The sequence below is a fragment of the Delphinus delphis genome, chromosome 3 (genome assembly GCF_949987515.2).
Source record: "Delphinus delphis chromosome 3, mDelDel1.2, whole genome shotgun sequence".
Lineage (NCBI taxonomy): Eukaryota > Metazoa > Chordata > Mammalia > Artiodactyla > Delphinidae > Delphinus > Delphinus delphis.
In genome coordinates this window covers 106,748,059-107,003,585 of record NC_082685.1, presented here as the reverse complement: position 1 = coordinate 107,003,585, position 255,527 = coordinate 106,748,059, and the positions used below count along the sequence as shown (strand labels likewise).

The window sequence follows — 255,527 nt, the reverse complement described above, 5'->3', positions numbered from 1 at the left end:
AGCTGCATCTCCTAGGGCAGGGAATTGCACAGGGGGATGTCCCTTAGAGACTCTTGGAAAGTATACATGTGTCCTCGGTGGCCAGAGTTGAGATACCTGGCACACCAAGGGCATCAGCTGTCAGTCACTGTTATCCAAGGAAGCTTTCATGATTCCAAAGAGGATTATAACAGCAGCCACTTAAGTAAGAGGGTCTTGTTCCTTTCCTTCACCCTCTCTTCTGCCATTTCATAACAAAGATGCTGTAGCCAGGAAAAGACCAAAAGCAGGGTCTCAGAGCAGCCTGCTGGGTCACATCCTCCCCTCCCCGATTCATGTCCCTCGAGCCACAGAAATAGAAGCTTTGGTAGAAAGAAAACCTTAATTCCTATATGAGGTTAGCATTTTAAACTCTGTAAAAACAGGCATATATTAATGAAAAGTGTACAGATTGTTATGAAATCTGCCCAAGATTCAAGAACTTTATTCTCAATGTGAAGGGGACATTTGATATAGTAGTTTGGGTAGTGACTGGAAAAATAAAACCCAATAACTTCCAGGTTTTTATTTTTTCACCTCACTGAGTAGAGTCTGCCAAATAACCTGGTTTTAAGCAACCTAATTTTGTTCTCACCTCTGCTCTTTACTACTCTCCCACTGTTTTCCAAACATCATCTACTCATCTGTTCCCAAGTTAACACTGTCCTCCCTCAGGATATTCTATTTGTGATCAGTACCTTCTGTCTTCGTTAGGCATCTCTGAGTCATCTTAGGAAATAATTCCCAATTACAATCGAGTTTCTGGCTTATTGCTCAGGTGTGGGCATTCTTGATCTCTACTTCTCCACTTCCTCCGCTTCTAAGGACACAATTATCATTCCCACAGGAGGTATCCTTTCCTATTTTGTTTACAGTCTGACGTGCCAGTCTCTACTTATGAATAAGGTAAAATTGTTCTTTCAGATCTCAGAATACATTGTCTCAAAGATTTTAAGTCATGTGGCGCCTATTCATTGAGAGTATACATTGAGGAGGGCAGAATTAATGGTATTATTGTTTACAATTCCCTTACGAAAATGAAGCCACTGTTTCCACTTGGTTTGCTGGGGATTTGGATTCCTCAACTGCAAGAGGAAAAGGGGCTCTCTTGGCCCCTGGAACTGGGGCCCAGGTGGAGTCAGGGCTGCTGATGGCACATGGTGAGGACAGATGGCCCAAAAAAAGGGGAGCTGGGTAGATATGGGGAATCTTCCCTGCCTGCTACATTTTGGCCCCAACCTTCCTTATTTCTCAGGGCATAGAACACACTCAGCAGAGTGTTCATTCCACATCTATTCAACACATATATGCTGAGCACCTACTATGGGTCAGGCACTGGCTAAGGAACTGTATGTACAGCGTGAACCTAACATATAAAGGCCCTGTTCTCACAGAACTTCCACCAGCGACTACACGTCTGAAGTAAGAGGACTTTGCAGAAAGTGAATTTATAGTCCTTCTAGACTGTAACTTCCATGAATTTAAGATTCATTTACGATTTCCAGGACAGCAATTTTTTGGGCCTCATCTGGCTAGTTCTTCCTGGGGGTTGAGTTGTATGAGGGAGTCAACCTAGATCTGTGGGCGGGAGAGGAGGCACTGAGATTCAGGCTGGGGATCCTGTTAAGACAACGCTGGGTGTGGGAAAGGTAGCAGTAGGGATGATGCTGGTGTGGGTGGAAAGTGGCCTAAGAAGGAGGAGCTTCTGGATGGATTCACACTCCTCCCTGATATCCTAAGACTGTCATCTCATCTTACCCCAACCCAGGTAGAAAACCTGTTGTCAGCCCTGCAGTCCTAGCCAGTGCAGGTGGTGATTAGAATACGGAGAATTACAGCAGCAGTAACTGGTACCCCACCTGTATCCACTTACTGTTATCATTTCTGTGCATGCTGGACCAACTTCTCATTGCAGACCCAGCATCATTTAACCTGAGAGCTTCCTCTGGCCACCAGAGCCCAGTCTGCCTGCACCCATGCAGAAGTGGCAGACTTACCCCCTTGGAAAAGCCCTCAACCAATGACAGGTGTATAAATATTCCAGCTCCCTCTCTCTTAGATGGGATACCACTGAGGTTCATGTTCTGCATGGTTTCTCAGCATCCCCTGGTGGGACCAAGCTCCAGTTGCCCGTAGTGACAATCTACTTGAAATGTACCCTTCATTAGCTTCCTTCCCTGCTCTGTCTCCTTCCCTACTTCTCTATAGACATTTCTTGGCCTTGCCTCCCAAATAAACTACTTGCATTCAAATCCTTGTTTCAGGGCTTGTCTCAACGAGAGCCCAAGCTAAGATAGACATTGTGTTTTTCCTGTTTCTAAAAAATGTCATTGAGGTTTTGATAGGGATCCCATTGAATCTATATATATCTTTGGGTAGTATGAACAATATTAACTTTTCTAACCATGAACACAAGCCATCTTTCCATTTATTCGTGGCTTCTTCAATTTCTTTCCTTAATGTCATTTAGTTTACAGTGCATAGCGCTTTCACATCCACAGTTAAATTTATTCTTAACTAAATATTTTATTGTTTTTGATGCTATTATTTTCTTTATTTCTTTTTCAGATAGTGGTTACTGTGTGGAAATGCAACTGATTTTTGTGCATTGATTTTGCATTCTACAACTTTACTAGTTTATTAATGCAACAGTTTTTTGATGAAGTCTTTAGAATTTTCTATAAACAAGATTGTATCATTAATAAACTGAAACAATTTTACCTCTTCTTTTCTGATTTGGATACATTTTTTTTTCTTTTTCTTTCCTAATTGTCATGGCTAGAACTTCTAGTACTATTTTGAATAGGAGTGGTGAGAGTGGGCAAACCACTCTCACTTTGTCTTGTTCCCAATCTTAGTGGGAAAGCTTTCAACCTTTCACTTTTGAGTATGATGTTAGCTCTTGGATTATCATATATGGCCTTTTATGTTGAGGGTAGGTTGGTTGTTGCCAGTGGATGAGAGGTGGGGGAAATGGGGGGAGATTGGTCAAAGGGTACAAACTTTCAGTTATAAGATGAGTAAGTACCAGGGATCTAATGTACAGCATGGTGACTATAGTTAACAACACTGTGCTGTATACTTGAAAGTTGCTGTTAGAGTAGAGTGTTAATATTCTCACCATAACAACAAAAAAAAGGTAATTATGTGAGTTAAAGGCTGTGTTAACCAAGCTTATTGTGGTAAACCTTTCACAATATATGCATGTATCAAATCAGCACATTTTACACCTTAAACTTATGCAATGTTGTGTGTTAATTATATCTCAATAAAACTAGGGGAAAAAAATAAATATTTTGTGAAATGGTATGGGAAGGAGGAGGTAGTCACAGGCAGCTACCAACAGAGAGAAAAAGAGATAAAAATTCCCCAAAGGAGTTGCAGAAATAGGGCACGGGAAGGGCCATTATACATTCACAACTGCAGTTTTGAGTGAAACTAAATTTGATACTATATTTAAAATAAAATTATTTCAACTTTCTGAGGACTAAGAAGAATAACAGTTTTTAGCACAATGTTCTTTTTTCTAGTTTTTTAATGTCTACATTTGATACTCATGTTCAACAACCAAGGGCCCTAGTGTCCTTGGAGTGAGCAATTTCCTTGAATTCTTTTCTTGTTAGAATGACATTTAATGCTTTCCTTCCACCTTTTAACTTGTTTTTTAAACATCTTTATTGGAGTATAATTGCTTTACAATGGTGTGTTATTTTCTGCTCTATAACAAAGTAAATCAGCTATACATAAACCTATATCCCCATATATCTCCTCCCTCTTGCATCTCCCTCCCACACTCCCTATCGCTCCCCTCTAGGTGGTCACAAAGCACCAAGCTGATGTCCCTGTGCTATGCAGCTGCTTCCCACTAGCTATCTATTTCACATTTGGTAGTGTATATATGTCCATGCCACTCACTCACTTCGTCCCAGCATACCCGTCCCCCCACCCCACTGTGTCCTCAAGTCCATTCTCTCCATCTGCATTTTTATTCTTGTCCTGCCCCTAGGTTCTCCAGAACCTCTTTTTTTTTTTTTTGGATTCCATATATATGAATTAGCATATGGTGTTTGTTTTTCTCTTTCTGACTTACTTCATTCTGTATGAAGGTCCATCCACTTCACTACAAATAACTCAATTTCATTTCTTTATATGGCTGAGTAATATTCCATTGTATATATGCGCCACATCTTCTTTATCCATTCATCTCTCGATGGACACGTAGATTGCTTCCATGTCCAGGCTATTGTAAATAGAGCTGCAATGAACATTACATGATTCTTCTTGAATTATAGTTTTCTCACTGTATATGCCCAGTAGTCGGATTGCTGGGTCGTATGGTAGTTCTATTTTTAGTTTTTTAAGGAACCTCCATACTGTTCTCCATAGTGGCTGTATCAATTTACATTTCCACCAACAGTGCAAGAGGGTTGCCTTTTCTTCACACCTCTCCAGCATTTATTGTTTGTAGATTTTTGGATTATGGCCATTCTGACTGGTGTGAGGTGATACCTCATTGTAGTTTTGATTTGCATTTCTCTAATGGTTAGTGATGTTGAGCATCCTTTCATGTGTTTGTTGGCAATCTGTGTATCTTCTTTGGAGAAATGTCTATTTAGGTCTTCTGCACATTTTTGGATTGGGTTGTTTGGGTTTTTTTTGATATTGAGCTTCATGAGCTGCTTGTATATTTTGGAGATTAATCCTTTTCAGTTGCTTCATTTACAAGTATTTTCTCCCATTCTGAGGGTTGTCTTTTTGTCTTGTTTATGGTTTCCTTTGCTGTGCAAAAGCTTTTAAGTTTCATTAGGTCCCACTTGTTTATTTTTGTTTTTATTTCCATTTCTCTAGGAGGTGGGTCAAAAGAATCTTGCTGTGATTTATGTCATAGAGTGTTCTGCCTATGTTTTCCTCTAAGAGTTTGATAGTGTCTGGCCTTACATTTAGGTCTTTAATCCATTTTGAGTTTATTTTTCTGTATGGTGTTAGGGAGTGTTCTAATTTCATTCTTTTACATGTAGCTGTCCAGTTTTCCCAGCACCATTTATTGAAGAGGCTGTCTTTTCTCCACTGTATATTCTTGCCTCCTTTATCAAAAATAAGGTGACCATAGGTGTGTGGGTTTATCTCTGGGCTTTGTATCCTGTTCCATTGATCTATATTTCTGTTTTTGTGCCAGTACCATATTGTCTTGATTACTGTAGCTTTGTAGTATAGTCTGAAGTCCAGGAGCCTGATTCCTCCAGCTCCATTTTTCTTTCTCAAGATTGCTTTGGCTATTTGGTGCCTTTTGTGTTTCCATACAAATTGTGCAATTTTCTGTTCTAGTTCTGTGAAACATGCCATTGGTAGTTTGATTGGGATTGCATTGAATCTGTAGATTGCTTTGGGTAGTATTGTCATTTTCACAATGTTGATTCTTCCAATCCAAGAACATGGTATATCTCTCCATCTGTTTGTATCATCTTTAATTTCTTTCATCAGTGTCTTATAGTTTTCTGCATACAGGTCTTTTGTCTCCTTAGGTAGGTTTATTCCTAGGTACTTTATTCTTTTTGTTGTGGTGGTAAATGGGAGCATTTTCTTAATTTCACTTTCAGATTTTTCATCATTCGTGTATAGGAATGCAAGAGATTTCTGTGCACTAATTTTGTATCCTGCTACTTTACCAAATTCATTGATTAGCTCTAGTAGTTTTCTGGTAGAGTCTTTAGGATTCTCTATGTATAGTATAATGTCATCTGCAAAGAGTGACAGCTTTACTTCTTCTTTTCTGATTTGGAGTCCTTTTATTTCTTTTTCTCCTCTGATTGCTGTGGCTAAAACTTCCAAAACTGTGTTGAATAATAGTGGTGAGAATGGACAATCTTGTCTTGTTCCTGTTCTTAGAGGAAATGGTTTCAGTTTTTCACCATTGAGAACGATGTTAGCTGTGGGTTTGTCATATATGGCCTTTGTTATGTTGAGGTAAGTTCCCTCTATGCCTACTTTCCGGAGGGTTTTTATCATAAATTGGTGTTGAATTTTGTCAATAGCTTTTTCTGCATCTGTTGAGATGGTCATATGGTTTTCCTCCTTCAGTTTGTTAATATGGTTTATCACATTGATTGATTTGCGATTATTGAAGAATCCTTTTATTCCTGGGATAAACTCCACTTGATCATCCACTTTTTAACTTTGGTTTGATTTATCAACTCTGGAAGACTTTCAGAAACTTAAAATGAATTCTGAGTACATATCATCGAGCCAACTGTTTTTATAATGGAAAAGTAAGAAACACAGTTTCTTCATCTATAACTAGATTAATGCCCAGGATTCAATGTCAGTAGAATGTGTGTGTGAAGAGATTTTCTAGTAAAGGAAATAGATTTGTTGGGCTACGATTCTTCCCTAATCTATTTGTAGTCAGTGGCGTGTTTTTTTTTGTTTTTGATTTTGGTTTTTTTTGCGGTACGCGGGCCTCTCACTGTTGTGGCCTCTCCCGTTGCGGAGCACAGGCTCTGGACGCGCAGGCTCAGTGGCCATGGCTCACGGGCCCAGCCGCTCCACGGCATGTGGGATCTTCCCGAACCGGGGCCCGAACCCGTGTCCCCTGCATCGACAGGCGGACTCTCAACCACTGCGTCACCAGCGAAGCCCCCAGTGGCGTATTTTTAAATGATGGCTGAGTGAACCAGCAAAGGACACACACACACAAATACTTTTTTCCCCCTCTAAGTTCATTTGTCATTATGTAGGTCATAAGCTTGACTACTCTAATAAATTAATTTTTTTCTATAGAAATTATAAGCTTCTTTAGGATGGGAAGCAATTCTTACCTTCTGAATTATTCCTGAATACCTAAGGTCTAAAACAGTGCACATAGAAGGTGCTCAGTAAATGTTTGTGGACTTGAGCAAAGAAAATAGAAGCGAAATTGAGAGCAGCCTGTTTGTGACAAGTATTTGCTGAGTCTATAGATGTTCTTCTCTTCTTTTTTTCTTGATGAGTTATAGCAAATACTTAATCTCGTTTGTATCACAGGGTTAAAATGTGATCACTCATATTTTGTGACAAGAGCCTAAAGTCCCTGACATTCATCTCGTCCTTCAATTCTTTTTACTGATAGAATAAAAATAACTGCTGTTACTTCTACTCCCTGTTCTGATACCTGTACTAGAGTCCTCCAAACATTCTTCTCACTCTGCAGAACGTCCTTTGTTTTCTGTCTTAGTTCCACCTTTGCTCACAGGAGACAGTAATGATGCTATGTTGGCTTTTTGCCCCAGCTATGGTGCTTTCATTAAGTTTCTTGTCCTCTGGGTCCCATTGTCCTCTAATTAAATACATGGAGCCTGGTACTCACTGAAAATACACAGCAACTGCTAAAGTTTTGCCTCTTAAGAAAACCTCTGCGTTGCTCTCTGCCCTGCCGCATAGATTCTAAGATCTCTACCGCTTCCTTGTGTTCAGAAACAAGATTCTTCGGTTTGCCTTGGTTCAGTCAGACAGATGCTTTATAAAAATAAATTAAAAAAAAAAACACCTTATACTTGTCAGTCTGTGGGGAGGAAAAGAAAAGAGATTGAGAAAGTGACTAAGGTTGCTATCTTTGACTCAATTTAGTTGGACTGCTTTATTTATGCCTTGATCTTTCCCTTTACAAAAACGATGGCATTTTTGATACTCTCCTCCAGGCAGCCTCCCCAGGGCAAGTGCAGATGTGCTGAGCCATTTGGCTGCAGCGTGGACCTACTCAGAGAGCCTCCCTTCTCCCCAATGAAGTCATCTCCTCTCAGCAGCCCAGCCTTTCCCATCACTCCATGTTGGAACTTGGCTTTGGCTTGCATAGTTCTGTCATGATGTAGATGGTCTTCCAGTTAAGTTCTGGAGAAATCTACCCAACCATGAACAGGACATTTACAGCAAAAAAAAAAAAAAAAAAAAAAGAACTCTTTTATTGAAAGAAACATTTTACTGTAACATTTTGATTTGGAGGTTGGGGAGCAAAGGCTTGGTATCTGATTTCTGGGGGAAAAAATCGCATTCTTCATGGCTTTCTAAGGATATTTGTCTGTATTTAATTTCTCTGAGTAATTTATATACTTCAGGCTAAAGTGTAATAAGCTTGTCACCATCACTTTGCCTTTTGTAGGCTTTCTTTTATTTTTTAAAGAAAGCAACAAAGACCTTATATTATTGAATAGTTCTGCATTTCCTAGAAACCAAAGAAGATTTGAAGTGTTGGGTAAAATGTCTTTCCCTAATCTGTAAATTTTCTTTTTTAAAGCAATCTTAAAGGGTTGACTTCCTTTTTCTAGGGTCTTTGGAATTCATTAAAGGTGCATTTTTAATCTTTCACATTCTTTCACCACCCAGAGAGGATATTTGCTTCATTGTGCCTAGGATCAGCCAGATCAGGGACTTGAAATGTGAACTCTGTTTTCGGAGTGTGGATGGGACTGGAACCTTGTCATTCCTAGTGCAGCAACAGATAATACGATGTCTAAGAACACTTCACCTGATCAATAAAAAAGGAGAAGACTGAAATGTGATCCTAAAGGACCTCAGAAGGAGGTTTAGATAAAGATAATGAAATTCTCTGGAGACCCACCTGACATCTACACCTTTCTTCTCTAAGTCTTTGGCTGGCTGCCCTCTGACCTCAGCCAAGTTCCTAAAGACAAGATCAAGGCAATGAAGCAAGGCACGTAGCTTCTGGCTTCTGGTTTCTTGTAGACACCAGCGCTGGGAATGAAGAGCTTGTTTTATCTACACCTGGGACCATGGAGTTTACATACAGAACATCCCCAGTACAAGGACATGATTTAAAGGGGGATGCACAGAATGATATTTTAATTACTATTTAATTCAGACAAGTGTATTGGGCAAATATAGTTTTAGTTATAAAAGCTGCAAATATATATTTTCTCATTCAAGAACTTTTGATGATTTTTCAGACATAGGAGAATAAGAAATAACTTTCTCTCATTCTCTTTTTCTTGATTAAAGAAAGAGAGAAAGGAAGGAAGGAAGGAAGGAAGGAAAAGGAAAAGAGAGGAAAGGAAAGGAAAGAAAGGGAAGGGAAGGAAAGAAAAAACAAAGAAAGAAAGATAAAGATGTCCTCAAGGAGAGTTACATAGAAATAATACAGCTGTAGACTCTATCCTGGATGTACCAGGTATGCTTTCCTTTTTGTTCTTTCTCTATCATACATAGCTAGAGGGCGAAATCTGCCTTAGAGAAAGAAAGCAGATATTCAGGGGTGTCATTTCATTCTGGTTATTTGACAGCTTGAAGAAGCATTTAATTTTCTAAATAATAATGTTACAAGCCAAGGTAAAGAAAAGGCATGCAGTTTAAAGCTTTTCAACTTTGTCCAAGTTCTGACTAGTTATGTCTGCCTGAGAAAGTGCCTTTGCCCCGTAGAACTACTCAATCAAGAGTTGTAATGTCTATGGGCACTACAAGGAACCAAAACGTTGGAGGGCTGGAGAAACACATTTGGCAAGATAAAGGAAAATATCTCAGTATATAAGGAGTAGCTGACCCATAATTTTAATCATGTTCCATTATGTACAGATGGTATTATTTGTAGTGAATGTTAACCATTAACATTTGCTTGAAAATGGATATTAATCTGCTATTAGTTTCTTGTTTCTGCTCTAGGTCTCCTTTGTAGAAAAGTTTTACTTAACTGTATTATGAAGGGACAACAGGGTAATGGGGAGATAATAAGCTTTTCAGATTGGGAGATCTACCACTTAAAAAGTGGCTGTGGGCAGGACACTTAAATTCTTTGGAACTCAACTAGGTTCACTCAAATTTAAAAATGAGAATAATAATATATACCTTGAAGTGTTTCAGAGAAAGATCTAACCTAATGCCTGGGTATAAACTTCAATAAAGACTCTTTTATTTCATTTTTCTCCCTTTCTGAGTGAGCTCATCTCGGTCATAAAGATGCTATGAGGAGCACTGAAAAGACCACTGGACCAGGAGTCAAGAGTTGTGTGCTGGTAACAGCTTTGTTATTAATCATGTAATTTTAGGAAAGTCACTTTCTGGGCCTTAGTTTGCTTATCTGTTAAACGTAAAGGTTGAACTCCAATTCTGTTCTATGACTCTGTTATTCTAAATATATTTTAATGGACTAGAATCTCAATGTTGGAAATGGTCGTATAATAACTGTACTAAGAATAAATAAATCATTTTGAAAACAAATAAGCTGATTTCCAAATCCTAGAATTAATAGTTACATCGTTCACTGTAGTGAGCTCATAGATAGATAGGTAAATAGATAGATAGATAGACAGATAAATAAATAATGCACATCTTGAGGACTGAAGTTCTCCTAACAAATCTTCTACCTGTTTATTAATTAAAATCTATGATCATGCAGAACACATACAACTTTCAAAAGAAACATTACAACAAGAGTCTAGGCTGCTACAAGTTTTAAAGTATGAGCTTAAGCCAACCTACTCAAAGAAATTCAGAGTGAAAATGGACTTTCTCCTTTAATCATCACTCTGTGAGGTGTTGTGTTTGATATAATTTTATAAGTAGGGACTTCAGAGAGAAGAATTATCTCATTTTCCATATTTGGAATACTTCCATATTTGTGTAGAAAGAAAAGTTTGCTCTCCACTCCAGTATCCCCAGTGTTAAACTGATACGCACCTTGGATTTATTTTGTTTCCATTGTATAAACTCAATACTTGACTTCAAAGAAAAGTAAGATACAAAGTCCCTCTTTTCTAAGGGGCAGAAATCCTTTGTGTCAACTGGTTGACCCTTGCTCTGTCAGGTCCTATTGGAAGTCTTTTGTAACACAATGCAGGGGACTCTTCCATGTGTTGATGCTATTTACATAGTCGGGTGGACCTGGCTAGATATAAAAATCACATAAACTCATGAAAGATTATGGTCCCGTTTCCTGACCACAAGGATGGTGATTGATATATCCAAGGAACCTCTGTTACTCAGAAAAATTGCTAAATGTTCTACCATGAGGGGCACTTTGAAACACTGAGGGAAAGAAAGAAAGAAGAAAGCTGAATCTAGACTTCTGTAGGTTTGTGGCAGGGGAAGAGGATCTGTTTGAATCCGACAAGGGATTTGCTTCGGGGAATTTCCTGTCCGGCCCATTATTACCGGGGTCTTTGTAGATTGCGCAATGACGTTGGGTTCCCCATTGGGCAGCTCCCGGGGAAAGCAATGGGGAATTCTTACGCTTTCCCTCTAGGTCTCAGAAGGATCTCGTTTTCTCAGTGTCTCTTTCAGGTTGGCAGAAGCCAGGAGCCTGACACTTCCCTCAGATGGGACAGGCAGGCTCGGTGGCCGCGTAAACACACTGTAACCAAGTTCTTTGCTGATTTTACAGAGTTTCATTTGCTCCCAAGAAGCACTGACGGTACTCAATTGTCTAGTGCTGGCCTGCCCCACAGGAGCCTGGGGGCTCCTTTCCCCTAACCCAGAACTAGCAGCACGGGGGGCGGGGAAGCAGGGGTGGGGAGGGGTGGGAAGGCAGTGGTTTCCTTGCGCACAGCGCGATGTTACTTAGTGAGTCGCTGAATGGGGAGCGCTGCTGTCCCCAAGCCGATTGGTACTTCTTGTCAGGAAGAAACGCCGAGAGGTGGGAGTGCCTGGGGAGGGAGGCAGGCGGTCCCTACCGCAAGCGCGGGGAGCTGCCTTTCCGCTCCTTTGCCTGCTTTCCAAGCCTGGGCTTTTAGGAGTGGCTGAAGCTGCGGAGCGCTCGAGGAGCCTGTGAATGAACCCTCCTCCTCTTCCTCCTCCTCCTCCTCGCTGAGTCTCCTCCTCGGTGCTGACGGTACTGTGATATAATGATGATGGGTGTCACAACCCGCATTTGAACTTGCAGGCGAGCTGCCCCGAGCCTTTCTGGGGAGGAACTCCAGGCGGGCGGGCGCAACAGCCGCGAACATTAGGTGCTGTGGACAGGCGCTGGGACCGGGCTCTGCGGTCAGCCCCGCATCCTCCCGCATCCTCCAGCACCATCCCGCACCCTTCCCCAGGCCACCGCGCTTCCTATGTGACCCGCCCCGGCAACGCCGAGCCCATTCGCGCAGCGCTGAGGTGAATTTTTCCCCTCAACTGCAGTAAAGCCGCCTTTCAAGGTAATCACGTTTCTTTTGTTCCCCCTTAAAAAAAAAAAAGAAAAAGAAAAACTTATAGGAAAAAAAATCGAGTTTAGAAAAAAAGAAGTACGTTGTAATTGGTAGAAGGCTTTAATTAAAGCTAAGAGAACTAGCTCTGAGAAATTAAGAAAATATGTGCACTGTAAAAAATGCAGGTAACTTTCAGAAGGATGTTTGGAGAGAAGAATACAGGGGAACCTTGGTGCTGAAAAAGATCCAGACAAAAGAAGCCCGGGGTGGGGTGGGAGTAGAAGGACAAATGGAATTGGGGGAAGGGAGGGAAGGGAATGCAGAGAACCCCTAGAAACGTCGTGGGGTCTTGAGCTGGAGAGGAGGGACCCGTGGCACCTTGATCCTTTTTTCTTCTTTCTTTTTTTTTTTTTTTTAACCTGCTCGAGGCAAAAGTTTGAATGGGGACCACCGAGACTTGCTCACATACAAGTCCCCGAAGCCGCCTTGGTGCAGGCCACCTGGCTCCCGGCCCCTGATGTGTGGTCAGTGCCCGGCGTTCCTGGAAAGCTGTTCCCAAGCAGCTTCTGACAGGGCGATCCGGGACCTGCGCGGACGTGACCCCCTCAGCCCGCGGGCGGTCTGGGAGGAGGTCCGGTCGGGGAGGTGCAGGGTCCCCGGTCCGCGTCTCTTCGGCGACGCGGGGGCTGTCAAGGCTCTCTCCGGTGCCCCTGGGTTCTTTTGTCCTACGCGCGGTGCGCCGGAGCCGGCCGGGAGGGAGCAGGGGATGGGGGTGGGGTGTTTGGAGCGACGCGGAGGTCTGCGAGGCGCCAGGGCGGGAAAAGCTTGCCCCGAACCAGTAGGGATGTGCAAGAATTTTATCTCACCCTGAGGAGCGAAGTGGAGGCTTTTGCTCTGGTCTCAACGAGCAAACCAGCGCTCAGATCGCTCTTCAGACAAAGGTGGCGCGGGGACCCGAATCTGGGGCCTCTAGGACCAGCCCTCTCGCCCGGACTACTGCAGTCCTCCTTTTCCTTCCATTTCCCCACCCCCTCCCAGCCCGCGGCCTTAGTTGAGGAACTTTACTGGCGGGTCTTGCGGCGGCGGAGAGCGAGTGGCGGCAGCTCCGGGGGACGCCCTCGGCTGGAGCGCCCCACCTCCCTGCGGAGGCGTGGGCGCCACCGGTCTACATCCCTGGTGCGTGAGGGCTGGGGGGCATCAGGGTTGTCCAGGCTCACTGTCTGTGTCACTAGGCGTGGAGCAGTCAGTGGGTTAGGCAGCGGAGAGCGAAGTAGAAAACTAGTGTCATAGCTTAAACTATTTGCTCTCGGATCCAGCTGCGCCGTAGCAAGTCCTGCAAGTCCCCGGGAGATGCTACGGGAGGGAGGAGAAATCTACGCGGCGCCTGGAGAGCTGTCCCGCGGTGCGCACACCCACAGGCGGAAGGACAGTCTCGCTATCTGTGTCCGTTTCTCATCTTTGTCTCTCCCTCTCTGTCTCCATCTTCTCTGCCTCTCTTCCCCTCTTCCAGCCTCTGCTTGGTCTCTTTCGCTCCTGCGTCCCCTCCCCCCACGGCTGACAAATGAATGGCTAGTGTGAAATCCCTGCCTCCTCTGTCCGCGGAGGCTGGCAAGGAGGGAGGAGCGAGGGAGGCGGTGCGCTCCTTCGGATCTACCCCCACTTGCTGTGCTTCGAGCTTGCAGAACCCAGATGTCTAGGAATAGGGAGTTTCTTGGTGGGTGTGGGCGCCCCCTGATGGAGAAATGCAGCACATGTGGAGGACAACGAGCCCCCCCGCCACCCCAAACCAAATGAGCCGCTTTCACAGCCATGTATTCAAGGATGGAGCACCCTAGCTTCCCCTTTAGTTGTTAGTGTTCTACTTCGGAATCTGCGACGTAAATCTAGGGATTTGGAGGGCCCAGGAAAAAGACTTGTCTTTAAGGGCCGAAGCGCCTTCTCCCGAGTCAGCTGGGACATGCGCGGCACTCTGGGCCAAGCCTGCAGTTTGGTGGACTAACGCACGTGGCCAAGGGAGGATCCAGGTTTCGGGGGGCTTGGCGCTCAATCTTGGACGTCACTTTAAGAAAGATCATACAGAATGCCTTACTTTTGGAAATTTTATTAAGGCCCACGACCACTCAAACCCAAAGCTAGGGTCCCGCCCCAGACCATTGCCTAAGAAGGGACCCTAATCCAACATTTAAATTTCCTCAATTCCACAACACTCGCCGAACATGGAAATTTGGGAGGAGGGCGCCGCGAGGAAAAAGGAGAAAAGGGAAGGAAAGGGACGGTGGAGAGAAAGGGAAGAAGAAAGGAACAGAGACGGGGCACATGCACGCAAACAGCCGGGAGCGGACCGGCCGGGTTCCTTTCAAGGTTTTGGACTAAATTTCGCGTCTCCTTTTAAGCCATTGTTTAAATCCCCAAAGCGATAACAAACCCTACTGAAGCGGCGTGCTGGGAGGGAAGGCGGAGGAACTAGCCCCTTAGAGAGGCTGGGGCGGGGGGCATCTCTTCACGCCTCAGCCCGCGCGAAGAGAAGAACCGCACCAGGCGCTTCCCGCAGCGCCGGGGCTCATCAGCCGCCGCCACGTGGGCTGGGGCTTCAGCTCCCGGCCCGAGACGGGTGTGACTTCTTGGGCTCGGAGACAGCTGCACTACGGGACCGGCAGTCGCTCAGCGCAGAGGCTGGCGGGGCGCCGCCTGGGTCCCCGCCCAGAGGCCAGTGGGGGCGTGGCTTTAGTCCTTCCGCGGGACAGGGGCGGGGCGGGGAGAGCGGAGCGGCGGCGCACCCAGCGCTTAGGCTCCGAGAGGCTGCTGGAGCCGACCAGACTTCTATCCTGACGGCGCTAAACACTTATTAAATAAAAAACCATTTGAATTTTTTTTTGCCTTGCTTCTTGGGCGTGGTAGGAGGAGTTTTCCCCTTGCGACAGAAAAGAAGTAAAGATTTACTCCAAGCAAACATTTTTGGCAGAAATATGAGACGAGTTTATCCTGTGATCCATATATTGACTTTAAAGATCACTTTTAGTCAATTGCAGGATAATCACCTTCCATACGTCCTAAAGAGTTCGTCTAGCGTGGCAAACAATTGCCATTGAAAGGACTGATAGATTCCATGAGCGCAGACCTTAGGGGCTGTGAGTGTAAATCTTTGCATGAGGAGCTTTAGCTCGGGCCCGGCCCATAGTGGGAGCTCAGCTCATATTTATGAAATGACTGAGCTAGTGACTTGGGGGAATGCGGCCCAGAGTTGATGCCGCCACTTAGTGCTACATTTTAGACTCTCCTACTTCTTCGCTTTATCTTGGAAGAACAGAGTTTTAATGATCTATTCCATCTCCAATTCTGACATCTAATTGATCCCCTTTCCCTTCCTTTTTGACTCCTAAAAGCTGTGACCTAAATTCTTTTAAACACTGCTTGGCAATTGTGCCAATCCTACAGTGAAAATATTCCTCTAAAGACCTAAAATGGGATGTTTTGAGTCTAATATAAAAATAGGAAGGCGTCAATGGAAGCAACAACTAGTTTTCTGAGATAAAATCTGTGCCAGTTTGGGGAGTATGTAACCTGGGATGTGAGGGCATATCAAGCAGAAGGTCTCGGAGGCTGACTTCAGGTTCTGAGTTCTATGTGAAAAAAGGAAGATTTTACAATTGTATGTGCCTGTCCCAACTAAACTGCAAAGGGTTCCACGGATTCCAAAGTGGCTGAGCAATTACTTGCTCCAGCAGGAAGTCCACGGTCCTTCGTCTTGTGGGTGGTGGGAAGAGGGAGGAGAGTCAAGACATTTGCTAAAGATTTGTGTAAGAATTCAAAGTTTCGCTTTGTTTTCCTTAGTAGATAAAAAAATATATATATAAAGTTAGCCCTAAATTGTATCTCCTGCTTTTAATTTCAAGTTTAAAAAGAATTTAAATTTAATTTTAACTTTAATTCAAATTTAAAGTTTGAAAAGAATCCCCCTAGATTTATATATGTTTACAAACATAGGTTTCTTCTTTTTCCCTGTGCCTACAAACTGGAAGGAAATACCTGTGCTATCCTAAGATACCTATATCTGCACCCTTGTAAATTGTTTGGAAAGGACCTAAAAAGTTAATTTAAGGCTGAATATGATTAATGTTAAAGATATAGTCATTGTTCTTTCTTTCCTCACATTATTACTCTTAAATACTTTGTGGTTAATGATTGGTCAGTAATTGAACATCAGAGCCTTTGAGAGCACAAAGATCAACCAGCACTGTCACCCAACAGCCATATAACTAAGCTCTTTTTGCCTAGTGGGATTCAAACATTTTTATTGACTTTATTCATGGACAAACATCACTAGATACTGTATTTAAAATGGGATATTGCCCTGTGACTGAACAGAACTTCTCCAGACCCATGGTTCTTTTGAGGAAGAGAATGAATGACTGTAGTAGGCTATTATTCCACCACCCACCTAGAGAAACCAGTTAGGACTCACAAATACTCATTGTTGGGGGTTACTGGCTCTGGTATGAGAAAACATGCTGATTGTTGCATAGGTCTGTACTTTACCAGAAAACACAAGGCCCGTACTCTCTCTGATTTGGAATCAGAACAAGGAGAAGTAGAGATAAATGTCTTGGCCAAGCTCCACTTCAGTTAGTGAACGTTTGCCAGTTTCCTCTGTTAGCCTAAATGTGGTTAATTACTTATATATACATTTATACATTTATATTATGTATATGTTCTCCAGGGTATTTGACTGCGGTGTTCTTATCACTGAATGTGCCAGGGGTGGTTCTATTTCAGTGGTCAGTGCAAAGCATCTTTATCTAATGTTGTTTGTTTGTTGTGTTTCCCTGAAATGCCTCTGGATAGATCTATCATCTTTAAAAGTGTGTAAATGCAGATCTACACTTAAGTTTACCTTTTTCTCTGTATACATCCTTCCTTTTTCTGTGTACATCCTATCTCATTCTTCTTAAGAATTTTAAGAGGTGTTTATGTCTATAAACATGAGATTACATAGTTTATGATAAACACATATATAATATATGTTGTAATGTTTTTATTATTAAATTACTGAGCTGGTATTACCTGTGGTGTAGTGGAAGGAGCACTAGAATCAGAAAGGGCTTAGAATCAGAAAGCTTGAGTTGCATTTCCTAGTTGAGAAAACCAGGTTAGACACAACTTTTAGACATTTGGTATCAAAAATCTATTAAATGGATATGCAGTTATAAACATCAAAAGGGTGAATACCTGTGAAAGGGCTTTGATAAATGAGAACTCCACAAATAAATGGTGTTAAGATATATCCCTGGGGCTCATATTGATCTAATTCTATGATCTTAATAATAACAGCATTACCCAAATCATGTATTTCCTACTAAACCTACAAAATGTGTTAGAGAGGGACATACTGTTTTAAGAATTGTCTAATTTCACACTTGTATGTGGAATCTAAAAAAAACAATACAAATGAACTTATTTACAAAACAGAAGTAGACTCACAGACATAGAAAACAAATTTAGAGCCACCAAAGGGGAAAAGGGGAAAGGGATAAATTAGGAATTTGAGATTAGCAGATACACACAACAATATATAACATAGATGAACAACAAGGACCTACTGTATAGCACAAGGAACTATATTCAATATCTTGTAATAACCTGTAATAGAAAAGAATCTGAAAGAAGAATATATATATATGTGTATATCTATTTCTATATATCTGAATCACTGCTGTGCACCTGAAACTGACACAATATTTTAAATCCACTATACTTCAATTTAAATAGAAAAAGAATTGTCTAGTTTAATTGAACAGAAGACAGAGTCCAGAAACAGGCTCAAACGAACATGGATATTCAGTGGAAATGAAGAATTATTCAATAAATGGATTGGGCACAATGGATTGGTTCACTCAAAATACAAGTCAATCGTTACCTCATCTCTTATCCCAAAATAAAGTTAAGATGGATCTAAAATGAAATGTAGGGAATGACATTTAAAAAAATAACTAGAGGAAATTATAAGATTTTTAAAATAATAAGCTAAGAGTAAGGAAACCCGTGCTAAGGAAAAGGTGAAACCCACGCTAAGGAAAATGTAAAACCCAGAAGCCATACTAGAAAAGATTAATAAATCTGACCAATAACAATTAAATTATTTACACGGAAACAAATAACACATCTGGAAAATATTAGCAACATATGAGAGACAAAAAACTAACAACTCTTTTGATATGCCAGGACCTTTTACAAAAACTAAACCACAATCTATCAAAAAGAAAAAGTGGCAAATGTTTTATGCAGGCTGCTGGCAGAAAGAGAAAAATAAATGTTTTAACATCATCTTAAAAATTGCTCCGTTTCATTCATAGTTAAAGAAATAGTAATTAAAACAACAATGATATTCTGCATCATTTTTTCATCAATCAGAGCCGTAAAGATAAAAATAGTTTAATGAAAGTTTGTGTTGGGTCAAGTTGTGGGGAAACTGGATCTCTCATATATGTGAATAGGTTCATCTTTTTTAGAAAGTGATTTGGTAATAGCTATCAAAATTTTTTTAACTGTATATACCTTTTGACCCAGCAATTCCTCTTCTAGATATTGTCATATAGACATTGGTATGAATGCCACCCAAAACAAATGGCCAAGGATGCCCTTTGCAGCATTATTTCATAGGAAAAATTTGGAAACACCTTAAAGACTCATCACAGGAACTGGTAAAATAAACGATGCTACATTTATCTAGGGGAAAACTATGCAGCTGTTAAAAATGACACAGACACACTGTATTAGCTGATTCAGAATATTCTCCGAGATAAACTGTGTTTTAAGTGAAGAAAGTAAGGTACCAAATAGCGTAAAATATGCACCCAATTATGTACAAAATGGGCATATTCATTCATTCAGCAAATATTTACTGGGTGTCCTGGGCATTGTGGATACAGCAGTGAACAAAACATCAAAGGCTACATCCCTGGAGCTTATATTATGGAGGGCAGAGAAAGGCAATTCCCAAATATACATATACAATGGGGAGATGTGCTATGATGTAAATAGAGCATGAGAATGGGAGTGGAGAGTGCAATGTGTTGTAGATCAAGGAGGAACAGGTTCACCAGGCAGAGAACAGGGCAGTGCTAAGGAGCAATGACATGAAAAAGCTTAGCCAAGTCCAGGTGCAGGAATCCAGTCACATGTTAGCGGTATATCCACATGGTGCCATTATTCCTGTGAAGCAAATTCATGACACTTCATGTTTAAACCATGATATCTCTCTCTGCATTACAGCGTTTCCTCCTTTGAGAAAGCACTCCGTAGCAACATGATAGACAATGCTCTTTACATCTACTTTGTGGCTGAGTTATCCTGGACAATTGGTTGTCTAGGGTAACTAATTCAAAAACTAGAAGACAAACCACTGTGTCTGCATCCTTAAGTCACCCTTTGCTCTGTGGAGCTTCCCCAAGATCAAGGGAGAATGCTAAATATCTGTTTACTAGAACCTTGGCTCTCTCTTTCTCTGAGGCAGCCCATCACCGGCCTGACCGTTATCCCCTCTGCAGACATCTCTTATGGATAGGATTCCTGTTGACCTTGTCTCTTGTGTCTCCCAGGCAATTAAACAGCTTCAGTCAGCTGTGACTTGATTGTTCAATGACTTTTTCCTCTTCTCATTGACTTCACTGGAATAGAAGACTAAATATAGGCACTGGCTGTCATATCTCCCAGGTCTTTCTGTGCAGACAGACTCGTTATCACTAACAAACAATGCTTACAAGACCCACACACAGAAGAGCAGAAGAATAGAGATGGGGGTCGGAGTGGTGCTCAAAACAAAGAAGCTCCAGAAAGTTTCTCATTTAGTAAAATCAAAGAAGGCAAATGGTGTGTTTAACAACCATGACCATGAACACAGTCTTATAAAAACTAGAGAAACGGAATGACATCCCTGGACTCTAAGGAAGAGGCAATGGAAATATAGTTCTGAGGTCAGAACTTTGGGCATTTGAGGTATATGGAGTGGAAATGGATGAGAGGCCAAGCGGCGCCAGTGCTAAGCTTGAGTGCACGGAGCCAAGGCCAGAGGCTGCTGCCTGCTTAGTGCTAATGACTGGCCAGCTAGAATATGGACCTTGAGCTGCCAGGTCTGATTTTCCAAAAGAAGTCAGAGATCTGGGACTTAGTGTGAACTCTCCAATTTTTAAATGTTGGCAACTTATTTAAACATATTTTTGCAAATATATTTAAAACATGACTGATCTCTCCCTTGCACTTTTAATGCACTGGCTCCTTCCCTAGCCTTGTCTTAGGGACAGTCTTACTTGGGCAAGTGATGAGTATACTTGTTATATAGATGAAGAACTGTTTCCTCCCCTCCCTCAAAAAAAAGCCACTTTTATGAGGATGAAGTATGGCACAAAGAGTTAGACTTTTGAGTATCTGCCTTAGACAGGAGATCAGGATGCAGAAGACCCATTCCTGGTCAGGATTACATCTTCCCCTCTGGTTTTGTTATAAGATCCAACACTCTAGATATTGACAAACATCAGATATTACTGAGTCACAGTAAATATTAAATGTATTTCAGGTGTTAATTGGCCCACTCACCCATGTTTAAAGAGATTGTTGACACTTCTCTTCAAAATGTATTTCTGAATAGGAAATAGGGGCATTGGTCACACATTTGGTCAACAAACCTACCTCAAGGGTCTACTCTGAAGCTGGCACTGTGGGTGAAATATTGTGGGCATTAGTAAGCTGAATGTGATACCGGCTCTGCCTTCCGGAAGCCTACTGTTCTACACAGGAGATAAAACATGTTTCTAAATAATGATTCAGAGCACATAGAAATAAGTTATAGGACAATTTACTGTGAGCATGAAGTTGTACACAGCTATAGTAGTAACCCAGGTTATAATTTTCAAATCTAAGAGCTTTAAATACTTTTCTTTTTACTACTAGTGATATGAAACGAGGAAGAGAACGCTGGTAGAAAGCTTCAATTAGAAATTTTAATAATAAATATTGAGTACTGAATATGCTGTGTATCACTGAGCTATATTTTATATACATTCTTTTATCAATTCTCATTGTACTGCTTTTCATTATTAAATAGCTACTGGAAATGAGAGAGTTAGTAACTTACCCAAAATCACAGAGTATAAGCAGAAGATTTGGAACTTGAATTCAGGGCTATTTGACAATGGAAATAGACTTTTTATTATTATTATTTTTTAAAATTTTATTTTGGAAATAGACTTTTAACATTAAGCTTATAAAAGTTTCCTGAAAAAAAGAAAAACAATTAAGAAAAATTTTTCTTGAAGGACAATAGGAAATTATTGTTTGTAAGCACAATTACAGAAAAGTTTCTTATTTGGATTCAGTTAGTACTCATGGAATACACTGTCTTTAATAGCATTGTATGATACAATCTGAAATTTCATTTTGTTGAAAACTGTAGGGTATGTGAAATTGATATCTTAATTTTTCCCTGAAATATTGTTATAGTATTGAGATATGGGTATATACTTCCTGCTTGCTGTGGTATCTTATTAATAAAAAAGAAATGTAGAAACATAATTTCCCAATTAGTGTGTAACAACATCTATTAGCATATCTCAGTAATTATATGATAAATAAACTTAATTATCAAGGTTACTTTAGGATTATCAACTGTATACTTTTCATTGTGAGTTGTCAAATGGCCTATTGATGGAAAATATAAGACATACAATGTATTAGGTAAAAAAAAATGGTCTTCAGGACATATCTAGAATTTTATAATTTTTTTAAGAAAGGTTCTAACACTGATTTCAATATATATATAATAAAGCAATCAGGTAGGGAAGAATATCAAGAGTAAAGGTATAGCTGTCATAAATTATGAAATTGAATTTGAGCCCAAATTGGACTTGGATTCATTCTTACAGCATTTACTTCTTTTTAATCTAGGTTTTCTAAATCATACACAATTTAGATATTCTCTAAGGCAGTTATGCAGGGCACCAACTCAAATATGTGTCAGTTAGGATGCCTTCAGTGACAAGCAACAAAAATCCTTGATTTTATTGGTTTAAATAATAAAGGAATTTATTATCTACTATAAAGAAAGTTCAAGGTTATGGTTGGCTGTAGGTCTAATGCCTGAGCACTTCAGCCCTGCCTCTCCTGATTCTTTCTCAGCTTCATCCCAGAGGGTATCTTATATACTCATGGGTGCAAGATAGATACAACAGTTTCACGAGGTATATCCTATTTTGATAATGTCCAGTGAAGAAAAGCAACCATCACTTCCTTTTTTCTCTTCTTAAAATGAATATACCTTTCCCAGGAGCAACCCCTTCACGCAAGATCCTCTCACATCTCATTGGCCAAAATTGCATCATATACTCACTCCAAAACCAGTCATTGGCAAAAGAAATGGGAACAATGTAATTGACATAGAATAATCAGGATCATCCCCTTGGGCTGGGGTTTGACCCAGGTTCCACTAAAGTATATGGCTGTGTGAAGGAGAGTAGATACTAGAATGGAATTAGAGTTTTGTTAGAAAAGAGAAGGAGGAATGGCTACAGGATAGCCAATCAACAATGGCTGCTATAGAACAGTCCTAAAGGTAACTGAGAAGGGAATAACTGTGGAGATCAAATAGCCCTCTGCAGTTCTTCTGAGCTTAGCTCTTTGATTTCTAGATGGTCCCCAACAATGGTAGTTATCCTCCTCATAATGATAGCTTCATAGATATTTGAGCTGGAAGGGACCATGCTGAGACCCAGATTTGTTAAATGTCTTCACACAATAAATTAATGGCAAAGCCAGGGCAGGGTTTCTTGACTCTCAGTACAGGGTGTTTTCTTTCATTCTTTACCCTTCAGACAGTTGGAACTGCTTTAAAACTCATGGCAAGCACTGGCCTTTTCTGTAATTAACAGCTTCTTATAATATATGTATTTTGTTTGTTCAGCCTCCTAGAAACTAAATTGAGTTTGTGCTTTAAAAAGCCTACTGGAAAAAAAAAAAAAAAAAAAAGAAAAAGAAAATTGGAAAAAATAAATAAATAAATAAATAAATAAAAATAAAATTAAAAAAAAAAACAAACAAAAAAAGCCTACTGAGATCCTTGTTCTCTGTTCTGATACCGTGTGCATGAACCACCAACAGGTTTCCTCCTACCTCACATTTGATGTGAATCCCTTTCTTGCAACATCTCTCTCAATAGCTTCCCCATCTTCTCTTGCTCCATCTATGACCAACTTCCTGTTTCTAAATAGATTTTGTGGTCGCCCCTCCCTCCTTGTGCCAGCTCCTAGCCACTAGTTACTTAGGCTGTGGTCTATATTGTTCTTCCAACAGCCTACCCTGTTGTGGTTGCCCCACACATCCACATTGTTATATGTCCCCAGTTTGGGTTCTGGGATTATTTTGGTAACTACCACATTGGGTGAGAGTCAAACTAATAATTTAAAGTGTTGGGACAACTTCTCCTATTGCAAGTCTCCTCCTGTTTTTACAATCCAAGAGGAGCTGCTTCTTGTACTCTTATTACCTATAATGCACAAATAGAATGTGATGTATGGCCTCCCACAAACCTGAATGCTTATGATTTACTTTGTGTTTTTCTTCTTTTCTTTCTAGGACAAGATGTTGATAAATATAAAGAGCATCTTATGGATGTGCTCTACCTTAATAGCAACCCATGCACTACAGAAAGGTGAGTGTGGTAACAATTTTTTTAGGACTAATTGAAATAAAAATTGAAGTACTGGGGCATGGAATGGGATTATGGAATCATTAAAATAAAGGATGGGGCTTCCCTGGTGGCGCAGTGGTTGAGAGTCCGCCTGCTGATGCAGGGGACACGGGTTCGTGCCCTGGTCCAGGAGGATCCCACATGCCGCGGAGCGGCTGGGCCCGTGAGCCATGGCCGTTGAGCCTGCGAGTCCGGAGCCTGTGCTCCGCAACGGGAGAGGCCACAACAGTGAGAGGCCTGCATACCGAAAAAAAAAAAAAAAAAAAAAAAAGGATGAATTTTTGATCTATTCATTGCTGAACACTTTTAGCTAAAATATTATTAGGTTGAAAACAGTGGTTTAAAAGAAATCAATCGTAACAAAATAATGAACCAGGTGCTAAAGAAGCAAGTGGGCTTTCAGTAACTTCCCAGATTACTTTCAGACTGTGCAAAAAGGCTCACATGTGGGGCTGGGCATATTTTTAACTTCTGCTTTCTTCAACACTGCTCAAAAATTTTCTATATTAAAAAAAGAAGACTATTAAACATTCAGGAGGACAGAGTTTGAAAAAAGTAAAGAAGATAGAGAGAGGGCTGATAGCCAAGTTTTTCCCCCACCTCCATTTCTTTTTTCCTTCCCTCCCCTCCCCTCCCCTCCCCTTCCCTTCCCTCCCCTCCCCTCCCCTTCCCTTCCCTTCCCTTCCCTCCCCTTCCCATCCCTTCCCTTCCCTTTCTTCCCCTTCCCTTTCCTCCCCTTCCCTTCCCTTCCCTTCCCTTTCCTCCCCTTCCCTTCCCTTCTCTTCTCCCCACCCCCTTTCTAGTAACTGGATAAGTACACATCCACTGTTTTTGTTAGCTGTAAATTATATATCCATCTAATGAGTGTCCTGTGATTCCAAATTTGTGGACTCTGGTCTATGAAAAAAGATACTGTGCTGAGTTTCAGTGATCTGCTCCCATCAAGGGTCTCTCCAGACTCAGCTTCCACTTCTTTCTCATACTCACTCTATGCTTCTAGTCTCTGCAAGAATTTACAATTGCATTCATAGACCTTCTTATTCCCTTTTATTTACATGCAGTTCCTTCTGCTTGACAGTCCCTTCTCTTGTTCTCTACAGTTCCACTTCAGTTCATTCTTAAGACTCAAAATTTAAGTATCATTCCATCTATTCATCCATCCATCCTTCCACCTATCCACTCATTTATCCATCCGTTGACAGTATTGTTTGAATACATTCTATGTGCTACATGTTAGTCTGGGCCTCCAGGGATATATCAGTGGATGAGTCATACATTGTCTTGGATTTCATTAAACCTAATCTCCTTAGTTACATGAGGTAAGCGATAAACAAGTAAACAAACAATCCAAGTACTTCCGAATAGATGAATATAAAGCAGAATGACATCGTAGGAAATGGCATAGGGTGGGGGGCAGGGGGGTGATAAAGCGTCTTTGAGAAAGTCATACTTAAACTGATGTGGGAATGATGAGGAAGAGCCAGCCAGCTAAGATTTGGCCTAAGTTAGGTAGTGTGTTTGAACAACAGAAAGTTCACTGTAGTTGGAGAGCAGTGATCAAGAAGAAAGTAGGAGATACAGACAGAGAGATAGTCAGAGGTCAGTTCATATAAATAGTAACAATATCTAATACTTAGAAAAGAGCTTCCTGTGAGCCAAGAACAGCTTAACATTAGCTTATTGAAACATTCGTTATCCATAGAGGAAACTGAGAACCTAAGAGACTTGCTCAAAGCCACACAACCAGTAAGTAGCAGAACTGGGAGATAAACCAAGGCTGTCCCAGGTGTGTGTGAGCTTTACCTCTGTTACGTTTCTTATCTATATAGGGCATTGTAGCTTTAGAAATGACTAGATTTTATTTCCAGGAAGCACTGAAGGAAGCGCTGAAGGGTTTCAGCAGGTGAAAGACATGAGTTGATGAATGTTTTCAAAGTTCCATGTTTGCTATTCTATGTAGATTTGATTGTAGGAGAGCAAGGGTGGCAGCAGGGAGATCATTTAGGAGGTTATTGTGGTCACCTGTGTGTGAAATGGGGCGTGGCAGAAGAGCTGGAGAGAAGTGAATTCTCATCTCTCCAACATGGAGATGGAGGATTCAGACCAACAAATGGATTGGATGTGGTGTGGTGAGGGCAAGAGAGGAATCAAGGACGAGCTGACTTTGGACATGGCTCTCATTCCCCTTTCCAGCCAATTTAAAAGCCCTTTCTCTATGTTCCCATTGTCCCCTGTGCTGTGACATCTGTTATAGCCCATACCACTCGCTATGATAAGTTATGCTTCGTTTTTCTTCCCAAGGGGAGTGTAGCTTCAAGAGAGCTGTTTTTTATTTTCTAGCAGAGTTCCTGACACACTGCTAGCACTTAATCAATTTATGTGTTGAGTGAATAAGTGAATGAATAAATACACAATGTGTGAATACCACAGTGAATGACCTGGATGGCCGTCAGAGTCTAGGCTCCACCAATCCAAGAGCCCAGGAGCTGTCCTTTTCAGCATTTTCAGGAAGTAAAGGTTGAAGGTCACAGAGAGGAAAGGACAACGGCATCCAGTGAAGAGGGAAGACAGAAAGGAGATAGAGAAAAGGAGTTGGTTTGGGTGGGAAGTAATAGGAGGGAATTATAGAGAAAGTAGTGGGAGAACCTTGAGGAACAGGGCAACTCACCCTCCACTTAAAACAAAGAAAGAACTCATACAAACAGTAGGGAAACAAACAAACACTTATGGTATAGCTCCTTGATGGTATTTTAAAATAGTAATAATAGCTAACAGTATTGAGTGATTTCTACGTTACGCCTCGTTCTAAGTATTTTACTTTGTTATCCCTTTTTAATCTTAGCTCTCCGATGAGACACATGCTTTTATTTTCCCCATTTGGCAAATGAGGAAACTGCAATATACCAAAAGATTTAGAGACATAGCTAATGTAGAAGATTATACATCAATTTAGTGATTGAGCCTGTAGGTGAACCCAGGCAGTCTGGCTCCACAGTCCATGCTCTCAACCACTGTATTGTACTTTATCCCAAGCATCAAGTTCTTTGCAAATCTGTAATCACTGTTAAGAGATGTCATTAGTTTGGGGCTAATTTCAGAACAATTTTTACTTTTCATGTGAGGGGTAAAAATTGAACATGTAAGATCCATATGAAACAGACTTGCCAAGTTCATAGTGAATCACAGAGCAGTAACTAGTTGAGTCAACGCAAGTACTCTTATCTTAAGGTTTTCTCTGTTTATGTCTATGCACGCAAAAGGTCAATAACTAATGAACACTCTGTCTATTGGTTTCTGGATTTATTTTAATGCATGAAGAACTCTTTGCTTTAAAAATACCCTTTTATTGATTATCTAGCATTGACCCAGTTATTTGGAAATTCCTCTAATATTAATAAATGCAGCCATGCACAGTTATTAGTAAATGAATGAACAAGAGAGTGACATTAATACTTGAGAGGGTGATAAATTCCTCTATACTCACTCTGACAATTATTTGGCTAAGGTCTGTGTGTGTGTTTGTTCAAATTGTGTAGATAGAATTTGCATTATCCTTGCTCTGCAGAATTTATTGGCAGAGAATGAAACATAACTGATCATTCATTGTTCAGAGATTTCTCCCTTACTGTATTCATTTAGACCACAAACTATCTGGTGGGAATAGTGAAATTTTTTTAAAGCAAATTTTTTTGAATTTTATTTTATTTTATTTTTTATACAGCAGGTTCTTATTAGTCATCAATTTTATACACATCAGTGTATACATGTCAATCCCAATCTCCCAATTAATCACACCCCCACCCCCACCCACCACTGCTTTCACCCCTTAGTGTCCATATGTTTGTTCTATACATCTGTGTCTCTATTTCTGCCCTGAAAACTGGTTCATCTGTACCATTTTTCTAGATTCCACATATATGCGTTAATATACGGTATTTGTTTTTCTCTTTCTGACTTACTTCACTCTGTATGACAGTCTCTAGATTCATCCATGTCTCTACAAATGACCCAGTTTCATTCCCTTTTATGGCTGAGTAATATTCCATTGCATATATGTACCACATTTTCTTTATCCATCCGTCCATTGATGGGCATTAAGGTTGCTTCCATGACCTGGCTATTGTAAATAGCGCAGCAATGAACATTGGAGTGCATGTGTCTTTTTGAATTATGGTTTTCTCTGGGTATATGCCCAGTAGTGGGATTGTTGGGTCATATAGTAATTCTATTTTTAATTTTTAAGGAACCTCCATACTGTTGTCCATAGTGGCTGTATCAATTTACATTCCCACCAACAGTGCAAGAGGGTTCTCTTTTCTCCACACCCTCTCCAGCATTTGTTGTTTGTAGATTTTCTGATGATGCCCATTCTAACTGGTGTGAAGTGATACCTCAGTGTAGTTTTGATTTGCATTTCTCTAATAATTAGTGATGTTGAGCAGCTTTTCATGTGTCTCTTGGCCATCTGTATGTCCTCTTTGGAGAAATGTCTATTTAGGTCTTCTGCCCATTTTTTGATTGCGTTTTTTGTCTTTTAAATATTGAGCTGCATGAGCTGTTTATATATTTTGGAGATTAATCCTTTGTCCGTTGATTCATTGGCAAATATTTTCTCCCATTCTGAGGGTTGTCTTTTCGTCTTGTTTATAGTTTCCTTTGCTTTGCAAAAGCTTTGAAGTTTCATTAGGTCCCATCTGTTTATTTTTGTTTTTATTTCCATTACTCTAGGAGGGGGATCAAAAAAGATCTTGCTGAGATTTATGTTAAAGAGTGTTCTTCCTATGTTTTCCTCTAAGAGTTTTATAGTGTCTGGTCTTACATTTACATCTCTAATCCATTTTGAGTTTATTTTTGTGTATGGTGTTAGGGAGTGTTCTAATTTCATTCTTTTATATGTTGCTGACCAGTTTTCCCAGCACCACTTATTGAAGAGGCTGTCTTTTCTCCATTGTATATCCCTGCCTCCTTTGTCATAGATTAGTTGACCATAGGTGTGTGGGTTTATCTCTGGGCTTTATATCCTGCTCCATTGATCTATATTTCTGTTGTTGTGCCAGTACCATATTGTCTTGATTACTGTAGCTTTGTGGTATAGTCTGAGGTCAGGGAGTCTGAGTCCTCCAGCTCCGTTTTTTTCCATCAAGATTGCTTTGGCTATTTGGGGTCTTTTGTGTCTCCATACAAATTTTAAGATTTTCTGTTCTAGTTCTGTAAAAAATGCCATTGATAATTTAATAGGGATTGCATTGAATCTGTAGTTTGCTTTGGGTAGTATAGTCATTTTCACAATATTGATTCTTCCAATCCAAGAACATGGAATATCTCTCCATCTGTTGGTATCATCTTTAATTTCTTTCAGCAGTGTCTTATAGTTTTCTGCATACAGGTCTTTTCTCTCCCTAGGTAGGTTTATTCCTAGGTATTTTATTCTTTTTGTTGCAATGGTAAATGGGAGTGTTTCCTTAATTTCTCTTTCAGATTTTTCATCATTCGTGTATAGGAATGCAAGAGATTTCTGTGCATTAATTTTATATCCTGCAACTTTACCAAATTCATTGATTAGCTCTAGTAGTTTTCTGGTGGCATCCTTAGGATTCTCTACATATAATATCATGTCATCTGCAAACAATGACAGTTTTACTTCTTCTTTTCCAATTTGTATTCCATTTATTTCTACTTCTTCTCTGATTGCCATGGCTAGGACTTCCAAAACTATGTTGAATAATAGTGGAGAGAGTGGACATCCTTGTCTTGTTCCTGATCTTAGAGGAAATGCTTTCAGTTTTTCACCATTGAGAATGATGTTTGCTGTGGGTTTGTTGTATATGGCCTTTATTATGTTGAGGTAGTTCCCTCTATGCCCACTTTCTGGAGAGTTTTTATCATAAATGGGTGTTAAATTTTGTCAAAAGGTTTTTCTGCATCTATTGAGATGATCATATTTTTTTTCTTCTTCAATTTGTTAATGTGGTGTATCACATTGATTGATTTGCATATATTGAAGAATCCTTGCATCCCTGGGATAAATCCCGCTTGATCATGGTGTATGATCCTTTTAATGTGTTGTTGGATTTTGTTTGCTAGTATTTTGTTGAGGATTTTTGCATCTATATTCATCAATGATATTGGTCTGTAATTTTCTTTTTTTGTGGTATCTTTGTCTGGTTTTGGTATCAGGGTGATGGTGGCCTCATAGAACGAGTTTGGGAGTGTTCCTTCCTCTGCAATTTTTTGGAAGAGTTTGAGAAGGATGGGTGTTAGCTTTTCTCTAAATGTTTGATTGAATTCACCTGTGAAGCCATCTGGTCCTGGACTTTTGTTTGTTGGAAGATTTTTAACCACAGTTTCAATTTCATTACTTGTGATTGGTCTGTTCATATTTTCTATTTCTTCCTGGTTCAGTCGTGGAAGGTTATACCTTTCTAAGAATTTGTCCATTTCTTCCAGGTTGTCCATTTTATTGGCATAGAGTTGCTTGTAGTAGTCTCTTAGGATGCTTTGAATTTCTGTGGTGTCTGTTGTAACTTCTCCTTTTTCATTTCTAATTTTATTGATTTGAGTCCTCTCGCTCTTTTTCTTGATGAGTCTGGGTAAAGGTTTATCAATTTTGTTTATCTTCTCAAAGAACCAGCTTTTAGTTTTATTGATCTTTGCTATTGTTTTCTTTGTTTCTATTTCATTTATTTCTGCTCTGATCTTTATGATTTCTTTCCTTCTGCTGACTTCAGGTTTTGTTTGTTCTTCTTTCTCTACTTCTTTTAGGTGTAAGGTTAGATTGTTTATTTGGGATTTTTCTTCTTTCTTGAGGTAGGCTTGTATAGCTATAAACTTCCCTCTTAGAACTGCTTTTGCTGCATCCCATAGGTTTTAGGTTGTCATGTTTTCATTGTCATTTGTCTCTAGGTATTTTCTGATTTCCTCTTTGATTTCTTAAGTGATCTCTTGGTTATTTAGTAATGTATTGTTTACCCTCCATGTGTTTGTGTTTTTTTATGGTTTTTTCCCTGTAATTCATTTCTCTTCTCATAGTGTTGTGGTCAGAAAAGATGCTTGATATGATTTCAATTTTCTTAAATTTCCTGAGGCTTGATTTGTGACCCAAGATGTGATCTATCCTGGAGAATGTTCCGTGTGCCCTTGAGAAGAAAGTGTAAACTGCTTTTTTTGGATGGAATGTTATATAAATATCAATTAAATCTATCTGGCCTATTGTGTCATTCAAAGCTTGTGTTTTCTGATTAATTTTCTGTTTGGATGATCTGTCCATTGGTGTAAGTGAGGTGTTAAAGTCCCCCACTATTATTGTGTTACTGTCAATTTCCTCTTTTAGAGCTCTTAGCAGTTGCCTTATGTATTGAGGTCCTCCTATGTTGTGTGCATGTATATTTATAATTGTTGTATCTTCTTCTTGGATTGATCCCTTGATCATTATGTAGTGTCCTTCCTTGTCTCTTGTAACGTTCTTTATTTTAAATTCTATTTTATCGGATATGAGTATTGCTACTCCAGCTTTCTTTTGGTTTCCATTTGCATGGAATATCTTTTTCCATCCCCTCACTTTCAGTCTGTATGTGTCCCTAGGTCTGAAATGGGTCTCTTGTAGACAGCATATGTATGGGTCTTGTTTTTGTATCCATTCAGCAAGCCTGTGTCTTTTGGTTGGAGCATTTAATCCATTCACGTTTAAGGTAATTATCGATATGTATGTTCTTATTACCATTTTCTTAATTGTTTTGGGTTTGTTTTTGTAGGTTCTTTTCTTCTCTTGTGTTTCCCACTTAGAGAAGTTCCTTTAGCATTTGTTGTAGAGCTGGTTTGGTGGTGCTGAATTCTCTTAGCTTTTGCTTGTCTGTAAAGCTTTTGATTTCTCCATCGAATCTGAATGAGATCCTTGCCGGCTAGAGTAATCTTGGTTGTAGGTGCTTCCCTTTCATTACTCTAGGTATATCATGCCACTCCCTTCCTGCTTGTAGAGTTTCTGCTGAGAAATCAGCTGTTAACCTTATGGGAGTTCCCTTGCATGTTATTTGTCATTTTTCCTTGCTGCTTTCAATAATTTTTGCCAATTTGATTACTATGTGTCTTGGAGTGTTCCTCTTTGGGTTTATCCTGTATGGGACTGTCTGCACTTCCTGGACTTGGGTGGCTATTTCCTTTTCCATGTTAGGGAAGTTTTCGACTATAATCTCTTCAAATATTTTCTCGGGCCCTTTCTCTCTCTCTACTCCTTCTGGGACCCCTATAATGAGAATGTTGTTGTGTTTAATGTTGTCCCAGAGGTCTCTTAGGCTGTCTCCATTTCTTTTCATTTTTTTTTTCTTTAATCTGTTCCACAGCAGTGGATTCCACCATTCTGTCTTCCAGGTCACTTATCCATTCTTCTGCCTTAGTTATTCTACTATTGATTCCTTGTAGTGTATTTTTCATTTCAGTTGTGTTGTTCGCTCTCTGTTCATTTCTTCTTTAATTCTTCAGATTTTTTTTAAACATTTCTTGCACCTTCTCGATCTTTGCCTACATTCTTTTTCCGAGGTCCTGGATCATCTTCACTATCGTTATTCTGAATTCTTTTTCTGGAAGGTTGCCCATCTCCACTTCATTTAGTTGTTTTTCTTGGGTTTTATCTTTTTCCTTCATCCAATACATAGCCCTCTGCCTTTTCATCTTGTCTGTCTTTCTGTGAATGTGGTTTTTGTTCCACAGGCTGCAGGATTGTAGTTCTTCTTGCTTCTGCTGTCTGCCCTCTGGTGGATGAAGCTATCTAAGAGGCTTGTGCAAGTTTCCTGATGGGAGGGACTGGTGGTGGGTAGAGCTGGCTGTTGCTTTGGTGGGCAGAGCTCAGTAAAACTTTAATCCACTCGTCTGCTGATGGGTAAGGCCTGGCTCCCTCCCTGTTGGTTGTTTGGCCTGAGGCGACCTAACACTGGATCCTACCCAGGCTCTTTGGTGGGGCTAATGGTGGACTCTGGGAGGGCTCACGCCAAGGAGTACTTCCCAGAACTTCTGCTGCCAGTGTCCTTGTCCCCACAGTGAGCCACAGCCACCCCCCTGCCTCTGCAGGAGATCATCCAACACTAGCAGGTACGTCTGTTTCAGACTCCTATGGGGTCACTGCTCCTTCCCCTGGGTCCCAGTGAGCACACTACTTTGTGTGTGCCCTCCAAGAGTGGAGTCTCTGTTTCCCCCAGTCCTGTCACAGTCCTGCAATCAAATCCCACTAGCCTTCAAAGTCTGATTCTCTAAGAATTCCTCCTCCCATTGCTGGATCCCCAGATTGGGAAGCCTGACGTGGGGCTCAGAACCTTCACTCCAGTGGGTGGACTTCTGTGGTATAAGTGTTCTCCAGTTTGTGAGTCACCCACCCAGCAGTTATGGGATTTGATTTTATCGTGATTGCTCTCCTCCTACCATCTCATTGTGTCTTCTCCTTTGTCTTTGGAGTGGGGTATATTTTTTGGTGAGTTCCAGTATCTTCCCATCGATAATTGTTCAGCAGTTAGTTGTGATTCTGGTGTTCTTGTAAGAGGGAGTGAGAGCACGTCCTTCTACTCCGCCATCTTGAACCAATCTCTCCAGGAATAGTGAATTTTTGTTAGCATTCACTTTTATTTCTTGCATTATCAGAGTTTCAGACAAGTTCTTGCAGGTAGCAGGGTTTTTTTGTTTTGTTTTGTTTTTTAGCATGCATAGTCAGTAAACATTATCTTCTGAACTACTAAATTTCTCTCTTAAAATATTTAGATTTGGTAAACTTAGTTCTTGTTACCCCCCAGTGCCTTACGACCCAAGGTTTCATACACAAAAGACTTGGCCACACAGCTTCTTGTTCATCCTGTTGTTAAGACTGGATTCTACATGAATATTTATTTACATCCAACTGAAGCTTTTAATTTTCTTGTATCTGTAAACACCCAGTACAATAAATAACCCCTGGGAAATTGCCTGTTGGTATAAGTTTGTTCTAATATATTTTTTCATTACAGCACAGTTATTGAGTAATGCTCTAAGTGTCAGAAACCTCCCAATCAGATAGATAGAGGTGAATCTCATATCTGCCCCTATACCTCTAAAATTGTGAAAAGAACTGTAATTTAGTAATAAATATTAAGGAATTGAAAGTCATTTATCTTAAACTCATTTTAAAGGAAATCATAAAGGGTCTTATAATTTGTTGTTGTTGTTGTTGTTGTTGTTTTACCGGTACGCGGGCCTCTCACTGTTGTGGCCTCTCCCATTGCGGAGCACAGGCTCTGGACGCGCAGGCTCAGCAGCCATGGCTCACGGGCCCAGCTGCTCTGTGGCATGTGGGATCTTCCCGGACCGGGGCACGAACCCGTGTCCCCTGCATCAGCAGGTGGACTCTCAACCACCGTGCCACCTGGGAAGCCCAAGGGTCTTATAATTTATATCATAATTGATGCTGATGGTAAAGATGTTTATTCTCCATTTAAAAAGCAATCTTTTATTTGTGAAGTTAATGATCTATAATTCTTCAGGAAGGAAGATGGGATTTCCTAGAACATATGATGAATATAAATTAGGAGATTTTTAGTTCATAAAAATTTCACCCCTTCCCTTCTCAGGACCCCTTTTCTTGGCAAAAAAGTACAAAATATCTTTTTGTTGTCTTCATCTCCCTAATGGGATCTAATCTTTTTGAAGTTAAGTTTCATTCCTTAGCATCTGTATCATTTCTAATGCATGTCCATTTTGAGATGTGTGTTACTAATGCCTTTAAGCACTAATACACCAAGTGTTAGGTACATATCATTTTGTTGATTAACATTATTTCACTCCACCTAGAGGCTACTATTACTATTCATCATATTTGCATGAACTGGGAGTTCCTTGTGCACTAATGATAATTTCTATTCTTATTACCAACACATTGTCTACCCAACTAGTAGAGACTGGAAGATGGGGGAAAAAGGGAGAGGAGAGGTATAGATTTCTATAAGCATGAAAGAATGTGGGTTTTTTGCATGTAATGGTATTAAATTGTGGTCAATGTGTTTTTTCTCATTAAAAGTTTAAGGGCTTAAACAGAAAGGCATTCTGTAGATTAATACTTTAGAAGGTTAGGTGAACAGATGCTAACTCCCCCTCCCCACCCCCACCCGCCCCCAGGATATAATCTAGAGGTAATGTTTCACTGCAAAGTGATTGCAGCTGGATTTCTCATTACAATGAAAGTCTTTGGTTCAAACACTGAACCAAAGAGCATTCTTCAAGTGCTGGGCTTCCCCCTGGTCCAGTCTACTGAAGTATGTTTTAAAATTTTCACTTCCCCTTTGAGTTGTTTTCATTTCCTCTAAGGTAATGTGGCAGTTATCTTAATCATTTTTCTTCTTCTGACCTGTAGACTTAAATTTGTTTTTTACCTATTCTTCCTAACATTGGTCCAGTCTTTTAAACCTGCATTGCTTAAGTCTAGTCTTCTCTTGCCCTTGATTGCTTGTCTTCCTACACTTGCCTTATTTTATCACTTATTTTGTTCATGTTAAACACTAAGTTACAAATACTTTAAAATGAATGCCATATTTTTAGCTCATAAAAAAATAAGCATTATTAATCCCTGTCTTTGTTATAAGACATTACTGAAGTTGTGTACTATTCTCTGTATATAAAATCATTCTAATTATTTCACATATTGAGGATATAAGCAACCCCCTGTAATGGTTCTTATCCATTCACATATTTAATAGACTCAGTTTGTTAATTTAGTATTTTCTCTTTCCTCTAGTCAAAGTGGAAAAAAGCCCACCTGTTAAGGGCTCCCTCTCTGGAAAAGTCAACCTACCTTGTCATTTTTCAACCATGCCTACCTTACCACCCACTTACAACACCACCAGCGAATTTCTCCGAATCAAATGGTCTAAGATTGAATTGGACAAGAATGGAAAAGATTTAAAGGAGACTACTGTTCTCGTGGCCCAAAATGGGAATATCAAGATTGGTCAGGGCTACAAAGGGAGAGTGTCGGTGCCTACACATCCCGAGGACGTGGGCGATGCCTCACTCACCATGGTCAAACTGCTGGCCAGTGATGCAGGCCTCTACCGCTGCGACGTCATGTATGGGATTGAAGACACACAGGACACAGTGTCTTTGGCTGTGGAGGGTAAGGCTTTGGGAATCTAGAAGAAGGTAGTATAACACGATACCTGGTTCAGAAATGTGGTGAAACAATATTCAAAAGTAGCCATTGCTCAGGGGTTGGACAAGGGGAAAAACATTAATCAACACAACAGTCTATGTCTTTCACCAAAAATGAACTGTTATTTGCTCAGGAATCAAGGAAGGTGACTTTATACTAGGTATAATGAATACTTCAAGACATGGTTTATAGCTCAAGAATCATTACTTCATTATTGAGACCTATCAGTGGTTATTTTTTAATACTGTAAAGGCTGTTCTACATTTTGTTTTAATTTTAACATATGTGTATATGTGCATATACATGCATACATATACACACATATAGATATATACATACACACACACAGGAAAAAACCCCTTTCCTTCTTTTTCTCACTCTCCTAGCATGATTATTAAAATCTTTGAATTTGCTTTTAAGAAATATAAATTATATCTTAACTTACATTGAAGAAATAAGGCACCTAATAAGTACCATGGTATATATCACAGTGCTTTGAAAAAGCTAGGACTCAATAAACATTTGAATTGGATCAAAACAAGAACTCAGTGAATTTTTTTTAAGGTCAATGCACTGGTTGTTGTCCACTGTCTTGCAATGAGACATTTTAGTTTTAGCCCACGTTGAGCGGTGGTTTGTATGTCATTTGAATTTAAGTTAGGAGACAAAGCAAAGAAAAATTGCTTTAATTGGGTACACACATAATGCCATACCTCTTGGAAGAAAAATATTTTGGCAAGTTATTAAGCAAAATTCTAATACCCAGACATGATGGAACAGATTTTTCTTCCAACCCTCTACTTCCCTATAAAATATTTACCTTTCAGAAATATATACAAAGGGTTTTATTAAAACTCTTTCTTGTGTAGCCAAAAGGAAATATTTTGAATTTCAGATGTGACAGATTAATTTTCTGAACATCCTTTTCCATTCAGATTCTATTGCTCCCTTCTATAAATCTATTTTTATGTTTTCCAGGCATCCACTAAACACCCTGGGCTCTTTGCTCTTTTAACCTTTTTATCATTTACTTTGGTTTGTCTAGTATTGTTTTTTCTACTGATCTCTCTCTTCCTCTTTTTGTATAATGTAACATACACTATATATATATATATGGTGTTAGATATACATTGCATATAAATTTATATATACATGTATGTTTTTAAAATCCCACAAGAAGTTTACAACTTCTTACAATTTTCATCATTAAAGAATTGGCAGTGGATTTGCCCCTTGCCCCCTTTGAAACAATGAAAATCCTCCACTTAATCTCCTTAGCCCCATGAGGTCTTCAAATTATCCCAGCAATTGCAGATACTTCTACAGCCTGGTATTCCCAAGGAGGCCCCTTTGTGCCCTCTTACTGCCAATCTTCAGGGCACATGGAAGATTTTTAATTACCAAGAAGGCTATTTGAAGCTTTGATCAACATAAGACTAATTTAAAACCATTCAAAGTCTGGCTTAAGCCTTAGAGATCATTATAAACTATCTTTCATACTTACTAGATAACACCATATATATTTCCTGGTACTTTTAGAGTCATTCTACAAAGCTACAGATTTTATGAAACGCATTTGATCAGTTTTTTCTTTGCAATATCAGAAATGGGAAAATGAATGTTAGTTGTCAATGCATCTACTTGGTGCCTCTGCAGATCTTTCTGTATTGACACTGATCAGAGGTGCTTATTTATGACATGGCTAGTCTGTTCCCTGCAGATACTTTATTGGCACATACCTATTTTGGAAGAGAGAGACAATCTAAGGATAGGCATGTGGGAGACAGTCTTATAGCTAGAAGTCAGGCTGTAAGAGAGAGAGAGAAAGAGAGAGAGAGAGAGAGAGAGAGAGAGAGAGAGAGAGAGAGAGACTTGTTGTCAACTCCAGGAAATTACTAGGAATAAAAGGAGAGCGGAAGATATCTTGGAAACCAAAATTAATTCCGCCTAACAAAACAGTGGTCTTAAATGATATGACTCAATAAAATCTCATCCGTAAGACCCAATTACCCCAATTTCTATTTTCCAGTGACTTCCTAGGCACATTTGCTTGACTCACTTTGCTCTTTTATGAAAATGAGTCATCATATTTACTCCAGTTATAAATGGAGGTGCTCTTGCTAAAGTAGGAGAAGAGGACCAAAGCTCCACCCCCTCAGCTGCTCTTTCTTCAGGCCTTTGACAGTTCTTTGAGCCCTGAAACACAGTTCAAGAACCACAAGTTTATGTAACTCCTAAAATACAATGAAGTGGAATTTGAGGCACATATCAGGATGCCTGGCTTCTGCCCATGGGAGTCTGGAGAATTTTATTTCAGGCCTCCTTTGGGATAAAAATCATACATCTTACCTGTCAAAGTGGAGACCCTAAATTATGAATATGATAAACTTTTATCACAGCAGTCTATCCAACATTTTAAAATTCTTTATCTAATTTGACCTTCCTATCAATCAAATAACCTAAGCAATATTAGTTATACTTTATGAAGGGGAAAATTAAGACTTATATATGATTAAGGAGCAAATTAGGGATTGGAACAGGCCTTCTCACTCATACCTACTCCAGCATCTTTTCCATTTTAGTATATTGTCTCTGGAAGTAAATATTACAATGTTTCATGTTTGTAGGAAGTGGTACTGGTGAAGGCTCCATGTGCTTCTATTGAGTTGGCCCTGAGTAAAAACATGAAGTAGGAGAAGTTGATCTTGTGGCCCCCTTAACTCTTTGTATCTCTTGCAGCACCTACTCCATTTAATTGTCCACGGTTCCCATAATAGCCTGAATACTACCTGCAATTAGGACAACTAGTCACCATTTGGGATTTAGTGGCTTAAATCTTTTTTTTTAGATTGTTTACATGGGAACAGAAAATGCTTGAAACTCTCTAATGGAGCAGAATAGGACACCTAAGTGAGCAACATTTCTGGGGCTCCTCAGATCACCATAATTTTGTATAATGCTACATAAAATAAAGTAAACATAAAGAAGTATCATGATGTTATTACCGAGTTAGCAAGTAATTTGACAAATTACTCCAATGAGAAACTGCACAGTATGGTGGGAGACTTGAACTTGCCCATAATTGTTTGCTGCTATCTTTGCAGGGGTTGTGTTTCACTACAGGGCAGCGACCAGCAGGTACACTCTGAATTTTGAGATGGCACGGAAGGCTTGTTTGGATGTTGGGGCTGTCATAGCAACCCCAGAGCAGCTATATGCCGCCTATGAAGATGGATTTGAGCAATGTGACGCAGGCTGGCTGTCTGATCAGAGTGTTAGGTGAGCGGTCTGGGGGCCACCAGGTTTAATTCATCTATTTGGAGCGAGAATAAAGTGCTACCTACTAGTCCTTTATTTCCCCAGGTATCCCATCCGGACTCCCCGAGAAGGCTGTTATGGAGATAAGATGGGGAAGGAAGGAGTCAGGACCTATGGGCTCCGTGCTACTCACGAAACTTATGATGTGTATTGTTACGTGGACCATCTGGACGGTAAGATGTTCAAATTTCTATAGCTTCATTTGACCTAAGAAAATTGAGGAAAGACTGGGAGCACGTGGGGATAGAGCAAGTCTTCATGCTTGTTTGGATTCCAAACAGCAACATTTAGTTTAAATAACCGTATGATTCTGTGGTGAAATAAGCTTAAATTAAAGTGGAAAGAGAACGAGGGCTGTGTAAATGGTTATGTAGGTTTGAAATGTCTTTAGTTAATGGCAGGTTTGCTTTCAGTCATGCTGCCATTGGACTGTTTCCAATACACTTTTAGAGCATTAAGAATAGAAACCTGTAAGGGTGGTACCTATTCTTGTAAGAACTTCAGGTAAAATCCTGTGATGACAAACCACTGTGAATCCAAGTGCTGATAAACACCCCGAAGTGCAGCTGAGTCAGGCAAACTAGCCCGGGAAGGATTTTCATGGTTTGCTTCTCCTTGTGTTCACTTTGTTACACTAATATTTAGAGCAATTATTCATTCATTCAACCAATGAACACATTAAAAGAAAACACCTACTGTGTGATAGGTACTCTGCTCGTAGTTAGGACTATGAAGCCAAGTAAGATATAAGCCTCGCTTTAGAGATGCTTAGAGTCTGATTGATTCTGGTACTATCATTTCTCACTTAGCATGAGTTAGATTCTTAGAGACAAGTTTGAGTTCTCTTGTGGCGATGTTATCTAAGGACACAATGCAGTTTTACTATAAGAATAGAAATTTCAGTGACTTTTGAAGTGGAATTTCATTTGTAGCAACAGGTATCTTAGAAGCCTAAATATATAAATAGAAGTATTGCATTGAGTTATACTTTTAATTTTGGCTGGCTCCCCAAGAAAAGAATGAACTCAATTTTCTTATGTGTAAAATAAGGAAGTAGGACTAGATAACTTCCATAGTCCCTTCCAACATTAAAATTCTATGATTCTATGAATTGAAAAAATAACCTCAGAGACTGAAAGCTAGAAAATAAGCAGCTTATATTTGCCTAATGCCCTAAATTTGAATAGGATGGCCTGCTTCCAAGAAAGCTGCTAAGTGTGGTTCTCTAGTATCTTAACATTCTTATTATAACTATTATTTAAGACTGATAAATGTGTTTTCTAAACCATAACTTTGATACTAACAATTTCCATTTTTTACAAGGACAAAGGGAAAAGATATGTAAAATCCATGCTATTAGATATAGATAGATAGATATAGCTTAGCTCCTTCCTTTAAATTTAATTTTATTTTAAATTTAGTTAACTTTTTTCATGGAATAGGAGATGGTCGGTAGGGGATTCTGGTTCTAGGAAATAAATTTGGTTATTGCTATCTCAGTAAGATGGAAGTTTGTATTCAAATTCACTAAGGTGGAATTTGTTTTATCACTGTGTTTCTCCTTTGGAATAATATCTATTAGAGTGATAGTTATAAAAATTTCTGGAACACTGATAATGCTGGAACTAAACCAGAGATAGTTTTTGAAAAAGTATACATAACTTCTAATTACCTAAAAGATCTTTACTAAATATAATTGAAATATGGTTTTCAAGTATAAATCCGTGGCCAATTTGATCCCAATATGAATAAGCATCACAAGCCAGACTCCTTGATGGAAAGACAGGCTTAAGTATTTACAATGCTCCCGGAAGGAGCACCTAGGGGCCCCTCTGCATATCTCTTCTTCAGTCTTATCCTGATGGAGCTACTGAAACCCCAGTCTCTAAGGCTGCAGAATCCCTAACTTCTTTGAAGGCCAGAGGACTTTCTGCTTCTGCAGAAGTTCCAGAAATTCCATGTCCTGTACAAATTCTGTGTGAGATACTTTTGACAGGTCTTGGTGGTAAAAGCCCTACCAAGGATTCCTAGCCACATTGTACCCATTGAGAGCTGGCTTCCCAAAATCTGTTCAGAGGATCAAAACTAGTGTTCAGGGAAAATTGAACTCTGTCAGAAGAGTCATTCTGAGGATGTATGCGTACACCACAATGAGAAGGATTTATTAGTCATACAGGAATTCTTCTCCACCTCCATAAATATCGCCACTTCTAGGGCAACTGGTATTGGTCAAACCAGTCTCTCCTCCAGTGTAACCCAACTATATTTCACACAGTTGTATATTTACTTGGGATAATTGTTCTACATATTTGATAATTGAAAACTTGTAATGTATAATATAGCATAACTTTAGTTGGAGTATTTATACCAAAACAACAGAATTTGAACTTTTTTGTCCTATCACATAACAGCTGGAAGAGAAAGATAAAAGAATAAATATAAATAGGAATTCAAGCACTGGCTGAAATTTGTGTCAGCAGGGTAACAAGACACCCTGACATGGGCAACCTTGGGAACCTATCGCCTCTCCTTCTCTGGCTTATATTTTCCATGTTAGCCCTACCCTTTGGCTTTTCTTTCACCTGGAACAACTACCACCCTACTATTCCAATTCCCTGACCTTCACACAAGCTTCCCAACACTTGGATGTGTCTGTACTATGGGCTGTCACACTGATCCCATATCCCCTTCTTAAGTCCTAGTTGGTCTCTCTCACCTTTACCATTCTCAATCTTTGAATGTGTGACTATAATCACCCTCCTGCAAATGTTTGCTTATTCCTCCATCTCTCCTACTAGACCATGGATTCTGGGAGGGGAGGAATCATGTGTATCCCCACTATGTCCTTGGCACATAGTAGGTTCTCCATAGATGGAGTTGAATAAAATGAGTGAATTAATAAATTAACCTCCAAACTAAGTGCCCACTATACTCACATCGCTTTACACTTGCCCTTTGGATAACTTCACACATCTCCGGGCTTCATCACAATTCTACTTCCCAGTTTTTCATTGCTCCAATGTCCTTACTGGTTCATTTAATTTCACTTTTGCTCTTTTGTGTGTAAATAAGTCAAATGCCTTGTGGGATGAACAGGACACAAAGAGACACCAAACAAACAAAAAAAAAATGAAAAATGATAAGTTTTAGTTTTGCATGTCTAGCCCTGAACTCTCTTCTGAATTCCATACCCACAGTTCTAGTTTGCGAATCATTTTTTTAAAAATTATTTATTTATTATTATTATTATTATTTTTTTTTTGGCGGCACTGGGTCTTCGTTGCCACGCAAGGGCTTTTCTCTAGTTGGGGCAAGCGGGGCTACTCTTCGTTGCAGTGCGTGGGCTTCTCATCGCAGTGGCCTCTCTTGTTGCGGAGCATGGGCTCTAGGCTCATGGGCTTCAGTAGTTGTGGCACGTGGGCTCAGTAGTTGTGGCTCTGGGGCTCTAGAGCACAGGCTCAGTAGTTGTGGCACATGGGCTTAGTTGCTCCGAGGCATGTGGGATCTTCCCGGACCGGGGCTCGAGCCTGTGTCCCCTGCATTGGCATGCAGATTCTTAACCACTGTGCCACCAGGGACGTCCCTGTGAATCATGTGTGTGTCTCATCTCTGGTTTTCTGTTTTATCTCACAAATAATCCCCAAGCCTTTAACAGTTCTTCAGGGGACCTGTTTTATGACCATCAAAGCATGTAAACACCATGGCCATTATCATTCCCCTACTCAGCATTGTGTAGTGTGAATTTCCTGTTGCCTTCCTTCCTCCTTGAGGACCTGCAAAGTCCCTCAATCCTGGCTTGGGAGTAACCTGTTCAACTGTGTTTCCCTCTCTCCAATATGATGCCACATATGTGCACCAGTCATCCACAGATCCTCTGCTACCTCCTGCCAGCAGCTCTGCTTTGATCCTCTCTGAAAACACTAGCCTCTCCCCTTTCCAGCATTCTACTCTTCCCTCTGCCTATGAACAGACTGCCTCCAAGAGCCCATCTTTGCCTCTTCCAGCTCACACTGACATTTCCTGATTCTGAACTCCCACTTTTCTTAGAGTTAGTTCCACATATCTGGTGTTTAATTCTTCTCTGGTTGCTTTATGTTCATCAGACACAAACTATTACCTGTTATTTTTATTTCTGAAAAACTTCTGTAAGCTCCTGATAGAGATAAGGCCATAGTTATCTTCTGTAACTTTCCCAACCACAATGAAGAACCTATTCCAGTAATAGACACATCATAGTTACTCAAGAACTACTTGGTGGTAATTGTAGTATTTCTCCAGACTTTGTCTCTTTCAGAGGCTGTCTCCACCACGCTACCATTTCTACAGTACTTGAAAAAAATGCCAAGCTTTGTCCACCAAACTTACTAAACATCTTTTTTTTTTTAAATTAGATCACCATGATACTAGTTTTTTCTCTTTGAATTTCTCCTCTCACTCTTTTCTGTGGTGTCTCTTAGAAATAATTCCTTCCTAGAGACACTCTTTTCTCCTTTCCAGCCTCTCACAGTCATAGCCCTTTCTTGCATTCCCAGCCAACTGTCCTCTCTGGCATCGGTTCCTTTGTCCCTATTCACAAATTACAGGTTTATTTTTCTACTGCTGCCTCATGTCAAAATCCAGGATAGCTCTATCACCTCTATGACTTGTCTAATGCCTCCACGTCATGCTTGTGTCTGACCTAGAACCAAAAACAACCTTTCGTTTTTCTCTTAATGAGCTCCTTTAGATATGAAAAGCTAAACATTTAGGTAAAAGCCTGAATGTCATTAAACAGGTCTTAGAGCAAGGCTTAGTTCCAGCTTCTTTAGCGTCTTTGATAGGATCAAAATCAGATATATCAAATCTGGAAACTGTGTGAGTTCCTGCCTGTGGATGCTCAGATTGACTTAATTCTGATGGAATTTACAGCATGTAATCTACAGAGTACTTCACCAATGGGAGTTATTTAAGAATTAGTGATAACTGGGTTTATTCAGTTAAAAAGCCCCATGTCAGCTAGAATAGCTTCCTGCACACCCTGGTTCAGCAGATGGGTTCAAATATTGATTTTGGATTATAGAACCTCTCCACATTGGTTGAGGTTGATGCTAGAAGATGCTGAAATTTTTAGTTATTCTCTGTAGAACTCACAGAATCATAGATCACAGCTATAGCTGTGGGTTCCCAAATAGACTTTAACACACTTCGCTAAGGATTTTAGATATTAACACACTTCGCTAAGATATTAACACACTTCGCTAAGGATTCGAAACTCAACCTGGAGTTGTTTTTAAGTGTTTGAATGGTCTAGCTAAGAGCCACTGAGGAAGGTGACCAGGCATGGCACCCTGCAGCACCTATGGAAAACGCGTCCTCATTCAGTATGGTGACTTGAATAGATTAACTGTGAGGTGGCTCCATAGGGTAAGGAAAGAAACTATTTATTGTATGTGGTTGCATTGCCATTTAACTTAATTCTCACAAAAACCTTGACAGGCATTTATTTAAAACCTTTATTTTTACACATAAGGAAACTAAGGCACAGAGGTTAAGTGACTGGATATACACCCTTTTTCCTGTTCTACCGTAGTAACTTTTCAGGACCACCAAAGATTCCCCAGTAGAGCAACAGGTAGTCTTACAAACCAAGAGGATCAAAGTGCTCTTAAATTCCCCCAAATCTCTGATTTCTCACATAAAAAATATCCTAATTCTTATTTGAGTAATGATTGCATTCCTGTTTGGATAGCAGTGATTGGAATTGCTGGGTTAAATGATATATCTATTTTTAACTTTTTGAGGAACTGTTTTAAAATTCTTACCAGCAGTACATTAGGGTCCTGATTCTTTCATTCTTGCCAACATTTGTTTTCACCTGACTTTTTGATTATAACCATCCTAATGTGTGTATAATGCTATCTCATTGTGGTTTTGATTTGTATTTCCCTGATAGCTAATTATGTTGAGCAACTTTTCCTTTATGACTATTGGCCGTTTACATATATTCTTGGAGAAATACCTATTCAGAACCTTTGCCCATTTTAAACTGGGTATTTGTCTTTTTGTTATTGAATTGTAAGAGTTCTTTGTATACTCTAGATTCAAGGGAGCCTATTCAGATACATGATTTGTAAATATTTTCTCCCATTTGCCGATCTGTATTTTTACTTTTTCAATGGGATCCTTTGACACACAAAGATTTTAATTTTGATGAAGTCCGATATCTACTTTTTCTTTGATAGTTTGTGCCTTTGGCGACATATCTAAGAACACATTACCAAATCCCGAGTCATGAAGACTTACTTCTGTGTTTGCTTCTAAGAATTGTAGTTTTAAGTTTTACTTTTATCTGTTTTGAGTTATTTTTTGTATATGGCGTAAGGTAAGAGTCCAAATCCATTCTTTGGTATGTGGATTTTCAGTTATTCCAGAACTATTTGTTAAAAAGACTATTCTTTCCTCATTTAAGGGCCTTGGCACCCTGTTGAAAGTCAGCTGATCATAGATATATGGTTTTATTTCTGGACTCTCATTGATCTATATGTCTATACTTATGTCAGTACCACATTGTGTTGAATACTATTGCTTTGTAGTAAATTTTGAAATTGGAAAATATGAGACCTCCAACTGTGTTCTTCTTTTTCAAAATTTTTTTACCTCTTCTGGGCACCTTGAGTTCCCATATGATTTTTAAGATCAGCTTGTCAGTTTCTACAAAGAAGCCAGGTGAGCGTGAACTGAATCTCCAGATCATTTGAGGTGTATTGTCATCTTAACAATATTAAGTCTTCTGATCCATAAACATGTGATTTTTTTTCCATCTTTTTTTAGATTCTTTACTTTCAACGATGTTTTATAGCTTTTATAGCTTTCAGAGTATAAGTTTTGCTGTACTTTTGTTAAATTTAATCCTAAATATTTTATTCTTTTTGATGCAAGTGCAAATGGAATTTTCTTTATTTCTTTTTCTGATTGTTCATTGGAAGTGTATAGAAATATAATTGATTTTTTTATATTGGTCTTATATATTGTATCCTACAACCTTGCTGAAATTGTTTATTAGCTCTAATAGTTTTTTTAATGGAATCCTTAGGATTTTCTATATACAGTCCCTTTTATTTTATAATGTTACCTTAAATAAGTAGAAAGTAGAAATGTCTTGACATAAAACCCTTGAAACATGTGACAGTCATTTGCTTTAAGGTTTTGATATCAATTTCTGGAATTCTAAATCGGAAGAGCTTCTTTGGAAATACAGTGGCCATTTAACTCTCAGCTGTGAAAAGTAAAAAAAAAACTAGGCTGATTCTCCTGTGTTGACCTGCAGCCATACTGAGCCTGTCAAACCAAATAACACATTCAATCTCATATATTTTGAAGACTCAGACATCCAGAAATGTTTTAGAACCTCTTTCTAACTCTAATTAAAATCTTACTGCTCTGTCATTGGGAAAGAATGAGATCCGACATCCTGCAAACCATAAAAATATGTTTAAATTTTAGTGGGATTTCCTGTGTCTTTAAACCTTTCAAATGACATATATAAGATCTTGTGTAATAACACATTGACAAATATGTGGATTCCCTTTCCCATGAATATGATCTGATTTAGAGAATGTTAACTGACTATCACAGCTGACTGATGACAATTCTCTAAAATTAATTAGAGGTTAAAATTTTCAAAACCCAGTGTCTGTGCTTTAAGCCACATTATACGTCTACTTCAGCCTAAAACAAGTGAGAAATTTGAAAGGTGCTGACCTGGCTTTCCAGTCTCATTACCCCTCAAATGAGAAACATTGCCAGCCTAACACTAGAATTGGATGAAGTTACCTTGGCAGCCCCAGAAGTTTTCTTGTCACTGTTAACAGAAGGTTTGTTTCTGTACAGGTTAAAGGATCAGATCTTAGGGGGAATTGACATGCTTTTGAATTACCTACAAATATTGGCTGTCAAGAAATTATATAGTAGTGTAGGTTAGCTGTTAACCAACCACGTACAGTTGATGGATTTCGTGATCCAGGATAATGAGTATTAGTCTCTATTGCTTTGATCTTGTATATATAGACATGGGCAAAAAAAAAAGAGAAAGACAGAGAGAAAAGAGAAGAAGCTTCCTTTGAAAAAAAAAAAGTCAAAAACTTTAAACCTAGTAATAATTATGTTGAATTGTCTTTATCACCATAATACTTGCCATATACTCTAAGTGGTTTTATCCTATGGGCATTTCATGTGACTCTTTCCAGTTCACACACCGTATCTACTTTTGCACACATTTATTACTCATATACCATTTTGGCCCACATTGCAATGAAATGTAGTAACAATCACAAATCTTGAACTTCCTTACAGTGAACAAAAATTCAGGAAGTTCTGTTCTCAGATGGGCAAAGGGACTCATAATTAGTTTATAAGAATTGATTTTCAGACCAGACAGTTCAGGATAGAAAGGTTATGAGCACAAATAAACAGAATAAATATAAACATTGATCACACAACCCAGAAAATAGATGCATCTAGATAATTGTGGTGATATATCAGCTTTGACTACCACAGACAGCGGCCCATCAGCTGCAGTCCAGGAAAGAATTGAATAATTATTTGTGATCTGCTGATGCCAATTCCCCGTTTCACCTTGGTGATCTCAGGGAATTTTCAGTAGAAGAAACATATCCTCCCTTAGCTTTGCTCTGGACCCAGGCTCTTTCATAATTTTTCTGAGCTACTCCTGAGTGTAAAGTCTAGCTTTTGAACAGCGTAGGTCATCTTAATGTTTTGATTTGTTTTCATCATTGCTTGCCATTTTAGTATCTGTCATTTTAAAGTCTGCTAAGAAATAGCTTTTCCATTTAGCAATCAGAAGTGTGGAAAAATAACATGCATGGTCCACTTTCCAGGGAGTCTTTTAGCAGTTACTTGTCAAATTTAAGTATTTTTTTCTTAATATTTCTGATGATGTTAATTCCTATGATTAAGACGAATTTAGTTTGTAGAATGTCACCACATATTAAAGTCTCACCAGCAATGTCTTCCAGTTTCTTCTAGGACATCCCTGGAAAGTTGGAATAACAGGAATAATTCAAAGCCAGATCATTTAACTTGAAATTTTGGAAAATTAGAGGTTATATATGTTTTCCATATGAACATGCAAATTATCCTGAGTGTGAAATCCTCTGTTCTGCATTATAGTTTATGTGTGTACTAATGCAAATATATGTGTATACATGTCAGTAAATTCTTACTTACAACTTAAGTCAGCTTGGCATTTTACCTTAAGTCATGCATCGTTTTGTGTATAAAGGATATGTTGCGCATTTCTTTCCTGACACTTTATTTGCTCTCCTTAATCAGCGAAAAATTGATAGATAATTTTTATTATTTAATTATATTATATCCTAGATAATTATTTATTATCTATAATAATCTATGAGAGATGCAATTATCTCATAGATAGATAACATTTAGAAACATGTTTCAAATCTGTATTCTTGTTACAAATTTGATAATAAATGTCCTATAGATGTAACAGCTTTGATGAGGCAACTTCTGGAACTGAATAGTAGACTCCTTGTTAACTTATAAAAGTGATGCTTGTCTTCCAGGAAGGCATATATCCAGTAAAGCTAAAATACATTCAATTGTTCAGTCACAGTATTCAAGAGTAGAGCTAGAACACTGCCTTGTCTGATGCTAATAATAGGCGTTTTCTCTCTCAAGGAAGGCTTTGCTCTCTCCTCTCACTCTTAAGGTGATACTGTGATAAAATTCAGAAGGAACTTTTATTACTTACATCAGAGGCCAAAAGGTGCCTTTAAGATACCCTTAGGGTAGGAACTTATACAACCTGACCAATGAAGTCCTGTTGGAGAGAGAGAAGCTAAGCAAATGCACTGAGTTGCTTTGCTTGATTTCCCATGTTTGCTCTCTCTTTCTCTGTTCCTTTGGTTCCTGGTTTGGCTTTGCCTCTGGACTTTAGATTTTATCTCTTGGTATATCCTCATATGATCATTCATTTTTGGACCAAGCTTAGGTTTACATTCCTGTTACTGGCCCAGACTTAATTTCTGTCTAATGTCGTTAATGCTATGAATGACTGATGTTAGAGTTTAGAACATATAATTTGACCTATAAATAATTCCTGACTATAGATTTTAAAACTGAGAGTAGATCAATAAAATCTTTGAAAATCTTAACATCTTGACTGCTTTTCTCAGTGTAAAAATGGACAGTGTTTAGCCTTAAACCTGCATTTTTCTATGGGATATGGGATTGAAAGACTTGCGCCTACAGTTAGTGACTAAGGAGAAAGACTGCTACTTTTGTCTGCTCTACCTTGCTTGACTTTTTGCAAAAGCTTCTTTTTAAGAAATGAGACACTTCTGTGTTCAGCTTACATACGGTCTTGGACACTTTATCAGGGTCCCTGCTCTGCGCCAGATTCCTTTGCTCCCTTGCAGTCTCTGGTACACCCCTGGGAGGCAATGGACTTCATATGCCCTTTGCTTTGTTTTTTGGTTCCTGCTTTGATTCTGTCTGATTACCTGGTCTACGCAGTCTGCTTCTATCTCGAGCAGGTTAACACATAGGCTACCAGAAACTTAATACTAAGTTATCTTTGTTATGGCTCAATTGAGATTCCTTTTCCTGATTGAAACATACATGTCTCTAGAGCAGTGTTTTCCAAACTATTCCATGAAACAGATCCATGGACTGTTAATTAGTCTTCTATGAGAAAAGGAGATTACTCTGGTCAAATGGCTTAAAAATCCTAAGTTCTTTGTGGGCACTCCCAAATAAATACTATAATATTAACTACTCTGAGAAGTCTCACAGAAACGAAGACTTGTCAGATGACTTGTATTTGTTTCCTAAATGCCAATGTCCACGAAACCTCTTTTCTTTGGAATACCTACTCATGTCTCAAGGATCACCAGTTTTCTGTAGAAGACATTTTTGGAAATTATATTCTTAGAACTTGAACCATAAGTTAATAACCTTCTCCATCCACATCTTCAACAATAAGCTTTTAACAGGTTAATTCTGATTTAAACAGCAGATCTCCTGACATTTGTATTATGTTAGATAAAAAATATATAATGTCAAAGGATTATCTGTTTAAAACCAGGCAACTAATGAATCAAAAAGTACTTGACAGGAGGTTATTTTAGTTTTGTCAATAAAATGTAAAAATAGATGTCTTAGAAATCAAGGACACAGTAATATGAATTAGTTCAGTTATTGCTATCTGTGTATTACCTATTAATTCACTTTTTTTTTTTCTTTCTGGTTTTGGTATGAAACTGATGCCAGGATATTCTGGCATATTTGAGAAAAGTAGAAGATGTCTGGCCTTAATAATTTGAGGTTGAAACACAGGAAGGGCAAAGTTTAGACGTTCAACTTATTGCTTTTGGTAGAGATTGAGTGTCAATTCTAAAAGCTTTAAGACTCAGTAAGAGAATTCCATAGTGTGGATGCTTCACTATATGATTAGATTTTTGAAGTGGACAAGGTAATGTTTATGTTAAACAGTTATGATTTAGGAAGGCTTAGACTTTTTTTTTTTTCGGAACAGAGTTAAAGTAAATGTTTTTCTTTTCCTTTTCTCATTATTTTGAAATGAAACAACAATTATGACATATATGATGACAGGCCACACATTATCTTTAGAGATGAATTGGTTTCATTCTCACCCTAGGGTAAACTCAATTAATGCCAGTTAAATCTTCCTTTTTTCATCTGAGTTACACGAAACCCAATGGTGATATCTCTTTCAATAAGCTTTTAAAATTTTATTTGCAATGTTTGATAAAATTTTACATATAAATGAAAAGGAAAATAGGTGGCCTTGGGGATAACAGAATTTAGTTAAATAAGTAAAATCATTATTTTTTGGAGATTGGATAGATGGAAATTGTATCCTCCAAACAAGTGAATTAAATCACTGTTTTGATATAAAGTCAGATTTAACAAGAGTTTTTATATGAAAAGTTCTATGAGTAGTTCTTTATTGATTTAATAATAATAAGGGTACTCTCTTTTTAACCTGCCAGCACCTACTGAAGCCTTTCTTTCCTTTAATACCCCAAACATGTTTGCTATTTAAGATAGGGAAACCAGTTACCCAGAAAATCATGCCGTCATTTTTCTTCATTGGCCCTTTGGTATGGCGTTTGGAGAAGTTGATTTCTTCCATCATATGGACTAAAATTGCTGTTTGGAGAAGCAGAGTTTTCCTCAGTTAATTATATTTCTCTGCCTTGCTCTGGTTGGCTGATCACTCTTGTTACTGAAAAGGAACAGTACTCTTGCCTCATTGTAGAAGTACCTCACAATGCAGAAAACGGAGGCAACAAAACTGATATTCCAGCTGTAATAACAAATCCAAGTGTTCCACCTTGGAAGGAAGCGTGCTGGCCTGCTGCCCTCTTCCACACTTACATTCCTTTCAGGCCAAATGCAAGTGTAATGCTGAGGTGAACGGGGCTGCTGAGGCTGCTTGGGGTGACGCAGTCTCTCTTGTCTGCCTGTCCCCAGGTTGCTTTGAGCCAAATCCATAGGTGAGTGAATCGCCTGTCCCAGACAGCAGCTACCCAAAGCTCTGCAGCAGAGTTAGTGCTCTTTAATGTGCTGCTTGGGAAGGATGGAAGAGAAAGGGCCCCTTGTTTCTGAACAAGAACTTGAAATGCCATTCATTTAACAAATTATTAAGTACATACTATGCAACTGGTCCTGTGACCCTTAAGCTTTTAAAACTTAGCGGGAAGGGAGACATGCTAGGAATGGGGAGGGGGAATCTTTGTTCTTATAGTATATTTTTGGATGTGAGATTACTGTCCTTTGCCAGCCTAGGTAATTAAGGACAAAAACCCATTCTCACCTCTACCTTGCTTTTTTCAGTCAGGTAAAAGTCATTTTTCTTTCTCTTCTTCAAATAACTCTTATTGGGATTTGGCCTAGTTTCGTTGGTAGCATTTTTAGATTTGCAGTGAGAAGAGCTGATATGGGTGATTTGGCCTTTTCCCCCGACTGATTTTTCTTGTGTTATAAAGCTAGGACACACGCACAGAGAGTAATGGCTCTACACAATCCCTTGTTACATATGGATTTAGTTAGGTGAAGATCCAAATCATGAGAGCTCTGCATCCCAGCTGTCTAATGTCTCATAGAATCAGAGAGTGGCCTCAGTGAGATAGAAACAGGACCCACAGCTGCTGTAATAATGGGCTATCAACGTGTTAGCTTCCTCTCTACCTCATTTTATACTCCTCCCCGTGCCTGCTATATCTGCTTAGGTATTCTCTAATGCTGTCTCCTTTAGCCACTTACGTGCTCATGTGTGAAAAGCATCATTTAATTCACATTGCATTTATTTCAGCAAGTTGTTATGTTAGTTACCCAAGTAAAATTCCAATTTAACAAACTCTCTGGCATTTCCAGAATACTTTATTGTGACATGTTAAGTGATAATGAACATACTACTTGGGTCTAATTGAGCCTGGCGATGAACAAAGTAAATGTCCTGCCTTTCTTTGTTCATCAATAAGCAAATATAAGAGTCTCTCCAACCTAGTTAGAGCCCCTGCTAGCACATACAGTAACTTTGTGAGAACCGCAAAGGGCACTCCTTCTGGGCAGACAGATTGCAAAAGGTATCCACCCTGGGCAGAGCAAGCAGAAAAAGGGTGCCCCTTCCTCCAGGGAGGCTTTGGTACCTTTGGTTGGTTGAATGGGATACTGGCCCCCGTACACTCTCAGCCCTGCCCAAGTGTAGGCCATGACCTGCATAACTATCAAGGCAGCCCTGTGTCTAGGACAGGAAGGCAGGAAACAGCATTCCATTCTGCCTCTTTCCCGTCCCCCTCTTCAAACCCTGGAGGTCTTCTTGTTTTGTTGTTTGCTTTGATGGGAGTTAATCCATTTTGATGGTAGAGATAGATGAGAGAGAGAATTACTATTTGATTTTAGGGTAGACAAAGAAAAATAACCTCAGTGACATTTCAATGCAACTTTCTCTTTCCAACATGCAATGTTAATAAGTACCTCATAGCCTTTTACATTCAAGAGAAAACCCGTTTCCTGTCTGGTAAACCAAAGAATCCTTTGGAAAAGTTTGTTCATTTTAAAGAACTGATTGTAACTTTATTATCAAATGACTGCTTCTACGGCCTATGGGAATATATGTATATAAAATGAAACTTTTCTGGCGTGTGTTCTCTTTTTTTATTGTGTTATTTCTTATCACTAGTAATAACAAAATGAGGTAACATTGAGTTTTCTGCTTTAAAGTATAGAAGCTGCTACCTTGCCATGAAAAAAAGAATTACGTGCTTTTCCCCATCTCCCATAAACAGAAAGGGACTGAATAGTACAATTTAGACCCTTTTTCCTCTTCTGATTGCAGGTGATGTGTTCCACATCACTGCTCCCAATAAATTCACCTTTGAGGAAGCTGGAGAAGGGTGTGAAAACCGAGATGCCCGCCTGGCGACAGTGGGGGAGCTCCAAGCGGCGTGGAGGAGCGGCTTCGACCAGTGTGATTACGGGTGGCTGTCGGACGCCAGCGTTCGCCACCCTGTGACTGTGGCCAGGGCCCAGTGTGGAGGTGGTTTACTTGGGGTGAGAACCCTGTATCGTTTTGAGAACCAGACAGGCTTCCCTCTCCCTGATAGCAGATTTGATGCCTACTGCTTTAAACGTAAGTGTTTGGTACCTTTTTAAACATTACAGATTTTTAAAAAAATACTTCGAAGCCGTGCAATTGATGTTCAACTAGCCATCGGAATGATTCCATGTCTTGCAGTGTGTGCACGGAATGGAAACAGTTCAGTGACTTTCAAAACCAAGGAAATGCAACAGCAGTGATACGGTTAAAACAAGAAATTTGACAAATGGTGTTTTTAGAGAGGATGAGGAAATGTCAGGTGAAGGCCTTAACTGTGATGCATTGCACTTAGAACCATAGAACATGTTTCTGCGTACTTATTTTACATTAATTGCAGTCCTTGAATGCAATTAGATTGTTGACGCTATAATGCTGGGACCAACTGTGGCTGAGTTGAATCCTTGAACTCTGTTTATTTCGTCTTTGTTTGCTGTCACCCTTTCTTTTAAATGGCGGAGGATTTACATTTCAGTAATTGCAGGTGAGTACTTGGAGCTGACGTGGATAATACCTAAAAATGAACCATGCTATAAATAAAAATCTTATTTTATCTCATTTTATTTCAAATAATGGAAATATGTGCCTTATGCTTAATTCTCCAGCATCACATTGAAGTACAGTATATGTTTTTTGCAAGCCTTAACATAAATAGGCTATCTTCAGTCAGGTTTACTACTTAAAATGGATTTTAAGTAACATTTCTCAATATTCATGATATAATTATTTTAATTCTTCAGATGTCCTTAAATTATTTTAGCACTAGTAGTCACATGCTATAGTGCTTGTAGAATGCTTAATTACACAAGCAAGTAATCCAGAGTCTCACTGTGATATTTAGTAGGATCTATATTGTGCCAGCAAAACAAATATCTCCTAGAATTTTTGGTGACCTTGAGTATGTTCAAGATAGAGCCACGTTATATTGAAATACAGTGAGAACTTTTTACTAAGTTTCCAATATATATTGTTATAGCGATACGTACAATCATCCCTTGGTATCCAGGAGAGCTTGGTTCCAGGACCTTGGGAATACCAAAATCCGCAGGTGGTCAAGTCCCTTATATAAAGTAATAATTGCATATAACCTACACACACCCTCCTGTGTACTTTAAATCATCTCTAGATTACTTATAATACCTATACTATGTAATAGTATATAATACCAACTATGTAAATAGTTGCTGGCACACAACAATTTCAAGTCTTGCTTTTTGGAACTTTCTGGAGTTTTGGGAACTTTTTACTTTTTTTAATCAGAAGTTGGTTGAATCCTCGGATGTGGAACCCATGGATATGGAGGGTCAACTGTAACTGAAATGAGTAGAAAATACACTAGCTTATTTTGTAATTGGTTTCTGAAGTGAAATATACAGACATTCTTCATCAACCAAAAAGACACAGAACTGGGATGTCTTGAGTAGTCAGGAGAATAGATGTTAGTGCAACAGAAAGGTATGGTTTCACATACTGCTATTTCCCAGCTAAGATACTTCTGTTTGGATCTCTTCCTGTAAACTCAACTTTCTGAGTGTTAAAGCCACGTGTTGTGTATCAGTGTGATACAAGCTGGCCATGAAAAGCCATTGAAAATATTAATTTTTTTCCCTAGGCCCCGAAACTACAGAAAATGTCTTAATCACTTTTAGGAAAACAAACAAACATCAACAATAGTAACAAAACCTTATCCCCAGAAGTAGAAAGATATCATTCCTTTAAGCCATATACCCATAATGGGTTATGGGTATATTTTCAAGTAGTTTAAGCTTTAAAATCAGTTTTACACTAAGTGACTGATGTGATTAAGGAAGAAAATCAAATCTGTGTGTGTGTGTTGGAGAGGGGATGGGGACAGGTGGGTTAGAGAGGTTAAAGTAAGGAAGGAGTTGAATTATCCAGCATGACTACCTTGTTTGATTTTATTTTCTTGTGCATTATAAACGTGGCACTAGAAAACTTTTAAACATTTTTGTTCTCCTTGAGAATAAATTTAAACCAAAGCCTGTCTGTAGCCGCAAAGAATTCATCCTGATGTGTTTTAAATTATTTATTTAAATAAGGAATTCACATGAATGTACAAAATAACAATGTAGTTAGATTCAAATAAAATAACCACCTAGTAAAAATCTATATAAAATATGAATAAAATTTGAAAGTTTAGGTCCATTTTTTTTCTTCCTAATTCATCTGAATCTATATAACTTAGAAATATATAACTGGCAAATATAATGGATTCAAATTTTCATTTTTCTCCCCATCTAAGCTAAAGGCTAGATTCTTATTTAGTCCTTCTGTAAGACTCTACCATACTCAAAATTTATTCAGCATATAAAAGTTTAAGACAGTTTAGTCATACATAAAAGCCTTCCTTCAACCACACACAATGCCAACAGCCTCCCCAAATTTCTAATTCGTTTTTCAGAGATTCTTTTAAAATATACATTTTTTTACTTTGAAAAATATTCTCAAAATGACTTGCCTGCTGTCCAGTTTCCCACATAGTTGAGTAGTGACTAAATTTATGTAGTTAAAGTTGGTAAGAGTTATGGCCTTAAGGACAATTCCAAAAGTGATTTCAGAGATGTACAGCTGGCTGGTTAAGTAGAAGAATTTAGAAATATAAGGATATTTTTCTTGTTTGCTTTTACCAAAAGTAGACAGTGTTTTTAAGGCCACTTCATGGTGAATAAACAATACCAAATCTCACTTTGCTCTAATTCCCTTTTCCTTTTAAAATCACTGAATAGAACATTAACAATGGCTGATGATAAATATAATTAGAATCTGAAAAACAAGTAAATTAATGTCCTTATGAAATAAAGTTTTCCTGTACATTTCCCCTTGATGGTTAAATTGTGCACTTTTCATTTTTCTTTGACCTCAGAGTTAAGCAAGTTCTATGAAATAGAGTTATGCAGGGCTTTGAAGGATCATCCATACTCCCCAATTTAAGTGAATCAAAACTATTGATGACTCATAATAACCTCTCATTTGATGTTATTAAAGATCTCCAGGAGAGGGAGATAGGGAATGTTTCCTAGAAAACCCATTCCAATATCCTATTACTATCACTCTCAGTTTTTCCAATTATCTAAATCCTTTGCATTAGAATTTGAGTTCATCTTTCCTTCTTAAGTTGGAGACCAAAATCTAAATTACAGCATTTCTACTATTGAAAACAACTGTTCGTTTGTCCCTCAGTGTCTCCCTCAGTTGAAACAATTTCCTTGTTCTGAAATTTTAATTTCTAGGCCTCTAATCACCTATGCCATCTTGCTTTGAACCCTCATTGTTTTTCACATCCTTCTGTTGGATTAAACTTGGAGCTAGAGATAGTGGTCTAGAGAAGGCTAAGTAAGTACCCACCACATCCTATGCCATCTTTCTTATATATTTGTCCACTTTTACAATTGACCTGCCCTTCTAACCTATGGTCAGTATATTATATTTTTTGTGCCCTAGATCATAATCTGACCATAGTGTCAAAACTTATCCTTCCCAAACTGGTATTTTTTTAAATGTCTCTGTTTATTGAATTGAATTGGTTAGCATTCAATCACTCGTAAAACTTGAAAAGTTAATTTGAATTCTAATCTCATTGTTCCAAACTTTACTCTTTCCTCAACCATGAACCCGGAGTCAACTTATTGAATATCCAGTGATTTCCCTATAATGTAGGCAGTATGTGTATAAGTTAAATCAACCATCATGCTGCTAATAGGGTTTTTATCTTTTATTAGGAAAATCTGCCTCATGTCTCACAACAGAAGCACTGGAGAAGATAGTCCATAGGATATAAAATACCATAAAGTACAGTGATGTGAAACATCTGTGTGGCAGACAGCTGCAAATGTTGGAAGGGAGCTTTTGTGGGAAAAGAATCCTGCTGCTTTCTGTTGGCTTCCTCGATAATAGAGTTGAAGGGACACTGGTAGTTTTCCAGGGCAAAAATTTCTCCATGTGAATCCTCCTTCTGGAGGGACACTTTTAGAATAATCTGGAGTTGTGCTTTCACCTTTGTAATAGTCATCATTAATACACTGGCATTTATTCTTAAGACATTTCTTTGTAGATATTTGTGTTTTTTAAAATTAGTTCCTTTGTTTTGGAATGGTTGAAGCAAATGGTGCAGATGCTCAGATATACTGAGTTGTGATGGAAATCAGCTGTTAAGTTGATGAAAAAGCAACCCAACCCCAAAAGGAAGTCTGAGGTTTTCCATTCCAAATAGTAGAATTAATCAACTTAATTATAAGCAGACTTCTAAACAGGGCTCTCAAATTATTGAAAACCCTTGGTTTTGAAAACAAAGTCACATAGATCCTAGCTTTGTAAAGGAGATTCTCTGAGACATACTACTGTCATATTACTGTGTTCCGGGCCTAGAGGAAGGCAACACCAAACAGTTTGGTAATAATTGATAATGACAGGCAGTTATGTAGTTTTTGAAATCTGAGTCGTTCATTTTTAAAATGCTATAAAAGTATTTTCATAGCACTGTGGAAAGTTGTTAACGTAGAACTTGGGTTGGAGCATAGGAAGACCTGATTCACAGGCCCTCTTTTGGCCCTATTGCAGTTATCACCTCCTTTTAAGTGAATTTCATCAGCTATGGAACTACTCAGAGGGAAAAAGCAAAATTAGCTTTTTTTTGTTGTTAATAATAATATGATTAAATTTTCTCTAATGTGCAGTGTGCTAAGTGTTTATATTATGTTTCCATGGGAACTTTCTCTATATGTACATTTTACTGTTTCCCCAAAGAATGCAGTTATAAAACAAACATGATATTTGGCAGTTAAATGAGGTAACAGTTATGGAATTTCAGAGGATAGAGAATTGAATGAAAAGAAAAATAGTCAACCTCACTTAGGTTCCTTAAGTTGTTCTTGTCAATCAAAATAACAAAAGCTTCTTCCAGGAAATGAATGCAGAAAAAGCTTTCTTAAAGAAAAGGGAAAAAAAAGTTATTTAACATGTTTTTGAAGAGTGCGATTCTTTTTTGTTCTGTTGTTTAGTTTTGTTTTAATACAAAGGGATAAAAAGTGGCAGACTAAAGAATTTTTAACTACATCATAATGAAATGGCCCCCAAGTTTTTGTTATAAAACTGATGAATCTGGGCTTTAAAATGGTCTGGGAAATGACAACAGCTAATAACAGCTCATACCAGACAAAAAATGAGGAATCTGTTACAGCTCAAGTCTGATTTACAACAAAATCACATCATTTTATCATTAAATTTTTAAAATAGACTTTATTTATTAGAGCAGTTTTAGGTTCACAGTAAAATTGAGTGGAAGATGCAGAGATTTCCCATATATTCCCTGCCCCCATTCATGCACAGCCACCCCCATTATCAACATCCCCCATCAGAGTGGTATGTTTGTTACAACTGAGGAACCCACATGGACACAACATAATCACTCGAAGTCCATAGTTTACACTAGGGTTCACTCTTTGTGTTGTACGTTCTGAGTTTGGACAAATATGTAATGACATGTATTTGCCATTCTAGTATCATACAGAGCAGTTTCAGTGCCCTGATATCATTAAGTTTTGATGGAGTAGCTGGAGCTCAAAAGTATCCAGTTTTGTTTTCCAAGGACTCTGGTTTGGGGATTATTAAGAGTAAGCCACAAGATATTACAGATACTACAGATATTACAACTTTTATCAGGGGAACAGACATTACCCATACAACTAGTTTTAAATCATACAGGAGGTAGCAAAACAATGACTACAGATTTCCTCAGATCAGTTCCTTCTGAGTCTAGTGGCAATCAGTTTTTGATTTTTGAAAATCTGAATTAAAAAAAAAGAATAACAAAATCTTTATGTGCTAAGCTGCTGCATTTTCTTTATGTTGAGATGGAATCTTATCTACAACACTGTCACTTTTATACACAACTTAAATTTCTTTAAACAGGCCAGGCCATTCTCTGTAAATCTGGAGGCATTATAATGTAGCATTTTATGATGACATGTTACTTTATATTGCCTGAGCCCATTCTTTCTGATGCTCAGGGTTGTTTCCAGTGATTTGTAATTACAGAGCTAAAATATATCATGTGGGTACTTTACTTCCTGTTCTATGTTTGCATTTCCTGCTAAAAGTAAGGCTGGAACCAAGACCCTTAAGAGTTACAAACATAATGTGTAGAACATAGAGCAAGATGTAGAACTACAACAAATGCCAAGCAGCCTCGGCCAGAGGCATTTTATTATTTATTATAAACAAGGTTACTCTGCAGATTTGAAAGGAATATGAAGACAAATGTCCAACACCGGGGATCAAGTGAATAGTGGTGTTAATATCCTGTTTTTATGAAAGCCTCCACATTATGGACAATGTAATCATTGATATGTAACTCGGGTACATTTGATGTGGCTTTTTTGTTGTTTTGCAATTTGAGGCACTCCCTCTCCCCAGAGACATTATGTAGCTAGAGACAGAAGCCTCCAGAATAGTAGCACTAAGTTCTCCTACTAGACTTCAAGTTGGTGCTGTAGTTTCTGATAAATAACATACCTACTGTTTCCAAACTCTGCATTTATTTATTTATTTATGTTTAACTTCTCCTTATCTTAAAACTACATAGTATTCACTTCCCTTAGCCAAGAACAGTCATTCATACCTATGGGTAAAACCAGTGTTAACCCTTTCAATATAAAACAAATGATCAATTTGTGATGATTAAGTGTTCAGTTGTCTGTCTTCAGATTAATTTAAGTATAGTTTTTAGACTTCTCTCCATCAGAGCGCACTTTGGGGTTGCCCCAAAGTACACAACAGCACTTAACAAACACACTGGACGTACAACTTTTTATTAGTGACTTGTCTAATCAACTCTTTGAAATTATTTTTCTAGCTAAACAGAATATATCAGAGGCTACTACCACCGAACTGAATATGCTTGCAGAAACTGCCTCACCCACTTTATCGGAAGAACTACAAATGGGACCCGACAGAACTACACCAATCGTCCCTTTAATCACTGAATTACCTGTCATTACAACAAAGTTCCCTCCTGTGGGACATATAGCCAATTTTGAACAGAAAGCCACAGTTCAACCTCTAACTATCACACACAGAATAGCCACAGAATCACCAGCGCCTGATGAGAGTACTAAGAAGCCTTGGGATATGGACTATTACTCACCTTCTGCTTCAGGACCTCTTGGAAAGCCAGACATATCTGAAATTAAGGAGGAAGTGCCCCAAAGTACAACTGTCATCTTCCATCATGCTACTGATTCATGGGATGGTGTCAAGGAAGATATACAAATGCGAGAATCAGTTACACAAATTGAACAAATAGAAGTGGGTCCCTTGGTAACATCAATGGAAATCTCAAAGCACATTCCTTCCAAGGAATTCACTGTACCTGAAACGCCATTTGTATCTACAACAATGACCCCGGAATCCAAAACTAAAAAGAAAGCAGTAAGCACAGTCTCTGAATCAGTGACCACAAGCCACTATGGGTTCACCTTGGGAGAAGATGATGGTGAAGACAGAACATCTACAGTTAGATCTGATCAGAGTACCTCGGTCTTTAGCCAAATACCTGAGGTCATTACAGTATCAAAGACTTCAGAAGACACCACCCGCACTCAGCTAGAGGAGGTGGAGTCAGTCTCAGCATCGACGATTTTTTCACCTGTAACTATGCCCAACAGTGATGGGTCATCCATGGACCACTGGGAAGAGAAACAAACTAATGGTAGGATAGCTGAAGATTTTCTTGACCAGTATATGTCCACCACACCTTTCCCATCACAGCATCATACTGAAGTAGAATTGTTTCCTTATTCTGGTGATAAAAGACTAGTTGAGGGAACATCCACAGTTATTTATCCCTCTCCACAAACAGGAAGAGAAAGAACAGAAACACTAAGACCAGAGATGAGAACAGTTACTTATACAGATGATGAAATACAGGAAAAGATCACCGAAGATTCATTTATAGAAAAAATAGAGGAAGAAAGCTTCTCTGGAATGAAGTTCCCTACAGCTTCTTCAGAGCAAATTCATCATACAGTGTATTCAGTGGGAATGACCAAATCTTTTGATTCCCCAGCCCTGACAACAACAAAGCTAAGTGTGGCACCGGCGGAGGCAACAGGTGTGGAGAAAGACTTTACGACAACTCCAAATGGATTAGAAACAGATGGCTATCAAGATACCACAAAGTATGATGAGGGTATTACAACAGTGCATTTGACTCAAAGCACTTTAAATGTGGAGGTGGTTACTGTATCAAAATGGTCATTGGATGAAGATAATACAGCATCAAAGCCTTTAGGGTCCACAGAACATGCAGGCTCTCCAAAATTGCCCCCTGCCTTACTCACCACTATGGGAGTAAGTGGAAAGGATAAAGAAATCCCAGGTTTTACTGAAGATGGAAGAGATGAGTTCGCTCGTATCCCAGATAGTACTCAAAAGCCATTAGAGTTTACTGAGGAAGACACAACAGACCATAAAAAATTCACAGTCAGATTTTGGCCAACTACATCAATTGGCATCACAGAAAAGTCAACTTTGAGAGATTCTACGACTGAAGAAAGAGTTTCTCCTATCACAAGCATGGAAGGCCAAGTTGTTCATGCAACCATAGAGGGAAGTGCTTTGGATGAAGGAGAAGATATGGATGTCTCTAAGCCTGTATCTACTGTCCCCCAATTTACACACACTTCAGATGTGGAAGGATCGGCATTTTTTAATTATAGTAGCACCCAGGAGCCTACTACTTATGTAGACACTTCCCATACCATTCCTCTTTCTGTAATTCCCAAGACAGAATGGGGAGTGTTGGTACCTTCCATTCCATCAGAAGGTGAAGTTCTAGGTGAACCCTCTCAAGACATACTTGTCACTGATCAGACTCACTTTGAGGCTACTATTTATCCTGAAACTATAAGAACAACAACAGAAATTGCACAGGAAACAACTCAGGAAGAATTTCCATGGAAAGAAGAGACTCCAGAGAAACCAGTTCCTCCTCCCAGTTCTACAGCTGACACAGCCAAGGAGACAACAACACCCTTGGATGAACAAGAGAGCGATGGGTCAGCATATACAGGCTTTGAAGACAGGTTGGTGATAGGTTCTGAGGGAGTCCCAGTTTTAGAAACAACTCCAACTGGAAAAATTGAGCAGAGTATGTCTTATCCACCTGGTGCTGTCACTGAGCCCAAAGCAAAAACAGATGGTGTGGTAACACTAATACCAAGCATGGGGCCAAAGGTATCTTTAAGCCCAGGGCCTGAACAAAAATATGAAACAGAAGGTACCAGTCCAAGGGGATTTGTATCACCTTTTAGCACCAGTGTTACCCAGCTTATAGAAGAAACCACTACTGAGAAAATAGAGAAAACATCCCTAGATTATACGGATTTAGGCTCAGGATTATTTGAAAAGCCCAAGGCCACAGAACTCCCAGAATTTTCAACAGTTAAAGCCACGGTTCCAAGTGATATCACTACTGCTTTCAGTTCAGTAGACAGACTTCACACATCTTCAGGATCCACTGAGAAGCCGCCTCTCATTGACAGAGAACCTGATGAAGAAACAACCAGTGACATGGTAATCATTGGAGAATCAACATCTCGTGTTCCTCCCACTACCCTTGAGGATATTGTAGCCAAGGAAACAGAAACAGATATTGATAGAGAATATTTCACAACTTCAAGTACTCCTTCTGCCACACAGCCAACAAGACCACCCACTGTGGAAGGCAAAGAAGCCCTCAGACCACAGGCACTTTCCACTCCAGAACCCTCAGCAGGGACAAAATTCCACCCTGACATAAATGTTTATATTATAGAGGTCAGAGAAAACAAGACAGGTAAGTCTTTGCTTTCTAGACATACCAGTCAAGGCAACCAGCATTTTATCTTGAAAATTACTTTTGGAAAAAAAATATCAACATGCCAAATGCTGCCAGTAGAAGATAACTGGAGTGTGAAAAAATTCTGTTTTAGCTTCATGTATTTGTACAAGAATTGGAAGAATATGTTAAACAATTGGAAGAATGTTAGATATTATTTTATTTTAAAAGTCATAAGAAGCCCTGCTTTGTCATCTAATATAACCAAATCATCACTGTTACATCACTTCAGAACATGCAGAACAAAATGTTTTAATTTCAGTGTCTTTCCATGTGTTACTACTCAAGTGTAGTACTAGACTGTGTTAACATTCCATTGGTCTTTAACTATTAACCTTCAGTACTTACACTGTGGACAGCTAAAACCGTATTGCATATGCCTAGGGCTGATAAAAAGACATCTAAAGGTTTGTTTTGGGTTTTCTCTTCCATGATTTGCAGGTTTATCATACAGCTTTTAGGGTGGGTAATGTGGGTCTGTAGTGTAAATGTTATTTTAAAGAAAGTTCAACATATTTTCAAGCTGTAGTCTTTGGGTATTTTAATGAGGCTTTACATATTTAGAACAAATACAATCTAGCTCAGTTCTAGGAAATGCTGTCATCTATTGTGTCAAATATAATTTCAGAAAGTGGATATGTCAGCATTACCTCTGTTCCCTAAAAACCAGGCTGTAATTTTATTTATTTTATGATTTAGTTATTTTATCTCTAGGAATATTCACAGTGCCTTCTATTCTGTTCAAATATTTTATATATCTCTCTGGCAAATTTCTTAAAAGCTGTTTCTTTACATTGATTAATACTTGCAATTTTTATCATCAAACATAACTTATTCCTTCCTAAAGGTCAGTCAACGGTATCTTCTAAATTCAGTAAGCTGAATTGCGAATACATAGTGTATGCAATACAATAGATCTATTCAGGTTTGTTTGTCTTTTTTTAATTTAGAAGATCATTGATTTTAGTTAAGTTGCTGTGTTTTAGTTTTAATATGTGGATTAAAGGAATAAATACTCATTTTTCCTTGACCTGGCTCTGAGAAGTCAGGCTAGAAGAATGATCTTGAGCAGGTTTTCTCTCTTAATGTTGGGCTATACCCCTCAAGGTGTCATTTTTCTTAAGAGGGATGCTACCCTCATTAGCCTGCTCAGGGGTGCACCTGTTGGGAACACAGGTGGCTCTAATGTCAAGTCAGCTGGCTTCCAGTGCTGTTAGATGGTAACTTGGCTTCTATCACCCAGAACTTTCTCAGTGTAAAAGTTCATGTGGGGCAGTGAACAGTAGAGGAGAGAAAACACTCCCAGAATATTGACGTTAATCTCCACTTCCCAATACCGTTGAACCAGGCCAGGATTGGAGCATTATTTTCCTGCTAATAATGCTGTTTCTTGGAAACCATAACATATTTCTTCCCTCTTACATTCCTCTTCCGCCTCTTGGAGCTGGAGTTGGAGAGAGGAGGCGAGCTGCCAAGTAGTGGGAATGAGGATTCCTGTTAGTAGGGTTGGAAAAGTGACAAGAAGATATTACTGTGAAAAAGAAAGAATTGAAGAGAAGCATAGGGATTACTATGAACACTTAATTTGAGAATTAAAAAAATAATACTTGAATGACTAACTATACAGAAGTTTTTCCCAATTTAGATTACTCTCTTGTTAGTGTAGATACTACATTGAATCAAATGATATAGAAAATAGTAAAAAAATGTTCTGCATTTAAAAACTCTTCTAAATGGGAAACTGCGTTCAGGTGAGGGTGATCAAATTACAAAATGGAAAAAGTGAAAGTCAATCTCCGTGGAAGAATTGGCGGTCATCAGGGAAAAACAAAATCTAAGTTTATAAATGCTTACTTGAAATGGAGGGTCTGAGTAACCTAACTCAGAAACCATTTATACGAAGCGTGTATTTTTATCTGAATTGTCAGCTTAATTCAGCTGGGTCTGGGAAACACAACTAGGTGTTTCCTCCTCTTTCTTCCACTTTTAAAACATGTGACCATGATTTCCCTTCAAACTAATTTTCGTTCAGCATTTATAACAATGGGTCAGAAAACTGGAAAGGGAATACTTGGTTATCTCCTTTGGCACGGAGTTCCAGTGAGTGGCGCAGGGTCTGGGGGTGAGGATAGGACATGTCTCTATCTAGTTCCCTCCCTCCATCTCTCTCTCTTTCCCACTACCCCAGCCCCCTCATCTACCTGGCTTTTCCGTGTGCTTTATACATGCCATTCTCCTTAAGAATAAAAACACTGTTTATTGTCTTGATAAGACAATGAGGTTGATTCAGATCCAACTGCTTTACTTATACTCATTTGTTTCCTATGAAAAATTTAATTTTTCAAGGATTTTTCATTTTAACAAGGGCAAACCCTAAAGCAGATGTTAAATTAATGAGTTTTAGGGCAGGTGTACATTAATAAGGAAAAATACATATGTGCCTGGAAAACCAACCTTTTTATGTATTAAGGCACATTTTTCCAAACTGGAAAATCCTTGGTACATGTACAAATTTATATAAATCTATTCATAAACATAAAATTGAACTCTACACATACTGTATATTCAAGTAAGCAAAAATACCATGCATGCTACAGTAAACCAAGGCATTCATAATTTTTTTGCTGCACTCAGCCGCTCATATAAATCTTTTTTTTTTTTTTTTTTTTTTGCGGTACGCGGGCCTCTCACTGTTGTGGCCTCTCCCGTTGCAGAGCACAGGCTCCGGATGCACAGGCTCAGCGGCCATGGCTCACGGGCCCAGCCGCTCCGCCGCATGTGGGATCTTCCCGGACCGGGGCACGAACCCGTGTCCCCTGCATCGGCAGGCGGACTCTCAACCACTGCGCCACCAGGGAAGCCCATAAATCTTGATTTTTTAGAAAAAATTTTACTATTATGAAACAAAACATGCTATGCAGGACATGTTTATGTTATAATTGTTCCAGTGGATCTTAATAGCAACTTAGGGTGCTATTGCTAGAGAGCAACTGTAGTTAGCAGTTAAACAAAATCTGAAGGAACTTTTCAGCTCATAAAACTTTTATGAGCTGAAAAATGCTATAGGGTGGGTTTAACAGTGGTTCAGGGGATACTGGAAATATGACTCCTGTCTATTTCAGGAGTAATTTGCACACCTGCATTTGAAAAATTATTGAAAGGTTTTCTTTGTGAACGTATATGAAGTCTATAGAGTTTAAAGGCATAGGAAGAGTTTTATCAATTCTGGACTTTTTTTCCTTTTTTTTAAAGAATGCTCCTCGAAATCATCTGAAATGTCACAAGTTAGTGTAACAGGATTCTGAATGTTTTTAAAAACTGATATACTGTACCTTTAACTCAGAGAATAATGTGGAAGTGTACAGATATTAAATTTAACATTATTATGCAAATGTTCATGGTTATAACCTTAAAATAGGTGGCTTATTAGTTTTTTTAAACAAGTTTTAAACAAATGTATACTACATACTATTTCTCAGGCCTGCTTGTTATTATTTTCTTGCCAGGTGTTCCTTTCTGCTAGTTTTATAATGTATATCTATCCAAATCTAAGTGTAAGACAGGTATTAAGCCAATATTAAACTAAAATGGTATATATATATTAAATATTGATAAAATTATTAATGAAATGGCATTAAAGATTAATGAGATTTTGAGAAGAATAATTTTGGCCTCTAAATTAGAGTTCATTTTACTCTGTTTCCTTATTGAGAGTTATGGTACTTTATTGCTGACATCATTCAGAAATAATTCCCGTATGATTAATCCCATCTGCATTTTTGTTTGCACACTTGAGAAATGTATATAGAGATAAAGATTTATTTTCTGAATATGATGCTGTTGAAGAGAGGGTAAAGAATAAGGGACGTTAGTTCTGAGAACAGGGGATATCTGGGTAAACGCCAATATTTATACCATTGATTGTACGGTCATCATTTTTTAAAAGGTAATATTAGCCCAAGATAGCCTCATATAATTTTTTAAAATCACATTTTTCATTTTTATAGAATTTATTATGTAGGAAAATTATTTTCAGAGTTTTAATTACAGGATCAGATTCCTTTCTTCAAATAAAATGTTATTCAGGGCCTCTATATTTTGAGTAGATAAAGAGTGGCTGTTCCGGTTAGTATTTGAGGGGTGTATCAGGAGGTCCACTTTCTTGGACCTCTCCCTCACCCCCAGTGACAGTTTCTAAAGTAACATGTACCTCAGAACACAGCTAGAAAGAGAATGATAACATGTAGGTAATTCAAAATAAGCAGCAACATTTAACTCCTGAATGAATTGATTTTTTTAAGTAAAAACATTTTCTAAATTGGCCTAATTATCCATCTATCACTATAATGACACACATTTATTAACTTTTACCTCTGAATAACTCTGTATGATCCCGTATAAAATAAATTAAGCAAATCTACCTTCAATCTTATTGATAACTATGTGTAATCAAAATCATAGATAATTACATGTCAGAGTATGTGCAGAGCAAAGTCATCAAGCACACACTTAGAGCTTGATACTTTCAGACCACTTTTTACATATTTTATCATGTTTAAACCTCAGAGATAATTTGTGAGGCAAGTAGGGAAAGTATCGCAGATGGGCAAACGGAGGCACACTGGGTCTGACACTTTGGCACTGGTCTATGTCTTGGCGCTCCTTGGAGCATTTTTGCAGTGAGGCAATTCTCTCCCCTGATGAACTCACAGGAATAATGACTCTCTATTGGCTCAGGTGCCAGCCTGTCCATCAATTTCTGAAAGAACATAGACTCTGGAAAGACTGGCTTCTCGCTGGCATTCTATTGGTTTTAAAGCAGATGGCTTATATTTAGTTTGCTGCTAATATGGGACACTGTGTATGCTATTCAAATACCTGCTATGGCAAGAGAACAGCATGCTGAAATCAGTAGCTCTGACTCTGGGCTGTTTCTCTCCTGAAGAATTTTGGAGCACTTCCCTGAAAGTGGATGGATGGGGCGGGTGCCTGCACATTTGAGTGGTTCCCTTTGCTGGGCTCCAGCTGTGGCTCCCTTCCAGAGAAGCACATTTTTTTCTGCAGGGAATTAGGATGGCTTCCCCCATTTCTTCTTGGCTGTCTAGAAAAGGATTGAGTTCTTCTATTAGTCAAATAGTGAAAAAAGAAGAGACTGTCTATCTTCCTTTCGCTTCTATAGTAGGAAAAACAGAATTGACCTTAATGTTTCTAAATTATTAATGAGCTTAACACTGCACTACAGACCAAAAGTTACCTTTTTACAAAGTCCTTCTAAGTGAAATATTTTGTATGTATAACACTTACGGTCCCATAGAGACACACATACAAACATATATAGAGTCTGAATTTTTTAAAGCTTTTTTTAAAAAAAATTTATTTTATTTAATTTATTTTTGGCTGTGTTGGGTCTTTGTTGCTGCACCCGAGCTTTCTCTAGTTGCTGCGAGCAGGGGCTACTCTTTGTTGCGGTGCGCAGGCTTCTCATTGCGGTGGCTTCTCTTGTTGCGGAGCACGGGCTCTAGGTGCGCAGGCTTCAGTAGTTGTGGCTCGCAGGCTCAGTAGTTGTGGCTCTCGAGCTCTAGAGCGCAGGCTCAGTAGTTGTGGCGCACGGGCTTAGTTGCTCCGCAGCATGTGGGATCTTCCCAGACCAGGGCTCGAACCCGTGTCCCCTGCATTGGCAGGCGGATTCTTAACCACTGAACCACCAGGGAAGCCCGACTCTCAAATTTTTAAGTGCTCTATAAATATTTTATTAACCCACTAATCTCAAGGAAAAATTTAAGAAATTGAAATTGTATTTCTCACAGGTTGAGTTTTACTAATAAAAGAGATGTTCTGTAGATAGCTAAAAGGAACTTGTTGTCTTCTTCCTAACGTGAACCAATGTCTATTCTTTCTGAAAATGGCATTTGCAATTATAAGTTGCTATTATCAAAACTACTACTGAGGTAGGGCGTTAACCAAAGGCAGATACCACTTAGTTCTTATTGGCAGTGACCTCTAGAGAAAGGCATACACTGTCTTCCAGCAGAGTGCAGTCAATCAAGGGTTCTCTTCAGGTAAAGCTACAACATGCCTTGTTCTTTAACAGAATTAAAAGGGGCACAAAATAAACATAAACCATAGGCCCTGCTCCCAGGGATTTTAAGTGCATTTTGGGGAGCCAGTATTAACACAATCAAATATAATTGCAGTACAGAAACACATAATTACACACTTGGTATGAGGTACTAATTGTGAATGGCAGATGAGGTCAGCAAAGAAGGAATCAACGAAGGCAGGGGATTCAGAGAATAGTTCATGAGGAGGAAGGTATATAAGTTAGTCCTTGTTGGAGGGGTAGATCAAAAATAAATTACCAGAAACTGGTTATTAGCCAATTGCTTCCCAACAGAGGCTCACCAGTGGGGCTAAGGAGCCCCAAGTACAATCAGGCATTTTTCCAGATAGGGCTGGGATGACAGAGTGGGCGTCCCTCCTTCAGAAGATGAATGCCTTCTTAGGATTCATCTAGAAACCTATACAGATTCATGGATACCAGAGATATTCAGGCAACTTCCTCAGGAGGGATTGTTCTCACATTTTTCTGTTTTTTAATGATTGATACTGTTTGATAAAGATAGTGTCTTCTGTAAGTTAAATACGTTGAACTTTTCAAAATACATCCCTATGAAGTATCACGGTTCAGAGTTACACACTTGTAAAGTTAAATGACAGAAAACTACTTTTTAAAGAGTGGGCTGCATGTTCTAAACGGTGATCTATAGGTTTATGATATCTTAATTCAAGTGAAATTTGAATCGCTAATATTACAGAAGCAGGTGCTGTAAGTTGGGGAATCTAGAGTCAGTCTCTCCTTTGATTCTCGGCAATGCGGACCCAGGAATTTCTCAAATTTTCTGTCAGAATTTTTTGCCAGTAAAATGGATGTAGTGGCGATTATTGTATAAAAAGAATAATATTTCCTAAATTCTGACCCATACTCTTTTTTCCAAACCACAGGGATTATGAAATAAAAAGATGATTATATATATATAAACACATATATGTATCCAAACATATATATAATATACACGTATTCAACAAATAGTCAGATAATTGCCGTACACTAAGTACTACGCTAGAACTGGATTTCTGAAGCACACTCTGTCTGTGATATTCTGAACGACCATGGATAAGTAGTTGGTTTGCTCCATGGGATACATGGAAGACTCAGTTGATGTAGTGGAAAGAACCTTTGGAAACAGACCTGGGTTCATGGTCAACATTGTTATTTGTGACCTGTTTGGTCTTGAGTAAATTGCTTGATCTCCATAGACCTCAGTTGTTATATCATTAAAAATACATGCTAATACTACAAACTCACCAGATTGCTTAAAGGAGAAAGGATCTCTTCCAGGGCTTGCCAGTCACGGTGGCAGACACATTGCACATTTAACGCTCCTTAAGTGACTTGAAAACACCAAGCACAGTGCCTGGCACGTGGCAATGACTTAGTACAAATTAATTCCCTCTCCGCTTCAGCACTTATTTCATTCTGAACTTCTAAATGTAGGAAGATTTAGACGGTTTTGTACTAAATAGGTTAAAAATGGAATTATCTTAAAATTCAAGATGATTTATACCAGGGAGCCAAATATAATTATGCTATAGTATCTGCTTAACTGCAAGAGCTTGTTAAAATTTTAATCTTCTATGGATTGTGTTTGTCTAGGATGATGCCATTTTGGGTGCAAATCAGAAGCAGCTGCAGCCCTTATTTAAAATTTAAATATAGTTATAGTATTGATTCTATAGTATCTACACGTAGAATTCATTAGCTTTCTGCTCTTTTTCATGTGTGAAAATTGGGCTTGTGATTTTTGATAACTACCAATTTAATTTTGTTTCAAAGAAAAGATCTTTTTACGAATTCTTTACAAATTTTTCCAGGTGCTGGGCCAGGCCTCTTCTTGCATATTCATAGAAAACATGGGCATTCCCTGCTGTCTTTTTGTTGTTGTCAAGGAAACCCCCCAGTTCTCTACACAGGGATTACATTCTTCTTTCTTAATAGCTCTTAGATCATTCATTTGTGCAATGAATAAAAAATGTATTCACGGGCCCAGACAGTGTTCAGAACTTTGGGGGGGGGAGGGGGAGGGGCGTAGCCAAGGGGAGAGATGTGTGGTGAGAGGAGCAATAGGGATAAAAGAAATAGAAAAAGAAATGCTTTGTGAGGTTCCATTTTAATGAGTTAAAGTGAACATTTTATATTGAAAAAAGCATTACCTATTTTTGTCAGTCTACAAAATTTATAACATTGCACCTCAGTGAGGCCAGTTTGTCACGTACAAATGGAAAAGCTGGTGAATAAGTGGCTTTATTGATAGAAGGATTCCAAGAATGGGGCCCTGGTTGAGGGCGTGGGGATGTGTTTTAGTGAAGACTTGTATATTTTTTTTCATTTGTATGGAAGTACTTTGATTTTTTTTTTTAATAACATAATTGAGGCATTAGAAAAGGTAGAATATTCTTTCAACCTAGGGCATCATGTGGACAATTGAGAACCTATTTTATTGCATTAGAAAGTGTGCTCCTTAGAGAGATATGCCAGTGTTTAGACTTTGAGTATGGATCAGGAGGGAAACATTGATCTGTTGGCATGAAGGCTGTAATTATTCTTAAAAAGAGTGGTTTGATTTGGGGGAGGAAAATAAATTATGGTGAACCTTCTAAATACTTGCTAGAATTATTGTGATAATATATAAAGAATTTTTCCGTAAATAATTTGAAGTCTAAGTAGGAGATCTGAAACTGGAAAGAAAGGATCTGTGGAGTGAGAGGAAAAGTTTAACTGTATTTCAGCATCCGTGTCTATGAAAATTTGACGTATTGTGTCACAGTACTATACCCGGACTTGCTTGCCCCCAGTATATAATCAGCACACACTACCTTGACTGGCTTCTAGTGACTTTATCTTTTCATTTTAATACCACAGTATTCCTGGCATCTCACAGGGTGAGTTGGTTTGTTTGGCCATATGCTGCGCATAGTAGGTTTTGGTTTTTCTAAGTTGAGAAAGGGAAAAGAAAATATACTAATGTATGCTTTTGTAGAGTACAATGGAATATACTAAAATTATCATTTTTATTATGTTGTGATCTTATCTTGCTCTGCTCTGTAGGGGAACCATTTTACTCTCCGCAGATAAAACATTCTCTGCCCATCTCTTCACACTCACCTCCAGGAAATATTTTAAAGGCTTGTTGAAATAAAGTCATTCAATCAAGCTACTCTGTGGCTGGGGGAAAGAAAATAATGTCATCCATAGCTTAGTTGGGAAGGCAACTTGAAATAATTAGTAAGCAACAAGAGTATGCAATAAAGGCTAGTTGGTTGCTTTAATAGAAGGAAAAATAGAGGTAATATGAAGTAAGTTAATATAAGCGGCACCTTTTAGCAGGCAAAGTCTCAGAATTGACCTCACAGGAAACTCTGGGCATTTATCCCCTCACTGAGCAGCCATCCATTTTACTCAGGAGGACCCAGAGTAGCACCAACCAGGCACCAGCCAGCTGACCAACAATGATGCCATTCTGTACAGGGGTTTGAGGAGCACCAAGAAATCTCCCAGGGCATAAATATTGCTCACACTGCTTCTCAACCTTGGCTCTATATCAGAATCACCAGGGAGCATCCAGATAAAAATATCCACTACCCCATCCTCCACCAGATAATTTGAATCTGAATTTCTAGTGATAAGGCTTAGGCCTTTGTACTTTTTTTTTGTTTCTTTTCTTAAATTTGCTTTATTTAATTTTTTTTAATATTAGGTATCTGTATTGTTAAATGCATGTGATTTTGATGCCTAGAGAATGTTGAACTCTACTGGTAAAGTAAAGGCTTTCTGACCTCAGACAGAGGCTGAAATATAGACATTCCTGGGGAAGGGGCTGCTTTAAGCCTCTGAAGTTTAAATTGTATTTTAACATTTTTAAGGAGGAAAAAAATATGCTTAATTTAGTCTCCCCTGAGTGAAACTGTGGTCTTTGATCATGTTCTGAGAAGTGTAGCTTTTCTCACAAATGTTAGATGAACCTTGGCATCTGTAAGTAAGGAAGAAAGTAGAATTAACTATCATTGAAATATATGTTTTTTTAAGTCTCAGAATAATTGTAATTGAATCAAAAGCGATAGGGAAGAGTGGAGAATACATCTGGAATTACCTGGAACTGCATACCTCACTTTGCTGTACCCATATTACCTTCTCTCTATCAACATGGAAATTAAAAGGAAATAAATATGCTTATAGCTTAAGGACCCTTTTGGCTATACTGCCAAAGTGAATTTGTTCATTATATAGTTACATTCGAGAAAAACAGTGTGATAAGCCTATACAGCGTCTAGATTTGGAAAGAAAAAGAATGATGAAAAGAATATTGAGACTGTGCCTGCATATTTACATTATCTGATTTTTATAACCATAAAAGTCTTTAGCATTTGAGTTATCTGTATGCTCTTTTAGTTGTATCTCAGAATGTGAGTTATTATTGCAGCCAAAAAACAACAATTTTTCAGTCCAAAAAAAAAGGCAAGTCTTTCAAAGGAAGTATCAAAGTAGTAAATGTAAACTTTTCTATTCTTTTTTTATAATTAATTAATTTATTTTTGGCTGCGTTGGGTCTTCGTTGCTGCACACGGGCTTTCTCTAGTTGCGGCGAGCAGGGGCTACTCCTTCTTGTGGTGCACAGGCTTCTCATTGCAGAGCACGGGCTCTAGGCATGCAGGCTTCAGCAGTTGTGGCTCATGGGCTTCAGTAGTTGCGGTGTGCAGGCTTCAGTAGTTGTGACACGAGGGCTTCAGTAGTTGTGGCTCATGGGCTCTAGAGCCCAGGCTCAGTAGTTGTGGCGCACAGGCTTAGTTGCTCCACAGCATGTGGGATCTTCCCGGACCAGGGCTCGAACCTGTGTCCCCTGCATTGGCAGGCGGATTCTTAACCACTGCACTACCAGGGAAGCCCCAACTTTTCCATTCTTGGTGATAAATAAATGTGTAGACATTCATCCAACTAAATTCCCAAAAGAAGGTCTAAGTGGCTAGTGTAAGGAGAGCATTACATATTAAAGAATCCCTTCACTTTAATTATGGAATATAGAAGTTAGTAAGGAAGGTGAAACAAGTATATAGTAACAACTGAGAAGTTATAAATAAGAATAATATGACATAAGTCCTATGGCATACAAATTAAAGATACAGCCAATTTGGGCTGATGAGTTTTAGTGAAGAGATATCTAGGGGCTTCTGCTGGATTATTCATAAATGCAGGGATGAAGTTCAAAGGAGGGTTTATGAAGATTCCAAGTTGGGGGCAGAAGCATTCTTGTTGAACAGAAGCATGAGTTGGGAATGAGGAGGATCTTGAGATGGGGGCATGGATTCTCTGCATCCAACTTAGAGGTGCAGAGAATGAGAACAGAGAAAAAAGGCAGAGGATAAATGTGTGTACAGTGATGGAGCTGTTTGAACACCCTATTGAAGAGGTCAGGTGACAGAGATGACTTTTGAAGAAGGGGTGGTGTAATTAAAATAAAATGGTGTTTGGTAAGTTTAGTAGCTATAATATGGGGGCTTAAAAGGAAGTGTATATATATATATATATATATACACACACACACATATAAATGTATATATGTATGTATGTATGTATTTATGAGAGGCATTTGTTTTACTTTAGTCAAAGTTTTTTTACTTAAATTTTAAATCCTTGATTTTGACCAAAGTACTTTTCTGGTGTTAGGACATTTGGTAATTATTGTCTATTATCTATCTCTCTAGCATCTATTTATCTATGAAAAGCTTTGACAACCTTAGAGAACTAACATGAAAAAGATAAGAAAAGTACTGCGGTATGGTTGGTTTTTGTTTATTTGTTCTGCTTTCAAAGAAACACTTAGAAACCAAAATAACCTGGATTTTCTTTCATATAGCTCTTTATCTTATTGTTCAAAAATGCTTGAAGGGCTCAAAATTACTTGATTAAGCTCTCCAGGAAAACCCTTACTCTTTAAAAATTGGAAGTTAGGAAGTCCCTTGGGCCTCTTCTATAAGCAAGAAAAGCCCACACTCAGTGATAACTCCTTAAGCGCACTTAGACCAGATGACTGTATCTAAACACATTCTTTCCACTTGAAACAACAGCATTATTAGAGGATTATCTGAATTTGGGAAAAGAGTTGATTCCCATTTATCATCCCCATATCATGTCTGCCTCAAAAGTGAGGCCATCAGAAACACTTATATTGTTTATTACCCTTTCTGGGTGTAAAATTCATGAATTGAAAAATATGGAGCTCCTCGCTCAGCAAGAGGGAGCTGTCAGTGTAAGATAGCATGCTTGGGTGGTGCACCAAATGAACCTCAGCTAGCAGAGCTAATAGGGAGATGCAGGTCACGGCATCCAATCTTTTTTTTTTTTTTTTTTTTGCGGTACGTGGGCCTCTCACTGTTGTGGCCTCCCCCGCTGCGGAGCACAGGCTCCGGACGCGCAGGCTCAGAGGCCATGGCTCACGGGCCCAGCCGCTCTGTGGCATGTGGGATCTTCCCGTACCGGGGCACGAACCTATGTCCCCTGCATCGGCAGGCGGATTCTCAACCACTGCGCCACCAGGGAAGCCCGACAGAATCCAATCTTGATCTCCCAGCCTCTAGCGTAATCTCTCACTTCTAGAGGAATTGGGTATTGATATAAATATCACGTGATTTTTCAATTATTAATGTAATTAAGTACGCAAAAACAACTGACAAGATTTGGGGAGGATGTTTATATCTTGATCACTAATGTCAATTCTTTTTTCAACATCCTGAGTTGGCACCATTTTTAGTGCCTCAAATTTTGAAAATGATGGGGAATTTAGGATGTCTGAGACAATCTAGTTGAAATGCACATTAGGTGGTTTTCTTTGCTTTATAAGGTGCCAGTTAGCATTTTATTTTAATTAAGAACATATCAAAAGGTGAATGAAATTGAAGCATTTGCTTATGTCTGGTTATTAGATTCATAGGTATGTGTCAGAAAGCTTAAACATCTTAGAGAACTTCCAGTTTTCTCTATTTTAGTTCTATAAGTGTTTCTTAAATACTTCAGTATGGCTGTCTATTGTATCTTTTTAATAAAGAACCAAAATATTTTTTGATGCACATTAAGATGAAAACTATTTTAATAAAGAAATGTGATCCTAATATCTCTCTGCTGAGTAGATTTGTTTATAATTACATTTAATTAAAAGCTCTTAAATTGTAAAATTCCCTATAGAGAACATGAACTTTAGCCAGCTGCCTCTGCATCTTAGCAACTATGTTTTGTGTCTGCTAACAGTAAGACTGGAAGACTTGTGCTATGTCTACAAAACTCTGCCATGAAGTACTTAAAAATACTTGGTGAATAATTTGAGGTCTGCTAGCAGTAAAGCTTTGTGTGAAATGCCATTTAAAAAAATCTATTAACCGTGGTACCGGTATATTCAAGTCAAGCTGTTAAAATACATTCATGTAAACATAGAAAAGATTATACATACACCTTGTGGAGTTTTGCGGTTTGACTCTTGCAATCCAAATAAAAGTTATATCACCCTTAGAATAAAATTCTAAAATAGAGCCATCTTTTTTAAGGACTTGTTCATCTAAGAGCTGGGACTATTAATTACTCCCTGAGGTTGCACTGTTGGTACAAAGTAGAGCAGATCACAACTTTGTAATGAAATACCTGCTTTCACAATAGCACAGGTGTCCCCCTGCCACACCCTACAAAGCAACTTTTCTGGTTTGCAATAATTATAGCTCTTGCAACTCTCTCATAGCATGCGTGGTGGGTGATGGTGGTGACAAGAAAGGGGGATGAAGAAGTAATTTCAGAAACTAAATAAACAAATAGGAATATGGGTGAGATGTAGGTGGCAGTGGTAGGAAAGAATTCACCTATCTATACTAGGTAGGTTAAATGAAATTTAAAAAATATGGAAACAAACTAGCCACGCTGAGAATGAAATGTAGATTTATCTGTAGAGAATCTGTTGGCAGAAAAAATGATCTTCAAAGCCCTGGGCAATGAATATTTTCGTCACCCTCAAACCAATACTAAGAAAACGGAAGAAACCATTTGGAACACAACTTATTTTAATAATAAATACTAGTAACTTAACTGTGAGAAGATTCCTTGGGAATCTTCCTTCAGAAAAAGGAAACTAATTCCAACTCACATTTCATATCTTCGTTTTATTTAAGAATTCTCATTTAGTGAAATATTTTTACAGTACATATCCAATGAGCACTTTTAAAATCACTGTTTATTACGATGTGCTGATAGTTCTTTGGTCAGTGCCAGCTTCAAGGTACCATGAGAAGCATAAGATGAAACAGCTTAAAGTATTTCTGTGTTTTCTACCATTCTGAGGCAAGTCAGATCAGATGCTTGTAAGGCAAGTGGAAAAAGGAATCCTAATTAAATTTAATGATTGGTACATTCTCAATATGTACACTGAAAAAGTGTCCTTTTTAAAAAAAAAATAGGGAGAAAAGAGTTATAGTAAGGTCATTTCTCTAACCTATTGGCAAGAGTATTTGTTTCAGAGAGAAAAGAGTGAGATTTAGAAGATACCCTTGGAGGTCTTAGGTCTCTGTAAAGTTGGTAAACATGTGTCTGCCATATAGTCTCATAGATAATAGGTACTCAGTAAATTTTGTGCAATCAGTTGGTCCTGCGGAGATAACATGTTTGGGTGCCATGCATGTTTGTGGTGATACGTTTAATTTTGCGTGCAAAAACCAGTATGATGCCGATCTGTGTTGTGAAGTATATGCAAAGACCACTCTCTGCTGTGTTTGTATGGCTGTGATTGAAATATTGTGATATTTATTTAGGTTAGAAAATGTATTCCATCTAACATTTGAGTCTTTTGGTGAAATTTTCTAATACAATGGTCTAAAATACTAAGAAGTCCTCATAGATTTACGAGCAATAAGAAATGTCAGAGTTCCTTACCCAAGTGGAAAATGGACTAAAAGAATATTATCCTTTGTTCATTGAACTAAAACTAGAGAATATATAGTGAATGTCAGAGACATTAATTAATTGAATTAAGTAGACAATAAGAGTTGATAGTCAATGAAATTACTATATAAATTGTTGATTTACAATGACTTCTTTGTTTTCTTTGCTAGAAAAACATTTTATTTTAAATTATTCATTCCTTTGTAAAACATGTAAGTGAGCGTCAGGGTGTCAGTTCCTTTGACATGCTGACATTTGACACACTGACATGACTGACATGCCTCTGTGTCTTTTCTCTTTCTGCTTTATTCCACCCCACTTATTTTTAGAGCTACCAACATGATACTTAATGAAACCTCTATCTATAATTATTCACTAAGAAGATCATGGGATATGTTTATGTCAGTTTTGTTTTCTAAAAAAGTAAGGAATTTATTTAGAAATCCATATAAATCTATAATAACATTGAGTATTTTTACCCTATTCCTAGCCTACGAGTTTATAACTAAAGAACACCAAGCAGTTATTTCCTTATTAATCCTTGTGTTTGGCTGGAGAAGCTTGGCTGAATGGTTAGTTTAATCTCCACTATTTGTAAAAAGGCACAAAATGTGGTGGGGATTTTTTATATTTTTGACACAGACCCATGCTTCTTATTGAAAGTCTTTCTGTATTTAAATATAAGATGCTGTGGGAATTTAGCAACTGTATGTGTGATAATTCTTTTTTTTAAAAAAATATTTATTTATTTATTTATTTTTGTCTGTGTTGGGTCTTCGTTTCTGTGCGAGGGCTTTCTCTAGTTGCGGCAAGCGGGGGCCACTCTTCATCGTGGTGCGCGGGCCTCTCACTATCGCAGCCTCTCTTGTTGTGGAGCACAGGCTCCAGACGCGCAGGCTCAGTAGTTGTGGCTCATCGGCCCATTTGCTCCGTGGCATGTGGGATCCTCCCAGACCAGGGCCATACCCGCGTCCCCTGCATCGGCAGGCAGACTCTCAACCACTGCGCCACCAGGGAAGCCCTGTGATAATTCTTAATAGTGAATTCTCATTTACACCTAGTGAAACCTAATGAAAAGGGTTGTATGTAAAACGACACTATAAGCAATTTAAGATAAGCATATTTTTGAGTTCCTGTTAAACCCTACAGAGTTGAACAGAATAGTTTAACTGAGTGTGGCTTAATTCTACTATGTTCAAGTAGTATTAACAATGAGAGACTACTCGATTTGGTGATTAGCTAAGACTCTCAATGTGATATTTCAAGAGATTCATTTGTACAGAAAGCATTTAAAGATGTATTCTCTCATATACCTATATATGCACATGCATATATAGTCTCTCACATTCTTTTTTCTTAGTGAAAGGTAGCCTTCAACACAAGCCATATTAAAAGGTGTTTATCATCTGAAGATGTTTTCTTTTAAAATATATACACCATGAGGCAATATAAGATTACAGTAACAACTTCAGTGATCTAATATTGAACGAGCTTACTCTTTTTGGGAAAAAAAAGGTGAGGCATTTAGCCATTTCCTTAAGTTTGGCAGTTAGGAGTAGTTGTAACATCAGTGGCAGAAATCATCTGTATTCATTTTATATTTTTATAATATACTGGAGTTATGTATTGACTTCATTTCTCTTTATGGTAGAAATATTTTTCATTCATTTGAATACCTATACTCCTTTTTTTACATAGTTGAAAGGCTGAAAGTATGGGGTAGAGATATAAAGAATGATTTGTAGTGTGTAAAAGTTAAATAGGATGGATATATATATATAGATATAGATATAGATATATAGGGAAGAGTATCCCACTCCAACACAAATAGTGTTTTATGGAGACAACACAGTGAAAATGGGATACAGAAAAAAAAAAGAGTTTTCTTTTTTGTTTTTATTAGAGTGAAAGGGATAAATGTAAATATGGTGTATTTTCCAGTTACATAAAAGTCTTGTGGTCTTTGGGGTTTCCTTTTAGCAAACCATGGTTAAAAAGAGAAGGAGCTCCGTAAAGTTTCTGTTTTTTTTTTTTTTTTTTTTTTTTTTTTTTAGTTACCTTGTTTTTTGGCTGTGTTGCGTCTTCGTTGCTGTGCGCGGGCTTTCTCTAGTTGTGGCGAGCGGGGGCTACTCTTCCTTGTAGTGCTCGGGCTTCTTATTGCAGTGGCTTCTCTTGTTGTGGAGCATGGGTTCTAGGCAAGTGGGCTCAGTAGTTGTGGCACACGGGCTCTAGATCTCAGGATCAGTAGCTGTGGTGCCCGGGCTTAGTTGCTCCGTGGCATGTAGGGTCTTCCCGGACCAGGGATTGAACCTGTGTCCCCTGAATTGGCAGGCGGATTCTTAACCACTGCACCACCAGGGAAGCCCCGTAAAGTTTTTATTGATAGTTCACATACTTCTTATATATTTATGTTGACATAAAGAATATAAACAATATTGCTACCTTCTCAATAGAGTATTTTTCTTTTTTGACATCGGTAAATGCTAGATACTGATCCTTTCACGCGTGGAAGGGTGCGGCTTATTTATTTATTTATTTGTCTGCGCCCAGCCTTTGTTGTGGCGGCATGCCCCAACTTTCGTTGTGGCATGTGGGCTCTAGTTCCCTGACCAGGGATGGAACCCAGGCCCCTGCCTTGGGAGCGCTGTGTCTTGACTGCTGTCTCGCCAGGGGCATCCCGGGAGCAGCTTCTTACAACAGGAGCCATCTCCCTACCGATGGGGGGCAGGGGTGACTCCGTCGTAATTATTCCCCCTCTAAGTTCTCAGGTTCAGCCTAAGTGTGTGTGGCATGGATCAGGGCTAGGCTGAAAGTTAACTCTGTGACAGTGTTCCTGGGGCCATCCCCCGTGCTTCTCTTTGTCTTCTTCCTGGGTTAGCACACCCACAGGTACCTTTTTGCACTGCCGTGACACTGAGACTAGGACAGCTTCAGTGACAGGACCCTCTCTTAGGATGACTGAATTCCTCCGTGATGAAAGTGAGGGTGCAGCATGGCCTCCCTCCTGGCGTTTGGACAAGGAGCTTTGCTGGTGGATATCTGGAGACAGAAAAGGCAATTGGGCTTAGTGGTTGGTACCCTGTGGCAATCTACAATCTAGGAAACGTTCTGAGGATAAGTGTTATTTAAAGTATGCTAGTTCTAATGATTAGCTGTGACTTCTGAACTTCCTTTGGAGAAAAGGTTAATAAAAAGAATGATAACTGACCGAATCCAGGTCACCTCTCATGAAGGATAAAGGTGTAAAGGTGTGGAGGGCTCTTCTTTCCTGGTGCTTTCAGTGAGCCATCCCTGCATGGAGACCCCCCTCTCCCTCCAGGGCTTCCTGCCCTTGTGTATGGGATATGCCTGCAACCTATGCAGCTAAGTCTTGTCTCACTGTTGCACTGGGGTGGGGTTGTCATCACACTGTGAAAGGGCTATAAAGAAATCCCTCTTTTGCTTTTCTAAAAACAGTCTTCTAGGACAAATTATGACAAGAGGCCAGAAGGAATCGCTTCTCATTTCCTTATTGAATAGAGCGCGTCTAATCGTCCTCCTACATTAAGGACAGCAATCAGTTACTTTTTCTGTATGATCTGGTGAAGTGGTCTTAACTTTTAACTTTTTTTCAGGTCACACAAAGATGAATTCCTATATTTCATGATTACAATGTGTGTATGTGATTCCTTGTTCCATTTTAAGGACGTTGCTGTGTTAAACATGTTGAAGAGTTTTCATAACCCGTTGCTACAATCTTAAATTAGATTTATTTTTCCCATTGCTAATATCAAACAGCAAATTCGAAGACTGAGAACCATGTATAGAAGGGTGATTGCTCTTAATGTGAAAAGATTTGAATCCTTCTTTTTGTGTGAGACTGTGATCAGCCAGCCTAGCTATCGATTTCTTCTGTCGTACACTGCCAAATCTTCTATTTAAGTATTGTGAAAACTCTTTGTTTTTTTCAGGTCGAATGAGTGATTTGAGGGTATTTGGTCATCCAATAGATTCAGAATCTAAAGAAGATGAGCCTTGTAGTGAAGAAACAGATCCAGAGCATGATCTAATTGCTGAAATTTTACCTGAGCTAATTGAAATTGACCTATACCACAGTGAAGAGGATGAAGGGGAAGACGAGGAGTGTGCCAATGCTACTGACGTCACGACCACCCCATCTGTGCAGTACATAAATGGAAAGCATCTAGTTACCACTGTGCCCAAGGACCCAGAAGCGGCAGAAGCTAGGCGTGGCCAGTTCGAAAGTGTTGCACCTTCTCAAAATTTTTCAGACAGCAGTGAAAGTGATAGTCATCAGTTTGTAATCACGAAAACTGGAATGCCTACTGCCATGCAACCTAATGAGTCTAAAGAAACAACCGAATCCCTTGAAATTACATGGAGACCTGAGATTTACCCTGAAACACCAGAGCATTTTTCAAGTGGTGAGCTTGATATTTTCCCCACAGCCCCAGGCCGTGAGGGAGAAGCCACAGAGGGGCCAGAATCAATCACAGAGAAAAGTCCCGACCTTGATAATCTGGTACATGAACGTACTGAATCGGTACCTCTGTTTCCTGAAGAGTCTTCAGGAGATGCTGCCATTGACCAAGAATCTCAAAAAATGGTCTTTTCAAGGGCTACAGAAGGAACAATTGGTGAAGAGGCCGAAAAAAGTACTTCTACCACATATACTCCAAGTATAGTTGCAAGTTCTGTATCAGCGCATGTTTCAGAGGATGTATCATTTACCTTAACAGGGACTCCACGGCCTGATGAGCCGCTGTCCACAGTAGAAAGCTGGGTGGAAATAACCCCTAGACAAATTGTAGAGTTCTCAGGAAGTCCTTCAATTCCGATTCCAGAAGGCTCTGGGGAAGCAGAAGAAGATAAAATGTTTGCCATGGTAACCGATTTATCACAGAACAATACTACAGATTCTCTCGTTACTTTAGACACTAGCAAGATAATGATCACAGAGAGCCTTTTGGATGTTCCTGCAACCACCGTATATTCGGTTTCTGAACAATCTTCTGCAGTAGTGCCTACCAAATCTGCAAGGGAAACAGACACTTCTGAGTGGGCTTTCAGTACATCTCTTGAGGGAAAGACAAGGAAAGATGAGGAGAAGGGAACTACAGGTACGGCTTCTACAGCTGAGGTACATGAGCCCACGCAGAGATCAGATCAATTAACTTTACCCTCTGAATTAGAAAACTCAAATGAAACTACATCTAGTGATTCAGTATCTGGTACCAGGAAGAGTTTTATGTCCTGGATGACACCCACACAGTCTGAAACGGAAACAGCAAATTCTACTCTTGTCTTTACAGAAACAAACGTTTTAGACCATCTGGGGGCACAGACTGCTGAGCCCAGCCTTAGCAGTCAACCTGGGGTTCGGGAAGTGCCGCCCACCGTCCCAGGTAGCCCCGTCTCTGTCTTTGTGGAGCAGGGCTCTGGAGAAGCTGCTGCTGACCCAGAAACCACCACCGTTTCTTCATTAAATTTAGAGCCTGAAATTCAAGCCAGAAAGGAAGCAGCTGGCACTTTGTCTCCACATGTGGAAATTGTATTCCCTTTTGAGCCAACTGGACTAGTTTTGAGTACTGTAATGGACAGAGAGGTTGCTGAAATTAAAAGCCAAACATCCAAGGGAAACATGATTTCAGAGATCTCAGGAGAGCCAACTCATGGGGCAGAAATAAAAGGCTTTTCTACAGATTTTCCTTTGGAGGAAGATTTCAGTGGTGACTTCAAAGAATACTCGACAGTATCTCATCCCATAACAAAAGAAGAAACGCTAATGACGGAAGGCTCTGGGGATGCAGCATTTAAGGATACCCAGATGTCACCATCTGTAATACCTACCTCAGACCACAGTAATCACACAGCTGACTCAGAAGAGCCTAGTAGCACCTTGGTCAGCACTTCAGCCTTCCCTTGGGAAGAGTTCACAGCCTCAGCTGAGGGCTCAGGTGAGCAATTGGTCTCAGTAAGCAGCTCTGTTGACCAAGTGTTTCCCAGGGCTGTGGGAAAAGTCTCTGGGACCGATTCCCCATTTATTGACCAAAGATTGGGTGAAGAAGGTGATATCAGTGAAACTGATAAAAGATCCACCATCCTGCCAACAGAAGAAGCTGAAAGTACTAAAGCTTCAAAGGAAGAGGAGGAAGTGAAGGTCAATGGGACAGTTTCAATGGACTTTCCTCCAACTGTGGAGCCAGACAAATTATGGCCCAGGAAAGAAGTCAACCCTGTCAGGCAAGGAATTGAAAGTGAAATAGTGTCAGAGGAAAAGATTCAAGAACAAAAGTCCTCTGAACCCCCTCAAAGTTCTGTTGCACCAGAACAAACAACTTTCGATTCACAAACATTTCCTGAAACTGGACTCCGAACCACAGATTATTCTACACTAACAACAAAGAAAACTTACAGTAACAATAAGAAAATGGAGGGGGAAGGCGTTTCCTCAGTTGACGTGTCTACTCCAAACCTGGATTCAGAGGGCTTAGAGTCGTATACTACTCTCCCTGAAGTTACTGAAAAATCCCATATTTTCTTAGCTACTGCCTCAGTGACTGAATCAATACCAGCTGAAAGTGTAATTACAGGTTCAACAATCAAAGAGAAAGAAAGTATGAAACCCTTTCCCAAAGTTATGAGACCAATAATTGAAGAGTCAGATACGGATCTTTTATTCTCTGGACTGGGATCAGGAGAAGAAGTTCTGCCTACTACAGTATCAGTGAATTTTACTGAAATAGAACAGGTCATTAGCACATTACATCCCCAGACTTCTCAAGTGCAAAGTTTAGAAACCAGCATCTTAAATGACACAACTGGAGACTATGAGGGAATGGGAAATGTGGCAAATGAAATCAGACCACTCATTTCCAAAATAGAGAGCATGTTCGAAGCCAATGAGACAGCATCCAGCACAACCTTTCTAGAAATTTTAAGTGACACCACAACAGAAGGACCCTTCACAGCAACTCTCACTTTCTCTGCAGACATGGAACATCCTCAAAATCAGACACATAGTCGGGCAGAAGAAATCCAGACTAGGAGACCACAGCCTACGACTGATCAAGTCTCTAACGAGAATACTTCAACAGCAGAAACTAAAGAAACAGCAACCTCTTCCACTGATTTTCTGGCTAGAACTTATGGTCCTGAAATGGCAAAAGGATTTGTTACATCAACACCAAAACCATCTGACTGGTTTGATGAACATTCTGGAGAAGGATCTGGGGAATTGGATGTGGTTGATTTAGTCCACACTTCTGGAACTACTCAGGCAACTAGGCAAGGCAGCACCACATTTGTTTCTGATAGATCCCTGGAAAAACATTCTGAGGTTCCAAGTGCTGAAGCTGTTACTGTTGATGGATTCCCAACAGCTTCAATGGTGCTGCCTCTTCATTCAGAGCAGAATGAAAGCTCCCCTGGTCCAACTAGCACACTGTCAAGTACAATGTCCTATGAAATGTCCACAGAAGGTGCTGCAGACAGTTTCCAAGACCATTTTGGGGGATTTGAGGATTCCACATTAAAACCTGACAGAAGAAAAGCCACTGAAAATATTATTATAGATCTGGACAAAGAGGACAAGGATTTAATATTGACAATTACAGAGAGTACCATCCTTGAAATTCTACCTGAGCTGACATCAGATAAAAATACTATCATAGATATTGATCACACTAAACCTATATATGAAGACATCCTTGGAATGCAAACGGACTTAGATGCAGAGGTACCCTCAGGGCCACCTGGCAGTAATGAAGACAGCACTCAAGTTCTAGAGAAGTCTGAGGCAGCTGTTAACCTCTCTTCAACTGAGGAAAACTTTGAGGCCTCTGGTGATACTCTTCTGGCTAATTACACTCAGGCAACACATAACGAATCGATGCCTCCTGAAAACAGAAGTCAGTTAGATCACATGGGCTTTATCTTCACACCTGGGATACCCATCCCTAGCCCAGAAACAGAATTAGATGTTTTGCTTCCCACAGCAACATCCCTGCCCATTCCTAGTAAGTCTGCCACAGTTAATCCAGAGATTGAAGAACCAAACATTGAAGCAAAAACCCTGGATGACATCTTTGAATCAAGCACTTTGTCTGACGGTCAAGCTATTGCGGACCAAAGTGAAATAATATCAACATTGAGCCATTTGGAAAGGACACAGAATGAGGATGAAGAAAAGAAACACGTGGGTCCCTCTCTTCAACCAGAATTCTCTTCCGGGGCTGAGGAGGCACTGATAGATCCTACCCGCTACGTAAGTATTGGTACTGCCTACCTTACGGCTCAGAGTTTAACACAGGCACCTGATGTGATGGAAGGATCCAATCCCCCAGCATCCACAGATACATCAGCAGTTTTAGCTGTTGCAAAGCTGTTCTCTCGGACACCATCATCTCCTCCACTCAGTGTCCACTTAGGCAGAGGAGCCTCTGAGCACACAGAGGACCCCCGGCCAAGAGCTCTGCCAAGTACAGACGCCAGCACATCCCCAGTACCCCCAGGAAAACTTGCAAATATCGAAGTGACTTTCAAACCCGCAAGTGAAGAGGACTTTCACATAACTGAGCCTCCATCCATATCTCCTGACACAGAGCCTTCAGAAGATGAAAGTAAACCTAAATTATTAGAACAAATGGAGGCTTCTGCCACAGAATTCATTGCTCAAGAAGAAACTGAGATTTCCCAAGACTCTCAAAACAAAACCAGTGTTCAACTTTCTGGAGACACAGTCAAGGTATTTCCCAGTATTGAAACACCTGAGGCTGGGACTGTTGTCACAGCTGCAAGTGAAATGGTGTTAGAAGGTGCTACACTGTGGCCACATTCTACTTCTGCTTCTGTGATTTATGGGGTCGAGGCAGGTGTGGTGCCTCAGGCCAGCCCACAGACTTCTGAGAGGCCCACCGTCCCTTCTCCTCTGGAAATAAACCCTGAAACACAAGCAGCTTTGATCAGAGGGGAGGATTCCACAGTAGCAGCACCAGAACAGCAAGTATCGGCGAGGATTCTTGATTCTAATAATCAGGCGACACTAAGCACCGCAGAGTTAAATACTGAGCTTGCAACACCATCATTTTCCCTTCTGGAAACTTCTAATGAAACCAGTTTCCTGATTGGCATTAATGAAGAGTCAGTGGAAGGCACAGCAATCTATTTACCAGGTAAGGGCACAACACTGATAAATCTGTTTCCCAGCTTGGAAACAGTCCCTTGGTCCTAACAGAGATGTGTATATAATTTTTGTTGTGATGTTAAAATCAGTGAAGGTTTTTGTATTGTTCATGTAACAGCAGGACAGGCCATAGTATTGATTCCATAATGAGATGCAAAGAAAGTAAGTATAGACTATTTGGGGGCTTTAAAGATATGCTTTGTATTTTTCTGGGTGTAAGAAACAACATACAATTGCAACATGGAAAAATTGAAATTGTTAATGGTATAAAAATTCAATTTGGTTTTACCCACAACTAAAGTATTGCTTTGTCTTATATCCCGTAGTTATACATCTTAGTTTTAAAAACAGGAAAAGCATCTTATTTTTTAAAAATCTCTCATGAATGGGTGCAATTATGGCAATATCAAAATCTGTCAGGTCTTTAAAAATGAGACTAGTAAATAACTTTAATAAACACTTCACATAGTTCATTCAATATTGGTTATCAGTTCATACTTCTGTGTAATTCCCGTGCTCCAGATTGTCTAGATAATGCTTCTAACACAGTGCCTAGCCATAGGGAGTATTCATCCAGCATATATTCAAGCTCTGCCTGTTGAGAGAAATTTCTGTTTTTTTTACTGAATGGACAGGAAGCACGAATTTGATGCTGGTTCATATAGACTATATCATTTAAGCTTCACAAAAAGGCTACAATGCACACGTTATTATCCCCATTTAAAAGGGTAGGACGTGGAGGTTCAGAGAAGTTCTGTAATTTGCCCGGGGTTGTAGCCACACACGTCATGGCAAAAGTGGGATTTGAACCCAAATCAGCCCCACTCCAAAGTAGGTGGTTTTTTCTACTGGTCTTTGGTGGTATAAAAATGAATAATTGATATTTAATGATATGTAAGTCAGAAATCTTGGAATGTTTACTGTGTAGAATTTATTTTCCTTTTAATCTAGCTTGATAATGTTGAAAAGTTCACTTTAATGGTGTTTTCCAAGAACAATGGAAATAACAATGTCAGTGGAATCCACAAGTAGCTATCACCACCTAGTTGCTACCTAGAAAAAAAAAAAATCAGTACTTCTAGGACTGTGTTGGTTGAAAATATGATTTTTTTTTTTTTTTTTTTGCGGTACGTGGGCCTCTCACTGTTGTGGCGTCTCCCGTTGCGGAGCACAGGCTCCGGACGCACAGGCTCAGCGGCCATGGCTCACGGGCCTAGCTGCTCTGCGGCATGTGGGATCCTCCCGGACCGGGGCACGAACCCGCATCCCCTGCATCGGCAGGCAGACTCTCAACCACTGCGCCACCAGGGAAGCCCAAAAAATATGATATTTTGATATCATATTTATATGATATCAAATATATGAAAATATTTTAATGAATATGTTTTACAGCATGGCTGTACTTAGAATTATTCTTCTGATCGTTTCAAACTTATCTTTTGTGCTACTAATGCTTCAGTTTGTTGTGCTTCAGTTAGAGTGAAATAGTCATAAAGTGTAACTTTCATAAATGACTTGAAGTATTTCGTGAATAAAATTGATCAAAGGTGGCTGATGGATTTTTTTGTTGTCACTCTTTATTTAATCTGTAAATGATAACCTAGTAATCTGGCCAATATTTATTCTTTTGTAATTTAGTTGAAATATACTTCAGGTTAGATAAAATATGATATAGAAATCACTGGTAATAACTATATATATAGAGAGAGTTAGATTTGACAAATGAATGAGAAATGTATACCAGTTATCCAGTCCACAATGTTTACCTAGAATCGGAGCTTGCGTCTTCATTGCAAAACACACTGTCACTTTAGGCTAATTCAGTAAACAGTAGCTCCTGTTGGATTGCCTGGTCTATCTGTTGCAGTTTCAGCTTTCAGAGATGACTACAGAGTGTTTAGGGGAGAATAAAATGCACAAAAACAAAACTATTCTAATCTAAACTACTTTAACTTCACAGCCCCCTTCCTTGTCAAGTCCTTATCCCATACTCTCGCATGGTGTCTCATGTCTGGTGGGAATAATGCTGTACCTCACATTTGTGTGGTACATAGCACTTTACCAAGCCCTTTCACTTAAATGTCATTTGGATTTTGCACTAAGAGCGGCATGTAGATATGCTGTTGACCATAGCCTTGTCATCTAGGCAGTGTGCTTTCAAAAGCAGAAGGCTAAAATGGCTAGGGCGATTTTAAATATCTTTAGAACTATAGGAGAGTCTTAGCAAAATTGGGGTCGCTTTTGAAGAAATAGTTGCAACCATCTGAATTAACCTAATTATCATGTTGAACCCACACATGCGAATGTGTATCTATCAAGTCTTTCTAGTAGTCCAGAATTTTCTTAACACTCAGAAAGTGTGAGTTTGACTTTCCTGGGTGGGAAAGGCTCAGTTATCTTCTATAGCAGTACCTATTTATCCAAATATTCATGTTTCATAAGTAGACATCTTTTCTTTGTGTACATTATTTCAGACTTTCAGGACTTCAATTTTTGACAATATGGTTTTTATTCCATATATGACCTATTTATTTCAATTCTTTTGTAAAACATTTAACTCTTGTTTGGATTCTTAAACATCTGAAACAAGCAATTATGGAAAAGTATTCAAATAATATATATAAGCTATTAATGTAAATAAAGTTATCCGTGCAATATTACAGAATAATATATATATTACACAATAACATATGTAATAATATATATTACAGAATAATAATAATATATTACAGAATAATATATAGTGTAAAAGTACTTGCATTTAGAAAATACGTATTAAACCGTTTTCACCTCATAAATTTGTATCTCTGGCCTTTATATTGATCCGCTAGGAGTGTCAATTTTGTGTTTTAATAAGAAAATTGTAATAAAAATTTGGGGTTTCATTTAAGGTCAGGTTTTTGTATTTGGGTTTGTTTTTATACAGTAGAGTTTAATCCATGTGTTGCTTTTCTTCAAGTATAGTTTAAAGGAGTACATTTGGAACGTGTTTTTGGAAAAAGCATATTAATGTAGCAGAAGAGACTTCAGTGCACACTTTCGAAGAAAAAGTTTCTGAGCATTAAGTGGTAAAAGGCAATAATAATTCAAATGATGGTAACAAGCCAATGCTAAAAAGAATGCATGTTCTGTGTATCCAGCCATTTCACATGAACTAACCTCGTTTAAAAGAATACATTTTCCATTCACTGTGCACATACGTGTAATCATTTTGACTAAAATCAATTGCCATTATCATGCCAACTAAATCTGCAGTAGAATGTATTAGTTGCCAGATACCATACAAAATATTGTTTAAAATAATGATGGTTGAATCCCAGAAATGAATAGATGCAATTTGTAATAATTAGTTATAATGCCAAGAAACACTCCAGAGAGAAAAGTTAATGTTAATTTTGAATGTGTAGTATCTCTAAATTGCTATGGTAAAGCTTATGTTACGGTAGCGAGAAGTGGCATTTTATGCTAAAATATGTTGAAACTTAGAGATGAGCCTAATTGCTTTTCTTTCTTTCCTGAACATGGTAGGACCTGATCGTTGCAAAACGAACCCGTGCCTTAATGGGGGCACCTGTTATCCTACTGAAAATTCCTATGTGTGCACCTGTGTGCCAGGATACAGTGGAGACCAGTGTGAACTTGGTAAGATGTTCTCGCGTGAAAGACTGTAGCGCTTTTCCAGAAGATGTACTGGGGGAGAATTTATGTTGCTTGAATCAATCAGAGGATTTCGGAGAAACCTATGTGTAGATGAATTACATGTTAAGTGAAATTAAAATCTTAGAGTAAGTTAAGTAGGGTGTGGGAAAGAGGGATAGATATTTACTGAATTTTGTTGATATACCCAAGACTCAGTGAAGCTTACTGGGGTCAGCTGTGTCTTTGTGTGTTTTTCACACATAGACTTTACAAATGTAAAGTAGTGTTAAGTATTGACAAATATGTTGATCTGTCCCCACATCTGCATATCAATAAATTATCAATTTAAATACAAATTTTGTAAGAAAGCTCTATTTAAAAAATAGGGAGTTTTTCTGTTTTGAGATAACTTGTTGCTCTCATGTGGAAAAGGAAAGCTTCTTCTCTGGCTGTCCCCAGAGACCAGCCTCACCCGCCTCTTCCTCAAGACCTTGTGACATTGTTGTCTTCCTCCTCTCTTTTGGGTTCCAAAGAATATCACTGTCTCTTTACTAAATCAGCTCCTTTTACTCCCATTCTTATTTAGGTTTCCTTTTCCTTAAAAAATTTTTTTAAAAAGGACCCCAGTTTTGATTTGGCTGAATATAGATGTTGACTCTAGAAAAGAAATGACGGGATCTACCGACTAGGTGCTCCTTCTGGCAGCACCATAATGGTTTACTCATAATGATCAAATAAGGAAGGCCCATGGATTACACTTTAGATTACACAGCAGTATTGAGATAAAACCCCCAGCATTCATGTTAAAAGAATACTTAACTTTAAAAAAAAAAAAGTCAACAGAGCTAGTAAGCTCAATTTGTGTACTAATCAGTGAGGATATAGAGATCGCAATAGATAACATTTAAGAAGTAATTATATTTTAAATATCAAATTTACATATATATGTATAAAAACATTTCTGTTGCCCCCATTCTTTTTCACATTACAATCAGTTAAAAATAATTTAATGAGTTATTATATGTGAAGCTGTTAGATCAGTGTGTGGGCACTTAGCGAACACTATAAAAGCATTTGCCAGCATTATTATATAATATTTTTCCTAAGGTCATTTCTTTAGGAAAGAATACAGTATATACCTCTTAGAAATTTAATTTACTTTGTATATTCATTTTTAATACTTAATATAAAGATTAATTAAATTTTTAGTGGAATTACAAAATGCTATGGAATAAAGGCATTCATTTCATCACAAGAGATCATAGAGGTCTATGTTAGAAAGGTTGCATTTGATACAGATTGAAGTTGGGGAAGATTTTGATAAGTGGGAGAGGGGGACTCAACACAGCAAACAAACGCACAGAGACCACAAACTGCAGAATGCATCCGAGGGCCTACAAGTATTCAGGATGCCTACTTAGGGGTTTGTGAGAGAGAAACATTGGGAAAGAGTATTGGAAAGCAGGTTGGATCTAGATAGGTCTAGGAAGGTCCTGGATCCAATGTACTGAAGAGGTTTACTTCATACTCTAGTCAAGTGATTCTGAGACTTTAGCATGCGTGAGAATCCCTTATAGGGCTTGGTAAACTACAGTGTGTTGTTCCCATCCTCCACAGTGTCAGATTCAGTAGGTCTGGGGTGGGCCTGGGGACATGCATTTCTAATCTCAGGTGATGCTGATACTGCTGGTCCAGGGGCCACACTTTGAGGACCACTGCCCTGGATAATTGGGGCCCTTGGAATGTTTAGAAGCCAATGAGTAAAATTATCTTGATTGTGTCTAAAGAAGATGACAAGCAGCAGAGTGAAGGATATATTGGAGAGGGAAGAGCCCAGAGGTTATGCTCAGTTAAGCATTTTCAGTGTTCCACATGTGAGGTTATCAGAGTGTGAGCTGGGATAGGGAGTGGGAAGGCTAGGGGGATTCTTTATTGGTTTTAGGACTCATGTGACTCATCTAAAAGCAATGGAGATAATGACCCTACTCTGAATATATTTGAAATTTTCTTCGGGTTGCCAGATGTAGCAAATAAAAATATTAGAAGATCAGTTAAATTTGAATTTTGGATAAAAAAGATTTTTTTTAGTATAAGTATGCCCTAAATAAAGCATGTGACATACTAAAGTTTCTCCTTTTTTTTAATCATAAATTAAAATTTAACTGGCTATCCTGTATTTCACCTGGCAATCTTATACTAAATAAGATCCTTTGACCTGTTTTGAAAGTACTTTTGTGGCCTTTTATGATTTTGTTTCAGATTTTGATGAATGTCACTCTAATCCTTGTCGCAATGGAGCGACGTGTGTTGATGGGTTTAATACCTTCAGGTGTCTCTGCCTTCCAAGCTACGTTGGTGCACTTTGCGAGCAAGGTAAGAGCTCTTGCAACATTTGTATGATGAACAGGTTGATACTTCAACTGTTAATTCTAGACAGCCCTTTTTTTTTTTTTTTGAGCAATTTTGGCCATGTTGCAAATTCTTTTTTGCAGAGGAAACTCATAGGTTGCCTAAATACATTAGGTTTCCTGATGTGTTCGTAGCTCACAACATCTGAACAACAGTGTTGATTTGATCATTGTTGCTTTACTGATAGAATGGAATTGCAGACAGGCACACTGAGCTGAATTTAAGGACATCTGTCCACCTAAAGGAATGTTGTTGTATGTATTCCTCCTAGGGACAAATTAGGCATTGATTTTAATCCATGTATGTGGCTTGTACCAAGGAGTATTGAATTCAATGTTAGTTGCCTTTATTTTCTCCCCCTAAGCACATGAGACTCAATGGGCTTATTGTTCATAGTCAATCATCTCTGGAGAATGAGTTAATACAGTTGTGTGAATACGTTCGTCTTGGCTTGGCAAATAATACAGAAAAGATATTGTGAACCAGGTTTCTTTCCTACTGAAGAAACATCTACTTTTTCTGAACGAAAGAAAGGCTTAAATTCATGATGGCTTGAATCGTGTGATCCCTGTAATTTGCATTTTATGGCCAACATGAGATGTATTTTGGGTGGTTTTTTTTTTTTTTTTTTTTGCGGTACGCAGGCCTCTCACTGTTGCGGCCTCTCCCGTTGTGGAGCACAGGCTCTGGACACGCAGGCGCAGCGGCCATGGCTCACAGGCCCAGCCGCTCCGCGGCATGTGGGATCTTCCCGGACCCGGGCACGAACCCGTGTCCCCTGCATCGGCAGGCGGACTCTCAACCACTGCGCCACCAGGGAAGCCCTTGGGTGGTTAATGGTAACATTTCTGAGCCCATCAATCAGAAACAGATTGCATACTCAGCACACTCAGTTTTGGACCATCGATTTCCTCTACTTAAAGTCATACGGTGGTTTGGCTCTGACAAAAGTGCTTAATGCCAAACTTCCATTCCACCAGACAAAACGAAAATGAGTGTCTAATAACTCAGGCACGTTGGGTCTGGCCTCACATTCAGCTTTGCAGCATTAATCTGGATGGCACCACAATTAAAGCAAAAGTAAAAGGAGCATGCATTGAATTGCCAGTGGAAGGGGATGGGCGATGCTTGGGTTTTTTAGGGTTGTTTTTTTTTCTTTTTCTTTATTGCATAGGATGGGTCTGTTTCAGAATTTTAAAAGGTAAATATGATAATTGACCAGACAAGATCCTCTTCTTTAAGAAAAACAGTGAGAAAGATGCTATTTGTTGAAGAAAACAAAAGGGTGAGATACTTGAGACATTCATATATCTTATTGATAAAAACGATTCTGGCTTCGCTTAGTTCCAAGTATAAGGAGTGATTCAAAAAATCATTTGTTCAACAAGTGTTTATTGAGAACCTACTCTCTGCCAGGCACTGTTCTGGGCACTGGCGATAGAGCTCTGAATAAAACAATGTCTCTGATCTTCCTAACCCAGCATAATTCTTGGCAGGGAATAAAAAGAGATAGTATTTGTTGGATACTTTATAATTTACCATATGCCTCCAGGGTACACCATTTCCTTTGGTTAACAGCAGTATTTCCGTGGGTTAAGTGGGCCAGAAATTGAGGCTCAGGAAGGAAAAGTGATGTGTTCAAAGTCACACAGCTAGTAAATTAGACAGTGGGCAAAATGAACCTAAGTAGCCTTGGAAAGCCCAGTTTTTTCTCAGTATCTTCATTCTTCTAAAGTAACTTTTAAATATAAGCATTTTATTTAGATGTGAATCTGATAGATTCAGCAGCAACATCCTTGGAAGGGAGTTTGGGACCAATTACCTTTTTCTTCTCTTTAAAAGAATATTAAAGGGAAAATTTTAATTTTTTTCTCCATTTCTGGTACCACCTAACTGTCAGGTATATTCTATTTTATCTTAAAGCAAGTTTAACTTTCATCCACATTATTTGCTGAGAAACAGCTATCCCAGTCTGTTTACCAGATGCAGCTGTGCTCCTGTGATTTATTGCCAGGACACTGATTTTTTTTTCCTCTTTCCAGGTTGCCTAAGAACAAATGTTTTCTTCATTAACAGCAGTATTGTTGTCTAAACAGTTTTCTATCCAAATTTCGGTGATGACTGTGTTGTTTCTTCAGCTGACCTATTCTGTTCTCTGCTTTAGAAACTTCACAACTCCCAATAACTCTGAAATAGGGGACACATTTGGTGGAATGATAACAGATCTTAATATCTAGAAGAAGGTCTTAGAACATTGGAAAGACAGTTCTGTACAGTTTGCCCCCAAAGTCAAGATACAGCTTGCCAGCCAGAAGTGCTGAAGTGTTGACAGTTTCTTTAGGCTTGAGGGCTACATGTCAGAAGTGTTGAAAACATTACCTATATAGCATAAAGAGAATAGATTTTTAGTGAGATTGTTTAAGAGTGACAGTTTCAGCTTCTGTGGTCACCAACAAGTGTTGTCGTACCCTTCCCCACCTCCCCCGAAACACACAGGCAAAACTAAATCTGGGACTTTGTAATGTAACCTATGCGCTATGTGAGTTTTAAAGTATAAGAAATATTTCCCAATGTAGGATAACACTTAAGAAAACATCAATCCAAAAGAGTTGCCTTTTAATAGATGATATGTATGTCACATTATTTTTAGGTAAGTTGGAAAAAACAGACTGCTTCTGAAATTCTCCTTTCAGAATAGCCTCCTAGAAGATGCTGCTTGATACATAGTCCTTAATTACATATGTGATGAATTCATGAATAGTAAAAATTAGGTGAATCAGTGTGGATATTTGGCTTTTTTAAAAAATAAAAACTCATCTGTTGTGTGATTTGCACATTATTTACAATCATTGGGAAGTTATGAGAGTACAGATAAATAATCTGTCCCTATTTGGTTTTAGCAGAACCACTGCCTCTATGTTTTGGACCCATGTCCTGATAGGAATATACACACCTGCTAATTGAGGAAGGCATTATAACGATGTCGTTGTCATGCATCTAAATTTTAGGATCCTTTGGTGTTTTGTGTGTAAGAGGAAAAATACTTAATCTATCTCAGTGATAAAAGACAAAGAAAGAAAACCAGACTAAAACCATTTGGGTTAATAGAGGATAAGAGTGTATAGAATAATTTTTTTCTGATATATTATTCAGTAAGTTACGGCTCCTCTAGAATCTTAAACTGCGTGTCTTCAAACAAATGATCATTTCCAAGGTTAAGGGAAGCTATGCTATTACAATATCATATCATTGACTTTGTCAGTAAGGGTAGTCTAAAAAATTTTCCAACTCTCCTCCCCTATAAACTAACCCCTTCATATGTGAAGATCTGTTTCCTCCCCACTCTTCCCACCTCACTTCTGAAATCTTCCATGGGAACTCCCCCCCCCCAAAAAAAAAATCACTACATCCAAGTAGCCAAAATAGGCTTCACTCTTGGGTGCCAAGTGCTACTGTGATACCAAACCACCTAACTGTGTCTTGAGTCCTTTCCTGTGAAATTTGGTGGTGTCCAAACAACTCTGTAATATAACTCAAAACTTCCGGTGCACATTGTTTAAATCAATTAGTCAGCTGGCTCTAACTAAGCAACAGGCCTGATAGACTAAACTGAAATAAAGACTGCTCTCAGAGATAAGCTGCATCTGTTGTATGATTATGGTCTAAATCACTGAAGCCAGGAAAAAATTAACTCTCTCACTATGCAAGCTTTCCCAGAATTACAGGACGAGGAGGAAATGCAGTGAGAATCAGGAGACAATCTGACTTTCGACTTGACCACCAAGTCAGACATATAAAATGAGCATTCATTTCATCTAGTAGAGTTTTATCTTCATCAATCAGTAAAATTAGGGGAGGGGAGGATGATCATGAGATAACCTGGAGTTTTCACAGCGTCTCCAATTTCATAAACTTCGCAGTTTGTTAGTTTTTACACGTAACTAGTTCAGTATCTTTGTGAGATGTTTCGTGAAAGTTAAAATTATTTCTATTGATTACTAACATACAGTTTAATCTCACCTGTGAGTGGGCATGTCCAAGGGAAGATTGCCAATGAGAATGCAGTTCTAGGGACTTCCCTGGCGGTCCAGTGGTTAAGACTCCGCGCTTCCACTGCCAGGGGCACGGGTTTGATCCCTGGTCAGGGAACTAAGATCCTGCATGCTGTGTGGCACGGCAAAAAAAAAAAAAAAAAAAAGAGAGAATGCAGTTTTATGAGCAAGACAGCTTTCCTATGAAATACTTAAAAACTGGCAATCTAGAAATTATAGCTGAAGCTTACTGCCAGTGCAAAATTTAGACATATTTGAAAAGTGTTTTCATCTCACCAGGATACTGGTTACAGTGTGCTTGTTGCAAAAGAGAAAAATATATATTTATATACACATATGCATATGTGTATATGGTGTGATGGAATGAGGGGTACTAAATTAAAGTCATTCTTGATAAACTTCAAATCCCGATACTTTTGCACTGGGAGTTACCTATATTCCCTCTCATTTTGGGAAAAAGGCTCACAGTCCTTAGCTATATCCCAGAAGCTGCCGACTGATGAAGAATTTTTTTCTTCTCTTAGTAAATCTTACAAAAGGCTGTGGCCATCCAGCTCTCTCTTCGGGAAGTGGGAAAGGACTATTTCCAGAGCCTTTGAAGTCCTTAAGCAAATAGAGCATTCATAATCCTTTTAACCAGAATTCTTATCTTATCACTTGAATGATGCTCTTTAGAAAAGTTGTGTTGGCAAGGAATTAGCCCCAATTGCTTCACAAGTGAGTCAGTAGACACTGCAGTCTAAGGAGGTTTTGAATGGCCCCTTTTCCAGTTTTTCTCCTGCTGAAACTGGCTTTCATCAGGGAAAGAGCAGTTCGATAGTGCCTTTCCAGTCCTAAGATGTATTGCCACCCACTTGGCAGGAATAATTTGGGCTCCCTTTATCATAATTTCTTTGTCATCATGACCAAAATTTGTGAATCCCTTGCTTCGAGGACATTGCATTGATATTGGCTTGGGTCTTCTATGAACTTTTGGATGGGTGAATCAAGTCTGAATGACATAGATGAGTTTAATAAGCCCCTGCCTTGTTTCTTCCCAGACACGGAGACATGTGACTATGGCTGGCACAAATTTCAAGGGCAGTGCTACAAGTACTTTGCCCATCGACGTACGTGGGATGCAGCTGAACGGGAATGCCGTCTGCAGGGCGCCCATCTCACAAGCATTCTGTCTCATGAAGAACAAATGTTTGTGAATCGTATGTACCAAATATACATGGGTTTTCTGAAGCTTCATTCATTCTTACCACCTTCTTACTTTTTCCTGTATCTAACTGAAAACAAATAGCTTTCTCAGTTGTGACTCAACTTATTAAATCCTTCATCTGTGAACTAAAATCATCTCTACTACATGAGCCCCCTACTTTGAAAAACATTCAACTGTAACATAGAAAGGCATTTCATGGTTTGCCAGCAGTAATAGTTGAAACAGCATGCTATAGGTCAAATCATATGAAATTACTATTTGATCATATTTTGACTTAAAGAAATGACCACCTCTTATGTTTCCAGTCTAATTCTTCCCAGGCTTTTGGTCTCTGTTTTGAATATGTACATATGCTGTCTAAAGTAAAAGAGAAAATTGTGTTCAGTTATTTTTACCCCAGTAATTAAAATTGAATTATAAATAGCACCCTAAGCTTATCCTCTGTGCATAATTGGTTCTCATCCAAGTTTCTAATTATTTTAGACCATAGAAAGTGGGCCTCATATTAAGAACACAAATTGAGGGAGACTGAAAGCTAATGAAACTTATTAACAGAGCTGTTTAATAACTCCTTAGATTATAGCAAAGAGAGGAGGGCAGCTAGCTTTTATGTAGAAAATACGTAGAAATTTTTTGCTCATGAAGCATTGTTTGATGCTCTATTAAATATGTTCTCGTGATGCCTGCTATCTCTTAGAAGTTTGTTAATTTGCAATCTGAGTAGAGGTTCATTTAACTTTTTTTCATGGTGTCTTTGCCTGTGACTCATTTCATGGGGAAAGTAATTATTTTTGAGGAAGTTTTGCAGATCTGTCCAGTCTAGGTGTTCACCATTAAAAATGCTTTGAGAAGAAACATGTGGCTTCCAAAATGAGGCTAGCATGGGTGAGATCTGTCACATTTTATTGGTTCACTGAATTTTTGCCAATTGCACAGTTTAATAAAAAAGTAAGTGGAAAGTTTGTATCATGAGTAAAGATGGAAAAAAATGCTTAATTGTCGTGCACTGCTAGGGAAATACTTGTCCACGTCTGATATTTTAATGTTTCACGATATTTGCAAACTAGCTTTTTGGTTTAAAACACATTGGGCAGAAGAACAAAAGATAGTTAGACCATGAAAGATTTTTATGAGCAACTAAACAGAAATCCAGCCAGAAAAGAGGATGCATGATTCATGCCAAAAATAGTTTGCTTTGATACATTTCGTCCATATGTGGGAAAGATAATAAAATGTCTGTGTTGTTCCCCTTCTCAGGTGTGGGCCATGATTATCAGTGGATAGGCCTCAATGACAAGATGTTTGAACATGACTTCCGTTGGACCGATGGCAGCACACTGGTAAGTTACTGATGAAAATGACACTGATTCTAGAACTTGGTACTGTGTGTTGATTGCAGAGGCACATTAGACTGGAGACCAGTTAAATATCTTGCTCAGGGTCACTCGGTGAACTAGACGGGGGTTAAAAATAGAGGTAGTTCCCTGACAACTGATCCATCTACCAGTACTCCAATCAAGGTGGCGCTCTTAAAAGAATAGTGTATCCGATTTCCATTGAACCCGGAAACCGCAGGCTCAGCAGAATTGCCTCAGGTCTGTATTTCAGATGGTTATCTTTGTTTTGTATAGCTTCAAAGCAAAAAGGAAAATAATACACATAAGAGCAAAGGTCCTTTAAAAAATACCTTTTCTTCTTACATAATTGCCCTGGAAGTCTGCTATAAGGCGTGGCTCATTTTTATCCAAGCAAACATGCTCATTTTTTACATCTTAAAAAAAGATTGTTGAATTATGATCTTGTAAATTTCTTTCCATTCACTCTGCTGACTAATTATGTGGTTTTTTAGCTTTTTCTACTTCTTGAAGAAAGGAGTGATTTGATACCCACATCCTTGAGTAAGCTGAAATAAGGTTCTTAAGTCAGGATGGATGAAGCTGTTTTGAGTCACTACTAGTAAACACACAAGTCTAATTCTTTAGAACTAGTTCAAGTGTGGTTAGCTATAGTGGTGGTTCTGGGCTCGGGCTGTTCATTAGAATCACCAGGGGAGCATAATTAAAAAACTGGTGTCTAGGCCTCAGCTCAAATTCATTAAAGCAAAACCTCTGGCAGCTATATTTTCTAAGTGTTCCCTGTGTGATTCTAAAATGCAGACAGAGTTGGGATCCACTGGGCTAGACAGTTAGGTGTAAATTCAATTCTAACTTAGATAAACAAGAGGAAGACTTGAAAATAAGCACACACAAAAAGAGTTTAAAAATTAAGTTTCATTCATTACTGCCATTCATCTGGATTTAATGAGTTTGACAGAACGTAAAGTTCATTCTAGAACAGAGGCCAAACGAATAATTGTTTTCAGAAGTTCTGCTCTGCCTGTTCAGGAAAGCTTCTCTGTGCTCTCCTGGACATGCCCCTCAGTTTATGTCTGTGTCACTCCTTGTACTCAGTGCTTTGCACTCATTTATTCTCCACAGTAACTTTAAGAGAGGCATTAAGCATTTTATAGGTAAGGCAAGGGATGGTCAGTTAGGCTAAGCTATTTGCCCACAGTCACAACGCTATTAAGTGGTGAAGCCATAGGCTTTCTCCTAGCTGGTACCTCCTTGACTTTAAAAAGGGTATCCCTTATCACATTTTGCCTTTAGGAACCCTAAAATAAAGCCTGGCTTGCCCTTTCTCTGTCATCACTCCTTATGTTCAATCAGCACTGTTTGTCATTTGTGTGCATAAGTAGATTATTTGGCAAGATGCAGAAAAAGTAGGGAAAGTAGATTGTTCATAAAATATATTCCCCGTAAGGTATAGGATTACATCTCCTACATCAATAGTCTCATTTTCTTCTAATTGTCCTGGGTGGATGGTATATCTGCAATTGTTGTATCTGTATGTTTTCATTTTGCTGAAATGAATAATAATTTCAGGGAGATAACTTTGGTCAGATTAGTAGTGGTTGGTATAGCATGACTTCTTATGTATTCATTTTCATTGAAGATAGACAATTTTGTTTTTACTAATTTAATTTATAAGTGAACATAAAAATTAAGAGGGTTTTTTCCTTTATATTACAGATAGTTAAGACTTTTTATAATTTTATTAATGTATATTATAAAGTATAGGCACTTAGTCAGTTTTCCCTTGTTGAATGGAGGCTTCATTCCTGTGGGAGAAATTAGGTCTAGGATACCCGCTATTAAGTCTTCCTCCCAAAGACTTTCCCTTATAAGTGGTCCAGTAAAAGTACAGGCTCTTGTGAGCTGTAGTGCAGAAGCTAGAATGCCAAGGACTCAGGTGGCCAGTTGCAGTTGCTAATTCCTTGTGCCTTGCAGACCTGGACCACGACTTATCTCAAAGTGTAACTGTTGGCTGGGTGCCTGTACGGTCCTGCCATGAGCCTAAAATAGTTGCATTTGCCACAGTGAAGTGAATGTAAAGTCTGTCATTTGCAACATACTGACCTGATAGGCCAAGTCCCTGACTGTTTCCAGTCTGTCCTTGGTTATATAGAATTGATTTGTATATTTTCATTCTCAGCATTTTTCTGTTTTACTAGATGTCTATTCTGGTCTCTCCAGTAGCAATTCAGCTCTTCAGAGAAGTGGTTCTCTTGCCTGCTTTTTATTTCGGAAGGTGTGTAGGATAAGGCCCTATGCCCCCTGTGAGCTTGGTTAATGGGACTGAATATTGGCTTATAGCTGGCAGATGAGTGAGGTCTGTAAATTATCTTCGGGAATTTCTCTTGCCTGTCAGGTGCCATCCAGGTGTGCTTGATTTCATCAGATGTCATTATTCCACTATGCTGAAGCAAGGCAACTCAACTCATTATTTTGTCTGTGTCCATTAATTTTTAATGGACTTTGCTGTGAAATATACTGTGAAAAAAATAACTTAATTACAATTTCCATAGTCTAGACTGGTCCTAAATTTGGTAAATAAGTGGGCATTGCACTTTGTCGAAGGAGAAATATTGATCTTCCTATGAGATTTTCAGAGGAAGATAACATAACCTAAGATAGATAACTATACAACATAAACAAGAAACTTACCCTTAATTAATTCACATTTTCTAACTGGAACCTAAGGGTTATGGAGAGAGCACCAAGGAAGGGCCTCAATGGGAAGAGGGCAGCAAATGAATTACATACACAAGGCAAAGTTTATCAAAGAAAGGACACAAGTAAATCCAGGAAAAACTCTGACGGACCCTTGGTTTCTTCTTAATTCACTCTTTGTGTAAAATAAAAGTGTGCTAAGGAGCGTCCTTAACTTTGAATATTTTGGAACAGAAGAGACCATCTGCCCAACAGCCTGTCTCCCTCCCATTTGACTGATCTCTGGCCCACTTTCTGCTTTTCTAACCACGCTTGCCTCCATCCCTTGCTTGCAGAGACAGCCTAGGTGTCTCTTAAACTTGTTTGTAGTTCTCTCTGCAGCCACCATCCCCTTAACAGGTTCCATATGTGCTCAGGCCTTTGAATAAAATAGTTCTCCTTTGTTTCGCTGTTTACTCCAAGTGTCTTGCTTTTGAAAATATCCCTAATAGTAAACTCTTCATCGGGAAAAGTAGTATCTGCTTACAATTGGGAATGGTGTTAACTTGACTGCGTGCAATTTCAAGAACTTTGTTTATGTTTTGGAGTGATTTCTCCCCTCTCCCCTCCACCCCCATTTTTTGTTTGAAAGGTTTATTAGAGCTTATCCTTCTTGGGAGGTAGAGCAGTATTAATACAAAAAGAACCTTTGATATTTACTGTATGTTATCTTTTGTTATTCAGTCTTAGAGTAAAAATAAATAAGTTAATATTGGGTCTCAATTTCAATCAGTTCTTTTCTTGAAATAATTAAAGTTTGCTTCCGATAAATTTGTAGTGTATCGTATTTAATACGATTATCCTTTATAGCTAGACTAATTCAATTTATATGCTTATACTAAATTAATAATTTTATTTGGCCAAGTTATCTACTTTGCCCTTATTCTTCAGATTCTGATGGATTCATCCCACATTATTGGTTTCTATAATAAGATGTTGATATCACTAATAAAATGCCAAATTCTTGCTTTTATTGGATCTTTAAAATCCTTTTTATTCTTTATTTGGGGTGTTTACCCAGTAAATTTCACAAAAGTATACTCATGAACAAAATTGGTTCTAGCCTTACCCTTGTGATTTCTATTAAGGTTATTTTCTCTTAACACATTTCAGTTTTCACTTTGTCACTTGATTTCCTACTAAGCAGGCACATTTCAGTTTGTCCTTTGGTTTTCTACTCACCGGTCATTCTTTAACTTGACTATAGATTTCTAACAGCAAAATGCCCCAAGTGCTTATTAGAAAGCCTGACAAATAACTTCAATAATGAATTACTTTACTTGTCACCCAAGTAATGTCTTCAAAGACACTAAGTTAAACCATCCAAGTTAAATACACATTAAACCTGGCGAACTTGAACAAACATTTCTTATCTAGCTTCTGTACTATTAGCTGACTTTTAAGTTCTTTCTTTAACCTATTGTTAAATGAATGACTAGTCTGAAGTGTTTTCCCCTAGATCTGTTTTTCAGTGCCTGTGACCTTCCTCTCCCCTTGCTCTGAACTCTTGTTACGCCCTTTTTAATTTGGCAAATGTCTTCCTCTTGCCTTCAGTATAAAATTCTGTAATTATTATCAAGGCATACCAAGCCCACTTACTCCATCTGCTACTTCCTAAGCTGTCTCATCTCAAAATACCCACAGTTCCAGGAATAAGCCATGACATCTCCCTTCTACTGGTCTTTGCATCCACTTGCCCTCGTGCTTAGAATGTTCTCACCTCTTGTCCTAATTTCATTTGATAAATGTTTGAATACCTTGCTTAGCCAAGAGTCACCTTCCTCCAGGAAGCCTTCCTAGCTGGGTGTGACTAAGAGCTCCTTCTCTGTGTTCTAGAAGCCCTTTGTACCCTCTTCCCATCCTACCACTGGCCTCTATAGTGTTAATTTCCTGACACTGAGCTTTCGGAGGCAGGGATTAACTTTCATCTCTATTTTTTCTGCACCTAGCAGAGTGGTTGACAAAAATAGATATTTGAATGATAATCAATATCCATACATTGCTCAACCAATTCACTTTGTTATCTTTTCAATCCTGAAAGGACCAATTAAGTCTTTTGGCTGAATCTCTATATGACAATTCTTGTTTATCTAAATTAAATATTTTATTTAAAGTTGTATCAGTATGAAAAACATTAAAACATAATAGGTGGTACTTCAAATATGACGAAAAGAAAACAAATGTTTCTCAGAAACAGAAGTATGTAGCTGAGCATAATGCATCTTACAAAAGTCATTAACCCAAAGGAAAACAGATGTTCCTACTGGAAATGATGACAGTTTTGTCCATGGTTGTCCCAAGAATACATAAGCTTTGGGAAGAGGAGATGGAAAGCAAACTTTTCGAAGGTTTAAGTTATATCAGGGCAGATTTTCCATGAAGTTTTAGGAAACTGACAATTACTCAAAACTTTGACTTTAGAAAACCTTATTATCCAAATCCAAAATGTAGTGAAACAAGCAGAAGGAAATCTCACTCCTAAGTGTTCTCAGCTCATTTCATTTTTTATAGGTTGCTTGACCAAGGATGATTTGGTTGCCTAAGGTTGAACAGGTCTTCCTTTATTTATCCACTATCTGAGTCCATTCTTTCAAGCACAGAGGGAGCCAGACATCAGGGAACACTATGGAATCATTTATGTTTCTCCACCTATATACACCCTGGCAAAATCTTTTTTTTTTTTTTTTTTTTTTTTTTTGCGGTACGCGGGCCTCTCACTGTTGTGTCCTCTCCCGTTGCGGAGCACAGGCTCCGGACGCGCAAGCTCAGCGGCCATGGCTCACGGGCCTAGCTGCTCTGCGGCCTGTGGGATCTTCCCGGACCGGGGCACAAACCCGCGTCCCCTGCATTGGCAGGCGGACTCTCAACCACTGCGCCACCAGGGAAGCCCTGGCAAGGTCATTTTTACAACTTGCTTTTCAACTACAGACTGTGGTGTGTCCATGGACAGCACAGTTAGGGAGATAGTGGAAACCGGTAGGTGCCTTAATCACACTACTTTTTATAACATGACTCCCTAACCAATGGTTTAAAATCAAGCTGTGGACCTCAGAGATTTAAAGCTGTTACCGTCTTGCCCCCTCCTCTCCCTGAGCACCAGGAATAAGATTCTCGCAGTGGCAATTCTCCCGAGGTCTGTATTGCTCCCTTCTGTGTGCTCTTTAGTGAGCTCCCGCAGCACCTCAAAGCTCAACCTTCACCACTGGGGATCGGACGCTTCAGTGGATCAGATGAAGTTACTTCAAAGGAAAATGTCACCTTAGGTTGCATTGTCCAGAGGTTGAGGATTGAGTAGAACTGACAATCCAGTTCTCTTTTTAAAATGTTGAGGAGCTTTAGGAAAGTTTGATTTGTAAGGAAAAAAACAACCAAAAAACCCTCTGACTTTATCCTTATACATTAAAAAGAACATTTTCTACATCTCTTTTACATTTTCCATCTGTCAACTCTATTTTGTCAGCACTCAGTGTCAACCCATGCAAGGCTGCTGGCTTGTCAGCTTCCTGGGAAGTAGTCATGGCCTTCTCACTCTCCAGTGTCCTGTTTGGAGAAAACAGAGACTTCCTTTCCTCTGCACTTTCTGGATCTAGTCAGAAAGTTCTCAAACAAGTTACTAATTCACAGATCCTTAAATGTCTTATTTTCTAGCTCTAACCAACTTATCTTGCCCCTTGTTAGTTAGGATATAGATTCCAAAAGGCTAACTGATAGCCTTTTGTGCTTAAAAAATGCTACTTGAAAAAAATATTTCTGGAAGATAACTGAATTTGGCTTTTTTTTTTTTTTTCACTTTGATAAACATGGTTGAGCATTGGCAAACTGCCACACCTAGAATTTGGGACACCCACTTGCCCTCCTGGTTATGCTGCAGAGTTAATGAAGGAAAATAGCCAGATTGGATGTGGAATTGACTTTAAATCCAGAGACCCATTTTCTCCTTTCATAAATAAACATGTTAGTCTGTCAAGCAAAGTATGGTGAGAAAAAAACCAGCTTTTAAAAAGGTAGAAACAATAAAGAAATAGCCCTTAACCCAGGAAGAGACACCTAAAAAGGAGTAACTCGCAGGCCATAAACCATTATTCTTTTTTCTGCAGGAATGTATTATTATTACCCTTTTATAGACACAGAGGTTCATATCCTCCTCCCTCTCCCAGATGTCTTGGACATTGAAAAGAGAATCAAGAGTATTAACTAATTCCCTGTGTTTTCTAAGCTGGTTTGTAGGTTTGAAGGATCGTGAATGATTTGGCAGAAAACAATGATGCAAAACAAAACCCCCGGGGCTTCCCTGGTGGCGCAGTGGTTGAGAGTCCGCCTGCTGATGCAGGGGACATGGGTTCGTGCCCCTGTCCGGGAAGATCCCACATGCCGCGGAGCGGCTGGGCCCGTGAGCCATGGCCGCTGAGCCTGTGCGTCCGGAGCCTGTGCTCCGCAACAGGAGAGGCCACAACGGTGAGAGGCCCGCGTACCGCAAAAAAAAAACAAAAAACAAAACCAAAACCTTAAGTTTTACTTTTTCTACCTGAAAATCTTAGAAGACTTCCTGTAAAGTGTTTGCAGATGGGTGTGTGTTGGCTATGCTGTGGTTTTAGCTCCAAGTCAAATGCCACTTCTCTGTGAGCAAGTCACACTGCATATCAACATTAATTTAATTATGTTAAATCTCACAGGCTTCATTAGATTAATCTAAAAGCCAAGGAAAACATATGCTGTTTCTTCATTCTTTAGCACATTACTCACCAGTAGAAGAATTTTCAGTTTCTTTTCTGAAAGACCATTGAGCTCTTAGTGAACATTTTTACTTGTGTTGCAGTTCAGTTTGATTTGAAACCAAGAACTGGTTCTTCTGATTGTTCACATAAAATATATCGAGCCACAGTGTAGTTCTAGAACACAAAACCCTCCTCTCCGCCTTTCCCTTCCTTGAGTGCAGATGGCTATTGACGGGCAAACAGCTGGAAGAACAATATTTACCCACAACTGGAAAATCATTTCATATTTGACAAGATTCTCCTTGAAAAAAAGAAGCATTTATCAACGTGGTAGTTCCTTTTCACAGATGCTTTTCCAACAGTGCTCTGTGAAACCTTAAAAATCACACATGGTTATTTAAATTTAATTGCTAATTAGTTTAAGGCAATGCATAGCCATGGAAAAGGCCAAGAAAATGTTGAATGGGTTTGGCAGTTTCAAGTTGCATTTGGATGGTGAACACTTCCTGACTGAAGACCTGTACAAACAAACTTGGGGCGAAGGAACCCACTGGCATCATTCATGGTGGGGATTAAATGCAAGTGGCTTAGTGGGGCTGTGCCTGGGACCCCGTCTCCAAGTGCTCTCAGAGTGGGAGGAACTCACATCCTTTGGAAACTGCTGTGGATAATTACTACTTTGTAGGGCAGTGAGCTCATGCTATTACACAAGATTAGTGCTGTGCTCCAGAGCTGGCAGATCCTCTCTCCCGCACAGAGATTTGCCAGCTAGGAAAATAGTGGGCATATTGCCACTTTCACAGCTATCAGGAGACCCCGAGTTAGTTTTTTTCCCTTCGACATATTCATGTTTGTAGGATCCCACTCCAGGCTGCCAGCCTTGGGCAGTGACACCAAAACAAACGTCTCTTTCTCCTTTAAAACAAAGCTGCTCTTTTCCTTTTGGTTGTTCAACTAAAAGACAACAGCCAAACCATAACCTCCTTTAAAACATAAATAAACAAGGACCCAGACCAGAGTAACCCGCAGCAAGTACGCAGATCAGAGGAGGGTATATTTCTACCTTGCAGTGAGGTCATTTGCCCCAACAATTTAAAGAAAACAAAATTAAATATAATCCCCCACAGACTGCAAACAAATGCCTCTTGTGACCACAGCCATCGAGGGAAAAAAGGCATTTTAAAGTTAACACATGTTTTGATTTCTCTAATAAGCAGTCCTTCTAAGCTCCCGGCAGATAACTGTTTGACCTGTGTTCTGAAAGGTGAGGGCGGGGGGATAAACCCAGAGTGGTTATTCCGAGTTCTTTATTTAGTGCAAAGGTGGTTTCTTATCAGCATATGTTTCAAAAGGGTAAGCCGTCGTCTAGGGACTGTGTTTTCTATTTGGAGTTTGCTTTTATCCTTTGGTGGTTATCTGCTTACCCCTGGCATCGACTGCATTTGGATGTTATTTGTGGCCATGTGAGTACAGCAGTGGCACTACCGGTTCCAGGTGATAAAAGGAGTTTGAACACAGAGAAGTCAGCTTTTAGTACAGGTGTCATGTTTTTATAGCTAATCTACATAAGTTTTTACCTACAAACAGACTGAATCACATACAGACATGAACTGTGTGCATTGGTGTTTATTTACGATCTGCCCTGTCCTAAGGATTTTAGGTGGCTATTATAGGCTTTGCTTCTGATGCAGCTTCACTGTTGATGCAAATCATCTGATAATTTTAAAAGGACAAATAGAAAAAAGTAAATATTGTAGTCGAACGTTTTCGTCAACTGGAAAATTCAGATTATAGCTACATTGGCCTGTAGCTAAATAGAATGGGATTGGTAAATACTGTTTAGCTGAGGTCTATCTTTTAGCAAAGTGTTCTCTTCTTACTTTTCCTCACAAAACTGAGGGAACCTATCACAGATAATCCTTTAATCTTTTTTTCCATATGGAGGAAATAATCATGGTTTGGGGTGGGGCGGGGGTGGGGGGGACGTCTACATTGCTTTGTTAACGGTGACTTAGTTGGTAATTCAAAATCTAATGATGGATGGATATCACCACCTAGTGGCCATATAGTATTTTGCATTTCAAAACTTCACATTCCCAGAACTCTGCTTAGATCTCTGCAAGAATAATATTCTCTGTGAATTAAGTCCCTATAGCTTTGGGTTTTAAAATTCTAGTATGAATTGCATTATATCATGAACCAGAAAGTTAAATGTGAAATGAGATGATTTTTCAAATGCAGCGTAAAGCGAATACATGGAGTCACATGCTTAGTAAAATCCTAGCAACTGAGGTAAGCACTGGGACCAGTCTTTCCCGTATCTTCACTTTATACACAGTAATAGCAGTGGAAAGTTTTCCTTGGCTGGTTCCCTTGGCATGTGAACCTAGAGGACATTTTTGGTTTTCTTATGAAAATTTTTTTACAGTGAATTAAATCAGCAGTGTTTGGGGGAATAGAGAGTAGGTAGAAAGCAGAGACTGGACTGTTCGTGGAAAAAAACTCCAAATTATAGCTTGAAGCCTTAAATTCTCCCAACAATTACCATAATATATTATGTCAGAGCATGGCTTTACTGGACAAATGTCAAGAGCGGTTTTTATCAATGGAATGTGTGCGGTTAATTGTTTAAACATACTTGGCAACACTCATAATAGTTCTAAAACATAAAGCCTTTAATTGGCCATTTAAGATCATCTAAATTACAGTGAATTTTAAGAATAAAAGGTGACTCAATCTAAGCTGAAAAACTATAGGTAAATACTTGGGTAGGTACAAGGTCGATGATAGAGTAGGCCCCTGGCAGATGCAGATTCAAGATTTGTCGTTTCAAATATACATGAGAGACCCTGAAGATCCACAAATATGAACTATTTCGTACTTTTTGCTCAGGCACAAATTTGGACTGTACCCAATGGCTGGCTAGTATGTAAAAATCGTTCAATTAGCTGGCAAGTTTGTCCAATGGACAGCTCAGTTTTCCCATCTCTAGGGGTCTGTTGATGTTTATTCGACTAACTATTTAACCATTTTGGACCTTCTCTATTGTATTTATGGTGGGGACCTCTCTGCTACACAGGTCTGTGTGAACAAGGGCATTCCCAAAGGTCTATCCTAGATATATCCTTCCCTGTTGCCAAGAAATACTGTATTGGTAGGGGTGTGTGTACGTGTGTGTGATGGTAGTAAATCTCAAATTTGTGTCCCACAAAAAGATGAACTTAAATTTTATCTAGTGTGTGAAAATTCCATTTTCTTTTTATTAGAGAGGAAAAGAAACCAAGAGATTCTAAACAGAGTGTCTAACTGTTTAGAACTAGTTAGTGCCCATCGATTATCCTTTATAGCTATTTGACCAAATTAAATCGTAAAATCTCAATGAAAAGAATTTGAAATGGGTCAAATATTACGGAGAAGGGCTAGTTATCAACTAAGTTTTGATAAGTCCAGTTGTTTTGAAAACTTCTTAGTTTTAAATTCTGATAAAAGGGATTTAAAAACAAAACTCTTTCATGTTCCGGGAATTCTTTCTCTACTAGAGGTTGAAGCATGACCTTATTATCTTCAGGGTTTTGAATTTTGAATTGACATTATCTTCTAAAGACAAAAAAAATCTTGATGTGGAAAAGCAAATAGTATTTTGGAATGTTGCATGAAGGGTAAGTCATTCTACGGTTCAAGAGCTTTCCATGATCCAGCCTTTTCTTTTCACCATCCAGCTGCTTGCATATTTCCTCATAAATCGATTTGCTTATATATGTATCATATAAAGGACCAGCTGGGACGTGACTGTCACAGCAGTTAACTGACTAATACTGGATGGTCTCGTTTCCTTTCTTGAACTGAAAGCAGTGCTCAGAGCTGAACCAAGCAAACTCTTTTTGTAAAGCAAAGCAAAGTACCTGATTTATTTTTAAATCTTGTGTATTTCCGAAATAATGCTTTTTTAAAAACCAAAGTATAGTTGATTTACAATGTTGTGTTACTTTCAAGCGTACAGCAAAATAACTCAGTTATATGTGTGTGTGTGTGTGTATTCTTTTTCAGATTCTTTTCCATTATAGGTTATTACAAGGTAGTGAACATAGTACCCTGTGCTATACAGTAGGTCCTTGCTCTTTATTTTATATACAGTAGTGTATATCTCTTAATCCCAAACTCCTAATTTATCCCTCCCCGCCCTTTCCCCTTTGGTAACCATAAGTTTCTTTTCTATGTCTGCGAGTCTATGAAATAACACTTCTTTCACCTTAGAAAAAAGACAGTGATCCACCTCTAGTTCAATTACATTAGAGTTTTATCTTCCATTTGTTTTGTACATGCTTGTGATACTAGTTATCTGCTGAGATTCAGGGCCATGGATCATGGTGGTGTGTATTTTAAAGATAAAAGATCATCTGGTATCTCTGAATGACAGTTGGGACTCCTAGATACTATATAATCAGAGTCTCCTTGAAAGGATGTAAACCCTGTCTGACTTTAGTAGATTGCTGGTAACTTTCAAAAGCAGAGACCCTACCCCCATCCCCAAACACAACACATACCTTTTCCCTCCCCGTATGTTGATTGAATTAAGTTGGAGACTTTGCAAAGAGCTGGGAAGGAGAGAATAACTCTTCCGCCATTCTGCTTGAGACACCTAAGTCAAGTTTGTCTTAGATCTGTGGAACTGAGGTCACTCTCCGAGAGTGGGGAATATTGGCAGGCAGGGGAGTCCCGTGTGCTCCAGAAGACCTGCAGGATAATTCTCCGCTTTTATGTTAATATAAGACAGAAGTAAATTTTTGACAATAAAATACAGATTATTTGGAATAAAATAATCTAAGTATTTGTAAAGTTTGATAGATTGTAATGAATAACTTCAGTCTGCTCCGACTTTGTCCTCTCAACATCAGGATTGGTTCAAAATGAATTCTCTGGTTTGTGGAGACAATTTTCATTCAGGAGAATGGTACTTAGCTGTTAGATTTTGGCCAGGATTTTAAAAATCATTTTATGCTTTTGGCAACTAACTTGCTTGAATCTGATTGGGGGGAAAGGAAAGAGAAAACAATAATTGAAAAGTTAATAAATCCAGTTTAGTTGAAATGGTTGTCTTTTGGGGCACTTTTTTTTTTACACATACAGAGAGGTAATCATTTAATTGGAACACTACAAGTAACTTTTTCATATAGTGTACAGCATTAAGCAGTTCATACTAGGTATAAAAAATTACCTCTTAATAAAATGCATGTTTGTTAGAGAACATGTAGATAAGTTTACATCTGAGCTGGCTTTCCTTTACATCAACTATGTGACTTTTATGTCATAATTTTCTCTGCCATCAAAAGAGAACAAAAATGCACAGTAATCTAGGGGTTTCTTTTCAGACATGGGATTGATCTAATTCTGGTCTCTGGGGGAAACAACGAGAGTTCAAGGTCTGGAATGGAGAACATGAGTCTCTGAGACAAAAACAGGCTAAATCAGCATTTATTTTTGTCAACAGTGTTAAAATGAATTCTCCCCAAGCCATGCTGGCTTTTTGGAATAATTTTAGTTTGCCCATCCAGCCCTAGAAGAGGGTCGACCTGGGCTAGATCACCCAGGATGTTTGCTTATAATTCCAGCGAGGAGAAAAAAATCCAGATGGGAGCAGAGAATTTTTCTCTGCTCATTCCAAGAGTCTACATTTCTGTATGTATGAGACACCGTCTATGTGAGAGAGGCTCGATTACATTCTTATAGCTCAGAATTGATTTCCTGAGGAGAGCTCTCTTCCTAACATTTAGCTTTAGTGAAAAAAATACATTATTGAACCTAAAATCAATGATTTATTTTTTCTACTCTTTTTCTCTGCAAGTGATATTACATAAGGCTATAAGAATTCAGGAGGAAACAAAGAACGTTGTTCAGAAAACTGGAGTTTCCTTTGCTAAGTCAGTTTGGCAGTAACATGGAGCAAAATCAAAGCATCCTAGCCAAAATAAATCTGCACAATGGAGCAATCAGATATGAGGTAATAGTGTGACATGCCTGTGGGTATCAAACATTCTTGCAAAAACCACAGACTTAAAATTTGGTCCTGCACCATTAAGCCACAGTTCTGCCAAGCAACAACACAGATCACTGCTGCGAGCCAAATGCAATTCCCACCCAAAACAATTAAATCTTTTACCAGAGGTCTGAGCCTGGGAAGCTTAAGGCCTGAGAATTACTTTGGTGGCATGGAATCAGAATCTCATTTCAGTGTGAAAATGAGATGGTTATTGTTCAGATCAGGAGGAAATGTCAGCTGCAAAATACATGGCAGTCGAGGGACTTGGATGACTTGAAGTGATGTTTGTTGAGGTTAGATTTAAAAAGTGTTAGCTAAGAAATCGGTAAGTTCTTTCTGATCACTGCATAGCTCATGTTATAATGTTCATTTTTACTGATTAGAAAAATAATTTATGCTCATTCAAGGGAAGTTGGAAAATCTGTAAGAATATATAGAATAAAATATTACCTTAGTCTCATATCACTAGATATAAACTTTATAACATTTTACTGCATTTTCTTTGGGTCTTTTGCATACACACACACACACACACACACACACACACAATTGCATCGAGAGTATGTGTAAAATTCGGATTATTGTACATTTTTAGGACTTTGCTTTTATTTAACTTAACACTTCTTTTAGTATCTTCCATCTCCTTGTATAGTCCTCAAAGCCAAGATATTTGATGGTTATATAATGTCCCATTTGTCTGGCTATACCATGATTTATTGAATATATATTTGCTCTATAGATTTTTCCCACTTACTGCTAGTGTAATATTTTAGATAAAATGTTGTTCATATCTCTGATTATTTTTTAGGATAGCATTTTAGAAGTAGAATTATGAAGTCCAAGGGTAGGAACTTTTTTTTTTTTTTTTTTTGGCGGTGCGCGGGCCTCTCACTGCTGTGGCCTCTCCCGTTGCGGAGCACAGGCTCCGGACGCGCAGGCTCAGCGGCCATGGCTCACGGGCCCAGCCGCTCCGCTGCATGTGGGATCCTCCCGGACCGGGGCACAAACCCGTGTCCCCTGCATCGGCAGGCGGACTCTCAACCACTGCGCCACCAGGGAAGCCCAAGGGTAGGAACTTTTTAAGGCTCTTGGTATGTATTGCCAACTGTTTTCCAGACCGGTTATTTACTTCTGCTGACTTTGTGATTGTCTTGCTTGCTGTTTGCCAGCAGCAAACAACATCTTCGATCAGGGGCAAGTATGGATAGGGAGGAGCGCAGCACACTCTGGGGTTCATTATTTCTAAATATGCAATTATTTATTAAACAACACCACTATGTGCCAGGCATAGCTCCTGGCACTGAGGATACAGGTGTAAACAAAAGAAGCCAAAATCCCTGTCCTCAATGAGCTTACATTCTACTAAGGAGAAAAAATATAATAAGTAAGTAAAATGCATAGGATATTAGAAGGTAATAAGTGTTATGAAGAAAAATAAAGCAAATAAGGGAGATGAATAGTGTGGTAAGGCCAAGGAAAGGGGAGCACTGCACAGGTTACACATGGTATTGGGATGCTGGAAAATTTTCCACCTTTGAGGACATTCACTGGTTTCCTGAAAGAGGTTAGTTAGAAAGTAAACTAGAAAGTATTGAGCTCCAAAATCCAAATTAAGTATATGAGGAACTCTGGGATCTTTCACCATAAAAAGTATTCAATTTAGATCTTTGTTAGTTTTAAGGAATTCTTATTCTTTATTAATTTAATTTTTAATTTTATGCTGCTTTAATTTATCTGTTAAAGACAGCTTAGTCATACAGCAGCAGCAGGCTGAATGTGACGTTTATATCTGCATTGTTACTCCATTTCCTTTTCTGTTATCTATTAAAGGAGGGTAGCCGAAAAAAAAAAAAGGCAAAAAATAAGACTTGGTGGGTGGAGGGTAAGAGATGGTAAGGAAAGGGAAATAAGCAAAGAAAAGGAAAATAAAGAAATAATTAGAAACCCAGGTCAGATCAAATGTCAGTTCCCAGTCGCAGGAAGACCAGCCAGACAGAGTGCTTTGGTGAGTACGGTCTTCTGAGCATCTTTCCCAGGGCCACCTAGGGGGTAGCTCAGTGGTACCATTCAGGCTACTAGAGTTGAATTTAAATCCATATAATTTCTGGATTTCCACCAGAGAAATAAAAACACCCTTAATTCTGTGTTTTGGAAAAAAAGTCTTAATTAAGCTTCCCTTGGTTCTTTGAAGTTTTATCACTTTTCAGAGACTCTTCTTTACATAGCAGAGGTCTCTTGTGTCCTATCTTAATTTTGGCATGATTGAAGTGTATTTCAAAGCAAAGCTAAGCAAAGAGATTGAAGGAAAAGTAGAAGGTCTCTTAATCCTCAGGTTTTCAAACTTAAGGTCTTCTTCTCACAAATTATTTTATCAAAGATCTAGGTTTTTACCATATTTTAAAGCTTTAAAAACCGCATTATTTTCTGAGAAGAAAGAAATATTAGAGCCATTCTCTAGTATATTTATTATACATTTTTAAAAGACATAAAGATAACCATGGTGCTTTTGGGAGTAACTAGCAGGACTGTTTTTTGGTGTGCTCTGAATTGGAAACAATTGCCTTAACTCATATACAGTTCTTTCTTCTCTGACTCTGTCTTTTTCAAATAAAATCTCTTAACTCACTGTTTCAACCACAGACTCATTTTTCCCCCCCTTGGTTCTTTTTTTTTTTTTAATTTTTATTGGAGTATAGTTGATTTACAATGTTGTGTTAGTTTCAGGTGTACAGCAAAGTGAATAAGTTATACATATACATGTATCCACTCTTTTAGTTTCTTTTCCTATATAGGTCATTACAGAGTATTGAGTAGGGTTCCCTGTGCTATACAGTAGGTCCTTATTAGTTATCTATTTTACATATAGTAGTGTGTATATGTCAATCCCAACCTCCCAATTTATCCCTCCTCCCCCTTTCCCCCTTGGTGACCATAAGTTTGTTTTCTACACACAGACTTATTTTAAATTTAATTCAAGGAAAGACTAATAGATCTGTAGGCCCAGAAGAAACAGTCACATTTGCCATTGTCACATAAATCTGAATACGTATTTCTTTCATATGAAGGAAATTTGTCTCCACCAGTCTGGTCAGCATTAGATGTGATTTAAACTTGACAGTAGGCAAAGCATATTGGGAAAGCGATACCCAAGTTGAGCCAGAGAGACAATGAACAAACATGTCCCATATCACATTCTAATTAAGAGACCGGAGGCTAGAAAGCTTCTCTCTTATTTATGGTCCAATATTATTTTCATCCCACTAAAGTTTGTTATTTTTGAATAGGCATAAGGACTATGTTTTTCATATAATTATTGGTTGATATGGAGGTCACATTTTAAGGCAACAAAAATTTGAATGTAAACCTAAAAGTCCTGGGTGTTTAACATTGCTAAGTTTCAAGTTATTCCCAGTCTTGCTGGATTACTGTAAGAGATAATGCATACCAAGTACCAGAAGAGGGCTTCATTCATTACTGGTGCTGAATAAAAGACATGTATTACTGTGATGGAAGGCAAAAGATATTTCTGGTTAAATCTCATTGCTCAAACTAGGGAATCAAAAGGTATCATCTAAAGATGTAGATATAAAGGTAACCAGTAGGAAAACATCAGGTCAATAAAATTCCTTTTAATTATCTGAACACACATTAAAGAAAAGCAAACATATATTTATAGTAAGACATTTTTAAAGCATTATCTTGTATATTAATATGCATAAATGTGATAAATGTTCCTATTAAAACAACTTCCAGATTAGATCATAAAGCAAAACACAACTGAATGGTGCACATAAGAATCATATCTAAAATAGAATTACTCAGAAAGGTTGAATATAAAATGATGGGCATATGTATATCGGGTAAACAGAAAAATAAGTATAGCAAATATATCAATTTATATATATATCAACATAGCAAAGAATTTGGATGAAAACAATTACATTCAATAAGACAAAGGTACTTTATAGTGGTAAAAATATAAAAGAAGGAATGACCATTTTATTGCACTATAATCACCTCTACATAAAATTATATGTGCACATAAAGTTTGGAAGAAAACATGACAGATAGAGTGACGAGATTATGAATTTTTTTCTCTAGTTGTTCCACTTCCATTAATGCTGTTACAATTAATAATAATGACATGGTGAAAATTCTTAAATTGAGCATTGATTCCTTAGATATATATCTCATCGCCAAAGGAAAAAATATATATATTTGTTGAAGAGAGACTTTGAGATATATACATTTTCCACTCAGAGTGTAAAAATCTTTTTCTTTACCACCAGAATTATTTCAGCTAGATGGTTCAACAGAAATTGTTGCGTCCCTTCTAATTTAATCGTGCAGTAATGACACTGTCGCTTTTATAATATGCTTCTCTTTGACTGTCAATAGTTATCTTCTCCCTCCATTTTTACAGCAATATGAGAACTGGAGGCCCAATCAGCCAGATAGTTTCTTTTCTGCTGGAGAAGATTGTGTTGTAATTATATGGCATGAGAATGGCCAGTGGAATGATGTTCCCTGCAATTACCATCTCACCTATACCTGCAAGAAAGGAACAGGTAATGATTACTCCATTAATAATGTATACTTATCTGCATTTCAATTACCAAGTAAATTCAGGAAGAATAAATGTCATTCTTTGTGGTCTTTTTTTTTTTTGCGCGGTACGCGGGCCTCTCACTGTTGTGGTCTCTCCCGTTGCGGAGCACAGGCTCCGGACGCGCAGGCTCAGCGGCCATGGCTCACGGGCCCAGCCGCTCCGCGGCATGTGGGATCCTCCCGGACCAGGGCACGAACCCGTGTCCCCTGCATCGGCAGGCGGACTCTCAACCACTGCGCCAACAGGGAAGCCCAAATGTCATTAAGACATAAGCTGGATGTCACATGTGGCATCTCTTATTGCTCTGGAATGGTTTACTTTTTCAATATAATTGAAAAGTTTGTTTTCAGTAATGTGTTCACCTTAGATTTCAAGTGCTTAAGATAACAATGTAGCATTTATGTAGAAAAACTACCTGGCAGTATTTTTAAGAAAAACAATTGCCAGCCCAAGGGCCTATAAACCTGTTTATTTTGATGAGGAGAGCATTAAAAAAAAAAAAATTAGTTGTAGAATAAATAAATAAAAAATTTAAAGAAACAAAAAAATTTTTAATTAGTTGTCGACAATAAAAAACTGGTATGTATCATAAAATAATGTGAAGTTTTTACTTAAAAAAAAAAGAACACCTGGTGCCCTCTGGCCCATGTTCACATTTATCAATGGTTTAAATACTGCAGCTGAAAACTACCACCCTCCCTTGGTAGGACTGTTGTCCCCAATTCATTGCAGTCCTCATTCAGACCTTTCCTCCTTTTTGGTTAAGTTCCTGGTCTTTATAGACATTTGAGTTTTTCACTCATTCCCTTAGAAGCTCCTTCTGTACACATAAACCATAGAACAAAAATACCATCCCTATATCTATTGTTGAAAACCTTCAAAATATGATACAATAAAAACATTTATAATATGTTTATAAGTTAATAATATAATGAGAATTGCTTAGTTGATATTAAACAGATAAAATTAAGAAAGCTGATTTTTGAAAGTGTTTATCATTGACCAATATGTTTGAATTCTAAGGCACACTGTATAGACTTCTTCCTTTAAAAAATAGGAATTCCATAAAAATTTATAAACCTATTTGCAATTGATAATGGTGTTAGAACATGAGTATTTAATCTCTATACCCAGATTTTACCCACCTCAATTAAACATACAAAGTACAAATGCAAAATGCAAAATCCATTTGACTTATTTTTGAATATAAAAATAATAAAACTAAAAATACACTCTACAGATATTTTAGGAAAGACAAACACCACTAGAGAAATTCTATCAAAAGAAAGAGAACAGTAAGATACACAAAGCTGAGATGAAACTTAGCTGTTATCCATGACTACTATACTCTGCCATTCTCTTGTCTAAAGCAGAATTTATTCTGAATATCTTTCATGTGTGAGCAGCTTTCCTGACTATGTACGTTACTTCCACACTTAACGCGATGGAACTTGTGAAAACAGCAAATCAAGTTATTTGCTCTTTTCCCTGTTTCTAGTGTAAGAAGTCTTTAAAGAACTGTTTGTCTTTATCCAAATGTCGTGTTTGCCCTCTTAGATCTCCAAATGTTCCCTGGAGTCATGCTTTCATTTTGTGATCCAAACATTCTTTTATTTCCCGTGTTGCTTTTTCCTATGCCAGGGTTTATTAGCAGCAGCACTATTAACGTTTTAGGCCAGACGGTTCTTACTTGTTGGGGCTGTCCTGTGCATTGCAGAATGTTTAGCATCATCTCTGCCCTCTATGCACTGAATGCCAGTAACATTCTCCTCCACTCCACGTCCTCCTTTGCTTTGTGACAACCATCCATGTCTCTAGCCATCACCAACTATCCCTGGGAAAGGAGGGAGAGGAGGAAAACTGCCCCAGGTTGAGAACCACTGCCTTATCTAAAAAGGTCTCACAACAGTAACATCATGGTAGACATTTACCAATGGGGAAAGATTTACAAAACATTAGGTCTACCTCATTAAAGGAGAAAAATAAAACAAAACAAAATGATTCATATATTTTATCTCCCTACTGTCTGATTTTTATTTGTGTAGACTTAATTCTTTGTTAATCAGTACTCTGGGGAATGTTACGAATTTTATAAATGTCTGAAGACTTTTATAAATGACACTTATTTTTCCTTTCAGATATTTTAGACATCTTTAAACATACAGACCTAGGTCGTTTTAATTAAATACTTGCAAAGGAGGATTATATTATATATAAAAGACTTTTTTTTAAAAAAAAAACACCACCTCATTGCATACTATCTACACATCTTTGGGGCATCCTGCAGGTTCCTTCCAATCCCATCCATTTAATTCCCCAGTCCAGCCATAGATAATGACTTAATTCCCTTTCTTTTCTCTTTAGAATTATCACATATGCTTGTATCTGTAAACAAATTGTTTAGTTTTGTACACTTTTGAACTTTAAGTAGAATCATACTGTTTGTATTTTGTGCATTGCTTTTTTTGTTCAGCATTATGTTTGTGAGATTTATCCATGTTGATGCATGTAGCTGTATTTCTTCATTTTGGCTGCTGTGTAGTATTACAGTATATGACTATATAACATCTTATTTATCAGTTCTCCTGCCAGTGGACATTTGGGTTACATTCAGTGTTTTCACTATTATAAACAATGTTTCTACGAATATTCTTGAACTTGTTTGTGGTAGATCTCTGCAAGTTTCCATAGGGTGTTTTTCCAGGAGTGAAGTGCAGAGTCATAGGATACAGGTACTATCAAATTCACTAGAAAATGCCAAATTATTTTCCAAAGTGGTTGTACCAATTGTCACTCCCACCAGCAATGTGTGAAAGGTTCCATTACTCCACATCTTCTCCAACATTTGATATTAACGGACTTTGAAATTTTTGCCAATCTGGTGGGTATAAAATGTTACCTCTTGTGATTTAATTTGCGTTGTCTTGGATACTTCTCCCTGGATATCTTTTCATATACTTTTATTTATAGCTCTTCTTTTGTAAGGTTTCTGTTCATGTCTATTGTGTATTTTTAAAACTTGATTGCTTCTCTTTTATATATTGATTTGTGAGAGTTTTTTTAAATGTCCTGGTTATTAATCCCTTGACAATTATATGTTGCAAATATCTACTCCCAGTTTGTAGCTTGTCTTTCCCCATGGCATTTTTTAATGAACAGAGTTCTTCATTTTGTTGAATTTTCCTTTATGGTTTAAACCTTTTTGTGTCTTAAGAAATCTTTACCTATCCTAAAGTCAGAAAGCCATCCTATGTTGTTTTTAAATGTTTTATAGTTTGTCTTTTACATTTATATATTTAAACCATCTAGAATTGATCTCCCATGGATTCTCTGAGGTAGGGAACCAAATACATATTTTTTTCCATATGAATACCCAATTGTCCAAGTGAAAAAACTACCTTCTCCCCACTGCTCTGCCATGTTGCTTCCGTCAAATATCAAGCATATATATGTGGATCTATTTCTGGTCTGTTTGCCTGTCCTTGCCAGTACCACACTCCCTGAATTATTTTAACTTTATAATAAGTCTTCATTTATAGTTTTGGAAGAAATCTGTATATTGCTTTCTTCTCAAATTTAAAGACAACTTTTAATTAGTCAGAATCAAGTATAATGATTTATCTAATTGATAATTTTTAACCTTCCGTATCACTTCCATCTCATTCTATCTGATACTTGCTAGTATCTGGACCCTAGTATAGACTTTCCATATTACAATAAAAGAAGTGTAGGTATCCAGATGCGGGTTTTCATTGAACTATATACATAGTGTAGATTATTAATTGAAAATGACATATTATTATAGAAATCTCAGTTTATCTTCTAGGAATTTGTAAAAATCAAATACATACACAAACGTTTCTGATTTCTTAGTTATAGATAGTAGGACTTTATAATCTATTTTTAGGTTATGTCTATCTGAATGACAATTTCTTATGTGAACAAAAATATATGCTTGGATTGTGTTTCATTAAAGACAGTTTTGTTTGCTATGGGTCAATACATTCTAAGCTGTTCTGTCAGGCAGAAGTAAATTAAAGGAACTAAATATTTAAGTTAAACCTACATTTGTCATTTCAAAAGAATATGGTTATAAACAGCCTTTTGAATATGTAAATAAATTTAATATTCGTGAACTTTTGACATCCAAACATCTTGGTACCAAGGTTTCTGGTAATCATCCTCCCACTGAAGATTTGCATTATTTCATGAGAGAATATGACATGCTTATCAGGTGGGCCTCATGATGGCATTCTTAAAGTAAACTATTGATAGGAAACGTCATTTAGGGAAATTATATTGAAGTTAAGTTATATTTTTATTAGAGATATATAGCAAAACACAATCACTTAATAAAAGTTAATTTTTAAAATATATCATTTAAAACAAGTACACTAATATTGAATAAAATTACAAATTAATACAAATTCAGTTGAACCAATTTTCCCAGCTTCTTGAATTTCAAAATTGTGAGGTTTCTTTTACTACTATTTCCTTTTTACTATTTCTACCATCACTAAGTTTGTTGATATACAGAATTTTTTATTGTGGGTTAAAAATGATGGTTATATATTCCACGATTTACCTTTACTTACCCTGCTTAAGAGTTGAAATTTATATTTATAAGGTAATTACGAAATTGAAGCATGAATACTATGTCCTGACTTGCTTCCTGTCTCTGTACAGAAGACAGAAAAGAGCAAATAAACATAATTGAACCTGGAGATATTTTATTTATACTGAAGGGTCCATATTTTATCCGTATTTTGGACATATTTTGTCCACATTTTGAAGCTATGATGTTATTATAGATTGTAAGTTTTTTTCGGGGAAGTGACAATAATAGTTAATTATTACAAATCTTATTTGAAGTGAAGGTGGGTAATAAATAAAAACATCGGGATGGTGGTGAAGACAACATCAACAGGCCACATGGTGGCCTGAGACAGGAAATTCCAAATTCCTTTTAATTTAGAATTTTTTTCGGAAAAGTAGCACCTCCAAATGGACAGGTGAATGTATGACCATATGCCCTATGGTTCTTTTTAAAAAAAAAAAAAAAAAAAAGCACAATTCAAGGTACAGAATCTGAGATTCAAACTAGGCCCAGAAGCTTACTGTTTAGTTTTGTCTTGAAAATTTTCAATTTCTTAATCTAAATGACTGCTGAAGGTGCTTGATTGGGTATAATAAAGAAGGAAAGAGAAAAAAAAAGAGAAACTCATGCCAATAGAAATACTTAGATTATTTGGAAATAACCCAATTTACTTTTCTTTAGTTGCTTGCGGCCAGCCCCCTGTTGTAGAAAATGCCAAGACCTTTGGAAAGATGAAACCTCGTTATGAAATCAACTCCCTGATTAGATATCACTGCAAAGATGGTTTCATTCAACGCCACCTTCCAACCATCCGTTGCCTAGGAAATGGAAGATGGGCTATGCCTAAAATTACCTGCCTGAACCGTAAGTGGTCCTTTAGAAAGAATGGACAACCATGCTATAACAACTACTAGACACCCTCATTTTACGGCTACGGTATTGGTAGTTTAGGGTATGGAGCAAGTAATATTGTTGTGTTTTCTTTTCTTTCCTTCTTTCCTTCCATGTAGCATCTGCATACCAAAGGACTTATTCTAAGAAATACTTTAAAAATTCCTCATCAGCAAAGGACAATTCAATAAATACATCAAAACATGATCACCGTTGGAGCAGGAGGTGGCAAGAATCAAGGCGCTGATCCCTAAAATGGCGAACATGTGTTTTCATCATTTCAGCCAAAGTCCTAACTTCCTGTGCCTTTCCTATCACCTCGAGAAGTATTATCAGTTGGTTTGGATTTTTGGACCACCGTCCAGTCATTTTGGGTTGCTGTGCTCGAAAACATTTTAAATGAAAGTATTGGCATTCAAAAAGAAAGCAAACAAAAGGAAAGAAAATAAGGGCAGAATGTAACCATTTCCAGACTATCTAATTTCTTTAGTTTTCTATTTGCCTCCAGTGCAGACCATTTTATAATGTATACCAGCCTACTGTACTATTTAAAAAGCTCCATTTCAGCACCAATGGCAATGTAAATAAGATGATTTAATGTTGATTTTAATCCTGTATATAAAATAAAAAGTCACACTGAGTTCGGGCATATTTAATGATGATTATGGAGCCTTACAGGTCTTTAATCATTTGTTCGGCTGCTTTTGGTAGTTTGTTTAGGCTGGAAATGGTTTCCCTTGCCCTTTGTCAGCAAGATGGAGGATGGCTTTTCCTGGACAATTAACAAACACAAAGTTTTGTAGGTCACTGCACCATTTCCGCCCTAGGTACAACCGGCTTCCATGTGATGCTGAAACCTGGCTGGCTAATGGGATCCCAACGGAACTAGAGACTGCAATGTGGAACTCTTTTTTTGCTGCATTCCTTTTTCTTCACTTACAAGAAAGGCCTGAACGGAGGACTTTTCTATGACTAGGAGCATTTTTTAGGGGTCAAAGTGCTAATTATTAACTCAACTGGGTCTCCTTTTTAATGGCTTTTTATAACACTAACTTGCAAGATTACAGATCAACAACATTTCAAATGGATATAGACCTAGGGCTCTGGAGGGAGGGGGTTTGTTAAAACAACACACATTCAAAGAAAGAAATTTTGTATATATAACCATTTTAATCTTTTATAAAGTTTTGAATGTTCATGTATGAATGCTGCAGCTGTGAAGCATACATAAATAAATGAAGTAAGCCATACTGATTTAATTTATTGGATGTTATTTTACCCCAAACCTGAACATTGACATAGTATGTTAGTTATTTTTCAGTGTTAGCCTTTATACTTCCCTCACACAGTTTGGAACAATATAATCTAGGTACTCTGTCCCTGATGAAATAATGTGATGGATAGAATGCATCAAGTGTTTATTATAAAAAGAGTGGAAAAGTGTATAGCTTTCAGCAAATGATGTTTGCCCATTCTAAGCAAGGAGCATATATATAGACATAGTGTGGGCGTTGCTTCCTGTTAGGTGGAGTGTATGTGTTCAAATTTCTCCCTATCTCTTCCCACTCTGTTTTCTCCCCTTAATTTGAATAAAATGACTGCTGAAGATGACTCTGAATCATTATCCACTTAATTTAATGTTTAAAGAAAACCCTGTAATGGGAAGAAAGCATTTAGGAGTCTTTCCCTAATTTTAGTTAGAATGATCTGGAGAAGACAACAAATAAAATGCAAATAGAGGAAGAGCAGACCCAACATGGATTCTTTTTCACAGAACCTCTTTTGACTTAGAAGGAACCACAGTAGCCACAATCATACAGTCTTTAGGCAAGTTCCCTTGGTTGCCGCATTAAATGTGATCCACCTTTGGGTGTTCTAGAGCACAGAACAACTCTGTGTCTACCTATTAGGTTTTAATTTTTCCTCTTTCATTACAATGCACATAATACGTTCCTGTATTTATATTATACCGTGTATAGTGTAAAATGTGAATGACTGTTTTTTTTTTTTTTTGTGAATGAAAATCTAAAACCTTTGTAACTTTTTATATCTGCTTTTGTTTCGCCAAAGAAACCTAAAATCCTTCTTTTACTATACTGTGACTGGTCTGGTTATTTACAACTTTAAACCCTAATGTGCACGAACATTTTTACATTCTAGATCTATCATGAAGTACAAGCTGCTGGCTTGGATGAAATGATTTTATGGCTAGCAGAGAGGTGATTATAAATGTCCCTGCAAAAATTGAGATAGTAATTCTGATAATGTTTACATATACATTCTTAGGCATTAGTCTCAAACATGAAGGAAACATGCAATAGGAAAAGTGATAGGTCACACTTACAGAATTCTTCCTATTAACCAGGCCAAGTGTTTTATGTATATCATCTCCCAACAAGCCAAAGAGAGAGGCTGTTAATGTCTGATTGATGAGGGATCAAGCATAGAGAATTCAAGTCATTTGTCCCAAGTTACATAGTTTGTTTGTAGTAGATGCAGGTAATCTCCAGAACCTGCATGATACTCTCAATAAAAACATAAAATATTATGTTCTCAATTGTTATACATTTAGGAGGTTAATTTACTGGCTAGAAGATCATATCTAAAAAAAAATCAGAAGATGTCAAAAACACCAAGTTCCTATCCATCCAGATATTCATCCATCACTTTATTTTCATTCATTCACTATTACTAAGTACTTACTATGTATTAGGCACTGTACTAGGCCCTGGAGATTCAGCAGTAAATAAGCTAGACAGGTCTCTGCCAATGTAAGATTTTTATACTGGATGCATCCCATGGGAGTTATTTTACAGCCCATTCTATTCAATATCTTTATTGATAATTTGGAAGAACAAATCCATTATATATTCTGCAGTTGTATAGAAGATATCATAAAGGACAAAGGTGAGTGGAAAATTATTTTGAGGTTTCTTTCTTGGAATGTCAAAAATATATGGGAAGTTAGGCATGAATAGATACAGAAGAGATTCTTTTCCTTGCTTAGCTTGTCCTTTTAATGTGCAATCTGTCATATCTTTATACAGAATTTTAAATAGAAATTACCCAAGGGAGTATATAAGAATTTGTATTACTTGTGCATGTACACCCTTATTAGATGTTTATAAATCCATCAGATAAATTTTTACTGATCTAGGTGCAAATAATAGAGTCTATGGGATGTTCCATTACCCACAATGCTGGAACAGAGTGAGAAGTTTAAGGAGACTCAGCACTACTCAAAGTCAGCCAGAGGTGGTTTTCTATTCATTTCTAAAAGCTAGGTTGCATATCAGGGGAAGAAGAGGTGGTTTTATGGGGTAGCTGAAATGGAAAAGAGGTATGAGAGATTGTATCGGGAGAAATACATCATTTTAATGTGATAGCAAGTAGGACTTTGCTGATCTTAAGTGAATTTTCAATTACGGTACAGGAAGTAGGAACTGGATTAGCCTTGAGCTAATTGTGCAGGAGTCATATATCATGCAAAATAAAGTTGTGGAGTTTGAAAATGGACAGACAAAATAAAATAGTTTTCAAAAAAGTTCAGAGTTGATTTTGTGCATGCCTGTGCAAGACTGTCTCCCAAGAAAAGAATCTCCAAGAGAAAATATATCTTAGATAAAAGCAAAAGATGTTATCAAGAAGCTAAAGACTCAGTGATGACTTCAACATTTTTTAATGTGTTTCTTTTTATGTTTCCCAGTATTACAAATGCAGGGAAGTGGTTTTTGAAGGAAAAGGCCTGCAGTGATGGTTTTGTACCATTTGTACATCCTTTCTTTTTTCTTTTAACTGTGCTGCAGTTCCCATTTGCTAAACAAACCAGAACTCACCCAAATGATTCTTTTCTAAAACAAGTCTATATACAAAGTTTATAAAGGTCTTTGAATGAGTCATTAAAGAGTGTATAATCTTTTCCCGTTATTACTCATTTCTGAGTGTTTGGATCCCAGCTGGACAAGAAAGAGAAAATGCCAAACAAGAACAAGAATGGTTTTTGTTGAGATGTTTACAGAATAGGCAAAGCCTGGGTTTTCATTGGAATTTAAATTCACAGTTCTGTCTGAGTCCATCAAATGATCCCTGCTGAAGATTAAAAGTTGATTGCCTTAAGGCAGTAAGTCGTAAGTAATTTTTTGATAGTGTGTACTCTAAAATAAAATGTTAAACTATGTATCCATCACACTTTAAGTTGTCAACCAAAATGTTTTTCATCATAAAGCAAAACAATTGTAAAGGATTTTAGTTTTGGCATTTTCTAAATATTGCTGTTCTAAAATAAACACGTAACATCACTCTCTTAAATATATTCAGTGGATTCTAAATACTGTAATAGTTTGATTCCCACTATCATCCATCTAAAAAATACTTGAAGAAAAATACTCTTTTAATAGTCAGATATTTTATGTTTTTATTTTTGGACTTGCTTTTTTATTTCAGTTCCCCCATGGAATTGTATCTAAATATTATACGTTTATGTGCTTGAAAGTCTTCTGTTGATTAAGCTATCACCATATATACATCAAAATTTGTACTTTCAAGTGGAAAATTAATTTTGTCTTATGAACATAAACATAAAGGTATAAAAGTTAAAAATCCTCTCCTGGATTAAGTTATCATTGTAATTTACAGATATACAATTGCTCAAAGCAATATTACACTCTTACAAAATTTGAAAGCTAATTACACAAATGGTAACATTTTATTAGAAATGTATCTCAATGAGATGATTAGGGCTGTTTTTCCCAAATCACATTTCCATGAGTAAACATTACCTAAAACTAGAACGTGTCATGGCTTAGCATCAATTCTATTCCTATTTTATTCTTACAGATTTAAACATTGAGAAAACTTTCTCACTTAAATAAGTAAATGGAAATGATAGTTTTATTATGCAGAGCTACTCAATATTTTTAAACTTCTTTCTGAATTATATGTCAAAAATCATATAGTGGTCTGTCAAAAATTACTTTCAATTACCTTTCAGTTGACATCTCAATGAAGTCCTTCTTAAATTTTTTTGGTAAACACCTGACTTAAAAAAGGTTTTGATTTATACACTGTCACCAGAGTCATTCATTTTGATTTGTCCTTTTCTCTGTTCATAATTTTTACATCCCATGTCAATGCATCCTAAGACTCAGGATGGATGAAAGGTGTGTTCGATATGGTGGTTGTTTTTTATGAAGTCGGAGTCTAAAGCCTTCGGTTTTCAAAGCTTGTTTCCTGAAACAACAGCATTAACATCACCTAGGAACTTGTAAGAAATGCAAATCCTCAGGCCTTGCCGTATTGAAATAGAAATGTTGGGGAATGAGGAGAGCAACCTGGGTTTTCACAAGCACTCAGGATGATTCTAAAGTTTATGAGAACTGGTATAAAGAAGATGATATCAAAAACGTTGAAGTTATGGAAATTTCTTCCTTTTGTGTGCCCATGTACACCACCACCCCCAGAGTCTTTATTTTGCATGATACATGACTTATGGACAATTAGCTCAAGGCTAATCCGGTTCCTACTTCCTGTCCTGTATTGAAAATTCACTTAAGATCAGCAAAGTTCTGATCAAGCAACCCTGATTTGGAGACCACTGCTTTAAGATACACAGTCCTTAAAGTATTTTTAGTACATTATCTATCTGTACTTGTGAACATGTTTGGTGATTGCTTTCCCAATATTGAATGGGCCTCTGGTTATACAAGAAAAAAGTGAGAAAAGCTTTCACTACAGGGAAAGCTGAATAAAGAGGCATGGTTAAAAATAATCATTTCTTAAAAGACAGACCTGAAACAAAGCTTGAAATGAAAGAATTGAGACAAATTTAAAAACTGAGAAATAATAGAAGCAAAAAAGATAAAACTTCCTAACAGTAGCTAGCCAAGAAAAGGAACTTCAAATTCAGTGGGGAGCCCTAAAAGACATCTAGATGGGAGAATCCTTCAGAGTGAATTGATCTATAAATAACTCCAGTTCCTAAATCAGATGACCCTCTCCAATGCCCATTAGCCAGATTGAACTCATCATTCATTCAATAATGTATATTGAGACTTACCATGTGTCAAGCACTCTGCTAGATATCGGGGCTACTGTTATAAACAAGATAGGCCAAGTCCCTCTCCTCACTGGAATTTACTATCTGATGGGAAAGATTATCAATGGCACTAAAGATGGAAGAGATCTGAATTCTCAAAATGTTGTTGCTAAAGTCTCCATTTTTGGTCATCTCTTTGGTCTGCTCTCCATCTTCACCTGATTCCAACCATAACCATAGACCTTAACTCACTCCTACATTATAATTTCCATATCTCTTTCTTCTGTGGGAAAGGTATGTATCCAGCTGGTTGGGTTTCAGCAGTACATTAAGTTCTATATGTCCCAAATTGAAATATTATCCACCCATCCTACTAATTGTCTACAATTTTTTTTTAAACTAGTAGTCTAAGAGTCATCCTGGACTCCTAAGTTATGCCCATATTCAATCAAGAACCAAATTCTATTAATTCCACCTCCAAAGGTTTCTCATATTACCATCTTCTCTCTATCCCAGCTGTCCTCAAATCTCATATAGTATTACTGTCTCTAGATGCATCACTTTCAAAATGATCTTTTAAACTACTACAGGGTATTTTTTCAAATGTGCAATCAGAGCTTGGTGTTCTACAGCTCAAAATTCTCCAGAAGCTGTTGTTTACAAAATGAAATTAATTTTACATGCATAGCAAAATGCTTTGGGGGGAAAAAACTGTCTAGGTATTATGTGCTTGAGAATGGAGGAACTGATTTAGAAATCTTAAGTAAATCAACAATTAAATTTAAATAATTTAAGTTTTAATCAATTAAATTTAAGTTTTAGTTTTTTTCTTCTAATTAGATCAGTCTGGCTTCCTGTTCAGTCTCTGATGAAAAGTCAGGTTCCCCTTGTAGCGATTGTGTACAAGGTAAAAATGGAAGACCAGAAATGTTCTCTAACTTAATGGGACAGAGGGTTTACCCCTCCAGATACACTCTCTACCCTTCTCCTCCTGCTTTGTGCCCTGGGAGATTGACACCCATCTCGACATAGCCCTCTCTACCTCTTATTCTCTACTGCTCTCTCACCTTGACCCTTCAGGACTGAGGGAGTAAGAGCTCTCCACTATTACTGGTCCATGGGTACTGCACTATAAATTGTGATTTCCTTAAGCTACCCATCTGTATATTAAATAGTCCTTTTGTTAAACTCTCTTCATCTTACCCAGTTTGATTGTGTCATCTGTTTCCTACTGGATTCCTGACTGACAAAGTGTTTTTAGATGCAGTGCTTCAGGGAAATTATGGAAGTAACACAGTTCCTATCAATCACAGGACGGGCATGCTACATTACAGTCTGGAAGCGACCACGTTGGTTCTCTTGGTTTCTTTCATGGCATCTTATTGTGAGGTTATATCTTTAGTCCTTCCTTACAGCCACTAAAAGCTAAACATGTGCTTGTTGCAACTGCCAGCCATTTTTCTGCCTCAGCTATGCATAAACATAGCCACGCTGCAGACTGCTTGGTCCTAAGGCTGTGTTCTCTGGCTTGATTTCCAAAGTTAAATGTGATACTTCTCAGCTTGAAATCACAGTCAAGTTCAGTAATCAATACTTGTCTTATAATAAGGAGCAAAGAAAAGAGTAGGTGTCAAGGTTTACATGTGCATAGCTTTCTCTGAGATTAAACCCCTAATATTTTAGAAGTTTTATGACCACACATGGGGAAAGTGGGAAGAGAAAGGAAGGGAGACTGGTATTTTAAAGTTGCCAGACCATTTTGTTTCTCTGGATAGAGGTCTGCTTCTGTCTTTCAGAGAAGTTTTTTCCTCCCTTTGTTTTTGGAGGAGCCATTCCAGGGGGGGGTCTGTAAGTTACACAAGTTTAAGACCAAGCTCCTACTTTGGAATGAATTGGTAAAAGGAGCAGCTGAGTTGCTCTGCATTATAAAGTGGATGTTATCTTCTCATGTAAAGTGGTGTATTTTTAGAGTAAATTTTTACTTTGAGAAATATTCTGTTTACCTTCTCTAGGGTCTTGATTCCAAGGAGTGGAAAATTATTGGCAGAAGGGCCTTCCTGTGTCGAGGAGGGAAGTTAGTTTCAGCAACTTGGTAGTAGATGTGCTGAAATTAAGAGAAACAGGTCTCCACCTGTGGAGGGGCCTGTAAACTCTGGAAGTAGTTGATAAACTGCACAGTTCTGAGTTATTTATCTGTGTTAGAATTCTTTACATTTCCTCACGTCCTCAGCATAGTTTTCTTAAGTTAGGGCTTAACTGAGCTTTTCAGAGTTAAGGGATAGGCCAGCCCTCCTATGGGAAGAGTGGAGAGGTAAAGAGATCAGCAGCAGCCTTAGAAAGCCAAGTACAGATGGCGTGATGGGATCTAGAGTCATGTGCCTGGTACCAGAAGGCTGGCTGGGGTCAGAATGACATGCCAGGTGGATTTATGGGACTGGGCAGTGTGCCGGGAACATCTGTTGGAAGGAATCTGCTAAAATGTTTAAATTTTTTGTCAAGTAACAAGTGGTCTTGGAAATATTGTTTGAGCACTAAAGGGAAGTACAATTTCTTAAAACTAAAGGTGGGAACATCTGTTTACATAGGCTTTTTTATAAGTAATATCATTGTGTAATACGTGGCAATACTTACACTTTTACCGTGGAGTCTCTTCTACCTTAAGATGTGAGCTGAATTAACAGATTCTTTTATTTTGTATAAGGATATGTAGGGCAAAATGAGTAATTTGGGAATTTAAAAATGAACACATAAGCAAGAAAAAAAAGTAACCCAGTAAAATGAATAGAAGAAAATTAGCTAAGTAATTCCAGAAGAATGAGAGTAATAAAACAATACTATGCTTTTGGATAAGGATTTAGGAAAGGAAGAAGACTTGCTGGGACTTCGGAGGTTGTACTAATCTAGGCAGAGACAAAACATGTCATTAAAAAGCAGGCATTGGGATTTGGTGATGCTCTGATTATGAAAGAGGATAAAAGAAAAATATTAATTATAGCATTTTGAGTACAGCATTAGGGGAAGTAGAAATGCTACAAAGCATTTACGCTAAAGAGAGAAGACAGTTTATATTTGAATCTCACTAACAATGGGCAAATATCAGTTGCTTGGGGGTTTCTGATTGTGTAAGAATGAAAAATGAAATCATTTAGAAGGATTTTTAATTAGCTGAGGCCTTGAACACAAAGATACCAGTCCTGTCCATCCAAAGGAGGAGGCCCAGGATGGAGACCAGACCAAAGGATGAGAGATGCTGAAGTTGCCCAGCATAAATGGACCGCTGTGCAAAAGCTGGAAGATATGCATCCCGGCTGAAGACCGTGTGGGCAAGTAATGTTTGTTGAATCATTTCCTGAATCATAATTCTCATTTTTAGATGCCATGAAAACACTTTTTAGGTATTTGTTAAATTATGTCATTGCTCTTTTATTGTTCTTAATTTATTACCTAAGTAATCCCTGCTCATTGTAAATGCATGGGTAAATTCAGAAAAGCACAAATAGGAAAATAAATGTTCAAGAGAATATTTGCTTGAGGTCACTATTTTTTACCCATACCGCCCCAAAGAGTGCTCAATAGCTATGTGGTGAAGGTACTATTTACTGGGTGTCAGTCACTCTCATAAGCGAATTGCCATCTGTCTTCTTTCATGAGAATGTAAGCTCCGTAAGTACAGGGACTCCTCTGTCTCGATCATCACCATGTTCCTAACACCTGCAATAGTACCTGGCATGCAGCAGGTACTCAATAAATATTTGCTAAATGAATATGACTAAATCACCTCTCTTAATATTCATGTCGATTTTACTGTCATTCCTATTTCCTGGTGGAGATACAGAGGCCCAGGGAGATTACACTGACAGCCCCAAGTCTCCTAGCGCATACTCTCGGATGTGCACCCAGAAAGCCTGACTCAGGAGCTCATTAATACATTTAGCAGATACTCCTCAGATAGAGGGGGAGCCTGTTGAAACTAAGGTCAGTGGGATGAGTTAACAACGCCATACTGAAACCAAGACAGAAATCCCTTGTCTCCTTGCCTCAGGTACCACCAAGAGCCTGTTATATTATATTTATTGAGCAGTTCTATTAACCAGCAGCATCAGAAGCTGAGGACAGAAAAAGAAAAATGTGAAGCCGTTTCTTTCTGTCTCTCACCACTCTTTGCTCCAGAAATATGCCATCCACTGTTGTCTGTCACCTAAGTTAGTGGTTGACTGAATGGTTTAGCAGATGAGAAGCTGTTGGGATTTCTAGAAAATCACGTGAATGTTTGGAAAAGCGCAGCTGCAATTTGTATCTATCTAAGTCTGCAGAGTCATGCAGAGTCAGAGTGAATGTCAGTGTCATTTCATGCTAGATGTCAGTCCATTGTGACCTTCACTGTTGCCTATTTAACCAAAGTAAATATTTGCCGTTAGAAGAGAACCAGAAGTTGCTTTCCAGCAATATGTGAACAAATCTCCATGCAGCCATTTAACTTGATCCTGGAGATCAAGAAGTTATTGTACGGAATTTGCAGATACAGCCATGTTACAGCATTCAGAGTAGTCACTGATATGTTTTATCATGTGTCCTGAGAATGTTTATGTATGTGAATACGTAGATTTTTGAAGTGAATGTCGAGATTAAATAAAATACCCAATTTACTGCTTCAAAGAGGATGTAGCAGAAAAAACATGAAAATAATGTGCTCCAAATTTTCATAACCCTTAAAATTTTAATTAGATTTACGGTACAGATTTAAAAGTATACATTTATTCATTTGTGCACTCACTTTTATATTCATTCAACAGATATTTTTTTGAGCAGGAACTACACTCCAGGAACTATTCTATTTAATTTCTTAGATTCATTTCAGACTTTATTATGTTGTTCTGACAATAGCACAAGGCTCTTCTGGTTTTTAGAAGTTACTCCCGGCAAATGAAAATTTTCAGCTTTCCAGAAATAAATTGAGAACATCCTACACCTATACTGACACACTGAAAATACATATGATCAGCCTCAGGATTAAAGACGTTTCAGAGTAAAGCAAGCTGTGTTGGCAGCTAGAAATAGCCTGTGAGTTCAGAATGGGAATAAATGTTTGGGGGTAGGGAGGAAGATTTGTATCTAAGCAACAAGTTGTTTGTAATAATTCTGTGATAAATAAGGACCTTTGTCTTGAATACATTGCTTCAGATATTTCTTTTAAAGTCATGTTTTCCGCCATATTGTAAGGAGATTTACAGTGTACTGACATGGTGCCAAACAATGTTTGGGCTGAACTTTCTGTTCTTATGTCTCCCAGTTCATTGTTTGGGAGTTGGGAACTGAATACTTATGCTCCAAGTGGATGGCGGAGCCCCCTGCACATCCTGAAAGCCACTGAAAGATCCTGAGTTGACCCTGCAGAGGGTGACGTTAGGGGGAGGAGTCATTATCGGACCACAGGCACTAGAGGCAGATTAGGTGTGGCAGAAAGTAGATCTGCCTGAAATCAGAAGGCGTAGGATCAGGCCCCAGCACCTCCATCTTCCATCTACGAGGCTTCTTGAGACTTGGTCCCTATGGTACTCAGTTTCCTCACACAGTGTTGCTGGCTCCTAACTGTACCTAACTGGTGTTTAGGATTTGGTGATGTCTGATACACCATGAAGAGATTATTCTTAGGAATCAAGTTTTATGAATACATTTCTACGGGGAATTTTGGTTTTGCTGAAAACTAAGGCAAAGATTTTTTCTTTGTTTTTTCCAGGTGAGGAAGTGAGAGGACAGGTACCTACCCCATCCATGTCTACCCCATGAGACATAGAGGAAGGCTCTATTTTTATTAGAGACTCTGACATCAAGGCTTACGCAGTGCTGTGCTTTAGGGACAAAACAAGCCCATAGTTAGGGGGAGAAAACCAGAGAAAGTTGAGTGGCTGCAGTCCAGGCAGCAGTGGGAATGTTGAGACACGCCAAAAGAACCAGAGGCCACTTTGGGAGCTAGGGACGTTGTGAGGCCCTCTGAGCATAGACAGAGGCAGAAGTCAGACAATTATAGCGATTTCAGCCAATGTGATTCCCTCTGAAGCTGTTCTGGTGAAAAGGGCAGGAGAGGAGGCCACTGGTAGCAGAAGAGCCCTTCTTACTGTGAAAGCTTATTCCAAACCATGAAAGAAGAGCTCTCTGTGTCAAAAGGGGGAAAACCAGGAACTGCCTGCTCAGCACACCAGGTACCTATATATTTGTTTTACAGCTCCACCAAGCTTCCGGTTTGTAGCCAAGGCTGGAACCAGTGTCTTAGAGTCGTGCTTCTCAAACTTGAATATGCCTGCAAATCACCTGGGGACTTTGTTAAAATGCAGATTCTGCTTCGGAAGGTCCAAGATGGGTCTGGGGTTCTAACAAGCTCCTAAGTGATGTTGATTTTGCTGGAAGATAAAACACACTTTTAACAGTAAGAGCTTGGAACGCCGGTTCTCATACTTTAGCGGGCATCAAAGTCTGCCAGAGTCCTTATTAAAACACAGATAGTTGTGCCCAGCTCCCAGTTTCCAATTCAGTTGATCCAGGGTAGGGCCTGATAATTTGCATTTTTAATAAGTTCACAGGCAATGTAGCTCTGGACATGATCATGTACGGCAGTGGTTCTCAAACCTGTCATAGCTGGGAAACTTACAAAGCATAGTCAGGCAAGGCCCTCCGCCCTTCCCAAGCCTCTCCACCTCCCCAAATCCTGCTCTCACAGAATCTGTTCTAAAGCCCCCTGGGTGATCCTAATGCACACTCAGGTTGGAGAACCGTTGATAGAAGGCTTCATGGGTCACATAAAGGCTTCAGATTTTGTTCTAAATATAATACCATGTACTAGTTGGCTCTGCTTTTAGAAATAATTTGTGACTGGATATAAAGGTGTTTGAAGGCAGATCACTGATGAAATCCTGACGACTGAACTACATGCCTTTATCTCGAAAGGTGAATGAGTAATCTCTATGAGGCAGACACTATCTTCACTATCTCTTTTATTACAAATAAGGGAGACTCAGAAAGGTTAATCAGACGACTCTTTAATTCCTGCGGAGATATATATTAAAAGGTACACAAATTGGTTAATTTTGAAATCTACTCATGCCAAACTGGCTCAGTAGATTTGCTCCCACTTTCTATAAACTTTGGTCTGTTCCATTATGTGTTATGTGGCAGAAGCTAATTACTGGGAGCCTGTAATTTGAAGTGACAGGTAATTGAAACTTGGGCTCTGTAGGAATATCTGTGTAATGCATAATACATTATTAAACACGAATTATTTAAAGCACAAGTGAAGCCAGTTGAAGTCATCTCCAGCAGTTGTTGGTTCATAATAAAACTGAAACTACAGATAATTAGCATGGGTCCAAAAAAGCTCATTTCAAGTTGGCCTGCAAAAATTATTTTTCATCATTTGATATTAATTATGACATGCTAATATGTCTAATTTTATTTGGCCCATCTACATTCACCTCATGTACTCAGAATGAAAAGCAGAACAAAGCTCTAAATCCAAGAAAGAAAGAAAATGATCTATCCCACACTTCTATTAATATTTAATCTTCTTTACTGGATTAATACTCTGAGGTTGCCAACACACACCTCAGTGGAAATGGTGACTCTTTTTGAAAGAATGTGAGAGCAGATTTTAGTCTCAAATGGAATATTATTATCTTATAAAATTTGATCACTTGATTTTTTTTTAATGGAGAAAAGCCCCATTAGAACAATGGGATGTGTATCACCAGTAGTTTATATAGTACACACTACAGTGACTATAATACATATGTAACATGTAAATAATACATAACATAATATATAATAAATATGTACATATAAAATACCTAGTTCTATATGTATCTATCTAGTTTCCTTCCTGGTCTTTGCTTCTGAAATTGTCCATCTGACACTTTGGATCCTGCAGGAGCATCACTTATAATGATGCTTGTAAAAGAGTAGACGAAATGGGCAGATTTCAAAAAGTACAGTCAAAGTAATAGCCATTGATGAACGTACCACTGTGAATTGCAGAAAAGCCTCCAGAATCATGCAGCGTGCATTTCTCCAGTACAAATTACGCCATACTGCTATGAAAATAACAGCTCTGACTTCCTCGGCCACCTACCTGCAACTTGGGGCACAGGCAGTAAAATCCACTTCTAGCCCATTGTACCATCTTTGTGGGACCTTTAAAACCCTAACCATCCGTATTTAGTTTTCTACAGGAGCAGCAATCTCTAAGGCTACTTATCTTTGTTATGAAAACAAACTTACCATAGGTGTAAATATGTATAGTGATAAATATAGCTAGAAACTACAGACCTTTCTGACCCCAGGTCTTTCTTGTTGGCAATCCATAAATAAATAAATAAACAAATAAATAAATAATAAAATCTCTTCCTAGTCCAATCCTTACAAAAAAAAAAAAGCAAGATTTTCCTAAGGTCCTCTGGCCACAGAAGACACAACGGCTGTGTTTTATACCAGGTACATTTGATCCAGTTGATCAGTCATTTAAACTCCTCCTGTAAACACTTCATTCACTTGCCTTCCAGGAATCACATTAACTTGGTTTTCTTCTACTCCTTGGGCATCTCCCTCGCTGGTCCCTCCACATCTTTTCTATTTATACTCTTTCTCTTGTTGATCTCATCCAGTCTTCTGACTGTAAAGGCCATATATGTTTATGACTCAGCCTGGATATTTCCCTTGAATTCCAGACTTACATGGCCAATTGCCTACCCTACATCTCCACTTGAATGTTAACAGATATCTCACATTTAACATGTCCAAATACAAATCCCTGTTCTTCCCTCCTACTTCATCCAAGGAAGAAACAGAGCACTGTGAGGAAGAATAACAGAGGGGGGAGGGTGTTTACTTTTAATGGAATGGGAAGACCACCCTGAGGAGGTGACATTTAAGCTGAGGGGAGGCCTGAAGGATGAGAAAAAAACCAGGAAAGCAAAATATAAATCTGGGGTGGGGAGGGCATTTCAGGGAAAGAAAATCTTATGTGAAGACCCTGAAGGAGTAAAGCACATGGCATATTTGAGAAACCAAAAGCAAGCCCACGTGACTGAAGTGAGAGATTGGCAGTTATCTCCTGTAGGTGCTACAGTATCTGTGATGGTTAAGAGAGGAGTCCTAGAGCTGGATTCCTGAGGTCAAAACCAGGTTTCGCCTCTTAACAGCCTGTAATATTTGACAAGTTACTTTACTCTGTACCTTAGTTTCCTCATCTCCTAAAATGGGGCTATTTATAGTGCCTACCCTATATGGTAGTTGTGTTATCAATGAGCCATTGCGTGAAAGTACTTAGAACAGCATCTGCAATGTAGCATATATTGTAGTATAAATGGGAACATCTATTTTGAATTCAATTACTTCTCCCCACATCTAGAACTGCCACTTTGGTGCACCATCATTTCTGGCCCTCCTCCTAAAACTGCCTTCCATTTGGTCTCTAGGTATTTACTCTTAACCCAATACAATCCATTCTCCAACAGAAGTCAGGGTGATTTTTTTTTTAAGGGGACTCTGTCTTTATTGGCCCACAGGCTGCGTGAGGGGGATGAAGCGGAAGGAGTCGCGTCCCTGATGCCAGGCAGCCGAGCTTCACGGGCTTGTAGGTGATGGAGAACTCGCCTAGGTAGAAGCTGATCATCTCAGGGTTGATTTCCACCTGGCTGAAGGTCTGGCCGTTGTTAACACCCGCCATGCTGCCCCGCATCTCGGGCGAGATAATCACCTCCGAGCAGGGGAGTCTTCTCCACCTGGGGCTTCTCCGTGGGCGGTGCCTCCTCCCTGGCCTGCGCAGGCGCTGCAGCAGCAAGTGCGGCTTCCTCCACAGGCCGGGTCTCAGGGGCGTGCGCTGCGTAGCTGCATCCGCTGCTCCTGGGACGGATGTCCCGCAACTAACTGGTCGAGGTCCACGCCGAGGCAAGTGAACTTGCGGAAGGTCCGCTTATTCTTCGCTTCCACTTCGGTCATTTTGTTGGTGTTGCGATAAGCCAGGGTGAGTTATTTTTTTATAGAAATGTAATCATGTCGCTTACCTGCTCAAAACTTTCCTAGATTTAAAGCAGATTCATTGAGAATAAAATACGAAGGTTTTCATGGCTCCCAAGGCTTTCCATGCTCTGACTCTAACCTGCCATTCTAGCCTCATTTTCTGCCAGGTTCCCTTCACTCACTATATTTTCTGTCTCGTTCGCATTCTCATCTCCCGGCCTTTATATGTCATGTTTTCTGTATCTAGAATGTTCTTTCTCTAGCTCTCCATGCCTTATTTTTCAGGTCTCTGCTCAAATGTCCTCTTAAGAATGACTTTCCTGATTATCACATCTATTCAGGCACATGCTTTGTCCTCGGTCCCTATGAAGCATTTACTATTTTATGTTTTACTTTATACTCTTCATCACCTGAAATTTTATTACTTATTTCGTTGTTACTTGTTTCTTGCTTGTCTCCCTTACTAGCTCTCAGTGTTTGTAACTGTAACATACTGGAGACTCAATACCTATTTGTTGTATGAGGGGATGCTTTTCCATATTCTGGAAAATGAAAGAAAAATGATTGAGGATATTTGCTTGGAGCTTGTGAATTATTTCCACTTGTCAGAGATTCAGATGGAAAGGCTTTTTTTTTTTTTTTTTAGTTGCCTCACCTGTTTCTCCTCTGTCAAGGATTGTGGTCTGGTGCTGCCTATTGTTCAGTATCTGAAAACCATTGTTTTTCTATAGCTTATCTGTTTGTTTGTTGTTGTTTAAAACAAAAAAAGTAAATCTGGTCCCCATTTCTCTATCTTGGCGGGAACTAAACAATTGCACGTATATGATTTTTATGACTCCTAGTGGTTGTTTGTACTTTGAATGGACTTTTACAAATGGAGAGCATCTTACATAAAGGCAATTCATGCAGATCATTGTGTCCTTTCTCCATTTGTCTCCAGTTTCTTAATACCCAAGTCACTGTGCTGCCATCTTGGGACACCATGCATGATAATGGAAGTTCTATGAATACAAGTTTAGAAGGGTCTGATAGCATTTCCTTAGTTTTTTTTCCCTAGAGCTCATCTCTGTAGGTCATATCTAGTTGGTTGAAGAGCCAGGGCAGATCCCAGAGGAGATGTTTCTGGGAGACCCATAATCCGAGATGTGACTGAACCCTACATGGTGCTTTGAACAATTCTTGCTTATTTTTCACTGAACCAGATAGGTTGTTTCAAATCTGAATGCTAGAAAAGGGAACACGCTAAGTTAATATCTGCAAGAATTTAGTTGTTCTAAGAGTCAACCCAAGATTTTTATTGTAAGAAGAGTCCCCGCCTCCCCATCTTGGAGATATATTTAAATAATAAAATTGAATGGATGTGGAAATTTATTCAATAGGTCTATACTTGGAAATTTGGATTACAATTCAAAACAATAAGAAATATTTTCTATAGAAAAATCAGGCTTCTATTACATGGATTTCTAGTCAGAATATTTCAACTTAAACATCCTGGGATTGCCTTTCTACACACTGAGAAGTGGATAATTAGATATGAATTAATCTACTCGCACTTATAATTTCTATTTTCATTTCGAGCAAAACATTTTCTCCATCAGTTAAAAGGCTGAAAATGGGTGATTTTATTACAGCATAGAAAATTCTGTGTTGTGTAATCTTCTGTGTAGTGAGAGGGAAACACGTAAAGAACTTTGAAAATGACTTTGCTGTTGGTAATTGTTCTGATGTGTGGTGCCGGTTTCTGCCTTCAGACCTGGTGTGACGCCAAGAAGTTGTGTATGGTTACTCTTAATGTATTTTTTTTATAATAGAAATAAGGCATGAAGAACATTATGATACCCTGGAAGGAGGGAAAAAAAACTAATTTAGAATGAACAACCAGTTCTGACACAAATGAGGGATATCAAGTAGTGAAGTTTTTATAATGTAACTTGAGTTTAGATGTAAGTATAGCATTGAAAGTTAGTGTTCCACACTACTAGGTTAACCCTAAGGGCTTGACATCAATGTCTAGCTTTTAGGGGCTAACTTTGAACTTGGATTAAAAGCTTTGTTGAAGTATTGATATTTTGGTTACTGAGTTGTTTAGAAGACTTGACTTATGAAAATCTCATTCACCAGAAATCTCTGGGAGACACTTGCTACTTGTTGGGTAGGAAAGAGAGGGACAATTATGACAAGGAAGGAAAGGAAAAATGATTTTCTCAGTCAGACTTACATGGACCAGTCCCCAAATGATAGGTCCAAATTGCCCTGAAAATATTTCCATGACACTGCAACAAAATGTGAATTACGTTCATTTATTCAAGAAATGTATAAATATATGATATGCAGGAACTATGCTTCAGTCTTTCTTCTAGATATTTTGGAAACATCAGTGAACAACAAAAAAATCTTCATAATTCCTGCCCTCTTAGAGCTTAGGCCCTATTAGGGGATAGACACACACAATAAAAATAAACATAACTGAATATATTACAAAGTAGAGAAAGTGAAAACAACTTTGGGAAAAATAATAGTAAGTGGAGTGGGGGCAGGCAGACTGAATGCGTTGTCAACGATATCTGAGTAGGTCTCATGCAAAACGTAATATTTGATCAAAAACTTGGAGGAGATGAGGTCCTTGGCTAAAATGATATCAGAAGAAATAGTGGTTCCAAGGGAGTGGTCAGTACAAAGGCTCTAAGATGGGAGATTCCTTGAAGTCAGTAGGAAACAGCAAGAATGGTGTGCACAGAGCAGAATGAGCAAGGGGGAGGAAAAGATATTACCTCAGAGAGATAACAGGGAGCTAGACCTTTGGGTTTTACTCTGAGGAACAAGATCCACTACGTGAGTCTACTCACCTACCTGTTCTTAAAAGATTCTATCCCAGGAGACCCATTTTGTTCTACAGGTCTAAAATTAATTATGTACATCGGTCACTATGACTGAAGCTGTACTGCTTCTGATTCCAAGCCAACCACTGTCTTCCCTCCCAGAGCATCAGCACTGTCACTTACTTTATATTAAGGAGTGATAAGTCAACGGTTCTTAACCAGTTGATGAAGAAGTCAGTAGCAAAGAGAGCTTCATAAATTGCCACAGTCAAATTTCTTTTTGCAATGAGCTAGGATGTGGGTCAGCAAACTTTTTTCTGTAAAGGGGCAAAGAGTAAATACTTTTGGCTCTGCTGGCTGTATGGTGTCTGTTGCACACACTCAGCTCTGCCCCGGTGGTGCAAAAGCAGCAATAGATAATGTGTAAACAGATATTCACGGCCGGGTTCCATAAAACATTTACTTACAAAACCAAGTGGTGGGCTAGATTTGGGCCGCAGGCTCTAGTTTGCTTTCCCTTATGATAGAGCACAGGGAATATATTAGCTCTGGAGGGAGGGGCATTAGCTGAGGGGGGATGCAGCATGGTGCAGGAGAGAGAGAGCAGTCATTAAACTCTGGACTCCTAGAGACCTGTCCTTCAAGCTCAACTCTTCTACTTACCCAGTGCACATAGCAGGTGTTATGGGGTGAATGTTTGTGTCCCACCCCACGCAGGGATCCTTTTCTGAATTTCTCTCTCAGAAATCTGTTTCTGGAGTGTCCTGCCCTTGCAAGACGGCCACTGTCTACTTAGGCCCTATTTCCCCATGCTTGAATGTGGAAAACCACCTCAGAGGAAAATCCAGGGGGGACGTGGAGCTCACCTTCTATGCTTCCTTCTCTCAAGGACTACAGCACTTATATTGCTGGTTCTTCAGCGTCAAGCAGTTGTTTGGTATATTTTATCCAGTTCTCATAATGGCCTCAGCCGTAGCGTTAATCCAGTACAAGATACTCTGCCATGGCCAGAACTGGCTCCCCTTTATGCTTCAACTTACTGTAATATAATTTCCATCGCACTACCCCATTGAAACTGCTCTGGCTAGAGTCACCAGTGATTTCCATGGTCCTACTCCAGTGGATTCTTTTCAGGCCTTATCCTGTTCCATCTCTTAGTAGCATTTGACACAGTTGACCACTTTCTGTCTTTGGCTTTCATACCATACACTCTTGGTATTCCTTCTACCTCTATGGCCATTTTTTCTCAGTCTCCTTCATTGACTCAATTCTCCTTTACTCAGCCTTTAATGGAGTTCCCCAGGCCCTCTGAGAGGACGAGTCTTAAGGGCTTTTTTCTCCTCACTGTACGCCCCCTGTGTAGGTGATCTCATTCAAATCTGATGATTGCCATAGTATGCTGGAAACTTTAAAATGCATCTTTCCAGCCCAGGCCCCACGTCTAAGCTTCACAACTTAGATCTAATGGCCAACTCGAGAGCTCCACTTGGATGCCTTACAAGGTTTCCAAATTTAGTATGTCTAAAATGGAACTATTTTTGTGCTGTATGCCGACCTCCCTCTTCCGAGTTCACCATCTTAGCACAGGGCATCCTTCACCCCTCTCCACCCTGTAACTCTTGCCAGGCACTTGGGAATAACCCTTGATTCTTCCCTTTCACTTTAATCCACCAGGTTTCAGTAGCTCATCTTTCGATCAAACTTTCAACGTTATGAGAATCCATCTCTTTGCTGGCTGATGACCTTAGTTTGCTTTGTCCTGGGCCAAGTGCCTTGTTCTGGAGCCATCGGAGTCATTTGTATTAGGGTATGTGAGGGTATAGGGGCGCAAACCCTGAAATCTCACTGTATGGCAGCATAGGGTACATACAGATGTTCATAGGCAAGACCAAAGTCATCAAATAAAGACTAATATATGTTCTCTATGCTTTAAGACATTTAGCACATTTATGGTTAGTTTTTAAATAATTTCTAGGAAATTTTAGAAATTTGGAGGCTAATTTTCTGTAGATTCTGTAAGGCTCGCCTTATGGAAAATAGTCTCCATCTAACAGAACTGTATTTACAATTTGTGGAACTGCTGCTAGCTACATTGGCTTTCAGTTTATATTACACAGGCTGAAATTTTAGGGTCTTTTTAGTTGTGGATAACTGGGGGTTTTAGATGTATGCATGCCATGTAGTCTATTAAATGTCTTGAAAATTAAAATGCTTTTTAGAAAGGACAGTATGTTTTAACTAATGAGAAATGGTCTAAGTAAAATGGTACTCATATTTTATATATTTTCTTCAGAACCCCTAGTCACAGCGCAGCACCCACTGACCGTGAGTGACCTTGGGTATGTCACTTACCTCACGTATAAAATGGTGACGGTAATAGTGTCTGCCCCATCGGTTGCTATGAAGCTTAAGGGACTTAGTATTTATAAAGTGCCTAGAACAGTGCCTGGCCTAGGACAAACATGATAACCATTTGTTAAGTAAATTAAAGAAAGTATTCCTAGCTTCTCCTTTTTAGTTTCTCTATTGTTTTGTGAAAGAACTAAGGAGTCAGGAACCCTGGATTCTTACCTCAGAGGTGTTATTGCTTAGCTGTGTGGCCTGTGTGCTGCTTAGTGTCCCTTAGCTTTGATTCTGCATCCGTAACATGATAAGTAACACTTACTGGCTACTTTTCTTGTGCCAAGTACTCCATGAAGCACTTGACCTACATCATCTCATTTAATTCTCACAACTACCTCAAGATAGGTGGTAAAATAATAACTTTCATTTCATCTGAGACTTAGAAAAGATAGTAAGTTGCCTGAAGTCGCACAGCTGGTAAATGTGGCATCGGGCAGCTTGTCCATTCCCAGAGCACAAAGCTCTGACCTCTGCTCTGAGATCCTCAGCCTCACTCCTCATTCTTCCCCAGTGGCTGCTTGTTTCTTACAGAGCTTTTAGGCATTGAAAAGCAGCCCGGGTTTCAGCCAGGCCTCTGCCTCTGCAAACTGTCTGCAGTTTTGTCCGTGGGAGGAGTCCTGGAGATCGTCTCCGTGTCGGAGCGAGCCTTACCCCCTGTCTCCTGGAGCAGGCTGGGGTCCAGCCCACTTCAGCAGCTCACTAGTTCTCTCCGGAGATGAATAGCGGGAGCCTGGGTGGGCCTTTGTCCCCTGGCTTTCGGTTCTTCTCTGTCATTGCTTTCTTTCTAGGATGCATTTGCAGTTATAACAGAGAAATCATGCAGACCCGAAGCCCTGTGCTGCTTCTCTGGCATTTTTCTTCTCTGAACCGGGTCCTGGTTTCCATTGGCAACCCTGTAACTTGATCCCCCACAAAGCAGTTCTCCCTGTAGTGTTAGCATTTCAAAACTGAATCCCTTGTCAATATAACTGTTTGTTGTCCAGAATGCAGATTGTCCTTACAGTGGCCTTCAGGACACAACATGTATGTCTGTTTGTTAATACTTTTGTGACCCTAATGGTCAGAGGAGCGGGCCAGGAAGGAAGGAGGCATCGCAAGGGTAGAGTGTCCTCAGACCAGCAGAATCTGCTGATTCTCCTTAAGCCACACTGTGTGTAGGGGGATGGGGGAAGGCTCATCTCTTCCTCCACTCAGGACCAGCAGAATCATTCAATGTCACCTCTAGAAAGGATCATAGACCGTATCCCAGCCACCATGAAGATGAAGAAATCAAGACCATTATTAGTGGCTGCGTCACCTTAACATTGGACTGGGACCCGCCTTCCTGGCACCAGCACTCTTAACCCTGTGTGGTGTCACCTCCTCCACGCCAAACTCGTGTGTAGCAGGTACGCATCCCAGACCACAGATTCAGGTGTGCAGTGGGTTGAATTGTGTCTCCTCGAAGAGAAGGGCCCCTGGTATCTATGACTATAAATGTATTTGGAAATAGGGTCTTTTCAGATGTAATCAAGATAAGATAAGGTCCTATTGGTTAGTGTGGGTCCTGAATCCAGTGGCTGATATCCTTAGAAGAAGAAGAGAGAACACCCAGGGACGTGCACCAAGAGTAGGTCACGTGAAGACGGAGGCGGAGACTGGAGTGAGGCAGGACTGCCAAGGCCTGGCAGCAGGCACTAGAAGCTGGGAAGAGGCAAGGGCAGGCATCTCCCCTAGAGTCTTGGTGGGGAGGACGGGCCTGCGGCCACCTTCATTTTGTGCTTCTAGCCTCCAGAACGGAGAGATTAAATTTCTGTTTCTGCAAGCCACCCATTTTGTGGTAACTCGTTGTGGCAGTCCTAGGAAACTACTACAAGGTGGCTATTAAATATAATTTTATTTTTCTGTAATTCAACATGACGTTTATTTTGTCCTTCAGTTCTGCCAGGGGGTAAACACTTAAACCCAGGCAATTGAGGTTCCTCCCACCTCCCAGGGTTGTGCCTAAACTACAAGTTGGGCCCATCTGCCCAACCCAGTTGTCAGGGAACATGCCTTGTTTCCGTGCCATGGCCTCTACAGCTCTGATGGCTCCTGGAGCTTCCAGAACACCGCAAGGCACAACAGTCTCAGACAGGCAGTTTGCACTCATGTAAGCCTGATTGAGGTGGTCTGGACATTTCTGCGGGAGTGCTTCTTTGTCATTGACTCAGGCAGGGAAAAAAGCTTTAGGGCCCCTCCTCCCAAGACCCACCTGTGTCTGTTCTCTCATCTGTACCCCAGCTCTGCAGTTATGGAAAAATAATTATACCCACTTCGCTCTACCTCATTCCTTGGCACTCTTGCTACGCTCGTTATCGATGCCTCCATCCTCTAACTTCCTTACCTAGACTTTTGGGGTACAAAAGCCCAGATATTTGCCAGGTCTTTCAGCTTTCCGTCTGGCCACATCCCTCCCCTGAGGCAGTGAACCCAGAATATCTACTATAGGGGAGGGGGGAGCAAGGAAAGTGGAAAATAGCAGTGGAAAAACAAAGAACATTAGCTGGTTTATCAAAACTATTATCTAGATGAATGTGATATGGAAGAAAAATGTGTTCCTGAAGCCAAAGAGACATGAAATCAGATGCCAACAATGCTACTTTCTAGCTGTAAATAGAGCAAGTTATATTTAGTCTCTCTGAGCCCTTGTACTCTCACTTACCAAAATAGGGAATTCAAGACCTACCTTCTGGAGTTGTGAGGATTAAATTTAGTGAGATAATATATGCAAAGTCGTAGTACTTCCATTTAGCAAAAACACAAAGAGGATTCCAACTAGCCAAGCCAAAATAGTCACAGAAATGACGTAAGCGTGGGTCAGTGTCCCAGTTCTTTCCTAAGCAACCAGCATCCATGAAGATGCCAGCTATTTAGCCTGAAGATTCGTTCTGTTGTGGCCTCCCACTACTAAACAAGATGCCGCTATGGAGGCTGGCCAGCCGCTTAATTGTCTTTCTTGTGCTGAGGAATAGCCTGAGGCTAGGAAGTAGATTTTTCATTCTTCCCTATCATCATTTTCAGGCTTTGGTGCACTTTGTGTTTTGTGCTTTCCTGAATCCCGATAAATACTCTGCAGACAGACAAATGCCTTATATTTTAATCCACTCGGCTCTTAAACTGGAACACTGCTGAACTCTTGTGGGGAATGAGGAGCGCTCTGGTGTTTTTTCAGGAGTTGGAGAAATCCAGCAGGGCCCTGTTGATGGTGCCAGTTTTCCTTTTCTGGCTACGAAGTTGTCATGAAGATGCGGAGCCACTAGATGTCACCAGTGGGGAACCGTTCTGCCCCGCTCTCTGTGGTTTCTCCTGCAAGAAGAGAGGGTGATGTACTATAATCCTTCTTTTGAGAAAATTGTTCTAAAAGACTTAATTTTTTTTAGGGCAGTTTTAGGTTTATAACAAAATTGAGAGGAAGGTCAGGAGTTTCCCATATACCCACTGTCCCCAAACATACCTGGCGTCCCCTGTTATCAACATCACTCACCAGAATGGTACTTTTGTTTTTTAATCAAGGATGGACCCACACTGACACATCATTATCACCAAAAGTCCATAGTTTACCTTAGGGTTTACTCTTGTTGTTGTATATTCTATAGGTTTAGACAAATGTATAATAACATATATCCATCATTATACTATCGTTGCTATGGTCTGAATGTTTGTGTTATCCTCTCAAATTCATATGTTGAACTCCTAACCTTCAAAGGTGATGGTTTTAGTAGGTGGGGCCCTTGAGAGGTGGTTAGGCCATGAAGATGGAGCCCTCATGAATGGGATGAGTACTCTTATAAAGAGCTCCCTAGCCCCTTTTGCTATGTAAGGATATAAGGAGAAGTCAGCCACTCAGAAGGGGGCCCTCGCCCTACCATATTGGCACCCTGATCTCAGTCTTCTAGCCCTCAGAACTGTGAGAAATAAATTTCTTTTGTTTATAAGCTACCCATTCTGTAATATTTTCTTTTAGTAGCCTGAATGGACTAAGACAAGCATACAGAGTATTTTCACTGCCCTAGAAATCCTTTGTGCTCTATCTACTTATCTCTTCTCTGTTTCCCTCGCCCCTGGCAACCACTTATCTTTTTTTTTTTTTTTTTTTTTGCAGTACGAGGGCCTCTCACTGTTGTGGCCTCTCACTGCCGTGGCCTCTCCCGTTGCGGAGCACAGGCTCCGGACGCGCAGGCCCAGCGGCCATGGCTCACGGGCCCAGCCGCTCCACGGCGGCATGTGGGATCTTCCCGGACCGGGGCACGAACCCGTGTCCCCTGCATCGGCAGGCGGACTCTCAACCACTGCGCCACCAGGGAAGCCCACCACTTATCTTTTTACTGTGTCTATAGTTCTGCCTTTTCCAGAGTGTCGTATAGTTGGATTTATACAGTATTGTAGCCTTTTTAGATTGGCTTCTTTCACTTATTAATAAGGTTACTGCACGTCTTTTCATGGCTCAGTAGCTCATTTCATCACTGAATAATAGTTCATTGTCTGGATGTGTCATAGTTTATCCATTGCCCTACTAAAGGACATCTTGATTATTTCCAAGTTTTGGCAATTATGAATGAAGCTGCTATAAGCATCCCTGTGTAGGTTTTTGTATGGACAGGCGTATTCAATTCCTTTGGGTAAATACGAAAGTGCATGACTGCTAGACCATTGGTAAGAGATGTTTAGTTCTACGGAGCTGCGAAACTGTCTTCCCAAGTGGCTGTGCCATTTTCCATTCCCACCAGCAATGAATGAGAGTTTCTGTTGCTCTACTTCTTTGATAGCATTTGGTGTTGTGAGCGTTCTGGGTTTTGGCCATTCTAACAGATGTATAGTGGTAACTCCCGATTGTTTTAATTTGCATTTCCCTGATGACATACGATGCTGAGCATTTTTTCATATGCTTATTTGCTATCTGTATATCTTCTTCGGTGAGGAGTCTGTTAAGATCTCTGGCCCATTTTAAAAATCAGGTTTTTTTTTTTTTATTATTGAGTTTTACGAGTTCTTTGTATATTTTGAATTAAAGCCTTTTATCAGATGTGTCTTTTGTAAATATTCTTTTTAGTCTGTGGCTTGTCTTCTCATTCTTTTAATATTGTCTTTCACAGAGCAGAACTTTTAAATTATAATGAAGTCCAACTTAGCAATTATTTCTTTCATGGATCATGTGTTTTGTGTTGTATCTAAAAAAGCATCAGCATACCCAATGTCATCTGGGTTTTCTCCTATATTATCTATTAGGAGTTTCATAGTTTTGCGTTTTACATTTAGGTCTGTGATCCATTTTTGAGTTAATTTTTGTGAAGATGTGAGGTCTGTGTCTAGATTCAGTTATTGCATGTGTATGTCCAGTTGTTCCAGCACCATTTGTTGAAGAGACTACCCTGCTCCATTGTATCACCTGTGCTCCTTTGTCAAAGATCAGTTACCTGTATTTATGGGTGTCTATTTCTGGACTCTGTTCTGTTCCATTGACCTATTTTCTTACTCTTTCACAGGTACCACACTGTCTTGATTACTGTAGCTTTATAGAATATCTTGAAGTTGGATAGAATCAGCCTTCCTTAAATATTGTATTGGCTATTTGGGTCTTTTGTCCCTCCATGTAAATGTTAGAAGTTTGCTGATATCCATAAAATAACCTGTTGGAGTTTTGTTTTGTTTTTTTAATAAATTTAGTTATTTAGTTTTGGCTGCATTGGGTCTTTGTTGCTGCCTGCGGGCTTTCTCTAGTTGCGGCGAGCGGGGGCTACTCTTTGTTGCTGTGCATGGGCTTCTCATTGCGGTGGCTTCTCTTGTTGCGGAGCATGGGCTCTATGCACGGGGGCTTCAGAGTTGCGGCGCATGGGCTTAGTTGCTCCGCGGCATGTGGGATCTTCCCAGACCAGGGCTCGAACCCGTGTCCCCTGAGTTGGCAGGCAGATTCTTAACCACTGCGCCACCAGGGAAGTCCCCGTGTTGGAGTTTTGATTGGGATTGCATTGAACCTATACATCAACTTGGGAAGAATTGACATCCTGTGTATTATGCAAGTCTCAACCTTTAGATAACCCGTGTGGTAGCCGGACCCACCCTTGTGGTTCTTACTATGATTGCAGAACACCATCAGTAATAAACATCAAAGAACTTTAAAAAAATGTTTATTATTTACAAGTCTTGGAAATTACATGGCACATCTGGAGGCACACAGTGAAGTCACAGGTAGAGAGAGAGAGAGAAAGCACAGACCTGGGGTTCCACTTTTATTGGGGTCAAGGGTGCAGGCCTAGGGAGGGGGCCTAGGGTTTTCAAGGCTCACTCTGTATTGGTGAATTTAAATCATAAAAGTGGTAGTTTAAGGCTCAGGAAGAGAAGAAATACAAGCAGTGCAAATGGTTAGTTATTGAAATCAACCAAGATGTCTAAAACAAAGGAGTCTGGGGGAAAGGTGAGGGAGGTGGCAGCCTGCCTCTTTACCTAGCCGTGTGGTTCTCTCTAAGGACAAATGCTGAAGAAGTCAAGAATATGGTTAAAGGAAGGCACACGGCTCTTTTCTCTAGAATGGTGATGGGGCAGAAGGTGGGAATGGACCGAGCATTTCAGGACTGGGGCTGGCTGTGGCTCAGTGTTCCGCCTTGCCCCGGGACACACCTTCCTGCGGCGCCCACGGCCAATGACTGACTGGTTTGTATAAAGGCTCCATCATTTCAGCGCAATGTGGGACAACTCTGCAGGGCCATCTTAACTCCAGAACTCCCCACAGGGTCAGCTGAAGCTGTTTATGAGGCCTGCATCACAGCTTGGCTTCTCCCTCAGCTAATCCTCCTTCCTTCTCCGCCCGTCCACGGGCACTCCCTAATAAACGTTCTACTCCGAGCCAGCTTCTTGCAGAACCTCTCCCACATCTGTGTGCGTGGAGAGACAGCTCATGCTCCACAGTCAGGGTTCCCTTCCCCGCTGGGAGCAAAACTATTCCCAAGTGCGAAAAGGCAGAGAGAGCAAAATAATTGACTAACATTGAAGACTAGCTGGGGTACCTCTTAGCTGGTTATGGATGGAGGTAATGTCCAACACAAGCGTATATGAAGAGTGGTGCCCCACACAGAACAATGGGCGTTAGCTCCCTAATTCCAGTAGGAATTCACATTTTATAATTTTCTAAGTCAAGATAATTAGGCGAACTCCTAGTACTTTTCAAAGTTCAGTTTAAATGTCACTGGTCCTGTTATTCTTTCTGTAGCTTCCTCAGAAAAGGTCTATCTCTTCTTTCACTTTGCTTATACAGCACTTGACCTCCGTGTCATATCAAGGGGATGGGAGATAGTGGATGGGGGAGAGCAGTGTGCCCTGGAGGCAGGCACAAAGGGGGTACATTGTCTGTGGAGAATTTAAGAACAATAAGAAAACAGCCTAAGGGTCAGCCTGCTTTCCATTATCACCGGGCATTGGCAATTCTAAACAATGTCAGTAACAAAATACTGCTTCCTCCAGCTAGGAGTGACCCCCCTCCCACCCCCGTAATTCATACACTCCTTCCTACCTCTTGGTCAACTACGACTCAGTATATACCTTAATCGTGGCACTTTGTATTATACTGTTTACCCCAGACTGTGAGTTCTTTATGTCTAATTTAAGTATGGCTGATCTTTGCCCCCTCTTTGTCGTCTCTGTATTATCCCTATCATAATTCCTGGCCCAAAGTAGTCACCAATAATATTTAATTGAATGAGTAAAGGGTAGTAATTCAGTTCTTCTACATGTGGGAGCAGCAAGTTATTACAGAGATGATAAAGTCTTCTAGCTGTAAAGCTCAATCAGTGTCCTAAATCAATGTCATTATGATCCCCTCAAACTTGATTTTCTTTTAATTTTCCACAGTTATTAAATCAAAATTCCTCTTTTCCTGGTACCACCAGCATATTGGAATCGATGAACTTATGTAACAATAATAACTTAAATGTCACTAGCCCTTGTCCCTATCTGCCTGCTCAGGACCAGACCCTATTTATTCATGTATTCAATTGTGCAATGGACAAGAATCCATATAGTAAATTAATATTGACTCCCATGTGCCAGGCACTGGGCTAGCACCTCTGACATCTCATCCAGTTATGTCTGAGAGTTCCAAGTAGATGTCTTAGCCATGATCACAGACAGAGTGAAGCTTAAACACTCTTACATTTCTCTTGCTAATAGTGACCTCCTCCCATAATGAAACTTCAATGCATTATTTAATAGTAAAGTCTCTGACTATGAATGAGTCTTTGCAAAGACTCCTTCCAAGGGTGAGGAGAAGAGGGCAAAAAAAGAAAGAAAATTCTCTCTAGCCACTCATCACCCTTCATTTCTCCAATCAATCCTTTACCTTATGGCCAGACTATCTTCCAATGTCTATATATAAGTTTAAGTCATCTTTCTTCATCAAATTTCATCAGTGGTTTCCCATTACTACAAAATACACCCCAAACCCCATGACATTTAAGGCTAGTTGAAGGATAAAAACATACAAATAAATGTCACAGAACCAAAATGACAAACATATGGGAACTCTCAGGCTTTTTTTCTCCCTGCCAACTGAAGAGTGGTCTGGCTTTCCCCTGCTCAGTTTTTTATTTCCTTTTTTTCTTTTGGGGAGAGTTCTCCCAATGTCCTGTGCACAGCTGCTTGTTGTTAGGTATAGTTCAGGGGCAAGAGAGAGAATGGGCCCCGGTCCATCCATAGGTGGCAGGTTTATCTTCTTTGCACAGAACTCCTGCAGAGTTGGCTTTTGTGAATCAAAATTGGGAGAAACGATGAGAAGGCTGAACAAGAAAAGAGAAGGAAAGGTGCCAGCGAGAGGATGGCTAGGACTGAAAATGGAGTTTTTAGGGTGGTTACTGTGGAAAAGGACCAGAGCAGCTGTGGGTTGGGAGGGAACTGGATGGGGGGAGAAATGGGATTTTAAGAAGTATTGCTCAAATAAAGAATCTGAGTTACTTTGAAATTTCTTTTGGTTGCTGGATGGTGTTTTCTTTGTCTGCCATAGTGTTAGAAAGATCATTTTACATTCCAGACTTCACGTCTCAGTTTAACTAGCTAACCAGTTAACTAAGGTCTGCAGCTGCCTTCCGGGTGAATGACCGTTGGGAGAAGAAATACTCTCATCTTCGCATTTATCAGCTGTTTGACCTTTGGGAAGCTAACACTTTTCTTGATTTCCATGTTTTCATCTGCAAACTAAGGTGGTAATAGCACCTGCCTCATGGAATGGTTGTGAGGATTAAGTGAAATCGTGCACATCTACAGTGCTCTCCTCAGTGTTTCGCGTAACGTGAGAGCTCAGTGAATGATAACATCCTGTTATTGTTCATGTTGTTAGCTGGAGAAACTCAAGCAGAATCCTTGGAAGTCTCCACAAGGAAATTATGTGTCCTGGCAAGCTAGATGGGACCAAGAATAACCCTGGGGCTTGCTGAATTACAGTGACTAGCATCAAAGCCTTTTACGCCTTGCAGTGGTTCCTGTAGTCTGTAGGCACAGCATATTTTCCTATCTAACTTCTAACATGTCAGATTTCCTCTAAGTAGTAGTTTCTTATGCTAAGCCTTTCGTATAATTTTAACATTTTTCTCATCTCATTTGCTTAAGTTTGTTTTTCTTTTTCCTTCCATATGCCATCTTGTTTGCTTTCTTCTACTCAATCCCACTTCTAATAGAAGGACTGAAGGATTGCAGAGCTCCTCCAAATTTGAATTTGAGGTAAAAATATGCCTATCATCTCAGCTGTCTTCTCTATACGCCATTGCCTTCTTCCCTTTCCTGCTCCCTATTCCTCCTAAGGACAACTGACTCCGCAAGACCTCAGCTCTTTCACCTTCAGAGGTGAAAAGGATGGAGGCCTTTAATCAGCTGTATCAGCTGTTTTTGTTTCATAAGGAAGCAACAACAATGAAAACAAAACCCACACTGCCTCAACACCTACTTGTAATTATAAGCCAGATACAAATTAAAATAAAAGTCAAGCAAACACTGGGGCAAAATCTCCTTGAGCTAGAGTGTTCCAAAGGGACTGTCCTTCCCTTGGTTTTATTTCACTTTCTCCTAAGCTTGTTCTTTGATTATTGAATTACAGGGTTCTGTCCTCTCATACCATTTTCAAAGGCTCAGTGTTCGTAATCTATGGCCTGAGAATACCAGCACGAAAGCTCTCTACTGGAATCATCCATGGAAGTGTTTCAAGGGGATAAGACCCTTTATAACTATCTTAAAGACGTGTGTGTGTGTGTGTGTGTGTGTGTGTGTGTGTGTGTTCATATGTATAAACAGACCATTTGCTGGGAAAAGGGTCATATCTATTAGTAAAATCCCAAAGATCTCTCCAAAATTAATCACAATTGGTAGGACTTTAATCCTTCATCCAAATACTTAATTCCATTTATTTCAGTTTTGTTCCTGCTTCTCTCATTGCAGTTATATTTTCTTTTTACCCTAGTAGTTCTATACAGGCATTTTAGATCTCGAAGCAGAAATATTTCTTCCTTATTCACTATCATTTGAGAGGATTAACTCCCAGTTTAGGGCCTATGTAATAGACATTTCAATTAAAATAAACTTTTCAAAGAGTGTGGATGTGTGGTGATACAAAAGGTCATGAAGCTTGGCTCCTGCTGTCTAGGGGTCTGTAAGTAAAACAGGAAGGCATATATATTTTTTAAAAAATGACCATCAACAACAACAATCACAGCAATGCAGAGTCATATGGGAGTAATGGGAAGGATAGATGAGGAATTTCTAAACCTGTCTGGGAGAGTTAGGATGTACCTGTTGAAATAGGTGATATTCAGATGTATCTTGAAAGGCCTTGAGGAATTTTTATAGGGAGAACAGGTGGGAATGAGCATTCTTGGCAGGAAGGGGGACAACAGTTAGTTTCAGTGTATCTGGGGCCTGAGGTAAATGGGTCAGTGTGGTGGGACCTGTGACTGGTAGGGGACATTGGAGTCAGGTGAATGATCCCAGGTGGAGGACTTGGGATTTCAGGTGAAATCATCTATGCATATATATGGGGGGGGGGGTGTGTGTCCTTACATATATGCCTATCTAGAGAAAATGTACTTTGGGAGAAGTCTGCTCAGTTGTTGAGAACTTCCAGGGCGTGGGAAACGGGAAAACAGAGGGTGAGCAGACAGAGACCATATGGGAATTGAGGAGTCCAGGATCTAGAAAGGCATGTCCAGGTCTGAGGTAGAGACGTGGGGACAGTTCCCTGAGACGTGAAAGAGGACCCGAAGCTGCCAGAGGGGAAAGAAGCCAACACTGCTATATACACTGTTTGATTCTATGAGCACTTTAAAACACAACAATGAATATAGACCCTTAAACACTTCAGTTTGATTGTTTAAATTGGGAGCTTTCAGCTTATTTTATCAAGAAATATCTTGGGTTTTGTGGAGAGTATTGTGCAGAGTGCAGTGGTTTAGGTCATGCAGTTATGTTCCAAATGAAACCCTATTATTCGCTGGTAAAGGTCAAATACAAAATGACTATTTTTGAAAAGGTGACTCACACATAATTCCTTTGCATTTTAATAAATAGCATGTTCATAGATACTTTATCCTGAGCATGTCTTTGGTGACTTGGCAAATAGGGCCACATAATATTTTCACTGATAAACACATGTACCGATGGCAGAGCCTATAGACCACAGAAAGCAAGACTAAACATTGTAAAGTTGTTTGTACGTTATGGCTCTCTGCGAAAGAACCAGACGTTTGTATCCTTTGCCTAGGGCTGCTTAGAGACAGTTTAGCTGTCACATAGTTACTAAATGGCCTTTTAATTTACTATATATATCTGAACCTGAGGATAATGTTGTGAGTATTTGAGAATTGGCTTGTGGAAGAAGCTAAATTTGGCTGCTATCACTGCTAAAGGGGCCAGTTTGCAGAAAAATATTTTTAAGGTGTGCTGAAATAATATATTTGAATTAAATTTAGTGGACAGAGTATGGAAAGAGTTTGCTCTGAAAATAGCTTTTATCTAAGCCCTTTTCCATGATAAAGATAGAAAATTTTATAAGCTGTTGTTTTATTTGTTTTTTTTCCTCCATCAAATAATATTTACTAGTTATCTTTTTTGATGACACAGGTCTTGTTTCTTCCATTGTTACCCTTGATGATTTTGTCTAAGCATGTTGCCAGTGTATACCCTTAAATCAAGAAACCCCAGGGGCTTCCCTGGTGGCGCAGTGGTTGAGAGTCCACCTGCCGATGCAGGGGACACGGGTTCGTGCCCCGGTCTGGGAAGATCCCACATGCCGCGGAGCAGCTGGGCCTGTGAGCCATGGCCGCTGGGCCTGCGCGTCCGGAGCCTATGCTCCGCCACGGCAGAGGCCATAACAGTGAGAGGCCCGCGTACCAAAAAAAAAAAAAAAAGAAACCCCAGGGTCTTGCCGGCACAAGGAAGTGTGATAATGTTTTACAGGCTATATAGTCACAGATTATAGGATTTGTTAGAAGTGGTGGGGACGGAAGAAACAGCCACCTGGAAGTTGCTTTCCTCCTCTCAGAGCTACAGCAGTCTGTGGAAATGGTGACCAGTACAGTCAGAAGACCCCCTTCCTGAATCCTCCTAGGCATCCCCAGGAGGACACATTTGCAGATGGGAAGTAGCAGACAGTGCACCTCTTAGAGTCTGGCCCTCCAGGGCTCTGGACATTTCTGTATGCAGACGTTTTCCAGAAAAACTGAACTGTGTTAATAATGACTAAAAGGTGTTTCTCCATAGTTGGTTGTTAATAATGACTGAAAGGTATTTAAAAAGCAGTTTATTAGTCTGATTTGACATCTTGTCATTACCACTTAACTTAGATGCTGATCCGCTACATTGATTTTTAAAGCTTTACGTATCCTTTGCATTTACATTGTTAGCTAAAAGCATTTTGTCGAAAAATTTCACCATCTGGCAATTTAATTCTTTCCAAAAGTGTCTCTTGTTTAAATATGAAACCACAGCTTACACTTTTATCTAGCAACCACTCAACTTGAACACAGTTATTTAAAATTTTTAAACTGTGGATAAACCTAGTCACATAAAATTGTAAATACTGTGTACTTCAAAATATTACCACCTTCTCCTAACAAAATTTAGTATCAGCAATGCTATTGCCCTCTGTCTTAAAAAAAACAAACAAAAACCCAAAAACGAACCCAGTATCTTGTTTAGAAAGGTTTTTCTCCTAAAGACAAAGATGCCATCAATGCCAGCTCAGAAGGATCCGTTTAACAGCTGGTGTGTGGCATGTAATGCCTAAACACTTTTTACATAAAGATGGCATGAATCTAATAAATAAAAATTATTCAAATGGTCATAATTTTAAATGCAGTTAAATCAATACATCTGGGTACATATCATTTAAAAAACTTCTCTCTTCATCTGTAGCCTCATCTGGAGTTACTTAGCATGTTTGTTTTGAATCTCTGACTGCTAACCTTAATCCCATTTCTCCAGCGTTCTGCTCAGCAGTTGTCCTTATATTATCGTGAGGTTGTCGCCAATACCGAAAGTTTAGAATTTGCTTTGAAATTTCGGGATGTTTCCCTGCTCTCAGCATTATAAAAAAATGTATATATGTGAAAAAAAATGATTTTTAAGTTTCTCTTCAGTGCTTATAGGGAAACTGTTTACCTGAGCACTTGGGGGGAGAGAGGAAGCCCTCAGGGTGTGTGTGAACAAATTCAGTATTTGGGAAGAAAGGTGCCAGCTGATACTTCAAAATATTGCACTACATCACGAACGTCTGTATTATTTGTTATATGTGAGGTGGCATAGCTTGAGAACTGTGAAATCCATAACATTGTATGACTCGAGCAATTAAGAAACATTTCAGTCAAACCTGGAAGTTGGTCTGCTTTTAAAACTGGTAGGATTTCACAAGTTCCAGTGGGACAAGTTACATGCATTTCCACTCCTCTATTTAGCAAGAAGAGGAGCACCTGCAGACTTGGAAATTTGTCTCATGACCCTGATTTCTTCCCATATTTACCAAGACCAACTCATATTAAATTGCCCAACAAAACCTGAACAGGCATCAATAATATTTTCCTGTTACACAATTTGCTTTTCATTAAAGGCTACATGAAGAGGAGAAACTCAATTATTTTCAGATAAGAAGTTAGATTAGGTGGAACTCTGCAGATTTGCCAGCCATCTGGTTCTGTCACAGACTCCCTAGGGATTCTGAACATGCTTGCAACTGAAAAGAATTTGAACCTGAATGACTTTTAAATTGGGACATAAAATGTGGCAACGCAGACTATGCACAGATACTTAGCAAGAACTAAGGACTGCCAATTTTGAGGTTTATGCTCCATGATGTTTTCTTTAGAGAGAACTAAAAGGCATGCAGACACTTGTTAATAATTGAATAAAAACTCTTTCCCTAAAATTAAACCATACCTCTAAGATATACATATAGATAGATAGATAGATAAAGATATATTTTAATTTTTATTGGAGTATAGTTGATTTACAATGTTGTATTAGTTTCAGGTGTACAACAAAGTGAATCAGTTATACATGTACATTTATCTACTCTTTTTTTAGATTCTTTTCCCATATAGGCCATTACAGAGTATGAGTAGAGTTCCCTGTGCTGTACAGTAGGTTCTTATTAGTTATCTATTTAATGTATAGTAGTGTGTATATGTCAATCCCAATCTCTCAGTTTATCCCTCCCCCTGCCCCTTATCCCCTGGTAACTGTAAGTTTGTTTTCTACATCTGTGACTCTACTTCTGTTTTGTGAGTAAGTTTATTTGTACCCTTTTTTTAGATTCCACATATAGGCAATATCATATGATATTTGTCTTTCTGTGTCTGACTTACTTCACTCAGTATGACAATCTCTAGATCCATACATGTTGCTGCAAATGACATTATTTTGTTCTTTTTATGGCTGGGTAATATTCCATTGTATATATGTACCACATCTATATGATATATTTTAAATTATTCCAAAAAGTCTTTTGCTCTGAGTGACCTTTCTCATTTGCCAGTTTGCAGGGAAACACATTATCAGTAATTAAATTCTTATGTAAGGAAACTTCTGTAAAGAAAATCCAAAGTGTTATACAGATTAGTCTAAAGACTATAAAGTAACAAATCTCATTTTCGTTGTAGAATTTTCTTTTTATTTTTTTAATTGAAATGTATTTGACATATAACATTGTAAAAATTTAAAGTGTACAACATGTTGATTTGATATATTTATATATTGTAATATGATTGTCATTGTAGTGATAATACCACTATCATATTACATAATTATCATTTCTTTTTTTGTGGTGAGAATAAAATAAGATCTAGGAAAGATTATTTTCATTTTCACATCAGACACCTCTTCACCTGTCTCTCCCTCAGTCAAGCTGCACGGTTTTTTTTTGTGTGTGTGTGGTATGCGGGCCTCTTACTGTAGTGGCCTCTCCCATTGCGGAGCACAGGCTCCGGACGCGCAGGCTCAGCGGCCATGGCTCACGGGCACAGCCGCTCCGCGGCACGTGGGATCCTCCCAGACCAGGGCACGAACCCGTGTCCCCTGAATCGGCAGGCGGACTCTCAACCACTGCGCCACCAGGGAAGCCCAAGCTGCACTGGTTTTGAGATCTGCAGTGAGCAGTATATGAGAGCACAGGCTGCTGGACCATGTAGGAAGTGGAGAAGTGTGCAGGGTGTTTGATCTCAACAAACTTGCAGTTTTTCTTTATCAAAAATGTCACATGTCAGAACACAGGTGACCAAGTCCTATGTCAGAACACAGCTGACTTTGTAGTTTGTCTGGCAAACACCAATTTTAGATCTTTTAAAAATCATTAATAAGGACATTGCCTCCACAGCCTGCTGCAATCCCCCATTAACTACCAAAATTGCATTTACCTCCACTAAGGGACTGCAGTCTGTGCCAACACAGGCCTAGACAACGGATGTTCCAGGATGATCATTTAAAGATGTCTCAGACTTTTCATGCATGTAATTGACAGTGATTTTGAGACAGTTGACTCTGATTTTGAATCCTAGAGGGATGAGCTCTGATCAATGGAAAAAAAGCTTCACTTGCTACAGGAAGATATGCGAAGCCAGGAAAAATTTTTTTTGTTCAAATATCACTAGAATTATATATTAAGAAAATTATATATTCAAGTAGTTCAGCCCATGCAGAAAACTTCCAAAGGAACATGTATGGCATAAATCTTACATTGTATTTGATTTTACAATTCAGTAGGTGTCTGTAAACACAAAAGACCACGAATAGCCAAAGCAATTTTGAGAAAGAAAAACGGAGCTGGAGTAATAGGCTCCCTGACTTCAGACTATACTGCAAAGCTATAGTCATCAAAAGAGTATGGTACTGACACGACAACAGAAATATAGATCAATGGAACAGGATAGAAAGTCCAGAGGTAAACCCACACACTTATGGTTACCTAATCTATGACAAAGGAGGCAAGAATGTACAATGGAGAACAAACAGTCTCTTCAGTAAATGGTGCTGGGAAAACTGGACAGCCACATGTAAAAGAATGAAATTAGGACACACCCTAACACCATACACAAAAATAAACTCAAAATGGATTAAAGACCTAAATGTAAGGCCAATACTATAAAACTCTTAGAAGAAAACAGGTAGAACACTCTCTGACATAAATTGCAGCAAGGTCTTTTTTGATCCACTTCCTAGAATAATGAAAATAAAACCAAAAATAAACAAATGGGACCTAATTAAACTTAAAAGTTTTTGCACAGCAAAGGAAACCATAAAAAAAAAAAATGAAAAGACAGCCCACAGAATGGGAGAAAATATTTACAAACGCAGCAACCAACAAGGGATTAATCTCCAAAATATACAAACAGCTCATGCAGCTCAGTATCAAAAGAAACAAACAACCCAATCAGAAAAGGCGCGGAAGATCTAAATAGACATTTCTCCAAAGAAGACATACTGATGGTTAAAAAGCACATGAAAAGACGCTAAACATCACTAATTATTAGAGAAATGCAAATCAAAACTACAATGAGCTATCACCTCACACTGGTCAGAATGGCCATCATCAAAAAATCTACAAACAAATGCTGGAGAGGGTGTGGTAAAAAGGGAATCCTCCTACACTGTTGGTGGGAATGCAAACTGGTGCAGCCACTATGGAGAACAGTATGGAGGTTCCTTAAAAAACTAAAAACAGAGCTACTGTATGATCCAGTAATCCCACTCCTGGGCATATATCCAGAGAAAACCATAGTTCAAAAAGATACATGCACCCAGTGTTCATTGCAGCGCTATTTACAATAGCCAAGACATGGAAGCAACCTAAATGTCCATCAACAGCGGAATGGATAAAGAAGATGTGGTACATATATACAATGGAATATTACTCATCCATAAAAACAAACAAAATAATGCCATTTGCAGCAACATGGTTGAGTGAAGTAAGTCAGACAGAGAAAGACAAATATCATATGATACTGCTTATATGTGGAATCTAAAAAAAAAGCTGAAAATGAACTTATCTACAAAACAGAAATAGAGTTACAGATGTTGAAAATAAACTTATGGTTACTGGGGGTAAGTGGGGGAGGGATAAATTGGAAGACTGGGATTGACACATACATACTACTATATATAAAATAGAAAACTAATAAGAACCTACTGTATAGCACAGGGAACTCTACTCAATACTTTGTAATGGCCTACATAGGAAAAGAATCTAAAAAAGAGTGAATATATGTATATATATAACAGATTCACTTTGTTGTACACCTGAAACTAACACAACATTATAAATCAACTATACCCCAATAAAAATTTTAAAAGTAAATAAATGGGGCTTCCTGGTGGCGCAGTGGTTGAAAGTCCGCCTGCCGATGCATGGGACACCGGTTCGTGCCCCGGTCCGGGAAGATCCCACATGCCACAGAGCGGCTGGGCCCGTGAGCCATGGCCACTGAGCCTGCGCGTCTGGAGCCTGTGCTCCGCAACCGGAGAGGCCACAGCAGTGAGAGGCCCTCGTACCACAGACACACACACACACAAAAAAAATAAATAAATAAATGTTCGTAAAAACATACATTTGTGAAGAATTTTGTTAATTCTTTTGAAAACTACATTGTCAAGGACAGAATCATTGTGTCTATTAGAAATATGGGTACAATTTATGAGGCCCAAATTTTGACTGTGGGGCAGGAACTGTTTAGGTCTTAAATTGATCATCACCAGATTGAAGAAGAAATAACTTGCTTTGTGCAGAGCATGGTATATAGTAGACTAGAGGGCAGTCATTATAAAGTTGCTATTTGATTTACTGTGCTTGAAAAGGAAATCACAAATAATGATTGTGATCCTGATGGTCATGACGACTAATGATGAATATAGCTTTCTTTGAGCACCTACTAGTGCCAGGCATCCTTAGAAGCACTTAACGCATTTAATCAGCAAATAACCTTAACCAATGGGATAAATGCTGAGATGAGTTTATTTCCCTCCTAATCTCAGGCATTCATAAATGGACCACTGCCGATAAGATATTAGAGTTGGGTAAAATATTCCAGGGCTTTTTGGAGAAGGTCAACCTTGACTGAACACCTGAGAGGTGGCTGGTTTTTCGGGAAAAGCACACTCATCTAGCTCGGGTGGATATTAAGGCAGGAGCTTGGTTGTGGCCACGTTATAGCAGATGTAGCAAAGCTCCACTTTGGCTTGAGTTCCACTGGTTTCTTTAGTTCTCCTTTTACTCTGATCATCCACTTTATAATAGAAACCTCAGGCTGTTCCCCAAAAAGACAGTATGGCCTATCTTGAGTATGTATGGAAACTTGTGTGGTGTGTTTTGAGTTATTAGATTGATCGGAAGGGAGTAGTCACTGGCAGTGAGTGGCTGGAAGAGTGAGGGATGTTAAGTGCCCTGAAAGGTGAGATAATCCCACACAGTAAAGAATCATTTTATCCAAAATGCGCATGACTCTTCTTGAAATGCAGTGCAGGTGATTCAGGTCCGCACCAAGAGATAGCCAGGGTGGCTTTATAGTGGCAGACCTGGAATCGAGGATGGTACAGTGGGCAGGAATTCTTAGAATCAAATCTGGAATACTTTTTTCCAAGTGTTTTGGAAATTGTTAGACTCCAGTGAGAATATGCTAATATTATGGCACGTGAGTTTGTTCAACAATTTTTGCATAACGCACCTTTGCTGTGGAGACTTCAGAAGTAGAAAGAAAAAGGATAACCCCTTTATGTTATGAGTTTGTTAGTATATATCTTTTATGTTATGTTAGTGTACATCCTTCCAGGCTTTACTATGCGTACTAATAAATTGCACAAAGATGAGATCATAAAGACAACACACAACTTTTTAAATCGCCATTTTTGAGTATTTGCATGGAAGGGAATAAGTTTCATAGCCTCAGATAAATACTATATGCTTGTAAATTTTTGATGTTTTTAAAAAATTGTGTATGGTAAGAGACATAAATATTTAGATTTCAAGTAGCAGTAAGCTTTAGTGATATTTTAAGTTTTATTTATCTTTGCTTTATTCCAAACAAGATTGGAAGTGGTTCATTTACATTACATGTCAACATTGACTTGTGAAGTAGTGCTTTGGTCAGTAAGATAAGGGCATTTCTGCAGACCACTGTCACAGGGATAGCTTTCTTCCACAGACTCTCTAAGGCATTAGGCAGCAGTCTGTAGATACTGTTATTCTGTCTATTGCTTTGAGAATTTCTAAGTTTCCAAAGTTCATCCTGAGCAGTGCTCTCCTATCAAACCCTCCAGGCCCTGATGCCTGAACTTTCCTCCAATGACCCTTTAATAGGGAGCCAGTTCTCAAGCGATTTGTCATCCTTCAACAATTTCTTCTATCTTTTTGGTGGCAGGTAACTGTTATATTGTTAGTGCACCTTAGTGCAGTTAATTTGTTATTAACTGTTAGTTAATTTGTTTTTTTCTTTAGAATTTAGAATTTTTCTTCTGGGTGGGGAGGATACAAAACAGAGCTTTATGCTTTCTTTTTGCACAGGCAGTATTCTGATAGAAAGCCTCCATGCCTGAGGCACTAGTCTTTCTTTTGTTAGTCTAAAGCCAGGGAAGGAAGGTCCAGGTCCCACTCGCTCTGTGAATGCTAGACCGTTGGCCTCTGTGCTCTCTGGAGGGGCCAGGAAACTAAGGAAGCTGAAGAATGGCTAAAGGACATTTCAAGCTAATTTATTATTGAATTGTGTTGTTCATGTCTTTCACTTGCCTCAAGGTGAGTTGCAGCTGACTCAGATAGCTCTGTCAGATTCGTAGGCCAATTAGGAAATCACTTATAGCTTTATTAATGACATAGTTCATACATCTTATATTTACTAGAATTGATGAATCAATTAATTAATTGATTTAGCAAATGTTTAATTAAAATCTGTAATGATGACTTAATTTTTATCAAAAACCATGACCTTTTCACATACGTAATGGAAAATATGATATAAAATTTAACAGTATTTTTTCCCTGAATGTTTGGATTATGAGTAATTTTCATTATCTTTCTTCCCTATTTTACCAGCATTGTGTTAGCTTGTTTTTTGTTTTGTTTTGTTTTGTTTTGTTTTGGGTCTGAGGGCCCATGTTGTAATGTAAAGCTCACAGTGAGCATAGGTCTTTTTTCCCGAGATAACTAAATCTCAGAAGCCACTGGCTTCAATGTGCAGTTTGAATTCTTGTCCCCAAAACGTTTTACACAATTATTGTTATAGCCCTTGGATTTTGGTACTTTGGATGGGAAAGAGTTTGATGTTAGGATACATGTGGTTTAAAGTAATTTTTACAGAAGTGACAATAATAAGGCAGGCAGGCAGATAAATAGCTTATTACAACACATTTGCTAATATAATGGGAACTATTACTGGAAGAAAAAGAGCAAATCAAATGAATTAAATGTTTACATTGGAAGAATTTCTAAGTTTGACCAAATTCAAACCAATTATACTATTTTTAAAAATTATTTTTAATTGTGAACTATAAATATCAACCCAATCATGTATCAGTGGAATGGCTTTGATTTTTTCCTCCTAAGTCTGTTAAGACCGGTGTTTCTCAACCCTGGCTACTTATTAGGATTAACCAGGGGTCTGTGGGGGAAGGTTTAAACGATCCTGATGTCCAGGTTATACCCTTGAGCATGATCTATGGAGAAGACCTCAAAGTTTTTCTGAAACTCCCTAGCTGATTCTAATATGCTTACAACTGCTTTGATAGATTATTGAATTTTTATGTATATTGAACTGAAAGATTGCCTTTTAAAAAGCATTTTTTTCAATTAGAAAAGCAGAATTTGCTTCTCAGCCGCTTGAAATTTGGCTCCTATCACAGGAATAAGTATCTTCCCATGGAGCAAGGATGTTCAATTTGGCAGACCTCAAGTACAGGGAGAGCCACAAAGGACTGTATTTATCTTTCCCCTGGGCTCACAGCAGTCATTACACGCAAATATGTTTATTTATCAGAATAATAAATGAGTGGTTCTGCAGTTCTGTTTCAGATTCACATGCAAGATTCTCAGTATCTTCAAAGAAGGGCCTTTCAAAGACTAAAACCTCAAACTCCCTTGCTTTTTATCTTTTTCTGCTCTCTACATATATATGAGTTTTGGCAGGCAAGATTTTCATTGACTAAAATCAAAGGGAGAAACATTAAAAAAAATTTAAAACAACAACAGAAGAATCCCAGATATTTCAAGCAGGATGAAGAGCTAGCAATCAGGCTCCTTCCTTAGAAAGAAAAATATGGGAATACAGTATTCTTAGAATTCTATCCCCATCCAAGAATCTTACATTTGTTGATCAAACCAATAGTTTCTTTGTTAGAAAACGAAAAATCTAAGCTTTCTCTCCACCTTGGGAATACTCTCCTGAATAAACGGACCTCAGGCTGTAGTCAGATACCAACTGAATGAAAGAGCCATCTTTTAGTAGCTGAGGCATGTGAAACTGGACAACCCCAGTGAACAGGGATAAGCTGAGAAGGAAAATTGTTTGATTTCAGAAAAGACATGGAGTTACCCTCTGGGCTGACCCAAGTTGTCTCAGATGATGAGTGGCTATGGAGGTGACAAAACTTTATTGGCCTGAAAGAAATATAGAGAAAATAAATAAGCTTCGTTTGCTCTTAGTGAAAAAAAAAATGTGTGTGCAGTGAATTTCCTCCTTAAGATTGGAGCGAGTAGCCTGCTGTCAGTTTCCTAAATATATCACCTATAGAGAGGCAAAGACTTCAGAGCCATCTTAAGCTCTGCCCCTAAATAATCCTAAATGAAGGGCCCAAGAAATCATACTACCCAATAATGCTTTAATGTAACGCTTGAGTTTTTTTGTGTTTTTTTGGGTTTTTTTTGTGGTACGCGGGCCTCTCACTGTTGTGGCCTCTCCCGTTGTGGAGCACAGGCTCCGGACGCGCAGGCCCAGCGGCCACGGCTCATGGGCCCAGCCGCTCCGCGGCATGTGGGATCTTCCTGGACCAGGGCACAAACCCGTGCCCCCCGCATCGGCAGGCGGACCCCCAACCACTGCGCCACCCGGGAAGCCCGAGTTTTTTTTTTTAAACTATCCTTGCATATCTGACCATCCTGGACAGGGTCGCTTCTACTCAAGAATAGTCTTAGTATTAAGCCTTGTCACTTGGTAGGGAACCAAGGCCATCACATCTGAACAGTGAACTTGTTTTTATTTAAGCACTATGAAAACCCATAGGACCCTTCAATATTAATACCAAGCAGGTTTGTATATGACCTAGCCTTAATAATACAAGAGATTTTCTGGAAAAGTGAAGGTGATATCTTTCATCTGTGTGAGAACTTAAACACTAAAAGAAGATGATTTAATTTCATGTTATCCTTGGACTTTCTTCTCCAAGGTTGTTCAGTGTATTCCAAATAAGTATGGGCGATATTTTAAAGTACATTTTTCTGTTTGAATGTCAGTGACCCAAATTGTTTTAGGTGTGCTTGCATTGAAGTCATTGCATCAGCAAGAGACTCCTGCACCCAAGAAACCATTTTTAAATACCAGGAATATCCAGAAACTGTTTTCCACGTTGAAAATTCAGGAAGGAATGGAAATACTGAAAAATATGTTCCTTTTATTGGAGTGTAAAGTGCTAGAGAGAAAGACTTTAGTAAGAAAATTAAAACCTTTCTTTTTTAATTCAGTACTACTAATTAAAGTCATACAGTATCTCAAGTATGTAAATCTAATCAATGACACCACAGATTCCTGGTATTGCTGACCTGGTGAACAAAATAAATTGTACTTTGACTCATGTAAAAAGCCAGTAGATTTGGGGATAGTACTATTGCTGATTTAACAACAACACAGGTGTACTCCTTTCTGTTGTCGTTAACTTTACAAAATATAGGAAATGGGAATTCAGTTGTGTTTACAATTTGAACTCAAATGTATCAGAACAAGGATGGGTTGAATGTCTTTTCTTGAAATAATGTATTTATAGAGTTTGACACAAAGAAAAGTAGCTAAGATTCTATAACTCAGAAGAATCAAGAGATACTGCAGTAACACAAAATTGACTTTTAATGTTTGTTTACCAGTTCATTTTATCTTACAGAAAATGAAAACATTTTTTTTTTTTTTGTAATACAGATTGGTTCTTCTCAGATTTGTACTCGGCAGGTATTAAATGCCTTGAAATACTGACTTCCTTTTAATCAGGTGGCGTAATGACTTTTGTATTTTTCATTTCTCTCGTTGTACATCATTGCTGTGCTGGCAGTAGTGAGCTATGATACAGTTAACTTCTCAACACAACTGTGTCAGTTATCCATCGATCATTCTTGATGCATTCTATGCTGAGAATGGATGGGTAATTCCCTTTTCATCCTTCCCTCTTTAGTAGTCAGCTACTCCTTGAGACCACCATATTCTTTGGAGCATTGAAATCAAGAAACCCAGTATGGCTGCCCGCAACCAAATTGGAATCTCCTTTGAGACTACTTCTAATTGCCAAAATAATAAGTGACTATATTATTGCATAAAATAAAACTTTAACAGGTACCGGCCCCCTTTCTATGAGAGAAAGTTTAAATTTACAAATACCGTATTTGACTAGAAATTACTGTGATAAAATATGGCAGCAGTCATTAAAAGATGGCTTCCAGTGTTAACATGACTAACTTGTTTTTATTCTTATACTGTCTTTTATATGAATCATTTCTTTTTGTTTAGGTTTTCCAATGTAGGTGAGTCAGTGAAATGTGCAGATATACTTTGTTCCTTAAATGGGCCAAGTGTTAATTATGGACAAAATGATCAAAAGCTTTCCTAACCCAGACTCCCATCTCATCCCTCTGATACTCTTGGTACCCAAGTCTGAGGAGCAATTTTCTGAATTAACCAGTGTTGTACTGACTTTCTGTTAGGAATTGTGTTAGGATAACCTTTCTTTTTCGGACATTCTCAGTGATATACCTTGAGGAATGAAGTAGGAAAATAGACATTTGGTGGAAAATGGCAAAATAAGAACATTAAAGAGAAACTCTTATTCAAGGAGGAGTCCAAAAAGGTATGGGAACTCTGATCCTTTGCGGGAAGTCAGAAGAAGATAAAAATTCTGCCCAGCAGTATTCATTCTTTTAAGACATATATATATATATTTTTACAAGCATGGAAAAATGGTGTGCAGTCAGTATAGATTTTAATCAACTAACAGTCACTCCAGAGATTTTGATCAGCACCAATTCCTGTACTAGTAAGTATTCAAAAGTTAAGAAATGCTACTATGCTTAATATTATAAAGGTAGAGTTCTGCAGCAATAACTGAAAATTATATATCTGCTTCAATAGAAATTTGTGTCCACTTGCAATTCCAATAAGATTTTGTAACGTGGGTAATAATCACTCAAGTATGGGTTTCCTCCAATGAGCTAACCCCCATATTTGAGGTACTAGAGTCACTATTTTGGAGATAGTCCCTCTTTGAATAACATATTCATCTTATCCTAGACCATTCAGGTATTTTTAATTTAGAAGTTTGAGTTCTATTTGAATTAGCAGTGTTTGAGTTAAACCTCACAATCTCTTTGGATTTATATTTTTTGTACAATTTGCATATCCAACCTAATGTAAAAATGTGCATGCATACATTCTCATCTTTTAATGAAAGCATCTGAAAATTTCCAGATGTGCTTTTGGTGGAAGAAATGATCTACTTTTATTTATAATATTCTGCCTAGATAATGTATGCATATAGTTATGATTTCATGGAATTCCAATTGTTCTATACCTTCCACACACATAATTCTACATTTATAGAGTAAATTTATTAGAATTATTACAGAGCTTTGAATGCAACCACAGTCAATTCAGGAAACAGATTTATTTACTCATGTTCATGGGAGGAAAATCTACATAAAAACATTCATGAAAGCATACGAGCTATGTCATACTTGGATTATTATACTAAATCCCATTTATTAGAACTCATTGTGAAACAATGGGAAACCATGAAATGTAATTTGAATACAAATATTGGTCCCTGTGGGGTCTCAACAGTCATAAAAATATAGGAAAACCGAGCTTTAGTTAAGATTGGAGCTGCTAACAGGGAAAATTGTTTTCCTGAAGCTGTTCTTACCCTTTCGTTTAAAGCCCTGAAGATTTTAGTGTAAACTCTTTGATGACAGCTTCAGCATTTCATTTAAGCCTAATGATGATCAGCAAGAAAAGTGACATCACTGACCACATTTTCTATATGGAGAAAGGTTTAAAACTACTTTGTTGACTTTTTTCCCCAAACACAGGCACCATTTGGGCTTTCTAGTGTATATACAAATAGGAATAATAAGAATTTTTAAAGTCGGGTTCTTATTTCTTGGTTAGACAAGTATAGTAATTCCTTCCTTTTATGATTTAAATTTTTGTCATGTCATGTAAATAAAGAAATATTAAATATTTTAAAGTTATTTTTATAGGACAATAACATTTCGTAGGCTAACATAAAATCAAGCTGCTACATTTTACAGTTTTTCTGTCCAGCAGTTTATCTATATAACTGCCCTGAGTAGATGCTAAATGCTGCTTAGCAAACGGCCCTTAGAATTTAAATATAACTCAGTAAAGCTACTCAAAAGATAAAACAACTCTTCTCAGGCATGTGTAATTTTAACTAGAAGAAGGTAGGAGTCTCATTGGTTAAATATTACTTGCTTATTTTAGTTTCATACTTCATATAAATGGGATTATTAAGGGGTTTTAACTGTGCTTGTTATTATACATTGGAGTCCATATGAATTTTTTTTTTTTGGTCAAAAAGGCAGGATTTTAAAGAGTAAAATAATTCTGTCTATTGGAGCTTTGAAATATTTTAGAAAAGTGTAGATTGTTCCCTTGTGAAACTGAGTTTTGTGCAGCCTCTCGGAATCTCAGTTTATGTAAAGCCTGTATTTCACATCTGTTGCTCTAATCTGTTTATTGTAGTGCATTTCAAAATTGTACAAATGTGTAAAATTTGTGCTTGTGGCAGCTGCTACTCTGAGTAGCTTTACTTTCCTTAATTTAATCCTAGCAATCCTTAAGCTATTGCATGCCCCGATCATGAAAGGATACTTCGTTGAGATGATGTAGCCTAAACGGTTTGCCTCTAAAGCCTCCTTATGTAGTGCTTCCCTTAAAATTATATTAATTTATAATATATATTGAATGATAGCTTTACAAAAACAAATTAATGAATTGGTCTTTATGAAAATGACTTTACAGTAAGTAAAAAAGGGTTATCACAGTTTTGGTAACTTGCATGAGTTCATACTGAAAAAAAAAAAAACCTTTCACATGTTCTTAATGACTTTAAAACTGACGTGCTCTGGGGGCACGCTCAGTTGTATGCTCTGAAGCAGTAGACACCATACAGCTTATGCTTTTTATCTGGGAAACCCACGAAGCGCACTGCAGCCTCAATAGGACTGCAGCGCCTTCTTGGCCTAGAGATGGGGTAGCGGACACTGCCGTCCGCCATCCAGCCTGCATCGCAACGGTCATATCCCAGAAGTTTCCAGGCAGCGAATATCTGGCCCACTTTAGCAATCTGAGCACCATCATTGAGACAGGCCTGCACCGCTTCGTCGTAGGTCAGCTTGGTGGGGTGGATCAGGTAGTAAAATCGGCCTGTGGAGAAAAGGAGAGAGGGTCAGTGGGCCTGTCTGTGGCTCAGCCCCACAGAGGTGGAAGGAGCCCTAAATAGAAGTGTTTCTCAATGAAGGGGGATATAGAGCAGCGTCTGTAAAGGTTCTGAAACACAGGCTTGTCAGTTAAATGTAGTGCCCCTAGGTTGCTCTCCATTAAATTAGTTTTTTCCTTGCCCCTTAATGTCAGACATGCCCTTTTAGAGCTGTAAAAAAGAAAAGGGAAATGACAGGTCTCTTTTAGCTAATTAGTGGCAAAAAGGGCCCTTCTGTGGCACTAGAGAAGACAGAATTCCATGTTAAAAGCAAGAGCTATTTAAATTCTAGCTGTAGCAAGACTGAAGCCCAGCACAAGTTTCTAGAGAGGCAAAATTTGAATGTGAAAGGATCAAAAAACATTCCTGACAGAAAAGTCCATTTAAAAATAATCAAAAGCCCTCAAGTCCTTTTCATTACAGGTATCAATAAGACATTATTCTTATTCAAAGACTACAGTATGAAAATGCAAAACATACAGGAAGTCACTTGCCATAAATAATATGGACTCAGAATGTGAACTCAATCTGTTCACTCACTAGCAAAGGGGATGAAGTTAGTTATTTTTTTCAGTTTCCCTCTGTGGGAGCTCTGACACCTAACCATTTCTTGATTTTATAAGAAAGAGCAAGTTAGTCTCAACCACTAATTCAATTGTGTTAATTACTGAGATTCCTTCAATTTGTATCAAATATGCATGAAATGTATAAAATATGACATCAACTGACTAAAGTGATACCCATCAGTGCAAGGTTTTCTCAGACTTTTAGTTTCCGGCAGAATAGAATCAGACTGTCTAACCTGATTACACATTGTAATGTGATACCCTCCTGCCTCTCTTTAAATACAGATGATTGAAGTCTAAATTAATGCTTGCCTGTTCTTTCTAGACTAAGAGGATATGATTTGGAGAAAGGGCAGCCGTCACGGGAACATTAATAAGAGGGTTAGTTCTATCATCTGTAGCTGAGGCCGGCAAACTACAGCGCACGGGTCCAGTGAGGTTTTATTAGAACACAGTCACACCCATCTGTTTAATATTGTTCATGGCGGCTTTTGTGTTATAACATACAAAGCTACATGGAGTGGTTGCAACAGAGACCATATGGCCCACAAAGCCAAAAATATTTACTGTCTGACCCTTTACAGAAAGTTTGTTGATCCCTGATCCCTTGCTGTTTTCGCCAAAGCATGTCACCAGGCACCTGAAATATAAAATAATGGGGCCAGGGCCGCACGCGTGATTTAATGCTTTACTGTGTCATCTTAAAATTCTTAATAATTGTTTAACAAGAAGCCCACGTTTTCATTGTGCACTGGGCCCTACATGTTACGTCACTGGTTCTGGAAGGAGCAAGATAGGGTTGGGAGCTGTGTCACATTCAATGAGCCAGTCATCAACACTGATACAATCTGGACCTCTCACTTCTGCTTTCACCTCCAATGTTATTTCTACTTAATTTTCTTGCAAAGGTCTCTTTATCCTGAGCCCTCTCTTTATCAGAGAGATAATGCTCTCTCTTTATCCTAAGCTTTGCTGATCATCTATGAATAAATTGACATTGTAATTTAGAGAAGAAGACCGTGACACGGATGCCATCCTTACTTCAGTGGAGAGGTCTCTATCCGATGGAAGGCACACAGTGGCAGCATCATCTTTGGCAGTAAGAAAAAGACTCCATACAACATGACAGTTAAACTATTTCATAATAACAGTTGGATGCAATAAAACCAAAGAATCATGGAAATATGTACTTTTGCTTGATGTCTTTGGATTTTAAAAAATTATGACATTAAAGAATTTCTTGTATCTGGAGCAACACTTCAAAGCTTTTTTTCTTTTTTTTTTAAGTAGATAAGATTAAAAGTTTAATGTCACATCATAGTATGTATTGGTCTCTGGGATAGGAAACAAGGCAGTATGGTTAATATCTTACCATTGAAGTTGGATGTAAAACAGAAGACGTCATATCTGCTTTTATCTTTGTCCCAAAACCCATAATTCCTGACTCCGGGCACTGTGTTCTGGCCTCCGCAGGGTTCTCTGGGTTTTGTGATGGGATACTGTACAGACCCATCACTGAGCCAGCCAGCATTGCACCAGTCCAGCCCACCCCTCCAGGCATCGTACAGCTGGTCAAAGGAGGCGATCACAGCGTCCTGGTCCAGACAAGCCTGCTGTGCCTCGTGAAAATTGAGATTGTAGCGCCCCAGTCGTGGAAAATAAGGAAATACCACACCTGTCCAAAGGAGAAGGCAAGGAATCGTTAGTGGCACAAATCCCACTTGAGTGGGGAAAAACATAATAGAATCTCCATCAGATGAAGAAGCAGTTTTTGTTCAACTTGCAGTGTTTTCTCATAGTCCCATTTCCCTTCAAACAACCTCTCAGCTCTGAGCATCTCACAGTTAGCTCTTTGGTCTGGTAACTTCAGTGATTTACCTCTTTTGCTAAGAGTTCAGCTCAGTCCTCACAATTCTCCTTTCCGAAACGATTCGTCTGCAGATTATAGTTTCCAAATAGCGCTCCCTGAGAACTGACCTATTGCATATCTGACAACAACATAATTAAGCGGTCTTATTTCATATTAATAAGGTAACTTTTTACAGTGAGGCACTTTCGTAAAAAACATCGTGGCTCTCTTATCTGTTTCAACTTTTAGTGTAGTTCTTAATCTTATTTAATTCTGTCCTTGAACAATGTGACTAAAATAAGAGCTTTCGTTTTTAAAATGTTTCCATTACTATTTTTCAGTTTCTGTATTCATGTGTTGCAAACTGAGACTAAGCTTTTAAAAACATTTTTATTGCAAATAGGAAAAAAAAAAAAGCTTCCAGAAGCTTGTCCTGTACAAGGTAGGTACAAAATAGACATCTGTCAAAGTTATTGCCAAAGAATTAAATATTTTAGAGGACAAAAACCCTCAATATATGTAAACACTGTGACTTGGCACTTGACTTTGGGAAGATGCGACAGCTTTCCAAAAGCATTTCTTTCCGTCAGATAATCATGGGAGATGTCTGAGCTGTTTCACAACTTTCTGCACAGTTTCTTTAAAGGGTAAGGATTGCATCATAAGAAAGCAAAGTTATATCATTTGTTGGACTCTATGAAGGACCACTATCAAAATGTCTCCCCCATGGTTGCTAAAAGACAATTAATTTCAAGTGATTATTCAAGGCTTTGCCTTGAATTTTTAAATATAATTAAAAATAATTCATATTTGAGTGTGTGGAATGTAAAAAACTGTCTGCTGACGCAGTAATTTGGTGGATTATACCAAATGTGCTATTGTATGAGACTGCGGACCCTATACAAGGTGGATGCACAGTCCACGAACAGTGTAACCAGTACACAGGAAATGTATTCTTTTAGAAATTGTCCTGGAAGACTCTACGAGAAGAAATTTCAGTAGCCTAAATCAAGTCACATGCACTGAAAGTCTCTGCTGGACATGTTTGTCCCTGTAGGGCAGTCCAGCTGGCACCATCCACTAGAGGCAGAGATCCAGGAAGGCTTCCTGATCTCATCCTGCCTTCTCAGGTTCTTGGCTGAAGGATCTGTAAGCTGAATTGGAGCCAAAAGTAAGGAGGAAAAGACTCCCTTCGTTGCCTTTGCCCCCTGCAGCAATGGGCGGAATGGAGGTGGGGAAGGCCTGAAGATGACTCCTTCTAAGAAGGGCTGTGACCAGGCAGCCAGCTAAGACTCAGTCAGCCCTGGGAAGGAGCTGCTCTGGTGATCTCCGTCCCCTCATGCCTTCCATCCTCTTTCTCAGTAACCCCAGGAATGCCAGTGAAAAGGAAAATACTTAATTTATCCAGTAGAGGTTTCCTTGGCAGCTAGACCTTAAGTGAGAGAAAATCTCAAAGTATTTAAACCAAAATTCAACCATTTAGGCTGAATTCCATTTCTCAAATAGCTCAAGATGGTAACAGTGGAGAATGTAGACTCTTTTAATTTATAATAATTTTAAAGACCTAGACAACCTCTCAGTTTAAATTCACCAGACTGTGTTTGGTGGACTCCCATAGGCATTGTGAAAATTTTTTCTTTAGTAATTTGTCCTTGATTAACCACTGAGTTATGTTTGATTCAGTTCCAAATCCAGTGTAATATATTTCTGAGTTCCTTTCACATTTAACATAATTTCATGCAATCATTACTCAAAGTCAAAGTGAAACCCTATATTAAAATTTTACTATTTTTCAATTGTAAGAATAAATGATCAACTTACAGTAACTCAAAAGATTTACTTAGCAGATTTTAATTAATGGTTGATGATGCTGGAAAGAACACATTCCAAGTAAATCAAGGTCAATTTCTGTGTCGCCACCAACATTTTAAAAGTTTCACTGTATTGTACACATTTGGTGCATACATTTCAACAATCAAATGTTTCGTGCAAGTGTGGGCATTTCTGGAACTGCATGTTTCTTAGTATTTTATTTATTTGCTCCTTTTACTTTCAGCTAGTTAAGATGTCAACATCTAAGACTATAATTACAGAAACCTTCTTGGCTCTGTGGAAAAAAGTGCAATTCCTACAGCTGAATTATGGAGCAAATGGTGATTGCTTTCATCCGACATTACAAAAATAAGAAAAGTTAAACTTTCATGGGTGAGAAAGAAGGGTATATGATTATTTTCCAAATATGATTATTTTATACTTATATGTCAAAATATAATCAGAAGCTCTTTTCCATGAAGGGCTGGTATGCATCTCTAAAAAGGGGATTAATAAGGAAGATACCTCACATGGAAAAGAATAATATCAAATGATGTGGGTAGTTTAGTCAACTGAAATGTTTTAAAAACACATTCTTTAAGACTTACAATTGCACAGACCCGTTCATCCTAGTGGTTGGCAAATATCAATTTGTTGGATATATGAAAGGTTTTCATGCCATGGTACATATAAAAGCTTAAGGAAATTTCAGTAACTCCACAAAGTAAATATTTTTAGTAATAAAAAGGTAGAGACCATGCAGAACAATTTTACCTTCTTCAGTGCCTCTCAGAGTACCTTTCAGTGCTATGTACATATCTGAAATTAGCTTTCTGTTTCTAAAAGTTCTCAGACTACATTTTTGTGTATTTGGCCCCATTTTCATCAATGGAAGACCAATACAGTGGAAGATTGGAAGCACAAATATGTTTTTCATATTATCTATATGTTTATTGATTGTGCAAATGAATTCTGTATTGGGCTACTCATGAATGTCTAGTGACACTCTCCTTGTTATATTCATACAAGGCTTGTCTCTTGCTGGGTGTTGTTTCTAGCAGTGTAGGTAATTTGGTAGTCATCAGAGGGCTTTACCCTATCCAAGATGCTATATGAAAAAAAATTGTGTTTCCACAGCTAATTCCAATTCATAGTAGGTCAGTGTTTCAAAGGGTTTACTTTTTTTTTAATCAGTGTGATTTGAAAAACAAATCTTAAAACACAACTAAGAGCAAGGCATTGCACTCAGTACTCTAGGGTCCCTTGAGTTTGGAGTGTGGCCTATTTCTGCAAAGAGTCTATGATTTGATACATATACTATGGATATATAAATTTGAATCCAAGACAGAATAAAATCTTATAAATACAAACCATACAATTTGGGCATCTTGAAGAAGAACGATATTTTTCTAATTAGGAAAATTCTTTGAAGCACATAGCATTTAATCTGGTATTAAAGGGCCAGTATGATTAAAGGCATTGTACAATTACAGTTGGAAAGGCAGCTTAATTATGACATTCAAAATGATACACGTCTCTGGTCTTATTTATGCATGTTAGAAGATTGACAAGGAGCTTGAGTGAAACTTGCTGATTGGTAGATGGTCCGCTATAAGGATGTAATTGGTAATGGAAAAAGGTCAGGACCTGGAATAAGAGCTAGTAGATGATAACCACAAGGTATCTCTTGTGCTACATGTGGTTTATCATAGCCTTCAAACTCTTATGTATATGATTGCTGCACCTTGAGCATCTACCCCAGACTAGGTGGAAATTGTCAAGTCCCTACCATCCTCAGGTAGCAATCAGGGTTCCTCAGATCTTATTCTATAATTAAAATGTTGTAATTTTATTTTAAAATGAGTTCTTATCTCATGTTGAAGTATATATAGATAAAATAATGTCTTAAGATTTTCTTGAAAATTATTCATTGGGGGTAGGAGTAAATAAAGCAAGATAAAATAAGATTGGCTATATCATGACATTTTTTGAAGCTGGTGATATATAGAGATTCATTACACTAGTCTTTCTACTTTTCCGAGTGTTCGAAATTGGCTATAATAAAAAGTTAAAAATTTTTATCCCACCCTGTTGCCATGCCGAGCCTTAAACCAGTCAAGGTGGATGCTGTCTGTGGCATCTGTTATTCACATTTTGGCCTTTGAAGAGTTTCTCCCTCACACCTGTGATGCCCTCTTTCCCACTTTGTCATGCTCAGTACCCCTTGAAAGAACCAGGTGCACCTTTCATGGTCCAAATCAAATGTCTCTTCCTTTCCACCACCTTCCATTGCATGCAGGCTTTTTTGTATTTGAAAGTATAAACCCATTGTATCAAACATTAACTCACCTATAAGCTATTTACTGAGCACTTACTTTGTTTTGGCACTTGACTGCCTCAAGTAGATCCTATTTAGCAGGTGAAGACGGACAATTTGCAAATTTTACAAAACAAACTGTGATTAGAATTACAATGGAAATCTGTAGACAGTGCTCTGACCGGGGCACTAACCTGTGTCCCCTGCATCAGCAGGCGGACTCTCAACCACCGCGCCACCAGGGAACCCCCTGATCTTATTCTTGAAGGAATATATTTTCTCCAGTTCAGAAATGAATTCATGTATATAATGTTAAATATGGAAATGTCAGTTATTTCAAGGCAGAGCCTCTGGGTAATGACTGCTTCTGCCCTTTTTATAGTACACAAGAAAGATGGAAAAACATTCTCTGCAGTGAGAATGGGCACACCAATTAATGAAGTATGACCAAAGGACAGTCCCTAAGTCATCTCCCAAATAACTTTGGGGCCTTTGAGAATCTTGAGAAAACTTCAGAAGAACTGAGACTGTCAAACACCACTGTCTCTCTGAAACCTGCATTTTTTTCCCGCCCCAACAGAAACTTTCACCTTCCTGCAAACTCCCAGAGCATAGTAGGTAAAAGCATGGACTTCATTCAGTGCCCTTGGTATCAAATTCTAGCCCTAGCTCTTACTCCTAGCCATGTTATCTTAGAAAAGGAGCTTTCCCTAAGTTTGAGCTGTCAAGGGACATTACTGAAAGTGAGCAAAATGAATACGCATATGATTAGAGCAATTTGTTTTACCTACTTACTTTACCAAATTCTACCTTATTTTAAAGTACTTACTTTTGAAAGTATCTTAGAATCTTTAATGGACTGTAAGATTGTTGAATGAAAGGAACCATGATTTGGAATTTTTTTGTTTCTCATGGTACGAAAACAGCACTTGTAAAAATATTTATCATTTAAATTGGTTTCTCGGACACATTTACTTAGCTCATATATACGTATGCGCTATATGGTAGAGAAGTGTTACGAAAGCATGGAAAACATGGAGATGTGGGACAGTGCAGGAAAAATTACTCTTCTTACAATTCCCCTTCAACACCTCTAATTGTGTCTTAAAGGAAGTCTCAGTTTGACCGTAGAGTGTATTCTCTTCTAACACGTGTTAAATCTGCTTTTCAAGAAAGGGGAGAGCTGGCTTCATGCTCAAAGCCACCAGCAAGCATGTATCCATTTATAATTAGAAATATCTTATGTTCACTGTACTTATTTTTATGGTTTCCTTCTATTTCTGGCAAGTTATACTGGTTTCTATTTATTTAAAATATATTTTTAAGTAAGTGTAGGGAGATAATAAATATGGCATGTGAATTACTTAAGTTTAAGAAAAAGTAACTTAACAGATAATACAGTTCAACCTATTATTCATAGATTGGAAGCCAAGGTACAATAAGGATAAGTAACTTGCTCTGGTTACAAAACATATACTGACAAAGCTGGGACTAACATAAGCATCTTGATACTACTAGCGTTCAGTGCCTGATGCCCCTTTGATAAAAGAAAGTGACCCTCAATTAATATTTGATGATTGACTGTCTTCTCTAAGCCAATTACTTCTTTCATCCCGAATAATGCCAATGTTCATGGATATGAAAGTGAATCAATAAAAACTCAAAGTATAAAGTGGCATGCAATCAGGAGCCAAGAACTACAACTAAGAGAGACAAGAGAAGGTCACAAAAATGAACTTTACAACATCAAGCAATGTATCAGATACATAAAGCTAATACATCTGCATGCATGTGGTGGCACTCTGTGGGATTCAGAAGGTCACATCTTCAATGAAGTGCTAGTGTGCCAAACATATTTTTCCAAAAGCCACAAATCTGGCCTAGAATGTGGAAGGAGCTTCTAGCAAACACACACCTATAGTTTATATAAGGAAGGAAAGTCTTCTATTAATGCAGCCAAAATTCATCCTTCCATGTAAAGAGACACTGAAATTCATGAATAAAGGGTGTCTTGAGATACATGAGAAACTAAGGAGAGGCCTAAAGGGCTTTGGGCAGAGGGGAAACAGGATGGCATGGATACATTTTATTGTTTAGCTTTGTATACATTTTGATCTCTGAACCTACTGAATGTATTGACATATTTAAGAAATAAAACTCCCCCCACAAAATGCCTTGACCATTTGGTATTCAGTGTCTAAGAGACTCTGGACCATTAAAAAAAATTACTTCTTTACAAGAATATTTAAATAAATCTAGAGTCTACTTTTTTGTTAAATTAAGTTTTCACAGTTATTTTACAAAATACAACTAAATGTATTTTAGTTAGCAGATGTCCTTCACAAAACTTGCCATTATTTTGAAACTGAGATAATTTTAGAAGCATAATAAAAGAGCCTCCACTCTGAATTTCTTCATAACTATGTAATGAGTTTTAAATTTTGAATGGCATAAGGCAGTTTCTGAATGTTGTTAATTCAGTTCCACTGCATGTTTCTCCTACTTGCAAATAGCTTCAAATTTGCATATAACCATTGTGTGTACATTTCAAATATGAAAGCTGGAATCATAGACAGATTGCAGATTACAAAAGAACAGAAAAACATTCTTTACATGGACTTTTGATTTCTCACATCAGCACCATGGTAACCATTAGACATTACTTGTCATGAAAAAAAAAAGCAATGATTAATTATCATTCCTAAGTTTTACATGATGTATAGATACTTACCTTGTAAATCTAATGCTACCACAGCAGTATCATCTTCTAATCCTTCAATCACCTCGCACTTGTATCTCCCATAATCCTCCAGGGTCAGGTCTGTGATCACCAGAGAAGCATCATTATCACTGCCTCCTTTCAGAAACACTCTACCCTGGTAGCCTCCATAGGTTTTCTTGTGGTATCCCATGGAAACAAAAACATCCACTTCCTTGAGGTAATCTGAAGTTAGCTTGGTCCACTTAATTCGGATTTTGTGGGTTCCTGAGCCAAGTGCTGTAGGGTCTCGGTAAAATTTACATGGCAGTGTAATATTGCCACCTCTGCGTGAGAACACCTTGGCTTGTTCTGCTTCCACGAGTAGACGGGGGCCATTTTCTGCTATAATTGAAAAGAGAGAAAAAAAGGAAAGAACTATTAATATGCTTTTAGACTTTTTTATAATATGAAATATACTACCTACACAGGGTATCTGACAAAGAGTAGCATTGGTGATAAGCTTCTCTGCATTGTTGAGCAGTGATCTCCTTTGAACCACATAGAAAGGTACCTTTAGTAACTAGAGGGCATCTACAAGGTAGTCATGTCTTTTAAGCTACTGAAAAAAGGAAGGATGTACATTATAATCAATGAGAAATATTGGCTCTAATACTCTATAGTCATCTGAAGCTTGAAGATGTCATCGTAAATTCTATTTATTTTTCTTCTACAGTTAAATATCAAAAACGTAGAAACAAGACCAAGAGAAGTGACAGGGAACCATAACTATTTCATCAATATAAACCCAAAACGTACAAGCTAGGTAAATTGATCTCTCCCCAGCTGAGCTTTCTAATACGGTAAGTCTGTATTGTATTTCTAGGAAAAGTATACAGCAACATGATTAACTTTCATTGTGCTGTTCTGGCCAAAGAATTAGAATGTCCTCCCATCTCTGGCTTCAATTCAAATATACACCTGCGATATGCCGTTCTGGAGCATTTCAAGCAACATGTATGTATTATTTTCACACAAAGGCCAGACATCAGAAAGGTATTTTTAGTGAGTGCTTTTTAAAAAACTCCAGATTTTGAAATATATTCCTCAAACCTTGGGTGTTAAAAGTGCATCCAAAGTTATATTTATTTTCTAATTAACCAGATAATTATGTTTCTTTATTCCCTTAAATCTCCTTCTACACCCCCCACCCCCCACCCCCCGCTACCCCTGCTTTCTGCTGTATCTTGGTTTACAGAATCCTCTCGCTTTGCTTCTGCCTTGCCACGCCTCGCCCTTTCGCTTCCCTCCTCCCTCCTCCAAGGACTTTACTGCCTTCCTGGGAGCACCATGATATTCCTAGCCTGCCAAGTCAGCACGGCCGCAGGCCTCTGGAGAGCCAGCTGTTATTTTCAGATCTTGGCTTTCTCTGGGGTTTCCCCTGGTTCACTCGTTGCGCTTTTGACCTTGACAAGGTCTCTTGAGGATGTGCAAGCTTTGAAAATGAGAAAGCGATATAAGAATTCCTGGACACACATACCTCATCCACACACAGCTCTCAAAGGCTGCCAAAGCTGTCTTTCAAGCAGCCCTTCCTGCTTTAGGCTGGAGGTTCTGAATAAACCTTGGTTACGAATCGTTAACGATAGTACACAGGTCGTCAGGAGGAGTAGCAAGTCATCCCCAGACAAACCTCAAAACTTAGTTATTTAATGGTGCACGTAGGATTCAGATTTTAAAATAAAGGGTCCAAGAATAGACAGTGGTTCTATTTTTATCATAGAGCAATCAAAATTCATATTTAAAAAATGAACATTCATGTCAGCCCCAGTCCTCCGAAACTGAACAGTTGAACCACTTTTAAAGCCATCAGTGCCCCTACTTTGAATAGATCATAAACTGAGAGGATAATGGCTTAAGTAAAATGAATCACAAATCCAGCTCATTAAGCATTTCCTTTAGATTCTCTTCTTTATCTTCTTATTTAGGCCCATAGAATCATAAGACATAAAAGGTAAAGGTATCCAACTCTACCCTATGTAGAATACTCCCCCTGCAATATCCCCAGGGACTGCATCCATGTTCTACCTAAATATTTGTAGTATCTTCTTTCTGGGAGGAGGAAAAGGTGCTGTTTAATAAGTCTGCTCAGCAATGCCTGAGGCCCTAGGGAGCATGGATCTACCCACTACCTTGGGAGGACGCCTGAAGCTGGGCCTTCCCATGCTGGGACTTGAGTTGAGACAAGACATGAGGCCTTCAGAAAGTTGCAGTTTCATGATTCTCTCAAGCTTTTTACTTTAAAGTCAAAACTAATGCCCAAATGCGCTGGGCTAAAGGGGAGTTCCAGTAGTTAGGAACATGGGCTTTGATGTGTCAGAGACCTTGTTCTAACCTCACCTCTTCAATTTGCTAGCTCTGAATCCTTGAGCAAGGTGTGCAAGCCCTAAGCCCCAATTTCCTTACATGTGAACTAGGGAAAGTAATGTCTACTATGCATAGTTGACCTAATAGGCACATAAAGCACTTGAAATAATGGCTGACCCAAACTGTTCCTACTGCATAGTTTTCCCCCTGTATTTCTCCTCTATGATACTGCCTAATATTGAGCATAATTTTGACATATATTAACCTTCCATGGTTCCACTTACTTATAAAGTTTTTAACCACGTGGAGTAAAATAATACATACAATGCCACCTGTGTTATATAGGAAACCTGGAAATTATTGTGTGGTTTAGCATAATCATAAGGTATTCCAGAGTGAACACAAGGCCTGAGTGTTTTATAAATTAAAGAGTTAAAGCACAGATCAAAAGTCTTGTACAAGAGACTGAAATTTCTAATTTTTTTCTGAGGTTAACTGTAAATCATCTTGTAGTATTTTAGAAGTATAAGCTTATGATTTTTTTAGGTACTATTTACTTATACTCTAGCATTCTGCGTAGATGATGACTTATGTGGTATAATGTTGAGACCTAAGCAGACACCAAAAACCCATTGGCTTCCCACAAAATAATTTTTCTAACAAGTCTGCTAGAATGTATAAATTTCCACCATTCTTATTTTTGGGGCAACTGGGGTGTTGAGGTAGTAGATGCCACGAGGCCCTGGCTGAAATTCAAAGAACCCTAAGAAAGTTGGGTAATGTGTAACTTTGAGTGACTGAGGGCCATTAACATTCATTAACCTAAATCCCCAACATGGCCTTTAGAACAATGTGTTTTATTAGCTTGTTTGCTTCTAGAAGCTCAACACTGCAGATTATACAGCATTGAGCATTGCTGGCGGGAGTGGCCTGTTGCAGAGCAGGTAAGATGTAGGAAAGAGCACTGGCCAGTGAGTCAGGAGCCCTGGGCTCTGTTGCAGGCTCTAGCAGGGCTTAGCTGTTTGAGTGACAGGTCTACATCATGAGAACATTGAGCTTAAGGTTCGTATCTGGCTCCCTATGGCAGGTTGTCATGATAGGGATCAGCCAGGAAACACACTAAGAGGGAGAGGGTAGAGGGCTGGAACAAAGGGAGCCTATAATGCTGATGGCAAACTTTGCACAGTCTTGTCTAGAGTAATCTGATCATTGGGTTAAAAATGTGGATTGGTTTGAAATTAATGTTTAAGTCAAAACTGTTCAATCAACAGGGCACTTGTAAAGCAAATCAAAAGATAAAAATAAACCTTGATCATCAGAATGAGTATTGGTTATCCTTTTTTTTTTTTTTTTTTAAATATTAACTAGAGAAAACCAAGCAGCATACATGTGCTCATTTTAGGGGGACTGAATTTTTTAAAAGTTCAGTCTGTAAGTTACAGGAATTTCATATTTTTATTAGTGAGTGTCAGTGACAGTGATGAAAGATTTGATGGCCTTCAAAGACCACAGTTGTCTCCAGGGGAAACAGCAGGGCTTCATTATTATTTTACAGTCTGCTGTGAAATCCAGAGGACATCGTTCAGTTTCACCAAATGATGAAAGCAATGGCATGACCGAAAAGCTGATCTTTGTATCACTCTGTAATTTAGATGAAATCTTTTAAACAATAGGACAAAAACAATTTAGAAATATGGTATTGGACTATTACCTATTGTTCTTAGTTCTATTAAAAGTTTAAACATTTGGGGGGGCAATTCATTGCCAAAGAAATAGAGGTGACAGAAAGTAAAAAAAAAAAAGGTGTTATGGGTCAAAGTTTGTCTTTTAAAAATAAATAACTTTTTGGATTGTACAAAATAACCAGTCTTGGTGTTGGTTACTTTCTCACTGGTGTATAATGAAGAAGCCTCCAGACTTTTGGATTTCCTAGACCAATAAAATGTAAAAAGAACCCAAACAAACAAAACTGAGGAATATATTTAAGATGGTTAAACAAAGACAAAAAATACTCCCCTTCCAAGAAAAAATTCTACCACCATCATTTGATTTTTTTATTGTGGTAAAATACACATAACATAAAATTTGCCATTTTTACCATTTTTAAGTGTGTGATTCAGTGGCATTAATTACTTTCACATTGTTGTGCAACTGAGGCAGGAGATAGATGGGCCACAGGCTGAGCAGCTGGAGTTTGTCCCCTCTGGAGAGATACTTCAAGATGAAGATAACAGCGGGAGCAAGGAGAAGCTGAGCCTGCCCAGGTAAGAGGTACAGAGACCACATATTTTTCATTCTTGAGGTCAGGGAGACCTTCCCAACTACACCTGTGCAGAAAGGCTCCTCGGGTCAAAAAGGGAGGGAGTGCCACCCCATAGTAGGTGATGTCAACCTACCCATAGGCCTCTTCGCTAGAATCCATCTTGGCTAAGAGATGCGCACGCATACAGGGGAGGACCCTGAGACAAACCAAAGATGGACTCAGAGCCAGGCAAAGCAAGATGATTGGCCAGAGGAAACCCAGAAGAAATGCCCCATGTAAGTGATTCAAACTACTACGAGGGCGCAAGTCTCTCTCTGAGTCCTTCAAGTGTGTGTGTGTGTCTATTCACACATATTCTTTTTCCTCCTAATAAACATTTTACTTGTTTCACTACTTTCCGCCTCTTTGTGGAAGTTCATTTCTACAAAGCCGACGGGCGAGGGGCCTTGTCACTGGCCACTGGCCTTGGTGGTCTAGTGGCGAGGATTCAGCGTCCTCACTGCCTTGGCCTGACTTCAGTCTCTGGCCGGGGACCTGAGATCCTGCTTCAAGCTGCTGCAGGCCGAGGCCATCTGCAATCACAACCACCATCACCATCTATTTCCCAAACTTTTTCATCACTCCAAACGAAAAACGAATTCCTCCCTGACATTCCAAACTAGTAGGCAGACACTCACGTACCAGCTCCACGATGAGTCATTTGAAAATGCTGCACAAGGTTTTAAAGATAGTTCCTTATTTTTGTGGCATCTGTTATCACTTTGGTGGGTTGAGATGTGTAAGACTAACACTCTGGAAGCTGTTACTTCCTTTAGGGTAGCCAACCTGCCCGATGATGAGCAACCTGGCTGGATTTGTATCCTTCTCGTTGTGCTTACCACAGTCTACTGAAAACAGTCACTCTGTCTCCCTAGTCCACGTCTTGTTATATTGTTCCTCCCGCATCAAAATAGTGCCTGGCATGTGATAAGTGTCTGTGACTGAAATAGACGAATGCCTCCCAGAGGCTGTGCTCAGCTATGGCAGTAGACATAGACCCCTGCCCTTGCTTTATACCATATTGCTCTAAAATGAAAACACTTTATAAAAACAGGTAAAGATACATATTAAAGACACAATATTTAGAAAGAACATAATTTAGACATTGGTCTCTCATCTTACACATTACATTTGAGTAGGATACATAATTTAGGAAAAAATTATCTTACTCATTAATCTTTCACTGTTTATAATTACAGTCAGCCCTCTGTATCTGTGTGTGCCTCATTTGGGATTCAACCAATCAGAGATGGAAAATATTTGAAAACGACATTCCAGAAAGCTCTGAAAAGCAAAACTTCAATTTGCTTCTTGCCTAAGTATTTACATAGCATTTACATCGTATTTACAGCTATTTACATAGCAACATTTACATTGTTTTAGGTATTATAAGGGATGATGCCTGTAGGCTAGGTGCAAATACTGCAACATTTTATACAGGGGACTTGAGCATCTGAGGATTCTGGTATTGGAGTTGAGTCTTGTAAGAATCTCCAGTGGATACTGAGGGGCGACTGTGTTTTGTTTCCTTCAGACTGGAGTAAATCCCATTGTTCCCAGTGTCGCTCACTGGGAGCCAGAAGCTCCCGTCAGTGGTCTTGACTCTGCTGTGTCTTGTCAGCTTTGCATCAGAGATGTTTACAAGGCCCCTCCCCTCTGCCCCTCTCTCTCTCCATCTAGTCTTTACTGTCCTTTCAGAGGGCTTTTCATTTATCAGAGACAGAGCTTTACTTTCTTGCCCAGCTGTTCCTCAATGTAAAGACTCTGAGTCTCTCCTCTATGACTCAGCAGTTCAGGAAGGGTGACCTGAAGAGGGCAGGAAAGAAGCTTTAAGGAGGATCCATGGCTGCCCTCAGCCCTCTACTACTTGACTTGGGTTTGAAATCCTGTTGTATTTATCCCTGGCCCATCTTTGCTTTTACCTGGAGTTCAAATGCTGACCTGAAGACATATAAGAATACGTGTGCTTCTTACCATGTGTGTAACTTGGAAAGAAATATGTATACTTACATAAACTATATCTGAAGGGATCACTAGAAACCCATGAAACTAATAACCATGGTAGCCTGTGGAAAGGAAAGGTAGATGTCTGGGTCGAGAGCTCCTGGGATATCTTCACTGTGTATACTCCCATATTTAAAAATTTTTGAACCGTGTGCACATATCACCTGTGCACGCCCTAAGTAGAAATGGAATAAAAATATTACAAATGGTTGACAAAAATGAACAGAAAACTTAATTGACAAAGATAAACAAAAAACTTTCCCTAAAGTGTCTCTAGAAATACACACAAGAAGCTGGTAGCTTGTAGCCAGAATTGCAGTATATTGTTATAATTGCGAGATTATATTTCTGGAGAAGACCTATGGCTCTGTTAATAATAATAATGTTATATTTAAACAGGTCTTCAAAACGTGAAAATTTTACCTCGTTTTTTCAATTCCTTTAAGATACCACCGACAAAGGTATTGACTGTCTTCTAGTTTTGACTATAAAGGAAGAGTCCAAAGCTGAAAATAAGGTAAGTGAAGATTGCTCTTTGCTGTAAAGTGATTACTGCTGTTTCTCACCCTCTGTGACCCTGTCTTTTGGCCTCACAGGCTACAGGAACATACTCCTCCCAACACCCCTCCACCCTCTGCCTCTAAACACTGTATAGTCATTGTGCCCTGCTTGTTCCTATCAATCTACAGCTGAACCAGATTACCTAGAATTGTATTTCCAGTTTCCTTAAATGGTATGTGACCTGCATTACCTGATGTGATGTGCTGTGGAGCATTCCCTTTGGTATTGACCACATCCGGCTTCCTTCCTGTATGGTCAGACCACTCAAGATGGCTGTTCTCTTGCTCTCTGTACATCCCCTGCTCGACCAGTGCCTGCTTCACCTACTCCCTACTCTCATGACTCACCTTCCTACACAGTTGCCCCAGGTCCCAGCTAATGATTATTCTAGCTTTAGATCAGAACGGCTCCACCATGATAGCTTATCAAAGGGGAGGTGAGGGGTGTATTCCTCTTCTGGTTTCCCTGGTAACTGATGAACCAACCTGACATCAATTCCCCCTATAAATGGTAACCTCCCCTCTCCCTGGGGAGCTAAGACTGCAGCCAGGTCCTGCCTGCCCTCTGCCACACACAGTGGGGTGTCGCTCCAGGACCTTGCTTCAGACGTGTAAGCTCCCCAATCCATTAAACTGTTGATGTCTCTGTTGTTGACTCTGGGCTCTTTCTTCAGTCTTGAAGCTGGGCAGGTACAGGGCTTGTAGGCCTGTGGGGTGCAGCCCAACACTTGCCTTAGAGGTAAATTGATTCTGTGATGGGAGACAGCCCAACACCAACATATAGTGTTGTTTCGGGTGATGTTGATCATGAATGTGTACCATGTTATTATATCCAAGTTTCATAGTAAAAAGTAAGGATAAGTGCTATCACTATTTTAGAGCCTGAAGGTTTTTTCAGGGACAGTGGAAACTTTTCTCCCCAGAGGATACTTTAGACAGATCTTTGCCATATAAAAGGTGAGCTTCTTTGCTGGAAATGGGCATCAAGAGCCTCCAAGTAGTTCTAGGGTGTCCATTGAACGTAGTTCAAAAATCTGTGTTCTGAGACGTAAACCTGAAACTGGGTTACTATCTTGAAAAATATTGTCTCTTTTTAATTCCTTTTTCTTCATCTTTTTCAACCAGGAAGAAGTAAAGTGTGAAGAGGGTGTTTAGCTCTGTTCTACTAAATTCTTTGTGGCTTTTGTCTTTCCACATTCATTATTGTTTCATCTATTTTCGCAGCAGCTATAGTTTATTGGTTAAGCATGTGGACTGTGCCTCTTACCTGGTGTCACCTAACCTTTATGTGCTCAGTTTTCTCATCAGTAAAATGGAGTTAAGCCACCTTCTTTGCAGGGTTCTTGTGATGGTTAAAGGACGTGATACGCTGAGAGCTTAGCCTAGTGCCTGGTACCCTGAGTGCCCAGTAAATGTTGGCTGTTACTAGCAAACATTTACTGAGTTTCCAAACTGTGCCAGGTATGCAAACCAGCTTCTGTCATCGACATTTTCTTCTTTCCTGTGCTCTTTCAGAAGACAGTTCCTAGAAAGTACTGATTCCTGAAAACTCGCATCTCATCAACTGATGATGATTTTCCTAATCTAGTGGTTCTTAATAGAATAGGAGCTCATTTCAGTACCACCACCTTAAAGCCTTTTCAAAAAACACCCTGTGTCTAATCCAGCTTCTTCCTGCTTCCTCCTCCCTTTCCTTGGGGGTTCCAGAAAGTCTTCGGGGGCTTCCCTGGTGGTACAGTGGTTGAGAGTCCGCCTGCCGATGCAGGGGACACGGGTTCGTGCCCCGGTCCGGGAAGATCCCACATGCCGTGGAGTGGCTGGGCCTGTGAGCCATGGCCACTGAGCCCGTGCATCCAGAGCCTGTGCTCCGCAATGGGAGAGGCCACAACAGTGAGAGGCCCGTGTACCGCAAAAAAAAAAAAAAAAAAAAAGAAAGTCTTTGTTTGGTTGTAGAGGTGGAATGTGTGTATTGGTAGCTGTCACCCCACCTTGCTCCTTGAACTGCTCTTCAGAGTCACTATGGTGGCCTGAGGAAAAGTTTCTCAAAGGCTTGAGACCAAATCTTTTTTTCATAGTGATTTGATTTCTTCTGGAACATAATTATATCAGTTGAATGGAATAAAATGGGAGCCGTTTTTACCCACTGCTTCACTCAGAAGTTTTTCAGAGAAGGCTTAGATGGAGGCTGTATGGTTCCTGGTGGGTCAGGAGCAGAGGAATCAGCCTGCCTGAGTTTGAATCTCAGCTTTACCACTTAACAGCCATACGACCTGGGGCAAGCTACAGACCCTCTCTCAGCCTCAGTGAGGATAACCACCTTTATGTAGTGTGGTGGTGAGAGCTAAATGAGATGACCTAGGTAATGAAGTTTCTATTGTGTATCACACATAGTAAGTGGTTTTAAATGCTAATATTAATTTATCAGTATTATTGCCATTGGTTAAGTCCAATATAACTGGTCCCCAAACTTGAGACAGTCATACTAGCTTTGTCAACTCGGAGTTGTCTGCTCTTGCTAATAATTTTCAGAATTTAAACTTGTGCATGTTATCAAAGATTTATGAGTAAAGAAATAGCATTTGATTTCTATTATTTTAGTCTTAGGAAAAAAATATCACAGATATAGAGAAATTAAGGAATACATTATAAGAAAATAAAATTTGAATGTTTTACTAATATAGTAAATGACAATCTTTGAAGAATCATACTTTCCAGGACTGTAATACAGACTTCTTTCAAAGGGTGTGGAGAAACTGAAGCATTAGCATGCGTCATTCTTCTTCATTAGGCTGTAATTAACCACACAGTCCCTAATTATTAGAAATGTGTTTTTATGTGGTAGAGGGCTCAGATCTACTTGTCTCTGCTCAGAGTATTTCCACTTTGTGGTAAAACATAAGGTCAAGTTATCCATAATTTGCAGAAAGGACACTGTTGGTTTTATACATTGGTATGGTTAGTGTCTTCACTTAGTGTGAAAGATATCAAGATAGTACTATGCAGAGTCAGTTCTGGAGGCAAAAGGGAACTTTTGACTCTGAATCAACAATCATGAATTGATAGCCTTTAATGTGTCAAGTATTAAGTTTAGTGCTGAAACAAAACGAAAGGTAAGTCGAACACAAAAGCCCAGGTGGGCAAGGCTGAGGGAAAATGAAGGGAGCACCATGGTCTTGAGAACACAAGGAGTGAAAGGGACCGTACCATTGCTGGGTGCGCGCACTCCATGCTCACGGGGAGCAAGTACTCGTTCCCACTGATGTTGTCCAATGGGAATGCAGGCTGAAAAGCAGCAGGTCTTTGGATTTTTCAACAGATGCTAGAAATACACTTTTTTTTTTTTTTTGGCTACGCCTCGTGGCCTGTGGGATCCCACTTCCCCGACCGGGGATCCAAACCCCGCCCTTACGCTCTTGGCAGTGAAAGCGCAGAGTCCTAACCACTGGACCACCAGGGAATTCCCTAGAAATGCACATTTTAATGTGAATATCTCCTATTTTTAAAAACTTGCCATTAATTTAGATTTTAAAAAAATGTTACCTGGGAAAAAAAATTACCACATATCAGAAATCAGGATTTAGACTCTGGGAAGTGAATATGTGACCTTTGAATCCTCCTTTATCCCACCTGTTGATTCTGAGGGTTTCTGAATTTCAGACCCGGGCGATCTCCTTGTTTCTGCTTGCATTTCCTCCTTCTCCTGTGATCTCATCTAGTCCCATGGCTATAAATGTTGATGTGCTGGTGATTCCAAAACTTTCTAGCAGTGTACTTTTTCCTGAGCTCCGAACTAGTAAATCCAATGACCTGCTGCTCATATATTGGATGCCAAACAAATAACTTGAGTCCTCCTGTCCTGCCCAGACTTGTTCTTCTCCCAATCTTCCTCAGTTCATTTTATGCCTCCGTCATCTGTCCATTTGTTCAAGCCAAAATCTAGCAGGTGTGTTTGATATGCCCCTTTCCCTTAATCCCTACGTCTAGTCTGTCAGCAAGTGCTGCCATCTCTACCTCATTTTTTTTTTTTTTTCCCAAATTGGTTCATCTCCATCCATCTCCACTGCTACCATCGTGGGCCACACCACCATGATTTCTCACCTAAACTACCTCAAGACCCTCCTAAAGTTCTCCTCACTTTTACTCTTGACCCACCATAATCCAGTAGTCACCTGGTCTTTTGTACATGTAAATCATATTACATCATCCCTTTGCTCAAAACCTTTTAGCCATTTTCAAGCACTTTTAGAATAAAATCGGAACTCTATACTCTGAACCAAATAAAAAGTACAACGGTCTCACTCATGCCTCCTCTTCCAGTCTCATCTTAAACCACACCCTCTCCACTGCCAGGCTGTAGTCCCTTTAGCTTCTCTCTGGTTTGAAAATACCATGTTTATTCCCATCTCATAGAATTTGCACTTCCCATTCTTTCTACCTGGAATGCTCTGTCCCTGGCTTTTGATGTGACAGGTTTCTGCTCACTATTCAGAGCTCAGCCTACAGAGCCCTTCCTAATTCCCCTCTATGGGGTTCATCCTACAGCCCCCTAGGGGCTCTCTCACAAGATTTTCCCCCTTAAAAACACTTTTATATTTATTGTTTATATGTTCATTTGTTTTTATTTATTCAATTACATATGCAAGCCAAATAAATAGTTATAAGAAAAGAGGCCAAAGCTTGGTTTTGGAGCACACTTTGATTTTAATATATTATGGGCAGCCTATAAATAACTGTTATATCATACATCTTTTAAAATAAGATATTCCGTTTACATGGAAACATCTCTATGAAGTATTAACGTCCAATCAGCTTTTCAGTATTTTAAGCTAATTAAGACCCTTCGTTAATGATTGTGTGATAAAAAACAAGGCAAAGTGAGAACATAAAATAATCATATGTAAATTCTGGAGATTTAAAACCTTTCAGTATAATTTATGACAGTTTTCAAGAGAAAATAAGAATTGTTCATAACCCACATTATTCTAGGGAAGAAAACTTTAGAATTTTCCTATCCTTGAAAAAAGCAAAAAACAGAAAAGGAAAAAACCCTTGTGTGAGTGTTCATTATTTTTTACTAGCAATATTATTGGTCACAGATAATCATAAATCCATTGTGAAAAAAGGTAGCCATATAACTAAGAAAATAAAAACTGTATGTAATACACACTGTAGTTTATAAGGAAACCTGTCTTTTTTTTTTTGCGGTACGTGGGCCTCTCACTGTTGTGGCCTCTCCCATTGCGGAGCACAGGCTCCGGACGCGCAGGCTCAGCGGCCATGGCTCAGGGGCCCAGCCGCTCCGCGGCATGTGGGATCTTCCCGGACCGGGGCACGAACCCGTGTCCCCTGCATCGGCAAGCGGACTCTCAACCACTGCGCCACCAGGGAAGCCCGGAAACCTGTCTTTAACTTACATGCCTTTCACCTGTTTCATCTGTGCCTTTCCCTACCATTCAGTAACTCTGAGCCAATCGGACAAACGTCATTTCCAGTGCTTTCCAGGAACAAGGCAAAGCAAGGAAGCAAACAAACACCACTTCAAATAGAATCCTCTAGAAGCGGAAATCTCCTCACTTCAAGGATATGTTTTCAGTGGTGTTTCTATTTTAAATTTATGATCTCTCTTTAGAAACAAGAGACGACTCTCCCTTCTTTCCACCCCCTTCACCTAATCTGAGCCCTTGACTGTAGTAAATGTTCCCTGTTCTAACTTGCTTTGTTAATTTTGTACTTGATGGACTATGGTCTTTCTGTGTTTTTATCCTTAATGTCCTTGTCTTGTCTGAGTGGACAGTGTGTGGGAAAGGTAGGTAGAATTCTTGTTTAACTTAATATTCTTTAGTACATTTCACAGCGTAATCCTTGAGTATGTAAAAACATACTACTCAGAGTTTATACATGTGGTAATTAGTTACCGAGGAAGTACTCAAGTCAAGCAACCAACGTGTTTAATTAAAACAAGATTAAAATGGCTCCAATTTGCACTGACTACTTGATAATCATTTTTGAGAACATATGTAGTGCTGCTACTACATTGTAGCAATACAAAATACACAAAATGTTTTTGAAGTGATTTGTATAGAACTTTTAGATTTCTTATGCTTTCAGTGTCTTCATTTTGAAATAAAAATATTTCTGTAACAAAGATCCCCTCCCACCCCCTGGATATTTTCACTTTGATACCTCTTAATTAAATATTTTAACTTAGCACTTTGGTAGATTTTTGTACTCCAAGATACATTCCTAAAAGAGTAGTTTCCATTTTCCATTTAAAATAAAGAGCCAAAGCAATAAAGAAATCTAACTATTCTTTCTTGGTAGCTGGGAAAGTCAGAGAAATACAGCATGTTGAAATTACTTTAACATTAATCCATTCAGCTATAGGTCAGTGCTTTAGCTGAGTCAACATTGGTTCCAGCAAAGCTGCAACCAAAGAAAAAGGCTTCTGTATTTAATGGATTTTTCTGGGGGGGAAAAAAAAAGCTTTGGGAAAGTTTCCAAACAGTCATTGGCTTCCTGCATAATTTGCCAATTTCAGCACTCAGGATGGAACAGAGAACGCAATGGCTGTTAGTGTGAATTTGTTGCTACCTGAAAATATTATTAAATATAGGTTTTTATACCTGGAAATATTCTAAAATTCATTGTTTTAATAGATGCATTATAGAATAACATAGAATTCAGCATTTTAGGCTACTCTACAACAAGTTTAGAAATATTCTTAAGGTGTATTTTATGGGTTTAAAAAGTGAGTATGAATACAAAATTCTAAATACTAGGATATTTTTGTTTGGTAACTAATTATTCTTTTCTTCATATTTCAACCTCTATATAACACTTATTTTATTGTTTTTTGTCATCTTTGTCGCCCTGATAATATTGTCATTAAGCTCACTGAGGAGATGGTTTGTTCTTCCGTAGAGAATAACTCAGTATTTTGCACAAAGAAGCCCAATGTTTAGCAAATGCCCGAATGAGTAGATTATTTCAAAAGGACACACAAATGCACAGAAGACTGGGCAATGGGCTAGCAAATGCAAAGTTGCATTTCATTCCTTGCTTTTTCTATTTATAACCGTTGTGTATGTATGTATAAATGTATAAACTATATGTGTGTGTGTGTACCTAGTGTACCAACTATATAGTTGAGGAAAATTATTGCCATGCTTGACTTATACCTATAATTTAAAGAAACTGCTTTATTGAATGGCAGTTATCACAGTTAGTAGTTCTATGTTCATAGTAATGTCTGCCTTTCACTAGACCATAAGCTTGATGAAGACAAAGACTGTGAGTTTTGGTCATCATTCTATTCCCAATGCCTATTAAGGTGCTTACTGTAGATGACACATTCGTGCCCCCCTCCCAAATTCATATGTTGAAACCTGATTCCCAATGTGATGATAGTTGGAGGTGTGGTGTTTGGAGGTGATTAGGTTATGAGGGTGGAGCCCTCATGAATGGAATTAGTGCCCTTATGTAAGGGACCCAGGAGCGGTCCCTTGTCCCCTTCTGCCATGTGAGGACACAGAGAAAAGACAGCCATCTCTGAACTAGGAAGCCAGCTCTCACCAGACACCAAATGTGCCAGCACCATGATCTGGGACTTCCCAGCCTCCAGAACTGTGAGAAATCAATTTCTATTGTTGATGAGCCACCCAGTCTATGGTATTCTGTTACAGCAGGCCGAATAAGTGTATATATGTATGCGTGCAGTATTTTTCCATATGTATGTGTATGCCTATATACATTTTCCTTCATCTCTTTTGGTTTTATTTATTGTATTTATATGGTGATATTCTTATTCCGATCAAATGATAATGCTGTGTTTAAAGCAGTAGGTTCTTATTAGCATATTTGGTTTCACATCCTATAGTAAGTTAAGAAGAGATTTTGGAATTAGGATGTTGCTAATTTTTATAATTTCATGATGAAATTCTCTAATATTTTATAGCTCATAATTTCTAGATAGTATTATTAACAGTGTATGCATTTAGCCAAATGCAATTTGGAAAATATAGTTGATATTCATGGATTTTGCATTTGTAGCTGTAGATAGTGTACTCTGCCTCGAAAAGAAAAAAATAAATTATAATTTAACTTTTAGTAAACAGACTCATGGAGTCTGAGTCCAGACAAGTTTTAAGTGGAAGAGAGAATGCTTATCTAGCTCTCCCATTAAACTTTTGTTCTGTAGATGGTTTATGATCATCCATTATTAAAATCACTTCACTCCTTTTGATCCTCTCTGCACCACCAGATCCCAACTCTGCAGATATTACATAAGGAACACGATAGCATTGCAGTGACCAAATGTAAATCAAATACTCTTCAAAGCTTCGTGCACACATTAGGAGGATTGCTGCATCCTGCCTCTGGTGGATTCTCCTGGATTGTAAGACGCTATGTGCAGTGTGGGAGCAATAAAAAATGACCAAACAAAAATTGCTATCGAAACTCAGAATCCTCTTCCTTATCTGCTGCCTCTCATCGTACAAACTGTAAAGTTTCCTGAGATTTGGAAAGACTGACTAGGACTTGATTAGGAAAAGTTCCTAGATTTTGGCCCTGAATTTATTTAACAAATGTATTGATTACGTATACTATGTGCCCAGTATTAGTTTAGGTGACGGGGATACATCAGACAAAGATCCCTGCCCTCGTGGAGCTGATATATGTTCTTGTGGCAGAGATGGACACAAACAATTGCATAAAAATAAGTAAAGTAGATATCCAGGACTACAGAGAAAAGGAAAAGAAGATCAGAGGTAGATAGGGACGCCAGAGGAGGGGAAGAGCACAGTAGTCAGGGTGCATTCATTAAGAAGGCGAGGGCTTCCCTGGTGGTGCAGTGGTTGAGAGTCTGCCTGCCAATGCAGGGGATGCGGGTTCGTGCCCCAGTCCGGGAAGATCCCACATGCCGCGGAGCGGCTGGGCCCATGAGCCATGGCTGCTGAGCCTGCGCGTCTGGAGCCTGTGCTTCACAACAGGAGAGGCCACAACAGTGAGAGGCCCGCGTACCGCAAAAAAAAAAAAAAAAAAGAAGGTGAAAAATGATCCCAGATTTGAAGAAGGGGGTTAGCCAAGAGAAACTTCTCCTCATCAGCCATGCAGCCTGGGCCAAGCAACATTTAAGTGCTGGGTCTTGATTTCCTCATTTATACAATGGCGTATTGATCTCAATGATCTATATTAAAGTCCTTTTAAGTTCTTAAATTCTGTAAACTATGATTTACTTTATGCCAACATTACACAATGAAAGCAGTGATCTATTAACGTACATTAGGCCCACACAATGTGTCATGTGTTGCTAAATGCCATGGATGCCACAGGACTTGAGAAGTGCTCATTACAAGAGTGGTAATTTAGAAGTGTCTCATTGCACTCATTCATGTATTCTTAAGCTCCTAGTATGTGCCAGGCACTACTGTATAGCTGGAGTGTTACAAAGCTGACAGTCTGATGCTAAGCTAGGACGTAAGAGTGGTTTGGGGCACGAGAAGGGGGAACCAACCACATTGAGTGGAGAGTGTCTACTTCTGCGAGGGATTCTAGATCTCCGTTATTTTTGCCACCCACAGAGATGAACTTCTGACAACTCTTTCTTTAAAAAAATCTAATTGCTTTATCTTTTGAGAAAAGTGACCATAAGTTTTACTTATTATAAAGAAGGGAACTGTTTTCATCTCTTAAGATTTCCTCTTATTATTCTTTTAAAAAATTTAATGTAGCTTATTTGTGTTCACCTACTAAGTATATTAAGGGGAATATTACTTAAGTTTGGAAAGCTTCATTTTCTACACGGAAAGTAAAAGTGATCAGATAATGTTTAATACCATTGGAGAAATTTAAAACTGGAATTAAGGAGGGCAAAGAAGGCAATTTATAAAATGTTTACTTCATTAGAACTAAGGTAATGATATGGTTCTGCTAGCAAATGAATTTGAAAAGCACGACCTTTTCCCACCAGTATTTGTGCTCCCTTTTCTATTTAAAAATCAGCTTTCCGTGACAGTGAAGAAATAATCAACATGGCGATAACAACTATCATCTACTGGTGCTTATTGTGTTCTGGGTACTAAGCACTTTTCCATATATTATCTAATTTAATTCTCACAAAGCTTTATAGAATAACAGTGATTATACCCAATTCTATACATGAGATAACTGAGACTTGAAGAGATTAAGTAAACTGCCCAAGGTCTAAAGCCAGTAACTGGGATTAGGGGAAAAACTCCTGAACTTGTCATCAGAAGACCTGCACTTGGAATGCCAGAGGCAGGAAACACTGGATCGCTGACATGGATAAGATCAGGCGGTTACTTATTCAGTATAACTATAATTGTTTTGCAGCTATTTTGGTTAATAGGCAAATGGTCATAAAATTTCTCTGCTGTCCATATAAATGTCTTCGTAAAAGTTGTATTTTACAAAGTATATTCATCATCTGTGAATTTCTACTGGTAATTGAAAGTCTACAAAGAGTTTTTTTTAGAACAGATCCAAATATTTTAAAAATTGTGCTTTTGTGTGATTTAGTACTCCATATAAAAATCTTCCTAATGAACTCAAGTTTCAAAGGCTTGAGAAGTTGTTTGACTAGGCACATCATGAAATGAGGAGTATAATCTGTTAGTTGAGATTGTTATAGAGACAATGTCAACAGCAGTTATCTCTTCCTGTAGAAGTATTTGAGGAAATTACTATCCCCCACACTGCGAACAGTATATGATACAGAAGCTGATATCTTGATTGCAAATTTTTAGCACACTCCATGGACAAGTGTAGTTTACTTTCTTAATCAAGTTGATTCAATAAAAAAATTAAAGGAAGTGAATTAGTACAAGTGCAATTTTATCTAAAGCTTTTCAGTAGAAACACTTTGCCCAGGAATCTATACTTGTCATTTTTTCCCCTGGTATTCTGACTTTTTTTTTTTTAAGCCAGATTAAAAAAATTTTTTGCCTATATCTCTATAGAATCTCCCACAACTAGATAAGGAGGAAGCCTTCAGAAAAAATAATTAGGTAACTCTTATGCATAAGAGTTAAGAACGTGCTAACAAAGTGTTCAGCATCTTTATCAAGGCAGCCAAGGAGAATTTGAGGATTATGTGCATTATTCCCCTGGTATTATTTAAGCCTGGGAAACTTGAGGTACAAAAATAAAAAATTAATTACAAATGAGAGGTAGAAAAGGTGTTTTTGTAGTAACACGAATTTTGAATAATTTTCTGTCACTGAGAGAAGCTCATACTGCTTATCAGTACAATTTGGGAATTTGAGATTCAGATTACTAATTTAATCATTTGATTGCAAAATTCTTATAAAATTTTATGAAGCCTTCAGCTCCCTTAAATTCCTTCTGGGCCATGTTTTTGTTTTGTTTTTGGAGGGCTGTGTTTGATAAATAAAAGTTTTAAATATGAGAAAATAATCCAGTATGTAAGTAATGAAGGTTATCTGCTTTAATGATTATCTGCTGTGCTATGGGTTTATTTTTGTGTTATAAAAGGCAACTGAAATTATGGCAGGCCATTTGGAAGTGTTTCTCTGAAGGGCTGAGAACATGAAAGTTCAATCTGAATGCTATAATAAAGTAAAAAGAAAACTTTTTGTTGGATAAAAACTAATGAGAACAGGTATTTGGAGCAATTTTTAAAAAAATTTCAACTATGGACATAGCATCATAATATTGACCCAAATCACATTTCAGTGTTAATTTCCATAAGCAAAATGTAGGCCTTGTAGTAGTTGTTTTTTTTTTTTTTTTGTAGTATTATTACTTGAAAGCTCAGAGCAACTTTCTAAGAACATGAATTTACAATTAAAATGAAGTGGACTAGCAAGTCATTTTTTAAAAAATTGGATAGTGTAGGCAAATAATCTGGATAATTCTGATACCTTGTGTCAGCAATTCCTTTGCACTAAATTTCAACAGAGTATATGGGAATGGAAAGACTGGAGCAACAGAAGTTTTCCTTGCTGAGAAAACTTGAGTCTGACTTACAGGCTTCCTTCAGGAGTAACTTTTAAAATGTTAATATAGTTTTAAAATAATATTTTTATACTCTGCATGAAATTAGACTAAATGATTTATACATCAATAACAGGTATCTAGTCTAGTAATGGCTTGAAACCATTGCTAAAGGTTAATCCTCCATTGGATTTAAAACTTCTGTGACTTGATGTTAAAAGGATGTGCTCCCTCATCAGAAATCTCTATGTGTAAATATCTTAAGTCTCTGGGAAACAGCTTTGATTCTACTATATATAGTAAAGGAAACAGCTGAGTCAGCAGCTTGCATAGTAAAACTTATGATTATGTAATTCCTTTTTATGGTCCAACAGTGAAAATCGTAAAGCTGTTAGAAACAAAGAGAACTGAAAGAGAAATGCCTAAAATAGCTAGACATTGTCAAATTCAGAATTCTATCTGGGTAGTTGTAATACATGCAGGAAAATACTTCCAGCCAGACCTACACTATCATTTGACCTTCACAAGTCATACTTTTCAACAGTGGATGCGATTTTCTGAGACTACACTTTTGACCTTGAAGCTATAACTTGATGTTTTATGTCTCTTAGCAAACTTATAATGCCTCTGGTCCCCAAACTGAGTTCATCTAAAATTCATACCATCATGTGTTTAAACTGTTAAATCCTGTAATTCTTATTTTAATTATTCAGCATACAAGGGCAAAGAGAGAAGCTCCAGCTCCTTTAGAATTATATTTTTCTTATTGCATTGAAATGCAACATTGAAAGCTAAGTCTCATTGAAAGCTAAGTCTCTTAGCTTTCTTAACGCAGGATGTCCCTCATCTGAAGCTGGGGCTGAGGAAATAGCTGCATTGTACTGCAGCCTCAAATCCTGCTACAGCTCCCAGGCTTAGGATTCAGCTGAGCTGAAAAGAAATATGCAGGGCAATACATTGGTCTATGGGAACTAAAGCTTTACCAAAGGAGATTTTAATAGGGTAAGTTACTTTTTCCTGAACCTTAGCTTGTCTGACTTTCATTTTCATGTTTTTCTTAATGATGATTCTAACAAAATGACCTTACATCTTAAGTTTTACTTCCTATTTCTCCCCCCGCCCACCCCGCTTTTGCCTTGCCTCTAAATAAACTTTCTACCCTCCATTCTACTTAGAAGATAGCAACTGAAAAGCCTTGAACAATTGCATCAACTCCCTGCAGCTGGACATTCTTAAGCCAATGCACTTTAATTGTCCCCCGATTCTTAACTCTACTGTAATGCAATAGCATTCAAAAGCCAGGGAGCATGTTCACCAATTCGCTGAAAAGAAAAGTCAATGCAGCAGAACTAAAATTAAGAAACACTAACCAAGCATCTCAACTCTAAGTAACTTGAAATGATTTGACTTTCATAAGAGAAGCTGTGTTTTCTTACCTTGGATGTGAATAACTCTGTCATGATCTACAGTATAGTTGTCTGAATGATGATCGGCCCAGCAGACTGAAATCAGCACCAGAAGAAGTAGACTATTCATCTTTGTAGCCCAAAGAATCTTCTTCACTGTGAAAGCATCACATACAAAGAGGCTTGTGAGATTTGGAACCCTTTGGAGTGTTGCACTGCACAACTTATTACTGCCTTATCATCATAGAATGGGTCTGTAAAAATATTTAACCCGATGTGCTCAGAAAGTTACTGTAGCTGTCTTTGGGAGCTGAAGACTGCAGCTTTGAACAATTCCAATTTCTCTTATGTAGCCAGAGTCCAAACAGTGTTTAACTCTATCTTTGCAGAATTGTAAATCTAGAAATTTATTTAGAACAGTATAGTTTCGAGGTAGAGAGTTATAGCAAGTTACAAAAAGACGTGGCAAGGATATAAACAGACTTTTCAAAAACATTTAAACCTCTGAATTTGAAGTATAAGTTAATAACACAGTTTGATACAGCTACATATGAATATTTGTCATCAGGTTTAATTCGGAACTGAATCCATTCATTTTACATATGGCTTCCTAAGCAGGTTAGATTTGCTTGTTCTAAATAGAAAAGAGGACACACACAAAAATGCCTGATTAAACAGAAGCAGCACATTTGTTACAGACTCACCATCTTAAACACTGCTTGGGTCTATGGTGAATAGTTGAAAATTATAGACAAACTAGGTTAGAGTTGTGCATGCTACCAGTGCAGTCATCCTGATTGATTTTTCATTCATTTCTACCTAAAATGCTGACGCATCAACTTGGAGTGCCAGGTAGGGTCTCTGCAGTCAGCAGAGCCACGGCTGCAGGGACCGTTCCTGCCAGCCTCCCAGGGCAATTAAGCAAATAAAGAGCTGAAATAGACAGCCAGGCGCAGCTCTAGTCCTGAGTGAAAGAGGCTGAGCCATCGCCTGGCTGTCCTTTATTGCAAGACCGATTTGACAAAAAGGGACACAATCCCCCCCAAACTTCGTCATTCTAAGGACCAAAAAGTGATTCCAAATAATACAAACCAGACGACCTTTGCAGTATTTGCCAGGCAAGATTTTCAGTGTAGCTCCTCTTTTAATGTGGAAGCTGAGGCAGATATTAACAAGAGCTTTCTTTTTCTCTCATGCACACAGCAGCCTTAACAATACTTGGCTATTTTTGAGACTGAAATTGCACAGTAATGACTTCTCACACTAGTTTGTTTTTTCCAGGAAAGCCTGACTCCCTGGAATACTTATTAAAGAGCTCTGAGTCTGTTCCTGGAGGCCCTTGCAGGCCAGCCTCTTCTCCAGAGCCTAATGCATTACTCACAGACGTCCCCCAAGTCTCTTGGGACAGCAGTACCTCTCTGCCTTCTCCCCTCTAAAAATCGGCATCGTTGTGATGCTTAAGGATTCAGTCTCTCATGTTTGCTTTAACCCTTTTCTTTTTCTTCATTATGTCACAGAAAGAAGATGGTGGATGAGCAAATTGAGAAACCTACTTTCCCAGGAAACTAAAACTGTCACCTGCAAAATTCTCTCCGATTTACTGATCTTGTTTTCAGGAGTTCACTTGCTTGCTCCTCTCAGGTTTTTTTGGGAAATGATTATTTTTTCGAAGCAACTGACTTTTTTCCATAGGAATACTGTTAACAAATATTACCTGTTTTCAGCCCCGAACTACACTTTGGGTGAACAGATATAATAGAGGTGACCTTTTGGAATTTGGAATATGATTGACACAGTTATAGACAGACACATAAGACAATGGGCCAACGGGTATATGAGGTGTCCTGTTCTCTTTGCTCACTACGGGAATCAGAGGAGAGGGGGAAATGTGGAAGAGAGGGTGTGAGAAAAACATACAATTTTGACTGGTAAAGGAGACATTCTAAGACGGGTCAAGATGAGCAGAGGCAGAGAATTTGCTAGATTATCTTTCACATTAGGGTGGACATCTACAGTATAATTTATAGGGAGTTGTGTACTCTCCCCTAAACACACACACACACACACACACACACACACACACACAGTTATGCATCCTACCACAGAAGTCACCCTGATTTTTACTCATTTGTACCTAAAATATATCACACACAAATTTATCTACTTTAATTCCATATCATAGTATTAAAAATTATATCGCTAAGGATTCATTCCATTGTGTCACAATATTAAGTATCCAACGACCCAATTTTAAAATGCAAACATCCTGGGGTGGGAGCAGTGCTGGAGATAAATAATAATAACAGCAGTTCCTTTTAATTGAATGTCTACTATGTGCCAAGTGCTCTGCTAAGCACTGTGCGTGTAATGGCTCATGCAGTCCTTATAATAATCCTGTGAGACAAATCTTTCCATTTTTTTCTGACACAGTTACCTTGTTGGAGGTCACACATCTAAGAAAGCGACAATGTTTGTATTTGCCTTAGGCAAAAGCAACACCTACTTTGAGTTGTGCTTATTTTTCTGAAAAAGAAAGTTATTTTGTTGCCTTTCTTATTTAGGCTCTTTTACTTGAACATAGGTGATATGAAAACTTTGACTTATGTTATATGTGAGTATGAACTTTTTTCCCAAGGCTTTCATATGAGAGTCAGATGGCACTTTTCGTGGCAAGGTCGTGCCCTGCCTTGTTTACAGCACCACTCTGGTACCATGAGCACTACCACGGTGGTTCACGTGTGGGCACACACACGTGCGTTCACACGTGCACCATCTTTAATTAAAATAGCTGAGGACATTACACATCCTCAGTGCAAATACCCCTACACGGGCATCAATGCAGTCCAGGTAGGAGAAAGTGGAGATGGTCTGTGTTACCCTGGCGGTATAACAACTGTCTCACCAAAAGACATGAAACTAGGAAAGCAAACCTCAGGGACACAATTTTCAGGTGTTTAAGCAAACTGCAAGTACACACGAGGTGCTGCACACTAGGTTGAGGTTCCTGAGGATGAGGGCTGTGCCCGCTGTCTGTGTGCTGGTCCTCAAAGGAGAAGGACACTGAACCCTGTTTATTTGCATTTGTAATGATGTCTTCTCTGAATATCCAGGTATTTTTGGTTAAAATTTTTCAGTTTTTGATAAGAGCAGAATTTAGGAAATTTGGGGGCTTCTATACAACCAGTTATTGCCAGCCTTGAATTAACAGTCTTAGTTCCCCTGCAGCTCACACACTGCTGGTCTCTTTCTACAGCCTATCAAACCTTGCCACCGTGATGCTGTAGACAGCTTCAAGATGAGTTCAAATTGAGATGTCTGTGTTCACAGTCACAGGCATGATAGTACTGTGATTTTGCAGTTCTGCTTTGGTGACAACTGAACCACTATTTGGAAGCAAGATATCGGCCCAACCTGAAAGTCTAATAGTTTGATAGACACAAAGACATACAATACCAATAGTCTAATACCAAAGTGGCCGACTGCTATTTCTTAAACACCTACTGTGTTAAAATTATTGTATTGGGCAATGGGGAAATAAAACAAAGTGGAAGGCCTGTATGCTATTTTCTGTGTCTTGAGAGCTAATGCCACATATTTCCTGAAATACTATTACAGTGGGCCCTCTGTATCCATGGGTTCTGCATCCTCGGAGTCAACCGATCTCAGAACAAAAATATTTGGGAAAAATATTGCAGAAAGTACCAAAAAAGCAAAACTTTAATTTCAAATATTTTCATAGCATTTACATCATATTAGTTATTATAAGTAATCTAGAGATGATTTAAAGTATACAAGAGGATGTGCCTAGGTTATATGCAAATATATTAGGGACTTGAGCATTTTATTTTATTTTTTTTAATAAATTTATTTATTTTTTGGCTGCATTGGGTATTCGTTGCTGTGCGCAGGCTTTCTCTAGTTGCAGCGAGCGGGGGCTACTCTTCGTTGAGGTGTGCGGGCTTCTCATTGCGGTGGCTTCTCTTGCTGTGGAGCACGGGCTCTAGGTGCATGGGCTTCAGTAGTTGTGGTGCATGGGCTTAGTTGCTCCACAGCATGTAGGATCTTCCCGGACCAGGGCTCGAACCCATGTCCCCTGCATTGGCAGGCAGATTCTTAACCGCTGCGCCACCAGGGAAGCCCTTGAGCGTTTTGTATAAGGGACTTGAGCATCTGTGGGGTTTGGTATCCACAGGGCATCCTGGAAGCAATTCCCACAAGGACTCTGGGGACAACTGTACATGCTTGGTACTGTCCTTGAAGCTTCACCCATTTAATTGTTATTTCTCAGAACAGCTCAATTGAAGTATGTTAGTATACACATTTTACAGAGTCGTGAATTCCACATCATGTGAAGTGAGAAGCTGGGGATCTGGGCAGTCTGATGTGACCCCAGAGCCTGCACAATCCATCGCCATCACTGGTGTCCAGTGTACCCTGAGGAATGCCATCAGCTCTCACAACTCTTCCAAGGCTTCACACAAGCTGGAGTGCTTCTCCTCCTTCTCTCACTGGGTTGTAGGCATAGCACTGATCACAGCACTGTTGGCACAAGACGTCTGTACATCCAAAGTTGGAATGCTTTCCTCACTGCACGCGCATCCTGTGTGCCAAGAGGAAGGGCGAATGGAAAACTGGACCTGGGAGAAACCAGGACTAAAGGAGCCAAGACTGAGGCGAGTTTTTACACTGTTTAAAGATCACGTGTGTAGTTACATAGAGGACAGGTGAAGAGTTGTTTTTCTTCTCCATTGAGGGCATAATTACATACACCAGGTTTCAATTCAGCACTTGAAATTTAGTTTACAGGTTATGAGAATCCATACAGAGGTTGCTAGAAGCTGAATGAGCAAACCATAGAATCTGATTGGACAGAATTATTTTAAAATAGACTGAACCTTCTCCTTCTTGATATCTTTCAAGTCTGATCTAGTTACAGGCAGAAGCTGGTCCATGATCAGTGGTGCAGTGAAATGAAAAAAAAACAAGGGACTGCAAAGTATACTTTTTCATTAGGTTAAATTAATTCAACTTTTAAAAATTGGTTTTTTTTTCTGACCACTCTTCTGTTAGAATGGCCTTTATTTCATGGAATTATAACTTTTAGACTTTTTAAAATTGTAGATTATTTTATACTTACTAAGCAATATATTTTTAATGACAATCTTATGCTGACTCATCACTTGTTTTGTTTTTATTGGTTGGCTTTGTTTTCTGTTTTGACTCTGCAGGTGTGTAAAATCCAGGAGTCAGACCACTGACCCAAATGATGGCTAAAGAACTCAGACTACTGATGCATTTGAATTGTTCAGTGTGCGGAGGGACCCCTGGTGTTTACCTAAGCCCCAGGATTTACTGCACACAATGGGGCAGAATGCAGAACTGCTTGGAATATACCCAATGATCAAAAGAGAAGCCATGAATGAAAAAAATCTGTGTTCAGTTATACAACAATAACTACCCTCAGGGAGTGAGTCTGTATAAACTCCAAGTGAACAAAACATCTGCCCTGTCATCTTGCATTGTTCTATGAAAGTGCAAACTACTGAAGAAGTAGAAGAGAATTTATGATGCCCTGAATTAGATGTCTAGCCACAGACATTGTGGTAACCTCCTTCTCAGGCCATGGTCAGTCTGCTGCTTCCTTGGCGTTATCCTTTGGCAACCTAAGAAGCTGGAAAAAGTCCTAGGTCAGGAGGAAGAAAACATGAGTTCTATACCAGGTCTCATAATCGACACATCAGGTCTCAAGTTTTTCACCTACAAAATACTAATAATTTTTTTCCCCAAGGTGAAAAGTGTTTTTGAAAAGTATAAAAACTATGCAGACTAAGGTATTGTTATCAAGCTGGCATGGCTCACCTCAAACCTGATCAGTTTTCATGGATAAATGTAAGAAAATAGCAAACTAAAGATATCTCCTTCTCAGAGGCAGGTGAGTTCTAAAAAGTTCACTATCTCTTGTATGTGGAATCTAAAAATGATACAAATGAACTTATATACCAAACAGACCCACAGACAGAAAACAAACTTATGGTTACCAAAGGGGAAAGGTGCGGGGGAGGGATAAATTAGGAGTTTGGGATTAATATATTAACATAACACACTACTATATATAAAATAGATAACCATCAAGGGCCTACTGTGTAGCACAGAGAACTCTACTCAATATTTTGTAATAAACTATTGGGGAAAAGAATCTATGTGTGTATATATATATATATATATATATCTGAGTCACTTTGCTGTACACCTGAAACTAACACAACATTGTAAATCAACTATACTTCAATTAAAAAAAAAAGTTCACTATTTGAAATGAGTGCAGGAATCAAAATACAGAGGAGGGCCTGAAGCAGCAGTAGTAATACCAGGCAACTCATTAAAAAAGCGAATTCCCTGGGGCTACGACAGATCTCCTGAATCAGAAACTGAGGGTAGGGCCCAGCTGGCAGTGTTTCACAAGCCCTGCCCCCTCCTCCAGGTGAGTCTGACGCAGGCTCAGATTGGAGAACCACGTGTCTAAGCCCTTAAGAATACCAGGCGTTCTTCATCTCGTGCTTGAGCTTCAGGGAGTCAAAGCTGAGTTACGAAAGGAAAGGATCACGCCAAGGACAAGGAAGCAACAGACTGACCGTTTCTAGACTACGAGGTCACCAGGGTGTCCGGTAATGTTAAAACCTTAGAATAATTGAACATAGGGTCCTCACGACTCTCAAAATAAGCTGCATTTTAAATTTTATGACTTTTTTCCTTCCTCCTCCATACTTTGAAATCAGCCTATTTAATTTCCATTTTGCCCCTAAATTTTTCATTTCAAAGATGTTTTTTATCTTTTGCTTTTCTGCTTCTATTTCTCCATTTGTTACCTACAAATCTTACCCATCCACTGTAACTTCATTTTTTTCTCTTCTCTTTTCCCTGTATTTATTATATTTATTACATTATTTGATATTTGATGTGATCATATGATTTATCATCCAAACCAGGGCAGAGAGTGAACAGAAGAACTATTTATAACTGTATGGGAAACCAGTACCATGTAAATGGGGGCTATCCTAGGGAGATGGGCAATATGTTATGAGTGTGATGGAGGAAAGGCAGAATTTAGTTTCATTCTTTGCTTTGTCACTCCAGTTGTGTGACTCTTAAGAGAAGTAATTCAACTGCTTCAGGGTCAGATTTTTTTTTATCCATCAATTAGAATAGTTGATGACAAATGTCAAAGTCTTCCACACATTCTTTGTTGTTATTATTATTCAACTTTTTCTTAACGGAGATATCAGGCCCTCCATTCTACTTACATTGCATTTTAGGACTGTTCACCTCAAAAAACAAATTAATGGATTTTTAAAGGGATGACATCAATAATGCTTGTTTAAGTAGCATTTTGATTCACTTATTGCTTTTTGGCTGGTTATTCTTTGCCAGCTGTCTCTTGGAGGAATATTGATAGAGTTTGGGACAAACTCAGCAGCTCTTCACTTAATCAAATCACATTTGCTCCAGCCTCTCATTGACCCATCTGAACCTGCTTTAGATAATTCCTGAGACAGGGGTTAGACTTCTCCAAAACCAGCTTTATGAAAGGGTTCCACAGTGGTTTTGTTTGTTGATTGCTTTTCTAAAACAAACATAAAAAGCATATAGAAATAAAAGCACAAATTATATTTGGTGTTTATAGTGTTCAGTCCTGCAAGTTTTTATTGAATCCCTAGGGAGTATGGGGGAAAGCAGTGCATATACATACTAATAAGTACGGTGACTTATTTGGACTTTTCTTGTTTCTGAGTATCTAATAGCCTGGCATTGCTGAACGAATAAATGAATGAGGTATATACAGCAGGATTCTGACACTCCCAGGTTATAGACGATGTGAAACCCTAACCTTATAGTGATGCTTAAGAGCTGGGAACATTTCATTCAACGTTTATTTACATGCAATACCTTTGGTTGGAATTATATTGGAGAGTAGGCAGCATAAACTGTGCCTCTCCAATCTTGTGAGTTAATACCAGTGGACAGGTAGATGTCAAAGTCCACTCATAAAACAAGACGGAAAAAATATAAGTTGTAACTATAGTAATGCCTGCCCATTTACACGGGCAGTCAGTAAGACTGTCTTCCCAGGTCATGCCAAGGAAATTCCAGACTTCCTCTCATTGTATTCCAATATTCTAGTTCTAATGCTAGTGGATAATTCACAATCTGTTGGAGAAAAAACTAGTATAAGATATGGGCAGGACTTAAGGTCTCAAAGCCCTGGAGTGTAGTGGACGTTGGTACAGTAGCTTGGGCATGTTCCTGTGAGCTGTCTGTCTGCCACCTGCAGGGTTCTCACATCTACTCAAAAGCCTTTCAGTTACATGAGATTTGTAGGTTTTTAGGGTTGGGGCATGTCTTCCATAATTAATAGTTTGTTTCTTAACCAGAGAGTTATTAGTAGAGGAGGTCAATAAATACATGTGAAGAAATACGTTTTGATGATAATGGTAAGATTAAAAGAAAATGAATCTTTTACCTTCCCTTCTGTTTACCTGTGGGGAACTTATCCTACATTTATTGCCCTAAAAAAAAGATCATGATTTTACCATAGAACATTAAAAATTAGACTATAACTGATACGAATATTATATTGCTATGCAATTAAAAATGCATCCTTCATAGAATGCAGAAAACATTCATTTTCTGTCATTACACATAAAATTTTCAAAAATCAAATCGCCTCACGAGCAATTCTTAAAAGATGATTAAACCTGTTGGTATATAAATTAGCAATACTGTCACTTCCCAAGCTCACTCACAATTTCTTTTATAGTTTGATTGCTAAATGCTGCCATGCTAAATGGTGTCTTGGCATTATAATCATGATCAAATTATGGGAATAATAAGTCCACATGCTAGAGGTAATTTTGACTAAAATTTCGTTTCTGGACTAGAATAATCTCAAAAACCAAACAAGAAAAACTTGTACATATGTTAGCATTGTTCTGAAAAAAGTTTTTTTACTCTAAAGCATATACTTGCTAGGCATACTTGTATAGGAAACACATCATTTTATAGATTCATTCTTCCTTGAGTCCATGAGCAAAATTCTCAGTAGCATCAATACAAAGCATTATACTGAATAATATAAAATTAAATGTTAAAAATATTTTTAATGTATAAAATCAAATGACTTACTGCCATTCTCAGTAGCACTAAGTGATTTTTGAATGCTGACAAGAAATTTGGCACTAAATTAAAAACTCTACAAAGGTAAACATTCCCTAGTGAATTGCAATGCAAATAGAACTTAAACACAGGCATTTTAAAGAGATTGGAAGGCCCCTTTTAACCAATGATGTATAGTAAACACTTTTTCCTGAAGCACTGTAAAAGAATGAATACATATACACCTATATGAATATTAAGAGCTTAGATTGCTATCTCATTGTTTCCTAACATAATAAATCTAAAAACACAAAAGTGAATAAAATAAAACAACTTCCATTTTTATTAATCTTTTACATCATTTTAACACCATGGAAAATAACTCTCCTCTTTGTATTTTAATGTGCAAATATGAATAAGATGGTGTTAGGACTGCTTTTAAATGTAGGTTACATAAAAACAAGTTACTCTAGCTCATATTCACACAACTAAATGAATCCAAACCTCTTAGCTATAGACTTTACAATTTGAAACAATTTTTTTAAAACTAGAAGTAGAGTTTATACATATAGAAAACTGATCATAACATGAATTTCAACTAAATTGCTTTTTAAAGTTTCTAATTAAGCTAGCAAAACAGTATTTTAAGGCTCCATTTTGTTTAAAATGTTAGCATTTCTTATAAAGTTAAAAATTTCAACAGCTGTCAGTTAAACATTATATTAACACTAGATCTAAAAATACAACTGCAAATTATCTACAACACAGCTTTGGCGCATCACAGATGTGACAGTAACAAGTTTTCAACATAATGCAAAATCCAACTCTAAGCTCCCCACTGAATCCTACATGGAATTCTAAACTAGCTGACAAACAACAAGAATCAGGCAACTCACAGATATTTTAAACGATGATCAGACTCTGAGAAGGTGTAGAAAGGTTTTAAATATATGTCAGTTCTGATTTTTTACTGAATACAGTGAAGGGTTTTATGATCAATGTTTTCCAGAGGTATCTGATCATACTAAGTCATGATAAAAACAAAAATAAATCCATTAATGATCTTTAGAGCATAAACGTCTCTCCTCTTTGCTTGATGCAGTCCCCCACCTCTTTTGGCTGTCACTTTTAAGATATCTTCCAAGACCCTGAAGCAGGTTTACTATTGGTCCACATCCTACGTCAAAGCATGATCTCATCAGAATTCAGTTCGTTGGCTTATGAATAACAAAGCCTGTTCCAGTCTGAAAGGCTGTGTCTACACAGCACAAAAAGGGAGAATCCAGTATTCTCCAATTAACTTGGCAAATATTGACTGCTAAGCTCATTAAATCAAGTTTCCATATTGGTTTTGCGATACAAGATACAACCCAAGAATATGTCTTAATAGATTAAGTTACAGTGATCTTTCAGTGTTTAAGCTTTTAAAACTAAATAATCCTCATTTACATCTTCTTTAGCTGAGGAATTTTTTCATTCTGAAAACATTTAATCAACCTTCTTTATAGGCACTGAAGCTTAGACAGAGCTCTAGACTCTAAAAATAGCTACATAATTTATAACTTTCATAAAGAAGAATGTCATTTAAAACTTTTATGTAATATAGGTATTAGTCTTGCCATTGACTTAGAAGTAAATAATCATCTGTGAGTATAATGCGTAAAAATATGGGCAGTATTATCAGAAGTATGGAAAGTAGGTATACATAAATCTCGAAGGTTTTTCAATGTCCTAAATACCATAAAATTACCAACCCGAACCCTCCCGCAGACTTTCAATCTCCCTCCATATTCCCACCGTTAGAATTACCAACACAAAGTTGCCCAAGGTCTTTTCCATTTCAAACTTGACCATGGCTTTGTAAGATATTATGGAGAGACACAAGTCCATGCTAGTGAGAGCAGTGTAAAGGTGGCAGAGTTCCTGGGTGGGTGCTGTTAGAGTTAAGAGGAAAAGAGTAACCATAAAAGCTAAGTTTCATAGAAAGAAATGGCTGTTCATGAACAGTTACGTAAAGATCAGAATTCTCATCAATGCCGGGTAAATGACAGTTGAGGATTATTTGTGTACTAATGACCTCTGAATAATCTCTTTCATCTTGCTAACTTCAGCAGTACGCAGATCTATCTGTATCTAGGCGATAAAAAGTAATCCTGAGAATAAAGTACCTAGAAAGCAAGGGAAATGGTAACACTGTACAACTCCTCAAAACATGAGCTGCTATTAAAAAGTTGTAGAAAAACCTCACTAACTCAGCTGTCAGTCATCACCCTCAGGTGTTGGTAATAACTGCAACCTGAAAATCATTTTTAGTTTACACAATACTGCAAATACTGAGAGAACCACGAAAGGTATAAATGTCATGGGAAATAAAATGTCAATGGCTGATGCAGAGTGTGCATTTGCAGACAAGCGTTGAAAAGGCAAAAGCTCCTACCACTGAGAAGGAAGCAGAAAAGAACAAGAGGAGGAGGAGGGAGAAGAAAACAGCAGCAGCTGGGCGGTGGCGAAGGAGCAGTGTCCTTAGAGCTAGTGGACTCCTGAAAAAGGCAGCCAGCAGCACAGCCACTGGCAGTGGGAGGAATGACTTGAGGGACAGATATCCCCATAGAGAAAAAAGGGCCAGATAGGCTAAGTGAACAATCTGAACAGATCCAGGGAGGGAAAAAACAGCCTGACATATCTCGAGGGCTCCTAATATGTACCGTGCCATGTGAAGCCATAATTCAAGTAATTATCCATTGAGCGCCACTTCATGCCAGGCAAGTAGAAATAAGGTGCAGCTTCAGATGGCAAAGCAGTTACCCTTTGGGAGGCTGTGAAGCAGTAGACAGAGCAGGATGCTAAGCATCTAGAGGCATCTCCGTAGGATACTACGGAAGAAGGAGGAGCTCTCTGGTATGCAGAGGGAATGGCACCCCCTGGAGCTGTGAAATGCAGCAGCCTCGGCAGGCACCTAATCCCGTGCCCGGGAGGGGCTCGGAATGATTTCACAAAGAAGGTGACTGCTCAGCTGGATCTGAAAGAGAAGGAGACAGAGAAGAGGGAAAGGGATATCGCTGTCAATTAGAAGAGCACATGCAAAGGACATGAGCTGTGAGAGGCTTGGGCTGCTTGTATGACTACATGTAGCTCCCTGTGACGGGAGAGTAGGATAATCAGAATGGACTGGTTGGAGACGAGGCTGGACAGGCGGGCAGGGGCAGGGACAAGAAGGCCTTGCATGTCACACTTGTTTGCATTTTTCCTGATGCTCTCAGCTCTTCTAAACAAAGTGCCACAACCACCGAGAGTTATTTATCTTTACACATCTCACAATAATATTCTCAAAATACAACCCTGTTAGAGCATATTACTAAGAGGGATTTTCTTTTCTTTTTCTTTAAGTATAGTTGATTTACAGTGTTTCAGGTGTACAGCAAAGTGATTCAGTTATACATATGTATATATATCCTTCTTCATTTTTTTCCATTATAGGTTATTACAAGATAATGAATATAGTTCCCTGTGTTATACAGTGGGTCCTTGTAGTTTATTTTATGTATAGTAGTTTATGTCTGTTAATCCCAAATTCCTAATTTATTCCCCCCCTCCCCTTTCCCCTTTGATAACCATAAGTTTGTTTTCTAGGTCTGTGAGTTTATTTCTGTTTTGTAAGTAAGTTCATTTGTATCATTTTTTTTTAGATTCCCCATGTGATATCATATATAGATAGTATTTGTCTTTCTGTGTCTGACTCACTTCACTTAGTATGATAATCTCTAGGTCCATCCATGTTGCTGCAAATGTCATTATTTCATTCTTTTTATGGCTAAGAAGTATTCCATTGTGTATGTATATGTGTGTGTGTATATATATATATATATATATACCACATCTTCTTTATCCATTCATCTGTCGATGGGCATTTAGGTTGCTTCCGTGTCTTAGCTATTGTAAATATTACTACAGTGAACATTGGGGTGCATGTATCTTTTCGAATTAGAGTTTTCCTCTTTTCTGGATATATGCCCAGGAGTGGATTGCTGAATCATATGGTAGTTATATTTTTAGTTTTTTAAGGAACCTCCATACTGTTCTCCACAGTGGCTGCACCAATTTACATTCCCACAAACGGTGTAGGAGGATTCCCTTTTCTCCACACCCCAAGAGGGATTTTCTTAACCATGTCATATATTCTCTGTTTACTAAGGAAGATGCAAACATAACATGCTTTAAAAAGATTTCCAATTTTTTATGAAAGTAAAAATTTTTGAACGTAACGGGTTAACTTTTAGTATTGGATTCTCACGCTTCAGGAACGCCAGATTAACATAATATTGCTATAAATTCAATGATCAGTGTAATTATGGAACACACTTGAATTGTAATACATTTTCATATTGGGTTAGAGCAAAAGACTCTCAAGCCATGTACTTTAAAGTGCTTCTAGGAATATGTTTTATAGGATTTGAGAGCAGAATCCAGCCCATTGCATGGATGCATAACAGCTGGAATGCAAGCTCCAAGAAGGTAGAAACTGTGTTCACCACAATATCCTCTGCACACTGTAGGAGCTCAGGGACGCTGGTTTTGCTTTGTGCACTGTAGGATGAATGGCAGCCTCCAGTGCTATATAGTACACAATCTGCACAACCATATGCTATAGCTCTCTAGATATTAGATATGCCACACACACACACACACACACACAATCTTACTTATTGGACCAATCATCACATTTCATACAAACTTAGAAAAAATTCATTTAATTTTCAAATGATAAATGAAGCACCTAAAAGTGTTCGATTCCATGCTAATGTTACAAAAGTTTAACCCCCCTGAGTCTTTGTACTCCTGGCACGTAGTGAGCTTTCAGTGAGTGTTCAGTGAATGAATTAAGAAGATTGGCATTTCTGTGGCTCTAAATGCAGCTGATGGAGGGTTACTAGAGTTAACTAAGTAATTACTAGAGTCACTACTAGTTACTCCATTTTTTTTGTTGATTTCTGTGACCCTTTCTGGCCTGCCTCAACCTCAACCTGTCATCTTTCAAGTTTGCTGCTCATTTGAAAAGATAATCTACATAATCTGACTTAAAAGGACCACTTTTGGCCAAGAGCATATGACTGCCTGTACCTTCCTGCAAGTGTTTCCACCCAGGTTCTTGAAGTTCATTTCTAGAACAACATAAGGCATAAAATCTTTAAAGGCATTTACGTGGACTCTCATTGCTGTCTGCCTCCTCTACCCCCATTGCTAATCCCCAGCCCATCTTATTGATAGAATATTCTCACACTGATAGAAAAGAAACACCATACAAGCCATTGAAGGCTTCGTATGAGTAGAATTGAGTTTTCATCAGCACTTCCTATTTGATTTCTTCACCCGGTACTACGGAGATTGTTTGAAATTGTACTACCACCAACAGCAGGCTCAAAGCAAAAACTATAGATGTAAAATGTAGTCAAATAGGGGCAAAAAAGGGAAAGAGCAAGACCTGAGGACAAGTTATCTCATTTCCTCCTACTTGCTAATTTAAAATTTGCTTAAGGATCATGACTTTTGAGGCACTCCTTACACAATGATCTGACCTCTGTCATGAAAAGAGAAAGGTATGACACGTAAAACAAAGAAGCAGCCATTGCTGGTGGTGAAAAAAAAGAAAAGGGAGCAAGACCAGTCTGTCAAACATAATCACCTTAGTGAGGCTCTCTGAACTCTGCTGTCCTTTTCTGCCAGGCTAATGGAAGCCTCCCTGGGCTTAGAGGAGAGACAGAGAGTGAATAGTAAGAGCAGCCATGACGTAAGAAGTTTCAATGTCATTAGACTTCAGATGGTCATTTCTAGCAATGAATGAGTTCAGGGGCAACCACGTCACCTCTTCATTCTGCTAATGCCAAAATGCGTCAGATCCAATGCCAGCAGGGTCATATGCCACAGTCCCCATTCCACCCCGCCATGTTAGAAACAGTCTACAAGTGAGCTTAGAAACGCTCAGTGAATCTATGATGCTGGGCCAAAGGGGTGGTGGAAGAGAGTAAGCGGGTGGGGTGCAAAGTACCACAAAACTGAAGGTCATTTAAATTTCAGGAAGTTCAAGGGCAGGATAATGTTTATTTTCTTCACATCTGGAAGAGTGTGTCATTTTTTTCATTCATTCCTGAATTTCAAGGGAAGAATTTCATTCTGTCAAAATGCCATTGCTTAAAAAAAAGAAAAGGTTAATAGATTAAGTTGGCTGTTCGACAGTTAAGGTAGTTAAAGGTGACAGGTATTTTGGAATAAGATTTAAGATTAAGATTTCCTCTTCCAAGAGGGGGAATGTGCTTAAAGTATTTAATAAAATGTATACAATAAAACTGGTATGAAAAAGGGCAACTTGTCATTGAAAAGCAAACAAACAAACAAAAAACCCACAGGAAAAGAGGAAGAGACAAGGATCTCATTGAATTATTAACTTCTATGATCTGGTTTAGGCAAAATCAATTTTTAAGAACTGCAGTTGGCAGATATTCTCTCAGTATGTAGTGAATGGCCAAAGGATACATCTGCTGTTTCTCCAATTGAGAAGAAGAGCATAGCCTGCTGTTAGGAACCTCTTGACTATGATTTGCATTTTTAGTGATAGTTTAGGAAGGTCTTTGCAAAATAACCCTTTCAGCAAAAGCATAAATTTCTATTTAATCATATGCAAAGGCAGAATAAATACTGGTATCGTGTGAAAAACATTTATTCAATAATATTTTAGAGGCAAGTATATAAAATGAAGTCTATATCACCATTATGGAGACCAAACCAGGAAGGACCTCTTTAAATCCCACAGGATTGCATTTGGTGTCATACTGATGTGATTAGACACTCAACTTCTCCAACTAGGATGCAGCTGCCTTGATCAGAGCAATGCCTACATTGTAGTATCTATCTGTCCTTGAATCTTCAGCACGCAGGCTGGAAGAATACCCTCATGACTATCTTTCAATTTATATCTGTCAATTTTAATATTTTGGAACACCCTATTCTTTAATCTACATAATGGAAAGAGAAAAAGAGAAAACATCAGGAGGATTGATAAACTTTTGTGCTCTTTGGTGTTGGGATATCTAAATTCTGGAAATGCATTTATATAGAACATTCCTAGTTAGTGCTCTTCAACTGAAACATCAGAAGAATATTTCTATCCTCTTGGTTTTCTTAAAGTACAAATATTAGCTAGACAAGAATTTCTAAGTCACAAAACAGCCAAGTGGACAAGGTAAATTTGCTCCTGCATCCCTCCATGTCTTCCTTTGTTTCCATCTTCTTCTTTCTCTTTTTAGAACATGCTTGTGTCTGGGGTATTTTAGTTACTCATGGATCTATACTTGCAGGCTCCCACCTCAGACCTGCTGTCCTGACCCTCTCCTCCCTTGAAACCAACACTTCCTTTGTCTTGAGTCTTCTGATGACTCTGGCTTCTCTACTAATGCTTTTGATTCAAAGGTTTATCTTTCACAGTGAGCATATTAGGCAGTGGGAGAAATATTTTGTCCAAGAAGTCATCCCATTGACCACTGAATCACACCACTGAATCAAGCCATCCACCTTGGCTGCCTGTTCTGGGGCACAGGCTCCATTTATCTCCATGCAGTAGCATAGCTCCTGCCGTTCTTTATTTGGTTCTCTTCACAAATTAAACTTTTTGGTGCCCACAGTGGATCTGGCATAAGCTCACTGGCACAGTCCCACTTTAAGAAGTTCACATTCTCAACAGCAAAATCAAGCTGCTTCAGAATACTAGCATAATTGGCAAATCAAATTCCCTCCCATAATTAAACACACATGAAAAGCAAATGGTTGTTGACCTCTTTTGTTGGCATCCATGATTTTGGATAATTTCCTGGGATGGTATTTGCCAGATGCAGATTTGAGTCTTTTTGTGTGTGTGTGTGATAATGGGTACTTTAGGAAAGCTTATTTAAATGGGAGACATTAATATAGACTGGGGAGACAACAGCCCTAGAAAACGATGCATTCTGGGCAATGGTGGACAGAAGCAGGAAACCTTCTGCTTATGGACAGTGAGAAATAACTGCTAATAATTCCACTAATAAAACAATGAGGCAAGAAAACTAAGCTGAAGGCCATGACAATATTCATCCGCCAACCAAAGCTCCTTTGGCCAATCACTGATAAAGGTCAGTAGCACCATGGAGAACTTAAATTCAGTGTTCTGTATTCAGAACAATTCTTAGTACAGACATTGTATTTACACAACCAAAAATGCCATTTAGAATGAATTTGCCTGAAGGATTTGCAAAGTCTACAATAGGCAAATAGTCTACCTTATTTAAATTTGCTCAGTCCACTAGCCAACCACCCCAATTGTTAGGTCCCTGTTTGTGGAAGATTTTCTTTTTTCATGACAGAATTCATTTGACTATCCTTCCTATTTGGAGTGGGTGGATTTAGCCACCTCTCCATTTAGGAGAGGGTTTGGGGTTGCTGGATTTAGCCAAGACCAATATTGAGTGCTCTGAGTGCTAAGTGGTGACGATTTTCACTGTCAAACTGTTAGACTGACATATCCAGTGTAGTACTGAAAATCAGAGTTACAGGCATTTGAGTAGTGAAGATGACTAATATTGTCAGCCTGTCCTGTGTTTCTCTGGAGGGAATAGCTACCTAAATGGATATTTTTCAGGGAAATAAAAGGCCTCACAACTGAAATACAATTTTTTTTTTTCACTGACCAGCCAAGAAGAGTAACAAGGAAAAAGGAGTCTCTGGAAGAGAATGGAGTGCCCATAAAAGCAACTTCAACTACTTTAGTATTTTGCCTAGGGCAAGCTGTAATGGGGGATAATATTGAAAGAACACATAGGGGTGATTTCAGACCCAAAAGTGGAAATGAAATGTGCAGGCTAAGTAATAGCCAATTTTCTCAGAATTGCACAGAGTTCTTTATTTACTACATGTCCCAGATATTTTAAGTTTATTATACACTGATTTTAATATAGACTGCAGAATGTGTGTATGCATCTATTTACATATAAAAATAAGCAAACCAAGTAGTTTACACACACACACACACACACACACACTCTTAATTAATTAAACTTGGCTAATTCTAAGCCCAAATATATATACACACCTTTTTAAAAAAATTTTCTTCCATTGGATTTGTATAGAATTTTTCGCTCAAGTCAGAGATAGAAAATTCTTTATGAATAAACAAAAAACATTGAATTTCTCTTCATTCTTTCTTAGATTCAAAGTTAAAGGACTAAAGTTTTTTTTTTACATTGATAGTATTATTAGTTCACTATTTTCTTCAAAGAACTATTTTTAAAAAGACCACCCAGAAGTTTCAACTAATTGAGGAAGCAGTCTTCAGCTTACTTAAAAAGAAAGGCTGCATGGGACACATTCCTGGCACCAGTACTCTGTCATATCTGTTTGGGTTGGATATAATGCAAAGGACAATCTTAAATTTTGAAAGGAACTTGGTATTTTCTTTTTGCCCCTAAAACACCCAAAGCAAGAAAATAGTTAGGAATTTCTGATACCTTTTTCAGGGAGATTATTTTATAATTTGAGGTTTAGTAATGCCAGGGAAAAAATGAGCCACCCAAGGAGATCATAAAAACCAAAATCACAGATGTAGAAACAGGTTTTAGTAGTGTGATGAGTTTCCGAGTTTGGGGAAAGTATAAGATGTTATTCAAAGTGGATCATTTAGGCCATGGAATTCTCATTAGCTGTTTGGTCATGAGAGAAACATCTGTAAATGGGAACTAAAAGGCTTTATGAAAAATATTTGATGAATACGTTGGGACCTAGAATAAGAAAAATGTTGGGTAATGGTAGAATTAAGTTGGAAATCAATAACAAAAAGATATGTGGAATATATCCATGTATTTAGAAACTAAACTACCAACCTCTAAATAACCCAAGGGTCATAGAAAAAAATCAAAAGGAACATTAACAATTATTTCCAACTGAATGAAAGTGAAGATTCAACATATCAAAATTTCTGGGATGCAGCTGAAGCATTATGTAGCGAAAAGTTTATAGCTTTACATACCTACAGTAGAAAAGAGGAAAAGTCCCAAGTCAATGACTTCAGATTCCACCTTAAGAAACTAGAAAAAGAAGAGTATATGAAACCTGATATAAGCAGAAGAAAGAATTATAAAGATCACAGAAATCAGTGAAGTAGAAAACAGAACCAATGAGAAAATCAATGAAAACAAAAGACGGTTCTGTGAAAAGATCAATAAAATTGATAAACGTCTATCCAGGCTAATCTGATGAAAGATAAATAGGACTAACCATAGCAAGTGTTGGAAAAGATGTGAGCAACTGGAACACTGTCACACACTGCTGGAGAGAACGTAAAATGATGTGATCACTTTGGAAGTTGTTTGGCTGTTTATTAAATAAATAAACATAGTTGGATAGTTGAAAACTTTCTGGGTGATGAACGCTTTTATTATCTTAATTGTAGTATTAGTTTTACAGGCATATATACATGAAAAATTATCACTTGTGCACTTTGAACATGTCCTATTTATTGCATGTTGATTGTACCTTAATAAATGTTATAAGTTAATACAATATCTGTAATTCCAATGGAGATTAATTTTGTTTGCATTTTATTTCATACTTATCCAAACATTTTAGTCAAATATAAATGCTTTTTATTTCTGCTGAGATGGAACAAAATTATATGGCCTTTTTAAAAGCGATTTTTAAAACAATATATAATGGGCATCTTTTCATTTCATTAAATCCTCTTTTACATAGTTTTTAATACCTGCAGGTTACACTATTGTATGTGTATGTCAAAAATATTTTAAATAATTACCCGTTTTTGGATATTTAAGTATATTTGTATTGTTTTACTAATAAAAAACATTATTACATAGCTTTAGGTAAATATTTTCTTCAGCTAGATTCTACAACGTGAGGTTACTAAATTAAGATGTATATCCACAAAGTTGTGCAGCCATTACCGCTATCTAATTCTGGAACATTTCATCACCCCTAAAAGAAACCCTGTACTCATGAGTAGTCACTCTCCATCCCCCCTCTCCCCATTCTTTGGCAAGTATTAATCTACTTTCTGTCTATGTGGATTTATCTATTCCAGACATTTCATGTAAATGGAATCATACAGTATGTGGTCCTTTAATGACTGGCTACTTTCACTGAGCATAATTTCAAGGTTCACCCATTCTGTAGCATGTATCAGTACTTCATTCTTTTTATGGCTGAAAAATAATCCATTGTATAGATACACCACATGTTGTTTATCCGTTCAGCAGTTGATGGATATTTGGGTTATTTTTTCACTTTTTGGCTCTAGCGAATAATGCTGCTATAAATGTCCATGTACAAGTTTTTACGTGAACATATTATACACCTAGCAATGGAATTGCAGTTCACCAGTTTATATTTCTACCAGTGATGAATGAAGGTTCCAACTTCTCCATGTCCTCACTAGCACCTGTTATTTTCTTTTTAATTATATCCTCCCTAAGTGGGAGTGAAGTGGTTTCTCATTTTGTTTTTTATTTGCCTTTCCCTAATGACTAATGATGTTGAGCATCCTTTCATGTGCTTATTGGTCATTTACATATATTCTTGGAAAAAATGTCTCTTCAAATCCTTCGCCCATTTTTAATTTTTTTAAGTGTTGTAAGAGTTATTCATATACTCTAGATACCATATCCTTACTAGATATATGATTTGCAAAATTTCTCCCAATCTGTGTGTTGTCTTTACATTTTCTTGATATTGTCCTTTGAAGAAAGGTTTTAATTTTGATGAAGTCCAAGTTATCTATTTTTTTATCGGTTGCTTGTGCCTTTGGTGTCATGTCTAAGAAAACATTGCATATTCTAAGTTCATGAATATTAATTTCTATGTTTTCTTCTAAGAGTTCTATAATTTTAGCTTTTATGTTTAGACCTTTGCTCTATATTGAATTAATATTTGTGTGTGATATGAGGTAGAGGTCCAACTTAATTCTTCTGTATGTGGCAACCTAGTTGTCCCAGCATCAATTTTTAAAACAAGTATACCTTCTCCATTGAATTGTTTTGGCACTCTTGTTGAAAAGATGGTACTAATTTTTAAGAACTCTTTGTATATTAAGGATACTGTTCCTTTGGTGTATGTTGAAGACATTTTCCCTCTATTTTGATTAATAGTGTTTTCTGTGTATAGAAATTGTGAACATTTATGAAACTAAATGTATTCGTATTTTCCTCAATGATTTCTTCTGCCATTATTAGATAAATATTTACCTATATTTCCCCTTAGTAGTAGTTTATGAAAATAATAGAAATAGTTTTATATGGTGCTTTACATTTATTATCATGGTAGATTCTCAGAACTACAAACACTATGAGGCAAATACTATCAATCATTCTATTTTTAAATGGATAATGAAACTCAAGGAGCAATTTGCACAATGTACATAGGTGGTCACAGTAAAATCTGAATTGGAATTTAAGCTCAGGTCTACCGAACTCCATAGTGCAAGCTCCAAAATAACTGAAATAACTTAAATTTGAACTTCATTAGCATGGATATAAAAAGTTGCCCCAATACTTTTCTAATGCAGCAACCTTATACATGATGCTCAATTCTATTTAAGGATTAGCCTCTCTTGATTAAGGGAAGTATAACATTTTTAGTGTAGAATATGCTATTTCAAAAAATTTTAAACATGTTTAGTAAATTTTTAATCCCCATGTAATATATTAGTTATGAAAAATCAAATTCACTGTTGTGTGTAAATTATCAATGATTTTAAAAAAGAGAGAATGCTAAGTCAGTAAAAAGTAAACTATCAGTATATAAAATAAAGTTGAGGTTTTAAAAACCATAAAGTAGCCAAACAAATATTTAATACAATGTATCTTACCATCAATAAACTATTGAAGGTAATTATTTTTTAAGTATTTATTTATTTATTTACTTGTTTTGGCTGCGCCGGGTCTTAGTTGTGGCACACGGGATCTTCGTTGAGCATGAGGGATTTTTTTTTTTTTTTTTAGTTGCAGCATGCGACTTCTTAGTTGTGGCATGGGAACTTCTTAGTTAGAGTATGCATGCGGGATCTAGTTCCCCGACCAGGGATCGGACCCGGGTCCCCTGCTTTGGGAGCTCAGAGTCTTACCTACTGGATCACCAGGGAAGTCCCTTGAAGGTGATTTTTGTTTTTCATAGAATTGATTCTTTCTGTCTTCCATCTCCTTCCATACTCCCCCTTGAAGTAAGTTTCTAATCCCTGTTACGCTTTGTGTCTCAGCCCACAGGCAAAGGTTTTACAGAACCCAAATGTAAAGATCTGGCTTTATAAATAAAGGTCCAGTTTGTCTGCATCTTCCTTCACCACTTTTCACTTGGCTGTTTAACCAGTTAGTAAACCACCAAGGGCAGATAATCTTGACGGAGATTATTTTTTATCAAGTGTGTGTGTCCAAAAACTGTTTTGGTGGCCTTATATGGTGACGACTATTATTAGGGCATCTTACATAGAGCCTGTTCATGCTGAATGACAAGCACTTTTCTGGTTGTCCTTAAGGAGCATATATACAGTTCAGATTGTAAAATTTATTTATTGACTGATTGATTGGCTGCATTGGGTCTTCATTGCTGCATGCGGGCTTTTCTCTAGTTGTGGCCAGAGGAGGCTACTCTTTTGTTGCGGTGCGCGGGCTTCTCATTGTGGTGGCTTCTCTTGTTGTGGAGCACGGGCTCTAGGCACACGGGCTTCAGTAGTTGTGGCTCATGGGCTTAGTTGCTCCACAGCATGTGGGATCTTCCCAGACTAGGGATTGATCCTGTGTCCCTTGCATTGGCAGGTGGATTCTTAACAACTGAGCAACCAGGGAAGTCCGAAATTGTAAATTATCAAGGCCCAGGATGCCTTCGTTTTACTTCAAGGAGAAATCCTAAGGGCTGTGTAGAGAGTTGCTCTGCTCCTGAGCAATCTTCCTTAATCAAAGGCTCATAGGCATTACACAGAGCATGGGTGCATTTACATCAAAATCTCAACTTCACAGGAAGTCAATACACTGTAAGGCATTTTTGTGTGTGCTTAGGTAATTTTCAAGTATATGTCAGGGCACAGATGAAGGGAAATGTTTTTGAATTCATTCAAAATTAAGTTTCCTATACTGTTCACGCATGCACCAAAAATTCAGATTTGTGATTCGTGGGAACATTCTGTTACATAAATGAAAAGTGTAAACAAAGAAAGAACTGATTCCCAATATATTTAATATTAAATCAATCCTGTTCCATAGTTTAGGATAATAGGTTTAATTAACAACCGATTAAAATGTTGGTAAGAATAGGAGCATAATTCAGGCTACACTTCTACTTTAACATCAAGAGCAGAACACTGGAATTCTCCTGTTGGTAGGTTGAAACAAATGCTTTATTTAAAATCTACTGCTGTACCATGTAGAAACCAAGAGGTTTTTAAAAGTGGGAGGCCTGGCATTCGAGGTATTGCAGATGTCTCATCTCTGAATGACCCTCTTGCCTTCTATCAGTCTGAGGTGACAGCTGCTGTCCTATGGCAAATCCATTGCCTTTCAGAATTTACAATTATTATTATTATTATTCAGGAGTCACAGATTTTTCACTTCTCATCCTTAGCATAGATACTGCAATACTGGTGCAGGCAAGGAGGACTGGGGTGGAGGGAAGCATTTTTTTTCAAAGAATGTACAGTAATACAAATTAATGTCACATGTTGCTTTATACCAATTACAGTAAATTGGTATTTTCTTTTAATGTTTAGATCTCATATTCTTCAAAATATATTATTTTATCTTTGGGAAATCAGTGCATTACCACTAATCATAACTATAAGACAAGCTTGGTTTCAGTTTTTGATATCCTAACAGTTTAAGGATATAGATATTCAATGACGGTATAATGCTGTTTTCATTCTGTTATCTGAAGATTAATTTGAAATAGTAACAATACGTAATGAAGTGAAGTTAATAAAAGAGGGCAGATGATCAATGCCTTCTGTTTTCAAAGGAAAGGCTTTCAAGTCTGCATTGACGTTTTTTCCGTTTCTCTGGTGCACTGGTTATTTGTTTAATAAAAGGAGACCTTTCCAGTGACAAGGACATTATCTTACTCATTTCAATAATTCTGTGAACACTATCAATCAAGAGGTTTGCTTTCAAGTCACGTTAATATAAATGAAGTTTTTCCTTTCAGAGTTTCAAGACTCAAAGCCCGCAAGGGCCATAAAGCCTAGTACTAAGAGTAGTTGAAATGTGGCTTAGAAGCTACAAGAAATAAAATGATCTGCAGAGTTTGGGATGATGTGCCCCAAATAACAAAATTTCACAGAACATAACAGTGTTTTGCATTTAGAATTACATTGCTCAGATATAAACAGGGGAAGGTATTAAACTTATTCAATGTAAATTCACAGGGCCAAACGGGAACATGTGGATGGAAGTTAAGGGAGCCAGTTTTGCACAATGTCGGGAAGAACTTTCTGGTAAGTCCTCTAAAAGTGAAATGAATTGCCCTGTGAAATACTAGTGCTTTCTGCCACTGCAGGTGTTGAAGCAGATCAGCAAACATCTGTCAATTATACTACACAAGGGATTCCTAGAGTGGGTGGAACATTGGAACAGATTTGGTTCTTTGAACTCCAATTCCCAATCTAACCTTTCAGGTCAGAACTCTTTAGGACATCAGATGGATAAACAATCTGCTAACAAGAAAGACATTTCAACAATTAAATACAGTATAACACATAGAAAGTGTGCTAAGTAATGGTGATACAGATAAAATATTAAGAAAGGATTGAGAGAAAAGTGCATTCCAGCTAGCAGTACAATGTAAAATTGCTTGGAGGAAGTGTTATATGAAGGATCCTAGCAGGAGTCGTATTTCAGGTGGGAGGGATAACGTGGTAAGGGATGCCTGCCTGAAAGGAGGGCATGAGCAAAGAATTAGAAGAGTGGAACTCCATGAATGTCTGGTAAGAGAAGAGAAATATTCTGGAACTTTTAATTATCAGAATCTTTGTGATAAATTTGTATTTACTTTGGCTGCCAAGACCTGTCTTTCAATGCCTTAAACAAATAGTTATAACACTGTAAAATATCTGGCATACATAAAAAATAATGAAATAATGCCATTTGCAGCAACATAGATGGACCTAGAGATGATCATACTGAGTCAGAAAGAGAAAGACAAATACCATATGATATCACTTATATGTGGAATCTAAAATATGACACAAATGAACTTATCTACAAACCAGACTCCCAGACATAGAAAACAGACTTGTTGTTGCCAAGGGGGAGGGAGGGGGGTGGGGGAGGGAAGGACTGGGAGTTTGAGATTAGCAGATGCAAACTATTATATACAGGATGGATAAACAGCAAGGTCCTACAGTGTAGCACAGGGAGCTATATTCAATATACTGGGATAAACCATAATGGAAAAGAATATGAAAAAGCATATATATATGTATAACTGAATCAGTTTGCTGTAATATACAGTAAGTCCCCTACATACGAACCTTCAAGTTGTGAACTTTCAAATATGAGAACGGACGTTTGCATGTCCAATCATGTAAGTTCGTTCACGTGTCTGGCATACATTGTCACATGTGGGCATCCTCTACAAGTGGTTGTGCTTTTGTGTACTTTACTGTACAGTACTGTATAGAGTACAGTAGTACAGTGTCTTTATTTTAAGCCCAGGATGTCCGGAAGCAAGCGTAAAAGCAACGGTGATGTAGCTAGTACTACTGTACTTTTCAAGGTAATGTACTCTAAGATTAAAAATGTTTTCTTTATTTTTAGTGTTTGTTAAGTATTATTTGTGTGAAAAGTATCATAAACCTATTACAGTACAGTACTATATAGCCGACTGTGTTAGTTAGGTACCTAGGCTAACTTTGTTGGACTTACGAACAAATTGGACTTATGAACGTGCTCTCAGAATGGAACTTGTTTGTATGTAGGGGACTTACTGTATATATATATATATATATATATATATATATATATATATATATATATATATATATATATATCTCGCCGGCATAAATCATCAACTTCTCAATCATATTTATTTCTTCTTTGTAATCTAAAATAATCTTAGTGATAAAGATAGGAGACTCCCAAATTGCTTCCAGAATTTTCCTAGATAGCAATAGTACTATACAGCATCTGAGGACAGATTGCAGGAACTGAGTCACCACTAAGATTTATCTCAGTGCAGCTCCTTTGGGGAACCAGCCACACTGCTGTCCCTCTAGGTTTGAAGACTTTACTCTCAGAGAAAGTAGGCTGACTCGATAAGATCCACCCGGAAGACGACCAAGCCAACCGACTGATTTTTGGCATTTTCCTAAAGTGAAAAGAAAAGCAAAATTTCCAACGAGCTAATTTGGCTACTTGTTAGTCTATCTGAAGTCTTTTGTTTCTGGAAGTTTTTAACATTCTCTCTCTGTTTTTGTCAGCAGTTTTTCTATATCATGCCTGGCTGTGAGCGTTTCATTTTTTTATTTTCTGGTTTTTATCCTGTTGGGCTTTGTAGTGCTTCTTGAATCCCTGACATGGACAGTCACAAGCTATTATTTCTAAGAGACTGTTTCTGCCCCACTTGCTGATTCTCCTGCCAGGGCACCAGTGTCTATACTCCACATGCCTTTTACTTTTTTTCCCCTCCAGTATCTTTCATCCTTTTTCTATCAGGTTTCAGTCTGGTTATTTTTTCAGAACTATTTCCCAGTTTACTAATCATCTCCTCAATGTAGCTAAACTTTTCATAAACTCATGTATTGAGTTCTTGATTTTGGTTATTCCATTTTCTCAGTTCTAGAGTTTCCATTTGAATCATATTTTTGTAGTTTCCAGTTCTTTGCTAAATTTCTTAGGACCCAGTTTCTTAACATAAACATAAAACCTGCATCTGATAACTCTAATATTGAGAGCTATTGATCTGTTTCTACTGTTTTAATTTTTCTGGTCATTTGATCCTGTCAGCTGGGATGCTGGGTCACTTTAGATGAGAGATGAGGCTGGAAAGGTAAGCTAGGGCTGGTCACTGAGAACCCTGCCAATCATATGAAAGAACTTGGACTTAATTTTCACAGCAATAGAAAGGCATTGAAAGGATTTAAGCAGGCAAGTCTTTTCCGTTTACACTTCAGAAGGTGTGAGGGAATGTGGGAGAATGCATTAGAAAGCAGTAAGACTTTCTAATCTGAGCAGTAAGACACAGAGACCAGTGGGTAAGGTTTACAGGAATCTGAGAAGAGAGGGTGGCAATTAGGGGTAAGGTTTATGCTAATGGAGATAAAAAGGGTGTATATATCTAAGAGGTATTTATGGGCTAGAGTCTACATGATGATTCCCATGTTTCTGGTTTTTGGAAACTGAGTGAAGAGAAGGTGCCATTTACTAAACTAGATAAAATTGGGGGAAGGTCAAATTCAGGAGAAAGAAAAGGAGTTGATTTGGGACCTGTGGAGTTTGAGATGTTAGGGTGACTTCCTAGTTGTGAGATGTTTGTGGTCCGGACACTCGGGAGAAAATTCTGGGCCAGATATAAAGCTATGGGAGTCATCTGCACACAGGTGAGAGTGGTGTAATGCAGAGGAGTAGATGGAAGAGTACAGGTAGGGTGAGGTGTCCTGGGTGGAAGCTGTTAGAGTACAGAGCTGCTAAGGGGCAGGCGGGCTCTTGGAAGCCTGAAACAGACTGAGATGGAGTCAGCAAAGAAGTCTGTGGCAACTAGGGGAGTGGCTGTCACAGAAGCAAAGGGTAGAGATTGTTGTGAAGGGAACGTGGTCACCAGCATGAAATACCACTCAGCAAACATACTGTAAACAACTCATTGGTGTGACCCTGGTGAGGAGTGTTCTACTGGAGTGCAAGGAGAAAGCACGTTGCCAGTGGGCTGAGGAGTGGATGGGTGAAGGGGTGGAGAGCGAGCACAGGGTGCTTCTTGCCCTCAGAGTGAAGTCTGGATGTGAGGGAAGGAGAAAGCTGAGTAGATAGGATGTATGTGAGGTTAGGGAATGTCTGATAATTTTAGGACAAAAAGATTTGACCATGATCAAATGCCAAAAGGAGGAAATTACCAGAGTGGGACAGGGTGAAGAATACAAGAGAGAAAAAGCATAATTAATAGCGAATATCTTTGAAAAGACTGGAGGATTCAGGATCTAGAACTCAGGGGACAATGTCTGCCTGAGATGCTTAGAGGCAAAGGAGAGAGATCCTTTTCTGTTGTTTTTCCTAACAGAAGGGAAAAGAAGGTTGTGTTAGGGATTGATTTTGGTGGCAGGACAAAGAGAGGGTTCTTTACAGATGGTTTCTCTTTTTAGCAGGATTAGGGAGGCTTGGATATCTGCTGCAGGAAGTTGGAGAAGCAAAAACTTTCAAGCAATATGGTAGAATGGCCACATAGCATTAAAGATGCAGCTGAAATCAGATACCATGAAGTTGTGCACTGGCCCCATGCTGCAGGGTGATGAGTTCTCCCAGCAGTTGCCAGCAGTTTGGAGCAGCTGTGGAGGAAAGGGACTGTTAGATGTACCCTGAAAAAGGATTTGGGCCTGCTGGGTGCCTCTGCAGACAACAGGACAAGGCTAATGAGAATGTTGACAAGTGTGATGGACAGTGGAGATGAAAGGAAGCAAGCAGGTAGAAGGAAGTCTGAGATGGAGGTTCCAGGTCTGTTTGATGAAACAGTAGACTGTGACTCTACCTTTTCTAGTTTGGGTGACTGGGATTATGATGATTTTTAACTTATATATAAGAAGACCAGTTTGCTTGAGACAGTCTTGGTTTATACCTGTTTTGCTGGAGTAATTAGTAAGGCATCCCATTTCATTTCACTTTCGAAAGTGTCCTGGTTTGGATAATAAATGAAATGTCTTGGTATCTATATAGAGATGACATGGACCAGGCTTGGTAGAAGGGAGATAATGAGTTTAATTTTGGACATGTTGGGTTCAAGGAGTTTATAGGAAATTCAGGTTAAAAGGTTAAGTAGACCAAACATACAGGCAGATACAACCTATACTCACCCATAAAACATAAATTAATACAGTACTAAATGACTTATAATTTAGTGATTATCTCGAGGGATTTAATACATTAAACTCCTAGAAAATATTTACATTAAATACTTGAGGGCCCTTTCTTGGTATTAAAATTTGTGGCGTTTCTGAGTGAAATGGAAAATATTAATCATGTGAGGAATCATTGTAATATTGACCAAATTGTCAATCTGGTACAACACATTAATGGACTGAGTTAAATTGGGTCATGTCTCAAAACAGCACAAGGTGGCAGCACAACTACAATAGGACATATAATTAAGCGAAAAGATCCTTTTCAGATATTCTGCAGTTAGAATAGTTAAGAGTTTATAGCCATTGTACATTATATAAATTTTTCTAAATGTATTCTCTTTCATATAAAAGCAATTAATTTGTTTTATCATTATTGCCAACTTGAAGATGTGAAAATTAAAAAGTTTTATTTTGAAACGTACATTATTTTTTAGTATTTAAAATAGACTAAAACACATCACTGATAGACACTCATGGCATTCTTAAGATAGCTATTAGTACCCAGGGTATATCATACAGTAGTTATAAATGTTTTATAAATTTGCATCTTGATTGGTATATTGTAGTTAGATAATTTTATTTACAGTATCTTTTTAATGCATTTATCTCACTCGTGAACATTCACTCAGTAACTTCATTTGTTGGCCTTTACAAGGGGAATGTTCAGAAGTCTCAAGAAGAAATTCTTGTTTCATATTTTGGCTTTAGTAACACAAATGTGGGAGGTGGGTAGGGTTATCTGATTTAGCCAATGGAAAATACAGGATACCAGTTAAATTTGAACTTCAGATAAACAGCAAATAATCTCTTTAGTATAAGAATGTACCATGCAATATTTGGGACATACTTATACTGAAAATTACTCAATTCTTCAATATAGTTTACATGGTAACCCAAGTAGGGGGCAACAGGAGGGAGAAGAACTAGGGGAAAAAAAAAGCAAGTTGCAGAGAAATCCGGGATTCTAGACTCCAAATCTGACCTAAGATTTAGAGGTCTTCAGGACCAAGGAACCAGAAAAAGAATTATAAATGGACTTGAACTAGGCTACATTCTGTGGAGAACTTATTTATATGTTAAACTAAACAACATGGGCTAAGATTAATCAAGTACTGTGGTGAATTACTATCTACACCACACATTGGTTACTGATTTTCAAACAACAAAATGCAACAACATATATTTAAAGCTAGCTCAGTTTTGGACACAATTGAATAAATAACTGCAATTCAGACATTTCGGGGGCTTACCCATGCTCAGGGTTATCATTATGAAAATCTGTCATTAGAGCCTGAAGGCTCGGAAATGCCATTTTAATTTCATTTAATTCAACAAACATGTCTGGCACCTTCTACGTGCAGAGGACTGACTAAGACTGTGAGATATAAGAAGTAATAAAACATTGATGTTATTCATCTCGGGGGACATTTATTGTTGACAAAATGAAAGTTAAAATCATATATAAATAATGGCAAACTCATTCTTACCAATTTTTCCCTGGGTTTTAGTCCTTGGTCAACTGTTTCTCCCTTTGTTCTTCCTTGGAATGAACTCCTTTCTCTTACGTACGATTTGCAACTACCATTTTAATACTAAAGACTTCCAAATATCTATTCCAGCCATGACTTCCCCCCTGTACCTAAGTATGTATGTTTAACTAATATGAGTTCTCGGCTGTCCCATGGGCACTTCCTATATTAGACTCACCGTTTTCTCCAGAAACTTTTATTCTTCCTTTATTCCCAATCTTAGTCAATTGCACCCCTCTTCATGTTATCATCTGCCCTTGAAACATTTACACGATCCTCAAATTCTCTCCCCCATCCAGTGTATCCTTACTAGATCGCGCCTATACTGTTCCATGTCCTTTCTAAACTCATTTCCTTCCTCCAGTCTCAATTTCCTTAAATTTGGAGATTTATTAAAATTATCAATTAATTTTATTTACATTATTAATTTTTTACAATAATTTACAATAATTATTTTTTAATCTGAGAAGAGTTTATGAATTTAATGACATTGAAAGATAAGAAGAAGACTGATAAGGAAACAAAGGCAGAGTCAGGGAGTGGCCTGGGGTTGGGAGGTGTTCAGACATCTGAAATATAGGCACTTGGAAGAGAAGGTGGGGAGACCCCTCCAGCCTCAAGTTTGGCATGGTACTAGGCACTGATGGAAACAACAGGAAGCATTTATAGGACACTTACTGAATGTCAGGCACTCATATCCCCCAGCTAGGTGACTGATGCAGGTCAAAGATCACTATACTCTAAGCTGCAGGGAAGTAGGGGAAGGAAACCAAGTCTCTCAATCTGGGTCATTAGTCTTAGCGATTTAAAAAGTGATGAACACATCTTTATATCACAGGAGCATCTTACAGGAGCATCAGTGGTGGCATAGCAAAGGAGTATAATCAAAGAAAACGTAAATAAATCTGAAACAACTAATAACGTGATTATCCGTATGCCCTATGTCAAATATAAAATAGGAAAATATTTAAACAAATGACTCTGATCATTTGTTTAAAAAGCCAAGGCAAATTTTCACTGTTTTTTTTTTTCCTCCAGTTAGTTTTCCAGAATCTGTAGTTAGCATTGATGTTGAAATTTCTCTGAAACCAATTGGAAAGTACCTGAGCACACATTTAAAAAAGATGCTGGCTTTGACCCATATTTTCAACATGATGGCTAATACCTGTGCTTGTCCTATGCATATCCCTGTCTTCCTCCTTCAAAACCTTGACTTAGAGGAGCTCTGGACTGAATATGTGGATTCTCACTGCTCCGTCCATCTATTTGGGGTGACATAAGGGCTCAAACCATAGAACATAAGAAGCTATAGGTGTTCTACCTGTCCAGGGGCAGCCACCCAAGCATGGTAATAAAGGGCTGAGAGGACCCAAGCAAAGAGAACAGGAGGGTTCAAAGGGATGGGCTGGGAGGCCCCTTGCGATGCGGGAGGGAGATTGTGTCTGGGCAAAGCACTGGGGGGAGGGTGGAAGGACAGGTTGATCAGGCCGTGGGTTAGCAGGACCCAAGGTCCTGCACATTTCTAGAAACAGGCCTTGAGGGAATCTCTGTGGCCTCACATATGGAATGGGGATAACAGATTGAAGACCATGGAGGACTAAATCGGCTTAATTATACACTGTGGTGTGAGGGTGGGAAGGCCCCCAGATGCTTGAAATTCTTTTCACAGAAAACAAAACATTTACTTTACAGAGATAAAAGGCTTGAAATGTAAATGCATGAGTGGAACTCATTCACACTTGGGTGTAATCAGTCAGTCAAGAAATCAATAAACAGAGAAGTATCAGATTCTTGGGGTAGGGAGCGGAGGGCAGGAGTCTCAGTTTAAGAGGTGGGGCGGGGGTTGCTGGAGAGTTTGGCTAAGTGCCACGGAAAGAGACCCAGGATACTAGGAAGGCCAGCTTCACCTACTTGGCACATTTTAGTAGTGATTCATGAGGTGCGTCCATCTGTCTTCTCCACTGGCTTGTGAACTCCTTGAGCCAGTGACTCTGTAACACCTAGCATGGAGCCTGGTGCAAATGGTAAGCACGAAATCATTCTGTGCTCAGGCTGAATTTTAGTTCCCAACTGGTGGACAGCAACTGTGTGCAAATGAATTTTTGCTTTTCCTGCCCAGCCAAATAGACAGATTATTGGAACCCTTGCCCTCCTGGGGTTTTGGAGTGTCAGAGCTGCCCTCTCAGGCCCATCTGTGCCCACACAACCAAGAAACAAAGCTCTTACTCACTCAGCTAGGAGACGGCAAACAACGGAAGATGATTTTAAAGATGCATGCTCAAAATTCTCCTAATACAAAAACTATGAGGCGAGAACATTTTGGTTGTTTCTGTCGCTTAGAATGTACCTCAGCATCTTGCAACATTTTCCATGCATTATCATCAATGTGGGCTTTTTGATTTCTTTAGTATCAATTTTCATGGTATAAAGTGAAGGGCCCAGCACTCAGAGCTAGCACAGTGCCTGGCAAATAGCAAATGTTCAATAAATTTTTGTTGAATGAACAAATGAACGCATGAATGATCGATTGAGGTGATCTCCAAATTCCAAATAAGAGAGTCAAAGTGAGGAAAATTCACACCATATAGGTGGAGACTAAGCTGAAACATTATCCATAAAACTTTGTGAAAAGTTGAGGAAAATCCAGATTTATCATAAAAATAATTGAATGTTATTAACTTGATTGGATTTTATTTAATACAGTAAATGGAATTGGAATATAGTAATCAGAAATTTGGAACCAATCAAGTAAATTGTGTTCTTTTTGGGTTAAGCAAGGTTGGCCAAAAGGGGAAATTTCTGTTGCCCTTATAAAGACTGAGGACCTATCCCTGAATTTCTGTAAGTTTTCTAGGTTATTTAGAAAACTCTGTGAGTTTGTTTGTTTTGTTTTGCAAATAGCCCCCTGGCTTTCTTGCAATATGCCCATCTCAGATATCACTCCCCTATCCCCTATTGAGCTATAAAACAATTAATAGAAGCTCAAAATAGTCCAGCAACATTTGCTATTTTAAACAAACGTGGTTTTGTCTGAACATAGCTAAGAACTCTTCAGCCCCAGCAAAGCCCCCTCCAGGTCTCCACCACTGAAAAAGCCATTATGCAGAGCTCCTACAATACAGCCAAGAACCCAGTAGCATCAGACCATTTCAGAAAGCTTGGCTGGTTCTCTCTTGTAGAGTTTGTTCTTCTCTAGTACCAAGTCGCCTGAAACCGTTAAAACTTCCTGTAACGGTTTTCCAATTCATGACTAAATTTCTACTTTGAGGACCTCTGACTTTGAGGCAATTTCTCACTAAAATGAATCTATGATTCATGCTAAATCACAAGGATGATCAGATGAAATCGTTAACAGAATGCTGTGTTTCTGGTGGATAATAACTCATTGGAAATAAGAATTAAGATAATATGCTTTATTTTACATGATTGTTGATGTTGATTCCAGCCATTACCTCCGATCAAGTCAGGCTATAATTTTGTGGCATTAATGAAGAAAGACTTAATGAGCAGCTCTCCTTTCACAGCGTAGGCCTCGCTGTTGTACACAAAACCAAAGTCCCCTAAGCAGGAAGGTTGCATTCCACACGAGCAGGCCTAACTCGATGTGTGGATTACACCTTCAGAGCTCAGCAAGCAACAAATTAATCATTTTTTTTCCCCAACTGAGGCATTTTTCCTTCCAATCTGAATTTCAGAACTTGTCTTGATTAAGGCTGATGTGCTGAACGCTGTTGCCATTAAGTCATGTATCTTACAAAGAGCCAATTGGAGTAATAATTCATATATCTCCCAGAGAAAAGTTTTTCAAAAGTCTCTGTGCAATATTCCGATGGCTTAATCTCCTATGATATCCTGATGATTTTAATTAATTAATTAATTTATGTTTGGCTGTGTTGGGTCTTCGTTGCTGTGTGGGCTTTCTCTAGTTGCCGCGAGCGGGGGCTACTCTTCGTTGCGGTGCGCGGGCTTCTCATTGTTGTGGCGCACAGGCTCTAGGCGCACAGGCTTCAGTAGTTGTGACACATGGGCTCAGTAGTTGTGGTTCGTGGGCTCAGTAGTTGTGGCTCTCGGGCTCTAGAGCACAGGCTCAGTAGTTGTGGCGCATGGGCTTAGTTGCTCTGCGGCATGTGGAATCTTCCAGGACCAGGGCTCGAGCCTGTATCCCCTGAATTGGCAGGTGGATTCTTAACCACTGCACCACCAGGGAAGCCCCTGATGCTTTTTTCCAACAGTGGCTTTCCTTGTAATTCTTCTTGCTTAAGATTTTTTTCTAGCATGTCGACTTAGAAGCAATGTTCCTGCTTCAAAACTACATATGAACAACAGGTATAGATGAAGTTGTTCTACATGCTGATCATTAGTGTCTGAGAGCAATATTCTGTAAAACATACCTCACTACCCAAAAGTAATTTTTACTCTTATCCTTTTGCATTTAGTGAAAAAAATCTAAAGGATATGTAATAATATGTGCTAGTATCAGTGTGCTAACCTTTTAAGCTAATCATTAGTTACCCACTTAAAATCAGTAACAGTAAACTTTATAGAAATTTATTTCCATTTGAGAAAGTGATTCAAGATTCAAACTCTCCCCATCCTTTTTTAAGCTAGGTCATGACATCTCTGCCAAAAACCAATCCTGTATTAGAAGCGAGTTACGGTTATTAGACTGTATCCTCATGGAGGCAGAAAGTTGATGGTAAATTACCCAGTAAAGAGTAAACTGATTTTAAATGCAGCTACCGGGAATTTAATCAACCATTAAGTGGTGCCTTGATTTTTAAATTATACGAAAGTCAGCTGCTGTGTTTTCTACTCAGAGTACCTACCCCAACGTCTGGCCTGCAGTTAGTGTTCAATGACAACAAAATAGAAATCTCAGAATTTTTTACTAAGAGGCTGGTGAGAAAGCTTTCTTTGACTTGTCCACTAGGTGGCACATAGGGACCATGCTTCACACGTGGAGCCTTCACAGACCCTCCCATTCATAGTGTAAATAAAGAGCTGCATTATTAATTTATACCATCGCGTCCACTCTACACCTAATATTTGTTTAACCAGCTGTTTCCTCTAATCCTCCTTAAACACTATTGATTAAAATCCTAAGAATATTCAGGTTTCCATTCCAGTTTTTCCCCAACAATATATCGTTACCTTTAAATAACAGACTAAATACATTTAAATACCATAGGCTAAGAACTAGGGTTACTAATAAGGAATACAGGAGGTCGGAAAATTAACTAAAGGTAACAGAAGACTATAATGTAAAGGTTATTTTCAAATTTGCTCTGCATTTTGCTGGAATTTTAACTGGTGGAATACTATTATTTAAAAAATGTAACCTGGAAAATAAAACATGCATGGGGCAAAAGGAAATGAAAAGAAAACCATTTCTGAGAAAGGGAGTTATTTTCTGAATATGCCTCTTGTTCATCTTTACAAAGATGAAGTGCTGTGCTACCTTAAGATTCAAAGACTTCTTCAACTACTCAGAATATACCGACATTCCACATCCAAGATGCTAAAAGGCAGGACTGTTTAGTAGACTATCTATTCATAAAGCATCTTTCTGAGTTCACCGAATGTATTTATCCTGGATGTGTTACCAGCTCCCAAAGGAAGGAAAAGGAAGTGAAACCACTAGGGATATAATGAATCGATTCTTCTCTGTGAAAGTATCTTCAGTTCTTCTAAATTACAGTGTCAGTCATTCCTCTGAGAGACAGGGCCTAGCTGACAATAAATGGCTCACTTTATAAGAACATGATGTTCCCCTCTTGCTTGTTTCTCAGAGAAAGCCCAAGCCCACTGAACACTCCTCGTTGGAATACTGGCCTCTAGGTTCATTCTCTTTGGAGACCAGTGGTCTGGAGGTTGTTGGGTTTCTCTTGATCATTAAGTTACATTTAAACAAAATTACTTCTTATCTAGTTTTCCCATTTTTAAGCTGTTTTCAATTTTCTGAAGAGATTACCAAAACATGTAGTCATTCTCTTAGCTTAAAAATTAAATTATTAGGAACATATAGTCCCAAAGTGTCTAAAGGCTAAAGCTTAAATGCTCAACCAGCATTTGGCATACAATTCTATTTTACTGAATGAAAGAAAAACTTCTTTATTCATAAAAATATATGGAACTGAAGTTAAAAACTGTTGTAAGGATTAAGAAATATCACACTAAAAGTTATCCAAAGAGAACTACTATGATGTATTTTTGGTGGAACAATATTCCCATTTTATGAGTCCATTAAAATATCTAAGCACTAAAGTGTATAAAACGACTGCAAATTTAGTACACTGAAATAATCAAATGGAAATGGTTACCAGAAACTACATTTGTAATGAATAAATATTACATTGCGTTCAGAAATTAATTCACAGGCTTTATTTCTTAAGAACCATTAACTTCCAAGAGGTATGTTTGATTTTATGACATCACGCTGGAACGTGTACAGGAACACTTTCCACCCTAAAAACTCCCAAATGTATTGGCTACTTTGTGTATTTTTCCAGGGGTAAATGAAAATAAAATAACTTATTTTCAAAATAATAAACCATCTTATTTGGAACACAACAGTCATAGTCAATGGAAGAGAACAACTTCATTTCAACCCAAAAGAGTTCAGATTTGCTTAAGATGGTAAATAAACAGTCTCAACACAAATAATTCCTTTAAGCACCTTTTAAAAGTAATCTTACCAACCATGACTTAAAAAATCTTCTTTTCAGTGCATTAATATTATCTACCAACATCATTCTATATATGAAAAGCATCATAATTCTATGATCTTAATTTCACAGTTAAGTTGAGAAGAGCAGACCAAAACTGGTAACATCTCAAAGATTATCAATCTAACAGGTATTACCTATGATTACAGTAACTTTCTTTTTCACATAAACTTACATATTCTCTAAAAGAAAACTCATACATGTGGAATGGACCTTCCCATTCCTCAGCATTTTCTTCAGTCTATACTATCCTTTTTTTCAGGTGTTATAAAAATGTTTGTTGAAATACAGATGGAAACGCTGCCACTTGGAAACCATGCATCTACCAGATTTATAGTAGCACTAGCAAAAGCTGGGATACTGGACTTAATTCTTGCCCCAGTTGAGACTGAGCTTGTTTACTGCAGTACAGTATTTTATCTGACAATACGCATCTTAAAAAAAGTTGAGATGTCAGGTTAAACTCAAAAGAAAATTAAAGAAAAGTTATTTTAATGTATACATATATCATGATATGCATTGCTCTCTGAAATCTTAAAGGTATCAAGGTTTGACAGAAAGAGTTAAAAAATTATGGAAGTTTTACCTTGTCCTAAAATCCAGAAGTTCAGATGCTCTCAAGTCCTGCTGAAGTTGGAGCCTGGAAATCAAGTGAAGCTAGGGCTCTTTCCCCTCACCTTAAGTTTGTTTCTGGGTAAGTGTGTGTGCTTGTGTGAGTGTGTGTGTGTGCCTGCGCCGCGCAGAATGTCTCTTTGTGGCGCTGGATGGCAGAGGTCCTGGTCCTGCGAAGAAGGAGGCACTTTCTCACCAAGAGCAGAAGAAAAGCAAAGCAGCGTCACCAGGAAAGTTCTCCTCCCAGATCCCCTAATTACAGCCTAACGTGCACTTCATGCAAACTTCAGGGAGGAAAGGAGGGGCAGCTCAGTGCCCAGACCTTGTGAAACAGCAGCCTGTTAGATGACTTTGCCCTCTGCTCCGATCCCCGAGTAACCCGCTCCTCGGGGGTTCAGGCAAAGCGGTAGCTAAAACCACAAGCCCCCCAGTCACAGCACACCTCCTGGATCTGTCCAGAGGGGATGGGGCAAGGGGCTTGTGGAATGATCGTGGGGCAGCGGGGTGAGGCAGACAAGCGAGGACAGTGAATTTTCATTTTGCTTTTTAGCCTCTGCTTAAAAGGAAAATCCAAAGGTAGGAGGGGTCCTCGCTTTCCCGCCTCCCTCTCCCCAAAGTAGATCCAGCGTAACCAAGTAGAAAGGTAATTATGACAACAGCGGATAAAGCTTCCTAAACTTGAGGTACCCTTTCACCCAAATTGCCAGAAGTATGCTTTCTTGTTTACTGGACTCAGTATTGATACTGAGTTTGAATCTCCGTTAACAAACAAACAACTGCTGTCGTATCCCTGGGTGACAGAGCTCAAAGAACCTAGATTTATTTATAGAGTGAAGAATGCGAGGGGCAGACAGGATGGGTGGGGTTGGCTTATGGATCCATACCCAGGATTAGAACCAGATGGGTACAGGGCGCGCGCACGCACACATTCGCGCGCGCGCCCGCCCCTAAAATAACCACTGGGGAAGATGCTGGGACGCGCGGGAAAACGCCTCCTGAACAAATAGACATTTATTTATAACTTCTGGGAGAGTATATAGGTCCATTGATTCCCGCTTTGAGTAACCAAGGGTTTTGGAGAGGAAATGGCTTCATATTTCAATAACAGAGCCACCTTTGATGGAGCCTAGGAGAGGAAAAAAAGAAACATACCGCAGGAAGCAAACGGCTGTTGCAGCCGCCGGGAGGAGGGAGCAGGGCTGGCCCGGGGATGAGGACAAGCAAACAAGCCCAGAGGCCCCTGGCCAGGGAGGAGGCGACACGCAGGCCGGTCCGCCTGGGGGCCTCGGGTGCAGGCACCCTGGGCGCAGGGCGCTCAGGGGCGTCCAGGGAATCGGGGCTGCGCTCCCGGCTCTCGCCCTCCGGCTTGGGAGGCGCAGGCCGGGCTGCGGGCTCGTCACGTCGGCCGCCGCTCAACTGGTGCACTGGAAGGGCAGGGGAACCGGTGGGGCAGAGGTTCTGGAGAGCCAGAGGACTGATGGAGCAGAGGGATTGGTGGGGCAGGGAGACTCGTGGGGAGATGATGTAGTGGGGTGGGAGGCACGGGGACCAGTGAGGCAGGGACGCCGGTGGAGCAGGTGACTCGTGGGGCTGATGAGCTAGTGCGGCAGGGGGACAGGTGAGGCAGGGGCGCGAGTAGGGCGTTGCGCGCGGCCTGAGCTGCGCTGGAGGCGGCGAGCGGCGCTATTGTCTTGGAGATAAAACCTAAGCAGTGTCGGCGGCTTCCTCTTAGAAGAGAGGCGGGAAGGAGGTATCTAAAAAAAAAAAAAAAAGTCTTTCCCGCTTTTCCCTGATGTATTTCACCGGTTCCTGCCCCCAGGCTCACCCTTGCCATTCGGGTCTTTGGTAAATTAACAAGTGCCTGTTGAAAAGATTTTATTCCAAAGACAAACCGAACACCCACCAAGTCTGACTGGATGAATACAGTTATATTGGAAATGAAATAATTAAAAACGAATCCTCCAGCAGGCAATTCTACACTTTTCTTGTAATTTCAAAACCAGGGCAAGGCGCCTTTTTTCATTTTTTCTGTTTGTCCTCACAGGCAACAGGCCGCTCTAGGCTTTGCAATTTTATGTCGTTAATTTCGTAGCTATTGAGACAGCTGTTACACTGTAGGCCTCACATTAACTGCCAATAAAAATAAGATACATCTCTGCCTTTCAACCGTGAAAGAGTTTTTATGCTATTTCTTGTAAATGTTCAGGATGGTATGTATTTTAAGGAACATAAAGGAATTGGACTTAAGAACAAATATCCTACATTTTTTACATTAAAGCTCCACAAAGGTGGTGAAGCTGGTGGTACGTGGCTATGAAATGATATAAATATAGTTAGAATACTGATCTTCTTCCCTCAGCTTAAACACCTAATCTCTGGGAGTTGCCTGGGCAGTAAATCAGATTAGCTGGTCCATCCATCATGGCACGTGTTTCTTATTCTGCCGTCTTCTCCGTCCATATACTTATTCCAGCAGAGCATTAAGAGAATGTAATGTGTTCTCTTCAGAAATTGTTTATTAGCCACATAAGACCATCCGTTTTGCATTTTAGATCACAGTGAGTTGTACCAGAATTTTTTTTTTTTTCCAGGTAAACACATACCAATTGAGATAGGCTTCCAGACTCATCTCGTCAATCCTTCCTCGCCCCTATTTCCTATCTTCCCAGATAGGCCAGTTGCTGGTTGTGTAGTCAGGCCTCCTGAGATGGCTATTCTCTTGCTCTCTCTATATCCCCTGCTGGACCAGTCCCTGCTTTACTTAAATCCTACTCACCTGAGAGATCCTCCTACAAACTTGCCTCTAGCCCCAGCTAGTGATTGTTCTAATCTTTAGATCAGAACACCTCCACCTGGATAGTTTACTAAAGGGGAGGTGAGGGGCGTGCCCCTCTGCAGGTTTCCCTGGTAACTAATGAGCCAACCTGACTTCAATTCCCCCTATAATTGGTAACCTCCCCTTCCCCCGGGAGCCAAGACTGCTGCCGTGCTCTGCGCGATGCGTGCTGCACTCGATGGGGTGCTGCTCCAGGACCTTGCTTCCGACATGTAAGATCCTCCCCTCTCCATTAAACCAGGGGCCCCCAAACCCTGGGCCGCGGACCGGTAGGAACTGGGCCATGCAGCCGGAGGTGAGCGAGCAAAGCTTCATCTGCGGCTCCCCATTGCTCCGCCCCGGTCTGTGGAAAAACTGTCTTCCCCGAAACTGGTCCCTGGTGCCAGAGAGGCTGGGGACGGCTGCATTAAACCGCTGACGTCTCTGGCACTGACTCCAGGCTCTCACTTAGGTCGAGGCTCAGCATGTACAAGGCTTGTAGGCCTGTGGGGTGCAGCCCAACACTAGCCTTTGTTAAAAGATCCCCAGTACAGTGTTTTTAATCACAAGTACTTGATTAAACCTGTCAGTAGTGTAGATTTGATTTTACTGATATTGACGCATGTATTGATATTAAATACATTTCGATTCACTTGGGGGTTCACATGGTGTATTATTTAAAATTTACACTGGAATTAGCTCTAAGTCTTTTAAAAAAAGATTTTTGTGTTTAGTTAATGTTCAGTTTTGTAACTATTTATAGAGGTATACGTTACTTTGATCAGTCATTATAATTATGCATCAGGGCAAAGTCATTATAATAAGCTTTGGTTTAAAAAATCAAATCAAGTAAGTAAATTAGTACAAATCTATTTTCATGACTAAATAATTTTACAAAGGTATAAGTTGTAGAAAAATATTAGAAGACACAAATGTCTTTTCAAGGAAAAGCATATCAAAAGAGTATTCTGGGTATGAAGATTCCTTCTAATTATTAACATTAATAATTCATGTGGAAATGTTCCCGAATGCAAGTTTGTGTGCCCCATGCATGGTGAGGCCGAACAAACCTTGGAGTTTGGAGCAGAGAAAGGTTTATTGCAGGGCCAAGCCAGGAAGACAGGTGGCTCGTGCTCACAACCCCAATCTCCCCCATGGTTTTCTCGGAGAAGGTTTTATAGGCAAAATGTGGAGTAGGGGCTGCCAGGTGTATGACTTTTTTCTGATGGGTTGGTGGTGAGGTGACAGGGTGTTGCTTCCCGGAACCTGGTCCTCAGCCTGAAGTTCCCATCCTCCACCAGGGGTCTTAGTTCCTGCAGAAGAACTCAAAGATATTGTTATGTATATCCCTTCAGTGGGGGCGGGGGGGGGGGGGGACTGGGGAGGGGGAAACCGGGACCCTGACCCATTGCTGCACTATTGCTTCTTGACTGTTCCTCCCCTGTTTCTGCATTCCCTCACATCCCTGATTAGCTATTGTTTGAATCTGCCCTTTGGAACTCAGGTAAGATCTAGGAGGCTGAATGAAACCTATTTCCTACAAACAAGAAACTGGGGACATGGAAAGGATTTGTACCTGGGGGGGCCCCAGAGGGTCCTGCTGAATTTCAGAAACATGTCTTTCATGGCCTAAGGAAGTATTTTGTTTTTGTTTTGGAGAAGGCAGGGAGAGCAGCTTTCTTAAATTACAAGGGAAAAAAACCCCAAATATTTTCTTCAAAATTAATTTTCAAAATGACTTATATGCTTAAAATTCATGTGAAGTTTTACCTTAAATTACCTGGCTAAGTGCTAGAGATACAGAGCCTAGAAATTAAATGGCAAATCAAGGTTCTGGAAAAGCCAATACCAATTTAGAGCTAATGGATATTGAAAAGACCTTGTTTTGCATAATGCAAAAGTATTTTTTAAGAATGAAAAATAGGTCAGAATGATGTTATAACATGTAACTTCACCTTCTTTTCCTAATGGTAAGACAATTTGAGTAATGGGGTTGAACCAGATAAAATGGGATATTCAACCTTTATTTTAAAAAAATTTTTATTGGAGTATAGTTGCTTCACAATGTTGTGTTAGTTTCTGCTGTACAACAAAGTGAATCAGTTATACATATACATATATCCACTCTTTTTTAGATTTCCTTCCCATTTAGGTCACCACAGAGCACTGAGTTCCCTGTGCTATACAGTAGGTTCTCATTAGTTATCTATTTTATACATAGTCATGTATATATGTCAATCCCAATCTCCCAATTCATCCCACCCTTCCCCTTCCCACCTTGGTAACCATAAGTTTGTTTTCTACATCTGTGACTGTATTTCTGCTTTGCAAATAAGTTCATCTGCACCATTTTTCTAGATTCCACATACAGTATAAGCGATATTATACGATATTTGTCTTTCTCTTTCTGACTGACTTCACCCTGTAGGACAATCTCTAGGTCCATCCATGTCTCTGCAAATGGCATTATTTTATTCCTTTCATGGCTGAGTAATATTCCATTGTATATATATGTACCACATCTTCTTTATCCATTCCTCTGTCAATGGACATTTAGGTTGCTTCCATGTCCTGGCTATTGTAAATTGTGCTGCAATGAACATCGGGGTGCATGCATCCTTTCAAATTATGATTTTCTCCGGATATATGCCCAGGAGTGGGATTGCTGGGTCATATGGTAGCTCTACTTTTAGTTTTTTAAGGAACCTCCATAGTGGCTGTACCAGTTTACAATCCCACCAACAGTGTAGTAGGGTTCCCTTTTCTCCACACCCTCTCCAGCATTTACTGTTTGTAGATTTTTTGATGATGGCCATTCTGACTGGTGTGAGGCAATACCTCATTGTAGTTTTGATTTGCATTTCTCTAATAATTAGTCATGTTGAGCATCTTTTCATATGCTTTTTGACCATCTGTATGTATTCTTTGGAGAAACGTCTATTTAGGTCTTCTGCCCACTTTATGATTGGGTTGTTTGTTTTTTGATATTGAGCTGCATGTGTTGTTTGTATATTTTGGAGATTAATCCCTTGTCAGTTGTTTTGTTTGCAAATATTTTCTCCCATTCTAAGGGTTGTTTTTTCATTTTGTTTATCGTTTCCTTTGCTGTGCAAAAGCTTTTAAGTTTAATTAGGTTCTATTTGTTTATTGTTCTTTTTATTTTCATTACTCTAGGCAGTGGATTGAGAAAGATCTTGCTGTGATTTATGTCAAAGAGTGTTCTGCCTACGTTTTCCTCTAAGAGTTTTATAGTATCCGGCCCACTCCATCTTAATGATTTATTCAGTTCTCATTTCTCACTCAGTTTTGAACGTTTCCTGCTGTTTATTCTCCCCGCCTCTAGTCTTGTACCCTTATGGTTCTACCCTCTGGTCAGAACAATAAAACTCAAATCTGAACACAACACATCTAAATCATTCAATGACTCTACACTAATGCCTTTCACCCCCTCCTCTGTTTTCATTATGTTGTTACAATCCTATCCGTCTCCTTGGTTAACCTCCCCAGGTCCTTCAAGACACAGTTCAGGTGTCACCTCCCCAAGGGAGGAGAAAGGATACAACAAATGTCCCTCCTGAGTACTCCTGTAGCACCTTGAATGTATATCCATCAGCGTTCCCGTCACCTTATTCTAAAATGGTTTACATCCTTATCCCCTATCCCAAAGTTTACTTTGAGGGAAGACTTTTGTTTTCTGGCATCCCCAGCACCAAACACTGGGCGTAACATATATAAGTTATTTGTAGGTAAATGGGGAAGGAAATAGAAGGTGTTATCCAAAGTTTAAGTACTTATGATAGTAACAAATGTCCAAGTTCTAAATGCAGTTTTGGCTTTATTTATCTTGGGGATTAATGCTTTGCTGCATGGCGTTTTCTTTAATTCAAATGTTATATCAACACTGCTCACTCCTATTAGATGGGTTAAGCTATCCCAGTCTCTTTTGTTTCCTTCTTCCCATCTCTCCTGCTTTCACACTTATTTCTACTTTAAAATAACTGTTTGAAAAGATGATGTAATGATGATATAAAAATATTCAAAAAGAAAAAAATCTTATTCTTATCATCAAAATACATTTTTTTTGCATCTTTATTGGAGTATACTTGCTTTACAATGGTGTGTTAGTTTCTGCTTTATAACAAAGTGAATCAGTTATACATATACATATGTTTCCATATCTCTTCCCTCTTGTGTCTCCCACCCTCCCTATCCCACCCCTCTAGGTGGTCACAAAGCACCAAGCTGATCTCCCTGTGCTATGCACTGCTTCCCACTAGCTATCTACCTTACGTTTGGTAGTGTATATATGTCCATGCCACTCTCTCGCTTTGTCACAGCTTACCCTTCCCCCTCCCCATATCCTCAAGTCCATTCTCTAGTGGATCTGTGTCTTTATTCCTGTCTTACCCCTAGGTTCTTCATGACATTTTTTCTTCTTAAATTCCATATATATGTGTTAGCATACGGTATTTGTCTTCTTCTTTCTGACTTACTTCACTCTGTATGACAGACTCTAGGTCCATCCACCTCACTACAAATAGCTCAATTTCATTTCTTTTTATGGCTGAGTAATATTCCATTGTATATATGTGCCACATCTTCTTTATCCATTCATCCGATGATGGGCACTTAGGTTGTTTCCATCTCCGGGCTATTGTAAATAGAGCTGCAATGAACATTTTGGTACATGACTCTTTTTGAATTATGGTTTTCTCAGGGTATACGCCCAGTAGTGGGATTGCTGGGTCATATGGTAGTACTATTTTTAGTTTTTTAAGGAACCTCCATACTGTTCTCCAAAGTGACTGTACCAATTCACATTCCCACCAGCAGTGCAAGAGTGTTCCCTTTTCTCTACACCCTCTCCAGCATTTATTGTTTCTAGATTTTTTGGTGATGGCCATTCTGACTGGTGTGAGATGATATCTCATTGTAGTTTTGATTTGCATTTCTCTAATGATTAATGATGTTAAGCATTCTTTCATGTGTTTGTTGGCAGCCTGTATATCTTCTTTGGAGAAATGTCTGTTTAGGTCTTCTGCTCATTTATGGATTTGTTTGTTTGTTTTTTGTTATTGAGCTGCATGAGCTGCTTATAAATTTTGGAGATAAATCCTTTGTCAGTTGCTTCATTTGCAGCTATTTTCTCCCATTGTAAGGGTTGTCTTTTGGTCTTGTTTATGGTTTCCTTTGCTATTCAACCATTTTTGACCTACCAAAAAAGGCAATTCATCTGGCTTAACCTAGCACAGACTTAAATATGTACATAGTATAAACATAGCAGGAACATTTAAAAAATATCGGTATAAAATATCATGAATCTTTAATGTGTGATAAATTTGCAAACAGTGGTATTCCTCCTGGCATATTACACTTCTAATGAAATATACATTTATATTCAAATGGAGATTATCTAAATTCATCTCCTTTTCAGACTCTGAAAGTGGCTGCTCTGTTATCTACTGAATTTCAGAGAACTCCCTCCCAGTCTCCCTAGCAGACTAATATCATACCTGGTGGAACATCTGCTAGGAAAAAGGTGCAGCTATGTGCGCTCTGAGGTACGGGGATGGGGGTGGGGAGGAAAGCCATTTGATGTTTCCTGTCTGAGGGCTCGTAACTTCATTAAAGCATCCCTTGGGCTTATGGGCATAACCGTGAGAAAGACATCATTTGTAATTAAGTCATTCCCACTGGCTATATTCCTGTTGAACTCCATGATTAAGATACAAATTCAATATTTTAAATGGTCACAAAGCATTTGATAAAAGGTTATTTTGCTTTTAATGCAATGGGTGGGATGACTTTTCAAGGGCCCACTTTTTGTACTCTCACTCTCAAAAAGTGTCCTGCAGAGAGACTCTTCAAAGGGCAAATGAAGTAATTAGGCAATAAATTGTTGAAATGTTAAGAGCAGAGATGTTCCAGAAGCTACTGAGGCCGCGTGAACATCATACCAAGTGATAAATATTCTCAACTCTGAGAAGTTAAGTGCCTGCATGTTCTCTGGCTTGCCTGTTGGATTGGTTTTGGTTTCACAGCATCTTGTAATCAATTGTTCCCTCAGTGTGTTTCTTTTGTCCAGAATGCCCAAACTCTTTCTTTAATTTTTCAGTACATTGATGTCTATTTGATTATTAACTAGGTTACTAGGTTATACTCATTTTGCAGTAGGGCCCAGATTTAGTCCCATCTCCTTTGTTGTGCTGTTAATTGTTAAGAAACTTCTTCCCCCACTCACAATCCCATATTACTCTTAAGAGTACTCATTGGCCAATTTTAAACTACCTTGCATTTTATTTATATTTTCATGTATTTAGTTTTTTTTAAATCAGGTGTACCGTAAACTCTCTGAGGGGCAACATAATATCTTTGCATCTTCAGTTTCTAGCACACAGCCTTGCTGGTAGAAGCTGATCAAAAAATATTTATTGCTGTTGTTGAAGATGACAGTGTCATCTTTTATATTCAGGAGAGACAATAAGAACAAATGAGGAAAGCTAGTTATTGAACAAGCTAGTTCAGGGTATTTTGCATCTAATAGCCAGTGGCATAAATAGTAAATCATCAGAGGTTGATTAATAATTTGTATCATTGTTATTGAGCTCATAGAATTAAAGGAAACATAATACATATTTTTCTTCCATGCTTGGCTGATGAGTGATTGTATAAATGATAATCAACAAAAGTAAGATATTTTACTCTTAAGAAACTAGGTTGACGTTAGTCATAAAATAAGGTTATTGTCTTAGAATTACAATATCAGCCACTTGAATATTGATTTTTTTTGCTTGTATTTATAGTTATTTTAAATTTAGGCCAATTATAACTATCAATAAATGTAGTCCTTATTGTATTTTCTTTTTGCTCCCTGTAACCTTCAGAGTAAAGGATGTCAAGTCTAATTGAGCTGAAGTGATTTATATACAGTTCTTCTTAGGGTAAAACGGGTGAATTAGCTAATGCATCAAGGTTGGCATAGGGCAAGACTACTCAGGAGAGACTAAAGTGTAGGGCTTTGCTTATTGGGAAGTGAAGGAAAAGCCCAGCCTTGTCAGAAAAATGGAGAGAAAGACAGGAGTATATTGTATCAGAAACCTATGGAGAAGAATTTCAAAAGGGAGAGACTGGTAAAGTGCCAAGCTTAGAGACAGTTCTACTAGAGACTAGAAGAGAATATTAACCTAAATACTTAGAATAGCATGCCTCTTAGTAAATTTTGACTTAAGTGGTTTGGAATAAACATCTGGATGTTTTTAAAATTGTCTGTATCGGTCTATGCTAAACTTGATAGGTAAAATCTATTTTTTTTCTTAATATCACCAGAAATACAGAATTAATCCTTTCTTTACATCCAGGTTTTAGGCAGGCACTAGGCAGTATTTAAAATAGCTAATATACCTATCAATATCTTTATATTCATGTATCTATCATATGTATATCCCCCTCCCTTTTTTTTTTTTTTTTGCATTAAGTTCATTAGAAAGCTCACATGTGGTCTATTTTAAGCATTGAGGAAGTAAAAGGATTTTGGAGGGAGCCTTTGAACAGTACATGCGGAAATAGTCTTACATGCATTTATCTTAAACTTCCTTTCACAGACTAGTTCAGCCAATTGATTCTACTGTAAATAGGAAATCTGCACTTCTTCCTTAACCACAATCTAGTTGTTCCAACATATGGCTAAATTAAGGCACGAAAGGTTAAATTGGAAGGAAGAAGACTCTTATGAATAAACAAAGAAAGGAAAAAGAGGAAGTATTTCTCCATTTTGTGTCTAATTGCTACTGGCCTTGTTGCTGAATGCACCGCAGTTCTTCAGTAATCCTGCCCTAATGGCAACTAGAGAATATTCGCTTGCTGGTGCAAATGCCTGGTGTTGGATCTCTTTTGAGCTTAAAGGCCGGTAATTTGGGAACATGAAAAATTTGCAAAGTTGAGGTGCCTATTATCTCATCTTGTATATGGAAAGAAATGTCAGTAACTTTAGAATCTGGTGATCTCTAGGAATTTTTTCCCTATTAATGTTCTCTATTCTAAACTCTGTTGACCCCCTTCCAGTAACACTTAAATAGAAATAGAAAGTGTTTAGAATGAAAAGTAAGCTGAAACGATTTAATTCAATCCTTCACTTTCTGGATAAGTAAACTGAGTCTGTTCAGATTAAGTAATTGTCCCCAAAGTTACGCACATATCCTGATGTAAGTCTGTGAATTGTCAGAGCCACCCATTTCTGTGAATCAGAGTAGTACTTAGGATGCAATTGTGACCAATGTACTTCTTTTAGAACATAGCTAAGAATTAATTATTTCTTCCTCTCCATTTATTACCTTATATCTCTGTTATGGAACTTTGCACAGCTCAACTCATCAGCTGGGTATATATCTATCTCTCATTATACTGTGAGCATATTACTTGTTCATGTCTAATTCATTCTTAAATCTTCCAGTGTTGCCTCCACCCCATCCCAAGTACAGTGCCTTGCCCACGTAGGGGTAGAGAAAAGTTTGCGGAATTGAATCACGTCAAAACCATAGAGAAAGCATGTTAGCAGGGAGAAATTGGAAAGTGATTTCTAGTCGAACTTTTCAGGTTTATCTTTCATTAAAAAATAGCCATACGTTTTGATTTAAAACCCAGCTTGACTCATTGTTGTGCCCTTTATTTCTTCCCTCTTAGTTTCTCTCTTCAGCATCTTAATGCCTCACCACACAAATGCTTGATCTTTCCTGCTAGTTGGAAATTACCATGTCAGTAATCTGTTGACTCTGGAGGGAAGTCTGAAATGTTTCTCACACCTGTCACTTCTTTTGCATTTTGAATATGCCTTTCTTATTTGATCCCTACTCTTTTGTAGTAGCATCCTGGTGCCTTCCCCGACTTAGTTCTCCTTTGCAGGGGTCCATTTCTACATGCCTGTAATGCTATTTTCCCCTGCCATAGCTCTGAACATAGCATTTCCTTCATCAAAAACTTTGATAAGGCTTGCTGGATAGCTGAGTTCTAAAAACTTAAGATGTGTATTTAGTTTTGTGACCTATACATTAAAATCTACACTGCTTTACTGTAGTTGGCCTGAGAGTGGCATTCTTTACTCTTGTGTGTAAAGCAGTTTCAACTTGATCCAGAGGTAGTTTCTATAGCCTCCAAACAAAGCAGTTCAGAATGCCACTTAACTGCTTTGTTTGGAGGCTATAGAAACTACCTCTGGATCAAGTTGAGTGAATATACCAATAGTGGTTCATCAAACTCTGGCAACTCCTAAAATATATATTTTTCATTACTAAATTACTGTGCATGAATGTTTCTTAAATAGGTCTCTGCTGAATGGAATTTTGTACTCCAATTTCATAGATAGTCACTATGCTCCATTTCTGTATATCTAGGCTCATAAAATGATAGACAAATATTTGTAGAGCAAAAAATATGCTTGATAATTTTGTATTATGGTTTGATCACTTTGTGGATTTTCTTGTGGATAAAAGGCTTTGTGTTATTTGAGTGTTACTTATTATTTGAGTACTATTATTAGAATTGTGTGCAGAGAGTTCAGAAGCCCCCTCCCTCAACTGGAATATTTGTAAAAAACTAACAAGCAAACAAACTGTGTGCATGGCCTTCTTGAGATTCTATTTCTTTTAAAAAGACAATTTTTTAGAGCAGTTTTATGTTCATAGCAAAATTGAGAGGAAGGTATAGAGATTTCCCAAATACCCCCTGCCCCGACACACGCAGAGCCTCCCCCATTGTCCACAGCCCCCATCAGAGTGGTATATTTGTTACAAATGATGAAACTATATGGACACATTCTTATCATCCAAAGTCCATAGCTTACATTAGTGTTCACGCTAGGTGTTGTATATTCTGTGGATCTGGACAAATATATAATGACATGTACCTGCCATTTCAGTATCATAGAATATTTTCAGTGCCCTAAAAATCCTCCGTGTTCCACTTATGCATCCCTCCTTCCACCTAACCCCTGGCAACTGCTGACTGAGTTTCCATTTTTAATGCCTCTAGATAATTTAAGAAGCTAACAGTGAGCTTCTGTGAGATCCCATACTGAATGAAAATTTATAGTCCTAGAAGCCACTTAAAAAACACAAATTAGGGAGCTTTAAATACATGTTATTTATTTCAAAATATGTCTAATATTGTCTAGTTCTATATAGAAGGGAAAATAAAAGTTTTGAGGTAAAATAATTCAGTATATCAGGAGTATATTCCTGTCTCTTAAATGAGAGTAAAGCTTCATTACTTCCTAGTACACTGTCATGCAGCCTGCTTCACTACTACTGATATTCACTAACTAACTTTCTTTCAATCTTTATTAATGGTATTATTTTCTATTTTGTAATTTTGCTATTAAAAATCATGAATTGTTTTAATCAACTACATAACTTAAAGTGAAATTAAGGTTCACAGCATTATTTTCATTTCAACATAAAATATGTATGTCATTTGTGATTACCCTTTTATAAGCTAACTATGAAAATGACTTCTTTCTACCACCTTTTTTTTCTTTTTTAATAATTAAACTTGAAGCATATTTTGTCTCACTGATGCTTCAAAGTTCTGGCTGTCAAAAGATATCTTTTTCCTTAGAGGAAAAAAGCACTCAAATAATAAAATACTTAATTTTAATGTCTGTATTCTTTCTGTATGCTGATATTATCAAAGAGGAAGAAAAATAACAGGCCCATGACTGTAATTTCCATTCTTGACCTCTAGGAATGAAGTAATTTGATGCAATACATGTTTGTTGTTTTGATGGGATGACTATTTTAGTTAAGGTTAATTGACCAATAAGATAACAATCTGTTCTTAATGCTTTAAATTCTTTAGTTTGTGTTCTTGTAACAAAATATTCATCAACAATTGTTCAGTCTATTTTCATTTGTTCAATCATCATGAGACAATGAAATAATAATAGAGTAAGGGCTTCCCTGGTACTGCAGTGGTTGAGAGTCCTCCTGCCGATGCAGGGGCCACGGGTTCGTGCCCCGGTCCGGGAAGATCCCACGTGCCGCCAGGCGGCTGGGCCCGTGAGCCATGGCCGCTGAGCCTGTGCTCCGCAACGGGAGAGGCCACAGCATACCGCAAACAAAACAAAACAAACAAACAAAACCCAAACAAACAAACAAAACCCAAACAAACAAACAAAAGTAATAGAATAAAAGCATACATGTATATATATGCTTTTATTCTGTGGCGGGAACTGGAAAAGGGTGCATTACAGTAACTGAATGGTTTTGAGGTCACATGCTTAGTTGAACTTGTACTTTATATATTGGTAAAATGATTCTCCATAAAAGCCTTTGCATCCTCCTGTCCAACTGAACACATGTTCTGTCAGGGAAAGATTTATAATTATGAATCTTTGATGTTTGGAAAAATTCCAATTGCACAGTAATTTTGGAATCCTAATTGTCTTGCTAGGTAAATTTTTGTTGATTTTTCTCAAAGACATCTTATGATTCTCACTGCCTAAAAAGTGTTTATCAGCACATTGATAAAAGGGGCTGTAATAATTTCTGGTTTTTACTGGTACTTGAGGAATAGATTTTGGGAAAAGTCATCCATTTAATCTGCCAAAATACTGAGAGACTTCTGCTTATGTGGTCTTAGAATTTCAGTCTCTATAAAGTGATATTTTAAACCGGATTAAGCTGTTATCATTATAATAGATAAGATTGCTGCCTACGGAGATCTAACCATTTTTAGGAATTAAGAGTGCAGTTACATATGAACAAGAAACAGAAAAGGGCCAGAACTTTAAGTTTTCTTTTGCTCCCATTATTAAGGTATTCTTCATATGAGGGACGATAAACGATGGAAAATGTAATAGATTTGGAAGTGAATGTTATCTAAATTTTTTGCCTTAAAGAATTACAGCTTTAGCTTCTCTGTCATATAC

At 38.6% G+C, this 255,527-nt stretch overlaps 2 protein-coding genes across 2 annotated transcripts; one reads left to right on the top strand and one right to left on the bottom strand.

Moving 5' to 3' along the window:
* Positions 1–12,038: 12,038 nt before the first annotated feature.
* On the top strand, positions 12,039–126,406 carry VCAN (versican). Its single transcript, XM_060009193.1, has 15 exons — positions 12,039–12,134; positions 23,745–23,820; positions 35,603–35,980; positions 39,121–39,295; positions 39,380–39,507; positions 53,718–54,011; positions 60,847–63,828; positions 82,849–88,071; positions 91,611–91,724; positions 93,981–94,094; positions 99,223–99,381; positions 100,647–100,729; positions 118,656–118,800; positions 124,120–124,302; positions 124,449–126,406. The coding sequence occupies exons 2-15, from the start codon at positions 23,751–23,753 to the stop codon at positions 124,574–124,576; spliced, it is 10,176 nt and encodes a 3,391-aa protein (XP_059865176.1). The 5' UTR covers positions 12,039–12,134; positions 23,745–23,750; the 3' UTR covers positions 124,577–126,406.
* A 46,016-nt stretch (positions 126,407–172,422) lies between these two features.
* HAPLN1 (hyaluronan and proteoglycan link protein 1) lies at positions 172,423–240,903 on the bottom strand. The gene is made up of 5 exons (XM_060006995.1): positions 240,767–240,903; positions 202,694–202,819; positions 182,082–182,453; positions 174,745–175,047; positions 172,423–172,754 (listed from the first exon to the last, which is right to left on the bottom strand). Exons 2-5 carry the CDS (start codon positions 202,791–202,793, stop codon positions 172,465–172,467), a joined length of 1,065 nt encoding a protein of 354 aa, XP_059862978.1. The 5' UTR covers positions 202,794–202,819; positions 240,767–240,903; the 3' UTR covers positions 172,423–172,464.
* Positions 240,904–255,527: the final 14,624 nt, after the last annotated feature.

What these genes read in the sequence shown, in the direction of transcription:
- VCAN (XM_060009193.1), top strand. Translation starts at nt 23,751, where the DNA reads ATGTTGATAAATATAAAGAGCATCTTATGGATGTGCTCTACCTTAATA. An exon ending in AGTGTCTTTGGCTGTGGAGG is followed by an intron (nt 35,981 to 39,120) that starts GTAAGGCTTTGG and finishes CTATCTTTGCAG; the next exon opens with GGGTTGTGTTTCACTACAGG. An exon ending in TTACGTGGACCATCTGGACG is followed by an intron (nt 39,508 to 53,717) that starts GTAAGATGTTCA and finishes TTCTGATTGCAG; the next exon opens with GTGATGTGTTCCACATCACT.
- HAPLN1 (XM_060006995.1), bottom strand. Translation starts at nt 202,793, where the DNA reads ATGAATAGTCTACTTCTTCTGGTGCTGATTTCAGTCTGCTGGGCCGAT. An exon ending in CAGAGTTATTCACATCCAAG is followed by an intron (nt 182,454 to 202,693) that starts GTAAGAAAACAC and finishes TTTCAATTATAG; the next exon opens with CAGAAAATGGCCCCCGTCTA. An exon ending in TTTTACATCCAACTTCAATG is followed by an intron (nt 172,755 to 174,744) that starts GTAAGATATTAA and finishes TTTTCTCCACAG; the next exon opens with GCCGATTTTACTACCTGATC.